The sequence below is a fragment of the Leptodactylus fuscus genome, chromosome 11 (genome assembly GCF_031893055.1).
Source record: "Leptodactylus fuscus isolate aLepFus1 chromosome 11, aLepFus1.hap2, whole genome shotgun sequence".
NCBI lineage: Eukaryota > Metazoa > Chordata > Amphibia > Anura > Leptodactylidae > Leptodactylus > Leptodactylus fuscus.
In genome coordinates this window covers 53,379,259-53,604,668 of record NC_134275.1, presented here as the reverse complement: position 1 = coordinate 53,604,668, position 225,410 = coordinate 53,379,259, and the positions used below count along the sequence as shown (strand labels likewise).

At 41.9% G+C, this 225,410-nt stretch overlaps 1 protein-coding gene across 2 annotated transcripts; it reads left to right on the top strand.

Moving 5' to 3' along the window:
- The first annotated feature begins 77,590 nt into the window (after positions 1–77,590).
- Positions 77,591–201,536, top strand: PCDH19 (protocadherin 19). Of its 2 annotated transcripts, none has more exons than XM_075258831.1 (5): positions 77,591–80,747; positions 85,358–85,685; positions 148,174–148,232; positions 155,246–155,415; positions 200,927–201,536. In XM_075258831.1, exons 1-5 carry the CDS (start codon positions 78,589–78,591, stop codon positions 201,511–201,513), a joined length of 3,303 nt encoding a protein of 1,100 aa, XP_075114932.1. In that variant the 5' UTR covers positions 77,591–78,588; the 3' UTR covers positions 201,514–201,536. The 2 variants fall into 2 exon arrangements, with proteins under 2 accessions (XP_075114932.1, XP_075114931.1); XM_075258830.1 differs by having other exon boundaries at positions 155,243–155,415.
- The last annotated feature ends 23,874 nt before the right edge of the window (positions 201,537–225,410 follow it).

The window sequence follows — 225,410 nt, the reverse complement described above, 5'->3', positions numbered from 1 at the left end:
TTAGCAAGAAATGAGGGTATTTATAACCCCAATATATTCTTTGAATTCCCAGTCAGACAATGGCACTGTATACCAGTAGTAAAAATGTGGGTGCACGTAACCCCAATATATTCTTTGAATTCCCAGTCAGACACTGGCACTATATGGCAGTAGCAAGAAATGAGGGTATTTGTATTCCCAATATACTCTTTGAATTCCCAGTCAGACAATGGCACTGTATACCAGTAGTAAAAATTGTGGGTGCACGTAACCCCAATATATTCTTTGAATTACCAGTCAGAAACTGGCACTATATGGCAGTAGCAAGAAATGAGGGTATTTATAACCTTAATATATTCTTTCAATTCCCAGTCAGACAATGGCACTGTATACCAGTAGTAAAAATTGTGGGTGCACGTAACCCCAATATATTCTTTGAATTACCAGTCAGAAACTGGCACTATATGGCAGTAGCAAGAAATGAGGGTATTTGTATTCCAATATATTCTTTGAATTCCCAGTCAGACACTGGCACTATATGGCAGTAGCAAGAAATGAGGGTATTTGTATTCCCAATATATTCTTTGAATTCCCAGTCAGACAATGGCACTGTATACCAGTAGTAAAAATTGTGGGTGCACGTAACCCCAATATATTCTTTGAATTACCAGTCAGAAACTGGCACTATATGGCAGTAGCAAGAAATGAGGGTATTTATAACCCCAATATATTCTTTGAATTCCCAGTCAGACAATGGCACTGTATACCAGTAGTAAAAATTGTGGGTGCACGTAACCCCAATATATTCTTTGAATTCCCAGTCAGACACTGGCACTATATGGCAGTAGCAAGAAATGAGGGTATTTGTATTCCCAATATACTCTTTGAATTCCCAGTCAGACAATGGCACTGTATACCAGTAGTAAAAATTGTGGGTGCACGTAACCACAATATATTCTTTGAATTACCAGTCAGAAACTGGCACTATATGGCAGTAGCAAGAAATGAGGGTATTTATAACCCCAATATATTCTTTGAATTCCCAGTCAGACAATGGCACTGTATACCAGTAGTAAAAATTGTGGGTGCACGTAACCCCAATATATTCTTTGAATTACCAGTCAGAAACTGGCACTATATGGCAGTAGCAAGAAATGAGGGTATTTGTATTCCCAATATATTCTTTGAATTCCAGTCAGACACTGGCACTATATGGCAGTAGCAAGAAATGAGGGTATTTGTATTCCCAATATATTCTTTGAATTCCCAGTCAGACAATGGCGCTGTATACAAGTAGTAAAAATTGTGGGTGCACGTAACCCCAATATATTCTTTGAATTACCAGTCAGAAACTGGCACTATATGGCAGTAGCAAGAAATGAGGGTATTTATAACCCCAATATATTCTTTGAATTCCCAGTCAGACAATGGCACTGTATACCAGTAGTAAAAATTGTGGGTGCACGTAACCCCAATATATTCTTTGAATTCCCCAGTCAGACACTGGCACTATATGGCAGTAGCATGAAATGAGGGTATTTGTATTCCCCAATATACTCTTTGAATTCCCAGTCAGACAATGGCACTGTATACCAGTAGTAAAAATTGTGGGTGCACGTAACCCCAATATATTCTTTGAATTACCAGTCAGAAACTGGCACTATATGGCAGTAGCAAGAAATGAGGGTATTTGTATTCCCAATATATTCTTTGAATTCCCAGTCAGACAATGGCACTGTATACCAGTAGTAAAATTGTGGGTGCACGTAACCCCAATATATTCTTTGAATTCCCAGTCAGACACTGGCACTATATGGCAGTAGCAAGAAATGAGGGTATTTGTATTCCCAATATATTCTTTGAATTCCCAGTCAGACAATGGCACTGTATACCAGTAGTAAAAATTGTGGGTGCACGTAACCCCAATATATTCTTTGAATTACCAGTCAGAAACTGGCACTATATGGCAGTAGCAAGAAATGAGGGTATTTATAACCCCAATATATTCTTTGAATTCCCAGTGAGACAATGGCACTGTATACCAGTAGTAAAAATTGTGGGTGCACGTAACCCCAATATATTCTTTGAATTCCCAGTCAGACACTGGCACTATATGGCAGTAGCAAGAAATGAGGGTATTTGTATTCCCAATATATTCTTTGAATTCCCAGTCAGACAATGGCACTGTATACCAGTAGTAAAAATTGTGGGTGCACGTAACCCCAATATATTCTTTGAATTCCCAGTCAGACACTGGCACTATATGGCAGTAGCAAGAAATGAGGGTATTTGTATTCCCAATATACTCTTTGAATTCCAGTCAGACAATGGCACTGTATGCCAGTAGTAAAAATTGTGGGTGCACGTAACCCCAATATATTCTTTGAATTACCAGTCAGAACTGGCACTATATGGCAGTAGCAAGAAATGAGGGTATTTATAACCCCAATATATTCTTTGAATTCCCAGTCAGACAATGGCACTGTATACAGTAGTAAAAATTGTGGGTGCACGTAACCCCAATATATTCTTTGAATTACCAGTCAGAAACTGGCACTATATGGCAGTAGCAAGAAATGAGGGTATTTGTATTCCCAATATATTCTTTGAATTCCCAGTCAGACACTGGCACTATATGGCAGTAGCAAGAAATGAGGGTATTTGTATTCCCAATATATTCTTTGAATTCCCAGTCAGACAATGGCACTGTATACCAGTAGTAAAAATTGTGGGTGCACGTAACCCCAATATATTCTTTGAATTACCAGTCAGAAACTGGCACTATATGGCAGTAGCAAGAAATGAGGGTATTTATAACCCCAATATATTCTTTGAATTCCCAGTCAGACAATGGCACTGTATACCAGTAGTAAAAATTGTGGGTGCACGTAACCCCAATATATTCTTTGAATTACCAGTCACAAACTGGCACTATATGGCAGTAGCAAGAAATGAGGGTATTTGTATTCCCAATATATTCTTTGAATTCCCAGTCAGACAATGGCACTGTATACCAGTAGTAAAAATTGTGAGTGCACGTAACCCCAATATATTCTTTGAATTACCAGTCAGAAACTGGCACTATATGGCAGTAGCAAGAAATGAGGGTATTTGTATTCCCCAATATATTCTTTGAATTCCCAGTCAGATAATGGCACTGTATACCAGTAGTAAAAATTGTGGGTGCACGTAACCCCAATATATTCTTTGAATTACCAGTCAGAAACTGGCACTATATGGCAGTAGCAAGAAATGAGGGTATTTATAACCCCAATATATTCTTTGAATTCCCAGTCAGACAATGGCACTGTATACCAGTAGTAAAAATTGTGGGTGCACGTAACCACAATATATTCTTTGAATTACCAGTCAGAAACTGGCACTATATGGCAGTAGCAAGAAATGAGGGTATTTATAACCCCAATATATTCTTTGAATTCCCAGTCAGACAATGGCACTGTATACCAGTAGTAAAAATTGTGGGTGCACGTAACCCCAATATATTCTTTGAATTCCCAGTCAGACACTGGCACTATATGGCAGTAGCAAGAAATGAGGGTATTTGTATTCCCAATATATTCTTTGAATTCCCAGTCAGACAATGGCACTGTATACCAGTAGTAAAAATTGTGGGTGCACGTAACCCCCAATATATTCTTTGAATTCCCAGTCAGACACTGGCACTATATGGCAGTAGCAAGAAATGAGGGTATTTGTATTCCCAATATATTCTTTGAATTCCCAGTCAGACAATGGCACTGTATACCAGTAGTAAAAATTGTGGGTGCACGTAACCCCAATATATTCTTTGAATTACCAGTCAGAAACTGGCACTATATGGCAGTAGCAAGAAATGAGGGTATTTGTATTCCCAATATATTCTTTGAATTCCCAGTCAGACAATGGCACTGTATACCAGTAGTAAAAATTGTGGGTGCACGTAACCCCAATATATTCTTTGAATTACCAGTCAGAAACTGGCACTATATGGCAGTAGCAAGAAATGAGGGTATTTGTATTCCCAATATATTCTTTGAATTCCCAGTCAGACAATGGCACTGTATACCAGTAGTAAAAATTGTGGGTGCACGTAACCCCAATATATTCTTTGAATTACCAGTCAGAAACTGGCACTATATGGCAGTAGCAAGAAATGAGGGTAATTGTATTCCCAATATATTCTTTGAATTCCCAGTCAGACACTGGCACTATATGGCAGTAGCAAGAAATGAGGGTATTTGTATTCCCAATATATTCTTTGAATTCCCAGTCAGACAATGGCACTGTATACCAGTAGTAAAAATTGTGGGTGCACGTAACCCCAATATATTCTTTGAATTACCAGTCAGAAACTGGCACTATATGGCAGTAGCAAGAAATGAGGGTATTTGTATTCCCAATATATTCTTTGAATTCCCAGTCAGACAATGGCACTGTATACCAGTAGTAAAAATTGTGAGTGCACGTAACCCCAATATATTCTTTGAATTACCAGTCAGAAACTGGCACTATATGGCAGTAGCAAGAAATGAGGGTATTTGTATTCCCAATATATTCTTTGAATTCCCAGTCAGACAATGGCACTGTATACCAGTAGTAAAAATTGTGGGTGCACGTAACCCCAATATATTCTTTGAATTACCAGTCAGAAACTGGCACTATATGGCAGTAGCAAGAAATAAGGGTATTTATAACCCCAATATATTCTTTGAATTCCCAGTCAGACAATGGCACTGTATACCAGTAGTAAAAATTGTGGGTGCACGTAACCCCAATATATTCTTTGAATTCCCAGTCAGACACTGGCACTATATGGCAGTAGCAAGAAATGAGGGTATTTGTATTCCCAATATATTCTTTGAATTCCCAGTCAGACAATGGCACTGTATACCAGTAGTAAAAATTGTGGGTGCACGTAACCCCAATATATTCTTTGAATTCCCAGTCAGACACTGGCACTATATGGCAGTAGCAAGAAATGAGGGTATATGTATTCCCAATATATTCTTTGAATTCCCAGTCAGACAATGGCACTGTATACCAGTAGTAAAAATTGTGGGTGCACGTAACCCCAATATATTCTTTGAATTACCAGTCAGAAACTGGCACTATATGGCAGTAGCAAGAAATGAGGGTATTTGTATTCCCAATATATTCTTTGAATTCCCAGTCAGACACTGGCACTATATGGCAGTAGCAAGAAATGAGGGTATTTGTATTCCCAATATATTCTTTGAATTCCCAGTCAGACAATGGCACTGTATACCAGTAGTAAAAATTGTGGGTGCACGTAACCACAATATATTCTTTGAATTACCAGTCAGAAACTGGCACTATATGGCAGTAGCAAGAAATGAGGGTATTTATAACCCCCAATATATTCTTTGAATTCCCAGTCAGACAATGGCACTGTATACCAGTAGTAAAAATTGTGGGTGCACGTAACCCCAATATATTCTTTGAATTCCCAGTCAGACACTGGCACTATATGGCAGTAGCAAGAAATGAGGGTATTTGTATTCCCCAATATATTCTTTGAATTCCCAGTCAGACAATGGCACTGTATACCAGTAGTAAAAATTGTGGGTGCACGTAACCCCAATATATTCTTTGAATTCCCAGTCAGACACTGGCACTATATGGCAGTAGCAAGAAATGAGGGTATTTGTATTCCCCAATATATTCTTTGAATTCCCAGTCAGACAATGGCACTGTATACCAGTAGTAAAAATTGTGGGTGCACGTAACCCCAATATATTCTTTGAATTACCAGTCAGAAACTGGCACTATATGGCAGTAGCAAGAAATGAGGGTATTTGTATTCCCAATATATTCTTTGAATTCCCAGTCAGACACTGGCACTATATGGCAGTAGCAAGAAATGAGGGTATTTGTATTCCCAATATATTCTTTGAATTCCCAGTCAGACAATGGCACTGTATACCAGTAGTAAAAATTGTGGGTGCACGTAACCCCAATATATTCTTTGAATTACCAGTCAGAAACTGGCACTATATGGCAGTAGCAAGAAATGAGGGTATTTATAACCCCAATATATTCTTTGAATTCCCAGTCAGACAATGGCACTGTATACCAGTAGTAAAAATTGTGGGTGCACGTAACCCCAATATATTCTTTGAATTCCCAGTCAGACACTGGCACTATATGGCAGTAGCAAGAAATGAGGGTATTTGTATTCCCAATATACTCTTTGAATTCCCAGTCAGACAATGGCACTGTATACCAGTAGTAAAAATTGTGGGTGCACGTAACCACAATATATTCTTTGAATTACCAGTCAGAAACTGGCACTATATGGCAGTAGCAAGAAATGAGGGTATTTATAACCCCAATATATTCTTTGAATTCCCAGTCAGACAATGGCACTGTATACCAGTAGTAAAAATTGTGGGTGCACGTAACCCCAATATATTCTTTGAATTACCAGTCAGAAACTGGCACTATATGGCAGTAGCAAGAAATGAGGGTATTTGTATTCCCAATATATTCTTTGAATTCCCAGTCAGACACTGGCACTATATGGCAGTAGCAAGAAATGAGGGTATTTGTATTCCCCAATATATTCTTTGAATTCCCAGTCAGACACTGGCACTATATGGCAGTAGCAAGAAATGAGGGTATTTGTATTCCCAATATATTCTTTGAATTCCCAGTCAGACAATGGCACTGTATACCAGTAGTAAAAATTGTGGGTGCACGTAACCCCAATATATTCTTTGAATTACCAGTCAGAAACTGGCACTATATGGCAGTAGCAAGAAATGAGGGTATTTGTATTCCCAATATATTCTTTGAATTCCCAGTCAGACACTGGCACTATATGGCAGTAGCAAGAAATGAGGGTATTTGTATTCCCAATATATTCTTTGAATTCCCAGTCAGACAATGGCAACTGTATACCAGTAGTAAAAATTGTGGGTGCACGTAACCCCAATATATTCTTTGAATTCCCAGTCAGACACTGGCACTATATGGCAGTAGCAAGAAATGAGGGTATTTGTATTCCCAATATATTCTTTGAATTCCCAGTCAGACAATGGCACTGTATACCAGTAGTAAAAATTGTGGGTGCACGTAACCCCAATATATTCTTTGAATTCCCAGTCAGACACTGGCACTATATGGCAGTAGCAAGAAATGAGGGTATTTGTATTCCCAATATATTCTTTGAATTCCCAGTCAGACAATGGCACTGTATACCAGTAGTAAAAATTGTGGGTGCACGTAACCCCAATATATTCTTTGAATTCCCAGTCAGACACTGGCACTATATGGCAGTAGCAAGAAATGAGGGTATTTGTATTCCCAATATATTCTTTGAATTCCCAGTCAGACAATGGCACTGTATACCAGTAGTAAAAATTGTGGGTGCACGTAACCCCAATATATTCTTTGAATTACCAGTCAGACACTGGCACTATATGGCAGTAGCAAGAAATGAGGGTATTTGTATTCCCAATATATTCTTTGAATTCCCAGTCAGACAATGGCACTGTATACCAGTAGTAAAAATTGTGGGTGCACGTAACCCCAATATATTCTTTGAATTCCCAGTCAGACACTGGCACTATATGGCAGTAGCAAGAAATGAGGGTATTTGTATTCCCAATATATTCTTTGAATTCCCAGTCAGACAATGGCACTGTATACCAGTAGTAAAAATTGTGGGTGCACGTAACCCCAATATATTCTTTGAATTACCAGTCAGAAACTGGCACTATATGGCAGTAGCAAGAAATGAGGGTATTTATAACCCCAATATATTCTTTGAATTCCCAGTCAGACAATGGCACTGTATACCAGTAGTAAAAATTGTGGGTGCACGTAACCCCAATATATTCTTTGAATTCCCAGTCAGGACACTGGCACTATATGGCAGTAGCAAGAAATGAGGGTATTTGTATTCCCAATATATTCTTTGAATTCCCAGTCAGACAATGGCACTGTATACCAGTAGTAAAAATTGTGGGTGCACGTAACCCCAATATATTCTTTGAATTACCAGTCAGAAACTGGCACTATATGGCAGTAGCAAGAAATGAGGGTATTTATAACCCCAATATATTCTTTGAATTCCCAGTCAGACAATGGCACTGTATACCAGTAGTAAAAATTGTGGGTGCACGTAACCCCCAATATATTCTTTGAATTCCCAGTCAGACACTGGCACTATATGGCAGTAGCAAGAAATGAGGGTATTTGTATTCCCAATATACTCTTTGAATTCCCAGTCAGACAATGGCACTGTATACCAGTAGTAAAAATTGTGGGTGCACGTAACCACAATATATTCTTTGAATTACCAGTCAGAAACTGGCACTATATGGCAGTAGCAAGAAATGAGGGTATTTATAACCCCAATATATTCTTTGAATTCCCAGTCAGACAATGGCACTGTATACCAGTAGTAAAAATTGTGGGTGCACGTAACCCCAATATATTCTTTGAATTACCAGTCAGAAACTGGCACTATATGGCAATAGCAAGAAATGAGGGTATTTGTATTCCCAATATATTCTTTGAATTCCCAGTCAGACACTGGCACTATATGGCAGTAGCAAGAAATGAGGGTATTTGTATTCCCAATATATTCTTTGAATTCCCCAGTCAGACAATGGCACTGTATACCAGTAGTAAAAATTGTGGGTGCACGTAACCCCAATATATTCTTTGAATTACCAGTCAGAAACTGGCACTATATGGCAGTAGCAAGAAATGAGGGTATTTATAACCCCAATATATTCTTTGAATTCCCAGTCAGACAATGGCACTGTATACCAGTAGTAAAAATTGTGGGTGCACGTAACCCCAATATATTCTTTAAATTCCCAGTCAGACACTGGCACTATATGGCAGTAGCAAGAAATGAGGGTATTTGTATTCCCAATATACTCTTTGAATTCCCAGTCAGACAATGGCACTGTATACCAGTAGTAAAAATTGTGGGTGCACGTAACCCCAATATATTCTTTGAATTACCAGTCAGAAACTGGCACTATATGGCAGTAGCAAGAAATGAGGGTATTTGTATTCCCAATATATTCTTTGAATTCCCAGTCAGACACTGGCACTATATGGCAGTAGCAAGAAATGAGGGTATTTGTATTCCCAATATATTCTTTGAATTCCCAGTCAGACAATGGCACTGTATACCAGTAGTAAAAATTGTGGGTGCACGTAACCCCAATATATTCTTTGAATTACCAGTCAGAAACTGGCACTATATGGCAGTAGCAAGAAATGAGGGTATTTATAACCCCAATATATTCTTTGAATTCCCAGTCAGACAATGGCACTGTATACCAGTAGTAAAAATTGTGGGTGCACGTAACCCCCAATATATTCTTTGAATTCCCAGTCAGACACTGGCACTATATGGCAGTAGCAAGAAATGAGGGTATTTGTATTCCCAATATATTCTTTGAATTCCCAGTCAGACAATGGCACTGTATACCAGTAGTAAAAATTGTGGGTGCACGTAACCCCAATATATTCTTTGAATTCCCAGTCAGACACTGGCACTATATGGCAGTAGCAAGAAATGAGGGTATTTGTATTCCCAATATATTCTTTGAATTCCCAGTCAGACACTGGCACTATATGGCAGTAGCAAGAAATGAGGGTATTTGTATTCCCAATATATTCTTTGAATTCCCAGTCAGACAATGGCACTGTATACCAGTAGTAAAAATTGTGGGTGCACGTAACCCCAATATATTCTTTGAATTACCAGTCAGAAACTGGCACTATATGGCAGTAGCAAGAAATGAGGGTATTTGTATTCCCAATATATTCTTTGAATTCCCAGTCAGACACTGGCACTATATGGCAGTAGCAAGAAATGAGGGTATTTGTATTCCCAATATATTCTTTGAATTCCCAGTCAGACAATGGCACTGTATACCAGTAGTAAAAATTGTGGGTGCACGTAACCCCAATATATTCTTTGAATTACCAGTCAGACACTGGCACTATATGGCAGTAGCAAGAAATGAGGGTATTTGTATTCCCAATATATTCTTTGAATTCCCAGTCAGACAATGGCACTGTATACCAGTAGTAAAAATTGTGGGTGCACGTAACCCTAATATATTCTTTGAATTCCCAGTCAGACACTGGCACTATATGGCAGTAGCAAGAAATGAGGGGTATTTGTATTCCCAATATATTCTTTGAATTCCCAGTCAGACAATGGCACTGTATACCAGTAGTAAAAATTGTGGGTGCACGTAACCCCAATATATTCTTTGAATTCCCAGTCAGACACTGGCACTATATGGCAGTAGCAAGAAATGAGGGTATTTGTATTCCCAATATATTCTTTGAATTCCCAGTCAGACAATGGCACTGTATACCAGTAGTAAAAATTGTGGGTGCACGTAACCCCAATATATTCTTTGAATTACCAGTCAGAAACTGGCACTATATGGCAGTAGCAAGAAATGAGGGTATTTATAACCCCAATATATTCTTTGAATTCCCAGTCAGACAATGGCACTGTATACCAGTAGTAAAAATTGTGGGTGCACGTAACCCCAATATATTCTTTGAATTCCCAGTCAGACACTGGCACTATATGGCAGTAGCAAGAAATGAGGGTATTTGTATTCCCAATATACTCTTTGAATTCCCAGTCAGACAATGGCACTGTATACCAGTAGTAAAAATTGTGGGTGCACGTAACCCCAATATATTCTTTGAATTACCAGTCAGAAACTGGCACTATATGGCAGTAGCAAGAAATGAGGGTATTTGTATTCCCAATATATTCTTTGAATTCCCAGTCAGACACTGGCACTATATGGCAGTAGCAAGAAATGAGGGTATTTGTATTCCCAATATATTCTTTGAATTCCCAGTCAGACAATGGCACTGTATACCAGTAGTAAAAATTGTGGGTGCACGTAACCCCCAATATATTCTTTGAATTCCCAGTCAGACACTGGCACTATATGGCAGTAGCAAGAAATGAGGGTATTTGTATTCCCAATATATTCTTTGAATTCCCAGTCAGACAATGGCACTGTATACCAGTAGTAAAAATTGTGGGTGCACGTAACCCCAATATATTCTTTGAATTACCAGTCAGACACTGGCACTATATGGCAGTAGCAAGAAATGAGGGTATTTGTATTCCCAATATATTCTTTGAATTCCCAGTCAGACAATGGCACTGTATACCAGTAGTAAAAATTGTGGGTGCACGTAACCCCAATATATTCTTTGAATTACCAGTCAGAAACTGGCACTATATGGCAGTAGCAAGAAATGAGGGTATTTATAACCCCAATATATTCTTTGAATTCCCAGTCAGACAATGGCACTGTATACCAGTAGTAAAAATTGTGGGTGCACGTAACCCCAATATATTCTTTGAATTACCAGTCAGAAACTGGCACTATATGGCAGTAGCAAGAAATGAGGGTATTTGTATTCCCAATATATTCTTTGAATTCCCAGTCAGACAATGGCACTGTATACCAGTAGTAAAAATTGTGGGTGCACGTAACCCCAATATATTCTTTGAATTACCAGTCAGAACTGGCACTATATGGCAGTAGCAAGAAATGAGGGTATTTGTATTCCCAATATATTCTTTGAATTCCCAGTCAGACACTGGCACTATATGGCAGTAGCAAGAAATGAGGGTATTTGTATTCCCAATATATTCTTTGAATTCCCAGTCAGACAATGGCACTGTATACCAGTAGTAAAAATTGTGGGTGCACGTAACCCCAATATATTCTTTGAATTACCAGTCAGAAACTGGCACTATATGGCAGTAGCAAGAAATGAGGGTATTTATAACCCCCAATATATTCTTTGAATTCCCAGTCAGACAATGGCACTGTATACCAGTAGTAAAAATTGTGGGTGCACGTAACCCCAATATATTCTTTGAATTCCCAGTCAGACACTGGCACTATATGGCAGTAGCAAGAAATGAGGGTATTTGTATTCCCCAATATACTCTTTGAATTCCCAGTCAGACAATGGCACTGTATACCAGTAGTAAAAATTGTGGGTGCACGTAACCCCAATATATTCTTTGAATTACCAGTCAGAAACTGGCACTATATGGCAGTAGCAAGAAATGAGGGTATTTATAACCCCAATATATTCTTTGAATTCCCAGTCAGACAATGGCACTGTATACCAGTAGTAAAAATTGTGGGTGCACGTAACCCCAATATATTCTTTGAATTACCAGTCAGAAACTGGCACTATATGGCAGTAGCAAGAAATGAGGGTATTTGTATTCCCAATATATTCTTTGAATTCCCAGTCAGACAATGGCACTGTATACCAGTAGTAAAAATTGTGAGTGCACGTAACCCCAATATATTCTTTGAATTACCAGTCAGAAACTGGCACTATATGGCAGTAGCAAGAAATGAGGGTATTTGTATTCCCAATATATTCTTTGAATTCCCAGTCAGACAATGGCACTGTATACCAGTAGTAAAAATTGTGGGTGCACGTAACCCCCAATATATTCTTTGAATTACCAGTCAGAAACTGGCACTATATGGCAGTAGCAAGAAATGAGGGTATTTATAACCCCAATATATTCTTTGAATTCCCAGTCAGACAATGACACTGTATACCAGTAGTAAAAATTGTGGGTGCACGTAACCACAATATATTCTTTGAATTACCAGTCAGAAACTGGCACTATATGGCAGTAGCAAGAAATGAGGGTATTTATAACCCCAATATATTCTTTGAATTCCCAGTCAGACAATGGCACTGTATACCAGTAGTAAAAATTGTGGGTGCACGTAACCCCAATATATTCTTTGAATTACCAGTCAGAAACTGGCACTATATGGCAGTAGCAAGAAATGAGGGTATTTGTATTCCCAATATATTCTTTGAATTCCCAGTCAGACACTGGCACTATATGGCAGTAGCAAGAAATGAGGGTATTTGTATTCCCAATATATTCTTTGAATTCCCAGTCAGACAATGGCACTGTATACCAGTAGTAAAAATTGTGGGTGCACGTAACCCCAATATATTCTTTGAATTACCAGTCAGAAACTGGCACTATATGGCAGTAGCAAGAAATGAGGGTATTTATAACCCCAATATATTCTTTGAATTCCCAGTCAGACAATGGCACTGTATACCAGTAGTAAAAATTGTGGGTGCACGTAACCCCAATATATTCTTTGAATTCCCAGTCAGACACTGGCACTATATGGCAGTAGCAAGAAATGAGGGTATTTGTATTCCCAATATATTCTTGAATTCCCAGTCAGACAATGGCACTGTATACCAGTAGTAAAAATTGTGGGTGCACGTAACCCCAATATATTCTTTGAATTCCCAGTCAGACACTGGCACTATATGGCAGTAGCAAGAAATGAGGGTATTTGCTATTCCCCAATATATTCTTTGAATTCCCAGTCAGACAATGGCACTGTATACCAGTAGTAAAAATTGTGGGTGCACGTAACCCCAATATATTCTTTGAATTCCCAGTCAGACACTGGCACTATATGGCAGTAGCAAGAAATGAGGGTATTTATAACCCCAATATATTCTTTGAATTCCCAGTCAGACAATGGCACTGTATACCAGTAGTAAAAATTGTGGGTGCACGTAACCCCAATATATTCTTTGAATTACCAGTCAGAAACTGGCACTATATGGCAGTAGCAAGAAATGAGGGTATTTGTATTCCCAATATATTCTTTGAATTCCCAGTCAGACAATGGCACTGTATACCAGTAGTAAAAATTGTGGGTGCACGTAACCCCAATATATTCTTTGAATTACCAGTCAGAAACTGGCACTATATGGCAGTAGCAAGAAATGAGGGTATTTGTATTCCCAATATATTCTTTGAATTCCCAGTCAGACACTGGCACTATATGGCAGTAGCAAGAAATGAGGGTATTTGTATTCCCAATATATTCTTTGAATTCCCAGTCAGACAATGGCACTGTATACCAGTAGTAAAAAATTGTGGGTGCACGTAACCCCAATATATTCTTTGAATTACCAGTCAGACACTGGCACTATATGGCAGTAGCAAGAAATGAGGGTATTTGTATTCCCAATATACTCTTTGAATTCCCAGTCAGACAATGGCACTGTATACCAGTAGTAAAAATTGTGGGTGCACGTAACCCCAATATATTCTTTGAATTACCAGTCAGAAACTGGCACTATATGGCAGTAGCAAGAAATGAGGGTATTTATAACCCCAATATATTCTTTGAATTCCCAGTCAGACAATGGCACTGTATACCAGTAGTAAAAATTGTGGGTGCACGTAACCCCAATATATTCTTTGAATTACCAGTCAGACACTGGCACTATATGGCAGTAGCAAGAAATGAGGGTATTTGTATTCCCAATATATTCTTTGAATTCCCAGTCAGACAATGGCACTGTATACCAGTAGTAAAAATTGTGGGTGCACGTAACCCTAATATATTCTTTGAATTCCCAGTCAGACACTGGCACTATATGGCAGTAGCAAGAAATGAGGGTATTTGTATTCCCAATATATTCTTTGAATTCCCAGTCAGACAATGGCACTGTATACCAGTAGTAAAAATTGTGGGTGCACGTAACCCCAATATATTCTTTGAATTCCCAGTCAGACACTGGCACTATATGGCAGTAGCAAGAAATGAGGGTATTTGTACCCTCATTTCTTGCTACTGCCATATAGTGCCAGTGTCTGACTGGGAATTCAAAGAATATATTGGGGTTACGTGCACCCCACAATTTTTACTACTGGTATACAGTGCCATTGTCTGACTGGGAATTCAAAGAATATATTGGGAATACAAATACCCTCATTTCTTGCTACTGCCATATAGTGCCAGTGTCTGACTGGGAATTCAAAGAATATATTAGGGTTACGTGCACCCACAATTTTTACTACTGGTATACAGTGCCATTGTCTGACTGGGAATTCAAAGAATATATTGGGAATACAAATACCCTCATTTCTTGCTACTGCCATATAGTGCCAGTGTCTGACTGGTAATTCAAAGAATATATTGGGGTTACGTGCACCCACAATTTTTACTACTGGTATACAGTGCCATTGTCTGACTGGGAATTCAAAGAATATATTGGGGTTATAAATACCCTCATTTCTTGCTACTGCCATATAGTGCCAGTTTCTGACTGGTAATTCAAAGAATATATTGGGGTTACGTGCACCCACAATTTTTACTACTGGTATACAGTGCCATTGTCTGACTGGGAATTCAAAGAGTATATTGGGAATACAAATACCCTCATTTCTTGCTACTGCCATATAGTGCCAGTGTCTGACTGGTAATTCAAAGAATATATTGGGGTTACGTGCACCCACAATTTTTACTACTGGTATACAGTGCCATTGTCTGACTGGGAATTCAAAGAATATATTGGGAATACAAATACCCTCATTTCTTGCTACTGCCATATAGTGCCAGTGTCTGACTGGGAATTCAAAGAATATATTGGGAATACAAATACCCTCATTTCTTGCTACTGCCATATAGTGCCAGTTTCTGACTGGTAATTCAAAGAATATATTGGGGTTACGTGCACCCACAATTTTTACTACTGGTATACAGTGCCATTGTCTGACTGGGAATTCAAAGAATATATTGGGAATACAAATACCCTCATTTCTTGCTACTGCCATATAGTGCCAGTTTCTGACTGGTAATTCAAAGAATATATTGGGGTTACGTGCACCCACAATTTTTACTACTGGTATACAGTGCCATTGTCTGACTGGGAATTCAAAGAATATATTGGGGTTATAAATACCCTCATTTCTTGCTACTGCCCATATAGTGCCAGTGTCTGACTGGGAATTCAAAGAATATATTGGGGTTACGTGCACCCACAATTTTTACTACTGGTATACAGTGCCATTGTCTGACTGGGAATTCAAAGAATATATTGGGAATACAAATACCCTCATTTCTTGCTACTGCCATATAGTGCCAGTGTCTGACTGGGAATTCAAAGAATATATTGGGGTTACGTGCACCCACAATTTTTACTACTGGTATACAGTGCCATTGTCTGACTGGGAATTCAAAGAATATATTGGGAATACAAATACCCTCATTTCTTGCTACTGCCATATAGTGCCAGTGTCTGACTGGGAATTCAAAGAATATATTGGGGTTACGTGCACCCACAATTTTTACTACTGGTATACAGTGCCATTGTCTGACTGGGAATTCAAAGAATATATTGGGTTATAAATACCCTCATTTCTTGCTACTGCCATATAGTGCCAGTTTCTGACTGGTAATTCAAAGAATATATTGGGGTTACGTGCACCCACAATTTTTACTACTGGTATACAGTGCCATTGTCTGACTGGGAATTCAAAGAATATATTGGAATACAAATACCCTCATTTCTTGCTACTGCCATATAGTGCCAGTGTCTGACTGGGAATTCAAAGAATATATTGGGAATACAAATACCCTCATTTCTTGCTACTGCCATATAGTGCCAGTTTCTGACTGGTAATTCAAAGAATATATTGGGGTTACGTGCACCCACAATTTTTACTACTGGTATACAGTGCCATTGTCTGACTGGGAATTCAAAGAATATATTGGGGTTATAAATACCCTCATTTCTTGCTACTGCCATATAGTGCCAGTTTCTGACTGGTAATTCAAAGAATATATTGTGGTTACGTGCACCCCACAATTTTTACTACTGGTATACAGTGTCATTGTCTGACTGGAATTCAAAGAATATATTGGGGTTATAAATACCCTCATTTCTTGCTACTGCCATATAGTGCCAGTTTCTGACTGGTAATTCAAAGAATATATTGGGGTTACGTGCACCCACAATTTTTACTACTGGTATACAGTGCCATTGTCTGACTGGGAATTCAAAGAATATATTGGGAATACAAATACCCTCATTTCTTGCTACTGCCATATAGTGCCAGTTTCTGACTGGTAATTCAAAGAATATATTGGGGTTACGTGCACTCACAATTTTTACTACTGGTATACAGTGCCATTGTCTGACTGGGAATTCAAAGAATATATTGGGAATACAAATACCCTCATTTCTTGCTACTGCCATATAGTGCCAGTTTCTGACTGGTAATTCAAAGAATATATTGGGGTTACGTGCACCCACAATTTTTACTACTGGTATACAGTGCCATTGTCTGACTGGGAATTCAAAGAATATATTGGGGTTATAAATACCCTCATTTCTTGCTACTGCCATATAGTGCCAGTTTCTGACTGGTAATTCAAAGAATATATTGGGGTTACGTGCACCCACAATTTTTACTACTGGTATACAGTGCCATTGTCTGACTGGGAATTCAAAGAGTATATTGGGAATACAAATACCCTCATTTCTTGCTACTGCCATATAGTGCCAGTGTCTGACTGGGAATTCAAAGAATATATGGGGTTACGTGCACCCACAATTTTTACTACTGGTATACAGTGCCATTGTCTGACTGGGAATTCAAAGAATATATTGGGGTTATAAATACCCTCATTTCTTGCTACTGCCATATAGTGCCAGTTTCTGACTGGTAATTCAAAGAATATATTGGGGTTACGTGCACCCACAATTTTTACTACTGGTATACAGTGCCATTGTCTGACTGGGAATTCAAAGAATATATTGGGAATACAAATACCCTCATTTCTTGCTACTGCCATATAGTGCCAGTGTCTGACTGGGAATTCAAAGAATATATTGGGAATACAAATACCCTCATTTCTTGCTACTGCCATATAGTGCCAGTTTCTGACTGGTAATTCAAAGAATATATTGGGGTTACGTGCACCCACAATTTTTACTACTGGTATACAGTGCCATTGTCTGACTGGGAATTCAAAGAATATATTGGGAATACAAATACCCTCATTTCTTGCTACTGCCATATAGTGCCAGTTTCTGACTGGTAATTCAAAGAATATATTGGGGTTACGTGCACCCACAATTTTTACTACTGGTATACAGTGCCATTGTCTGACTGGGAATTCAAAGAATATATTGGGGTTATAAATACCCTCATTTCTTGCTACTGCCATATAGTGCCAGTTTCTGACTGGTAATTCAAAGAATATATTGGGGTTACGTGCACCCACAATTTTTACTACTGGTATACAGTGCCATTGTCTGACTGGGAATTCAAAGAATATATTGGGAATACAAATACCCTCATTTCTTGCTACTGCCATATAGTGCCAGTGTCTGACTGGTAATTCAAAGAATATATTGGGGTTACGTGCACCCACAATTTTTACTACTGGTATACAGTGCCATTGTCTGACTGGGAATTCAAAGAATATATTGGGAATACAAATACCCTCATTTCTTGCTACTGCCATATAGTGCCAGTGTCTGACTGGGAATTCAAAGAATATATTGGGGTTACGTGCACCCACAATTTTTACTACTGGTATACAGTGCCATTGTCTGACTGGGAATTCAAAGAATATATTGGGAATACAAATACCCTCATTTCTTGCTACTGCCATATAAGTGCCAGTGTCTGACTGGGAATTCAAAGAATATATTGGGAATACAAATACCCTCATTTCTTGCTACTGCCATATAGTGCCAGTTTCTGACTGGTAATTCAAAGAATATATTGGGGTTACGTGCACCCACAATTTTTACTACTGGTATACAGTGCCATTGTCTGACTGGGAATTCAAGAGTATATTGGGAATACAAATACCCTCATTTCTTGCTACTGCCATATAGTGCCAGTGTCTGACTGGGAATTCAAAGAATATATTGGGGTTACGTGCACCCACAATTTTTACTACTGGTATACAGTGCCATTGTCTGACTGGGAATTCAAAGAATATATTGGGGTTATAAATACCCTCATTTCTTGCTACTGCCATATAGTGCCAGTTTCTGACTGGTAATTCAAAGAATATATTGGGGTTACGTGCACCCACAATTTTTACTACTGGTATACAGTGCCATTGTCTGACTGGAATTCAAAGAATATATTGGGAATACAAATACCCTCATTTCTTGCTACTGCCATATAGTGCCAGTGTCTGACTGGGAATTCAAAGAATATATTGGGGTTACGTGCACCCACAATTTTTACTACTGGTATACAGTGCCATTGTCTGACTGGGAATTCAAAGAATATATTGGGAATACAAATACCCTCATTTCTTGCTACTGCCATATAGTGCCAGTGTCTGACTGGGAATTCAAAGAATATATTAGGGTTACGTGCACCCACAATTTTTACTACTGGTATACAGTGCCATTGTCTGACTGGGAATTCAAAGAATATATTGGGAATACAAATACCCTCATTTCTTGCTACTGCCATATAGTGCCAGTGTCTGACTGGTAATTCAAAGAATATATTGGGGTTACGTGCACCCACAATTTTTACTACTGGTATACAGTGCCATTGTCTGACTGGGAATTCAAAGAATATATTGGGAATACAAATACCCTCATTTCTTGCTACTGCCATATAGTGCCAGTGTCTGACTGGGAATTCAAAGAATATATTGGGAATACAAATACCCTCATTCTTGCTACTGCCATATAGTGCCAGTTTCTGACTGGTAATTCAAAGAATATATTGGGGTTACGTGCACCCACAATTTTTACTACTGGTATACAGTGCCATTGTCTGACTGGGAATTCAAAGAATATATTGGGAATACAAATACCCTCATTTCTTGCTACTGCCATATAGTGCCAGTGTCTGACTGGGAATTCAAAGAATATATTGGGAATACAAATACCCTCATTTCTTGCTACTGCCATATAGTGCCAGTGTCTGACTGGGAATTCAAGAATATATTGGGGTTACGTGCACCCACAATTTTTACTACTGGTATACAGTGCCATTGTCTGACTGGGAATTCAAAGAATATATTGGGAATACAAATACCCTCATTTCTTGCTACTGCCATATAGTGCCAGTGTCTGACTGGGAATTCAAAGAATATATTGGGGTTACGTGCACCCACAATTTTTACTACTGGTATACAGTGCCATTGTCTGACTGGGAATTCAAAGAATATATTGGGGTTATAAATACCCTCATTTCTTGCTACTGCCATATAGTGCCAGTTTCTGACTGGTAATTCAAAGAATATATTGGGGTTACGTGCACCCACAATTTTTACTACTGGTATACAGTGCCATTGTCTGACTGGGAATTCAAAGAATATATTGGGAATACAAATACCCTCATTTCTTGCTACTGCCATATAGTGCCAGTGTCTGACTGGGAATTCAAAGAATATATTGGGAATACAAATACCCTCATTTCTTGCTACTGCCATATAGTGCCAGTTTCTGACTGGTAATTCAAAGAATATATTGGGGTTACGTGCACCCACAATTTTTACTACTGGTATACAGTGCCATTGTCTGACTGGGAATTCAAAGAGTATATTGGGAATACAAATACCCTCATTTCTTGCTACTGCCATATAGTGCCAGTGTCTGACTGGGAATTTAAAGAATATATTGGGGTTACGTGCACCCACAATTTTTACTACTGGTATACAGTGCCATTGTCTGACTGGGAATTCAAAGAATATATTGGGGTTATAAATACCCCTCATTTCTTGCTACTGACCATATAGTGCCAGTTTCTGACTGGTAATTCAAAGAATATATTGGGGTTACGTGCACCCACAATTTTTACTACTGGTATACAGTGCCATTGTCTGACTGGAATTCAAAGAATATATTGGGAATACAAATACCCTCATTTCTTGCTACTGCCATATAGTGCCAGTGTCTGACTGGGAATTCAAAGAATATATTGGGAATACAAATACCCTCATTTCTTGCTATTGCCATATAGTGCCAGTTTCTGACTGGTAATTCAAAGAATATATTGGGGTTACGTGCACCCACAATTTTTACTACTGGTATACAGTGCCATTGTCTGACTGGGAATTCAAAGAATATATTGGGGTTATAAATACCCTCATTTCTTGCTACTGCCATATAGTGCCAGTTTCTGACTGGTAATTCAAAGAATATATTGTGGTTACGTGCACCCACAATTTTTACTACTGGTATACAGTGCCATTGTCTGACTGGAATTCAAAGAGTATATTGGGAATACAAATACCCTCATTTCTTGCTACTGCCATATAGTGCCAGTGTCTGACTGGGAATTCAAAGAATATATTGGGGTTACGTGCACCCACAATTTTTACTACTGGTATACAGTGCCATTGTCTGACTGGGAATTCAAAGAATATATTGGGGTTATAAATACCCTCATTTCTTGCTACTGCCATATAGTGCCAGTTTCTGACTGGTAATTCAAAGAATATATTGGGGTTACGTGCACCCACAATTTTTACTACTGGTATACAGTGCCATTGTCTGACTGGGAATTCAAAGAATATATTGGGAATACAAATACCCTCATTTCTTGCTACTGCCATATAGTGCCAGTGTCTGACTGGGAATTCAAAGAATATATTGGGGTTACGTGCACCCACAATTTTTACTACTGGTATACAGTGCCATTGTCTGACTGGGAATTCAAAGAATATATTGGGGTTATAAATACCCTCATTTCTTGCTACTGCCATATAGTGCCAGTTTCTGACTGGTAATTCAAAGAATATATTGGGGTTACGTGCACCCACAATTTTTACTACTGGTATACAGTGCCATTGTCTGACTGGGAATTCAAAGAATATATTGGGAATACAAATACCCTCATTTCTTGCTACTGCCATATAGTGCCAGTGTCTGACTGGGAATTCAAAGAATATATTGGGGTTACGTGCACCCACAATTTTTACTACTGGTATACAGTGCCATTGTCTGACTGGGAATTCAAAGAATATATTGGGAATACAAATACCCTCATTTCTTGCTACTGCCATATAGTGCCAGTGTCTGACTGGTAATTCAAAGAATATATTGGGGTTACGTGCACCCACAATTTTTACTACTGGTATACAGTGCCATTGTCTGACTGGGAATTCAAAGAATATATTGGGAATACAAATACCCTCATTTCTTGCTACTGCCATATAGTGCCAGTGTCTGACTGGGAATTCAAAGAATATATTGGGGTTACGTGCACCCACAATTTTTACTACTGGTATACAGTGCCATTGTCTGACTGGGAATTCAAAGAATATATTGGGAATACAAATACCCTCATTTCTTGCTACTGCCATATAGTGCCAGTGTCTGACTGGGAATTCAAAGAATATATTGGGGTTACGTGCACCCACAATTTTTACTACTGGTATACAGTGCCATTGTCTGACTGGGAATTCAAAGAATATATTGGGAATACAAATACCCTCATTTCTTGCTACTGCCATATAGTGCCAGTGTCTGACTGGGAATTCAAAGAATATATTGGGGTTACGTGCACCCACAATTTTTACTACTGGTATACAGTGCCATTGTCTGACTGGGAATTCAAAGAATATATTGGGAATACAAATACCCTCATTTCTTGCTACTGCCATATAGTGCCAGTGTCTGACTGGGAATTCAAAGAATATATTGGGAATACAAATACCCTCATTTCTTGCTACTGCCATATAGTGCCAGTTTCTGACTGGTAATTCAAAGAATATATTGGGGTTACGTGCACCCACAATTTTTACTACTGGTATACAGTGCCATTGTCTGACTGGGAATTCAAAGAATATATTGGGAATACAAATACCCTCATTTCTTGCTACTGCCATATAGTGCCAGTGTCTGACTGGGAATTCAAAGAATATATTGGGAATACAAATACCCTCATTTCTTGCTACTGCCATATAGTGCCAGTGTCTGACTGGGAATTCAAAGAATATATTGGGAATACAAATACCCTCATTTCTTGCTACTGCCATATAGTGCCAGTTTCTGACTGGTAATTCAAAGAATATATTGGGGTTACGTGCACCCACAATTTTTACTACTGGTATACAGTGCCATTGTCTGACTGGGAATTCAAAGAATATATTGGGGTTATAAATACCCTCATTTCTTGCTACTGCCATATAGTGCCAGTTTCTGACTGGTAATTCAAAGAATATATTGTGGTTACGTGCACCCACAATTTTTACTACTGGTATACAGTGCCATTGTCTGACTGGGAATTCAAAGAGTATATTGGGAATACAAATACCCTCATTTCTTGCTACTGCCATATAGTGCCAGTGTCTGACTGGGAATTCAAAGAATATATTGGGGTTACGTGCACCCACAATTTTTACTACTGGTATACAGTGCCATTGTCTGACTGGGAATTCAAAGAATATATTGGGGTTATAAATACCCTCATTTCTTGCTACTGCCATATAGTGCCAGTTTCTGACTGGTAATTCAAAGAATATATTGGGGTTACGTGCACCCACAATTTTTACTACTGGTATACAGTGCCATTGTCTGACTGGGAATTCAAAGAATATATTGGGAATACAAATACCCTCATTTCTTGCTACTGCCATATAGTGCCAGTGTCTGACTGGGAATTCAAAGAATATATTGGGAATACAAATACCCTCATTTCTTGCTACTGCCATATAGTGCCAGTTTCTGACTGGTAATTCAAAGAATATATTGGGGTTACGTGCACCCACAATTTTTACTACTGGTATACAGTGCCATTGTCTGACTGGGAATTCAAAGAATATATTGGGAATACAAATACCCTCATTTCTTGCTACTGCCATATAGTGCCAGTGTCTGACTGGGAATTCAAAGAATATATTGGGGTTACGTGCACCCACAATTTTTACTACTGGTATACAGTGCCATTGTCTGACTGGGAATTCAAAGAATATATTGGGAATACAAATACCCTCATTTCTTGCTACTGCCATATAGTGCCAGTGTCTGACTGGGAATTCAAAGAATATATTGGGGTTACGTGCACCCACAATTTTTACTACTGGTATACAGTGCCATTGTCTGACTGGGAATTCAAAGAATATATTGGGGTTATAAATACCCTCATTTCTTGCTACTGCCATATAGTGCCAGTTTCTGACTGGTAATTCAAAGAATATATTGTGGTTACGTGCACCCACAATTTTTACTACTGGTATACAGTGCCATTGTCTGACTGGGAATTCAAAGAATATATTGGGAATACAAATACCCTCATTTCTTGCTACTGCCATATAGTGCCAGTGTCTGACTGGGAATTCAAAGAATATATTGGGAATACAAATACCCTCATTTCTTGCTACTGCCATATAGTGCCAGTTTCTGACTGGTAATTCAAAGAATATATTGGGGTTACGTGCACCCACAATTTTTACTACTGGTATACAGTGCCATTGTCTGACTGGGAATTCAAAGAATATATTGGGAATACATATACCCTCATTTCTTGCTACTGCCATATAGTGCCAGTGTCTGACTGGGAATTCAAAGAATATATTGGGGTTACGTGCACCCACAATTTTTACTACTGGTATACAGTGCCATTGTCTGACTGGGAATTCAAAGAATATATTGGGAATACAAATACCCTCATTTCTTGCTACTGCCATATAGTGCCAGTGTCTGACTGGGAATTCAAAGAATATATTGGGGTTACGTGCACCCACAATTTTTACTACTGGTATACAGTGCCATTGTCTGACTGGGAATTCAAAGAATATATTGGGGTTATAAATACCCTTATTTCTTGCTACTGCCATATAGTGCCAGTTTCTGACTGGTAATTCAAAGAATATATTGGGGTTACGTGCACCCACAATTTTTACTACTGGTATACAGTGCCATTGTCTGACTGGGAATTCAAAGAATATATTGGGAATACAAATACCCTCATTTCTTGCTACTGCCATATAGTGCCAGTTTCTGACTGGTAATTCAAAGAATATATTGGGGTTACGTGCACTCACAATTTTTACTACTGGTATACAGTGCCATTGTCTGACTGGGAATTCAAAGAATATATTGGGAATACAAATACCCTCATTTCTTGCTACTGCCATATAGTGCCAGTTTCTGACTGGTAATTCAAAGAATATATTGGGGTTACGTGCACCCACAATTTTTACTACTGGTATACAGTGCCATTGTCTGACTGGGAATTCAAAGAATATATTGGGAATACAAATACCCTCATTTCTTGCTACTGCCATATAGTGCCAGTGTCTGACTGGGAATTCAAAGAATATATTGGGAATACAAATACCCTCATTTCTTGCTACTGCCATATAGTGCCAGTTTCTGACTGGTAATTCAAAGAATATATTGGGGTTACGTGCACCCACAATTTTTACTACTGGTATACAGTGCCATTGTCTGACTGGGAATTCAAAGAATATATTGGGAATACAAATACCCTCATTTCTTGCTACTGCCATATAGTGCCAGTTTCTGACTGGTAATTCAAAGAATATATTGGGGTTACGTGCACCCACAATTTTTACTACTGGTATACAGTGCCATTGTCTGACTGGGAATTCAAAGAATATATTGGGAATACAAATACCCTCATTTCTTGCTACTGCCATATAGTGCCAGTTTCTGACTGGTAATTCAAAGAATATATTGGGGTTACGTGCACCCACAATTTTTACTACTGGTATACAGTGCCATTGTCTGACTGGGAATTCAAAGAATATATTGGGAATACAAATACCCTCATTTCTTGCTACTGCCATATAGTGCCAGTGTCTGACTGGGAATTCAAAGAATATATTGGGGTTACGTGCACCCACAATTTTTACTACTGGTATACAGTGCCATTGTCTGACTGGGAATTCAAAGAATATATTGGGAATACAAATACCCTCATTTCTTGCTACTGCCATATAGTGCCAGTGTCTGACTGGGAATTCAAAGAATATATTGGGGTTACGTGCACCCACAATTTTTACTACTGGTATACAGTGCCATTGTCTGACTGGGAATTCAAAGAATATATTGGGGTTATAAATACCCTCATTTCTTGCTACTGCCATATAGTGCCAGTTTCTGACTGGTAATTCAAAGAATATATTGTGGTTACGTGCACCCACAATTTTTACTACTGGTATACAGTGCCATTGTCTGACTGGGAATTCAAAGAATATATTGGGGTTATAAATACCCTCATTTCTTGCTACTGCCATATAGTGCCAGTTTCTGACTGGTAATTCAAAGAATATATTGGGGTTACGTGCACCCACAATTTTTACTACTGGTATACAGTGCCATTATCTGACTGGGAATTCAAAGAATATATTGGGAATACAAATACCCTCATTTCTTGCTACTGCCATATAGTGCCAGTTTCTGACTGGTAATTCAAAGAATATATTGGGGTTACGTGCACTCACAATTTTTACTACTGGTATACAGTGCCATTGTCTGACTGGGAATTCAAAGAATATATTGGGAATACAAATACCCTCATTTCTTGCTACTGCCATATAGTGCCAGTTTGTGACTGGTAATTCAAAGAATATATTGGGGTTACGTGCACCCACAATTTTTACTACTGGTATACAGTGCCATTGTCTGACTGGGAATTCAAAGAATATATTGGGGTTATAAATACCCTCATTTCTTGCTACTGCCATATAGTGCCAGTTTCTGACTGGTAATTCAAAGAATATATTGGGGTTACGTGCACCCACAATTTTTACTACTGGTATACAGTGCCATTGTCTGACTGGGAATTCAAAGAATATATTGGGAATACAAATACCCTCATTTCTTGCTACTGCCATATAGTGCCAGTGTCTGACTGGGAATTCAAAGAATATATTGGGAATACAAATACCCTCATTTCTTGCTACTGCCATATAGTGCCAGTTTCTGACTGGTAATTCAAAGAATATATTGGGGTTACGTGCACCCACAATTTTTACTACTGGTATACAGTGCCATTGTCTGACTGGGAATTCAAAGAATATATTGGGGTTATAAATACCCTCATTTCTTGCTACTGCCATATAGTGCCAGTTTCTGACTGGTAATTCAAAGAATATATTGGGGTTACGTGCACCCACAATTTTTACTACTGGCATACAGTGCCATTGTCTGACTGGGAATTCAAAGAGTATATTGGGAATACAAATACCCTCATTTCTTGCTACTGCCATATAGTGCCAGTGTCTGACTGGGAATTCAAAGAATATATTGGGGTTACGTGCACCCACAATTTTTACTACTGGTATACAGTGCCATTGTCTGACTGGGAATTCAAAGAATATATTGGGAATACAAATACCCTCATTTCTTGCTACTGCCATATAGTGCCAGTGTCTGACTGGGAATTCAAAGAATATATTGGGGTTACGTGCACCCACAATTTTTACTACTGGTATACAGTGCCATTGTCTCACTGGGAATTCAAAGAATATATTGGGGTTATAAATACCCTCATTTCTTGCTACTGCCATATAGTGCCAGTTTCTGACTGGTAATTCAAAGAATATATTGGGGTTACGTGCACCCACAATTTTTACTACTGGTATACAGTGCCATTGTCTGACTGGGAATTCAAAGAATATATTGGGAATACAAATACCCTCATTTCTTGCTACTGCCATATAGTGCCAGTGTCTGACTGGGAATTCAAAGAATATATTGGGGTTACGTGCACCCACAATTTTTACTACTGGTATACAGTGCCATTGTCTGACTGGGAATTCAAAGAATATATTGGGAATACAAATACCCTCATTTCTTGCTACTGCCATATAGTGCCAGTTTCTGACTGGTAATTCAAAGAATATATTGGGGTTACGTGCACCCACAATTTTTACTACTGGTATACAGTGCCATTGTCTGACTGGGAATTCAAAGAGTATATTGGGAATACAAATACCCTCATTTCATGCTACTGCCATATAGTGCCAGTGTCTGACTGGGAATTCAAAGAATATATTGGGGTTACGTGCACCCACAATTTTTACTACTGGTATACAGTGCCATTGTCTGACTGGGAATTCAAAGAATATATTGGGGTTATAAATACCCTCATTTCTTGCTACTGCCATATAGTGCCAGTTTCTGACTGGTAATTCAAAGAATATATTGGGGTTACGTGCACCCACAATTTTTACTACTTGTATACAGCGCCATTGTCTGACTGGGAATTCAAAGAATATATTGGGAATACAAATACCCTCATTTCTTGCTACTGCCATATAGTGCCAGTGTCTGACTGGGAATTCAAAGAATATATTGGGAATACAAATACCCTCATTTCTTGCTACTGCCATATAGTGCCAGTTTCTGACTGGTAATTCAAAGAATATATTGGGGTTACGTGCACCCACAATTTTTACTACTGGTATACAGTGCCATTGTCTGACTGGGAATTCAAAGAATATATTGGGGTTATAAATACCCTCATTTCTTGCTACTGCCATATAGTGCCAGTTTCTGACTGGTAATTCAAAGAATATATTGTGGTTACGTGCACCCACAATTTTTACTACTGGTATACAGTGCCATTGTCTGACTGGGAATTCAAAGAGTATATTGGGAATACAAATACCCTCATTTCTTGCTACTGCCATATAGTGCCAGTGTCTGACTGGGAATTCAAAGAATATATTGGGGTTACGTGCACCCACAATTTTTACTACTGGTATACAGTGCCATTGTCTGACTGGGAATTCAAAGAATATATTGGGGTTATAAATACCCTCATTTCTTGCTACTGCCATATAGTGCCAGTTTCTGACTGGTAATTCAAAGAATATATTGGGGTTACGTGCACCCACAATTTTTACTACTGGTATACAGTGCCATTGTCTGACTGGGAATTCAAAGAATATATTGGGAATACAAATACCCTCATTTCTTGCTACTGCCATATAGTGCCAGTGTCTGACTGGGAATTCAAAGAATATATTGGGAATACAAATACCCTCATTTCTTGCTACTGCCATATAGTGCCAGTTTCTGACTGGTAATTCAAAGAATATATTGGGGTTACGTGCACCCACAATTTTTACTACTGGTATACAGTGCCATTGTCTGACTGGGAATTGAAAGAATATATTAAGGTTATAAATACCCTCATTTCTTGCTACTGCCATATAGTGCCAGTTTCTGACTGGTAATTCAAAGAATATATTGGGGTTACGTGCACCCACAATTTTTACTACTGGTATACAGTGCCATTGTCTGACTGGGAATTCAAAGAGTATATTGGGAATACAAATACCCTCATTTCTTGCTACTGCCATATAGTGCCAGTGTCTGACTGGGAATTCAAAGAATATATTGGGGTTACGTGCACCCACAATTTTTACTACTGGTATACAGTGCCATTGTCTGACTGGGAATTCAAAGAATATATTGGGGTTATAAATACCCTCATTTCTTGCTACTGCCATATAGTGCCAGTTTCTGACTGGTAATTCAAAGAATATATTGTGGTTACGTGCACCCACAATTTTTACTACTGGTATACAGTGCCATTGTCTGACTGGGAATTCAAAGAATATATTGGGAATACAAATACCCTCATTTCTTGCTACTGCCATATAGTGCCAGTGTCTGACTGGGAATTCAAAGAATATATTGGGGTTACGTGCACCCACAATTTTTACTACTGGTATACAGTGCCATTGTCTGACTGGGAATTCAAAGAATATATTGGGAATACAAATACCCTCATTTCTTGCTACTGCCATATAGTGCCAGTGTCTGACTGGGAATTCAAAGAATATATTGGGGTTACGTGCACCCACAATTTTTACTACTGGTATACAGTGCCATTGTCTGACTGGGAATTCAAAGAATATATTGGGGTTATAAATACCCTCATTTCTTGCTACTGCCATATAGTGCCAGTTTCTGACTGGTAATTCAAAGAATATATTGGGGTTACGTGCACCCACAATTTTTACTACTGGTATACAGTGCCATTGTCTGACTGGGAATTCAAAGAATATATTGGGAATACAAATACCCTCATTTCTTGCTACTGCCATATAGTGCCAGTTTCTGACTGGTAATTCAAAGAATATATTGGGGTTACGTGCACCCACAATTTTTACTACTGGTATACAGTGCCATTGTCTGACTGGGAATTCAAAGAATATATTGGGGTTATAAATACCCTCATTTCTTGCTACTGCCATATAGTGCCAGTTTCTGACTGGGAATTCAAAGAATATATTGGGGTTACGTGCACCCACAATTTTTACTACTGGTATACAGTGCCAGTTTCTGACTGGTAATTCAAAGAATATATTGGGGTTACGTGCACCCACAATTTTTACTACTGGTATACAGTGCCATTGTCTGACTGGGAATTCAAAGAATATATTGGGGTTATAAATACCCTCATTTCTTGCTACTGCCATATAGTGCCAGTTTCTGACTGGTAATTCAAAGAATATATTGGGGTTACGTGCACCCACAATTTTTACTACTGGTATACAGTGCCATTGTCTGACTGGGAATTCAAAGAATATATTGGGAATACAAATACCCTCATTTCTTGCTACTGCCATATAGTGCCAGTTTCTGACTGGTAATTCAAAGAATATATTGGGGTTACGTGCACTTACAATTTTTACTACTGGTATACAGTGCCATTGTCTGACTGGGAATTCAAAGAATATATTGGGAATACAAATACCCTCATTTCTTGCTACTGCCATATAGTGCCAGTTTCTGACTGGTAATTCAAAGAATATATTGGGGTTACGTGCACCCACAATTTTTACTACTGGTATACAGTGCCATTGTCTGACTGGGAATTCAAAGAATATATTGGGGTTATAAATACCCTCATTTCTTGCTACTGCCATATAGTGCCAGTTTCTGACTGGTAATTCAAAGAATATATTGGGGTTACGTGCACCCACAATTTTTACTACTGGTATACAGTGCCATTGTCTGACTGGGAATTCAAAGAGTATATTGGGAATACAAATACCCTCATTTCTTGCTACTGCCATATAGTGACAGTGTCTGACTGGGAATTCAAAGAATATATTGGGGTTACGTGCACCCACAATTTTTACTAATGGTATACAGTGCCATTGTCTGACTGGGAATTCAAAGAATATATTGGGGTTATAAATACCCTCATTTCTTGCTACTGCCATATAGTGCCAGTTTCTGACTGGTAATTCAAAGAATATATTGGGGTTACGTGCACCCACAATTTTTACTACTGGTATACAGTGCCATTGTCTGACTGGGAATTCAAAGAATATATTGGGAATACAAATACCCTCATTTCTTGCTACTGCCATATAGTGCCAGTGTCTGACTGGTAATTCAAAGAATATATTGGGGTTACGTGCACCCACAATTTTTACTACTGGTATACAGTGCCATTGTCTGACTGGGAATTCAAAGAATATATTGGGAATACAAATACCCTCATTTCTTGCTACTGCCATATAGTGCCAGTGTCTGACTGGGAATTCAAAGAATATATTGGGGTTACGTGCACCCACAATTTTTACTACTGGTATACAGTGCCATTGTCTGACTGGGAATTCAAAGAATATATTGGGAATACAAATACCCTCATTTCTTGCTACTGCCATATAGTGCCAGTGTCTGACTGGGAATTCAAAGAATATATTGGGGTTACGTACACCCACAATTTTTACTACTGGTATACAGTGCCATTGTCTGACTGGGAATTCAAAGAATATATTGGGGTTATAAATACCCTCATTTCTTGCTACTGCCATATAGTGCCAGTTTCTGACTGGTAATTCAAAGAATATATTGGGGTTACGTGCACCCACAATTTTTACTACTGGTATACAGTGCCATTGTCTGACTGGGAATTCAAAGAATATATTGGGAATACAAATACCCTCATTTCTTGCTACTGCCATATAGTGCCAGTGTCTGACTGGGAATTCAAAGAATATATTGGGAATACAAATACCCTCATTTCTTGCTACTGCCATATAGTGCCAGTTTCTGACTGGTAATTCAAAGAATATATTGGGGTTACGTGCACCCACAATTTTTACTACTGGTATACAGTGCCATTGTCTGACTGGGAATTCAAAGAATATATTGGGGTTATAAATACCCTCATTTCTTGCTACTGCCATATAGTGCCAGTTTCTGACTGGGAATTCAAAGAATATATTGGGGTTACGTGCACCCACAATTTTTACTACTGGTATACAGTGCCAGTTTCTGACTGGTAATTCAAAGAATATATTGGGGTTACGTGCACCCACAATTTTTACTACTGGTATACAGTGCCATTGTCTGACTGGGAATTCAAAGAATATATTGGGGTTATAAATACCCTCATTTCTTGCTACTGCCATATAGTGCCAGTTTCTGACTGGTAATTCAAAGAATATATTGGGGTTACGTGCACCCACAATTTTTACTACTGGTATACAGTGCCATTGTCTGACTGGGAATTTAAAGAATATATTGGGGTTATAAATACCTTCATTTCTTGCTACTGCCATATAGTGCCAGTTTCTGACTGGTAATTCAAAGAATATATTGTGGTTACGTGCACCCACAATTTTTACTACTGGTATACAGTGCCATTGTCTGACTGGGAATTCAAAGAGTATATTGGGAATACAAATACCCTCATTTCTTGCTACTGCCATATAGTGCCAGTGTCTGACTGGGAATTCAAAGAATATATTGGGGTTACGTGCACCCACAATTTTTACTACTGGTATACAGTGCCATTGTCTGACTGGGAATTCAAAGAATATATTGGGGTTATAAATACCCTCATTTCTTGCTACTGCCATATAGTGCCAGTTTCTGACTGGTAATTCAAAGAATATATTGGGGTTACGTGCACCCACAATTTTTACTACTGGTATACAGTGCCATTGTCTGACTGGGAATTCAAAGAATATATTGGGAATACAAATACCCTCATTTCTTGCTACTGCCATATAGTGCCAGTGTCTGACTGGGAATTCAAAGAATATATTGGGAATACAAATACCCTCATTTCTTGCTACTGCCATATAGTGCCAGTTTCTGACTGGTAATTCAAAGAATATATTGGGGTTACGTGCACCCACAATTTTTACTACTGGTATACAGTGCCATTGTCTGACTGGGAATTCAAAGAGTATATTGGGAATACAAATACCCTCATTTCTTGCTACTGCCATATAGTGCCAGTGTCTGACTGGGAATTCAAAGAATATATTGGGGTTATGTGCACCCACAATTTTTACTACTGGTATACAGTGCCATTGTCTGACTGGGAATTCAAAGAATATATTGGGGTTATAAATACCCTCATTTCTTGCTACTGCCATATAGTGCCAGTTTCTGACTGGTAATTCAAAGAATATATTGTGGTTACGTGCACCCACAATTTTTACTACTGGTATACAGTGCCATTGTCTGACTGGGAATTCAAAGAGTATATTGGGAATACAAATACCCTCATTTCTTGCTACTGCCATATAGTGCCAGTGTCTGACTGGGAATTCAAAGAATATATTGGGGTTACGTGCACCCACAATTTTTACTACTGGTATACAGTGCCATTGTCTGACTGGGAATTCAAAGAATATATTGGGGTTATAAATACCCTCATTTCTTGCTACTGCCATATAGTGCCAGTTTCTGACTGGTAATTCAAAGAATATATTGTGGTTACGTGCACCCACAATTTTTACTACTGGTATACAGTGCCATTGTCTGACTGGGAATTCAAAGAATATATTGGGAATACAAATACCCTCATTTCTTGCTACTGCCATATAGTGCCAGTGTCTGACTGGGAATTCAAAGAATATATTGGGGTTACGTGCACCCACAATTTTTACTACTGGTATACAGTGCCATTGTCTGACTGGGAATTCAAAGAATATATTGGGAATACAAATACCCTCATTTCTTGCTACTGCCATATAGTGCCAGTGTCTGACTGGTAATTCAAAGAATATATTGGGGTTACGTGCACCCACAATTTTTACTACTGGTATACAGTGCCATTGTCTGACTGGGAATTCAAAGAATATATTGGGAATACAAATACCCTCATTTCTTGCTACTGCCATATAGTGCCAGTGTCTGACTGGGAATTCAAAGAATATATTGGGGTTACGTGCACCCACAATTTTTACTACTGGTATACAGTGCCATTGTCTGACTGGGAATTCAAAGAATATATTGGGAATACAAATACCCTCATTTCTTGCTACTGCCATATAGTGCCAGTGTCTGACTGGGAATTCAAAGAATATATTGGGGTTACGTGCACCCACAATTTTTACTACTGGTATACAGTGCCATTGTCTGACTGGGAATTCAAAGAATATATTGGGGTTATAAATACCCTCATTTCTTGCTACTGCCATATAGTGCCAGTTTCTGACTGGTAATTCAAAGAATATATTGGGGTTACGTGCACCCACAATTTTTACTACTGGTATACAGTGCCATTGTCTGACTGGGAATTCAAAGAATATATTGGGAATACAAATACCCTCATTTCTTGCTACTGCCATATAGTGCCAGTTTCTGACTGGTAATTCAAAGAATATATTGGGGTTACGTGCACCCACAATTTTTACTACTGGTATACAGTGCCATTGTCTGACTGGGAATTCAAAGAATATATTGGGGTTATAAATACCCTCATTTCTTGCTACTGCCATATAGTGCCAGTTTCTGACTGGGAATTCAAAGAATATATTGGGGTTACGTGCACCCACAATTTTTACTACTGGTATACAGTGCCAGTTTCTGACTGGTAATTCAAAGAATATATTGGGGTTACGTGCACCCACAATTTTTACTACTGGTATACAGTGCCATTGTCTGACTGGGAATTCAAAGAATATATTGGGGTTATAAATACCCTCATTTCTTGCTACTGCCATATAGTGCCAGTTTCTGACTGGTAATTCAAAGAATATATTGGGGTTACGTGCACCCACAATTTTTACTACTGGTATACAGTGCCATTGTCTGACTGGGAATTCAAAGAATATATTGGGAATACAAATACCCTCATTTCTTGCTACTGCCATATAGTGCCAGTTTCTGACTGGTAATTCAAAGAATATATTGGGGTTACGTGCACTTACAATTTTTACTACTGGTATACAGTGCCATTGTCTGACTGGGAATTCAAAGAATATATTGGGAATACAAATACCCTCATTTCTTGCTACTGCCATATAGTGCCAGTTTCTGACTGGTAATTCAAAGAATATATTGGGGTTACGTGCACCCACAATTTTTACTACTGGTATACAGTGCCATTGTCTGACTGGGAATTCAAAGAATATATTGGGGTTATAAATACCCTCATTTCTTGCTACTGCCATATAGTGCCAGTTTCTGACTGGTAATTCAAAGAATATATTGGGGTTACGTGCACCCACAATTTTTACTACTGGTATACAGTGCCATTGTCTGACTGGGAATTCAAAGAGTATATTGGGAATACAAATACCCTCATTTCTTGCTACTGCCATATAGTGCCAGTGTCTGACTGGGAATTCAAAGAATATATTGGGGTTACGTGCACCCACAATTTTTACTACTGGTATACAGTGCCATTGTCTGACTGGGAATTCAAAGAATATATTGGGGTTATAAATACCCTCATTTCTTGCTACTGCCATATAGTGCCAGTTTCTGACTGGTAATTCAAAGAATATATTGGGGTTACGTGCACCCACAATTTTTACTACTGGTATACAGTGCCATTGTCTGACTGGGAATTCAAAGAATATATTGGGAATACAAATACCCTCATTTCTTGCTACTGCCATATAGTGCCAGTGTCTGACTGGTAATTCAAAGAATATATTGGGGTTACGTGCACCCACAATTTTTACTACTGGTATACAGTGCCATTGTCTGACTGGGAATTCAAAGAATATATTGGGAATACAAATACCCTCATTTCTTGCTACTGCCATATAGTGCCAGTGTCTGACTGGGAATTCAAAGAATATATTGGGGTTACGTGCACCCACAATTTTTACTACTGGTATACAGTGCCATTGTCTGACTGGGAATTCAAAGAATATATTGGGAATACAAATACCCTCATTTCTTGCTACTGCCATATAGTGCCAGTGTCTGACTGGGAATTCAAAGAATATATTGGGGTTACGTGCACCCACAATTTTTACTACTGGTATACAGTGCCATTGTCTGACTGGGAATTCAAAGAATATATTGGGGTTATAAATACCCTCATTTCTTGCTACTGCCATATAGTGCCAGTTTCTGACTGGTAATTCAAAGAATATATTGGGGTTACGTGCACCCACAATTTTTACTACTGGTATACAGTGCCATTGTCTGACTGGGAATTCAAAGAATATATTGGGAATACAAATACCCTCATTTCTTGCTACTGCCATATAGTGCCAGTGTCTGACTGGGAATTCAAAGAATATATTGGGAATACAAATACCCTCATTTCTTGCTACTGCCATATAGTGCCAGTTTCTGACTGGTAATTCAAAGAATATATTGGGGTTACGTGCACCCACAATTTTTACTACTGGTATACAGTGCCATTGTCTGACTGGGAATTCAAAGAATATATTGGGGTTATAAATACCCTCATTTCTTGCTACTGCCATATAGTGCCAGTTTCTGACTGGGAATTCAAAGAATATATTGGGGTTACGTGCACCCACAATTTTTACTACTGGTATACAGTGCCAGTTTCTGACTGGTAATTCAAAGAATATATTGGGGTTACGTGCACCCACAATTTTTACTACTGGTATACAGTGCCATTGTCTGACTGGGAATTCAAAGAATATATTGGGGTTATAAATACCCTCATTTCTTGCTACTGCCATATAGTGCCAGTTTCTGACTGGTAATTCAAAGAATATATTGGGGTTACGTGCACCCACAATTTTTACTACTGGTATACAGTGCCATTGTCTGACTGGGAATTCAAAGAATATATTGGGAATACAAATACCCTCATTTCTTGCTACTGCCATATAGTGCCAGTTTCTGACTGGTAATTCAAAGAATATATTGGGGTTACGTGCACTTACAATTTTTACTACTGGTATACAGTGCCATTGTCTGACTGGGAATTCAAAGAATATATTGGGAATACAAATACCCTCATTTCTTGCTACTGCCATATAGTGCCAGTTTCTGACTGGTAATTCAAAGAATATATTGGGGTTACGTGCACCCACAATTTTTACTACTGGTATACAGTGCCATTGTCTGACTGGGAATTCAAAGAATATATTGGGGTTATAAATACCCTCATTTCTTGCTACTGCCATATAGTGCCAGTTTCTGACTGGTAATTCAAAGAATATATTGGGGTTACGTGCACCCACAATTTTTACTACTGGTATACAGTGCCATTGTCTGACTGGGAATTCAAAGAGTATATTGGGAATACAAATACCCTCATTTCTTGCTACTGCCATATAGTGCCAGTGTCTGACTGGGAATTCAAAGAATATATTGGGGTTACGTGCACCCACAATTTTTACTACTGGTATACAGTGCCATTGTCTGACTGGGAATTCAAAGAATATATTGGGGTTATAAATACCCTCATTTCTTGCTACTGCCATATAGTGCCAGTTTCTGACTGGTAATTCAAAGAATATATTGGGGTTACGTGCACCCACAATTTTTACTACTGGTATACAGTGCCATTGTCTGACTGGGAATTCAAAGAATATATTGGGAATACAAATACCCTCATTTCTTGCTACTGCCATATAGTGCCAGTGTCTGACTGGGAATTCAAAGAATATATTGGGGTTACGTGCACCCACAATTTTTACTACTGGTATACAGTGCCAATTTCTAACTAGGAATTCAAAATGCGCAAGGCTCCCGGAAAGGGACGTGGACGAGGCCGTGGGCGAGGTCGGGGGAATGGTTCTGGGGAGCAAGGTAGCAGTGAAGCCACAGGGCGTCCCGTGCCTACTCCTGTGGGGCAGCAAGCATTGCGCCACTCCACAGTGCCAGGGTTGCTTGCCACATTAACTAAACTGCAGGGTACAAACCTTAGTAGGCCCGAGAACCAGGAACAGGTCTTGCAATGGCTGTCAGAGAACACTTACAGCACATTGTCCAGCAGCCAGTCAGACTCTGCCTCCTCTCCTCCTATTACCCAACAGTCTTGTCTTCCTTCCTCCCAAAATTCCGAAGCTTTACAGAACAATAACCCAAACTGTCCCTGCTCCCCAGAGCTGTTCTCCGCTCCTTTCATTGTCCCTCAACCTGCCTCTCCACGTCACGATTCCACGAACCTAACAGAGGAGCATCTGTGTCCAGATGCTCAAACACTAGAGTCTCCTCCATCTCCGTTCGATTTGGTGGTGGATGACCAGCAACCCACCCTCATCGACGATGATGTGACGCAGTTGCCGTCAGGGCATCCAGTTGACCGGCGCATTGTGCGGGAGGAGGAGATGAGACAGGAGTTGGAAGAGGAAGTGGTGGATGATGAGGACACTGACCCGACCTGGACAGGGGGGATGTCAAGCGGGGAAAGTAGTGTGGATGTTGAGGCAGGTGCAGCACCAAAAAGGGTAGCTAGAGGCAGAGGCAGAGGTCAGCAGCTTAGGCGAAGCCAGGCCACACCCGGAATCTCCCAAGATGTTCCAGTTCGTACCCAGCCCCGAAAAACTCCCACCTCGAGGGCACGTTTCTCGAAGGTGTGGAGTTTTTTCAAGGAATGCACCGAGGACAGATATAGTGTTGTCTGCACAATTTGCCTCTCGAAATTGATTAGGGGCTCTGAGAAGAGCAACCTGTCCACCACTTCAATGCGCCGTCATTTGGAATCCAAGCACTGGAATCAGTGGCAGGCAGCAACGGCAGGACAAAGGCCGCCTGCCGTTCACGCCACTGCCACTGCCTCTGCCACTGCCTCTGCCTCTGCCACTGCCACTGCTGACTGTGCTGGCGATGCACTCCAGAGGACGAGCCAGGACACCACTTCATCTGCCTCCGCCACTTTGTTGACTTCTACCTCATCCTCCCCTGGTCCTGTCTTATCTCCTTCTCCTGCACCATCAAAGGCACCATCAGGCGTTTCTTTACAACAACCCACCATCTCTCAGACATTGGAGCGGCGGCAGAAATACACTGCTAACCACCCACACGCGCAAGCCTTGAACGCCAACATCGCTAAACTGCTGGCCCAGGAGATGTTGGCGTTCCGGCTTGTTGAAACTCCCGCCTTCCTGGACCTGATGGCAACTGCGGCACCTCGCTATGCCGTCCCTAGCCGTCACTACTTCTCCCGGTGTGCCGTCCCCGCCTTGCACCAGCACGTGTCACTCAACATCAGGCGGGCCCTTAGTTCCGCGCTTTGCACAAAGGTCCACTTGACCACCAACGCGTGGACAAGTGCATGCGGACAGGGACGCTACATTTCACTGACGGCACACTGGGTGAATGTAGTTGAGGCTGGGACTGCTTCCCAAACTGGCCCGGTGTACCTCGTCTCCCCACCTAACATTCCTGGCAGGGACACGAGAAGAACACCCCCCTCCTCCTCCTCCTCTACCGCCTCCTCCTCCGCCACCGCCTCCTCCTCCGCCACCGCCTCCTCCTCCGCTGTTAGATTGACCCCAGCTACGAGTTGGAAACGTTGCAGCACTGGCGTTGGTAGACGTCAGCAGGCTGTGCTGAAGCTGATCAGCTTGGGGGACAGACAGCACACTGCCTCCGAGGTGAGGGATGCCCTCCTCGATGAGACGGCAATATGGTTTGAGCCGCTGCACCTGGGCCCAGGCATGGTCGTTTGTGATAACGGCCGGAACCTGGTAGCAGCTCTGGAGCTTGCCGGACTCCAACATGTTCCATGCCTGGCCCACGTCTTCAACCTAGTGGTGCAACGTTTCCTAAAGAGCTACCCCAATGTTCCAGAGCTACTGGTGAAAGTGCGGCGCATGTGCGCCCACTTTCGCAAGTCGACAGTAGCCGCTGCTAGCTTAAAATCTCTCCAGCAACGCCTGCATGTGCCACAACACCGGCTTTTGTGCGACGTCCCCACACGCTGGAACTCAACGTTTCAGATGTTGAATAGAGTGGTTGAGCAGCAGAGACCTTTGATGGAATACCAGCTACAAAACCCTAGGGTGCCACAAAGTCAGCTGCCTCAGTTTCACATCCATGAGTGGCCATGGATGAGAGACCTTTGTGACATCCTACGGGTCTTTGAGGAGTCCACAAGGAGGGTGAGCTCTGAGGATGCGATGGTGAGCCTTACAATCCCGCTCTTGTGTGTTCTGAGAGAATCCCTGATTGACATCAGGGATAACTCAGATCACACAGAGGAGTTAGGGATAGCATCCGATCCATCACAGCTGGAGAGTAGGTCCACACATCTGTCCGCTTCACTGCGTTTAATGGAGGAGGAGGAGGAGGAGGAGGAGGAAGAAGAGTTGTCCGATGATGTGATGGTGATACAGGAGGCTTCCGGGCAACTTCGAATCGTCCCATTGTTGCAGCGCGGATGGGTAGACATGGAGGATGAGGAGGAAATGGAGATTGAACTTTCCGGTGGGGCCAGAGGAGTCATGCCAACTAACACTGTGGCAGACATGGCTGAGTTCATGTTGGGGTGCTTTACAACCGACAAGCGTATTGTCAAAATCATGGAGGACAACCAGTACTGGATCTTTGCTATCCTTGACCCCCGGTATAAAAACAACATCTCGTCTTTTATTCCGGTAGAGGGGAGGGCCAATCGCATCAATGCTTGCCACAGGCAATTGGTGCAGAATATGATGGAGATGTTTCCAGCATGTGACGTTGGCGGCAGGGAGGGCAGTTCCTCCAGTAGGCAACCAAGTTCTCACCGGTCCACACAAACGAGGGGCACACTGTCTAAGGTCTGGGACACCTTGATGGCACCCCCTCGCCAAAGTGCCGCCACGGAGGGTCCTAGTGTCACCAGGCGTGAGAAGTATAGGCGCATGTTGCGGGAATACCTTTCCGACCACAGCCCTGTCCTCTCCGACCCCTCTGCGTCCTACACGTATTGGGTGTCGAAGTTGGACCTGTGGCTTGAACTTGCCCTATATGCCTTGGAGGTGCTGTCCTGTCCTGCCGCCAGCGTCCTATCTGAGAGGGTGTTCAGTGCAGCCGGTGGCATCATCACTGACAAGCGCACCCGTCTGTCAGCTGAGAGTGCCGACCGGCTCACTTTGATAAAAATGAACCACCACTGGATAGAGCCTTCATTTTTGTGCCCACCTGTGTAAAGCACCCCAACATGAAACTCCATGTCTGTACTCAACCTCTCCAATTCCTCCGCATCCTCATACTCATCCACCATAAGCGTTGCACAATTCTGCTAATACTAGGCTCCCTCCAACATGATTTCCCCCAACTCTGCTGGTTAGAGGCTCCCTCCACCCTGATTTCCACCAACTCTGCTGGTTAGAGGCTCCCTCCACCCTGCTTTCCCACAACTCTGCTGGTTAGAGGCTCCCTCCACCATGAATTTGCCCAAACTGGGCTGTTTAGAGGCTCCCTCCACCATGAATTGGTCCAAACTGGGTTTTTTAGAGGCTCCCTCCACCATGAATTGGTCCAAACTGGGCTGTTTAGAGGCTCCCTCCACCATGAATTTGCCCAAACTGGGCTGTTTAGCGGCTCCCTCCACCATTAATTGGTCCAAACTGGGCTGGTTAGAGGCTCCCTCCACCATGAATTTGCCCAAACTGGGCTGTTTAGAGGCTCCCTCCACCATGAATTTGCCCAAACTGGGCTGGTTAGAGGCTCCCTCCACCATGAATTGGTCCAAACTTGGCTGTTTAGAGGCTCCCTCCACCATTAATTGGTCCAAACTGGGCTGGTTAGAGGCTCCCTCCACCATGAATTGGTCCAAACTGGGTTTTTTAGAGGCTCCCTCCACCATGAATTGGTCCAAACTGGGGTTTTTAGAGGCTCCCTCCACCATGAATTGGTCCAAACTGGGCTGTTTAGCGGCTCCCTCCACCATTAATTGGTCCAAACTGGGCTGGTTAGAGGCTCCCTCCACCATGAATTTGCCCAAACTGGGCTGTTTAGAGGCTCCCTCCACCATGAATTTGCCCAAACTGGGCTGGTTAGAGGCTCCCTCCACCATGAATTGGTCCAAACTGGGGTTTTTAGAGGCTCCCTCCACCATGAATTGGTCCAAACTTGGCTGTTTAGAGGCTCCCTCCACCATTAATTGGTCCAAACTGGGCTGGTTAGAGGCTCCCTCCACCATGAATTGGTCCAAACTGGGTTTTTTAGAGGCTCCCTCCACCATGAATTTGCCCAAACTGGGCTGGTTAGAGGCTCCCTCCACCATGAATTGGTCCAAACTGGGGTTTTTAGAGGCTCCCTCCACCATGAATTGGTCCAAACTTGGCTGTTTAGAGGCTCCCTCCACCATGAATTGGTCCAAACTGGGGTGGTTAGAGGCTCCCTCCACCATTAATTGGTCCAAACTGGGCTGGTTAGAGGCTCCCTCCACCATTAATTGGTCCAAACTGGGCTGGTTAGAGGCTCCCTCCACCATGAATTGGTCCAAACTGGGGTTTTTAGAGGCTCCCTCCACCATGAATTGGTCCAAACTTGGCTGTTTAGAGGCTCCCTCCACCATTAATTGGTCCAAACTGGGCTGGTTAGAGGCTCCCTCCACCATGAATTGGTCCAAACTGGGTTTTTTAGAGGCTCCCTCCACCATGAATTGGTCCAAACTGGGGTTTTTAGAGGCTCCCTCCACCATGAATTGGTCCAAACTGGGCTGTTTAGCGGCTCCCTCCACCATTAATTGGTCCAAACTGGGCTGGTTAGAGGCTCCCTCCACCATGAATTTGCCCAAACTGGGCTGTTTAGAGGCTCCCTCCACCATGAATTTGCCCAAACTGGGCTGGTTAGAGGCTCCCTCCACCATGAATTGGTCCAAACTGGGGTTTTTAGAGGCTCCCTCCACCATGAATTGGTCCAAACTTGGCTGTTTAGAGGCTCCCTCCACCATTAATTGGTCCAAACTGGGCTGGTTAGAGGCTCCCTCCACCATGAATTGGTCCAAACTGGGTTTTTTAGAGGCTCCCTCCACCATGAATTTGCCCAAACTGGGCTGTTTAGAGGCTCCCTCCACCATGAATTGGTCCAAACTGGGCTGGTTAGAGGCTCCCTCCACCATGAATTTCCCAAAACTTGGCTGTTTAGAGGCTCCCTCCACCATTAATTGGTCCAAACTGGGCTGGTTAGAGGCTCCCTCCACCATGAATTTGCCCAAACTGGGCTGTTTAGAGGCTCCCTCCACCATGAATTTGCCCAAACTGGGCTGTTTAGAGGCTCCCTCCACCATGAATTGGTCCAAACTGGGTTTTTTAGAGGCTCCCTCCACCATGAATTGGTCCAAACTGGGCTGTTTAGAGGCTCCCTCCACCATGAATTTGCCCAAACTGGGCTGTTTAGCGGCTCCCTCCACCATTAATTGGTCCAAACTGGGCTGGTTAGAGGCTCCCTCCACCATGAATTTGCCCAAACTGGGCTGTTTAGAGGCTCCCTCCACCATGAATTTGCCCAAACTGGGCTGGTTAGAGGCTCCCTCCACCATGAATTGGTCCAAACTGGGGTTTTTAGAGGCTCCCTCCACCATGAATTGGTCCAAACTTGGCTGTTTAGAGGCTCCCTCCACCATGAATTGGTCCAAACTGGGGTGGTTAGAGGCTCCCTCCACCATTAATTGGTCCAAACTGGGCTGGTTAGAGGCTCCCTCCACCATTAATTGGTCCAAACTGGGCTGGTTAGAGGCTCCCTCCACCATTAATTGGTCCAAACTGGGCTGGTTAGAGGCTCCCTCCACCATTAATTGGTCCAAACTGGGCTGGTTAGAGGCTCCCTCCACCATGAATTTGCCCAAACTGGGCTGGTTAGAGGCTCCCTCCACCATGAATTGGTCCAAACTGGGGTTTTTAGAGGCTCCCTCCACCATGAATTTGCCCAAACTGGGGTGTTTAGAGGCTCCCTCCACCATGAATTTGCCCAAACTCTGCTGGTTAGAGGCTCAATCCACCCTGATTTTCAAAACAAATGTTGGTGCCAACCTCAACTTACTACAAGGGCCAAATTCACTGCTGGTGACAAGCTCTCCTCACTGCAAGTGCCAAATACACATGTTTCAAGGTGTTTTCCTACTGTCAGAGAGGTGGTATTGAGTGTGTAAAGTGTGTAGTTGTTAGGCTGTGATGTTGGGGTAATAGAGGGTCTTTGGTGTGTTAGATGCCCCCAGACATGCTTCCCCTGCTGTCCCAGTGTCATTCCAGAGGTGTTGGCATCATTTCCTGGGGTGTCATAGTGGACTTGGTGACCCTCCAGACACGGATTTGGGTTTCCCCCTTAACGAGTATCTGTTCCCCATAGACTATAATGGGGTTCGAAACCCGTTCGAACACACGAACATTGAGCGGCTGTTCGAATCGAATTTCGAACCTCGAACATTTTAGTGTTCGCTCATCTCTAGTGCTAGTGACATCTGGAGAGAAAACAATAGGATAAGGAAGAAACTCAGCTCTGCTACATCTGTATACTACAATGGAATGATAAAGCTACAACAATAAGACATAAATGACAAGGCTGAGGAGCGGGGGTCAGTATCAGGGTAACATGATGGAGGAGCCGCCGCCATGCTCTGTGGTTAGATGACACATCTTGTGTAGGTGTGCAGCTCCAGCACGTCTGCGGAAATGTACAGAAAGATAATACTAATCCTTCCCCAGTAATAACAACCTTTAATACGACACAATATCAACCGCTGACACAAATATCACATAACAAGTCGGAGAGCGGATGATGCTGGGACCAGAGGAGATGTAAACCTCAAAGCCTAGGACAGAAGCCACTGAGTGACCTCAACTCTCAAGAGCTGTAATCTAACTGCAGATAGGAGGACTGATAGAGATCAGATGGTGGAGGGGCTGGGGGGACTCTGCTAGACCCACAGGCTACAGATAGACACATTGCTGGCCTGGGAGGAGCAGAGTACTCCAGCAATGGATTAAACTAGGGAGAGAAATTAAGAGAATTTGGAAGTTTTGTGAAGATACTTGTATGTTAATGCAACATTTTTTCTTTCCTCCCCCTCCCCCCTGACTACCTAATACCGCCAGCAATGTAGTCAGCATAATTTTGCACTCTAAAATGACCCCTTTAACCCTTTCCTAATCTCCTTGTTATGCCATTACTTATTCTCTTTATATTAGGTTTTCCATAGGACATTAAGGACATAAAGAATTATTTGGAAGTAGAAATGGTCAGAATTGACAGCAGTTGCCTGCACACCACTGGTCCTAGTACGTGTCAGAACATTAAAGAAGATGCGACTGCTCACCTGTTATTATTACTATCATTATTACATTTCTCAACAAATAAGAATTTGGTGGCACCAGAACTTGTGGTATTGTGCTGTTCCTCTGTTATCCCTCCTGGCAATCGATGAATAAATCAACATGTGGCTGTCACCACTTCCTGGTGCCCTTGTAGAATCTGCTTGTACAATGTAAGAGAGTCTAATAGCAATGACAACCATGATCATCAAAAGAAGAGATCATCACCGGCCCTACGTTGCCCAATTATGGGTCTGACTTGGCAGAGATATTGGTCAATGTGTGGTCAGCTTTAGTTTATTCTGTTATTAAATCTGGGATTTCTGCCATCAGGTGACTATCTTAGTCGCTAACCTGATCCATTTTGGATCCCACAGACGGATTAGCATGAGTTAAAGATTCAGTGACCCCAAGACTTTCACCACTATGTCCCCCATGCCATGTGTAATACTGTTCTCCATACACAGTATAATTCCCTTGTAGTCCCCCTACCCAGTATAATGCCCTTGTAGGGCCCCTACCCAGTATAATGCCCTTGTATTGCCCCTACCCAGTATAATGCCCTTGTAGCCCCCCTACCCAGTATAATGCCCTTGTATTGCCCCTACCCAGTATAATGCCCTTGTAGCCCCCCTACCCAGTATAATGCCCTTGTATTGCCCCTACCCAGTATAATGCCCTTGTAGCCCCCCTACCCAGTATAATGCCCTTGTAGTGCCCCTACCCAGTATAATACCCTTGTAGTCCCCCCTACCCAGTATAATTCCCTTGTAGTCCCCCTACCCAGTAGAATGCCCTTGTAGCCCCCCTACCCAGTATAATGCCCTTGTAGTCCCCCTACCCAGTATAGTGCCCTTGTAGGGCCCCTACCCAGTATAATACCCTTGTGTTGCCCCTACCCAGTATAATGCCCTTGTATTGCCCCTACCCAGTATAATGCCCTTGTAGTGCCCATACCCAGTATAATACCCTTGTAGTCCCCCCTACCCAGTATAATTCCCTTGTAGTCCCCCTACCCAGTAGAATGCCCTTGTAGCCCCCCTACCCAGTAGAATGCCCTTGTAGTGCCCCTACCCAGTATAATTCCCTCTTAGTGCCCCCACTTACACTCTCTTAAACTGCATCCACACACTTAGACCCCCCCACACACACACACACACACACACAGAGTATAATGCCCCCATAGTGGTCTCAGACAGTACAATGCCCCCTTATTGATCTCCACACTAGCCTGTTACATTGCCTGTAAGGTCTGAGTGCCGCCATCTTTGCACGACTTCAGGAGCGGATGGTCACTATGTGGTCAGTTGAGGCCCCCAATCTCTGGTACCCCATGAAATTGCTTAATTTGGCTGATGCCATATAACACTGCCCTGGGGTCTTGTCTGATATCAGTATTGAGGTGGTGTCACCCCTACACCCCTGTTAAAGTGGAAGTTGGGGGTGATAGTTGTCCTCCGCCTACTTGTGTCTAGGTGTTTGCCTCTGCCATTGTTCTGGGCTTCTCTCTGAATATATTTCCCAATCCATTCCATTCTTTCTCTACTAGATGAGTGAATACTATTCGATCGAATATCATGCAGCAAACACAGTAAAAATTTGTATCCCCTCCCACCTTCCCTGGCGTGTTTTTTGCACCAATAACTGTGCAGAGGAGGTAGGACAGGAACTACGGCAACGGAGGCAGTGAAAAACATTTTTAAAAAAACATTGGCTGCCGAAAACATGTGACCTCCCATTCATAAGAACGGCCGCCGCCATATTCGCCATTTTTGCGGTCGGAGATAGGGAGAGAAACATATCTGCTGAGGGCTAGATAGGCATTAGCTTCAGATAGGCAGGGAAAAACCGAAGAACAACAACTGCTCTTCTTAGAGGTATACACTGCAGGGACAGGAGTCCAGCTTTCCACGGATGGTGGGAAACAGGGATACAGAACAGTTACTTGTTGCTATATACGTGAACACCAGCTTTTATTAGGGGTCCCCCCCCCCCCACAAAATAGCAGAAATCCACAGCAGTTACTGAGCGCCTATTCGAAACGAATATCGAATATTTTACTGTTCGCTCATCTCTATTCTCTACCTATAAAGAAAAAACACATTACAATCTTATTGAATTTTTTGACGCTCGTGATAATCCTTTCCCATTCGCCGGTTCCTTACGTATAAAAATGAATGGGGTTCCTCTGACCTTGTCGTCTTCCTGATGGGATGCTTCATTATAAGCAGCATAAACATCCCTCACAGCTGTGGTGCGGGACGTGGGGCCCCAGAAAAACTCATTTACAACCTAGCCAATAAATATTTGTAATGCAGGTCCACAAAAAAAAAAAACGTAGCGGCAGCCTGCGGAGAATCTCGTTTTCTCCAGGATTAAGATACCTCGTAAAAGTTTACAGTACTGAGATGTGAGTCACGCGGAGGCTACATCAGTTTACTCGGCGTTAACCGCATTCACGCTATAAGTATCCGCGCTCTAATTTATAATAGTAATTTCAATGAAAATGACTTTATGCCTGGAACACAAGTATCTCATGGAGGAAGCAGCGATTGCTACACTTGTAATGTTACATGGAAGCAGCGAGGGAGCGAGGCACAATTATCCTGGGTACTCATCATTCACTTCCTTAAAGGGATCACCTGGTTTTTGCAAGTTCTCTGTCTAAATGCCCCTTGAAGGAATGTCGAGCCTTGCCTAGCATTGATCTTGGCAATGGACAGCATCGCAATCGCCTCTTGAACGCATGGTCAGCAATGGCGTAATTGGATTTCTATATGGTGCAACCAGGTGGAGTAGGCAGTGTGGTTGGGAGTAGTAGTTGCCACCACTCATTTCGTGTCTGTATAACGCTCTGGTCAAAGTGTATCTCAAGTAGTCGCATTGCAAAAAAATGGAGCAGCGTGCATTGTCTGACCGACCACCCCAATCAGGGATTCAAAACTCCCCAGGGACTCCCACAAATCAGCATTTCACTCCTAGTAGTTGGACATTCCCTTTAAACAACAATCTCCTACAGAATGGAGGTATAACCAGTGGCGTAACTACCCCCATAGCAGCAGAGGAAGCTCCAGCCGGTAACGGGCCCTATTTACTTACCGATCCTAGCAGGGCCGGGATCGGTAAGTGACACCGTGGGCCCCACAGACACTATCATTATACTCGGGGTTTTTTTCAGACTCCCAAATATAATGATCGGAGGCTCGGGAGAGGTAAGAAACATAAAAAACACTGTTACTTACCTCTCCACGATCTGGGCAGGCTTCAGGCCTAGTCGTCTGACGTCTCATGACCCCGACCTGCGTCCCGGGTCATGTGACGTCTGACGTCATTGAAGATGGACTACAGCAGAGGCCGACTGCAAGCAGACCCGGGAGATAGGTGAGTAACAGTGGGTTTTTTTATGTTTTTCTCTCCCTGGATCTCTGATTATTATACTCTGGGGTCTGAAAAGACTCCAGAGTATAATAATTGTTTATGGGTGTCCACAGTGGGGCATAATACTGTGTGCAGGAGCCACTATGGTGGATAATACTGTGTGCAGGGGCCACTATGGGGGGTAATACTGTGTGCAGGGGCCACTATGGGGGATAATACTGTGTGCAGGGGCCACTATGGGGGATAATACTGTGTGCAGGGGCCACTATGGGACATAATACTGTGTGCAGGGGCCACTATGGGGGATAATACTGTGTACAGGGGCCACTATGAGGCATAATACTGTATGCAGGGGCCACTATGGGGCATAATACTGTGTACAGGGGCCACTATGGGGCATAATACTGTGTACAGGGGCCACTATGAGGCATAATACTGTATGTAGGGGCCACTATGGGGCATAATACTGTGTACAGGGGCCACTATGAGGCATAATACTGTGTGCAGGGGCCACTATGGGGGATAATACTGTGTACAGGGGCCACTATGAGGCATAATACTGTATGCAGGGGCCACTATGGGGCATAATACTGTGTACAGGGGCCACTATGAGGCATAATACTGTATGTAGGGGCCACTATGGGGCATAATACTGTGTACAGGGGCCACTATGAGGCATAATACTGTGTACAAGGGCCACTATGAGGCATAATACTGTGTACAGGGGCCACTATGAGGCATAATACTGTGTGCAGGGGCCACTATGGGGCATAATACTGTGTGCAGGGGCCACTATGGGGGATAATACTGTGTGCAGGGGCCACTATAGGGATAATACTGTGTGCAGGGCCACTATGGGGGATAATACTTAATACTATGTGCAGGGTCCACTATGGGAAATAATACTGTGTGCAGGGTGTGTGCTGTGTGCTGTGCACAGGGGAAACTATGGGTGCATAATAGAGCGCGCAGGTATTCCGTAGGAGGGGGTCGGTCGAGGTCTTCGGCGTTGGTGTCGGTTGGGGGGGGGGGATTGGGGCGTGTCAAAAGTTCGCCATGGGGCCCCGCTATTCCTAGTTACACCACTGGGTATAAGCATAGAAAACGTAGAAAACCTATGTCCCTGGAACTCTCCCTGAGGCTAAAGCATAGCGGGTCACAGCGAAAAAACACTGCGGGGAAAAATGTGGTGGTAACGTATTGCGGTTTTTCCTGCAGTGCTTTTTACACAAAGTCCACAGCGGCTTTCTCTGCTTCCATTATATCTATCGGGAAATCGCTCGGTATCATTGACATGCTGAAAATTCCAAAACCATGACCGTTTTGAACATCGCAGTGTGTGGATGGGATTCGGCACTTTGCAGATACTGTAAAACTTTGTGTTTTATTTTCATTTACGCCACGTGGGGGTCTGGCATTGGAGGATTATGTACACTCACCAGCCATTTTATTAGGTACACCTGTCCAACTGCTCGTTAACACTTAATTTCTAATCAGCCAATCACATGGCGGCAGCTCAGTGCATTTAGGCATGTAGACATGGTCAAGACAATCTCCTGCAGTTCAAACCGAGCATCAGTATGGGGAAGAAAGGTGATTTGAGTGCCTTTGAACGTGGCATGGTTGTTGGTGCCAGAAGGGCTGGTCTGAGTATTTCAGAAACTGCTGATCTACTGGGATTTTCACGCACAACCATCTCTAGGGTTTACAGAGAATGGTCCGAAAAAGAAAAAACATCCAGTGAGCGGCAGTTCTGTGGGCGGAAATGCGTTGTTGATGCCAGAGGTCAGAGGAGAATGGCCAGACTGGTTCGAGCTGATAGAAAGGCAACAGTGACTCAAATAGCCACCTGTTACAACCAAGGTAGCCAGAAGAGCATCTCTGAACGCACAGTACGTCGAACTTTGAGGCAAATGGGCTACAGCAGCAGAAGACCACACCGGGTGCCACTCCTTTCAGCTAAGAACAGGAAACTGAGGCTACAATTTGCACAAGCTCATCGAAATTGGACAATTGAAGACTGGAAAAACGTTGCCTGGTCTGATGAGTTTCGATTTCTGCTGCGACATTCGGATGGTAGGGTCAGAATTTGGCGACAACAACATGAAAGCATGGATCCATCCTGCCTTGTATCAACGGTTCAGACTGGTGGTGGTGGTGTCATGGTGTGGGGAATATTTTCTTGGCACTCTTTGGGCCCCTTGGTACCAATTGAGCATCGTTGCAACGCCAAAGCCTACCTGAGTATTGTTGCTGACCATGTCCATCCCTTTATGACCACAATGTACCCAACATCTGATGGCTACTTTCAGCAGGATAATGCGTCATGTCATAAAGCTGGAATCATCTCAGACTGGTTTCTTGAACATGACAATGAGTTCACTGTACTCCAATGGCCTCCACAGTCACCAGATCTCAATCCAATAGAGCATCTTTGGGATGTGGTGGAACGGGAGATTCGCATCATGGATGTGCAACCGACAAATCTGCGGCAACTGTGTGATGCCATCATGTCAATATGGACCAAAATCTCTGAGGAATGCTTCCAGCACCTTGTTGAATCTATGCCACGAAGAATTGAGGCAGTTCTGAAGGCAAAAGGGGGTCCAACCCGTTACTAGCATGGTGTACCTAATAAAGTGGCCGGTGAGTGTAGATAATCTGTTTTCCCATAGTCCAAACAGCAGCACAACAGATGGGGTATTCCTGCCCCTGCGTGCAATCAGGACAGGTGGAACTTTTACTCAATCAAAGAACCTCCCCTATAAGAGGTCACCAGACCTCCCCCTCCTCGTGTTAGTTCTAAAGTAGAGATTTCCAAACCCTTCAGAAAATTAACAAGCCAAACATACAGGGAGGGAGCTTTGTGCTGCTGTTTGGACTATGGGAAAACAGATTATCTACATAATCCTCCATTCCCCATACGTCCAACACAGCAGCACAACAGATGGGGAGGTAGCAAGAAACCCCCCCTAGGGTGGGACTTCCTGACAAACTGATGTCAATACCGAGCGACCGAAGGCAGCCGTCTCCGCGCTAAAATCGTCCAACCTATCATGTCTCACAAAGTTAAGTGAGAACTCCAGGTTGCTGCCGCACAAATCTGGTCCAGGGAGATGGAATATCTCTCCCCACATGTCGTGGCAACTGCACAACTAGAATGTGCCCTTAAAACTCAGGCGGAAGTAGGCCCTGAGTACTGAATGCTTGAGAGATGGCCTCCTTGATCCATCTCGCCAATGTTGCCTTCAAGGCTCTACACCCCTTGCATTTTCTGAAAAGACTTACCAGAAAGGTTTTCTGGGTCGACGGGACTTTTTGGAATAAATCCCGGGAGATATCTTAATTGTACCCTGTCTGGAAGAATAGTAAATACGGCTCAGAGGCTGCTAAAGCCTGCAGTTCTCCAGTACGCTTAGCTGATGTGACGGCTAAGAGGAATTCCACTTTGCAGAAGAGGAACTTTAGTCCTATGTCTTGTAGTGGTTCAAAGGGGGGCCCACAGAGCCCCTGCAGTACCGTAGCTAAATCCCATTGGGGGATTAGGACTTGGATTGCGGGTCGGAGCCACCGGCCCCTCTTAAGGATTAATTTACCAACGAATCTTGAGACAATCTTATCCCTAATACGGCTGAAAGGGCAGCTACATGCACTTTTAATGTCACCGGGGTGAGGGCTTTCTCCAGCCCGCTTTACCAAAACTCCAATACCGTCTCCATAACTGGTATTGCACGTTGATTCTCTGTGCACCATTGCTGGTAAATTCTGCCAATCCTCATGTAGCTTCTATTCATAGAATCTGCCCTTGAGCAGGCCAGTGTTGTCCGCATGGCCTGTGACAATCCCCCATGACCGTATAGGGTGCGGTCAACCTCCAGGCTGTCAGGTTGAACCTCTTCAGGTCCTGGCATAGCTACTTGTTTCGGGTTACCGGGTTGTGAAGAAGTGGAAGCCTCCAGTAATTCCCTCGACTCATCTGTATGAGGTGGGTAAATCATGCCCTTTTTGGCCAGAACGGTATGATGGCAATCACCCATACCTGGTCTTGACTGATCTTGGCCAATACCTTCGACATAATAGAGTGCCCATAGCAAAAAGTATCAGTGCTTTTAGTTTTCAGAAAACACAGAGGAAAGCTAGGACTCAGCTTACCTTACTGGGCAGTGAATGAGCTGTGCACAGCTGAACCATCAGACACCCTGCAAAGCAGGTAAGACAAAACCTAAATCTTTCTCTCAGAAGGAAAGAAAGGGAAAGAAGAAGGAGCTAACAGCCACCTTCTTCCGATCCCGGAGGAGGCCACAGGCCTCCTCCCACCTGTCCCTGTCCGCAATACAGAAAAAAAACACGAGGAGGGGGAGGTCTGGTGACCTCTTATAGGGGAGGTTCTTTGATTGAGTAAAAGTTCCACCTGTCCTGATTGCACACAGGGGCAGGAATACCCCATCTGTTGTGCTGCTGTGTTGGACGTATGGGGAATGAGGTCTGCTTTTTCCTCATCCACAAAAACACATATACCTGCAATTGCTCAAGTTGCGGGGCGCAGGTTGTTAAAGGTTGTTAGGTCTGGTCTGACATTCACAGGTCCAAGTCATAGCTATGAGGGCCATACAAAAATTCCCTGCTAGAGATGAGCGAACAGTGTTCTATCGAACACATGTTCGATCGGATATCAGGGTGTTCGCCATGTTCGAATCGAATCGAACACCACGTGGTAAAGTGCGCCAAAATTCGATTCCCCTCCCACCTTCCCTGGCGCCTTTTTTGCACCAATAACAGCGCAGGGGAGGTGGGACAGGAACTACGACACTGGGGGCATTGAAAAAAATTGGAAAAAGTCATTGGCTGCCGAAATCAGGTGACCTCCATTTTAGACGAATAGTGGATTTCAAATCCGGGTCATATGAGAATGTGAACTTTGTGACTATGAGACAGGGATAGCTGTACAGGCAGGGATAGCTAGGGATAACCTTTATTTAGGGGGGAATGTTATTAAAAATAACTTTTTGGGGCTCTATCGGGTGTGTAATTGTGATTTTTGTGAGATAAACTTTTTCCCATAGGGATGCATTGGCCAGCGCTGATTGGCCGAATTCTGTACTCTGGCCAATCAGCGCTGGCCAATGCATTCTATTAGCTTGATGAAGCAGAGTGTGCACAAGGGTTCAAGCGCACCCTCGGCTCTGATGTAGCAGAGCCGAGGCTGCACAAGGGTTCAAGCGCACCCTCGGCTCTGATGTAGGAGAGCCGAGGGTGCACTTGAACCCTTGTGCACCCTCAGCTCTGCTACATCAGAGCCGAGGGTGCGCTTGAACCCTTGTGCACACTCTGCTTCATCAAGCTAATAGAATGCATTGGCCAGCGCTGATTGGCCAATGTATTCTATTAGCCTGATGAAGTAGAGCTGAATGTGTGTGCTAAGCACACACATTCAGCTCTACTTCATCGGGCTAATAGAATGCATTGGCCAGCGCTGATTGGCCAGAGTACGGAACTCGACCAATCAGCGCTGGCTCTGCTGGAGGAGGCGGAGTCTAAGATCGCTCCACACCAGTCTCCATTCAGGTCCGACCTTAGACTCCGCCTCCTCCGGCAGAGCCAGCGCTGATTGGCCGAAGGCTGGCCAATGCATTCCTATGCGAATGCAGAGACTTAGCAGTGCTGAGTCAGTTTTGCTCAACTACACATCTGATGCACACTCGGCACTGCTACATCAGATGTAGCAATCTGATGTAGCAGAGCCGAGGGTGCACTAGAACCCCTGTGCAAACTCAGTTCACACTAATAGAATGCATTGGCCAGCGCTGATTGGCCAATGCATTCTATTAGCCCGATGAAGTAGAGCTGAATGTGTGTGCTAAGCACACACATTCAGCACTGCTTCATCAAGCCAATACAATGCATTAGCCAGTGCTGATTGGCCAGAGTACGGAATTCGGCCAATCAGCGCTGGCTCTGCTGGAGGAGGCGGAGTCTAAGGTCGGACCTGAATGGAGACTGGTGTGGAGCGATCTTAGACTCCGCCTCCTCCAGCAGAGCCAGCGCTGATTGGTCGAGTTCCGTACTCTGGCCAATCAGCGCTGGCCAATGCATTCTATTAGCCCGATGAAGTAGAGCTGAATGTGTGTGCTTAGCACACACATTCAGCTCTACTTCATCAGGCTAATAGAATACATTGGCCAATCAGCGCTGGCCAATGCATTCTATTAGCTTGATGAAGCAGAGTGTGCACAAGGGTTCAAGCGCACCCTCGGCTCTGATGTAGCAGAGCCGAGGCTGCACAAGGGTTCAAGTGCACCCTCGGCTCTCCTACATCAGAGCCGAGGGTGCGCTTGAACCCTTGTGCAGCCTCGGCTCTGCTACATCAGAGCCGAGGGTGCGCTTGAACCCTTGTGCACACTCTGCTTCATCAAGCTAATAGAATGCATTGGCCAGCACTGATTGGCCAGAGTACGGAATTCGGCCAATCAGCGCTGGCCAATGCATTCTATTAGCCCGATGAAGTAGAGCTGAATGTGTGTGCTAAGCACACACATTCAGCACTGCTTCATCACGCCAATACAATGCATTAGCCAGTGCTGATTGGCCAGAGTACGGAATTCGGCCAATCAGCGCTGGCTCTGCTGGAGGAGGCGGAGTCTAAGATCGCTCCACACCAGTCTCCATTCAGGTCCGACCTTAGACTCCGCCTCCTCCAGCAGAGCCAGCGCTGATTGGCCGAATTCCGTACTCTGGCCAATCAGCACTGGCTAATGCATTGTATTGGCTTGATGAAGCAGTGCTGAATGTGTGTGCTTAGCACACACATTCAGCTCTACTTCATCGGGCTAATAGAATGCATTGGCCAATCAGCGCTGGCCAATGCATTCTATTAGCGTGAACTGAGTTTGCACAGGGGTTCTAGTGCACCCTCGGCTCTGCTACATCAGATTGCTACATCTGATGTAGCAGTGCCGAGTGTGCATCAGATGTGTAGTTGAGCAAAACTGACTCAGCACTGCTAAGTCTGCATTCGCATAGGAATGCATTGGCCAGCCTTCGGCCAATCAGCGCTGGCTCTGCCGGAGGAGGCGGAGTCTAAGGTCGGACCTGAATGGAGACTGGTGTGGAGCGACCTTAGACTCCGCCTCCTCCAGCAGAGCCAGCGCTGATTGGCCGAATTCCGTACTCTGGCCAATCAGCACTGGCTAATGCATTGTATTGGCTTGATGAAGCAGTGCTGAATGTGTGTGCTTAGCACACACATTCAGCTCTACTTCATCGGGCTAATAGAATGCATTGGCCAGCGCTGATTGGCCGAATTCCGTACTCTGGCCAATCAGCACTGGCTAATGCATTGTATTGGCTTGATGAAGCAGTGTTGAATGTGTGTGCTTAGCACACACATTCAGCTCTACTTCATCGGGCTAATAGAATGCATTGGCCAATCAGCGCTGGCCAATGCATTCTATTAGCGTGAACTGAGTTTGCACAGGGGTTCTAGTGCACCCTCGGCTCTGCTACATCAGATTGCTACATCTGATGTAGCAGTGCCGAGTGTGCATCAGATGTGTAGTTGAGCAAAACTGACTCAGCACTGCTAAGTCTGCATTCGCATAGGAATGCATTGGCCAGCCTTCGGCCAATCAGCGCTGGCTCTGCCGGAGGAGGCGGAGTCTAAGGTCGGACCTGAATGGAGACTGGTGTGGAGCTATCTTAGACTCCGCCTCCTCCAGCAGAGCCAGCGCTGATTGGTCGAGTTCCGTACTCTGGCCAATCAGCACTGGCCAATGCATTTCTATGGGGAAAAGTTAGCTTGCGAAAATCGCAAACTGACAGGGATTTCCATGAAATAAAGTGACTTTTATGCCCCCAGACATGCTTCCCCTGCTGTCCCAGTGTCATTCCAGGGTGTTGGTATCATTTCCTGGGGTGTCATAGTGGACTTGGTGACCCTCCAGACACGAATTTGGGTTTCCCCCTTAACGAGTTTATGTTCCCCATAGACTATAATGGGGTTCGAAACCCATTCGAACACTCGAACAGTGAGCGGCTGTTCGAATCGAATTTCGAACCTCGAACATTTTAGTGTTCGCTCATCTCTATTCCCTGCACATACCTCAACTCCTTAGAAAGTGAGGAATGACTTTGCACCTCCACCAGCCCAGACGGATCCACCTATCTCCAGCCACATTGGTAACAGATAAGAGCTTTACAACTTGTTAAAGAGTAAATACTCAATAAGGTCCCTAGCAGTGGTCCCTGAGATATGCAACAAGTAGAATAAGAGCTGGCCAAACGACCATTTGCACCCTGGTAGTACTCACCTCTGGCAGGGATCCATCCCAGGTCCTGCTGACACTGAGTACACCCAGGTGGCTACTGCAGACAATCATTGCCGTCAGCAATCTCATGCACTATGTGTCAGCATCGCTACTATGGGCAGTGATTGACTACAGGGGTTACGTGGATGTGGGACATGTCACTGCTGCAGGAAAATCAAGACCTACAGAGACCACCGCAGCTACACCCTGGAGAATACAGGCACTGCAAATATGTAGATTCTGCTATGTTATTGTCTGCTCATTGCATATGGGGCACCATCAGAGCCTGGAGCTGCAGGAGACTAGAATGGGGCTCTTTGGGTAGACAAATGCAATCCAACATTGCAATATCCATCCTATTAATATTATAAATTTGAAATGTTTGTGAGTTTGTGGGTTTGTGACTTTGGATGTTCGGATGTTTGGCGGTCAGTCACGCAAAACCCGCTCCACCGATTTGGCTGAAATTTTCCACAAACATAGTTAATACACACGCTATTTACGGTGCGCGTTTACGGTCGCGTGTACGCGGCGTTAACGCCGCCTAAACCCGATCGGAAAATTTCACCCGCGACTCGATTTACAATCACTTCTACAATCACCACAGACGAAGTCGCGGGTAGCAGCTAGTAATGAATATAGCTATCTATCTAGACCAGTATGCATGTGTATTGGAGAGTCAGGAGGAATAGCCATCAGATGTCAGGGCATCAGCTGACAGCTATGTAAAGTGTATGGCCACCTTAAGAGGTAATTTGCAAATTAACCCAAAAAGTGATGCCCCCTACTACAAGACAAAATGATGACCCTTGGAGCGACATCTGCCCCTGTAGTGGACTAACCCAATCCTGCTTACACAGGGCCCCTGCCGTCTGCCTTTGTTTACCCCACATAAACACATTCCTACATGTCAAGTCAGTTGTTAAAGTTGTTTCTGTCGGATTACTTCCATCCTGTGGAGGCGGCTTGATAGTCTGAGGAATTTAGCTGCAATATTTTCCTCTTTGGCGTCGAATCCATGGAGGTACTAGTACGATTATGTAATGCAATCTGTTCTCTTTATGCAAAGAGGGGGGGGGGGGGGGAGCGTCCCTTAAATATGCCATTTCCCTTTGTCATGTGTAGTCGGTGACTAGATTGGAGCAGATATATAATCTATGAGTCCGGGCTCTCAGCGCTTTGTGTTTGGCTCTTCACGGAGCTATGGGGGAACCTTGTAAATGACATGGAGAGAGACGAGACAGGATGGAGAGCACTTAGTGAGATAACCTCGTGACAGGCCCGCAGGGCAAATCTACAGATGCCAACACTGGCACCTAAGGAGGCTGCGAGCGATCCAGATGTTACAGCTGCACACTTCTCTACTTTGGCATCTGTGTCCTGTGACATTTCTAAAATAGAACATCCGGGCTCGGATCTGACAATAGATCTTCACTCCATATATCAAGAGGCACGTGGCTAGAGGAGCCAAGATATGGACCATGCAAGAGCAAGATCTCAGTTGTCTCCCCTGTTACAGAAGGGAATTGATGATAGACCGAGAGTCTGCAAATCTCTGGACACTGCCCATCAATGCCAAAGGAAAGTAGGGGGTGCAGAGGCTAAAAACTAGCCATGGTGCTGACGGCAACCACAAGCCACAGCATACTGTATGATAGATGAGGATTGTCTACACGGGATACACTTGTAGTCTCATCTACCAGAAATATTTGCTCTGTATGAATGCAACAAACATATTGAACACTAAATATTTGGGCACATGGTGTAACAGAAAGTTGCAGAACTTTTCATCAGTGGTGTAACTACCGCCATAGCAGCAGAGGCAGCTGCCACAGGGCCCGGGACATTAGGGGCCCGGTGACAGCCGCTACCACTGCTATCATTATACTCGGGGGGTCTTTTCGGACCCCCGAGTATAATGATTGGAGGAACGGGAGAGATAAGAAACATAAAAAAAACACTGTTACTTACCTCTCCACGATCCGGGCAGGCTTTGGCCTAGTCGTCTGGCGTCTCATGACCCTGGCCTGTGTCCTGGGTCATGTGATATCTGACGTAATTGAAGATCGACTACTTCAGAGGCCGACAGCGTAGGAGATGGGCGATAGGTGAGTAACAGAGGATTTCTATGTTTTTCTCCCCCTGGGTCTCCGATTATTATAGTCTGAGGTCTGAAAAGACCCCAGAGTATAATAATTGTTTATGGGTGTCCACAGTGGGACATAATATTGTGTGCAGGCATCACTATGGGGCATAATACTGTGTGCGGGGGCCACTATAGGGCATACTACTGTGTGCAAGGGACACTGAGGGACATAATACTGTGTGCAGGGGCCACTAACGAACATAATACTGTGTGCAGGGGCCACTATGGGGCATAATAGTGTGTGCAAGGGCCACTATGGGATATAATTCTGTGTGCAGGGGCCACTATGGGGCATAATAGTGTGTGCAAGGGCCACTATGGGATATAATACTGTGTGCAGGGGCCACTATGGGGACATAATACTGTGTACTGGGGCCACTATGGGGCATAATAGTGTGTGCAGGGGCCAGTATGGGGGAAAATACTGTGTGCAGGGGCCACTATGGTGCATAATACTGTGTGCAGGGGCCACTATGAGGGATAATACTGTGTGCAGGGGTCACTATGGGGCATACTACTGTGTGCAGGGGACACTGAGGGACATAATACTGTGTGCAGGGGCCACTAACGAACATAATACTGTGTGCAGGGGCCCACTAACGAACATAATACTGTGTGCAGGGGCCACTATGGGGCATAATAGTGTGTGCAAGGGCCACTATGGGATATAATACTGTGTGCAGGGGCCACTATGGGGACATAATACTGTGTACTGGGGCCACTATGGGGCATAATAGTGTGTGCAGGGGCCACTATGGGGTATAATACTGTGTGCAGGGGCCACTATGGGGACATAATACTGTGTACTGGGGCCACTATGGGGCATAATACTGTGTGCAGGGGCCACTATGGGGGAAATACTGTGTGCAGGGGCCACTATGGGGCATAATACTGTGTGCAGGGGCCACTATGGGGGATAATACTGTGTGCAGGGGTCACTATGGGGCATACTACTGTGTGCAGGGGACACTGAGGGACATAATACTGTGTGCAGGGGCCACTAACGGACATAATACTGTGTACTGGGGCCACTATGGGGCATAATAGTGTGTGCAGGGGCCACTATGGGGTATAATACTGTGTGCAGGGGCCACTAACGGACATAATACTGTGTACTGGGGCCACTATGGGGCATAATAGTGTGTGCAGGGGCCACTATGGGGTATAATACTGTGTGCAGGGGCCACTATGGGGACATAATACTGTGTACTGGGGCCACTATGGGGCATAATAGTGTGTGCAGGGGCCACTATGGGGTATAATACTGTGTGCAGGGGCCACTATGGGGACATAATACTGTGTGCAGGGGCCACTATGGGGCATAATACTGTGTGCAGGGGCCACTAACAGACATAATACTGTGTACTGGGGCCACTATGGGGGAAAATACTGTGTGCAGGGGCCACTATGGGGCATAATACTGTGTGCAGGGGCCACTATGGGGGATAATACTGTGTGCAGGGGCCACTAACGGACATAATACTGTGTACTGGGGCCACTATGGAGCATAATAGTGTGTGCAGGGGCCACTATGGGGACATAATACTGTGTGCAGGGGCCACTATGGGGCATAATACTGTGTGCAGGGGCCACTAACGGACATAATACTGTGTGCAGGGGCCACTATGGGGCATAATAGTGTGTGCAGGGGCCACTATGGGGTATAATACTGTGTGCAGGGGCCACTATGGGACATAATACTGTGTACAGGGGCCACTAACGGACATAATACTGTGTACTGGGGCCACTATGGGGCATAATAGTGTGTGCAGGGGCCACTATGGGGGAAAATACTGTGTACAGGGGCCACTATGGGGACATAATACTGTGTGCAGGGGCCACTATGGGGCATAATACTGTGTGCAGGGGCCACTATGGGGTACAATACTGTGTGCAGGGGCCACTATGGGGGATAATACTGTGTGGAGTGGCGACTATGGGAGATAATACTATGTGGAGGGGCCACTGAGGGGGATAATACTGTGTGGAGGGGCCACTATGGAAGATAATACTATGTGCAGGGGCCACTAAGGGACATAATACTGTGTGCAGGGGCCACTATGGGGTATAATAGAGCACGCATGAATGTGTAGGAGGGGGTCGGTCGAGGTCTTCGGCGTCGGTGTCGGTCGGGGGGGGGGGGGGGGACTTCAAAAGTTCACCACGGGGCCCCTCCATTCCTACTTACGCCACTGCTTTTCATTATACCCTAGTTAAAAAAAACATACCTCCAGGTGAATATAAGAAACTTTATAATATGATCTTTATTAATAAAATCTGTCTCTTTCTCCATTTATAGATTGAGTTACTTGTAAATAGAAGCCTATGGAGAGGGGAGAGGAAGGGGCTGGAAAAGAAATACAAATAACTAATGTCACAATGCCACTTCTCCTCAAGGTAACTATCAGGTGTGATATATGATGGGTTTGGGTGACCATAGGGCATCATTGTTTTCTAGCATATATCTTACAATACAACGGTCAATATTGGGTCACAGCTTCTCTGTGTGATCTCAACCATGTTATCTTTTCCTCCACCAATCCTCGCTCCTCTCCCACAGGTTCCTGTAGCTCCACATGATAGATATTTAAGCTATTTTGTAGGCAATATTTACATTGATGAGGATGTGTCTGCAGCCTGGGAAGTACTTGGAGATTTGCCATTCTTTGCATTTAACTTTTCTTGAAGTGTTTTGGTTAAACACAATTTTTAATAGCGAGTAAACAGCTTCTCCTATATCACCGTGCTGCATGGCTGCCAATCCAATGATTACAAGTGAGACCTCACTGGTACTGATGAATACTACAGCCATGCAAGTCTGGATGGAAATGAAGGGGAGACATTGCATTGAACCCCTGAGAAGGGTAATTGCAAGTTCCAGGCTAATGTCTCACCATTGTCCAGACACGTATATGTGCATAGCCTGTGCATGGATCACAACCATTCTGGATCTGACTTGGCACCTCTTAGGTGGGGTATTTAAGAAGTCCTTTTGGATGGTCCTTCAGGGGGCGCATATTACCCATGCTCATGGTTGCCATTACACCAGTCAGGACGGTGGTCGGGGGACTCCTGTTTTGGACTTAGATGTGTGTGCCAGAGGTTGCAGTTTTGTGGCTGGCAAAAATTGACAAACGTCATGGCACAGAAAGGGTCGGGATCTGAGTTATCTCCAATTCTTACTCTTAGTGTTGGAGGACATCTGCCAGTCATTCCTTTAGTAGGTTATCACCTCTTTGTAAGTCTATGGAGAATTGACCAGAGAAGTGAGTATATAAAGAGAGATAGCATAAAGAACACAGGTTTAATTTGATGCAGGAGCTAAATAGGAACTCTCTATCTCAACCAAAGTGCTTTGTACTTAACTATAAGTCAGTACTTCTCTCTATATGTCCTGCACGGTTTTAGGGCCATGAGAGAGATAGTCCTCTACTGACTGTATGCTATATATAGTTATAGCTATATTCCCCCCTCTCCAGCTCAGAGAACTGCAAACTACAGAGAAAACCTGCCGAGGGGAAAGCAGCTAAATGATGTAATATACAAGTCACATAATGCCTAGAATTTAGGATATCCCCCATGTATATACACCATACTATTAATCTATGCAAAGCTTGTTTAAAGGTGAGGTACAGTTTAAACTTTATTGATACGTAACAGGAAGTCACATAAGACCCTCCCCCGATACCACCACAAGGAAAAAGTATCCAGATTGAAAACAGTGTTTCCAAATCAATGATGTGTGATCAATGTACAACTGATGGATATAATATACTATATAATACTGTATACAGCAACTAGAACTAACATTAGCGACACTGCTCGTGGACTTTATTTACTCATCTCTTCATGTTCGCTGTGACCTCGGCCACCATTAGCCATGATAATACTAGTAATGATGGCGATTCTAGATGTTTAGAATGTTTCTGCTCCTTTCTTCTTATGGTAGATGTAATCCTGGCATGTTATGGGTGTTCCTTGGCATTAGGCACGTTCCTGTCTCTCATCTCCATGCCTTTCTTCGGTCTCCATGTATCTGTATCTGTATCTGGTTGTGTGAGATATCAGACAGAGAAGATCTGAAAGGGCTCATTGCTCGCCGATCACTGACGTCGGCTCCTGCTGGGATGAAAGGGCGTCAGAGCTTCTTACATGGCTAGTTGAGACTAAACTGGAATAAGACATGTCAGTAATAAAGAAACACACATTACTTTTTGTTTGGACTACAATTCCAGGAATTCACATTGAGGTCCTTCATGGTGGAGAAGCAAGGACTGGAGTAGGACAAGGCCACCCTTTAGATCCCTCAGTCATCTCAGACCTCAGACCAGATACCTCCATGTACTTACTGTTCCATGGTCAGATCCTCTACAGCTTCAGCCACTGCCACATCAGGTCCAGACAGCATTCAGTAACTAGAAGTTGTGAGTGCCAACTTGATACTGGATGGTGTCTCAATCCAATATGGTGGCATCTAGAACTGAAGAGGATCCAACCTGGGAGTAAGGAGTGGTAGGGCCATGGAGGAGTTAATGTTGTAACTGAGACCATTGTAGCGTCACCTAATGGTATTGGTAATGGGCCCTACCATTACTCCAAGACAGACATGGTGAAGGACCAGGACTACTGCAACCATTTTAGTCAGGCCACTGTCAAATATACAATGGTTGTTATTGGAGGCATCAAACTGTGTGGGGGCCACAAGGAGGACAGTACAAGGTGTGTGGGTCACAATGACAGTGCGCTATAGTGTGTGGCCATTATACTGTATAGGGGCTATGGTATACAGTGTGGAGATCAAATGAGGACACTATATTATGATGGCGCTTCAAGGGGACATTATAATATCTAGGGGCAATAGGGGGAACCTTATACTGTTTTGAGGTCACAAGGGGGATATTATACTTTGTGGGAGCCACAAGGGGGTCATTATATGGTGTTTTCCAAGCTAATGGGGAGTTGTTACACTGTGTTGGAACTAGAAGTGGGCATGATACTGTGGTGAACCACAAGGGGGGGCATTATTCTGTATGGGAGCTGGGTTGCAATACAAAGGGACTGGGTGGCATTGTTGCGATCAGCTGCTGTATGAGCAGAAGTTCTGCTGAAGTCAATACAAGGAAAGAATTATTGTCAGTCTCAAAAAAGTAAAGCACCAGCGAGACAAAGGAGAATATCCAGGACCTGCAGTGCATGGACTGAGGCGAGGGAGCCCCGAGAAGGAGCCACCTACAGCTGTACAGTCAGAGTCTGGAGATCTGGAGGATCAGCACATTCTTCTGCAGGTTAACAATTCGACAGGAAAATAATAATAATAGACGCACGATTGTATATAGAGAGCTGGATAAACACATATGTTTTGTGTCCCCGCTGAGGTCCAGCTGGGACCCTCATTCCCACCCAATGTGCTGTGCAGGAGCTGACAGCGTCCCATGATGTCCCACAGATACGTTGCAAGGGTAAGCACCTAAATAGAGTAAGGTGAGACGTTCTGCAGCTGACTATTGGACTCCAGGTCCTAATTCTACATCATTTCCAACACCTCTGCTTGCTCTCGTTGAATGAGTCCAGTCCAGACTCCAGGAAAAACGGACCAGTCTCCTCCAAGGAAATGCAGGGGGGCATTTCCTTATGCAGCAGCCATCTTACCCGTAGGGCAGATTAACCAAAGTGCACTTACACATGGCCCTGATACAGGGCACAAAACAGGCAAACCCGGGAAGTTAGAACTGACACTTAGACCCCTTCATAGAGTGGAATCTGAGGCTGAATATTTTGGCACGGATACCACCCTCAAATTCCTTTGCAGATTGTGTCCAGAACCAATGGGTGTCAGACCTCACAGCAAGACCCCAAACAATAAGCTTCCTGCTCGATCTTACTGTGGAATCACCATTGAGGACAACTCATCTGAGAAAACCGCGACGGAGCAGCGAGGAGCCTGGAGACGGAAAATGAATGGCAGATGTCCGCCACAAATTCCTCTCCATATTCCACGGTGTGAACATATCCTCATTGTGCAAAAACAGCAGAATATTTTTACTTCTCCCCAGAAAAATAAGAAATCTGGAAACAAATGGTTTCGTTTCCACGACTTCTACAAGCGCAAAACGTTTGTGAAAATATTGACGTCCTCCATCTGTTTCTGCACTGACCCGTTAAAAATTCCTACAAGGGGGAAGAAGGAGAATAAGACGTCTTTGGAGCGATCCGCCGTTCTGTTTATCCTTTATTTTACATTTCAGATTGCAATAACAGATATTTAATCACACGCCGGCGCTACCCCTCCCCCGAAATGAACGAGCATCAGCAGTTTTAGAAGAGCTTATGAGCTTATCTGCAGATATTACTGGAACGCTGAAGCCGAGCTGCAAGACAATTATTCATTACAAGACGAGACAATATCATCGCAGAACGCAAAGACGCTCCATTGAAGATACAACGTATCAGTGGCTTCCTGGGTTTGATAGGAGCATACGCAGAAATCATAGGACCCCATGGCATAACCTAGAGCCCATCGCCCATGGAAAGATTCGTACAAATGGGTTGTTCAGGACACTAAAAAGAAGGAGCAGCACCACACCTGTCCATAGGTTGTATCTGGTATTGCAGCTCAGCTCCATTAAAGTGTATAAACCTTAGTTGCAATATAATAACCTGTGGACAGGTATGGAAAGAACAGCCATGTTTATTACACCTTTGCATTTTATCAGGGTCTTAGCTGCAGATTTTACACATATTCTTGCCTCCCTTTACACAAAGAGTTAATTAAAATTCTGTATGTGTAGATACCGCTGAGGGAGTTCTTATGGGTGCACCAGGCACAGCTAGTGGGACCTCATTGCATATCAATGTAAACATTAAGGGATTTTACAGCCACCGCTAGAGGGAGCGCACTGTGTATTGATTATACAGCCACACAGCTACCATTGGGGCATGCTCACTGCATACAGATTTATACAGCCACCAGTAGGGGGAGCTGACTTTACATGAATTATATACAGCAAACACTAGAGGGAGCTCACAATATATATGGGTTTATACAGCTACCACTAGGGGGAGCTCACTGCATATGGATTATATAGCAACCACTTAAGGTAGTTTACTGCATATGGATTATACAGCCATACAGCTACCATTGGGATATGCTCACTGCATACAGATTTATACAGCTACCAGTAGGAGGAGATCACTTTACATGAATTATATACAGCAATCACTAAGGGGAGCTCACAATATATATGGTTTATACAGCTACCAATAGGGGGAGCTCACTGCATATGGATTATATAGCAATCACTTGGGGTAGTTTACTGCATATGGATTATACAGCTACCATTTGGATATGCTCACTGCATACAGGTCTATGCAGCCAACAGTGGGGGGAGTTCACTTTACATTAATTATATACAGCCACCACTAGGAGGAACTCACAATATATATGGGTTTATACAGTTACCACTAGGGGGCGTTTACTGCATATGGATTATACAGCCATAGAGCTACCATTGGTATATCCTCACTGCATACAAATTTATACAACCACCAGCAGGGGGTGCTCACTTTACATATATATTTATGGGTTTATAGAGCTACCACTAGGGGGAGCTCACTGCATATGGATTGATACAGTCACTATTACAGAGAGTTCACTGTATTTGGATACAGGGTAGTACAATTCAATAAGGTCTTGGTATAGTCGATGGCTACAGTTACAGAAGCCCTGGTGTGAGCACTGGTGTGAATATGGTTTAGCCCTTCATTTTATGCAAAACCTTTGTACCATGACATTGCAAAAAAATGTGAGCAATTCCTAATTCATCTCTAATGTATCTGTGTATATATATATAGAGAGAGGGAATCTGTTGATGCAGCAGAGCCTGAAGTGCTAAATGACAGTAACCCCCAACAAATCTGTGTAATCCACATAGAAAACAGTGTGAACAACCAAATGACTAACTCAGCTCTGCTACATCTGAGCATGCAACTTAGGAATTGAGGCGCGACCAGTGGCTATATATAGTGATGCATCAATCCTTGGAATAGAAAGAACTAATTATGTCACGTAGAGCTTCCCACAGATATGGATGAGCCGTCCTGTCGCTGACAAGATGGAGTCACGTTACCCCAAGAGCGATTATACCGCCTCTTACGATGGGTGAAATGTTCAAGTCACAACCACAGCTCAGGGTTTGCTCCAATTACCTGTCCAATTCTGAGATCTGGGCACCTCCGAGCAGGTGGTATTCAATTGCACAACATACCCCAATGGCAGGCAATCCGGGATCCATTTGCTCTTCTCTCATTGGATGGTTGATTAGATCTATTGAGGTCACTCTTACCTTGTGCCTGTACCTCAGGGCAGCAGGAGTTTAAGGTCTTGTTAACATCAGCATTCGTGTTCTGTCCGGGGTAGTCCGCATGAGGATCTCCCCCCCCCCCCCCCCCGAACGGAATACCGAATGCAACTGCAAATGATGTGCAGTGAAAGCACACGGACCCCATAGACTATAACGGGGTCCCTGTGCTTGCCTCGAGATCTCCGCAGTTCACAATTTACTTTCCTGTCCGCATAATTTGTGCGAGAAGCGCGCGGCAAGCACATGGACCCCATTATAGTCTATGGGGTCCATGTGCTTTCACTGCACACCACTTGCAGTTCGGTATCTGCCTGAAGTTAGGACATGTCGCTTTTTTTTTTCAACAGGCTGGAAAAAAAACACTAGATGAAAAAAAAAAAACTGCTAGCGACTCTGATTGAAATGAATAGGAGGCATTTTTTTCAGGTGGATTTTGAGGTGGATTCTGCGTCAAACTCCTCCTGCAAAAAACTCTGTGTGTACAGACCCTTACATCTAACGATGCTCTATAAACTAAGAGGGTTAAATCCTCATTTTATTTTTATCCTCAGTTGTGATAGGCCGATACATTGTTGCAAAACCTCAGCGAATAGAGATTCCAGTTGTTACTGAGCTAACTGGAACACTGCAACAAAACCGACATGTTGGAAGAGCCGCCATAGATAAGGATGGATTGTCAGTAGAGATGAGCGAGTAGTATTCGATCGAGTAGGTATGCAATAGACTACTACGGTATTCGAAATATTCGTACTCGATCGAATACTACTCCTATTCGCAGTAAATATTCAATTCAGAACCAGTGTTGATTGGCCGAATGCTATACAGTGTACAGCATTCGGCCAATCAACGCTAGTTCTGCAGGAGGCTTGTCTGTGACGAGGTGGAGTCTAAGATCAGACCACAGCAGAATTCATTGTAGTCCGATCTTAGACTCTGCCTCCTCACAGACGAGCCTCCGGCAGAACTAGCGTTGATTGGCCGAATGCTGTACACTGTATAGCATTCAGCCAATCAACACTGGTCAATGCATTCCTATTAGAAAAAGTCAGCTCCCATATAACCGCAAGCTGCCAGCTCTCCCGACTAACAAAGAAGAACCTGCTGTAGAACCAGTGTTGTTTGGCCGAATGCTATACAGTACTATACATTCGGCCAATCAATGCTGGTTGTGCAGGACAAGTAAGGGCCCGTTCACATTAGCGCTTGCCTCCCGTCTGGAAGGAGTACACAGGAGGACCCCCCGAACGGAATATCAGCGCAACTGCAAGCGTTGTGCAGTTCAACACATGGATCCCATAGCATATAATGGGCTCAGTGTGCATGTCGCGCACTGCCCGCATGAATCAGTCATGCGGGTAGTGTGCTGCAAACACACGGACCCGTTATAGTCTATGGGGTCCGTGCGCTTTAACTGCACAGCGCTCCTCCTAAACACTCTCCTCCTGCTACTCCTGGACTTGGTGACTCTCCTTTAGTGGAATAGTGGTTTCCCCTGAAACGAGCATTTTTTCCCATAGACTATAATGGGATTCGATATTCGATCGAGTAGTTGAATACTGAGGCTCTACTCGAAATGAATATCAAATCTCGAATATTTCACTGTTCGCTCATCTCTAATTGTCAGTCTCAGGACAGTTGTTTCACTGACAGTAAGCAAACATATTATTGATAAATGACTGATACATTGTTGCAAACCCTCAGAACAGAAGTGACTTGGGCTTGTACTGTTCTTAGTGGAACTCTACAGCACGACCACCATGGTGTGTGAACCACAGAAGATAAGAACAGGTCGTCAGCGTCTAGGAACATTTTCATTCACTGACATCAAGCAGAGATATTGACCCAAACTGTCTGATACAATGTTGCGAGAGAGATCTGAGCTGTGTCTGTTTTTCCTGGAACATTGCACTAAACCACCATGTTGCGATGTGTTGTCGGCCTCAGAATTTTTCTTCGTCGCTGACAGCAAGCAGATATCTTGGTGATGATATCTTGGTGATGCATCTCTTCCTTTGTTTTGGAACTACAACTCCCAGTGTGACACGCCGTAGCAGTAACTTCTCTACCGATCCACAGCTACAGGACGCAGATTTCTATTGTATCTGATCGGTTGCTCTGGGTTACAGCGTACTTTTATTCCCACGGCGCCTTTAAAAACACACAGGTTGAGTATTGTCAGTTACCACTTTTGGCCACTAGATGTCTCTCTTGTGCCTTCAAAGATTTTTTCATTTGCATTGATTTTTTCTTTCTGGCACCTAAGTATATATAGGATAAAAGAGACAGGGGAGATTCTGCATTCTGTCAGCTGCAGCTCCGGCTCATGAATGTGTTATAGTGGAGAATAACACGGCCCGAGCAGAATCAACCAGGCGTCAATCTCCACTTTACCTCTGCAAATATCACCCTGATCCAACGCCCCGACAACCCAGAAGAACCCGGCAGCCTTAACGCAGCAATCTGCTCCTCCCACACACATTTACTATTTGATGAATGGAGCTGATACACGGTGTAATGTATTTTAATAGATTTCACAAGAAAATAACAGCTTTGCCGACCATATTGCGAGCGGCGTACTTCCAAGCACGTATTAATATTCAGATATGTAGAACACTGCAGGCTTTGTATATCCCATAGTGGTAAACTGCATATCCCCCGGTGCTGAACTCCATATCCCATCCCAATACTAACTGGAGCAGAAAAGATCTCCTAAAAATGGCCGCTGCTGTACCGCTAGATGTAGCGATTTAAAGGGATATTACGTCTTGTCGTGAAACATCATTGTGGCGCCTTTATGCATGGTATAGAAGATTTATTTGTGCAGTACAGAGTATTATATCCTTCTGAAGTGGGAAAAGTTGATGCTAGAATAGAGTGGATAAAAGTTGGTTCTCCCTGGTGTGGCGTGTATCCAGTAGATGGCGCTGCCTCGGCTCTGAGCGTGTTAATGGTGTTGTCCGGTGACCCTGACAGCCAGTCACTGCAGTGTGTTCCAAGTAGAAACCCACCAGGGTGTGGGACCTAATGCTAAGTCACAAGAGGTGGTGTGGACACTGGCGCCAAGGTAGCGCCACCTACTGGATCCAAGCCACACCAGGGAATACCTACCTATCCTCTAAAAATGGCTTACGGTAGCCCCCCATCCAATCAGTATGTTAAATCTATAGAAAAAATCCCTAAAATCTTGGAAAATCTGCAAGTAATGGCCACAGTATATTTAAAGGGAGTGTCACTAGAACCCATTATATTAACCCAGCCCCGCAGATAGATAGCTTAGGGTCACCTGATTCATATGGAGTTGTCCCCTTTTGAATCGGTGCTTCCGTTGCCGAGATATTGTCATTTATATCATTATGCAAATGAGCTGTTTAGAACAATGGCGGCTCCCTTGTGACGTTGCATGCGGACAAAACCAACGATATCTCGGTAACAGAGCCAGCGATTCACAAGGGGAAAACGCCATTTCTTTCAGGTGCCCCTACCCTATCTATCTGCGGGGCAGGAGTCACGCGCTGGCTTCTGGTGACACTCCCTTTAAGAAGCCCTGGCACAGTTTTATTCATTATACAATCCTTGTTACATCATTTGGACTTATTTTTCACAGACTCGCATGACAAGAAAATGCAACACTGTAGCTTTTAGTGCTAAGTTGCACGAGTCTGGTGTTATCCGGGCATTGCTGTTTATTTGCACGTTGCGAAGGTGCCAGCTTGTTAGCAGATCCCTGGTCGTAGCTTATTACTGACACTTTGTGGTACCTTAAAGGGACCGTCCCATATTATATAAATATTGCATAGAAGGTTCTGTGACTTTTTTTTAGATTTTTTTAAATTTTTTCCAAGTTTAACTTTGTGTCATTGTAGCAAGGATAAGCTTTATTGCCTTAGGAATTGATGGTCTTGGGTAAAGCAGCAGCAACCATGTTATCTTCATGCTTATTACAACATGGCTATTCCAGCTGTGACCGCCAGAGGGCGCCTCTGTAACACAAGGACATCTGGAGGCAGTATGGAGTCTGTATAGGGATGTCACAGGAGCACATATGGTATGTTATATAGTGGTAGGTCACCTTGATTGTCAGTGACAATGATGACTTTATCTTGTGTCATACCCAATGTGGTGTGATACCTAGTGTGCTCTGGCTGGCTGAGAGGATGATTGACAGATTTCTCACAATGCTCCTCCCACATGTCCTTTCTAGTTTAAGTTTAGACTGGGTTGGTATCCAGCTGACATGACGGAGGACCATCATGGGAGAGATAACTACTCTCTGCCTATCAGCATTGCTGATGGACAGACTTCTCCTCCCTCATGTCCATTTCAGCTGGATGCTAGCCCATCCTTTAATAACAGTAACACTTGATGTGACAACCAGCGGGATCTTTAATCAAAGTTGTCAATTGTTCACCATGCTTGATGGTGTCTAACTTACAGGTCTCTTTGCAAAATGCTCCACCCTCATGTTCTTTTCAGTTTTATGCCAGACTGTGCTGATTGACAGACTGCTCCTCCCTACTGTCCTTTTCAGTTGGATGCTAGAACAGTCTGACATATCAGTAATTCTTGATGTGACAATGTGGGGTCACTAATCGAGGTTGTCAATTGTTTACCATGCTTTGACTGGCAGAGAGAAGATAACTTATAGGCCTTTTCTCAAAATGTTCCTCCCTCATGTCCTTTTCAGTTTTATGTCAGGCTGTGCTGATTGACAGACTGCTCCTCCCTACTGTCCTTTTCAGTTGGATGCTAGAACAGTCTCACATATCAGTAATTCTTGATGTGACAATGTGACAATTTTCAGTTTTATGTCAGACTGTGCTGGAATCTAACTGAAAAGCACATGGAGGGTCATCATCAGAGGAGCCAATCTGCATTGCTTACCATACTGGTTGAGAGAAGCTGATTGACAGACTGCTCCTCCCTACTGTCCTTTTCAGTTGGATGCCACAGTCCAGTCTCACCTATCAGTACTTCTTGATGTGACAACCAGTGGGGCTGCTAATCGATGTTGTCACCTTTTATCTTTTCCCAGGGTCCCACATTGCTACGTAGCGGGTTGCCTCTTCCCATAGCTATATGGTGTATGCAGAAAGGGGGCAGAATCCAAAATTGCAGCTCCAGATGGAGGTTGGAAAACCAGTGTGAAATCAGGTGACAATGAACTCCCTATGGGAAGGCGACACTTCCATGCATTTGCTTGGGGGTGACGCCACCTCTCCCCATTGCACCGGTTTCGTAAGAGTCTTATGTAAGGGGTGTAAAGAGCGTGGGGTGGTGCCGGATAAGAGGCGCTCAATATTTAATGATCACGTAGATTCTTTTATTTGCTCGGCTTTCCTGTCTGCTCCTCTAATAATTAGTTCCTTGTGATTTGCAGAACAGTTGGGCTGATTAGTCACAGGCGCTGTCACATCATGTGCAGGTTCAATGTGCTGCCACAAAGCCCAGTACAAAGCAGGAATCCACTTGTAAGCAGAGACAGGCGGAACAGACTCTGCTCTCAGGCTGGACTGCCAGACTGGTCATTAGGACGCGGAGGTAGAGAGCACAATGGCTGCCGCCTGCCTCTACTGATACATAATGACACCGTATCAGCTGCCTGCAGGATCAGGACTAAGTTCAGGATCCTGCACACAACATGTATGTGCCCTGTAGCAGCCAGCACATTGCTACCTGCACTGCTTAATGGGAATGTGCTTGTCTGAAGGATACTGAGAGGGACATAGTGACATAATGGGACCACTGAGGATAAGGACAGGACCCCCAAATAAAGATGCCATCAGGATCCATGCAAAATATATATTGGGGATGAATGACATGGCAGAACCAGTGATGAGTCTACCCTAGGACAGGGCTGGGGACCCCACAGGGATCTACTCCTAGAGATGGTGCCAGAATTATATCATTGAGCCTTCAGTAGGGAGTGGGATGTATTCTGAGTAGTTATGGGATCTATCATTTCAGGGTCCCCTCCTGATCAGTTTGGTATCTCTGACATGAGCGATATCCGGACGTTGAGCTGCAGAGGGAACCCATCACAACAATGGAGCCCTCCAAGTTGAAAATGAAGCAACGTACCCTCCATTAATATTACGATGCAGCTGACAGTCTTAGGGGAAGTGATGTCACTATAACTAAACCGGATGGTGCTTTCATTTTGTGATGTCCTTTAAATGCAGTGATGTCATTGTACCTAGCTCCATACATGGTCTTACATTGTGATGTCACTATTTCCATGTCACCTAAGGGCTTAACGCTGTGATGTCATTATTTGGATCCAGTGATGAAGCTTATATGGTGACGCACAGATGTCACTATGCTTAGACATCTAAAGGTATTGCATTGTGATGTCATTATTTCCATACAGTGAAGTGACTATACTCCGCCATCTTGCATTGTGATGTCATTATTTGGAAGCTGAGATGTCACTATACCTAGGTCATTTTAGGGTCTGACTTTCAGATGTCACTATAGCCAGCTCAGCTTGTCTTACATTGTGATGTCGTTATTTAGGTGCAATGATGTCACTATACCCAGCTCAGCTGATGGTCATACACTGTGATGTCATTATTTAGGTGCAGTGATGTCACTGTACACAGCTCAGCTGATGGTCTTACATTGTGATGTCATTATGTAGGTGCAGTGATGTCACTATTCCTAGGTCCTCTATAGGTCTTACGCTGTGATGTCATTATTTAGATGTAGTGATGTCACTATTCCTAGGACATCTATAGGTCTTACACTGTGATGTCATTATATAGGTGCAGTGATGTCACTATTCCTAGGTCCTCTATAGGTCTTACGCAGTCATGTTCTTATTTAGACGTAGTGATGTCATTACTTCCACAGCCCTGTCACCCATCTGTTGACTTATTATTATTATTATTATTATTATTATTATTATTATTATTATTATTATTATTATTTTTACATTTCTGGCCCAGTTTTGTGTAATTATAGGAGGTGGCGGTGACATGGCGGAAGCTTTGCTGATTTCCTGAGCTTTAATAGACAGCTGCAGATAGACTTTCTATTAGGTTTCCCCCGGGAGCCGGGCTGCTGCTCTGCTCATTCTCTCTTGTTGTCTTCATACTTCTTTTTTTCTCTTCTATATTTGCCGCTGTAAAGTTAATAATTTTACCTGAGTAATTCTTCCATTTCTAGTTACCTGGGGGATTGTTAATAGCTGAGCATCCCATTCAGACTCTTCTCTCAGCTCAATCAAATCTTCAAGGCGCCAGCTCCTTGGTATTGATCACTGGGTTCCTGACAGACTTTGCCACAAGGATGCAGCATCTTGTACTTCAGCAATCGCCAGGCTCTAGCTAATAGCCTCTGTGCATGTCTCTAGCACAAGACAAGGGAGTTCTCATGCCTCCTTCCCACTAAGTCTCACATTATGCCCCTGACCACAGATATTTCAGAGCCCCCCTCCCCACACTCTGCTGCAGGCCTGATCCCCTCCTCACAGGCTATGGCCATTGCTTCCTCCTCTGAGAGCCCTGCATAGTCAGGGGGGATGATAGCATTTCACTGCCCTCCTAGCTCATGTCAATACATATTTGTATCCAGCCCGTGTATACATATATCCATATTCCCTTTCCAAGTGTCCGCTTTCCATAATATGATCGCCCTATGGTGCTTTCTCCTGACATTCACTGTAAATAGCTTAACCCTTTCTGTGCTAGCCAGCAGTGGAACAGAGGAGCGGTTAACCCTTTAGGACTGACTGCGGGTAATATACTGTATAGGCAATAGTAGGAAACATAAGATCTGTCTATTTATTTATCTATAGATATTTCTATGAATATATCTCACATCTATGTAGCTATCTAATTTTTTAGCTCTTGTCAATATCGTGTGTTTCATATCTATCTACCTTATCTCATATATCGATTTCTTACCTATCTTCTATCTATCTATCTATCTATCTATCTATCTATCTATCTATCTATCTATTATCATCTATCTATCTATTATTATTATCTATCTATCTATCTATCTATCTATCTCCTATCTATCTATATCTATCTATCTATCTATCAATCAATCATCTATCTATCTCCTATCTATCTATCTATCTATCTATCTATCTATCTATCTATCTATCTATCTCCTATCTCTCTCTCTCTCTCTCTCTCTCTATCTATCTCCTATCTATCTATCTATCTATCTATCTATCTATCTATCTATCTATCTCCTATCTATCTATCTATCTATCTATCTCCTATCTATCTATCTATCTATCTATCTATCTGTCTGTCTATCTATTTATCTATCTTTTCCCATATCGCCACATTTGTCTGTTTCCACACAGTGATACATTGCCATGCAGTAATGTTACATTTGCACTCTATATAATCCCAGTTCTGTCTCTCACCCCTTTATAATACACCTATAGTGACATCCTGTACTATAGGACTGTACCCCCCACCATGGCTGTCCTTCCTCTGGCCCCTGACACTCCCACCTTGTCCCATGTAACATTAAATGAACATCTCACCATTAACCATCCCCAATTGATTTCCCATAGCAGTGATCCACCTTTAAATAATGTGACAAGATCTACTCTAATCTGGATATTTAAGCGGCTGGGATCAATGGATCTGATTAAAAACGCATTAAATAAATCAAAGCCACAATGGAGCTGCTGTTTGTCTCCGGCACTTGCAGGACTCCTTGTATGTAAATAATGGTGGTCATGGGGGTATACAGCTCCATCCAGCACCATGTATACAGGATCTGCAGTAAGAGGGATGAGCACAGTTATTACCCAGAGATGGAGGAGAGAGGATGCAGCTTTATTATGGCTGAAGACATGTCAGCCTAGGAAATGCTTGTAGTCTGAATATCAGAGAGGAGCTTTAAGTGCTGGTAATTTCACGTAGTCCTGTAGCCTGGAAGGGGTTAATGCATGGTAATGGCAGGGTTTAATGGGCTTCTCAGTACACAGGGTTCCCAGGAAAACAGAGTAAGTGGAGATTCTCACTGTGTAACATTAGCTATCACAGGTACCAGTGGTATATGACAAGGTGCCTGCACATATACAGCAACTGCACCGACTTCTTCAGTGATGGATAGCTGCATGCTTGGGAAATAAAGAGTTTTATCACTTGCCTGTGACCTGCATTAACAGAGAGAGCTCTCCTGTCATATCATCAGCTGCAGCTCCTTCCTTGCTTTGCACTGTACCATTCACCCAGACCACAGTACTGACATTATTGTGCATTATTGTGTATATGCAGAATGCCAGGAGCAGGAGGCAATCTCTAGTTAGGGACCTTCCTTGCCTTGCACTGTACCATTCATCCACACCATAGTACTGGGTATATGCAGCATGCCAGGAGCAGGGGGCAATCTCTAGTCAGGAACCTTCATTGCCTTGCACTTTACTATTCACTCACACCACAGTACTGGGAATAGGCAGCCTATGCCAGGAGCAGGAGGCAATCTCAAATCAGGAGCCTTCCTTGCCTTGCACTGTACATGTCACCCACACCACAGTACTAGAAATATACATTTTAAGTAAGGAGCAGGGAGGGAGGGGGGCAACCTAAGGGCGGCCCCTGACTCCTACAGGAACCTTTCTTGCCTTGCACTGTACCAGTCACCCAAACCACAGTAGTGTCATAGGAAACCTATGCCAGGATCAGGGGGCAATCTCTAGGCTGCAACCTTCCTTCTAGAGCTCAAGGACACTGAGCAAGGTGTAGAGAACATTTTCTATTGAGATCTAGCGAATCATTAAGACAAAGGCAAGGAAGCAGGACACAGCTTGGTGGTGAGGAGGAGGCTGCAGTAATGCCAGCAGGAAAGCACAGCTTATGAATGTATCTAAGGAGCAAAAGACAGATCAAAGGCCAGAGGCAGGAGCAGAGATCCAGCAGCTGAAGACAGTGAATTGCAGAGAGAATCCCAGTAGCAGCAGCAGCAGCAGAGTCCATCAGCACCAGCACCTTGGACAGCTCCTCCCTGCAGCTCCTCTGCTGCTGACTGCTGAAGTTTTACTCCCCTGCTCGAAATTTGAAGCTCCCCAGCTCCAATGAGAGAACCTCACACCCCCTCCTCCCCCCAGCAGGCTGTGATAGGCTGCAGACTGGAGTATCTCAGAGCTGCTCTTCCCCCTCCCTCCTCTCTTCTCTGTCTCTCTCTCCCTCTTTACAGACTGCACTGGCAGTAGTTAGCAGCAGCAAAGCAAGAGAGACAAGCTAGGTGCCTATATCTAGTGAACTACACAAGAAGAGATCCAGAGAAAGAGGCACAGGGAAAGATGAAGGACTATAAGAACTCTGGCAGCCTGCAGAGGATATACTGAGGCTAGGATCCCACTTGGATTGTAAACTACTTGATTTTCTATTTTCTACAATTGCAAGAAGAAATTCTAGGAGAGAAGAGACGTCTGGTTGGGCTCCTGCAGGACTCAGCGCTGTCTTGGACATTATCTGGAGATTATTGAAAGTCTTCTTGCTGCTGCATTCATAGTGGATTTATTTGCTGCAAAAAAAATTAGGGGAGGGGGGCTCTTTGCAGCCCACCTGCTCCGCTCTCCTATCATTCACACTTTCAGGCAAAGGTGGGACTTGGAATTTTCTTGGCAGATACACAATTGCAGATAGAAATTGCCGGCGGTGGGCTGTGAGGACTGCGTAAATGAATGGACGGTGCTGAGACTTCTATAGTCATTATCGCAGCCCTTGTCTGTGTGGCTATGGATCAGATGGGGCTGAGGGAGGTTTGAGTCTTGGACTTGCCTCGTGCACTGACTTCCTGACATGGTACCAGAGCCCTTCACATCCTTGCACAGATGAAATGACTGCAAGTCATGAGGACGAGGTTGAAGTGCCCATCCAGTGCGCCCTGATGCCTGCTTCTCCCTGAGACATTGTGCATGCAGAGCAGGTGGCAGGGTCCTCAGGCTGCTCTTCACACTTCATGTTGCTTTTTCATCCTTGCATTGGTCTTCAAAGCAGCTGAGACTGCAGCACAGAAAGGGAGAAGAAGCCAAGTTCTGGAGGACCAGAGGTGGACCCACTTCCCCCCATCCAAACCGGTACCCTGATTGTATATATGTGTGTTTTGCACCTTTGCTGTGTCGCCTGCACCTTTGCTTTGCCTGCGTGAGGTTGATCAGCCCCTGACTGCACACTTTAGGGGGGACTATGTGGCTGTGCTTGTGCAAGGAGATGGATGTAGTTCACATTTTGCTTTTGCTGGCTGTGTCTTGGACACGAACCCGAGCCCTGATCAACTTGAAATACACGGTGGAGGAGGAGCAGAGAGCTGGCACTCAGATTGCCAACATAGCTAAGGACGCCAAGGATGCAGGATTTGTCCTGGACCCCAGGCAGCCTGCCTTCAGAGTGGTGTCCAACTCAGCCCCCCACCTGGTGGACATCAATGCCTCTGGAGTGCTGTTCACAAAGCAGAAGATTGACAGGGACCTTCTCTGCAGGCAGATGCCCAAATGTGTCATATCACTGGAGGTCATGTCCAACTCCATGGAAATATGTGTCATTAAGATAGAAATCAAAGATCTGAATGATAATGCCCCCAGCTTCCCCACTGATCAGATCGACTTGGAGATCTCAGAGACTGCCAGCCCTGGAACCAGAATCCCTCTGGAGAGCGCCTACGACCCTGATTCCGGTAACTTTGGGGTGCAATCCTATGAAATCACCCCTAATGACCTGTTTGGCTTAGAGATTAAGACCAGAGGGGATGGGTCCAGGTTTGCAGAATTGGTGGTGGAGAAAAATCTGGACAGGGAGACTCAGTCTCATTACAAATACATCATCACAGCTCTGGATGGGGGAGACCCCTCCAATTTTGGTACGGTGGAGCTGAATATTAAAGTAATTGATTCCAACGATAATAACCCTGTGTTTGAGGAGGCTGCCTATACGGTCAATGTCCCTGAGAACGCTCCCCTCAACTCCATAGTCATTGATCTGAATGCTACAGACCCTGATGAAGGCACCAATGGGGAGATTGTGTATTCCTTCAATAGCTATGTGTCTGACAAAACCAGGGAGCTCTTCAAAATAGACCCCAAGACCGGGGTGATCACAGTCAGCGGGGCCATAGACTATGAGGAAGGGCATGTGTATGAGATTGATGTGCAAGCCAAGGACCTAGGACCCAACTCCATCCCTGCTCACTGCAAAGTGACTGTGAATGTATTGGATGTAAATGATAATGTGCCTGTCATCAACTTGCTCTCGGTGAACAGTGAGGTGGTGGAAGTCAGCGAAAACGCCCCCCCTGGCTATGTCATAGCTCTGGTTAGAGTCTCAGACAGGGACTCCGGCATCAATGGAAGGGTCTTGTGCAAACTCTTGGGCAATGTGCCCTTCAGGCTGCAGGAATATGAGAGCTTCTCCACCATTCTGGTAGATGGCAGGTTAGACAGGGAGCAGAGGGACCAGTACAATCTAACCATCCAGGCCAAGGATGGTGGGAACCCCTCTCTGCAGTCCACCAAGTCCTTCACAGTCAGGATCACAGATGAGAATGACAATCACCCCCACTTCTCCAAAACCTTCTACCAAGTTATTGTCTCTGAAAACAACACCCCAGGGGCCTACTTACTGTCTGTGTCGGCTAGAGACCCTGATTTAGGATTAAATGGCAGTGTGTCCTATCAGCTGGTACCTTCCCAGGTGCGTGACATGCCAGTCTTCACCTATGTGTCCATCAACCCCACCACTGGAGACATTTATGCGCTCAGGTCCTTCAATCATGAGCAGACAAAGGCTTTTGAATTTAAAATTTCAGCAAAGGATGGGGGAACCCCGCCGCTCCAGAGTAATGTCACTGTCAGAGTCATAGTGGTGGATGTGAACGACAACACCCCGGTCATCACTGCGCCCCCACTAGTCAATGGCACCTCTGAGGTCTACATCCCTAGGAATGCGGGCATGGGCTACCTAGTGACTGTGGTCAAGGCTGATGACTATGATGAGGGCGAGAATGGTAGGTTGTCCTATGAGATTACAGAGGGGGACAGGGGCTTTTTTGAGATTGACCAGATCAATGGGGAGATCAGGACCACCAGGACATTTGGTGAGAACTCAAAGACCACCTATGAATTGATTGTAGCCGCTCAGGACCATGGGAAACCTTCACTCTCTGCTTCTGCCTTGATTTTAATTTACCTGTCCCCAGCCCTGGATGCCCAGGAGTCCATAGGATCTGTCAATTTATCCCTGATTTTCATCATCGCCCTGGGATCTATTGCTGCCATTCTCTTTGTCACTATGATCTTTGTGGCTGTCAAATGCAAGAGGGACAACAAGGAGATAAGGACCTACAACTGCAGGTAAGGACCAATTTCCAATGCACACCTATGACCTCATGCCATGCAGTGCATAAAGTGCACAAAGTTAGTAATATACCATGTGACCATCTCTATCCAACCCTGTTAGCCAGAAATACAACAAGGCTTTTGCACCCCTCTGTGTTACGAATCTCTCCCAGTATTGCATTTGCCATTGACTACTATACTGCATCAGGTTATTCTATGGACATAAATGTATATGTATTGCAATGAAAAAGTTGAGGAGTGATATAGAACTTTACACTAACAGGATGGGGGGGGGACACAAGATTTTGCATAGTTAAAAAAAATTGAAATTTTTCCTGGTTTTAAGAAATGCAAAAAAATGAGTAACTCTTGCAGGTGTCCGCAGAGCAAATAGCCAGTCGCTACTCCTCTATGGCACAGTGCTGGCAGTTAATGAAGCAGGGTGTAGGAAACACGCTGCACTTCCCACTTTTCACCATTAGGGGGCACTGTAAGCACAAGGAATGCACAAATCCGCTGGAGTCATGTAGGTTGGATGTGAATCACAGTTGGAATTTGAAAGAATACAGAATTAAATGAAAACATAATGATTTTTACATTTCAATGCGTGCCTTCGGAGGTGATCACATTCAATTCAATCCCTTTTCTTAGCACTGTCCCCCTTCTCAGCCCCCCTCCCCCCTTTAATAATAGCAAATAAATAAAAAAAAAATAGTAAAAGAAATAACAAAACACCAAAAAAAAAAATAACAAGCGGTTCGAGGCAGATTCATTATTGATTCACTTCTTATCAGCTTATGTCAGATTTATAAGCGCTTATTTCTATCACGCAAATTGCAAAGGCGGCAGCTGAGCCAGGAAGAAGCAGAGACAGCTCTGCAGGGTGAGGTGGGAGCCCACTTTATGGGGACTTGTGGGGGCCGCTGCATGCTATCGTGGAGTGGGCCCGGCTTACGAAGTCCTCAGACAAGATTTCTTCCCTGTACCCTATTGTCAGCATAACAAAAAAGTTTGGTAGACAAATGCTAACCCCACATGAATATCAATCAGCTATCCTGTGGGGCAGCTGCAGCGCCTAATATTCTGCTTAATCTTGTTACTTGGAGGATGGATATGCTTTCCTCTGATATTCATTATCACATATAGTGAGGGGCCGCTGTCCTAGGCTGGGGAAATATAGGGGTCTCGTGGATTCCAGGTCATTTATGTATGTGTGTAATGGAGGGAAATATCGGAATAGATAGATAGATAGATAGATAGATAGATAGATAGATAGATAGATATGAGATAGATAGATAGATAGATAGATATGAGATAGATAGATAGATAGATAGTTATTGGATGGATGGATGGATGGATGGATAAATATGAGATAGATAGATAGATAGTTATTGGATGCATGGATAGATATGAGATAGATAGATAGATAGATAGATAGATAGATAGATAGATAGATAGAAGATAGATAGATAGATATGAGATAGATAGATAGATAGATAGATAGATAGATAGGAGTTAGATAGATAGATAGATAGATAGTTATTGGATGCATGGATAGATATGAGATAGATAGATAGATAGATAGATAGATAGATAGATAGATAGTTATTGGATGCATGGATAGATATGAGATAGATAGATAGATAGATAGATAGATAGATAGATAGATAGATAGAAGATAGATAGATATGAGATAGATAGATAGATAGATAGATAGATAGATAGATAGGAGTTAGATAGATAGATAGATAGATAGATAGATAGATAGATAGAAGATAGATAGATAGATAGATAGATAGATAGGAGTTAGATAGATAGATAGATAGATAGATAGATAGATAGATAGATAGATAGATAGATAGATAAGGACAAAGGTTAGATAGATAGAATACAGACAAAGAAAGACAAATGTAAAGAAAGAAAGATAATGCTGCAGAACTACATAGTCCATTGCCCCCTGGTATCTGGAAGGCTTGCTGTATTTGTAGTTCTACAACACATGAGAGATCACTGCCCTACGTTGCTCTACATCGCTTATTTACTATTCAATGTAACAAGTTCTATCAATAGACACAATTGTATCCATTCTCTATGTAGTAAAATGTATCCACTTGGCTGAATTCCGCTGCCAAACAAGCAAATGAGAGGGTTAAAATTGCGTTGGTTCCATAGATTATTAGATATATAGAGATGAGATAGATACAAAGAAAGATAGAATAGGTGATAGATAGACAAATAGCTAGATAGATGACTTGACAATAGAATTGACAAGCATTAACTTGGGATACACTGAAGCAGAATACAGGAGGACACTATCCAGACATCTCTATGTCGTCTCAGCAGCTGAGACGGGGAAAACACAGATGTAATGAGTCAGGGAACAAAATATGTTACACCCCAGTTGTGCAAACATCTGCCCCTGTCCAAATACGGGAGGCTGACTGCAGAGCCATGGCTGATCTATGGCTGATAATGCAGAGCGCGGATCTGTCAGGACTGAGGATTGCTCGCTGCCTCAGCCACTGCTATGTGCTAAGGTTTCTTCATGCACTGCTTACAAGGAGGCAAGGCGATCCTACAGTGCCCATTGTGGATAATGCAATTTTTAGACTATAGGACCCCCCCTCCCCTCCACCTTCCTTCCTCTGAAAACCAACAATTTTATGAAATTCTGTCAAAATGAAAAAATGATGGGCAGGAGAAAATTAAAATTCCTCCCTTGGAAAATCTTCATCTGTATTTTTCCTTTGCAGCTTAGGATCCGGATGACTTTTTGTGGCGGCGGTGCCGGCCCCGCTATTTAATTCTGTGGTTTTATTTCCGTCGTGATGAAAATGTCACCAGGACTGAAGTATAAATCCATGTCATATTTTTTAGTTTTATGTGACATTTCCAATTGCGGAGCGCGGTCCCCGTCCATTATTATCACTTAGGTTGTTGGGTTTCTTATAGGATAGAGAGTGACCCTGGAATTAACCCCTCATTGCCTGCGTGACCCTCCCAGTGCAGTGATCACTGCCCTAAGATAGAAGCGAATCTACATTATAAGATAGCGTCTGATACCCCACCAGCCAGGTACATGCTTAGGTATAGACTGCTAGAACAAGTCGATTCATTGTCAGTAGTAAATTATCTCATGTGTGCAGAAAAAAATAGGGACAATAGAGAGTAAAAATCCCATTGATTGTGTCCAGTACCTATAGATGAGGCTAAAATCCTATAATAGATAAAGGGAACCTGCCCCTGGGGTGTGACACTAGGCATTGACCATCAACAGGCAATGCACCACATATGGATGACCAGTCTTAAGGTCTGGAGGTTTCTTGTCTTTCTTGGTTTCTTCAATTTTTGCACTTATTAGTCCTATTTTCTACTTGAATTTCCATCTCTCGGCCATTGGGGGTTGTTTAGCTATCACATAGCTTCTCACGCTTCGTTGCTCAGAAGAAAAGAGAAGCCTTAGGTGAGATATGACTGCTCAGTGACTAGTCATTTGACATAAAGATCCCCCAGTATATTCTACTGGATAGTCCCAAATCTACAGCCCTCTGCAGTATGTTCTCCCAGGCAGGACAGGTGCACATCCTACACATCATACACATCATGCACAACCCATCCCATGGAGCAGATGTAGCAGAGCTGAGTTCTGGGGAGCTCGTGGTGTGATGTTTGCCATCGATCTGCTGGTATACCCTATTACCCTATATATAATAGATGTACCTGAGATATCATATCATAACATACAAGTAAATGCAATGTATCAGCTTGCAAAGGGGGTTAACGATAACTATATACTATGTATATGCAAATTAATCTAATGGACGAACATGGTCGCCCCCCTTCAGCTCTGCTGCATCTGTATTCAACAGCCAACTCTGCTGGTCAGGTGACTCGTGGATTGCTGGCTGACAAATGTAACATTTACCACCATCATCTTCTTCATTTTTTTGGTCAATTGATACAAGGTGTGACTTGGTAAATGCAGAAATAAGCTAGAAACGTTGCATTCTTAGAGTTGTAGTTCTACATCAAAGAATGGCGTCTACTCCTGGGGTTTCTCGTCTATGGCTGTATAGGCATGTGCTATAGCTTTCCAGGCTAGAAATCTTCTCATTAGATCCTATATTCTAAATCTATAAACTACAGACTAATTAAGAAGCCGTAAAAATGTGTCAGGGACGTCAGAAATCAAAAAGAATCTTCAATGGGAAGATAAAAAATGACACAATTAACATATTCCAGTATATAATGTCATAGCCTCTGACTGAACCGTGTGCAATTTCAAGGGATTTTCGGAAGGCAGCTTTGTAGATGGGTTTCTCTGCTCGACCGGCTGAAGACCAATTAACCCCTAGAACTTCCAATTAATATGCTGGAAATGGCGGGTTCACGACTCCTTACATGAGCATAATTAGAGGATGAAGTAACAGACACTTGTAAATCATCACAGTGTATCCACCTCTGCTGGGGAACATGTAGCGGGAAACCAGCAGGACCTTGCAGGGATCGGTAGAATTTTTTGGAAATTTCCTTTTGCATTTGTTTGTTTTTTGGGTTGCCTTGTATTACGCAAAGCCATGATAAAACCATGCATGTGTTTGCACCTTATTAATGTTGTCTTGCAGAATAGCCGAATACTCCTACGGACACCAGAAGAAGTCCAACAAGAAGAAGAAAATCAGCAAGAATGACATCCGACTGGTGCCTCGTGATGTGGAGGAGACAGATAAAATGAACGTGGTGAGCTGTTCCTCCCTTACTTCATCACTAAACTACTTTGACTACCACCAGCAGACCCTTCCGCTTGGCTGCAGGCGTTCAGACAGCACCTTCCTCAATGTGGAGAACCAAAACACAAGGAATACAGGGTCTAACCATGTCTACCACCACACCTTCACCAACCAGAGTCCTCCTCAGCCCGACCTCATCATCAACGGGATGCCTCTTCCTGAGGTGAGTACATTGAGCAACCACCTTCTCTTCCGCTAGCCTCATGAGGTCTATAGTCTAACCAGCATGGCAGATGAGATGCATTATGGGTCACACGTAGTCTTAGTCAACCAAGTATCCTATCTTTATGTATTTGCTTTTATTCATAATCCTTTCAGCTCAGTGACTTGACATAATCTTCTTATGGTTGACTCTTTGGATGTAGCACGTGAAGGACACTTGTGAACCATCTAAGGTAGATATCCATGGGTCTCCTTAAGTGATGACGTAAGTTTCTGAAAATCAATATGATCTCTGTCATTGCCTGTATCTCATGGAAGAAACCCAAGGAATTGTTAAAAGGTAGATAAGAACTGGTAGTAGCCTGAGTTTTTCATGCACCCTTCATTATCCTTGGCTACACAAGTACTAGGTCAACCAAGTATCTTATCTTTATGTATTTGCTCTTTTATTATGATCCTTTTAGCTCAGTGACTTGGCGCAATCTTCTTATGGTTGACCTTTTGGATGTAGCACATGAAGGACACTTCTGAACCATCTAAAGTAGATATCCATTGGTCCAATGAATCTTAATTGATGACATAACTTCCTAAAAGTCAAGATAATCTCTATCAATGCTTATAAGTCATGGAAGAAACCCAAGAAAAAGTTAAAAAAAATTGGTAGTAGGCTGAGTTTTTCCTATACCTTCCATGATCCTTGGCTACATGAGTCTTTGGAGACATGGCCATTGTTAGCAACAATCGAAACCAGAGAACAAATTGCCAGAATAGTCAGTGCTTTATATGGAGTGGAAGGAACAACCATCATTGTAAGTTCTCTGTTCTAGATTGTTGTTGAAAGCTCGAATGTATTAACACAATCCTACAACTTTATATTTACCCATAGTGGGAGGTTTTAGTCAATGGGACATCTTCATGAAGGAGCTGAGGAAGTCTCCACAGTGAGACGTGTTGCAATGTCAAAAAATTGTGACTTTTTGTAAAAATCTAAGGCGTAGCCTCTTATTGTTCTTGCTCCTCAGACTTTGAGTTGGCTCCTTCAGTGGTCAAGCAACTGAAGTTGTATGGTTTAAGTTACTATTGGGTTTTTAAATTTAGTTTCCAATACTACAATAACCGGCATAGACTAGTGCAGTAGATAAGGTGAGATATGAGCCTCCAATGGTCTTGTACTTGTCAGATGGAGTCCCTGTGGTTCCTCCATAATATGCCATCTAATGGGACATGCCATGTACAGCATGAGAACCTATTAAGGCACTTCAAGGTGTGGACTCATATATGGTTATGGCTTCATACAACTTCTATGAAACTATAAATCTAAAATTTGCAACACAGCAAAACTTTTTTGAGGCCAGAAATTCAAGAGAATGTTCTTGTGAGATTTCTGCAGGTCTTTACTATAATGGTGAGGTTCTAGTTCTGCATTGAACATGAACAGTCTGACGTTGAGCAGGAAAGTTCAGTTGTGCTTCAGAGATGGAGGTTTCGTTGCTCACTACTTCATCATTATGTTCCTCTGCTGTCCCGTAAAGCCTGGGTGACACAGACTGGAGCTTCCCCTATTGTCTCTGCTCAGTCAGCGGCAGGTGTGACTATGGGATTAAGGATCGCACTTTCCGAGCTCGGGCCAATTAGTTTCTGTAGTCAGCTGGCTTATAAGATGTGTGAATTTATCTCCTATCAGCCCTACCAAGCTTCTTTCACACTTATAATATGACTAAAGAGTCAGTGACAAGTGACAATAGTTTCTGCATCTCCACCAATACCTTTACCAGGGGTGCTCAGACTTATAATATAGCATGGACTTACAGTATAATATACCGGGCGCTCACACTTATAATATAGTGTGGATGCATAGACTTACAGTATAATATACCAGGGGCGCTCAGACTTATAATATAGCATGGGCTTACAGTATAATATACCGGGCGCTCAGACTTATATTATAGCATGGACACATAGACTTACAGTATAATATATCAGGGGCGCTCAGACTTATGATATGCCTGGGGGCTTAGGCTTATAACATACCATGGATACTCAGACTTACAGTATAATATACCAGGGACAGGGGCGTTCAAATTTACAGTATATAATATGCTGGGGGCTCAGACCTATAATATACCAGGGTATACCAGTATACCTCAGACTTACAGTATAATATAATGGGCCACTCACTCTTACAGTATAATATACCATCCTTATGATATACCACTATACTTAGACTTACAATATTTTGGGGTACTCAAGCCACACACACTATTGTTCTTCTTGATACAAGGTACATGGTTACTCTGAGTTCCCCTTGTCGGTAGCCTTATGACTATTCACTGCTAATGACCTTCTTAGCCACTTGGTCCGTCATCATAACACTTTAGCCAGTGTGGAGGAGCCGCCATAGCAGATACATATATATATATAATATATATATATATATATATATATATATATATATATATATATATATATGCTCCAGGCCATGTGGGAATCCATTGTTCACGATCTGATTACAAGGGTCATAAACAATGAAACAACAGGGGTCATTACCAGGGGTCATCAACAATTCAGCTGTTGTGAAACTACAACTCCCAGCATGCATACTTGCTCTCTTATTCTTGGATCTCCCATAGAAGTGAATGGAGCATGCTGGGAGTTGTAGTTTCACAGCAGCTGAAGTGCTGAAGGTCGCTGACCCCTGACATACTGCAGACATTTTTACTGTAACCCTTTCCTATGGGACATAATAATCACTATTACACTAGATGGCATTGTCCATGTCTCAGGATCTACAATGCAAAGTCAGGCAAGTTAGTCCCATTAATAACAGTATTTACAGAATATCCTAGAAACGCATTAATGCGGTGGCGGTGATGTCATTATTATAGATGGTGGTGGCAGTGATACAGTGTGCACAGTGTGTACCATTCATCTTATGTTACAGAAGCCTCTCCGATATTGATACATTTACCTTTATATCCGGACATCTTTCTATTTTTATATCGGGCCGACGCGTTTTGTGGCGTATTGTTTCTATAATTGTTAAATTGGCCACATCGGGACTCATTCTGGAGTTTAGATCTCATTATTAGCTTGTTACAAAATTAAAACAACAAGAACAGCCAATTTGGCAGAAGAGATGAGTCGATGCGATGCCGAGAAATGAATTATCTGTGGGCTTTTTACATTTCAATCAAAGATATTAGAGAAGGAGGATGGCGGCGCTCCGCTCGCGCTAACGTCACCTTCAAGATAAGAGAAGTTGGTGCAGGAGTTAGTATTGGTGTTAGTGCCAAGGTCAGAGGTCATTCTTCTTATTAATGGAGTGGTATGAGTGATACATTGTAACCAATAGGAGATTTGCTTTAATAGGCCCCTAATACTGAGTCTATTACATCGTTTGTAACCAATAAAATGACCTATTATTTTTAAAGATTTTTTTTATATAATTCAATTTTTCTTTATGTCACAAACTATAGAGTTAAAATTGCAGAATATTATATATATATATATATATATATATATATATATATATATATATATATATATAATATTCTTCAATTTTAACTCTGGCTACCAAGAGTAATAATAGGCTCACACTTGACAATTTTGTGGAGTTTTCCATTGCAGCAGTCACCTCATTACGTGAAAGACATCATTACAATAGAAGATAACACCTCTATAGATAACACCGCTGACCCATCATTACATCCTTTACTGCCAATAGACGACGTCACGTCTTATCTCCTCCTCCTCTCTGCACTGAGCATGTCTAGAAAACACTCACATAGATCTCAATGAGTCGGCTCCGGGCTATTGCTCACTAGGACCATGACTATGCTGTAAAGCATATCACTAAATGCCAGACAATATGGCCACCCCATAATCAAGTATAGAAAATAGAATAAAGAAAAAAAAATCAGATAAAGGTAATATATTTCACTCATCTCGTTTCAATACACAAGTTAAAATATTGGTGACACATTCCCTTTAACTAGGAATGAGCAAACCCAGTTTCATTGTACGCAGGTATGAAGGTAGGACGTTTGTTTTAGAAGAAAGTATCCATGTCTTTGTAATCCTGGAAGCATGAAAGTGAAAGGTCTTTTTCCCCTCAGGAACAGCGCCACTCCTGTTTTAAGGCTGCAACTGGAATTGCAACTCCATTCAATTACGTTAAGTTTTGGAGGCCATACCACTGACTTTACACTAGCCGATACATAGTTTTTTCTAGGCTTTGGATACTTTAAAGACTGTCCTGGTAACAATACCAACAAACCAAGACATTTCAATCAATGGATACAAGTTATCACACCCAGTGTGAACGATGCCCGATCCTCTCTAGCTTCCCCTAACAATGCGTCATATCTAAGAGGCATATTTATTTGTATGCTTCATTTTCATGCCGGGCCCAGTCCGCTCCTTCAGGCTGAAATACCTTATCCTGGTTATTTGTAAAGGCTGGAGACTGATAAATACAAATGGACGTGAATTGGGGGGTGAGTGGGGGCGCCGGCGCTCGCTATGAGGGCCAGATCTGTCTCTACCATTGCAGTTCGGAGCTCATTATTTTTGCTTTCAGCAGAAATCAGAGGCGGCTGCGCATAATGTAATCGCATATGCTTATTGCTGGAGTGTGCAGAGACCCCGCACAATGCTGGAAGGGAACTCTCCAAAATGACCACCTGTCTGTCAGAGAACGCCGCGCTGGTTCTGATTTGGAGCCGCTCTTTAATAAGAGAAGCTTTTACTTTAGCAGTTGTGATTCTTGAAAAAGAGATCCCTGGAGAGAAGTCGCTCTCCTGAAGAGATCTTCTGCGGAAGGCAAGGGATTTCACTTTAAAACTCAGAGATTTACAAACATGGTTTGAGAAGAGACAGAGAGAGAAAGGGAGAGAGAGAAAGAGAGGAAGAAGAAAGAGAAGGAGAAGAGAGAGAGAAGGAAAAGAGAGAGAGAGGAGAAGAGACAGAGAAGGAGGAGAAGAGAGAGAGAAGGTGGAGAAGAGAGAGAAAGAGGGAGAGAGAGACAGGGAGGAGAAGAAAGAGAGGAAGAAGGGAGAGAGAAGGAGGAGAAGAGAGAAAAGGAGAGAGAGAGAAAGGGAGAGAGGGGAGAAGAGAGACAGGGAGGAGAAGAAAGAGAGGAAGAAGAGAGAGAGAGAAGGAGGAGAAGAGTTTGTTCCCTGGGCGAATAGTTTTTGGTTGTTTGACAATACAATGGCCGAGATTAACATTTGTCCAAACCTATCTGTTATCTACGAGACACCAGGATTACTTAGTAATAGCTGAGGAACATAATAAATTGTTAGACTACAAAACTCTTTGAGCTACTGTGTATATACTTGCTAGAGGTTTCTGTCACCACTTGGTGCAGTGGTTGGTATAGAATAGGGTTGTCCTGATTCTCCCCTAATGGATAGTGTTGGGAACAAAAAGGATGGGCCATGTTACATAGTCTTTTCTTCCCGCTGGAGAGAAGCCATCTCTAGAGGATCTTCCTGGATTATTCCTCTCCCCCTATTTTGAACATATGCATACTCAGCCAAGTTGAGTCTGCGGGTGTATGATGGGATTTGAAGGAATATCTGTTTAGGATTAAAGTCTACCTGATAGCTTTGGACCTGACTTCTCTAATCCCCAGTGCACGGGGGGGGGGGGCGAATGTCAAATGTAGTCTCATATAACATCCAGTCTAATGAACTGGTGTCCATATAAAACATGAGTGAGTGGGTAGCTCTTCAATCATGAGCCCTCCTTAAAGGGGTTGTGCAGGACTTTGAAAACATGGCTGCCTTCTCAGGAAATGACATCTTGTCCATTGGTCACATGGCCATGTGGCATCTCCAACCCATAAAAGGAGTAGGACTGTGCTGTAGCATGGCCATGGGGCTAACAGATAGGATGTTGCTTCCTGAGAAGAAGAAGAGCCATGTTTTTAAAGTCCTGCACAATCCCTTTAAAGGATGGATCCTTCAAATAGGTCATCAGTGTGATTTTTTTTTTAGGGTCTGACACCCAGGACTCCCACTATTCAGCTGCTTGACTCACAAGACTCTGTCCCTTGCCCATGATGTCATGTTGTTGATCAGTCACATGGTATAGCAGCAGCTCAGTCCCATCAAAGTGAATGGGACTATATAAAGGGTGTCGCGTTTGGTATTGGGTATAGAGGCCACAGTGCTCTCCTGCACGCTTATCTGTGCGGACCCTGGTTGTCAGGGTGTCAGACTCCCACCAATCACATATCGATGACCCATCCCGATGATAAGACTTGAAAAACCCCTTTAATGTCAACACGCCCTCAGCACAAATACTAAAAGTTTTTACCGCTAAAAGGCAAGCGGGTCCCATTGGCCTCAATGCCGTGTAAAACCCACCATAAGCAGACAGATGGAGTTGAAAGCCCCGAACTACAATGCGATCCTCTGCTGAGTATTTGCTTCCATTTGACAGTGTTTTATTTTGGCGTGTCTGCTCTCATCTTGCTCTGCTTTGTATCTGTTCCAAGGAAGAGAATCTAACATCTGCAAAAGACGGATCTTTGTCTTTCCCTCCTCTTGGCCCCGTCTTGACACGTGCTCAGAATCCCCTATCGAAGGCGTAAAGGAACTTCCAAAGGGAACCTTGTTGTTCACATCACAGGGCCGGGAACATCCTACACAAACCTTATTGCTTGAAATTGATTTTGTCTTCCGGGGCTTTTTTGTGATTTACTTAAACAAGATAATGCAGGAGAGAATGGTGAATTTGGAGGCCTCCTATCCGCGATGTTTATTCATCTCCTTCCAGCATCTGGCTGTTTATCCTGCGCACAGTCTCTTTAGATTGAAGGAGATCTGAGCAAAACAAAAGCCGGCGAGATGCAGTTAAGGAGTTTTGACATGCACGGAGTATTTTCACTTAGTGTGTGAAGTCTTCATATTGCATCAGTGGAAAGTCATTACATGGGGACGTTGCTGAGCAACGCTTCCGAATTATGATTTCGCTGAGATAAATTCTAACGTTTTTTAAGGCGACGGGTTCTCGTGTCAGTTGTAAATAAAGTTATATCAGTTACAATGTTGTAAGTGGATGTGCCGGTGACACGAGTGGGTAGGCGATGACTACACTGGTAAATATATCCCAACGTGGTGATATATGGGGAATTAGTGGGAGGCCAAATTCTGTGACTTCTCCGACATTCAGGAATGTAGACAGGATTTGTTCAGAGGGGGTTTCACACTGTCCCCTATGTGTCTCTGCATAGTATAATGCCCCCTCAGTGGCCCCCACTAACTATAATGCACAGCCATCATACAATATCGTATTCCTAGCTCTCACACAGTATAATGCCCCCAGCCTACTCCCATTGTGAAGCATGGAGAGAGAGTGGTGAGTATACTTCTCAATACTCACCTTTCAAAGGACCTCCAGCTCCTTCTCTGCTGCACACTATATTATAGCAATATCAGAGCCTGGCACAGAGGAGGAGACAATCCTAATAGCAGTGAGTACTGGGAACCATACTCACCACTTACTCACAGTATAAAGCATTGGGATAGAGCAGTGATTATACTTCTCAATACTCACCTCTATTAGGACCCCCAGTTCCTTCTCTGCTTCTGGTGCTCATGCACATTATATTAGAGCAATATTAGAGCCCAGCACAGAGAAGAAACAGACAATCCTAATAGCAGTGAGAATAGGGAGCCATACTCACCACTTACTCACAGTATAAAGCATTGGGATAGAGCAGTGAGTATAATTCTCAATACTCACCTGTTTCAGGTCCCCCAGTTCCTTCTCTGCTTCTGGCACTGGTTCACACTACATTAGAGCAATATTAGAGCCCAGCACAGAGAAGAAACAGACAATCCTAATAGCAGTGAGTATAGGGAGCCATACTCACCACTTACTCACAGTATAAAGCATTGGGATACAGCAGTGAGTATACTTCTTAATACTCACCTCTCTTAGGACCGCCAGCTCCTTCTGGTGCACATTACATTAGAGCAATATCAGAGCTCAGCACAGAGGAGCAGACAATCCTAATAGCAGTGAGTACTGGGAACCATACTCACCATTTACTCACAGTATGAAAGATGGGGAGAAAGAGGTGAATATTCTTCTAAATACTGACCTCTCCTAGGACCCTCATCTTCTTCTCTGCTTCTGGCTCTGGTGCACACTACATTATGGCAATATCATAGCCTGGCACAGACAAGGAGAAGACAGTCCCTATAGCAGTAAGTACTGGGAACCATACTCACCACTTACAGTATAAAGAATGGGGAGAGACTGGTGAGTATACTTCTCAATACTCACCTCTCTTAGGACCCCCAGCTCCTTTTCTGCTCCTAGCGCTGGTGCACACTACACTATGGCAATATAAGAGCCCATCACAAAGAAGGAGCAGACAGTTCTGATAGCAGTGACTACTAGGAATCATACTCACCACTCGACCAATGAGCAATTCTATCAGAAGTGCTCATTGATTTCCAGGTCCTGACACCATTATGCTGATCATCATTATCATTGTTCAGGAGAATGGTGGCCAACCATGGTCAGTAGAAGGTGTTTTTAATTATGTAACGACCCCCTTGTGTACCCCCTGCCCCCATTTGTTGCTTGAATGGAGAATTATAGCATCACTGGGTCAACCCTATGTACTATTGTCCCATACAACAACCTCTCTCCATTAGACAGTACCCACAGTGACTAGAGAGTTGTAGGAATTCGCCTTCTTCAAGTCCAGGACTCATTTTTTGTCCCAGACTATCTGCTCCAACCAAGAACCGCCCACCTGATAGTAGGGAATCTAATGAGCTAAAACTGGAAGCATCGATTACTCAGAAAAGGTGGGGCTAGAGAAAAAATTCCAAGTTCCAAATTCGCCAAAGAGATTTTGCATCCAAGTTAAGCCTCCAGATCCACATACCCAGTACAACCCCCCCTTTGCTCTCTGGTATCATCTTTACCAATAGTTTTATGCTAGATGTAGCAGAGTTGACAATGCTCAGCTTCCTCCCTACCTTGACATTTTAGTGGTTCCGAAATCCTTCATCACCCACATCTGCTTTCTGCATTTACTTACAACCCCTGACAAATAAGATCTCATGCAAATACCAGGTCCAGAGTTGTCTTAATCCCCATCCTGAATGTTTTGCATGTACTCTCGCACTCCGCAGCGCAGGACGGATCCTGTTCACACTGCCAGGGTTATTTGAATACAGGGGAGACTCGTCCATGATCCAGCGGATTATTATCTGTTCAGGCTCACGGGGTCCCGTCTGGTTTCATTTAGAAGTATTTGTCATTTTCCCAGTAAATAGTGGGAACTAGCACAGGGGAACACTAAGAGCTTTCTATTTCTATGGCCAAAAATACATTAGACCATTGATTTTATACAGGTGAGGGCGATGAGGGACTACAAGTCCCAGGATACAAATCCAGGCAACAGAGCACAGCGCCCATTCATAATTTATAAGGCTGGCTAGATCCTGTAGACATGAAGACCCAATGCAAACAAGGTCCCTATAGTTCTATACTGTGGAATCGTAGGAACCCCATGTTCTACCATAAGACATCTCCAGCGCTCCTGTAGTGTGGAGGACATGGACATGTGACCGCTGCATACAATGTAAATGTACTCTCCATTTTGTTACATTTTGTGTCTTTTAGGTGTTTGAGGCCCCATGGGACATATGCCACCCTATATTACCAATCTCTCTGATATTCCACGGTATAAGTGAAGTTTCCATCCACATGTGCCATAAGGCGGTCGCTGCACATTCTGCTTGTGGCTGACCAGTAGCTCCTGCACCTGCTAATGAAACAGTTGGGGGGGAACAACGATTCATCAGGCGGCCATTGTAAGGGACAAAACAGTCAGCTGAGTCAATAATCCAAGCAGGGAATGAAAAGGGCCACAACAAGGAACAATTGGCATGTAAATTGAGGCAGTACAGTATGGCACTTGTCTGTTTTATCACCACTTACATGCCACCTTGTCCCAGTGCAATTACCAGGCAACAAATACAAATGGGAGGAACCCAACTTCCCATAGACCCAAGAAGTTATTTTAATGGAAATCTGCTGGTTAAACACAGGAAAGGGGATGAAAAAAATGCCTGAGGGGTACGAAGGAGGGAAATGGCTGATCCTTAATGATCCCACCTGCAATGTGCAGCATAAGAGGCAGATCTGCTCCAGCCATCCCTTATGTGTGCTCCGACTGTAATAGTAATACAAAGATAAAAATGGATGGATAATAAAGTGAAGTAACAGAAAGCGATAGAAGAAGAAAGATAGAAAGAAGATAGATAGATGATAGATAGATAGATAGATAGATAGATAGATAGATAGATGATAGATAGATAGATAGATAGATAGATAGATAGATAGATAGGAGATAGATAGATGATAGATAGATAGATAGATAGATAGATAGATGATAGATAGATAGATAGATAGATAGATAGATAGATAGATAGATAGATAGATAATAAAGTGAAATAACAGAGAGCGATAGAAGAAGAAAGATAAAAAAAAATCAATAGATAGATAAAAGAGATAGGAAGAAAAAAGAAGAAAGACAGGAGATATATAGATAATAAAGTAATATAACAGAGAGAGGAGAAGGAATATAAAATATATGATAGATAGATAGATAGATAGGAGATAGATAGATAGATAGATAGATAGGAGATAGATAGATAGATAGATAGATAGATAGATAGATAGGAGATAGATAGATAGATAGATAGATAGATAGATAGATAGATAGATAGGAGATAGACAGATAGATAGATAGATAGATAGATAGATAGATAGATAGATAGGAGATAGATAGATAGATAGATAGATAGATAGATAGATAGATGATAGATAGAAGATAGATAGATAGATAGATAGATAGATAGATAGGAGATAGATAGATAGATAGATAGATAGATAGATAGATAGATAGATAGTTAGATAGATAGATAGATAGATAGATAGATAGATAGGAGACAGATAGATAGATAGATAGATAGATAGATAGATAGGAGATAGATAGATAGGAGATAGATAGATAGATAGATAGATAGATAGATAGATAGATAGATAGATAGATTATATCTGGGTAGGTAGAACATAATTTTCTTTACTGATTACATACATTGAATAAACTTATTTTTATCTGATTATTTTTATTTCTTATATTTCGGCCTCTGGACCTCAGAGACTCCTCCGCGGTGGTTTTGTTCATTTCACCCTCTGACTTTGTGATGTGTTTGCTGAACCCTTTTGGTTTTCCTTGTCTGGCATTTGAAGCTGTAACCTAGAACAGATTCATGAATCATTGCGCGGCCTCTCCCTCTCGCTGTTCCCTATTTCTGGGCTCTGTTCTCGGTGATTCACGAGGTGATTTGTTTCCTTCTGATAAACTGATTAATCTTCCAAATGGACGCTTTGATAATGTGTTACATCGTGTCGTATTAACCGGCAAACAAAGCCCCAATGAAATTGAACTTCACCAAATCAAGATTCACCCGTTGACCTTTTAGGTCGATTCAAGCCGACATTATGATAATAAGGATGTTTTTTAATGTTATTTTTGTTTCTGAAGGTCAACATGTTGTAATTATAATAATTCTTCCATCTGGGATTGCTCCGAGCTTCATGGATGGGTTTAGAAATTTGAATTTCCGTGCTTTTTCCAGCAGAAATACATATTTTATATCCTACTTCGTATTTTTTTTTTTTTTTTTTGGCTTCATCAGAACACTTGATGGAACCGATTCAGAATGTACCACGTCGTGGCTGATTATTGCGCACATTGAACAAATATTCTAGAAATGCCGGTAAATATGTTACATTGACTTGGATTCCAGAATGTAAAATTAACACTTTGAAAGGAGCTTTGTGTTGAAGTTCAGCAAAAAATTCTCTAATCAGGGCAGAAAAATTCAAGACACCCAGATAAAGAGAGGGGAATGTATGTTCTGAATACCAAACGACCGTCAATCAGAGCATCATTGTTTCTGCAAGAAAGTCGTGTTTTGGTTGTGTCGAAAGACGGGAATTAATTTCTGATTTTAAAACATTAACTTGTATGAAAATCAAGTCACCTTTTATAAACCTGACAAATTCTTCCTCGGCTCGTAAGCTAGTCTGGATCTTTTCAGGGTAATTGAGATCTTGATTGCTTTGCTAATGGGTTAATCTTGTGGTTTTTGTAAAAGTGTCAAAGAATCAGTCAAAAAGTTCTTGACGGATGGTTTAGCACTCTGGTGTCTTGCACGTCTATACTTAGAGGATGGGCTGGCTCTCCGTTCCCTAATGTTGGTTTCAAGTACTGTATCCCTTTATTGTATCACTCAAAAAGTTCATGGCTGATATTTTGTAATCTCTGGTGTCTTGCATGGCCATACCTAAGTGAAGGGTTGGCTAACATAGGGTACACATCTTCTGATGTTGGTTCAGGCCACCACGTTCATTCATCATACCATTCAAAAAGTTCTTGGGCTATATAAAATGTTATTGGTGATCATTTAGTTTTCTGATGTGTTGTATGGCTGTTCTATGATAAAAGTATACATACTGTAGCCTACCCATTCCCTAATGTTGGCTCTCGCATTCCTTCATGGAACCTTTCAAAAAATTCTTCAACTGTACAAAAAGTTCTGGACTGATATTTCATTTCTCGGCTCTTTTGTTTAGTTGAAGGATTACCCACTCCCTAGTGTCATTACCCATTTCCTAATGTAAGATATCAATTCATTGGACTGTACCATTCAAAAAGTTACTACACTATACAAAAACTTCTTGACTGATATTTTAGATTTCTGCTGTCTTGCATGGCCATACGTAGTTCAAGGGTTGCCCATTCCCCAATGTAACATATTGATTCATTGTACTGTACCTTTCAAAAAGTTATCACACTATACAAAAAGTTCTCAATTGATATTTTAGATTACTGGTGTCTTGTGAGGCCCTATTTAGATGAAGTGACAGTAGACAGTGGTTACCGATTTCCTGTTGTTGGTTCAAGACACAATATTCCTTCATTGAACCCTTCAAAAAGTTGATTGACTATACAAAAAGTTCTCGACTCATATCTTATTTCTCTGCTGTCTTGCATGGCCATGCTTAGTTGAAGGGTTGCCCATTCCCCAATGTAACATATTGATTCATTATACGGGACCATTCAAAAAGTTTTTACACTATACAAAAAGTTCTCGACTGATATTTTAGATTTCTGTGTCTTGTGAGGCCATATTTAGATGAAGTGACAGTAGACAAAGGTTACCGATTATGTTGTTGGCTCAAGACAACATATTCCTTCATTGAGATATTCAAAAAGTTCTTTGACTATACAAAAAGTTATTGATGGATAATTTTGCATCGTCAGGCTAAGATGAAGACCTGACCCCAGTATGTTACTTATTGTCTGATGACGGTTCCAGGCATTGAAACCTGAAAAGAGTTCTTGAACTATACAGAAAGTTCTTTATTGATATTTTAGTTCTATTACTGTCTTTCATTTCTATATTTAACATAGTTCAAGTAGCCATAACCACCCCATTCCTAAATCTTAGCTCAAGCCACCAAAAGGTCAAGATGTGTCGGAGAGATGTTATCTCCAAACTACTCTTTACCCTCAATGACCTTTGGGGCAGTTTCACTCCCCAATATGGTACCCAGCACAGATTCGCACTTCTCAAGGCCACCATATCTGGAGGAACCTCACTGGTCTCCATAGAAGATATGGACACCCTCAATATCACTATTGACCAATATGACCCACATGGAATTGGCTTCGTCGCTCATATCAGATATCTAGAAAATTGAAACATAAGATTGTAACTTTTGTCTAAAGAATGATGTAGAATATACTTCATCTTAAAGTTGCAGCCTGTGTTACGTTACCATCCATTATTCATGGAAGAGGTCAAAGGCATGACCATGGACCTGGTCCCTAATGGCCTCCATCATCCACTAGCCTATGATAACTGTGCTTGGCTTTCGTAGGTGAAGTTCTTCCATTGAATACATTTGATAAAAATTGTATGTAAGATTCATCAGGGAAAACAGATGAAAGGCAGGTTTGGTTTCAGGGTCAATGAACTTTTTGCAGCCCTCTATTAATCGATGCTCTTTTTTTTTCTATATTCAGTATTGAGTCTTTTTGAATGGTGCCGTGTTCAGACTCCGCACAACGGAGAGCAATTTATGATCTATTTTTGTCTGTTACACATAGCGAGGACATTGTGCCGATTGTCTGCTGTTTGTTGTATCAGTGGGAGGTTCTGTGTATATTATTCTCCATTTGCTACATTGTTTCCAATCATCAATGTGTCAAGAAGCATTTTTAGAACATCTTATCATGCATAGGAAATCGCACAATATCACAGCCAGTAGCTGATATGATGAAAATCAGGGGACAGGCAAATATAGCAGTCACCGAGCAGCTGCTTCTGTCTAGAGCCACACATGTGAAAAACAGGTCACCCCAGGTGTTAAGTGTCAAGCATTGCGTACTAAAGCTATTACAATCCCATATATATCTATATCTCTATCTATCTATCTATCTATCTATCTATCTATCTATCTATCTATCTATCTATCTATCTATCTGCATTACCTTTCCAGTATCTATGTCATTGTCTTATTTCTTACCATGATCAGATTATCTGAGGCTATTACAATATTCCCCGTCATCTACATGGGCACTGATGTGTTATTATAGACATTACAGAAAGGGAATGTGCTTTAAATATAGTGAAATCGTAATTCACATCTAATCCTCTTTGACTATGCAAATAATCCAACCAAATTATCACTGACCTAAAAATGCAGAGAGAAGCAACATGTAAATAATAAGAATAGTAGTAATGTATTCATGTAACTGGAATATCTAATATGTCACAATGCAGTGGGTCTGGGGTTTGTGTTCGAGTCTCCTTCTTCCCAGCGTCATGTGGACAAATATTTCAACAGTTTTTTTAGGATATTGCACATTAAGCCTGCCTGATCTTCATATTCTGCACATTCCATCTCATACAATCTCCAGATAAGATGGATCCCCTACAGGTTGTGTGATAAATAGTAGCGAATAAAGCCATAACAAGGAGTGATATCAATTTTCTAAACAGCTTGTAACACTCCTGATCCTTGATGGATATTTAAGATTCAATATAGAAATATCTGAGCTGCTCAAGGAATTCAGACTGTGATGTTGAATCCTGGGCTGAATATGTTAGTATTGTATGCAAAACACCTCTGTACAAAAAATATAACAAGAACTAATATAATACTGCTCCTATGTACAAGAATATAACTACTATAATACTGCTCCTATGTACAAGGATATAACTACTATAATACTGCTCCTATGTACAAGAATATAACTACTATAATACTACCTCCTATGTACAAGAATATAACTACTATAATACTGCCCCCTATGTACAAGAATATAACTACTATAATACTGCTCCTATGTACAAGAATATAACTACTATAATACTGCTCCTATGTACAAGAATATAACTACTATAATACTGCTCCTATGTACAAGAATATAACTACTATAATACTGCTCCTATGTACAAGAATATAACTACTATAATACTGCTCCTATGTACAAGAATATAACTACTATAATACTACTCCTATGTACAAGAATATAACTACTATAATACTACCTCCTATGTACAAGAATATAACTACTATAATACTGCCCCTATGTACAAGAATATAACTATTATAATACTGCTCCTATATACAAGAATATAACTACTATAATACTACTCCTATGTACAAGAATATAACTACTATAATACTACTCCTATGTACAAGAATATAACTACTATAATACTATCTCCTATGTACAAGAATATAACTACTATAATACTGCCCCTATGTACAAGAATATAACTATTATAATACTGCTCCTATATACAAGAATATAACTACTATAATACTACTCCTATGTACAAGAATATAACTACTATAATACTGCCCCTATGTACAAGAATTTAACTACTATAATACCACCTCCTCTGTACAAGAATATAACTACTATAATACTACTCCTATGTACAAGAATATAACTACTATAATACTGCTCCTATGTACAAGAATATAACTACTATAATACTACCTCCTATGTACAAGAATATAACTACTATAATACTGCTCCTATGTACAAGAATATAACTACTATAATACTGCTCCTATGTACAAGAATATAACTACTATAATACTACCTCCTATGTACAAGAATATAACTACTATAATACTGCTCCTATGTACAAGAATATAACTACTATAGTACTGCTCCTATGTACAAGAATATAACTATAAATAGATAAGAAAAATAAGCATATAGCTCACCACCTCCAGTTAGCTTGATAAGTCCTTATAATTCCTGGGTGCACGATCCTGGCCTCTGACTAAGGCACTTAGTAGTTGAAGCATATAGAAAAGGATAGTAGGATCCGCTCGACCAGGTAAGTTAAAAAATAACTTTTAATCCGACATGGTTAAAAAACACACAAAAGAAAATAGATGTGAAATGACAAAAAAGAAGAAAAATGGTGATTAAAACCACATTCTGATAGCTCTAGCTGACGCGTTTCAAGACGCAAGGTCTCTTACTCATAGCTTTGCTTCTCTTGTGTGTTTTTCTTTTGTGTGTTTTTTTAACCATGTCGGATTAAAAGTTATTTTTTAACTTACCTGGTCGAGCGGATCCTACTATCCTTTTCTATATGCTTCAAGAATATAACTACTATAATACTGCTCCTATGTACAAGAATATAACTACTATAATACTGCTCCTATGTACAAGAATATAACTACTATAATACTACTCCTATGTACAAGAATATAACTACTATAATACTGCTCCTATGTACAAGAATATAACTACTATAATACTGCCTCCTATGTACAAGAATATAACTACTATAATACTGCTCCTATGTACAAGAATATAACTACTATAATACTACTCCTCTGTACAAGAATATAACTACTATAATACTGCTCCTATGTACAAGAATATAACTACTATAATACTGCTCCAAGTTGACAATATAAGAAATATAAAGGCTAGACTGGGGATTTTTTGCATAAAGAAATACTGAGGTTGTGGTAATGCCACACTTTTGCTGTGCCTTGTGGTGCCCCCTGGAGTCTGAGCCTTGTCGTCTTGCAATCATTTATACTGATAGGTCGCTGATCACATTAATGAACAGGATTAAGGAGCTTCTCTTCTAATCATATTATTTCTAGATACCTGCTCGGGCCTGTGAGGTTTTCTAATATGAAAATGGTTTTGTTGCCCTTTAAAGGTAAAATCCAATCTGCTTTTCTGTGGACTGAACAATACATTTCATTACGGCTTCTGCAGATATAGAACTGAGTCCTTAAAAAAAAAAAAGCGTAGGATTGAGCTTGTCGGATTATGCCATCTTTTGTAGTGGCAGGTGTATGCCAGAGGGCAGGTTTAGAAATCCTTGTGTTCTAGAATTGCATTAACCCAGCCCTAAGTCAGGTATGTACAATGCTATTAAGCTAACACACCTTCTGGCATTCTCTCCATGTAGTCAGACATCTGCAGGCTCCGCGTAGTCACTGACTGTCCGATCTATTAGTGTGATGAAGGTTCACAAAAAACAGCAACATTCATCTCTCCCTGTGTATTGACCTATGAGGGAGCGTGGTGGGTAATGGGCTCTGAAATGGCCGCGCAGATTAAAAAATGGCTCAAGCAAGATTGATTAAAAAATCGCTCATAGGAATGAAAACATTTCTATTGCGCTGCGCCTTGTTCCGAAGAGTGAAAGTGACAATATTCTGCGTAATAATACAGTATGTATGTGTCTGTATTCAGAATTATAAATATACTGTATTATACAGGACCAGAAATGTTACTTTGTAAATGCATTCAATTATTGCATGAATCATAATCAAGAGCTGCATTCATAATTTTGCAGTAGCTGACGTCTACCAGCATTTATATATTTTATTGAGTGTACTACAGTACTGTAATTCTGCTTATATGCAATGTAGGAACAGAAGAGTCATCTGATTTTTCAACTGATTTGTCAATAGAGTGCATGAGATGAAAGCTGTGCTAAATGTTTCCAATAGCAATCAGCAGAATAGTGAGCACAGCTCTGGAGTATAATACAGGATGTAACTCAGGATCAGTACAGGATAAGTAATGTAATGTATGTACACAGTGACTGCACCAGCAGAATAGTGAGCGCAGCTCTGGAGTATAATACAGGATGTAACTCAGGATCAGTACAGGATAAGTAATGTAATGTATGTACACAGTGACTGCACCAGCAGAATAGTGAGTGCAGCTCTGGAGTATAATACAGGATGTAACTCAGGATCAGTACAGGATAAGTAATGTAATGTATGCACACAGTGACTGCACCAGCAGAATAGTGAGTGCAGCTCTGGAGTATAATACAGGATAAGTAATGTAATGTATGTACACAGTGACTGCACCAGCAGAATAGTGAGTGCAGGTCTGGAGAAGTGTTACAACATGAAGCACAATGATGGGGGTGCACCATTCTTATATTGTTTAATATAATGGTTCTCACCCTAGGTACGCATACACCTGGGGGTAAGTTCCCCTCTTCCATGTGGTATGTGCTGCAGTGCGATCCCTGTTGGGCCATGCTATTTAGTGTGAGGACCATTATACTGCATCTTAGGGCACTGAGGGGGGGATTCTGCAGATTATGTGGGTACTGAAGGGGCCATTTCATAACTTTTAACAAAACCTTATTGACATTTATAAGTGATGGCTACTTTGGGGGTCCTCGGTTGGGACATTTTCTGACTAGGGGGGACTTCGCTTGGAAATGTTGAGAATCGCTAGCCCAATAGACGCCTCTGCCAGAACAGCCTTCCTTACAGATAGCTCACTGCTACCAACTGGTCGCCTCCCTAAAACTGGACGTGAGAAGTCACTTTAGCAGATGTCTTTGTTGTGGAATTAAAGGGACGTCGCACTAAAAGATAATGAAACGCTTATCCCACGAGAACTGATCCTGGAGACTTTGGAGAAGAAAGAGTCCCTTCTTAATGGAAGCGTGTGATGAAGACATGTTTGGTGTGTGAATTAGCGCAGTGATGTTTCTCATGGGGCCTATGATCCCGCTGACGTCTTTAATTATTAATATTGTTCCTTTGACTATTTCTGTGTTTTTAAGGCCGGTTTTGTAGAGTTAAAACCACATCAAAGTTCCCGAGAGCACAAGTCACTCTTTCAATGAGTCATTTGATGATATTGCTGCCTGTGTGTAGGAGACAATGGCGAGTCTGACACTTATAGGGCCCTATGTGCTTTACATGGGATTTACTTTCCTCAATGACAACTTCATATTTAGCTCCTTTGATTCTTTGACAATAAAGTGATTGTTTACAAATTGCTGCGGCGCTGAGATTGCGGATTATGGTAGCGGAGAAAGTTATGGCTGGTGGTATGACAGCTAGAAATGTTATGGGTGCAGCCTGGAGGAGGACAGGAGGATTATGTGTTTAATTTAAAGGGATCATCTCACCCTTTTAGGGCATGATGATGTACAACTAGAGATGAGCAAACACTGTTCGGATCAGCCGATCTGAACAGCACGCTCCCATAGAAATGAATGGAAGCACCTGTGACGCCGGCCGCCGGCAAAGTTCGCTCATCTCTATGTACAACATGTATATACAATACACAGTATAGTTATACAATACATTTTATATACAATGGTCATTATACGCAGGATATCTGTAGTGTAACAGAACACTGTACAGTAAGTAAAGAATGCCCAGTATTGGTATATGATACATTGTATAGGTACTGTATGTAATTTACTAAAACCTGTGAGTCCTGCTCCACCCACCACTCATATAGAAAGCCTGTGAGTAGGGTTGAGCCGATCTTGAGATTTCAAGATCGATTTTAAAATCCGATTTCCGATCATTTTCCAGCTGATCTTGATCGTGAAATTTGCTCGCTCGCCGATCGGAATCCGATCTTTTTCTGATCCCGATCTTCGACCCTAGTCAATGCTTTTCTATGGGAAAAGTCACTTTTAGTGTTGAGCCGATCTTGAGATAAACTCCAATCTCGATCCCGCTGGAAAAGATTGGGTCGGATTCCGATCGTGAAATTTACTCGATCACCAATCGGAATCCGATATTTTCTGATCCCGATCTCTCAACCCTACCTGTGAGTCCTGTTTCCTCCACTACCCATAGATAAAGCCTGTATGTCCTGCTCCCCCCCCCACTCATAGAGAAAGCCTGTGATTTGTTCTTCCCAAGCCACATAGTGAATGACAGCTTTTTACAAATTGGGAATACTTAGATTGTTACTTAGATTTTTTTTTTCACCTGGGGCAAATATTCAGTTCTACTGTATCTACATATCCTGGTTATTGCCCTAACGTACCTAAGTATCCTGGCTAGATATGGTAGAACAGTTTATTTTTGCTCCCCTGACTCCTAGCCGATGCCCCTCCACCACCAGTCCTTGGTGATCTTATGTCATGTACGATACATAATGATAATCTGAAGCCATTTATTCATTACAACGCATTTATATAAAACTAATTGAACTGAAGAATTTATTAACCATTTAATGCTCAGCCGCCAGGTGCAGTCCCTTTTTTCATTAAGGTTCATTGCATAATGCAGTAAATGTAATGAGAGCGCTCCTCGGGTTCATTGTATTTGATTCTTATTTTGTATCCAAACATATTACATTACCGGAGAGCCCAGAGACTATTCGTTATCAGCCCATTCACAGCAAAATTAATCTCTTAACACTGGAGCCCCGTACATTTTCCCGGTCCGCGGCGCGAGCTGCAAGATGTTAAGTTCCCCTTTTATACCTGCACAGTATTGAGTTTCCTTTCAGGAAGAAATTTAATAGTCATGTAATCACATCGCAACGTATTGGGTTACTTGTTACATTTGTCCTGTGAGAACTCATTGCATTTTCTTTTTACATCCAAACCTGGGCGAGTGAATGGGGCTTTATGTAGACTTAAATTACATACATTTGTTGGGATGGTTATAGCATGCCCCAGTGCTGTACCTTACTAAAAGCACCGATTCCTTGAAAGTAGAAAGTAAAATCTATATTTAATGAGACAAGAGGGTAATACAGCAGACTCGGGAATCTTATTGTCCTCAGAGCTTGCAATTTTATTGCTTTGCCAATAGGTCCCATTTCATTGACTTTCTTTCTTTGTTACAATTGGTGACTAATTGTAGGTCAAGGCTGTCCATATCTGTTATATAGCTGTCACGTGACAGATATTCCATGCTCATCTAATGGGTATGCCCATCTAACACGGCTTGTGGACATCTCTGGTGGTGGTTGCTTGAGATTGACATCTGCCCCCTGATATCTTCAGTTGGAGGAAGATTGGGACTTAAGCTATCCTTTTTGGCTTTTCCGTACACATGCACTCTCACTTTAGCTGGGCATGCATGTGTTTTCCATATACATAAATTCACTTTTGGTCAAAACTGACATTGTTGACCATTTGGTGTTTATGAAGCTGTCCCAACTTAAATTTGACAACTACTATTGCAGTTGGATTCCAATATGCTCAATCATTTTGTTCTCAGGAGACATAAGTGCCCATTAGAGATACTTTGCAGTAACCTACAAACCTCTCCCCTTTAAGAACAGAGCTGAGTGTGCACATGCACAAGGGTATCTGAAGAAATAGCTGTTAGCCCAATGAACATTCACCCAATGTGTATGACCAAACTAAACCACTGCCAGATACCTCCAGGGTTGGCTTATCTCCTCTGAGTGCCAAAGGATCAGATATGTTGAAATCCAATGGCCCGATCCTTCTATTTACCAACATATGTTGGAAAAGTTGCGTTACCACCATAACCATGAGCTGGTGAACCATTTGTGATTTGGTCAACGTGCATGGCCTGAGGACAATGACTACTGGAATCATTCTATAGTCTCCATTATATTGTCTAGCTTAGTCTGTCCACATGTAGCCTCCACCAATGCATTTGGGACTTGCATCTTGAAAACTCAAGACATTTCCTTGCATCAACCACCAGCATGACTAAATCTTAATTTGGTAGCATTGGAGACTGTAACCAAAATTGCCATCTCACTAGTCCTATCATATGAAGCCTTAGCTGTAGATTTTTTTCCTCTAAGAGAATACATTTTTCATTGACGTTCAAAGCATTGTCCTTGCATGGTCAAGACTCAAGACATTGAGCCACTGAATGATCAATGCCACGACCGAACCAAAATTTGCCACCATTATGGACTGTCTCACTTTAGTGTCAGATCATGAAGTCTTGTCTGTAGATTTTTTTCTTCTTCTTGGAGAATACATTTTTGATTGACGTCTGAAACTTTTTTTCTAATTCGACTGAAGTCATAAGAGATAATCCGAGTCATATCTTTGCCTTTTTTTCTCTTTCTTTACCTTGGCTTGATTTTCTTCATTTTGCCGGAGCCATTTCATAAATACTTGACAGGACCTCTTCTTTATATGCGGATCCTTCTCCCGCCCCTAACCCCGGCTCTTTGAAAATTTCTGAACAGCTGTCACGCTTCTTGGTTTTAATTGGACCATTGTGAAACTCATTTCATGGGAATCATCTCCCTCTCCTCTCCCTCTTCACGTTGGGATCACAGAGTAGTCTACACAAATCTTCCATCTTGTCCTTTCTCCAGCAGATACAAAGTATCTCCTTGGTCATTCGGAATGAATCATCGCTAAGGACAGAAAGAAAAAAAAAACTGGTCCTATCAGTCATAAAGTGTTTAGTGTGACCTTCCGAGCAGTAACACTAATTATTATAACACAAGTCAGGAACGTGAGAGCGATAATTAACAGAGATTTATCTGAATGGACACTTCGAGGAATGCAGCGGCAAGTCAGCCATCCATGTTGTCATGACAGCATCACAAATCTGTTTTATCGAGTGGGTTAATTAGGATAATTAAGAACTTCTGTTGTCCTGTTGTGTGTTTTTCTGCAGTCAGGTTCTATATCCGTACTACAATCTCACAGCCTGCCATACCGCGGTATAAGAGGAATTATTAGCGCTATTTTTATCCTATTATATGTATAGATCCAATACAAATGTAGCAAAGTTTCATTTGATAATGTGTTAAAACTTTCGCTTGACTTTTTGATTATCATGCTGCAACTTCAAGTTAAGGTTTGCTACATCTGGACAAGCTAAAATATGAAGTCTATGGGATTAGCACAATGTCTGTCCGATCTAAAGCTCATTTGAGGGCTTTTTTGGAACTTCTTACGTCTAAGGTCACTTTTTTGGTTATTTTTGAAAGTTTATTAGTTCCTATTGACAATTTGATCCACAAGTGCAATGGATAGGTCAGATTTTGCATTGTAATACATGGTGGATAAATGGAAGCTAGCCCCTCACAATCTCGATGTGTGGTGTTCCGGAGTTGACACAGACCAACACTCCAAGGGAGAGACCTAAAATAGTCTTGAAGGGTTATTATCATCAGGATTAGAGATGAGCGAACACTGTTCGGATCAGCTGTTCCGAACAGCACGCTCCCATAGAAATGAGTGGAAGCACCTGGCACGGCGACCGGCCGCTGGAAAAGTGTACGTGCCAGGTGCTTCCATTCATTTCTATGGGAGCGTGCTGTTCGGAACGGCTGATCCGAACAGTGTTCGCTCATCTCTAATCAGGATCTAACCTTCTGGCACCCCCAGGACGAGAACACAGGGCTGAGTAATAGTAGCAGCTTCTTCACACTGTTTCCCTGTACTATCTCTTCTCTGGTGATATAATCAGCTTCCTGTTCTCAGTGACATTTATAGGGTTAAATGTAAGGACCTGGTAACTCATCTTGTAGGTTACAGATTGGCGGTTGCAATGGAAGATGGTGAAGGAAAGTCCAGAAATGGATGAGGGGACCTTGTTATCCTTTAGTTATTATTTATAGGTCTCTCACAATTACTATGAAAAAAATTTAAAAAAATTACAAGCGCTATCGACATTGAAGACATTGAAGTTCACACCTTTAATACATTGTTTGCGCCTTAGTAAAGAGCATTCCCGCTTATAATTGGTGGATGTCAGGCCACAGTATAGTGAAGATCTGATAATTAGATAATTAGACTATCAGAAGATTGGGAACTCATGCACAAGTAGATACTAAAATGTTGTGTTTAGAGATAGGTTCTCCATGACCTGACATTGATCCAGTAGGCGGTGCAGCCTTGGCTCCAGCCATGTTAGGTATTTACTAATCATGACTTTGACTGAGCTGCAACAAAAATGTCAAGTTGTGCAACGGTCTAGGAGGCAGAACTAGAGAAAACAGCTATCACTTCTGGAGCTGAGGCAGTGCTACCTACTGGATCCACAACAGGCCAAGGAGAGCCTACTAGTAACAACTTCATCCTAGTATCAACCCATTTCCTATCCTTCCTTCCTCCAATCATCAAGTGAGTGCCAAGAAATCTCCATGCAAATCCTATGGTTGGCTGGTCTTGTTGGAATTGGTGGGTTGAGATGACATTCGCCTAACGTGCATGGTCATCTTTTCAAGTGAAAGCTGAATGGTAGGGGGTCATGTAATCTCCATTGGCTTTGCTCACATGGGGCAGTAAATTTATAGCAAGCTTCTTTCCACCCTCTTCAGGGGATGCATTTTAATGGGTACAATTGGGGTACATGGATACATCTTTCTCTCAATACCCTATGTTTCTTGCATGGCTCTTTGGACTCCTCAGCCACCTATGAAGCCTCCGCTACATGGAATAGTATCCATCGTTTTGTAGGGTATATTAGTAACCATTAGAGATTAGTACATTTGCTTTGATCGACTTGTTTCGATGATTTGACTTCTACAACATGATAATTTGCAGGGATTGTTTGCAGACAGACAATCCGCTCCTGGCGTGTTATCCAGAGCGCTCTCAATGACAGCCAGGCAGACTCGCCTTATGAATTGAGTTGTTTAGGGTAATTAGCAATTGTTTTTGGTACTTTTGTCAAATGGACCTACTTAGGCATGCTTGGGCAAGGCTTCAAAAAGACAATCGGTAGAAGAAGAAACGCTCTGCCAGCCAGGGACACAATCGCTTCTGCCAAGAATTCTCCTTTGCCAGTCAAATAATTTATCTGTCCTGTGAATCCTGCTATTCTGCTAATGTAATTATAAAATTACCTTCCTTACCAATGCTCCATTCTCCTATTTCCAAAGATTTATGGCTAGACGACAAGTAATGGACATTTTCTTTCTGTTCCCGCTTCATTCGGTGCTGCGCTGTGCCAGAACATTTCTATCTCTTTCCATGCAGATAGTCTATGGTGGAATACAAGTGATACTGTCGCCCTTTGTGGCAGTTTTATGGTTCAATTCAACCCAAGTCAGGGTCTTGGAACTGCTTGGTCTTCCAGACCATTTATTTTAGTGGTACAGTGGTGGACGGTGGTGCTTAAGTCATCAATGTGCAATGACTAGTCAAGGAATAAGAGCATGGTCAATGCATTGGAACGTGTGGATGGTTGTTGGCCGGATAGCTTTTTTTAAAAATATTGGGGTTACAATGGACTACCCTATGATGGATGACCTCTGTAGGTTGGATTAGAAATGTTTACAACATATATTCTCCCACCATGGGCAGACCACCATTGGACCATGAATGGGTTGTCTTTCGAATGTGGTCAACTTAGCGCGAATTGTTGGGATCCATCACCGGACTGTCAGAGCATGTTGGGAGTCTTGGTTTGAGTATCATCAGATGGCGGCCATTGTATTAGGCATTTGTTTTTCCAATTTTTTTTTATACCCTTGTGCCTCATACTGTGTGATATATAGGTATCAGTGTTTCCTTTTCCCCATTTTCTTTTCACTTTGATTTATGGTGTCAGTTGTTTCTCAAGAAGTCGATATTTTTTTTTTCGCCACAAAGTAGCATTTAAGGCTCCGCGACGTCACCGCACAAATTGTTTTACATTCCTGAATGAGTCAGAGCCAGATGTCTGTTCCCTCCAATGATTGATCTACTGTAGGTTAAAAATACATTGTTTACCCCAACACAAAGAATTCATTAATACAACCAATGCTGATAGAACCCTTCCTGCACGCCACCGCCGCCGCCGCGCAGTATTTTTCACCATTATGGTTCCCCTTGAATTTATCTTTTTTTTTCAAAAGCATTTTGCTGCTGATTTGAAGCGTCGGCCGGGGTTATGCTTCATACATTCTCTGTGAAGATTTCAAGGCTTTGATCCTCAAATTGTCCCACTTACTGAATCCAAAAGTAGACGACTATTCGCAGTTTCAATTTCTCTTCTCGTATATAGAATATCCGCAGCCCGGACCATAATACAGAAGTCCTATCAACTACAAGGAATTGCATCACAAGATGGAGGAGTTTTTTAAGATGGTGAAAAAATAAAATAAAATAACGGATCTCACTACAGAAAAAGAAATTAAAAAGTAAAAAAAATAATAATAAAAAAATACTAGATCAAAGTCAATCCATTAAAATGTAGAAATAGTTTAAAAACAATAAAAAAGATTAAAAAATTAAATAACGAAAAATAAAGCAAAAAAAATAATCAAACAAAACAATAGATAAATAACAGATAAAAATAAACGAAAAATATTAGAGTTAAAAAAAAAAAAATGCTAAAAATTAACGAACATGAAGCGTATGTGATACCAGAAGGTCAAGGCAAAATTTGTAAAGGTGTTCGCATAGCCCCAGGGTGTAAGTCAAACAGTTGTAAAGGTATCAGCACCGTAGTGTAACCTTCCACCTAATGACCTAAGCTATAGACGTAGTATCATGAGCGGCAGCGGAATGTAGATCAGATGTATCAGGTGCTGTCGGGTTCCCACCTATAGGACTGACATAGTAATACGGTGTCTGTGCCTTTCACCTTCAGCCATATTGACCTGTAACATAATAAAGTTGTTTGCCCTGTATTAAGATCCTCTTGTTTGGGTGAGTTACAGCCTAAAGGATCTGACTTCAAACAAATTACTATGGTCAACCGTTATTGTCCTCATTGACTTCATCTACCAGACAGGAACATGAGATGTTAGGAAAATGTATAATATCTATAATAAACAGCCGATGTGATACTTTGTTTTAAGATAAGATAAGATAATCCTTTAATAGTCCCACATTGGGGAAATTTCAGAAATTTCAGTTTTAGTGCATTTGTATCTTAGAACATGATTGTCCATAGAATTAGGTTCAGAATTAATGATCTACCAATATGGGAGGTCCGGGCTCCATTTTCCTGATACAAATCCCTTGCATAGATACATGATAACATTCTGTTGCCTGCAGTCACCAGTTGCACACAGTATTAGTTTTGGGCCAACCACACATGATTTTTTTTTCAGAATATTTGCAGAAAATATTTTGGACCAAATGTTTTTTGTCTGAACTGGAAATGATTCTTATACTCCGGGTCCCTTCTTGGGGTGTAAGTATAATGTCATTTACTCATCTTCCATGGGATCTTCTAGAATCACGGTAGGGAACCTTTGGCTCTCCAGCTGCTGTGAAACTACAACTCCCATCATGCTCCATTCACTTCCATGGGGGTTCCGTGTACAGCGGCGCAAATATGCATGCTGGGAGTTGTAGTTTTGTAACAGCTGGAGAGCGGTACGTTCCCTACCCCTGTTCTAGAACATCCTCTGGGACTCCATGTTTCTTCCTGGGCTGGATCTTCTTCGACCTCTAGGTCATATATGGGATTTGCATCATCCTCATCATGCTTAGACGTTGCAGTGTTCATTCTGACACTGTAGCATTGAAGCTCCTTGATGCTGACACCGCCCCATGTGACCACAGAGACCCAATCACAGGTCTTACAAGTTATCTGGGGGTCAAAAAAGATGGTGGAAACCCTGGGAAGAAGACTGGAGCACTGGAGAACTCCACATTAGAGTCTAGGAAAGGGAAGTCATTTTTTGTCCTAAAATGGGGGTTGACCAGCTGCTGTTTAGTTGGATCATGCGAAGTGAACTTGTTCACCAACACTAAACAGTATGCAGTAAACTTCTGAGTTTTTCAAAGTCTTGGCCCAGTGCTGACCACCATTTTTCTGGATTCATGAGAGATGAGCCTTAAAAGTTTTGGGTTCAGCAGAACCCAATTTTTTTGGTAAATTTGTAATGTACTTGACTCATTATAAACCAGTGCTCCAATACTACACAATACACAGTGAGCTGAAGTGCTCCCTCTAGTGGTGGCTGCGGGCAGACAATTTATGCCAAGTAGCTATATTTCTGCAAGGGATTGAAGTTCTGTAGCAAGAAAATGGACAAGTGAACAATGACTTGATGAATATTCTACACCTAAGAATGTCTGTATGATTGATGCCGAAACTTTCTCCTCGCGCCAGATTTATCCACCATTGAGCATCAGTCAGGAAGGAGTTACCATAAAGTTTGATGGAGTTTCATGAACTGAATGGAATTTTAATGAAGAAGTATCTCAAGCTAGACTTCAGCAATACCAGGGCTAATGGCTTGCGACTCCTACCCGAGCTCTTCACAAAAAAGACAAGCAGGCTCTAAAACATTCTTAGAGTTTATTTTTAGCCCCTGCTAACTAGCAATTCATATTCGGCAATGCTACATTAACCGAGACGCTGAGAAGTCTCTTCTTTTGGGGAGATCAGATAGTATCAATTTGAAGATGGATACATTGTAGTGACTTCGTCGTCCGACTTCCGCCTTCTATTTTGTGTTACTTTTTTCTATCAATATTTTTCAATTTGTATCTATTTATTTATGTTTTCATATATCAATGTATCGGATGGATAATAATAGGCAGAGATTACATTGAAATATTCTGCAGAGGAATCAGACATTTCCTTTCTTCTATTTTCTTTCCTGCGGGCTGTGAATCTGCGCCGGTAGCAGCTCGGATGTTGGAAGTTATTTGTAAAGTGTAAGGGCAATGTTCTTTGGCTGCACGGAATAATTAGTTATTTAGAGCTAGCAGGCAGCGGGCACACCTGTGACATTCTTCTACATGAGCTACATGGAGAGAAGGCCTATTGGGAGCCAGGAGTCTGGAGATAGTTGAGCAGAACAGTACAGTACTGTGCGACTAATACATAGAGGAGGAAAGGGAAAAAAAAATCCCTTTGAAATTAATATGTTTCTTATGCAGCTGCTTCTTTATATCCAGAAGAATAGGTACCTGCTGGAAGTGCCAGGGACGCCCTGTACCACGACTATTTTGGAAAGTTGCACTGCTCTAGCCTATTCCAAGATTATTCTTGCTTAAGGGGTTAATCACATGTGGCAGTTTTTTGTTTTTTTTTCTTGCAGGATTTTTTGCAATTGCTTCATGAATCTAAATGGGGCTTGCAGAAATCCAAATGGAAAAAAAAACTTATTGAGATAAATTCGAAATTCGGCAGCCGGGTTATTTTGTAACGCAGGTTGCAGCATGTGGATAAGATTTGGTTCATATGTATTGTATGCATGTTTGTGTGAACTGCTTGTATGTGTGTATGTTCTATATATATCTACTGTGGGTACATAAGTACGGTTTATGTTTCTGTATAACCTTTTTTTATTTATGAAACAAATGTAATGTATATAATTAGGGTTGAGTGATCAGGATCGGAAAAGATCGGATCCCAATCGGCAATTGAGTAAATTTCATGATCACGATTGGGTTCCGATCCCGCCGAAAAAAGACCGAGATCGGAATTCCGATCCCGATCGCTCAACTTACCTGCACAGATCCGCTGCCGCTCCCACTCCCCGTTGTTCTTGCTCTTCTTCTCTCTAATTCATATGCCTGCAGAATGCCGTGCGCGCCCCCACCTCCCAGGCTAGTGTTACAGATGCTGTGAGAAGGTGGGGCTTGTTGTGGCTTAGGAGAGTGTGGGTTTGTACTGGGAGGAGAGGCGTAAGTGATGCACTCATGTCTCCACCCTGTACCCGCCTACACTCTCCTAAACCACAAGCCCCGCCTTCTCCCAGCATCTGTAAGACTAGCCTGGGAGGCTACTTTTCGTCACAATAGCGCACATACGTTTTTCCCAGGACCCTTTGGATGTTCGGATGTTTGGCGGTCAATCACGCAAAAACCATTCCACCGATTTGGCTGAAATTTTCCACAAACATAGTCCCTACACTCGATTGCGCAATAGGCTACTTTTCGTCACAATAGCGCACATACGTTTTTCCCAGGACCCTTTGGATGTTCGGATGTTTGGCGGTCAATCACGCAAAAACCATTCCACCGATTTGGCTGAAATTTTCCACAAACATAGTCCCTACACTCGATTGCGCAATAGGCTACTTTTCGTCACAATAGCGCACATACGTTTTTCCCAGGACCCTTTGGATGTTCGGATCTTTGGCGGTCAATCACGCAAAAACCGCTCCACCGATTTGGCTGAAATTTTCCACAAACATAGTCCCTACACTCAATTGCGCAATAGGCTACTTTTCGTCACAATAGCGCACATACGTTTTTCCCAGGACCCCCACAAAACCCAAACTCACATCACTATCTCTGCAATCTCACACACTTTGGACCATAGCAAGCCACAAAATTCATATTACCCCCTACAGCAGAGGTCAGCAACCCCTGGCACACATGCCAAGAGTGGCACTCCTGCCATATTTCACTGGCATGCCAGCAGCACAGGACCTGCAAGAGTTAAATGAAGTCTCTGCTAGAGCTGAGGCATAAGGACACTCCCCTTTGCGAGATGTGCAGGAAACCCAGGGGGTGGAGCTTAGTCGCTCAAGTCTCTGCCTGCTATAGTGATAGCTCCTGCCGAAGCTGCTAGCAAACTGAAAGTAAGAAACACACAGCTCCCTTCCTTTACTTCCTATTCTCATTAATGTCAGGCATTTGGGGTTATTAGTTTAGTGTTAGTAACTCCATGTGCCTCACATTAATAGGAATAAACCCCATCATGTCCCTCATATTAACCCCTGTGTGCCCCATATAAAGGTTACTAATATGTGAGACATATGGAGGGACTAATAAAAGACCTCAGTAATGAAGATACTTAATTATTACCTCCAAGTCTCTCACATATCAGTAACTAGAGATGAGCGAGTACTGTTGGGATCAGCCAATCTGAACAGCACGCTCCATAGAAATGAATGGATGCACCTGGTACTTCCGCTTGGACGTAGCCAGCGCGCTTAACCCCCCCGCGTGCCGGCTACGTCCATTCATTTCTATGCGAGCGTGCTGTTCGGATCGGCTGATCCCAACAGTACTCGCTCATCTCTATCAGTAACTCTTACACTGGGGTTAATGTGAGGGACATGATGGGGTTAATTGCTATTAATAAGAGGCGCATGGAGTTACTAAACTGTCATGCACAGGGCCAGACTTTATGTTGCTTGCTCAAGAGTATCCTGTGCCCAAAACTTACATGTACTGGCGGAAAATAACAAATCATACAATGTCGTATATCGAAGTATATTAACCTGAAATACCTCTGTCCCAAAGTCACTATGTACAGTTTATACCAGCACCGTATAGCGGCTGAAATACAAATTACATTCAACACAAAAGTCTCATGTGCTCTCAGAATTACAGCAAAACCAAGATACACAGTTACATTTTATATCCCATACCTTATACACAGGACGAACACCTTACCCGCGCCTGTATATACCCACTCCTACAATCACCGCAGACGAAGTCGCGGGTACCAGCTAGTAGTAATAATAATAATAATAATAATAATAAATGATAACTTTACTATGTAAAAAATCTGTATACCACAGTACTGTGTGTATCTTTATCAATCTATCTATCTATCTATCTATCTATCTATCTATCTATCTCCTATCTATCTATCTATCTATCTATCTATCTATCTATCTATCATCTATCTATCTATCTATCTATCTATCTATCTATCTATCTCCTATCTGTTTATCTATCTATCATCTATCTATCTATCTATCTATCTATCTATCTATCTATCTCCTATCTATCTATCTATCTATCTATCTATCTATCTCCTATCTATCTATCTATCTATCTCCTATCTATCTATCTATCTATCTATCTATCTATCTATCTCCTATCTATCTATCTATCTATCTATCTATCTATCTATCTATCTATCTATTATCTATCTGTCTTTTTTTTAAATATATATATAATTTTTACTAATTTTTTGTATTTAATTTTTTTGAATGTACATATCATTTTTTCCTAAAGTCATTGACATCAGACTACCGGTTACTGGTCAAGGTCAGGCTAAAGTTTTCGTTTTTTTCTCGCTCGGTTGTTCTAAACTGTCCCCATTTGTCAACCAACACCAAGGAAATCCAGCGGCGTCTCATTTTAATTCCTCTTGGCAGCTTCTCTATCAAGGAGGAATCTACAATCTTTTGAAATCAGCTTTGTTTTTTCTCTGCAGCGCCGCTAATCTCCTTTTGTAAGAAAAATAAATACATTATATATGTCACCTTTGCCAATATTGATTCTGGTGCTGTGATAAGACATTGGCAGACCTATAATTCAACAGCATGACCGCGTTCTCATTACAAGCGCAGGTTGGCTTCAATAGAAGCACAATACAATTTTGAACATATATACACTGCTGCACCCGGAAGCTTTTATGACCAATTCAGAAGGGAAATCAATGGCAGGACTGCAGTGGCATATAACATTTTCTGTGAAATCCCTTTTCAAGAAGCTTGTATTTAACAGTCCTTCTGAATTATGGCGTGCCAGATCCTGTTGATTTCTTGGCCAAGCCTCGTGTCTTTCTCAGTTCAGCAACATCATTTAATTAAAGGTTTTGTGTATTTGTTGCCATTTTCTGGTCAAAATGGAATCTTACTGAGTGTAGACGTAGTTGTTCCATTGTCAGACCAAATGTCCAATACTTGGTTACTGGATTTTAATATTGTGGTTGGAGGAAGCAGGACTCACAGGCTTTCTCTATGAGTGGTGGAGGAAGCAGAACTCACAGGCTTTCTATATGAGTGGTGGGGGAGCAGGACTCACAGGCTTTCTCTATGAGTGGTGGGGGAAGCAGAACTCACAGGCTTTCTATATGAGTGGTGGGGAGCAGGACTCACAGGCTTTCCCTATGAGTGGTGGTGGAAGCAGGACTCACAGGCTTTCTCTATGAGTGGTGGGGGAAGCTGGACTCACAGGCTTTATATATGAGTGGTGGAGGAAGCAGGACTCACAGGCTTTCTCTATGAGTAGTGGGTGAAGCAGGACTCACAGGCTTTCCCTATGAGTGGAGGCAGAATCAGGACTCACAGGCTTTCTCTATGAGTAGTGGAGGAAGCAGGACTCACAGGCTTTCTCTATGAGTGGTGGTGGAAGCAGGACTCACAGGCTTTATCTATGAGTGGTGGGGAAGCAGGACTCACAGGCTTTCTCTATGAGTGGTGGTGGAAGCAGGACTCACAGGCTTTCTCTATGAGTAGTGGGTGAAGCAGGACTCACAGGCTTTCTCTATGAGTGATGGAGGAAGCAGGACTCACAGGCTTTCTCTATGAGTGGTGGAGGAAGCAGAACTCACAGGCTTTCTATATGAGTGGTGGGGGAGCAGGACTCACAGGCTTTCTCTATGAGTGGTGGGGGAAGCAGAACTCACAGGCTTTCTATATGAGTGGTGGGGAGCAGGACTCACAGGCTTTCTCTATGAGTGGTGGGGGAAGCTGGACTCACAGGCTTTATATATGAGTGGTGGAGGAAGCAGGACTCACAGGCTTTCTCTATGAGTAGTGGGTGAAGCAGGACTCACAGGCTTTCCCTATGAGTGGAGGCAGAATCAGGACTCACAGGCTTTCTCTATGAGTAGTGGAGGAAGCAGGACTCACAGGCTTTCTCTATGAGTGGTGGTGGAAGCAGGACTCACAGGCTTTATCTATGAGTGGTGGGGAAGCAGGACTCACAGGCTTTCTCTATGAGTGGTGGTGGAAGCAGGACTCACAGGCTTTCTCTATGAGTAGTGGGTGAAGCAGGACTCACAGGCTTTCTCTATGAGTGGTGGGTGAAGCAGGACTCACAGGCTTTCTCTATGAGTGGTGGGGGAAGCAGGACTCACAGGCTTTCTCTATGAGTGGTGGTGGAAGCAGGACTCACAGGCTTTCTCTATGAGTAGTGGGTGAAGCAGGACTCACAGGCTTTCTCTATGAGTGGTGGGTGAAGCAGGACTCACAGGCTTTCTCTATGAGTGGTGGAGGAAGCAAGACTCACAGGCTTTATCTATGAGTGGTAGGGGAAGCAGGACTCACAGGCTTTCTCTATGAGTGGAGGAAGCAGGACTCACAGGCTTTCTCTATGAGTGGAGGAAGCAGGACTCACAGGCTTTCTCTATGAGTGGAGGAAGCAGGACTCACAGGCTTTCTCTATGAGTGATGGAGGAAGCAGGACTCACAGGCTTTATCTATGAGTGGTGAAGGAAGCAGGACTCACAGGCTTTCTCTATGAGTGATGGAGGAAGCAGGACTCACAGGCTTTCTCTATGAGTGGTGGGGGAAGCAGGACTCACAGGTTTTCTCTATGAGTGGTGGAGGAAGCAAGACTCACAGGCTTTCTCTATGAGTGATGGAGGAAGCAGGACTCACAGGCTTTATCTATGAGTGGTGGAGGAAGCAGGACTCACAGGCTTTATCTATGAGTGATGGAGGAAGCAGGACACACAGGCTTTCTCTATGAGTGGTGGGAGCAGCAGGACTCACAGGCTTTCTCTATGAGTGGTGGTGGAAGCAGGACTCACAGGCTTTCTCTATGAGTGGGCACGTAGCAGGACTCACAGGCTTTCTCTCCGAGTGGTGGCGGAAGCAGGACTCACAGGCTTTCCCTATGAGTGGTGGGGGAAGCAGGATTTCTATATGGACATCAACATTATGAATAAACCATAGAGAATTATATATTTTTGTGCATCTTTAACCTCTCCACTATTATATTCTTTCCTTATATAAAGACCTGACAGATCCACTTTAAATACGTACCAGGGTCAGTGCCCTCCTGTCTTACAGCCTCTTCCCTAGACTCACTGCACAATATTGGCTTGCAGTCATTGACCTGATGTTCTAGCCCTTTACACTTCTAAGTTTTGGTCAGGGCTACTGGGAAATTTCTATTAATCTGGCACTAGGCTTATTTTTATTCTATGATGGATTTTTTTTACTCTATGTTTACGATCCAAAGACTGGTCCAAAAACTGTCATGCACATTCATCTAAAGTTCTATAATATGCCTTGATACAATGTAACATATTACGATCCAACAATATAATATCGTATACAATAATATCCACATCTTCTAAGAGCATCAGAGCCCAGGCATTGCCTTGCAGATTTTATTCCAATCCCCCTCCTCTCCCCCCTGACCATCTCCCTGGATACTTATGTGTTCCTTGGCAGTGCAGGAGTTAATCTCATTTGTATCAGAATCTCGCATTGAGGACGGCAGATGAATATTTTCTAATTTTGTTTTATGCTTTTTAATCTAATCTGCGTTGATATACAGAATTATATTTCTTTTTATGCCTCCACTTTCCATATATCAAATGAGGGAAAATTATTAATTTGAGAGGAAAGTCACAATTTAAAGGAGATTAGTCCGACTTTTAATCTTGTCTATGTTTCTGTTCATTATAGAGAGACGAGCTTTAAGCCGCGCCGCCGTCGTATTTGCAGGGAGCCTTTTACTCTATTAGAAAATGGAGTCCGACTTAGCCCCATGGTTGCGGATGTTTTACTTGTATTATTTTTTTTTTCCTATGTAATTATTACAAGGCGGTTTATGTTTGGCGGCGGAGCTGCGTTCACCGAGCCTCATTAAATGTGAAATTAGTACTTGAAAAAGGTCAGCCATAAATATTCTGTGCACCATCTCCCCGCCATAGATGCAGAGGACACTGGCTGCAGATGTGCATTCCCCCACTAGACCCCATGCGCTGTTCTGCCGTCAGATGCCTCTTTGTTAAACAAGAACGAAAAAAAAAAGCTAAGGGAAGTCATCCAACCCATCAGACACCGCAACTTCTTCCATTTTATTAGGTCTAATTATGAAAAAAAAAAAGCAACATCGAGCCATCGCGACTCCTCCAACAGGCTGTTCCCTGAAACGTCTGCTCCCTTTTTCCATATGATATACAACGTAATAGAATTTTATGTACTGTCTGACCCACTTAGAAGATGCACGCTGAGTCTTGTGCATCAGTAAATTTGATGAAGTCTCTTAAATCGGTGACTCTTTCTGTCTTTATTCTCCCTTCTCGGCTAAGACGTAGTCAATAGGAGCCTTAAAAAGAAAAGACCTGCACATGGAGCCGCGCTGTACAAATGACATTACAAACCCACTTGGGGCTTAAATGAAGTTTACTTAATCTCAGTCACATATGTTAGGCTAGCTGGCCTACTTTACAGCACTGGAAAGCTGGGGAGAAAAAAAAGGAAGTCAACTTTGATATGGATAATTTAGTGCTCGAGTCGGCCTACAGGCTGCGGGAGTAATCTCACGAGGGCCACTGAGCTGTCTGGAGCCCCCTGGCTTGCTTTGAGCAAGGAAGGGGCTAAGAAAGTGCCTCAGTACTTGGATACTTTCCGAAACATCATTGTCTCTTCATATAGATACATTGTAACCATTACATATTGTAAGATCTTCCTAGGCTTTCAGTGAGGTTTTATTGTAACATATATAACAAGTCAGAGGTCATCAGTGTTGGCAGCTGAGCGTGTAGCCATTGGGGGCTTGTATTATATTCTGGGGTCTTGTATCATGTGACCCCCCAGTAATACAGTGGTATAGGTTGTTTATTATTACAAGTTAGTAAGGTTGAGCCGATCTTGAGATTTCAGGATCGATTTTAAAATCTGAAAGTAGATAAGATTTCATAAAATCTCTTTATTGGGGACTTGTTGTGGATTTTCACCACTTTCAGTACAGGAGGACAGTCTGCAGCATAATCCCGGGAAACTTGCCATCACTAGAGTTGAGCCGATCTTGAGATTTCAGGATCGATTTTAAAATTCGATTTCCGATCATTTTCCAGCCGATCCCGATTGTGAAATTTGCTCGATCGCCGATCGGAATCCGATCTTTCCAGATCCCGATTGCTCAACCCTAGTAAATGCTTCTCTATGGCAAAAGTCACTTTTAGGATTGAGTCGATCTTGAGATTTTAAATCCGATTTCCGATCATTTTCCAGCCGATCCCGATCATGAAATTTGCTCGATCGCCGATCGGGATCCGATCTTATCCGAAACCCAATCGCTCAACCCTACTAGTAAGATACTGGACTCAGATATGGTGATTGCACAGGGGATCCAGGTACTTGACGCCATGTTTTGGTTGTCCAGTATTGTATATACTATGTGGGGGAAATAAATGGGGAGATGTTTTAGAGATCCATATGATGCATGCACATGTACGTCCCCAATGGGCATGTCCTGTTTGACAAGTTTGTAAAACATGTCATCATTGAGGAGGATAAGGACCTGTTCACGTCATGCTATCGAAATTGGCTGGCAGTATATGCCTTGACATGATGCAGAATTTTTCAGGGGGGACGGGGCTGTCTAGTGGCCCAACTCTGCCCCCATACAATATAATGCTCCATCTCATCCCCCACACTGTATCATTTCCCTATCTACCGCACAGTATAATACGCCCAGACTCCACATAGTGTATTGCCCTCAGTTCCCACACAGTTTAATGCCTCTAGCTTCCATACAATACATGCCTTAGGGAGTGAGTGGTGAGTATGATTCTCAATACTGACTGCTCGTAGGACTCCCCGCACCCTCTCTGCCCATCTAGGAGCTGCGAGTAATAAGAAGCATATTCACCACTCGCTCCCCAGTCCCCATCAGTAACTAATGAGTGCCCATTGTTACCAGGCGGGATCAGTAACCAATACGCCTGATCATCATTCAAGAGAGCCAAGGCCAGCTCTACATCTCAAACAGAAGCCATACACAAATATGTTGCCCATATACAATTAGATTATTATTTTTTTTTCTATTTTCTCTATACCATTGTCTAATACATTGCTAAATACAAATACAAAGAAAAGCAATTTTGGCCTCCATTGGGTCAATGATGTGAACACTCCTTTACCCTATAGAGATGTACAGGGATGATGTGGTTGTCGTCATTTTTGGTCACTATACCACTGCTCACGGTAACACAGATAACCCCAGATGATTTTATTGTCTTATGACACACTTGGCTCGGCCACATCTGTCTTTAAGTAACAATTCACCATCACAAAGCTCTTGTACCTCCAACTGAGTTTTTGAAACCATTGGACAAGGAGAATTGCCACCATGGTAGCAAACTAAGAAGGTCTGTTGCCTCCAAACTGATTGAAGGAGCCCGTAAATCCTCTGAAACTATGCAAAACTTTGTCCTTGTAAGTTTCTTTGAAGGACGTGAACCTCCTCTGTATTATTCTATGGCCTCTCATTTTCATTTTTTGAAAGCCTTCTAATCGGAGGAGTTCATCAGAGAAGATGTTGTTCCATGGCTGAATAGCTCCTCACTATACGGAGTCTATAAAAGAAGTCCATTTCTTTAATGTAGCTTTCAACAAAGGCAAGTAATTGAATGTCACACCCTTCCAGGCCGCTCATTGCCAGTGACACAGGTCAGCCATTTTGAATGATAAAAGGTTAAGTGGGGCTGATGTATGCCTTGTCCCCGACTGAACCCTAGTCAATGCAAGGCCAACCCTGCAAGGGAAAGCGAGAATGAGAGAGTCTGCCCCAATTTCTGCAGCTCTATAAACATCTCGACTCATTATTTCTACCAATATCACAGTCTGGAAATTCTGTTTCACAACGTCCTTTGTTACAAGCCATAGACTAATTGCCTCTTAGATTAGTTACATTTTTGCACGGAAACTCCAACAATTGTTTCAGGCTCAGTCACAAAATTCCATTATTTGTAGCCGAGCAGAAGAGTGAATCAATTATTTGTTATTGTAGAATATTCTGAGCGCAGAGCTCGCATTATGCCTTGTCTGGGAGGATTATTACAAATGCTGTCTTCTCTCTGACATCCTGTTCTCTGCTAATATGCTTAGGTTGTTGTTCAACTAAATTGCAAACCAGCAAAGGTAAAGATGGCAAAGAGGGTCGAACACAATAAGGTCATAGCGAAATCCGGGTGAAGGCTGGAAGGTGTTTTGAGAAAGTGGGAGGATATAGGATGTATCATCTCCAACGTCATATGACTTGGTTTAAGGACATACCAGACTTTCCAACCTTGACTTACTGGAAGGAACATGGGAAGAATATGCAAATCTGACTCCATGATGTAATTAGGAGTCAATTTACATTGCTATCATTTGATAATTGACGGTAGTGTCGATGGAATTGCCGGGGTAGATTCTCCACTGAAGTTAGTAAGGTGCTGCCAATCTAAAGATGTCCATGAGCATTATATTGACTGAACCTGCTTATCCCAACCCATCATCTAACATGGTGGCTTCTTGACGTTCCCAATGTCATATGTTGGAAGGTTAAGAATTGGGCAATTGGAATACAGCTGCCCAATCCAGTTGTTCTCATGGAACCTCTTCTTTCTTCCCTCTTCCAACTCCGTACACATGTGCTCTTCAGCCAAGAATCCATGCGCGTTGAGGAGTCGACTGATATAGATGCAAAAAACAAGTCTAAAATGCTTTCTAAAATGTATGACCGGCTTAAGCCTACTCTAAGATACTAGGGCTGAGGAGGATATTGGGTCAAAGCCATCAACAAATCTTGGTTGGAACATAGCTTGGGAAAAAAAGGATACAATGTGTCTTTAAGGTTTCTTTGACGTAATAATAGTGGCAAGGGACCCATAGAATTTATAGGTTACTCCTTAATGGTGGAGGACCACCATATCCATCCATGTATATCATTGGCAGGGTGTTATGACAACCATCCAAAATTGCATTGGAAAGCCACTTCTTGGAGAGTGGTCTTCTCAAAGGAGACGGCCGATATAGTGGAATTGAAAATCTGATCTGGATAGGGGAGTGTTCTCAAGGAAGAGGTGGTCTTTTGGAGAGAGGTTTGGCAAAGGTGCTAGAGATTCATGGTTTTGTCATTATTGGGGTAAACTGGGACCAAGATAGGTGCAAAAAATTCCAATAATTCTAGAAAACGTAATGTACCGACACATGTCTGAGACAAAGACAAAACAATAACAATAATATATATATATATATATATATATATATATATATATATATATATATATACCGTATATACATAATTTATCAAGTATACCAGGAACAGTGTCAGTATACATACAAAATACCAAGTAAAAAGTACATTGTCTATATAATACAATGTTACATCCAGCTTGAATAGACACATTTTGGCAGCAACGTTTTGGGGAATAGCAAAACATTATTTTCTTAAATGTGTCATATGATATGTTAAAATTTAATACAGGCTTCCGGAAAGCTCTGGGCAACAGAACGGTCCGCGAATCCTCTCTGTATAATTGTAAGCGTTTAGAGATATTTTGTTTCTTTCTGAATGAAGTCAAATCCCAATTTAGGAAGACCATGCCAATAACCTTTGGTGGACAGAAATTGACCAGCTGCACAAATAGTTTGGATTCTTGGCCCCGCGAGCATGAAGGGCCAATTTTCAGCTCGGTTAAGCTAAGTCGAGCCTTCAGTAGGGGGCGTGTAGCAAATTATCATACGTTCTCCACAGGAAACAAGCGTAGATGGAGGCTCAGTGTCTCCAGTTGTTGGCCCAAGCCGTAAACTGAAAGGCTTGGCCAGGTGCGAATGTTTGTACTTTACATCTGAGCCTACTCTTATTGTTGTCTTCATGAACGCCCATGAAGTTGGTGATTTGTATTCGTGACAGGTCAGAGAGAGCTGGTGTATCACAAAGGAATCTTTGTATTCCAAGGAGAGTCAAGTAAGATTGATGAGGTCCCTGTGATGGTAGAAAGCAGTCTACTACTAACACTAGAGAAGCGACCCGAGACTTTATCCTGGCATTTATTGCAAGCATCGCCCCCATCGTAATCAGAGAAGAAGAAGAAGACCTAAGGCGTCTTATCTAATGGGTCACCTCGGCCAATCAATATGACTCAGGTTCCTTTCAGCTTCTCCGAGTAATGAATATCTGGTAACAAGAAACAAAGACACATAAAAAACACATAGAAACCCTATAAATCTGTAGAACACTACAAAGACATTTTTGAGGTTCTGATAAATGTTACTGTTTTTTTAGAATGGTTTATACCTGGTACTTCTGATGTTCTTTCAGATGCCATCACCACAATGTCTCTGATAATAAGACATCTGGGGACCTCGTGCGTTCACGTCACACAATACACAATATAGCTTTTGGGATGGATTTGCTCCATCAGAAGTTCTTCTTAATGACTACTGGTGATCACAATGGGATGACGTCATGACACAATGGCCACCCATTCATTCTAGAAAGATTTCGGCTAATAGGAAAATATCACTTTGAGATTACACAGAGGATGGAGCCTCAGAAATGGGAGTGCCGGTGATCTCATGTGTTATGGCTTAGATGTTGACTGAATGGTCTTTTGGTTTACATTCTTGCAATCCTCATACCTATTAATGTTCATGCATGATGGGCATACCAGAAAAATTTTACCCCCACCCCCATTCCATATATCCATTTGCCCTCTTTTCTGTTGACCCTCCATACATAACCATGATCTCCCCCATACCCGTTTCAATTCTTCATTCTGATCCCCCTCCATACATATCCATGATCTTTCGGCTGACAGCTATTCCTTGTAACATCCCCCTATACCCATCCATGTTATGTATTTTTTCAGCTTACAGTTGTTCCTTCCAACATCTATGCATTCTCATTCAATGGACAACAATTCCTTTTTACTCCCTATACACATGCACCCTTGGCTCATCTGGACACTTCTGAATTTGGAAAGGGGATAAGCTTCTTCCAGACTCTTCTAGCCTCAACCTATCACCCTTGAAATCCAAAATGGCCATCAAAATAGAGTTGGGACAGCGCTCCCTCTGTCAACTCTTCCTGTCAACCAATTGATTTTGACATTTACGAATAATGTATCAATTAGCGTCCACCAAGAAAAAATGGACTGTCATTTTGCAAAAAATGTGTAATATGTTTACAGATTTAGTAAAGTTTAACTTGACAAATATTTGGCAACGTCAAGATAAACTTTGCTCCATCTATACAATAACGTCATCCTAGAGGCTACAAACGTGTGGAGCGTCCCATGACGTTGTACGTGCTGCAGATACAAGAATCCCCATTGATACTTCAGCCTTTTATTCTTCATTCAAGGAATGTTCCGAATGTCAATTGTTGCTGAATCTTACGGCTTCGCTGCAGTAAAATGTCTTTGTTCTCAGCTGCTGCAGAACCTATAGAAATCCGGGCCGGTGGGATGGATGGTGGAGCCGTTAAAAGCCTCCTGTTATTTCTAAAGTGAGCTGCAGCCTTGCGGGGAGTTACCGCAGATAATCTCTCCATAGTGCGCTCACAATAGTCGTGTAAGATGGGGAGAGCGACGCTGTCAGGCTGTGCTGGATACAGAAAGGACCAATAATCAGAATTATTTGCTGCCGGCTCCTTCTGTCTGACGCTGACAATAGACCCATCTGCAATTTTAATTTCCAGCAGACGCGGTTTACTTTTTCCAAGGGCAGTGGCATTCTCTAGGTATAGGACGCGGCTGTAAACACCACCCACCACGCTTTTCCATTATGCCTTCCATTAAAGAGCATTTTACTTAAAAAAATCCAAGTACCTGACTCTTCAAATTGTCAAAACGCTTTTCAGATGAAGCTAAATAGATCTGTAGCAGGAAAACCGAATGGATATGGCCTAAGAACAGTTACAGGGTTTGTCACTCAGCTTTCCTAGAGTCCTGAATGGCTAGCTTCTACATTTAGAGACCTAATAATTCACAGAGGTGAGGGTTTGTTATAATTGTATCCAGTCTAGACAATCCTCTGTGAGATAGAAACATCAGCAGGATCTATACATCTTCTGTTCTGATAGGTTGTTACATTTCACCTGCACTGATACATTGTATGGCTCTAGAGTCCAGGCTGTTTAGCTCACTGATGGAGGTGTATCTATAGGGGGTGCGATTGGGTAATGGATCCTGAGGGGTCCCTAAAGGTTACAGGGGGGAGCTATAGGGGGTGCTTCTGTGAAATGGACTCTAAGGGATTCTACAAAGGTCCCAATGGTGTATGTATAGGGGGGTGCTATTGGGCGATGGATCCTGAGGGGTCCACAAAGGTCCTAAGGGTGTATATATAGGGGGTGCTACTGGGAAATGGGTCCTGAAGGATTCCCTAAAGGTTACAGGTATTTATCTATAGAGGGTGCTATTGGGTAATGGATCCTGAGGGGTCCATAAAGGTCCCAATGGTATAGCTATAGGAATCTTCTGTGAAATGGGTCCTAAAAGGTCCACAAAGGTCTTAGGGGTGTAGCTATAGGGGGTGCTTCTGTGAAATGGACCCTAAGGGGTCTACAAAGGTTCCAAGGGTGTATCTATAGGGAGTGCTACTGGGCAATGGATCCTGAGGGGTCCACAAAGGCCCCAGGGGTGTAGCCATAGGTGGTGCTTCTGGGAAATGGGTCCTAAGGGGTCCCTAAAGGATACAGGGATGTAGCTATAGGTGTGCTACTAGGTAATGGATTCTGAGAGGTCCCTAAAGCACCTGGGGGTGCTACTTCAACATGGATCCTTAGGGGTCTACAAAGATCCTTGTCACATAAAATACATCACAATTCTAAATGACACAAGGCATTGGCCTCATTACAGATTCTGCAGTGGGGCCTTGCAGCTTCATGTTCCACTTGATACAATTGTAACAAGACTTCAGTCATGAGAAGGATTAGTTTAGGAAGCCTTTTCTTGAGATTTCCATCCACAGGTTAGGGAATAAGCTGCCCCTACTGAATGAAGAGGCGGCCATGCTGCTGTCCCATGTACTTCGACTTACTGAATCCAAAGTTTTTGGAAATCTTGGGTCCCAGCAGGACCAGTTTTGGATATACATGGGTCCTCAGGCAACTGAGCCATAGTGGATCCAACCAAACTTCATCACCACGGGGCCCCGGTATGGCGGGCCCTTGCTTCTAGCTAGACTTTGCAGCCTTGGACCTTTTTACAGATCCTAGTTCAGACCTGGTATCAGGGATGTTTTATTACATTAGATCCTCAGCACTTACTCGAACCCAAAAAACCTCTTGTCTCCGATGTATTAATAGATATAATTGTTACTGCACACTGACAATGATGCAGAGATTCCATATTTCATAATTGATGTTTTTTTTTTGTTACAATTTTTTTAATTTCTTTTTTTAACTTGGTATTGTCATTATCTTCTGCGCTGTCTCGCGTTCTATTCCTTCTCTGACACAATGGCAATCATCACTTTCGGATTTCTTTTGTTCCATTATTCTTCAGCTCTTCTTCTTTTTCTTCAGCAATTAGATTTCCTACTTGACGGACGGCAGCGATTTGGACAGTCGATGATAGGTCCGAGATGAAGATGAATCCTAAGCGGCATCGGGAACTAAGGAGACAAACTTGTTAAATCTGAGCATTTGTTTTCTTAGACTCAGATTTAAAGGGATCCTATCATTGGATACCCTTTTTTTCTCAATAACATATAGGGATAGCCTTAAGAAAGGCTATTCTTCTCCTACCTTTAGATGTCTTCTCCGCGCCGCCGTTCGGTAGAAATCCCGGTTTACTTCGGTATGCAAATGAGTTCTTTCAGTACTGAGGGCGGTCCTTAATGCTCAAACAGCACTGGGGATGTCCCTAATGCTGAGAGAGAACTCTCTAGCAACGCCTCCATCTTCTTCTGGAATGGCCTCCTCTTGCGTCTTCTTCTGTCCTGGGTTTTCAATTTTCTAGGCCGACTGCGCATGCCCAGGCCACAAGAAAATGGCCACTTACACTGTAAGCTGGTGTTAGCAGCCATTTTCTTGTGGCCACTTACACAGTAAGTCGGTGAAGGCGGCCATTTTCTTGTGTTCTGGGCATGCGCAGTCGGCTCTGACCTAGGCCTAGAAAATTGAAACCCAGGATGGAAGAAGACACAGGGAAAGGGCGTTCCAGAAGAAGATAGGAGCGTCGCGGGAGAGTTCTCTCGCAGCATTGGGGACGCCCCCAGTGCTGTGAGAGAACTAATTTGCATACCGAAGAAAACCCGGATTTCTACTGAATGGTTCCGCGGAGAAGACAAAAATAGCCTTTCTTAAGGCTATTCCTACGTGTTATCGAGAAAAAAGGGTATCCAATGATAGGATCCCTTTAAAGGAGCTTTACAAAATTAGAATACCCTTGCACTATTTTTTCTAAAAACAGCGCCACCTTTGTCCATGCAGTAGTGCAGTAGTGCAGCTCGATCATATCTTACGTTTTAGTTCCATGCACAACTCTTGCATTCAATCACATACACATGCATTTTGTAGCACGCAGTGTTTATTAGACATGCACCCCCTAAGAACAAATGAGGTACCCAATACCTCATGCCTCAAAGATGTGGATTTCTATTCCCAATATGTTCCACCCACCAGGTCAAGGCCTCACTGAGCCCATTATAATTGGAGAACCTCCTCCTTTATGGGAACATTTCACCTTTTCCACGTGTTTTATCGCGGCCGTCTATCTCGTGCCTTGTAATTAGTAAGTGGCTCTAAACGGCAGACTGTAGTGAAGGATGTAACACCTGAGAACCGGCGCTCATTACACAGCGAGGCGTCCTGATGTTTTCTTAATACGCCGAATCAAATGTCATCAGCTTGAGAGTCCCTTTTATTTCAGTGCACAGTATTTACATGAAAGAGATATCCGCTAACGAAAGAACGGCACAGGAGACGCGACGCAGAGGGGGCGGCGGCAGCAGCTTTTCGAGACGTGTGATAATAAACTAACAACTAACAGGAGATGATGCGAAGTAAGGTTCTCTTAAAAGGAAAGTCTAGGATTTTATTTATTTATTTATTTATTTAATTCATTTATTAAGTGATGTAAAGGAGATGACTGCTGCTGCTGCAAAAAAAAAAACCTCTGCTGAATTTTGCTAATTGTAGTCTATTATTAGGCTTAGTAGCCAGAGTAAAAAATTGCAGGATTCAGTTTTTTTTTGTTTTTTTTTTAATTCATCTTAAAACATAAGATGAACATAAACACCTACTAGATCTACTCCGTTCTATCATCTATTTTTGTTGCGAGTTTGTAGCATTTCTTTTTCCTGATTTGTGATGAACCCTTGCACTGTATATAATAGTGAACCCCCCAGGGTGCGACACCAGCGATAAACGCAGGCCTGTGAAATAAAATGATAACACGAGCTCCTTTAAGCGTTGCGGCCTGCTGCAGTCACACAATGTCTTTTCCATTTTAATGAAATCACACATGACGCCTGTGGCATTTTTTTATGTATTTTTTTTCTCTTCTTTTTTTTTTTATATTGTTTGATGATGCATTGCTGCTTGAAAACCGTGACAAATACGTGCTGCGAATTCCAGAGAATCGGCGAAAGTAAACTCCAATGTATGTAATATTTAAAGGGGCCATGTATAATGTAGATAACCCGAGACGTAGGTTTATTGCAGGATGCAAAGGGTTAACACAGCCATAAAATGTCTCTGCAGCATAAACTACCACAACCTGTCATAGTAATACAACTCCCAGCATGTCCGGATAGCTGGAGTTGGAGACACAGATTAGAGACTGTTTTCGTCCAGGGGTTTAGCTATAGTCTCTACAACACCCTGGTACCCCAAAGGTCCCACTGCCCCATAAATGGCACACACAGTAGTATTAATGGGCCCTAATACAGATTTTGCACCACCCTTGCTTTCTTCTTTCTCTATATATCAATGATACTTTATATCATATATTATTCTCTAGTCACAATCAAAGCTAGGTCTGATCAATGTATAATGCACAGCCTGGGGAGCAAACTCTACCACCCCTGGTCCATATAGGGGATCCTATTGGAGAATCAGCTGATTCCTCTGTGTGATGTTTGCCCTCTTGAAGTCATGTGATACCATATCTCAGATCTTATTGGATGAGACCTGCTGACTCTTTGATGATGTCATCACATGGGCGGTTCCCTGACTTATTAATACTCAATGTCCTTTGCTAACCAAAAGACAAAGCAACGTAAAACTTTAAGTGGGTATAAAGCTATCAATAGCGTATATTACTGCAAATACAATGTAACATTGTTTCCACCCTATACAGTAACGTGGGAATCTCACAATCTTTGTGAAGGTCAGTACTGCAGAAAATGACCACTTACGCTGTGGTTTACCACAAGCTGCAATTACTTCCCAATCTGGGGAGATAGCCGCCATTTTGGAGAGTATACAATAACCCTTGGAGATTTGTATAGTCTTTAATGCAAAGGGGGCGGAAGAGGAACATTCTAAAAAAAAAAATATTCGCTGTAAGTCAATGGAAATGGCAAATCTATAGCAGAAATAATGCAAACAGCAAAAGATATAGTGCCACCTAGAGGCTGTAATATCCTATTCATAGCATCAGTTTCCTCTTTCTATAGGTTTCTTGTATCTTCTTTCTTCTCTAGCGGCCTGTACGGTATATTTTGCTCTCGCTACAGCTATATATCATATATCATTACTGCAGGAGTGATATTTCTCTTTTATCTCTTCGTTACGCTGTTGGTCACCAATTTCAGCCATGGACAGAAAGGCAACTTGGGAGCACTCGGCAGGTATACATCACCCCGCGGGGAGGTGGACTGACACCGCAGGCTAATTTCACACTGGACTGGCTGAGACGATCGCTCTTATACCCTTCTATACCTTTACCTTCTGGAACCATATAGTGAAAATAGCTACATGAAGATGATGGTTAGGGGCTCGTGACTTACATGGGATTGGAGGAGAATCGGAAAAGCATTCGAGAAAAATTGCTATATTTATACAGAGATGTAGCAGAGCTGGCTTTGTTATTGAACTCTTTAATGCTGCATGTCACATAACACAAGACACAAAGTATCCACCACCTTGAAATAAAATTCACTGATAGTCACAGCACCACTTAGTGGCCAAATAGTCATGACAAAAGCAGAATTATTGTATCATCCAATGCTTTTAGCATGACTTTTCCGTATCTGGTATCATGAATTGTAATAGTGCCACCTAGTGGTGATATATTCATGATAAAAGCAGAATTATTGCAAAATCCAATTCTTTTACCATAGTAAAAGCACCACCTAATGTATAATTATTTTCCTTATCTGGTATTATGCAACATAACAGTGCCACCTAGTGGTTATATTTTCATGATAAATGAGGAACTATTGCAAGATATAATACTTCTATCATATCCTGTATCCTACATAGTAACAGCTCCACCTAGTATCCAGATATTCATAAAATAAGCAGAATTATTGTAAGATCCTGTACTCTTAACACAACTTTTCTTTTTTTTTTTTTTTTTTTGTATCATACATAGCAACAGCTCCACCTAATGTCCAAATATTCATGAAATAAGCAGAATTATTGTAAGATTCTGGGCACTTGGCATGACTTTTCTTTTTCTATATCATACATAGCAACAACACCCCCTAGTGTCCAAGTATTCATGAAATGAGCAGAATTATTGTAAGATCCAATGCTTTTTCTACATCATACATAGTAACAGCGCCACCTAGTGGTGATATATTCATGATATAAACAGAATTATTAGGAGATCCAATGCTTTTTCTACATCATACATAGTAACAGCGCCACCTAGTGGTTAAATATTCATGATATAAACAGAATTATTTGCTTTTTGCATGGCTTTTATTTGTATCTACTATCACACATAGTAAAAGCATCACTTAATGGCGATTTATTCAAGACAAAGGGTAGAATTATTGGTCCTTTAGCCTTCTTCTGTCTCACTTCTTCATTGCACACATTCTGTTATGTTGCACAGTTCCCAGATAATCTTGTCCTTATATAAGATGCAGCAATTACCCCGGGCTTATGATAATTCTAGGCAGGGCGTCATTACAACGGCATCCATCTATAGGGCTGCCTGAATAGTCCAGACCTCAATGTATTAATAGATGACGACTTCATTAACATTCTTAGTAATGAATCCTATATCCTACAATTTATGCAATTATGCTAATGGATTCTTCTAAGGGGTCTACAGGGCTTTTGTTTTTCCTCGCCTGGACCTGCTTGTTGAGACGCCGTTTGCTTTCAGAACATCAGCTCTGAATAGTCGGCTCTGCTGGAGGAAAATTCCCCTGTCATTAAGTTTCAGACAATTGTATCAAGAGATCTGGAGATGCAGGTCCTGGTCGGTGTCAGCGCTGCGGTGACCTTCAGCCTGTCATTGTGTTGGGTGCAGTTTATTTCTTCCAGAATTCTCTGGCTCAGTCTGACAATACAGATACTTCATCAGCAGTCATATACGTGTCAATTAAGCTCTGTTCACATTCCGTTCCAGTCCTACAATTTGTGTCAGGAAAATCTATCGTGTATCCAAATGTGTCTGTAGGGTTCTGTTATTTTGCAGAACTTTCTGCACTGCAATATGTTTCAATGCAAAGGTATTCTGCAACAATGTATACTCAGTCTACAGTATATGTTTGTTTGTTTTTTTAAGGTAGTAGCCTTCGGCCGATGTATGCCATTGCCAAAATATGGAGAGGAGGCCACGGAGCTATTCCATCCGAAAGCACATGAATAGAGAGGAACACTTGGCTGTTATGGGGCTTGACTTTACTTGCAATAGGAAAAAGGGGGCTCCGTGCAAACTAAAGTTCAGTCCCATTGACCCCTTTTTTCGTTACTAACATGACGTTGATGAAGATCCCTTTTACTTGCACCATTGTCGAGTAGAGGAGACTTCCATAACTGAATCTTGGAAGCCTTCCATATAAATATCCTTCTGGATCCAGTCATGTAGCAATATAAGGTTTCAGATGTTGCAGTTACTACTCAGTGTTTGGGCATGGGAGGCGCCATTGGCGGCAGCAGGTGGGTAACACAAAGGGTCAATTATGTATTATCACTCGACAATGATGTCATCACACAGACATTATACAAATCCTCCCTTATTATGGGGGATGTAAATGATGTCATCTGGTGACATCACTCCTCATTACTAGGTAATCCATGGCTTATCTATTCACTAATACAGAATTGTTACATTAAGACAAGCCGGGAAACATCAAGGTCTCTTGTATCTGGGTGTGTTATATCTGGAAACTTTTCATTACTTCATTACCTTTAACTCCGACACTGACAGAATCTTCACTTACAGATTTGTTCCCATAAACCCTTAAGGCTTAGTCATGACTGACATTTCCAATTGGCCCCAATGGTGGAAAAATCACCTCTTACGGGGGCAGATGTGATTATTTCCGTCTCCTGAGGGAAGACGTCCTTTAACTAACTCTTTGGATGTGGATCAACCTGAGCTTTCTCTGGTCTCAAAGACTCAGTCATGCGGTAATAGAAATTGTGTGCACCGGTTATGTAGTCCATCCTCTGCAAGGGATCATATACAGTAAATATATAGGGACTGTTTGGTTCTAGGAATACAAAAGAAAACCTTGTGCCCATAGATGTAGCCAACAGATGATAAGGTTGAGTGGGTGACTGTATATATAAGACTGTTGGCAGGAGAATTAACGCATATATAAATGAAGATGGTTATATTGAATATTCCAAGGCCATGTAATTCTGTGCCAGCTTAGTCCCCCATATGGTCATGTACAGTACACTCTACTGAGGTCATACACCAAGCCTATGCATTTCAGTTCCAGCTCAGTCCATCCATTAGGTCAGGTACATAAAACCCTGCTGAAGTCATACACCAAGCCTATGTATTTCAGTGCTAGCTTATTCCCCCCATCTGGTCATGTACAGTACACCCTACTGAAGTCATACACCAAGCCTATGCATTTCAGTGCCAGCTCAGTCCATCCATTAGGTCATGTACAGTAGACCCTACTGAAGTCATACACCAAGGCCATGTATTTCAGTTCCAGCTTAGTCCCCATATGGTCATGTACAGTACACCCTACTGAAGTCATACACCAAGGCCATGCATTTCAGTTCCAGCTCAGTCCATCCATTAGGTCATGTACAGTAGACCCTGCTGACGTCATACACCAAGGCTATGAATTTTAGTGCCAAATTAGTCCCTTCTTTAGGTCATCTACAAAAAAAACTGCTGATGTCATACACCATACACCATGTGTTTCGGAGCCAGTTTCGAGCCTCCATCAAGCCAAGTACAAAAAGCCCTACTAACATCAAACACCAAGGCTCTGCCTTTCAGACTTGTCTCTTAACTCTTCCATCAAGTCAGGTGACATCATACCTGAAGGCTACACCTTCTTTCACACTGTCTGAGCATTGTACGTAGTACATTTTGTTCCTGGTCCAATGAAGGGAGTGAATGCTTGGCCATGTTGTATCCAACCCGAGTCTTTCTTACCTTACACCCCTGTTATCAATGCATTGTGATATTCCAAGTTACTAGAGTTGCATACGTTTCTAATACAATAGCGGCGGTGGCGATGACGCCTTGCAAGACATTTCGAGTGTTCCCTGGAGGCGACAAAGGGCGTCTTTGTAGTGAGAGCCATTTTGTATGATGCACCCATTCAAACATTACACCGAGGAGTCTTCTCTCTTTGCAGAGACGAAATCCTGCGCTACATTGTTGGCACTAATTACCGGGAGGAAAGTAATAACCGCGCGGCGCAGGGTTAGCCCTACTCCCTGGGCTTTAACAGGATAACATGCTCCTCACTAGGAAGCCGCTGTTTGGTAAATTAGATATTGTATTTCAGGAAAGGTCACTCTTAAGCGGCGTTTGCTCTGCTTTATTATCTCGGCTCGGCAGCCTCCTCCCCAGCAATGGTCACACTTTGATTTTTCGATTAATCAGCCCCGGATGTGGCGGCTCTATAGAGTCTCCATCCACCCTCCAGTGTCTGATTATCTCAGCCCCAGACTTGTTGATGCATTTGCTGAATTTATGGACGGATAATTTTTTTTATTTATTTATTTTTTTATGATTTTTAAGTGGAAGCAGCTGCAATTTTTTTTTTCTCGGCTTTTATTTATCTTTTCAAACGAGGTATTAATTTGATAAATGAATTATATCCAGTGATGATGAACGGGGAGAGGGAGACGCTTGTGTAAATGAAGTATGGCTTTGCGGATGGAAATTGCATGTTTTCTCTGGCAGGTTGCCCGCATTTTGAAATATTTTGTAGTATTTTTTTTTCTCTCTTTTTTTCTGATTTTCAGCAGGAATCGGAGATGCTGTAAATAAAACGACTCCGGGAAATAAATAACTTGTTTTATGCAAAGTGGAAAGAATGGTTTTGGTCGCATCTATGTTGTTTTTTTTTTCTGCTGTACGGGAAGTAGAGAATATGATAAGGAGTTATTATCTTGGAAAATTATCTCAGAAATCGTAGTAACTTATAATGCCGTGCAAAAGTTTTATGCGTGGAAGAAATGCTGTAAAGTAAGAAGGCTTTCAGAAATAGAAGGGTTAATAGTTTGATTTTTTTTTTCCAATGAACAAAATAAAGGGTCATCCCATCAATATTTAGTGTGACCATTGCTCTTTGGAGGAGGAGTCTTGGAAGGGATGATCCGGCCCCCACGGAGCCTTGATCTCAACATCATCCAGTCTGTCTGGGATGAGATAAAGAGACAGACAGATTGGAGCAAGAGGATCCACAGAGGATCCGTGCTTAGTACTCCAAGATGGCGACGGGAACAGCCTTCCTGCCCAGTTCTACCAAAAACCATCTGCTGGACTGATGGAAAGCAAAGGACAAAGGTCACCGCAAATATTGAAAAAAAAAAAAAAAAAAAAAAAGGGACAATCTACTTTCATGTCCGCACGTTCCGTGCGGAGATCTCGTGACATGCACACAGACCCCATTATAGTCTATGGGATCTGTGTGCTTCCTCTGCACACTAGGGTTGAGCTGATCTTGAGATTTCAGGATCGATTTTAAAATCCGATCATTTTCTAGCCAATTCCGATCATGAAATTTGCTCGATCTGATCTTTTCCGATCCCGATCGCTCAACCCTAGTCAATGCTTCTCTATGGGAAAAGTCACTTTTAGGGTTGAGCCGATCTTGAGATAACCTCCAACCTCGATCCCGCTGGAAAAGATCGGGATCGGAATTCCGAACGTGATCGTGAAATTTACTCGATTCCTGATCGGAATCCGATCTTTTCCAATCCCGATCGCTCAACCCGACTGCACACCGCTTGCAAATGCCTTCGGTAGCCCCCATGCAGACTCCCCGAACGCATTACCAAACACAGTTGTGAACAAGGCCTTAGTGCGCTTCCAGTTGTAGCAAAGTTTAACTTGACACTTGCAGAAAACTTAACTCTTTCAAATTTTCCCTCAGCAGCGAGTTATCAGATTCCAGTAAAACTTTGCTCCATCCGTAGATAATTGGAGGAAATGTCATTCAAATAATATTTGGGAAAGAATGAATAACTCCAAAGAGTCGCTACAGACGGGATATTTGTATCAGACACATTTACAATTACCAAAACCCGGGAGGTAATTATTCATCGGCGGAATGACAAAATGTCACTTTCCCTCATTAGATCGCTGGGAAATTCTGCAGAAATAAAACTATTTTTGGTCAAATCTGCAGGTATCAGACAAATGAAGATGAATGTAGGAAATCGCAGAATATTAGAGTCATCTAGAATGGTAAAATAGATAATTTTTCACCCAAGTTGCGTCAGTAGTGCGAGTGTATATTTGGCACATGGCTCATCCATCATGTGCATTGTTGTATCTGGATGTATGCGATTACGCCAGTCCCATAATCTAATAGATCAGGGTCTCATCTTTAATTTTTTTTTTTTTGGTTTCCAGGAATATTCAATATTTCTGTCTTATGATAAGTCCTCGCAATCCGGAAATGTTAATTGTATGCTAATGGCGGTTACCTCTGACCCCGGCGCGCCATTGACACGCACACTATTAACATCATTTGGGAATTTGAAGCAATTAGTTTGGAAACAGATTGTGGTCACATTGACCGTCCTTTGCGGTCTCTGGTGATCCGTTTGCGATAGGTATTCCTTCTCAGACTGTAATGACAACCGGGGTCAGAAATCTTAGTTACAAAAAAACCCCTCCATTTCCCTTCATTTTAATTTATATGTTAATGATGTTTTGCCCAGATTTTTTTTGTTTTTGAAATTGACTATTTTTGGAGTGCAAATTTAGTGACGCCTCATTTTACCCAAATCGGAATATGACTAAGGACCGGTAATAATCTCTCAGAATACGTTTTTATAGTTACAATAACTTTATTTTTTATTGCTGGTTATTAGAAGAATTTATTACGATTATTTTTGGCAGATTTTTATGACCTGCAATACTGCTTTTCACCACTATTGTCAGTAAATATTTTCCATAGATGCCAGTGCAACAGCGCCCCCACTTCTTCTGTTTACTGGTCTTTGAAAGGCAGTAATTTAGGCATAAAATGTCACCAAGACATGGCAGGTATCTTGTTGTCATCAGCAATAGTCAACGAACAAAATTACCTTTAATACAACATAGATTATTTCTGAAATTTCCCCAATGTGGGACTATTAAAGGATTATTTTATCTTATCTTATCTTATTATGCCACCCCTTTAAATTTGTATTACCATCTATCTATTACTTACTGTATTGTGTCAGGTCTATGCAGCAACTTTATTTACGTCCATTAGATTCACAATACAGAATATGGAAAATGTGAGGAGCATTGAGTGTAAACCACAACTGGGTTTTTGTTTCTATGTGTCCTGTGTATTATTATCCAGCGGGACTTTAAAACCGCTTTATATGTTGTCAGTGCAATGCCTGAGGCGGTGAGATCATCTGCGTATTATACATCCTTTATAGAAGGCTCTTATGGGTGACGCCCATCTCACAGCTGTGCGACATACGTGAAGGTCTAAGTCAATGGCTTCCATGTGTGCAGACCTATACGATGAGCTGGTAAATGTAGCAGAGCTGGAAGCTTTGAAGTGTAAATTTGCAGTGCGTCAGCAGGTTCTTCCATGGCCGCCTGCGGTCTCGCACCAATAACTCCCATTATTGTATAGGAGAATGGCAGTGTGCACTGAATGGGGTGTCGTTTGTTTACAGTGACAATTGTAAAAACAGAACAGAGCAAACAATGTGTCACAATCACAAAATGTATCGCAGTGTAACACAAAATACATTCCGTTGTATGCACAAAAGGCACATTTAGTGTTTACGGTTTCGGTTTTTTTAGGCTTTATTCACATCTGCGTTCGACTATAATGGGATCCATGTGGTTTCCACTTGAAACATGCAGAGAGAAAAGTCCTGCAGGCCGGGGCCCATGTTATGTGAATGTCACAATTTTGCCTGCAGTGGAAACGCCGTGGGAAAAATCACGGTGTTTTACAGTCGGGACAAAGCGGATGGGATTCTAGTGATTCCCTTGCCCACTTTGCAGTAAAAACCGCAGTGCGGACATGTCACGATTTTCAAAACCGGCGCGGTTTTGGAAATCACAGCATGTCCATTATACCTATGGAAACACCATATAGGTATAATTGTAACGGAAAGTCTAAAGGGCTGTGGGAAGAACCACGATGTGTTGCTGCCACGTTTTTTCCCGCAGTGCTTCTTTGCTGCAGGACGCTCCGCGGGGCCACAGCCCCAAGCAGCACTTTTCGCTCCCATGTTTTGTGGGGATTGTGTGGAAAGCACATGGACCCCATTATAATCTATGGGATCCGTGGGTTTCCTGAAGGTAACTGCTTTTTAATGCGTATAGGTTTCCATTCGAGCGGACTACCCAAATGGAAACCCGAACACAGATGTGAACCGGGCCTTAGTATTACAGAATTTTATTTTGTGACATAGTCGTGTGATATTGTGGGCAGAGCGGGCTGGTGATCATTCAGACATGCCCTGTGCCCTGGCGTACATACTACCAGTCTTATAAATCTGCCCCAATTCATGTTCTTAAAATACATGCTATGTTACAAAGTAAAAGTCAACAACAAAATAATATTCTGTGTCACAAAATACTCTAGTAAGCCATTAGGAAGCTCTCTCATTGGTTGCTTCATGTTCACGTGAGCCCTAGTTCTGCCGTTTGTTACAATATTAACATAACGAACAATAACAATTAGAATTTTGTGTTTACAAGATTTCTATTTGTTTACAAAACCTAAATTCTATGTAACAAAATCGATTCCGTGCGGCAAAATCAATTCTTGTGATGTAAAAATCGTATTTTGTGGGACAAAGTTACATTATGTACACAAATAAATTCGGCACACATAGAATAAACAGCGACATGAAATGATTTTTGTGCATTCTGTGATTTTGTGACCACAAAATGGATTCTGTGATCACGAGCACCAACTCAAAGGAAAAAAATCATTTTTTGAACACATTTTGTGTCCCGAATCACACCGTGGACAAAGGCCTCCCCTACGGCACCGTCCTCCTAGATCCCATGTGCTCTGCTATACTTTGTAGCTTGCATCCAGTATTGAGGCTGACAGAAGTTTTGATGGTTGCTCAACCACGTTGGTTCCCGTCCACTTAGAGGGTTAATACATAATTGATAGCGTTCATGTGCTGTTAAGATCACTCTAAAAGCATTAGACATTGATTTTCCTTCCCATATATTTAGAGCCTTATGGAGGATTCACCTGCCCAATAAAGGGGATTGAGATTTCTGAAAGGATTCACCGTGGGGGCCGCCATATTGAAATCATCAGGGCTCAGTGGTCTAGGAGGCGGGGTTATAGTCAATACCTGGGCGGAGTTATAGTCAATACCTGCTCTGGGTGTTGCAATGTCAATAGTTTATAGACCTGTAGTGATGATGGGAGTATTCTATCTGGCCAAGAGGAAGGGGGCAGTCAAAAAGAGAAGGTTTTTGGTCCTACCATGAATTGTTCTATGAGGCTCCGTTCTCACAGAGTAAGGTGCCGCACATTTACACACGTATACACGTGTCAGAGCGCGGCGCTTCGAAACAGATCCCATTGATTTCAATGGGTGTCGGCTTACGCGTGCTACACATTGAAATCAGTGGGAGGCTTTGTAACCCATTGATTGCAATGTGTTGCGCGTGTATTGAAATCAATGGGATCTGTTTTGAAGCGCTGCGCTCTGACACGTGTATATGTGTCTAAATGTGCGGCGCGTTACTCCGTGAGAACGGAGCCTAACATATTCAAGAACCTTGGTCTCTTAAGACCAAGTCACGTCTGCGTTCGGACCATTCCGTTCACCTTGAAATATATGAAGAGAAAAGTCCTACAAGCAGCACTTTTCTCTCCGCATGTTCCGAAACCACACGGACCCCATTATAGTCTATTGGGTCTGAAGGTTTCCCAGGTAACCACTTGTTTATGCAGATAGGTTTCCATTCAGGGGGGTCTCCATACACAGGGGTCCCCGAACACAGATGTGACCCAGGACAACCGCTGGTTCTTCTCACGGTGGCATTTCCCCTTAAGGCGGAAGATTCATAGAGCAAAGTTTTTAGCAACAAAAAAAAAAGATATTTGATCATTTCGTAGCTAAAAACTGATACATTGTTAATTCCTATTTTGCACAAGTTTATAATCTGTCAGTTCAGATTATCCATTCACAGATGTGATAATGAACGGAGAAGATCTGACAAAGAACCTGGCGATAGAGTCAATTCTCACGAGGCAGATTTATTGCAGACTGTCCCATTCACCTCAATGAGTCTTGTTGATATGTCTCCAAATGAAGCTTATTCCGATGAGTAGAAGTGATTTTCAGTCCATAAAACGTCTACAACAGATTTGTTGCACCTTTACCAAGAGAACCTGAAAAAATTATAATCGCTTGTGATTTGTTATAGACACTGGGTGACAACTTTTACTGACAGTGCCTAATATTAGTTACCATTGCAGTGCCAAACATTCAGTCCCGATCCCTTTCCACTGTGTATTTGCCTATGTGTCAGTCTTTACTGTAGCTCTGGAATTCTATTCATAACTAAGAAACATTAATATTTTAACTTACTTACTATATGAGGAATGGAATATCCCTTTAAGCACCCGTATCTCTTTAAGAGCTAGAGTCATCAGCCAAGTGCACGGGTTTAGAGTGACAGGCGTCAGTGCAGCTTGCTGGGGTGAGGGGGTTTCATGCTAGTTGTTTGAGATCTGCTGGCAGAATGACGCTTTTAGTCTTTGCACAGGCCACTGACAAGGTTAATGCAGGCCATGGCCGTTATATCCCGGGCTCTGCGGCTTACCTGCGAGCCAAGTGTCAGCGCAGTGTGAACACGTCTGTCAGGTGCCGCGGCAGCGAGCTGGGTCTGCTAACAGGAGAAGCCTCTGTAAACCGAAGGAAATATTATCAAGAGATGCCAAAATAACATAGAACATCAAATAAAAGCAAGAAATAGAAAATAAACTCAAATAAAAACATTCAAATAAAATAGAAAATGTTTCCATGGTTTTTATTCTGCGCTTTTTTTTTGTAATTGTTGTTTATTAGAGATGAGCGAACACTAAAATGTTCGAGGTTCGAAATTCGATTCGAACAGCCGCTCACTGTTCGAGTGTTCGAATGGGTTTCGAACCCCATTATAGTCTATGGGGAACATAAACTCGTTAAGGGGGAAACCCAAATTCGTGTCTGGAGGGTCACCAAGTCCACTATGACACCCCAGGAAATGATACCAACACCCTGGAATGACACTGGGACAGCAGGGGAAGCATGTCTGGGGGCATAAAAGTCACTTTATTTCATGGAAATCCCTGTCAGTTTGCGATTTTCGCAAGCTAACTTTTCCCCATAGAAATGCATTGGCCAGTGCTGATTGGCCAGAGTACGGAACTCGACCAATCAGCGCTGGCTCTGCTGGAGGAGGCGGAGTCTAAGATAGCTCCACACCAGTCTCCATTCAGGTCCGACCTTAGACTCCGCCTCCTCCGGCAGAGCCAGCGCTGATTGGCCGAAGGCTGGCCAATGCATTCCTATGCGAATGCAGACTTAGCAGTGCTGAGTCAGTTTTGCTCAACTACACATCTGATGCACACTCGGCACTGCTACATCAGATGTAGCAATCTGATGTAGCAGAGCCGAGGGTGCACTAGAACCCCTGTGCAAACTCAGTTCACGCTAATAGAATGCATTGGCCAGCGCTGATTGGCCAATGCATTCTATTAGCCCGATGAAGTAGAGCTGAATGTGTGTGCTAAGCACACACATTCAGCACTGCTTCATCAAGCCAATACAATGCATTAGCCAGTGCTGATTGGCCAGAGTACGGAATTCGGCCAATCAGCGCTGGCCAATGCATTCTATTAGCCCGATGAAGTAGAGCTGAATGTGTGTGCTAAGCACACACATTCAGCACTGCTTCATCAAGCCAATACAATGCATTAGCCAGTGCTGATTGGCCAGAGTACGGAATTCGGCCAATCAGCGCTGGCCAATGCATTCTATTAGCCCGATGAAGTAGAGCTGAATGTGTGTGCTAAGCACACACATTCAGCACTGCTTCATCAAGCCAATACAATGCATTAGCCAGTGCTGATTGGCCAGAGTACGGAATTCGGCCAATCAGCGCTGGCTCTGCCGGAGGAGGCGGAGTCTAAGGTCGGACCTGAATGGAGACTGGTGTGGAGCGATCTTAGACTCCGCCTCCTCCAGCAGAGCCAGCGCTGATTGGTCGAGTTCCGTACTCTGGCCAATCAGCGCTGGCCAATGCATTCTATTAGCCCGATGAAGTAGAGCTGAATGTGTGTGCTTAGCACACACATTCAGCTCTACTTCATCAGGCTAATAGAATACATTGGCCAATCAGCGCTGGCCAATGCATTCTATTAGCTTGATGAAGCAGAGTGTGCACAAGGGTTCAAGCGCACCCTCGGCTCTGATGTAGCAGAGCTGAGGGTGCACAAGGGTTCAAGTGCACCCTCGGCTCTCCTACATCAGAGCCGAGGGTGCGCTTGAACCCTTGTGCAGCCTCGGCTCTGCTACATCAGAGCCGAGGGTGCGCTTGAACCCTTGTGCACACTCTGCTTCATCAAGCTAATAGAATGCATTGGCCAGCACTGATTGGCCAGAGTACGGAATTCGGCCAATCAGCGCTGGCCAATGCATCCCTATGGGAAAAAGTTTATCTCACAAAAATCACAATTACACACCCGATAGAGCCCCAAAAAGTTATTTTTAATAACATTCCCCCCTAAATAAAGGTTATCCCTAGCTATCCCTGCCTGTACAGCTATCCCTGTCTCATAGTCACAAAGTTCACATTCTCATATGACCCGGATTTGAAATCCACTATTCGTCTAAAATGGAGGTCACCTGATTTCGGCAGCCAATGACTTTTTCCAATTTTTTTCAATGCCCCCAGTGTCGTAGTTCCTGTCCCACCTCCCCTGCGCTGTTATTGGTGCAAAAAAGGCGCCAGGGAAGGTGGGAGGGGAATCGAATTTTGGCGCACTTTACCACGTGGTGTTCGATTCGATTCGAACATGGCGAACACCCTGATATCCGATCGAACATGTGTTCGATAGAACACTGTTCGCTCATCTCTATTGTTTATGTGCCTGAAATGTTTGGATTTCTTTGCTATTTTTGTATTACTCCTATTACTTTACCTTTCCTTCTTCTGTATTTTGCATTTATTTAAAGTTACAGTGTATCGAATACTCCAGTCACACCCAGAGCTGCATTCCAAACATGCAGGGTAACATACTAGAAGACTGTACAGAGCATGGGGCTAAAACAAGGGAGAAACAGTCCCAAGGCAAGGAGGCAGCAGAATTGTGAATGCAGCTCTGGAGGTGATTGGAGTTATAAACATGACATAAGTCAGATCAGTAGAAGATAAGGAAAGCAAAATACTGATATAGAAAATGTTTATGTAGAGGGAATAAAGCAGATGTGAGATCAGGCCTGGAGACCTGTCATGGAGTGCGGTCAATGCTCCGGCCGAGGAGACCGCTCTGATTTCTGTATCATGTCATATTATATGTCACTATCTGAATACTTCTCCTCCCCTGCGCTCTCTTTGTCCCTTATTCCTCCACTTTAATCTTTTCATCTTTTCATTCAATCTTGATTTTCCCCGTCGTCTCTTTTCCTTCCTCTCCTCCTTTTCCTTCTCTTTTCCTCTATCACCAGCTTCCTCTCTTCCACTTTTCCTATATTTCTTATTTTCCTTCCTCCTTGGCTAGATTTTCTCTCTCCCTTCTTCTCTTTCTATACCTTTCATTCTTTCTCTATCACCCTTGTCCTTTTGTCTCTATATCCTCTCTCCTCCCTTAATGTTCTCTTTGTCTCTCTCATTCCTTTTATTTCTTTCTCTTTTTTTTTGTCATCATCAGACTTTGGACAGTCCCATGTAGTTGGATTCTAACCTGCACTCATGCTCTTCCCTCTCTCTATCTCCCTCCCTCTCTTTCTCTCTCTCATTTCATCTAATTCCCTCTCTTTTCTTGACCTTTGACATCTTCAGCCTCTGGATTGTCTCATGTAGTCAATCACTAACCTCTTCTCTACTCTTCTCTCTCTCTCTTCTGCTCTCTTTCCCTCTCTTTCATCCTCTCTATTTCTTTCTCCCTCTCTCTTACACTCTCTTATCCCCTCTACTTCTCTCTCTTTTCTCAGTCCTGTCATTTCCAGCCTCCGGACGGTCTCATGTAGTCAGTCTCTAACCTATTTTCTACTCTACTCTTCTCTCTCTCTTATGCGCTCTTTCCCTCTCTTTCATCGTCTCTATTTCTTTCTCTTTTCTGAGTCCTGTCATTTCCAGCCTTGGGACGATCTCATATAGTCGGTCTCTAAACTCTTCTCCGCTCTTCTCCCACTCTCTCTCTCTCTCTCTCTCTCTCTCTCTCTCTCTCTCTCTCTCTCTCTCTTTTACTCTCTCTCTCTCTCTCTTTCCTTCTCTCTCATCCCCTCTCATTCTCTCTCTTTTCTCAGTCCTGTCATTTTTAGTCTCCGGACGGTCTCATGTAGTCAGTCTCTAACCTCTTCTCTGCTCTTCTCTCTCTCTTACTCTCTCTCTCTTTCCTTCTCTCTCATCCCCTCTCATTCTCTTTCTTTTCTCAGTCCTGTCATTTCCAGCCTCCGAACAGTCTCGTGTAGTCAATCTCTAACCTCTTCTCTACTCTACTCTTCTCTCTCTCTCTCTTATGCTCTCTTTCACTCTCTTTCATCCTCTCTATTTCTTTCTCCCTCTCTCTTACGCTCTCTCATCCCCTCTATTTCGCTCTCTTTCCCTCTCTTTCTTTCTCCCTCTCTCTTACCCTCTCTCTCATCCCCTCTATTTCTCCCTCTTTCCCTCTCTCTCATCCCCTCTCATTCTCTCTCTTTTCTCAGTCCTGTCATTTCCAGCCTCCGGACGGTCTCGTGTAGTCAGTCTCTAACCTCTTCTCTGCTCTTCTCTTTCAGACTGAGAACTATTCATTCGATACAAACTATGTGAACAGCCGAGCACATCTGATTAAAAGGTACGGATCTCCTTTCATTGCCTGTGAGAATCGATTCCTCTCCGCCGCCGCCGCTGCCGCCTCCGCCGCTCTCAATGACTTTCCTCAATGCTAACATTTTCTTGTTGCTCCATTAGGTGTTTTTTATGAGCTCACAAACATATAATGAAGGTCAGATACTAAAGTGTCTGTGCTACAAATTGGCGCTGAGAAGGTTAATGCTCCCTACAAAATAGACTTCAGTAAAGGAGGGGCCCCAATATTACCCCATAGACTCCGGACTTGGAACATTTCTCAGTTATTATTAGCTGTGGATCTAGTTCTAGCACATCCTGCAAAAATGTGAATATGGCCTAAGAATGAATGAATGCCTAAATACACAGCTACTTTCTGCTAGAAATAGCGCCACCCCTTATCCATGGGATTGTGATTGGTATTGCAACTCAGCTCCATTGCAGTCACAATAACTGCAATACCACAAACAACCTGCAGGATTGAATGGCACTGTTTTAGAAAGAAATCCGTTGGGTTTTTGCAATACTGAACAGCCCCTTTAAGAATTATCATAGGAGTCACTGCTGCGGATTGGCTGAGAAGTATAATGGACTATGACACTGCTTCTTTGGAGTCATTGACGTAACCACATGATCATTTTTTGCCAATCAGTGACAGTGAGTACTATTATGTTATATTCTGAAGATTGTTAGTCTCAAAATTTGTATCAAACTCCCCTCCCCCAACTACCACGGGACATTATAGTATTGGCCTTCATGTATGAGACAGAGACACCTTCTGGCCCTGTGAGGTTCCAGGGCCTAAGATCCCTCTGTACTGTAGATATATATGTTGTGGGGAAAGCAGCTCAGTAACAGCAGTGGTGCAGACGCAACCAGACATAGGGACACAAAATATACAGGTTTATTTAGAAAAAACAGGAAAATAAATAAACCCTGACTTCAGGCACAAAATGAGCAAAATAAAAAATACAGCCTTAACTTCAGGCAAAATAAAAAGAAACAAAATCCTGCTCGTCTGAGCAACTAACTAAACAGTAATAATAACCTAACTATACGTGTGGCTTACTATCAGCCTCATGAACGAACCAACAAGCATGATACAGTCTCACTGGACTCAGAATAGCAGGACAGACCCAGACGCCTCCTCTCACTCCCTGGATCTGCCCTGAAGTGCAGGCTCTGCAGCCTTTTATGGGCTAGTAATGACCCACACCTGGGGCTGAGGCCTACTCCAGACCTGTACGAGACCACACATAGGTCAGAAACCTGGGGCTGATACAGAGACCTTCCAGAATCTTACCTGTCACCTACTCACAATGTACACATGATATGTAACCCTTTATTTTCAGCACACTATTTGGGGGCCATGTAGAAGGTGTACTAGTAGAAGATTCTCAGCCGGTCAGTGACAGCGGAAAAGTAATACCCAGAGACATAACCTGAAGCTTCTTTGTACCATCCCACGACAGGTCATTAGATTGCTGGTCTTCTTATCTGAGGTTCTAAGATCCCTTTGTACTATAGATACATATGTATAACATGGAAGCCCTTGGTGGTTCCTCCTCTCACTACAAGAAACCAGGGCAAGTGTTCTTTTCAGCACCCCAATTTGCTTTCTTTTCAACCCCCCGATTTTCCAATTTGGGCGCCATCTAGTGGGTATAATAGTGCCCACTAGTAACATTATGTCTGTTCGGGTTTCCGTTTGGGAAGTCCGCTTGGGAACCCCCCCTGAATTGAAACCTATGCTCATTAAAATGTGACCCCATAGACTATCATGGGGGCCATGTGGTTTGCACTCGGTTTCCACAAGCAGCATGCAGAGAGAAAAGAACTGCTTGCAGGAAACCACACGAACCCCATGATAGTCTATGGAGTTTGCAGGTTTCCTTTAGATAACCTCTTTTTAATGCATATAGATTTACGTTCGGGGGGGTCTCCAAGCAGAAACCCGAACACAGAAGTGAATCGGGCCTTAGATCTGGTGTCAGGTTCCCTTTCATTCTCGGCTGACGGTTTGTTACTTTGTAACCATCCATCACTGAGAACACGATACATTGTTTCTTCCTAACCCCTGACCTATGAGTAGAGCGCGTCACCTGGCTACAACTTTCATTAGCCTGTTATTGTTGAACTACAACTCTCAGAATGCTCGGGTGAAATATAACAATGAAGATATTGAAAGTGAAGAGGCAGGGGAGACAGTGCAGGGGTGATGCCGTATTTCCTGCATTTTGGATGAATGATCATTCTGTTGCTGTTGTCTTCTGGTTTGGTGCCTGTGAATAGCAGGAGGACATGGTTTAATGGTCACAGACAAGTCAGTCACATAGTGTAGGTGTATTCGGAGCAGGGGATGTACGCACATAGACAAACACACCTGCTCTGCACAGACACACAGCTGCCTGCACTGCTTCCTCCATTGTGAAGGCTCTATTAATCACAAGCTAAGCAAACATGGCCAAGGCTGGTGTCTTCTGATAGTCAGGACGTGGTCCCCACCTTCCTGGGTTCCCAGGACTATTCATCAAGACACAAGTCAGGAATGTCAGAGCAAACAGGTCTGTGTGGCTGCAAGTGCAGGGCCTGAGTGCAGGAAGCGGCACATTGTCAGGAGGATTTACTCTACAATAAAAGATTTCCTTTCAAAGCAAAAACCTAAATGATCTTCAAAGAGTTTCTAATTCCAGGTCTGGGAACAATCTGCTGGAGGTTTTAGGGCTTTTTGCACGCAAACCTGTAAAGTAAGTGGGGAGAGGTTTGTGTTTTAATTCTTTTATGTGGTTACAAATACTGCACAGATGTAGCAGAGCTCAGTGTGTCATCACAGTACGGTATATTGTCTGTGGTCTTACATAGGATTCCAGGAAGAACTGATACATAATAGGAAGCCATCGTGCACACGGATTGTAATGTGGAACGTCTGCTCCATCTGGACTCTTCTAGAAAGTCACAAATATAAATATATCATCCAAGGAAACCATTTAAGGTTCAGGTCCCACGTTGTAGAAACACAGCTTTTCTGTTGTTGTAGATTTTGTTGCGCTTTTTTTTTTGAGCCAAAGCCAAGAATGGCGACAACGGGAATGGGAAATAGATAGGAAGTTCTCATAATTCTACCTTCTGCTCAATCCACTCCTGGCTTTGGTGCGAAAAACCACAGCAAAATTTGCAATTAAAAAAGCTGTGTGTGGCCTCAGCCTAAACAAGTTCTATCTATCGCTATCCATTTATAATCTATCTATCTATCTATCTATCTATCTATCTATCTATCTATCTCCTATCTATCTATCTATCTATCTATCTATCTATCTATCTTTCTATCTATCTATCTATCTCAAATCTATCTATCTCAAATCTATCTATCTATCTATCTATCTATCTATCTATCTATCTATCTATCTATCTATCTATCTATCTCTCATATCTATCTATCTATCTATCTATCTATCTATCTATCTATCTATCTATCTATCTATCTATCTATCTATCTCTCATATCTATCTATCTATCTATCTATCTATCTATCTATCCCATATCTATCTATCTATCTATCTATCTCCTATCTATCTATCTATCTATCTATCTATCTATCTATCATCTATCTATCTATCTATCTATCTATCTATCTATCTATCTATCTATCTATCTATCTATCCATCCATCCATCCATCCATCCATCCATCCATCCATCCATCCATCCATCCATCCATCCATCCATCTATCTATCTATCTATCTATCTATCTATCTATCTATCTATCCATCTATCTATCCATCTATCATTTCTATGTATTTCTATATAATTTATCTATCTATAATCGATGTGTTACACATTTTCCTTCTTGGGAAGTTCCTCTGGTCATTGCTGTAGAATATCTTCGCTTCCTCCCATTATTATAATCTCTGCGGATTGTTCTTTTTACGTTTATACTTTTACTTTCTACTTTGGAAACCGACCAAACTTTTTTGCAGTTTTCTTTCTTAATATCTTCCTTTCTAATAAATGAAGTATTTGCACACGAGGGTGTAACCGTTCTCGGCAGCCCATTCTTCGGCGCTCGGTACAGCGGTGAATGGTAGGTGGTCTATCTGGTTTCTATGGATACAGAGAGAAAGAAGAAAAGTCTCAGCTAAGCCGCACACCCTCACGGCTCGGCAGGATTCCTAAGTGCAGGACTTTAGAGTGTGATTGCCAGAGACTTGTCCCAGCTCTAGGATATATGTGCCACTGCCATGATGTATCTAAGCCTCTCATGTTAGATACTGTCTGCTGATCTTCTGTATCTAAGTCTATTGTGTGTGATACTATCTTATAAGTGAGTGTATCTAAGCCTGCTGTGCCTATACTGTGGTACCAAGCTGGCGTATCCAAACCTGTTATATATGATACTGCCTAAGCCTATTGTCTTTTTAATGTAATGTGTGATGTATCTGAGCTTGTCTATCGAGCTGGTGTATCTAAGCATCTCATGATCGATATTGTCCAACAGGAGTATCTGAACCTTTTATCTGTAATGCTAATAAGCTGCCCAAGTTGTGTATCTAAGCCTTCTATTATATGGTGTATCTGATGTATCCAAACTTGTCATGTGTAATACTCTGAAGCTAAAGCGCTGTATCTAAGCCTGTCACTTTTCAAGTTATTGCACTTTGGAGTGTGACCTCAAGATTGTCGTGCTACTGATCTGATGTATCTAAGTCTCTGTGTATCTAATCCTACTATGTGCGAGAGTCCCTGGTAAGCTGTGTCTTAGTCTGTTGTATGAGACATACCTGTGTCCTCCTGCCAGTCTCTCCTCTGATTTATAACCCCCATCTTCCTATCCTTGCTATGTTGAGTTGTCAGTGCTTGTCCTGATTCGGAGGACTTGTTTTTGCAGAGATATAAGCCCCCGTCCATATTATTCTGCCAGAACAAGATCAAATGAAAATCAACCTGCAAATCCTGAGAAGCTGCGGTGATTTACTGCTCCGACGCCGAGTCTTCTCCATAATGCAGGAATCAGCCGCCGCACCCAAATATATTGTCAGATGGCACCGACACAAAACTGCCGCCCAAAAATTGTCTGTGCCCAGGAAGTAATGAAGGGTGCAGCCTGGACCCCAAATAATGACACTGTATACAGCAGCAGTATATACCCAGGGGACTGCACCACCTCTTTAAAAATCCATCTGTGCCCAGGAATTATAAGAAGGATGCAGCCTGGACCCCAAATAATGACACTGCATACAGCAGCAATATATACCCAGGGGACTGTACCACCCCTTAAAAAGATCTATTTGTGCCCAGGAAATATAAGAAGGGTACAGCCTGGACCCCATATATTTACACTGTATACAGAAGCGGTATATACCCAGGGGTCAGCACTGCCCATTAAAAAATCCACCTGTTCCCAGGAAGTAATGAAGGGTGCAGCCTGGACCCCATATAATACCACTGTATACAGCAACAGTATATATCCAGGGGTCTGCACTGCCCCTTAAAAATTCCATCTGTGCCTAGGAAATAAATGAAGGGTGCAGCCTGGATCCCATACTTCTACACTGTATTCATCAGGGGTATACAGTATATACTGGGATCTGCACTGGCTCCCCAAAATCCATCTGTGACCAGAAAATAAATGAAGGGTGCAGCCTGCAGACACTATATAGAGCAGGGGTATAAAGCCAGGGATCTGCACCTCTCCTTAAACAATCCAACTGTGCCTAGGAGATAAATGAAGGGTGCAGCCTGGATCCCATACATCTACACTGTATTCATCAGGGGTATACAGTATATACTGGGGTCTAGACTGGCTCCCAAAAATCCATCTGTGGCCAGAAAAGAAATGAAGGGTGCAGTCTGGACCCCATATATTGACACTATATAGAGCAGGGGTATAAAGCCAGAGGTCTGCACCTCCCCTAAAACAATCCATCTGTGCCCAGGAAATAAATGAAGGGTGCAGCCTGGACCCCATACATCTACACTGTATCCATCAGGAGTGAATATCCAGGGATCAGCACTACCTCCCAAAAAGTAGTTGTGTCTAGGAAATACATGAATGGTGCAATCTGGACCCCATATATCTATGCTGCATACAGCAGGACTATATATAAAGGGGTCTGTGTTGAAATCCAAAATCACCAGCAAAAGTGAAGTTTTGAGTTGCTTGAATAGCAACACATTGTTAAAATTTCTTCTTAAGAGATTTTGGAGAAGTTTACCTGTTGGGTTCTTGCACAATGTGGTTGGACTGTTCAGGGGCCTCTGTGGCTATGTGTGTTATAAGGATGCTGCGGCACCGATTGCCAATGGTATATGGACACTATATGGCACTTGTATGTGACACTACTGTATGGACACCGTACACTGCACTTGTATGTTACACTATAGTCATATCACTATTTAATGGCACCTTAGATGGCACTTGTATGTTACACCATGGTTATCACTACTGTATGGACACCATATGGCACTTGTATGTTACACCATGGTTATCACTATGGTATGGACACCATATGGCACTTGTATGTTACACTATAGTCATACAACTATTATATGGCTACTATGGTTGTCTTTATTATATGGACACCATATAGCACAGATAAAGCTTGGGATCATGATCCCACCAATATTAACACCCCCCCCCCCCGCCCCCATCACTTATTATGGCAGAAATAAATAGTTACTATTTAATAGTCTAGAAAAGTTTCGGTGGAATCTGCCATGGCCGCCATAGTTGTTGTCACCCAAATTTCCAAATTTAAGAAAATCTAAAGAAGACATTTTAAATTTTGGCAACCGATTTGGGGAGGAATAATCTTAAAGTAAATAAACACAATCTGCTTTCGGAGGCTTCAGAAGAGCCCCAGAGCCTTTGGCCGAGTCCTCTGACATGTCACATACAAGATGATGTCACCTCTGTGCGGGCTGTGACCTGAGGGATGAACTATTACTTGCTACAGTCTGGAATAATTCTGTGTGATAGGAGTTGACATGACACTAAATTATTGTTGTTTCTTCATCCCAGCAGTTCAACCTTCAAGGACTTAGAGGGGAATAGCCTCAAGGACAGTGGGCACGAGGAGAGTGACCAGACTGACAGCGAACATGACGTCCAGCGGGGCTTGTACTGTGACACTGCTGTCAACGACGTCCTCAACACCAGTGCCAATTCAGTGGGGACTCAACAGACTGAGCAAGGTACTGTGCATAACATGGCAGGGACTCTGAGAGGATTCCTGCTACTGTCGAATGTCTCTAAAATATACACACACTCCAGTCTGCAAGGACGTAGCCTAGATTTAAAGGGCAACTCCAGTCACATCAGATATTAATATGCAAGAGGAGAAAAATCTGTTCTAGGTTATATGGTAAAGACTAACTGCCCAATTTATTACTGCCATAATGTACAAGAATATATCCACTAAAATAGTATTCCCTTTCTACAAGAATATAACTGTTATAATACTGCTCCTATGTACAAGAATATAACTACTATAATACTGCCCCTATGTACAAGAATATAACTACTATAATACTGTTCCTATGTACAAGAATATAACTACTATAATACTGTTCGTATGTACAAGAATATAATTACTATAATACTGCTCCTATATACAAGAATATAACTACTATAATACTGCTCCTATGTACAAGAATATAACTACCATAATACTGCTCCTATGTACAAGAATATAACTACTATAATACTGCCCCTATGTACAAGAATATAATTACTATAATACTACTCCTATGTACAAGAATATAACTACTATAATACTGCTCCTATGTACAAGAATATAACTACTATAATACTGCTCCTATGTACAAGAATATAACTACTATAATACTGCTCCTATGTACAAGAATATAACTACTATAATACTGCTCCTATATACAAGAATATAACTACTATAATACTGCCTCCTATGTACAAGAATATAACTACTATAATACTGCCCCTATGTACAAGAATATAACTACTATAATACTGACCCCTATGTACAAGAATATAACTACTATAATACTACTCCTATATACAAGAATATAACTACTATAATACTGCTTCTATGTACAAGAATATAACTACTATAATACTGCCCCCTATGTACAAGAATATAACTACTATAATACTGCTCCTATGTACAAGAATATAACTACTATAATACTACTCCTATGTACAAGAATATAACTACTATAATACTACTCCTATGTACAATAATATAACTACTATAATACTGCTCCTATGTACAAGAATATAACTACTATAATACTACTCCTATGTACAATAATATAACTACTATAATACTGCTCCTATGTACAAGAATATAACTACTATAATACTGCTGCTATGTACAAGAATATAACTACTATAATATCGCTCCTATGTACAAGAATATAACTACTATAATACCGCTCCTATGTACAAGAATATAACTACTATAATACTGCTCCTATATTGCACCCATGTGCAAAAATATACCGCTGCTGCCTACTATATATAAATCCGTACAGTTATTAGTATATTCTCATGTGACTGCTCTTGCTCTTTAGTCTCGGTGACGTGTTTTATACGTTAGATTGTAGATTTGCTTCTTTTCCCGTTCTTTCTTATATCCTGTCATATGGCGGTTGTTGGTAACGTTTTGTCGCCGCATTGATCCTGCTTTACCTCGTCCTCTGTGGTATCATAGTCTTCGTCGCCTCCTCTCGCTGTGATGTGTAGTGGATACCGGAGATCTACTAATTATACTCGGTATAAACAGACACTCAGGAGGTTTCAGCAATAACAAGTCACATCCCGGCGTTTCCCTCCATTTTTTTGCTCATTGTATATGATTAGAATTTATTGTTGACATTTCCGCTGGATAAGCAGTCTCTCTCTCTGTCTCTCCCTCTCCTTATTGAATCGGTAACACTTTGCCTAGAGGATGGCAGGAGAGACGCAATAAATTAAATCCATTTATTAGGAGCCTATGTGGCCCTGACGCTTGTTATACAACATTTTAATGGTTCTTTGCAAAATATTACAGCTGGAAGCTGAGCAAGTATGTAGCAAGCAAAAAGGGGGCAATTATATGTAAAGGAACATGGGATGTACAATGTATCAAGGCGGAGAGACACCATTAGAGATGATTTCCAGGCCCGGGGTTGTCTTATCATCTGAATCCTTTTAATATTCGTTGTCTAGGTTCTAATGGATGTTGGATCTCCTGGCTGCCATTAGTATGGTCAGTAAACCCCATAGATAGGACCCATGAGAAATAGGGACCAAGCCTAGTCCAACCCTATCAACATGTAAGCTATTTAACTCTATATAGTGTCCCCTTCTACATAGTCCATGGAATATACAGGCAATAGAGATAGAAATGACCAGGAATTCATGATACCCTTTGGTCCTGGGGGGTTTGCAAATGTATTGGCAAAGTCAAAACTTGAAGTTGGTTGGCCCCCAATGCAAAATCTGTAGTGGTCCTCTTATTTATCATGTTCTATTTATAATACTAGTGTACATTTATGTGGTAAAGGAACTTTAGGGGTTATGTTGTCCTTTGATCCTGGTGGGCTAGCAGTACATATTGGCAAAGGTGTAAAGTGAAGCTAGTTGGCCTCTAATGCCAAATCTTCAGTGGTCCTCTTATTTATCATGTTACATTTATAATATTATTATGTGACAGAGGAACTTTTGGGGGTTATCTTGATTTTTGATCCTGGTGGGCTAGCGTTAAGCAATGCAAAGCTTAACTTGAAGCTATTGGGCCTCTAATGAAAAATCTGTAATGGCCTTCACTTATGTACCTAGATAATACTAGTGTATTACTGCAAAGGAACTTTTGAGCCCCCCCCTCTAGACACCAGGGCCAAAGTGAGATTGTTATCTCTGTACGTCCTATTGTTATACCTATAGACATTGGAACATCTCATTCAGTAATGGTGGGAGGTGGTAGAATGTCCCAGCAATCCAGAGGTTCCCTATTTTTTTGTTTTGAAGGTCTGTTTGGGGGTCTCTGCCCTGCATATATACAGTATAATATATACACTACCATATAACTGGATTTGCATGCTATTTGTGGCCTGTGAGTAGCAGGGTGACAACTCCCATGTGGATTGTAATGGCGGCCTTAAGTCATGGTCATCGATTAAACATGTGAATGAGATCAACGTAACTCAAAAATTCACGAATAGAAAGGGTTCACTGTAAACTCTAATGGGAATGAATTATATAAAACCTTTCACTGTCTGCAGTTACAATGTATCTGATGTCCAGCCTCTGGACAGATGGACACTGGTAACCATACACTGTAGTAGGGATTGATCTGTTTATATGTTGGGCATCTGAACATCTTCTACGTGGTCATTTACCATAAGGAGCAGATATTTCCTTGTAGATCACACAGAGTAAAGTTTCCTAGTATCGAACACAAGTGCAGATGAAGCCATCAAGACCCTGGAAGGTCCACAGGGAACATCACTCATCTGTGACCTAAACTCCCAAGACTCCTGTAAGACAGAAGGTTTCTGGGAAAAAGTTTAGGTCTTTGACACCGAGGCTGTGTTTTCTTGATGAGCAGACATCTGGCCATAAGACACCCAAGATGTCATGTGAGAGCAGTCACTATATCCAGTTGCCGCAACATTGGGCTATGGTCACTCGGGCCCACCAGTTAAAATTATTTCGGCGCCCCACCCTGCCACGACACCTAGACAATAGTACTCTTTAGGTTTGGGTGTCTTCTGGGTCACATTTTTGTGTTAGAACTTGGGCCCCCTGGAGGAACCTCTAGTATTTTGGTGGACCATTCCAACACCGAGAAGGGTTTAGCCGATCTTGAGATTTCAAGATCAATTTTAAAATCCGATCATTTTCCAGTCAATCGCGATCGTGAAATTTGCTCGATCGCCGATCGGGATCCGATCTTTCCTGATCCCGATCGCTTAACCCTAGTCAATGCTTCTCTATGGGAAAAGTCACTTTTAGGGTTGAGCCGATCTTGAGATTTCAAAATCCAATGTCCGATCATTTTCCAGCTTTCCAATCCCGATCGCAAAATATGCTCGATCGCCGATCAGGATCTGATCTTTCCCGATCCCGATCACTCAACCCTAACACCAAGAGGTTGTATAGCACAAGTTACCATGTTCACATGTTCTGGAGCTTGTATACTGTTTTGTTGCTGGTTAGATTGACTTCAATGTTATTTTTTAAGAAATCCTGCTGATGGATTGCAGGGAAAAAGTTTGCTTTTGGGCTATTTTTCCAATGACACATTACAGATTATGGTTCGATTTTGGTTGATTTTGGTGATCTATGAATATTGATTTCGGTCTTTATGGAGGTGAAGCTGTATATCCGTCCTTTTGCAGCTATGTAAGCGTCACTATGGTTGCAGTATTATTACAGGGATATAATTGCCCTTGTCCCTGGGATTTGTCTGGTGACTTTATGGAAAGTTCTGCACAATTGTGCAATGTATTAAACCGCTGGCTTGTTTGGCAGATAAAAATGTGCAGGTGCAAAATCAATGGGAAACTACACAGAGCTGTAAGCAAGGTAATACACTGCCTATTGATCGGGCCAGGCCGGCCGCACACCTATTACTTGCTGCCTTTTTCTGGATTTTTAGAAGACTTTGTATTTTGGACTTTCTGAGTCTTATCGAGGTCAAGATAAAATCACTTGTGGCCGATGATCGATGGGAGCCCATATGGCCAACATCATTCACATAAGTCCTATCGATCCTTTACCATCATTCAGCAAAATTATAGTTACGGAAGCATGATTGTGCGGTAGGCGATAGGAGGTAGACAGGTGGACATGGGCAGTATGTGTCCATAATAATAAGGGTGTTTAATACACAGCAGCACAGAGTATTTTAGGAGAGGAGCGTGCTGATCCTTGCGCGTGTATGTGTTGGGCGGAACAGTCATGGGCATTGTTTGTGTCTTTAGCAGTGCAGAGTATTTCAGAAGAGTGATGTGCTGCTGATCTTTTGTTTGGGTAGGGGGAATGATGGTATAATATTAGTGAGGAAGGGGCGGTATGCCACAGGAGCGGTGTTATTGTCTCCATCAGTACAGAGTATTTCAGGAGAGAGGAATGCTGATCCAATGGGCGGGCAGTGATCAGGGGCATAGCTATAGGGGGTGCAGAGGTAGCTCCAAAGGTCTCTCCCCCCATAAAATATACCAGTATTCTCAATGGCACAGTACGTAGGTGCTGTATTATAGTTTATTTTTGCATTTGTGCCCTGGGGGCTTCAAGTTACGTCTCTGATAATGTCCAGCCATGTTAGTGAGTTAAGGTCAGCATGTGGCAGGAGCAGTGTTATTGTCTCCAGCAGCAAAGAGTATTTCAAGGGAGGGGACCACTGATCTTTTAGGGGCTGCAACCTATCCAGTCATGTGATGATGAGGATGGAGTGGACAGGGCTGCATGTAATAGCGGCAATGTCAGTGACTATTCCACAGCAGCACAGAGTATTTCAAGGGAGGGGTCCGCTGATCTTGTAGGGGCTGCAACCAGGGGTGAACCTTCCCCTTTCGCCGCCCGAGCTAACTGCAGAAAGCCGCCCCCCCCCCCCGCCGGGAGGAGGGGGCGGATCGGGGGCGTGGCCGGCGGATCGGGGGCGTGGCCTGGTGGATCGGGGCGTGGCAGAGGGGAGGGGCGTGGCTTATCCCCGTTCGCCGGCAGAGAGTAGGCCCCGAGACTGCCTACTCTCTGCCTGAGCGTGAGGGGAGGCTGCCGGACAGTGCCGCACCTCCCATGAGGCGACCTGAAGCGAGCGCTTCAGGCGGCGCTATGCCAGGGCCTCAGGGAGGGCGGCATTTTTGCTAACCTAAGCCAGTCCAGGACAAGCTGTCCTGGACTGGCTTATCACCGAGCGGTGGTTTGGGGAGGCCACTGAAGCAGCGCTGCTCCGGCAGCAGGGGTGAACCTGCCCCTTTCGCTGCCCGAAGCGAACGACAGAAAGCCGCCCCCTTCCCGGGGAGGAGGGGGTGTGGCGGAGCGGAGGGGGCAGGGCTTAGCGAAAGGGCGGGGCTTAGCGCTGTTCGCAGGCAGAGAGCAGGCACGGAGAATACCTGCTCTCTTTCTGAGCGTGAGGGGAGGCTGCCGGAGCAGCGCTGCTCCAGTGGCCTCCCCAATCCATCGCTCCGTGCTAAGCCAGTCCAGGACAGCTTGTTCTGGACTGGCATAGGTAAGAAAAAATGCCGCCCTCCCTGGTGCCCTGCCATAGCGCCGCCTGAAGCGCTCGCTTCAGGTCGCCTCATGGGAGGTGCGGCGCTGCCTACAAGATCAGCGGACCCCTCCCTTGAAATAATCTGTGCTGCTGTGGAATAGTCACTGACATTGCCACTATTATATGCAGCCCTGTCCACTCCATCATCATGACATGACTGGATAGGTTGCAGTTGTAGGGGCTGCAGCCTATCCAGTCATGTCATGATGATGGAGTGGACAGGGCTGCATATAATAGATGCAATGTCAGTGGCTATTCCACAGCAGCACAGAGTATTTCAAGGGAGGGGTCTGCTGATCTTGTAGGGGCAGCGACCTATCCAGTCATGTGATGATGATGGAGTGGACAGGGCTGCATATAATAGTGGCAATGTCAGTGGCTATTCCCCAGCAGCACAGAGTATTTCAGGATATAAGTAAGCTGACCCTGCAGCCGGTGGTGTAGTCGATAGCAGTATTATGGTTTCTTTCCTGGCATTAGGCGCATTAGTTAAATAAACCTTCTTAAAGGAGCTTCAAAAAGAAGCGGAGGGAGGACCTGGCGATTTATCAAAGGAAATATATTAAAGAGTCGGAAGCCGGGGATGTATTATGTATGCGATTTTTAATGGCGGTGCTCAGATTTCTAACTCCACGTTGGCTTTCATCAGCCCCAGCGAATGCGGAGACAAGGCCTTCCAATGCGGCGTGACAGAAGCTAGCGGTTCACTCATGTCCGGCCTTTCATTTGTGTTTCAGCATGAATGTTGTTTTTTCATGTCTAACCGATGCAAACATCCTATGCAAACATCTTGTCTTTTTCAATTAAGAAGTATGAATTCAGCTTGGTGCCGGAGCTCATTGAAGCCTCGGGGTGCTTGGATCTGTCTTGAGATAAGCTGTAGCTGAATCTCAGCTGGAAGCCTCAATGCTCCAAGACTTAAGGATGTGAAAAACAAAATTCTGTGATTATGTGCTCGGGTCCGGGGCTGTTTAATGCAATTCACGGTAAACATCATTAAATCCTTTTGTTTTGATTTTCGTAAATGAGTCAAATGGAAAGAAAGGTTTTACCAGCCAGTTCTTATCTTTTCATATGCACTCCGCATACTTAATGTTCCAAGGAGGAAAAAATTTGCTTCATCAATTCTGCAGATTGGATACAAGAGAACAGATGGAAGAGAAGGGTTTCTGCAGGCACCTTCCATTGCTTGCCTTTGGTAGAGATGAATAAACCAGTTTAGAACAAACTGGATTCAATACAGATTTTCCAAAAAGTTATGGGGTTCACTTCCCATATATCCATATTGTTATTCTCTGGGGTAATAAGCGAAACGGCCAGGGCAGGTGCAGAAACATAAAAAAACACTTTGTATACTCTCCTGCCCTTGTCTATATACTCTCCTTGCCTTTTCCCTTTCTGGGCTCACCTGCAGTGTCCTCTTGAGATGTATTCCAATGTCTTCTGGCCTTCAGAGTAATGTCAGGGGATGGCTGACCTTAGTGGTCTCTTGGGCATGTGAAGTCACCCAGGAGACTGGAAGACCACCAAAGAGGAACCCAAAGGATCACAACACAAGAGCACTGGAGAAGCGAGGGAAGGTGAGTATAATGTTTATTAGGTTCTGCACCTCCCCTGGATCTCCACTTATTGCACTCTGGAGTCTGAAGAGTATAATAATAGCACTTTCGATTTGGGCGAAACAAAACAGATGAACAAATTTTGCAAGGTATGTCTATACTTAGGAAAAAAAAAAGAGATCCAGCAGTCCAGGGGTGTCCCAATCGTAAAATGCTAACATAACTTTTATTGATCCCGTACGTAAAAAGAAAATAGTAACATGCAAGTCGCCATCAATCCAAGGAATTACACGTTTCAGATCAAGTAGTTCCTTACTCATAGCTTGTCATGTCCATGCTTAGCCTTGGTGAATATTTCTGCCTATTCTAATCCTAAGCAATTACCTAATATGTTTAATCATCGAGGAAAGTCCGACACCTTGCAATCGCTCTACAGTATTGGTATGGCGGCATAACATTGGAACGTGCAATCTTCTCTGATCGATCACCCAATATCTAACCCCTCCATCCCCTAAATGATTCCTTGACCAATTTAGGTTCCCAGATTTGGACCTCCTGCCTGTTTTAAAGAATATTTATCCCTTTACAACCATTTGTTATTGCTTCAGTGCATTCAAATTCACATTACAAATCCTTTATCGTTTTGTGTTCACAGCTCCCATGCACACTAATGTGTGTCCATGGTTACCAAATACAGGCAAACACAATGTAGGCTGATCCTGCAGTCATTTCCCTTGTTCCAGTGCAGATTAAACATTCAATGGGCATTAAAAACCTTCTACCGTTTCATGTTTGCAGCTCCCATGCAGACTCATGTGTGTCCATGTACCAGACTACAAACAAACTCTGCGTAGTCTGATCCTGCGGTCCTATTCTCTTAAACCTGTTGCTACGAACCCACAGAAGGTTGTCAGAAGTAAGGCACCGATGGCAGCCACTATAACTTCAGAGTGAGACTACGCAGGGTAACCATAGAGGCATACGGAGCTGCATACATAAAACGGCGGGAGATTTTTAATCAACTTTAATCAGACCTTTTGCAGAGTTGCTTACTTTTTTAAAATTTTCGATGAATTGTAGCAATAAAAAGTGGTTACAAAAGTTGACTTGCCCTTAAAGTTTTATTATTATAGTATAGATTTAATAGCAACTATTAATATTAGTAATTATTTTTTTTAAAAAAATCATGATATAATAAACCAAAAGAAATATGATTTTTTTTTTCTGGGTCATGAAGTAAAATAGCTCACTGGAGGAAGTTCTCGTGTAACCCGTGGAGGCAGAAGTTGTCGTCATCTTGTCGCTGCAGAACGTGCCACTAATGGCGGATCTGAGCAGATGTTCTCGGAGTAATTGAAAATTCCATTTTATTAGAACAGCATTTGCTGTCAAAAAGTTTTATCTGTACTTCAACAAAGAGGTTGATTAAGTCCCCCGGGAGGTGAATTAGCATGTTTGAGGTCAGACCGACTGCTTTGCAATTCATGGAGCCATATCTCCCTAGGTTTTTGCTGCGATGCGTAGCCGCGCTCCTGCTTTATTTTTCTTGGATGCAGAAATTATGTTTCCTTCTGGGTCAGTGACTAAAGGCTTGGGGTCCTGAGGATCACTACTAGCCAACCCAATATAAGGCGGATCATTGCAGCCGGGACTCCACGTCACATCCACCTGCTCCGACAACAACCTACTGACTGAATCCCTGGCTGCCTATGGTGGTCAATGACAGCATGAGTATAATGAGTAATGTCTCAGTGCAAACTTGTGCAGCCACTTGTGCAGGTGTCTAGTGTGGTCCCTTCTTTTCACTACCCCTGCTTCCTCATGGTGTCCATTTATAGCTGCTGGTCCCCAAATCTTAGGAAATGTTCACATAGCATATGGGTCCATTGACATGGAGGAAGTTGGCACTGATTTTGGCGTGGACCCCTGTGTCACAATCAGCGCTGAAAAAGAAGTTTTCCGCACGGAACCCATTGAAATCAATGGGAAAAAAAGTCTACAATTGATTTCAATGTGGAAAACGGAACTTCAACGGAATTGAAGTCAAAAGGAGACTTCTTTTTCAGCGCTGATTCTGACGCGGGGTCTGTGCCAGAATCAATGCCAACCTCCTCCATGTGAATGGACCCTAAAATGAACAGAACAGAAATTGTGGTGGACTTCAGGGTCAATATCCTCTCCAATTTCCACCAAGGCTTTCGCTGGGTTATTAGGGGTCAGATGAATGGATCCGGTCAGTAGAGTATCTTGCCACGTGGGTTCCACAACATGATCGAACATAACGCTTATTTTTTAAGCGCCCTGTTTCAGTCCTTGTATTTAACGGGAGGCAGGTTCATGGTGGAATTTGGTGCTGGTTTATACGGCACCGCCCCAGTCAGGCGATGTTTATTAACCCCTTCCCGGTCCTAGAGCACCAGGGATGTTACCATTAACCATTTAACTACGTTAGAATACCTGGAATCTCATGACTTTCTATCTAGGTCACTGTATGATACGTAGAGCCCTTGGTTGTCCATCTTGTGGATTAAGATTATAATTCAGAATCCATCAAACATTTCCAATTGTCAAAATATACCATTGATATCTATTCCCGTAACAGTACCACCGAGGGCTTAGGTATCATTGGTAGCATTTTTGCATTTGCATTCTTTTTCTTGCACTGTAGGTCTGCATTGTTGCACTGTGTATACAATGTATCAAGTCAATTCTCCAGATTTTCTATTTTTTGCCTAATCTTTATTTTTTTTACGGGGACTCTCATCATTTTTAGTACAATGCGTAGATATGGCGTACGTTCCCAGTGCTGTATCCTCTGATGTATGTGTCGTCTTGCATGGACTACCACATGAAGCTATTTATATGCAGCGCGGGTGCTACACTGAAGTCAGCCCCCATTGACTGCTCGGAGCTCTAGGGCTCTGTCAGCGGAGAGACCGCACAACCTTCCAGATAACGCGGGCGCTCATTCTGCTCTCCATTATAATATTTACCAGCTTTATCTACTATCTCTGCAGCAGCAACCTGAGGGGCTGCTCGGGATAAGCCTGTTCGCTGCGGAGTCTAGGACCTGGCACTGATGGCGGTGATAGACTTTAGCGTGCCAGATCTCTTCGCCTTCTGCATTGAGGATATAGCAATCAATACTGAAGGAATGGAGGAAAGTCCGCTGATAATGATGGCTTCCTATTTTCCATAACAACAGCGTTGCTGACATTAAAAGCGTCCATGAGCGTCATTATTTATGGAGATCCACCTGAACGTCTCAGACTTGGCTGCAAATTTGCATAATTTTCTGGTAAACTATGAAGGCGATGCTAATAATACTTCAGAAAGAGATTTTTTTTTTCGCTCAAGCCGTTTTCCTCACGACGTGTTTAATTTACTTGAGTATGGAGGAAATTCACTTGCAGTATTGATTCTTAATGGTCCATCACCTTAATGCGCAATAATGTCTGTTTGGCGATTATTTACCAATGGAGAGACGTCATTTGTATTACGCGACTGACAAGAGAGCCATTCTTCAGGGTCATGTATCTTATCCAAGTGTTGATGGAGTCTCCCTAGGGTTCATATTATTCGAAGCAAGTCATTGCCCTGAGCGATTGTCTTAGAAGAAAATGGCTGGTAGAACGTTCCAGTATGTGATTGTATAGACAAAATGGACACTTTCTCTAGAACATCTATGGACAAAATAGATAGATGATGCCCACAGTGGACATCCAAGTCCCAATCCATGAGTTGCGTAGATGAAGCTGGCCATTTTGATGGAACATTCGGAACCATAATTGTCGTAGACCATTCTCAGTAGGACAATATGAAAAGCGTAATCGGGGTCATGGTTAGAGGTTTCTTCATTCGAGGGATAAGGTATACCTTGGGTTGTTGGAGGACACAATCTGGCTCTCAGCATATCAATGACCTGAGAGGCAGATTGTGCCCATAATTTCTAGAGATAAAATGGACGTTCTTGGGTCATTTTTGAATAATAGTGTGAAAGAAAATAAAAAAACTCCTGCCCTAGTCTTAAGGCTTCCTGTCCATGTCCTAGTCTATGAAGAGTGTAGGCAACATGACTACTTGTGGTGCAAAACTCTAGACAATTGGGGCCTCTGTGTTATAGACATGTCAGAATTGGGGGTAGATTTTTTTTTTTTTTTTTTTTCAAAAACTGAAGATGCAACCCAATGCAACCCAAAAACTTATAGGAATTCTACCATTAAAATCACATTTTTTCTCGTACACACGTAAGAATAGCCTTAAGAAAGGCTATTCTTCTCCTACCTTTAGATGTCTTCTCCACGCCGCCGTTCAGTAGAAATCCCGTTTTTTGTCTGTATGCAAATAAGTTCTCTCACAGCACTGGGGGCGGGCCCCAATGCTGCGACAGAAATCTCCATCTTCTTCAGGAACGGGCTCTACATGCGTCTTCTTCCGGAGCTGGGTTCAAACTTCTAGCTTACCCAGTAAATAAGTGGCCATTTTCTTGTGACCTGTGGGTATGTGCAGTCTGTTCTCCCTGTGAGGCCTAGAAGTTCGAAATCAGCTCCGGAAGAAGACGCGCAGAGAGGCCATTCCTGAAGAAGATGGAGATTTCTCTCGCAGCATTGGGGATGCCCCCAATGCTCTTCGAGCGCTAGGGCCCACCCCCAGTGCTGTGAGAGAACTTATTTGCATACAGATGAAAACCGGGATTTCTACCAAATGGCGGCGCGGAGAAGACATCTAAAGGTAGGAGAAGAATCCTATGTGTGAACGAGAAAAAAAAGTGAATTTAATGGTAGAATCCCTTTAAGTCCTAAGGGGCGGAGAAATGGTGTTGACATTTTACATCCAATATTTGCACAAAATGTCCTATGGTGGACCCACCATACTATAGGATTAGTTTATAGGGCTGATGGCACTCACAGGACCTAATGAAGTTCCAGTCCAGGAGTGGGATGGACAATATGAAATCGGTGATGTGATAGACGGTGTTGAGTCTTTATGTAGAAGATCACAAATGCTCCTGCTAAGGACTAATTTCCCAACCAGAATTAACATAATATAGAAATCCAACAGATATCTATGGGAAACCATCGCTAATAGAGATGAGCGAACAGTGTTCTATCGAACACATGTTTGATCGGATATCAGGGTGTTCGCCATGTTCGAATCGAATCGAACACCGCGTGGTAAAGTGCGCCAAAATTCGATTCCCCTCCCACCTTCCCTGACGCCTTTTTTGCACCAATAACAGCGCAGGGGAGGTGGGACAGGAACTACGACACTGGGGGCATTGAAAAAAATTGGAAAAAGTCATTGGCTGCCGAAATCAGGTGACCTCCATTTTAGACGAATAGTGGATTTCAAATCCGGGTCATATGAGAATGTGAACTTTGTGACTATGAGACAGGGATAGCTGTACAGGCAGGGATAGCTAGGGATAACCTTTATTTAGGGGGGAATGTTATTAAAAATAACTTTTTGGGGCTCTATCGGGTGTGTAATTGTGATTTTTGTGAGATAAACTTTTTCCCATAGGGATGCATTGGCCAGAGCTGATTGGCCGAATTCCGTACTCTGGCCAATCAGTGCTGGCCAATGCATTCTATTAGCTTGATGAAGCAGAGTGTGCACAAGGGTTCAAGCGCACCCTCGGCTCTGATGTAGCAGAGCTGAGGCTGCACAAGGGTTCAAGCGCACCCTCGGCTCTGATGTAGGAGAGCCGAGGGTGCACTTGAACCCTTGTGCACCCTCGGCTCTGCTACATCAGAGCCGAGGGTGCGCTTGAACCCTTGTGCACACTCTGCTTCATCAAGCTAATAGAATGCATTGGCCAGCGCTGATTGGCCAATGCATTCTATTAGCCCGATGAAGTAGAGCTGAATGTGTGTGCTAAGCACACACATTCAGCACTGCTTCATCACGCCAATACAATGCATTAGCCAGTGCTGATTGGCCAGAGTACGGAATTCGGCCAATCAGCGCTGGCTCTGCTGGAGGAGGCGGAGTCTAAGATCGCTCCACACCAGTCTCCATTCAGGTCCGACCTTAGACTCCGCCTCCTCCAGCAGAGCCAGCGCTGATTGGCCGAATTCCGTACTCTGGCCAATCAGCACTGGCTAATGCATTGTATTGGCGTGATGAAGCAGTGCTGAATGTGTGTGCTTAGCACACACATTCAGCTCTACTTCATCGGGCTAATAGAATGCATTGGCCAATCAGCGCTGGCCAATGCATTCTATTAGCGTGAACTGAGTTTGCACAGGGGTTCTAGTGCACCCTCGGCTCTGCTACATCAGATTGCTACATCTGATGTAGCAGTGCCGAGTGTGCATCAGATGTGTAGTTGAGCAAAACTGACTCAGCACTGCTAAGTCTCTGCATTCGCATAGGAATGCATTGGCCAGCCTTCGGCCAATCAGCGCTGGCTCTGCCGGAGGAGGCGGAGTCTAAGGTCGGACCTGAATGGAGACTGGTGTGGAGCGATCTTAGACTCCGCCTCCTCCAGCAGAGCCAGCGCTGATTGGTCGAGTTCCGTACTCTGGCCAATCAGCACTGGCCAATGCATTTCTATGGGGAAAAGTTAGCTTGCGAAAATCGCAAACTGACAGGGATTTCCATGAAATAAAGTGACTTTTATGCCCCCAGACATGCTTCCCCTGCTGTCCCAGTGTCATTCCAGGGTGTTGGTATCATTTCCTGGGGTGTCATAGTGGACTTGGTGACCCTCCAGACACGAATTTGGGTTTCCCCCTTAACGAGTTTATGTTCCCCATAGACTATAATGGGGTTCGAAACCCATTCGAACACTCGAACAGTGAGCGGCTGTTCGAATCGAATTTCGAACCTCGAACATTTTAGTGTTCGCTCATCTCTAATCGCTAATTTTGGAAAAAAAAAATTTGAAACTAAAAATAAAAATTTGGAAACATAAAAAATTTAGATAAAAGTAACAGAATAATAATATATGAATTTTCCTTCTTTGAGTCATATGAGGCCCTAGCACAGAACATATCATTCCCGCGCTGACAGTCGCAGCTGAACATTCACTGACAAAACATCCATGTTGCGAAGTATAAAAGTTGCACCGGTACAAGGCACGTCAATAATTCATATGCTGCCTCCATACACACGCCGCAGATAGACTCCATCCCCGCTTTATGTGTGTAATTGGTAAACAGTTCTGCTGCTATGAGGAGCGTGTTTACACTGTACAAGTCAAGAAGTGTTAATCTGAGCATCTGCATTCCCTTTTATTTTTTATTTTACATGTTTTATTCTCCAGACTACGCCTCCCAGTTTTAGAAAAGTCACAGTGACACCGGGAGCTGATAGCATAGAATTATTTTTGCTTGCTGATCTGAATAGATTGACATGGATGGTAGATCATAGATATCTACTGCATCTGCTGCCTGTGGAGGAGGATTTCACAAATGTTGAGATATTCTATATCTGTAAATTTCCCCAAAATTTAAGATTGATATGAAAATTCTTTCGGTTGTTTTAACTCCATACTTGGCAGTATAGTAGTAAATATTGAGTAGTATTATAGTAATTATATTCTTGTACATAGGAGTAGTATTATAGGCGTTATATTCTTGTACATAGGAGCAGTATTATAGTAGTTAGATTCTTGTACATAGGAGCAGTATTATAGTAGTTATATTCTTGTACATAGGAGTAGTATTATAGTAGTTATATTCTTGTACATAGGAGCAGTATTATAGTAGTTATATTCTTGTACGTAGGAGGTAGTATTATAGTAGTTATATTCTTGCACATAGGGGGCAGTATTATAGTAGTTATATTCTTGTACATAGGGGGCAGTATTATAGTAGTTATATTCTTTTACATAGGAGTAGTATTATAGTAGATATATTCTTGTACATAGGGGCAGTATTATAGTAGTTATATTCTTGTACATAGGAGCAGTATTATAGTAGTTATATTCTTGTACATAGGGGCAGTATTATAGTAGTTATATTCTTGTACATAGGAGCAGTATTATAGTAGTTATATTCTTGTACATAGGAGCAGTATTATAGTAGATATATTCTTGTACATAGGAGGTAGTATTATAATACTTATATTCTTGTATATAGGAGCAGTATTATAGTAGTTATATTCTTGTACATAGGAGCAGTATTATAGTAGTTATATTCTTGTACATAGGAGCAGTATTATAGTAGTTATATTCTTTGTACATAGGTGCAGTATTATAGTAGTTATATTCTTGTACATAGGAGCAGTATTATAGTAGTTATATTCTTGTACATAGGAGTAGTATTACAGTAGTTGTATTCTTGTACATAGGAGCAGTATTATAGCAGTTATATTCTTGTACATAGGAGCAGTATTATAGTAGTTATATTCTTGTACATAGAAGTAGTATTACAGTAGTTATATTCTTGTACATAGGAGCAGTATTATAGTAGTTATATTCTTGTACATAGGAGCAGTATTATAGTAGTTATATTCTTGTACATAGGAGCAGTATTATAGTAGTTATATTCTTTGTACATAGGTGCAGTATTATAGTAATTATATTCTTTGTACATAGGTGCAGTATTATAGTAGTTATATTCTTGTACATAGGAGCAGTATTATAGTAATTATATTCTTTGTACATAGGTGCAGTATTACAGTAGTTATATTCTTGTACATAGGAGCAGTATTATAGTAGTTATATTCTTGTACATAGGAGCAGTATTATAGTAGTTATAACCCTTTACTGTGCTCCTGTAGAGTAAAAACTTATCTCATGGGGATGTTTGGTGGTCTTTGAGGCCCTGGTTAACAGTTACTAGATTGCCTTAATTTACTATTTCTGTGAAATCTTCATATTAGACTAGTAACTTTAATATTTGTCAGACTGCAGAATATTGGCCATTTTTGCAATCCTAGAATAAAATAAAGTTATTAAATTCTTCCTACTTCCTACAGCCCAGTATAATAGTGAAGCCAGCCAGTATTGAGTGCAGGGGTATAGCCGTACACATTCAGAATCCGGGCTCCGTCTCCATCCTGGTGGGTGTTATCCGTCCTTGGGAAAGTAGAAATTATGTATTTGTCAGTTGTTAATGGCAGTTCTAGTTGCTATAGAGATGAAATATATGGACAGCCACACAGATTTACTGTTGAGTTGAAAGTGTTATAACCAATAAAGCAGGAATTGCCATGAACGGCTTCAGATATATGACGTCCTACAGTGAGGTCTAGAAGATGGTGCCGGCTCTCCGTGCTGTGGACAGCCACTGCTTTCGTGAAGGGAACATGACACGCTTTCTGAATGCTGTGCTGTTCTCTGGAAGCCTTGATGTCTTCTTCATGACAGTCCCATTGTTACACAATTCAATGCTGTTTTATTATATTATGTCCGACATACAGATACTAAGATTGTAAATGTACGGCTGTGTCTTCTCAACACATAAAAATAAATGCTGGCACCCAGAATTGGCTTAAGATGAATGAGAAGGGGTTGTTGATGGGGTTGGTGTTTGTGGGTAGTGGGTCCATTCAGACCTAAAATCTGCCTACATGTTGCCTTGTAGAGTTTGGAATGGTGTGCGTTCTCCGTAGAATACTATTGTGTATTTGCTCACTCATTTGCTGTCATTTCATTGCTATTGTTAGTGTTTTTGCAGTTGTTGTGCAGCTGTTGTTGCAATTGTTGCAATTGTGGTGTTGCGGTTATCAGCCTCGTTGCAATTGCTGTTGCAGCAGTTGCTGTCGTTGCAGTTGTTGTCATTGTTGCAATTGCTGTTAGCATTGTTGCAAATATTGTTGCATCTGTTGCTGCAGTTCTTGTTGCCTTTGTTGCAGTTGTTTTGTCTTCTTTCAATTGTTATACTGAACATACAAGACTCCTAACCTCATATTGTTGTGCAAATGATCCTACAAGTCCCGGGTCTTGCGGCCTCATTAGGACTGCACTGTAATTAGAATGCAAAGATTTCCAAAGTCAGCAAGACCCAATGTACACAGGAAGACCAGGGGCCAATGAAATATCCAAAATACCAATTATTCCATCAGATATGTGAAGCCACTTCCATAGAGAATGGGAAAAGTCATTCATCTCTCAGTTACCAGGTGATAGGAAAAATCCCCAAACCTCTGCTTACACAGCAGCGCGCATCTCCTCATCTCAGAACTAATCAATCTAGGTTGCTAATGAGTCTGAAGGCCTAGTCCTGGCACCAGGAAGCGCACATTGCAGGCTGCCCTTTTCTATTAACCTTTTCTGCTTCCTTCTCTGGACTAAATTTGGAATTCTAAAGCAAGATTTAATGTTGGAGACTAAACTGTTGCATTGCGACTCCGACAAGTCAATTGTAATGCAGTAGAAAAATACGCCCTCCGGAGTTTAGGGGAAAGTCTGAAGTAGAAAAAGAATAATCAAATTATAATAATAAAAATATTATTATTTTTAATTATTATTATTATTATTATTATTATTATTATTTGAAATGTCTTAAATTTGGTAATCCAGAAAGTTTGATAACCCAGTACAAAACTGCAAAATAATGGGGAATAACAGGATTTAAATCAGAAGACAGGCCCCTTGCCTTACCGTGTCATGGGTCAGCATGCTATCCGGGCTTTTCCCAGATAGTCCAGTGACTGGGGTTGAGCCGATCTTGAGATTTCAGGATCATTAAAATCCGATTTTCTATCATTTTCCAGCCGTTCCTGATCGTGAAATTTGCTCGATCGCCAATCAGCATCCAATCTTTCCCAATCCCGATTGCTCAACCCTACCAGTGACTCATTCATTTCTATTGGCCCACGAACATGAATTAAAAAATCCAGGGTTTGGTCCGATAGACCGGGCTGCAAAACTCAGGACAGGTGCTATTCCTGTTCAATTTTGCGTCTGTGCTTCTGCCTCTCCTATTCATTGAATGAATGGGTCCGTGGAAGCAAATCCGGTGGACGGGCGGTTATGTTGTTCAGTGGTCATGTGCCACCCGCCAAAATCCAATGCCAAAATTGTCAACATAGTTTTCTCCATTATGGGCTTGTTTTTGCACCCAGGAAAAGATATCCTGGTGTTTGTTTCTAGCTCCTTTCTATGACCCTTGGACCAATCGCCCCATGTTCAGGTCCCGTGGAGTCCTGGACAGGTGTGAGCTATTGGTACTATTAGAGGTATGAGGCCCCTGTCGCTTGCAATTCATTTTTACATACTTTTCTATGACCACTCAGTAATACTTAACAATCCAGGACCTTAGATCTAATGGATGCAAGCTTAAAGGAATTTATTATTATTATTATTATTATTATTATTATTATTATTATTTCTTTACTTTATATCTCTGTTGAATTTATCTTAGCAAACAGTTAATTACATTTCTTGGATGGATTTTATGTTGCTCCAAGTTGGACGCTTCATCCCCGAGGTATTGCCTTTAAATTACACTGGCTTTAAAGAGACACGGAGGGTAATTACAACACCCGGTGGGGGGCGGGATTTGTTGCAACTTGTTCAACATCCATCATGGTATAGCTGTTAGGATGTAAAAGTGAATGACTGCATTTAGTCAAAGACCCGGACGACATCCTGACATAGCACAAAAAAGCATTACCATAAAGTCCTAGTGGATATGGGCTGGCTATGGATTTCCTCATTAGAGTAATGGTCTGCAAAACTGTTTCCTCAATGATCTGGAACTTTTGTCCTCTCATATTTACAATTTATACAAAGGTCAAAGAAAAGAAAGTGTAAATGAAGATGCGGTGAGAGGCCGATAAGTGATTAGTTGAGGGGGATATGTGTAGATCATGGAGCAGAACAGTATCAATGAGACATTAGATGATATAGAGGAGAAGGTGGTGTAGGTCCGGCCAGTATATAGGTAAGGTCTATGAGGATGCACTGATGGAAAACGGTGCAAATAAAGTGCAATGATAAAGTCATGCAGATTGGACTCCAGGGTCAGTATAACTTGTAGGAGGAATCATAACCACAAATGAATGTGGCGAAACGTAACAGAGGATAAAAACAGCAATGCAAATAAAAGTAGGGAAAAATAACAGTATAAAAATGGCAACGACGGTCACATCATCAAACCACAAGCTTAACATAGCACAAAACAGATACAATTACACTGTAATAAGAGGGAGCGGAAACCCAAACCTGTAACATCTCAAAAAGATATATATATATATATATGATAGAAATTGCAAGAACTTTATAACAATATTGTACTTGCCAGAGTATATTTGGCAAAGCTCACCGGGTATTTTACTTACACCCCTTCCAGTGACTGCATATTACAACAATGTTACAGGTGGCGATGAGCGACCAGCTCGTAAAAAGTTCAGAATTTTCTAAATAATTTCAGGTTAAAATTTTTGTGGTTTGCTACCCATGAGTCTAATAATTGCAGGACCAAGGAAGGTGCTGCCAAAATAAAAAAAAACCCTGACACTTACCTATCCTTACCACTCTTGGGCATCCAGTCTTCACCTGTGGAGTCTTCCAGCCTATTATTCGATGTCACACACCCTTGGGTCACTGCTACCCAGTTACAGACCTTAGCTTAGCCCCTGACGTCTGTACACCCCACATGACTGCTAATGCCCAATCCCCAACCTTGGTGGCGATCCTGGGGTGTGTGTCAATGGAAGAGACCACAAGAAGCTGCAAGAACCCATGGGTGAAGTCTCTGATGTAGAGAAATTAGACCAGACACCCAAGGGAGTTAAGGTGAGTTTCAGTATTTTTTGTCTTCTCCATATCTCCCTGTCTTCCACTTCTTCTACTCTGGGGTATGAGGTCCTTCACCATGACAGCTGCTATTATTGCTTATCCTTTACGATCTGATATTCATGACGGAGCTGAGATAACAGAGGAACTAGCTGATATAGGGTAAGTATTGCCCTGCATATTGACCTGTTGCTCTTCTCTGTAGATATCAATCCTTGCTGGATGAACGTAGATCTATATCTGGTCCAGACCTCAGGATTGCAATGACTTTTATTATGGGCAGCCGCACAAGTCAGGGGTATAGCACATGGGGTGGGTCATTGTATAACTTTTTTTTTAGGAAACTCCAGCCAAGTACTTGCAGTCTGAATCGTAGGCAAAGCTTCTTTCAGCAGTCACTAAAGGGTTAATGATCCATCCAGAAATTGCTTCTCCAAAGCGAGCCATATATCTGTAGCAGTTAATTTCTTGGTGCCCATCCAGCCGTATTAATATTCTTTTTCTCCCAGATCATATTGTGCTAAATACCCATGATTCATTTCATCTTCCATAGGACACATTGTACTTCAAAGCCGTGTATTAGATCACTTTTGCACCAAAAATACCCTTTGAAATACTTTCAGATACTGCTGTCGCCACACACACTGCCAGCGGCGCTAGATTCATGTTTGTTGTCAAGACTGTCTTCTTGGTTGTACTTTGCCATGACAGGGAGAATAAGACCCCGAGGCAAGGAACCAATTGCACAAGTGAGATTTACAAAGACCTTTATTGTACTGCTTAATGAAATCTATAGTCTCTCCAATTTCCAGGACAAGCTATCATTTTTCTTAATTGTAGCAGTAAGTCACTTTCCCTGTGAACAAGAACAAGACATAATAACAAAAAGTAAAAAAAAAAAAAAAAAATTCTAATTTTGTCAACCGGTCTGAGAAAGGATGATAATGAGCAAAAATTCTTACTAAAATTAGACAGCGGCCTTGTCATTGTGTCTTGTGTAATATTAGTCTTCCCTCCTGTCTTGGTATTTCTTATGTAAAAAGTCTAGAGGTGACCTTACAACTATTTGTTCAATGTGGGACCAATTTTGTTGAAACTGACCGTCCATCTAACTTGTATGGTGGCTTTCCCAGACTTCAAATATTGGGGACGGAAATGTAGAATTTCAGACTTCCATTCCTATATTCTTAAGCCCAATAAGTTGCCTCTAGGGGTATCTGGCAGTGACTTATTTCTTCTGAGGACAGATACACTGTGGACCAAGGCGGGTGTGCATGTGTAAGCAGGTTGGGAGGAACAGTTGTTGGCTGAGTGAGTATAGTCTATAGTCTTGCAGTTGTGCTGATAAAAAGTAAGCTCCCTCGTAACAGCAAGCTGCCAGCTCTCCTGACTAGCAAGGACGAGCCTGCTGCAGAACCAGCGTTGATTTGCAGCAGGCTTGTGCTTGCTAGTCAGGAGAGCTGGCAGCTTGCTGTTACGAGGGAGCTGACTTTTTTTCATAGGAAGGAATTGACCAGCAGTCTCCATTGTGGTCCGATTTTAGACTCCACCTACTCACCGACGAGCCTCCGGCAGAACCAGCGTTGATTGGCCGAATACCTTCTCGATCGAATACTATTCGCTCATCTCTAGTATTGATGCCTTCAGCTTGTGGACCGTTTGATACTGACCAATTGCCTAAACAACAAGTTGTCTCTGGTGGTTGGTTCCACCACTGGAATGCATTGTAGCAATTGGATGGATGGGAAGCCTATTGGTTACTGGTGTTGCAAAGATCGATACTGTCAATTATCCCAGCTAGACAGTCACTCTCGGGGTTGTGGTTGGATCTACCAATGGAAGTCATTATATTAACTGAATGATCCTGGAATATTCAATAATGCCAAATAGTCCAACCATGGGCTTAGAAAACCATGGACCATCATGGGCCCCATTATATGCATTGGGTGGATAGGAGGTTCATTAGCTTTAGGTGCTATCAAACATGTCCCTTGGTTGTAGATAACTGATAAAGTGGCAAGCTGTAAATTGCCTCAACTCACATTGACACTCAACTGATCTTCTAGCATCCGGGGGCAGCATGGTAGCCCACTAGTTAGCAATGTTGTCCTGCAGCACTGGGGTCATACTCATGGATATGGAGTTTGTGTTGATATGGTTTTCTTTGGGTACTCCGGTATCTCACAAGATAAATAAGGTCCTCCTTATAAATTTTGCATTGGGCCTCCGAAGCTTCAAGCAACACTTCTGGTGTTACGACTTTATTTTTGACAATTAAAAAAATGAAGTTAATTAAGAAAAGAGAAATGTAAATCCCATCGATATTTTATGTGTCCTTTACCCTTTGTGGGAGGAGTCCTGGAAGTGATGATATTGCCCCCATAGATATAGCCCTGATCTCATCATCATCCAGTCTGTCTGGGATGACATTAGGGACAGAAGGATTGGAGCAAGTCTATATCCACAGGAGATCTGTGCTTAGCTCTCCAAGATGGCGGGGGGAACCATTTTCCTGTCGAGTTCTGCCAAGAGCTGTTTGCCAATAAGAAGTGATGGAAGGCAAAGGGCAGAGGTCACACCAAATATCAATGGGATTTACATTTCTGTTTTTTCATTCACTTAATTTTGTTATTTAACAAAAATAAACTATTAACCCTTCTATTTCTGAAAGTATTTTAGTTTTGTAGACAATTTTACCCTAGTAAACCTTGTATGGCAGTCACCAATTCCTTCTTTCCTCAACTCTTCTTGGCTCATTGACTCCTTGGTGACTTCCCATACTCTCCCTTGATTTGTACCGTATAGCGTCTTTCTTTAACCCATTCATTGCGCTTTCTTCTTCTACGTATTCTGTTGGCCATAACAGAATGGGTGTCCTAGTATTTCAGAATCTCTGTAGAACGGCAACAACCCGAGAATATTTCTAAGTCTATATGTTGAGTTTACGATGAGCCGTGACTAGTGGAACTGGTGGGTGGATTTCAAGGCTGAATCCTCTGAAAGCAATTAACAATTGTAGAATTAACGTGTTTGTGCCTTCTTGTTTAAGGACATATGGATGGAAAGGGCAGGGAACTGTTTCACTCTCGAAGCTGAAAATATACGATTCAACAAATTTGTTTTCTGTTAAGAAAATCAATGATGAAAATTCCTACTCTATTGTATTGCGATGGAATCTTAAACAGTTAACCTGTTGCCTTTTGCTTCAGTAAGAAGCTGCGCGAAGTCCTTCATATTTTGTAGTGGCGCTGTGCAGTGTGTGTCCTGATAAGGAAGCATTATCCATTTCTCTACTTATCTCATTGTCTATTTATAGCCAGAGCCGGTGACAGAATTAACAGATTCAGGGACGTAGTGAGATTTTCACAGTGCTCGGGCTTTGCTGCTGAAAATACCGCAGATCCTACTGTAGGGATGTGGACGGCTCCAGCGAGCGCATGATATTTTTCATATTGTAAAAAGCCATACTTAATACATGAACTGATGTAATGTCACATTGGGTGAGACCGGTCTATTCTTCATAGCATATAGTGAGGATTAGCGGCTTTTCATGTGTAGGCATGAGGCCGGGTGTGTACAGGATGGCAGGATTTGTGTTCACATCAGAGGAAGAGCCAAAGGTTTATTAATCAGGATTATTCCATGTATTACACAAATGAGATGAAATTATATTCTGACGACAGCTCTGATTCCCCTTAGACAGAGGTGATAAGTGAGAAAACATGAGTGCTCCAACAAGTCCATGCAATAAATTATCATTAAAGGGCTATTCGCAGCTTAGACATGTCCAATAGATGGGCCAACAGCGGGTCAACTGTGATTTGTGGATTAATTTACAGCAAGTGCTCTGTTCCCTGCAGTGCCCCCACTGGACAAAGGAGGTATGGCACGTCCTCGAGAGTGAGACATTATTAATAATAATAATAATAATAATAATGCTACAGCTATTCTTTACTCAGCATTTATAACTTATGCCAAAAACACCTGAATAATAGGGATCTTTTGCTGGGAATAGAAGATGGGTGAACTTCTTCATTTCACAAATAGGCACAAGGTTTGCCCTCCAGATTGCACAGTCCAAACTGAAAGCGCTTTTATTATACTCTTGGACTGTTCAGACCTTAGAGTATAATACCGTAAGTAGAAACCCAAGCGAGGCATGGTATAATAATAAACACTGATCATCCCCTTCCTCACCTCTCCGGGGCTCCCTCATGGCATCCGGCACACCATTGGTTCTCTTCGGCCATCTTATAGCCTCCTAGGTGATGTTACTGGCTATGGAGAACCCTGAGACCTATGATCGGGCTTCACCAGTCACATGGGGTTTGCCACCATCATGACGCCTTGATACAGCTTTATGACATTGGTGTGGCCCATGTTTCTGCCAAGAGTCAATCACATAACACCTAGGTGATGTTACTGGCTGTGGAGAATGCTGAGACCTATGATGGGGCTTCACCAGTCGCATGGGGTTTGCCACCATCATGACGCCTTGATGCAGCTTTATGACATTGGTGTGACCCATGTTTCTGTCAAGGGTCAATCACAGAACAATCATCAGTGGTCGGATGCCATGAGGAGTCCCCAAAGTATAATAGTGAATGCCAAAAATAATCGGTTTTGCCAGATTTTTGGTAAAATCCCCCCAAAAAACCTTCCTCGTTACAAACTGATTTGCTTTTCACTACTGGTGATTGCATATGACATATCTCCATGTCTAGTCCTCTTAGATTGCCGGTCTATTCCTTACCGTACCAGACACTCCTCTGTTCAATTTCCATTTATCTGTTGTCTAATGGCAATCTCCAGCGACCTAAATACTTTTGTACCGGCCCAGACGTTGTTATTTTAGAGCTGATCCTTCTGCAGAGCTCCCGTTCCCCTTCCTTTGGTTTGTGACCTCTTGATTTCTTTTGTTCAATTACAACTTTCTACTGGTAATTGGCATCAATCAATTCCCGGCTTTCTGAAGACTTCTCTCTCTCTCTCCCTCTCTCTGCCTAATAGAATCTCAGTTAAGTCTCAGCTATTGAGGCCACATCTGATTAATGTTCCTCTGCCGCGTACACCCCCAAGGTATGATTCATCCGTCTTGTCCTCCGCAATGCCATTCCAATCTTATCTATCAGTTTGTACAGTAATACGATGACCACTATTCTCATGCTTTCCGGCTGTGTACTCACAAATGCCCTACATTGGAAGTGGAAACAATATGAGTTAAAAATATATCATGGACGTCGTACCCTCCAGTGATGTCCTAGTATTGGGCACTTAAAGAAAACCTCCAGTCTTGGCTGATGACTCCCCTGTAGGTGATCTTTAATAAATGGGCTAGAAAACTGTAAAATAGAAGTGTGTAAATGTTAAGTTTTTACTTTAGTTAGCTCCCAAGAGGCCTCATTCCTCCTAGTCGTTGTATATACCTTTCCTACACTGGGTGAGGAGTTGTTGTCTTGTGACCAGTCAATAACATTCAAGGGTGGAGTTTGACAACTGGCATGGGTGAAATCCTATGGGAGAATAGATGTCCAAAAATAGAATCTGAATGTTGTTACTATGTTATATTTATTTTTGCCTATTTTTGTATATAATTTTTTTTGCAGGCGGAATACAGGAAAATATATTTTGTTATTGTTTTTGTTTATTTTTTCCCATTTTTTTTCTGCCATTGGCAACCAATTATTTATTCTTTCACTTTTTGTTTTTGGTCATGTGGATACATAATGTTTATTTCTAATATATAAAAACACAAAATAATAGCTTTTAATCGTTTTAAATATTTTGAAATATTTTTTAAATTTTTTATAATTATTTTAGAATATTTTTTAAATATTTATAATAATTTACATGTGTATTTTAAGCTTATAATCTATTAAAATATAACTATTGGGCTGCTGTTAGGGCAACATTTAGTGAGGTCCTTTCTACGTCCTTAGGGTCTTCAATGGTCTTACTTGGAAAATTGATATCCCAGTTCAAGTGGTAAAGCAAAGTTCCAAAACTGCTGTGATCACTCCCAACTCCACCAATGGAAAGGTTGAATGGCCGGTATTGGTGGTTTATCCACCCCTGAAAATTTGAGCTCTTGCTCCTCGGCACCACTTGTTGGCACTAGATAAATGAAGAAAGTCATGAATAAGTTCTATTCATTTTATTGATGATGAGGTTGACGTCTTCACAAAGTAATTTACCTCTCTGGTAGAGAATAAAGAGATATCCTGTAAATAATACATCGGCTTGGAAGTTGGGAGCAGTGGCAGCTGGATGTATCTTTATAATGGTACTTGAAAGTTAATAATGTTTTGCAGCAAGAGACGGAATACCGGAGAGCAGCCCGGCAATATCCCGCACCTCATCCTACTGACAGCTGTCATAAAACAGCAAAGGAACCTGTTATTACCGTCATTAATTCAAAGGTTACAGAATACGAGTTCGCATAGGAAAGTTATTTAGCCAGAATTTCAACTCAAGGACGACCTGTAACTTTAGAGCTTCTTGAGAATAACAAGATCAGCAGTTTGATAGGACTTTCCCCTGATCCCACCTGGTTATTGGAACATTCTGACCCAGAATTTTGTGACTATGAAACCCAATGTGTATAGCAGTGATCTCATGTGTAACTACCATTCCTTACCTGTCCCGACATGCTGGGAGTTACAGTTACTGAGCTCCGTAGGGTTGTAGCTCTGCAGGGTCCTAGTGTCTACATCCATCTGCTTGTAGCTGTGTGAACATTCACTTTTCGCGCTTTGTGGCTTCTGAGAAAAGCCATTTTCCATTATTTTTGTGCCTAGACGTCTGCGGCCGATGCATGTCCATCAATATTTAAATGATAGAGAGACAAAGGTTTCTACTGACGTTCCATCAGAACTTGTATCTTTTTTGTTACATTCTCTTTTCTTCCTACCTGCAGTGAAACCAAATCGTACAATGTCTTTTATTGTGGAACCTTGGAAAAATAATTCACAGGTTCCTAATACATAAAGCATGGAAACTGGAAATACAAATACACATTAAATTATGTATCAAAGTATAAAGTATCAGGTAATGTGGAAGAAAATATCCAGAATGTAGCAGTTACTTATTTGTAACATATTTCTCTAGACCATGAAAAGATGCGTGTATCCTCCTGACTTCTTCTAGATCTCTGTTTCTCAAACTGGTTTGGGTGGTATCCCAGGGTTCTTGAAGGTTCAGTGTGATAATGAAACCCAACATGGAAAAATCCAACGATTTCCTGGATCCACTGGATAAAATTATTCTGGGGGCCCATTTTCTAGGAAATAGATCAAAGTGCCCTTCACATATGAGTGTCTTCTGCTGGATCATTGTTGTGTAAGAGTCTGAGACTCAAAGGTGACCCTTTAGTGTTGTCGTAGACCAGCTTGACCCTGTTGATGCATCTCCAAACCTTCTTCTTTGTGGAAGCATGGTGGCATCAACAAGAGGTTGTAGGAATGGAAGGAAACCAATGAGGGGACATGGAGAGATGTTGTCATGCAAAGATATTAAACATTCAGGGTCATTATTGAAAGGCCCCTCGAACTCTTCTAGAGTGTGGTCCTATCTGATGTTATTCGTACAACCAAGTCATGGATCCTTGGCCTACAACTGTTTGGCTGAATTTTTAGGAGACAGAACTGTTGCAAAAGTTACCTTCCATTCTGGCCAGAACACAAAAGAGTACAAGGAAAGCAGATAAGATTTCATAAAATCTCTATATTGGGGACTTGTTATGGATTTTCACCACTTTCAGTACAGCAGGACAGTCTGCAGCATAATCCTTAGAACTTGCCATCACTAGGGTTGAGCCGATCTTGAGATTTCAGGATCGATTTTAAAATTCGATTTCCGATCATTTTCCAGCCAATCCCAATCGTGAAATTTGCTCGATCGCCGATTGGGATCCGATCTCGATCGCTCAACCCTAGTCAATGCTTCTCTATGGGAAAAGTCACTTTTAGGGTTGAGGCGATCTTGAGATTTCAGGATCGATTTTAAAATTTGATTTACAATCATTTTCCAGCCGATCCCAATCGTGAAATTTGCTCGATCGCCGATTGGGATCCGATCTCGATCGCTCAACCCTAGTCAATGCTTCTCTATGGGAAAAGTCACTTTTAGGGTTGAGCCAATATTGAGATTTCAAAATCCGATTTCTGATAATTTTTCAGCCAATCCCGATCGTGAAATTTGCTCGATCGCCGATCGGAATCCAATCTTTCCCGATCCCGATCGCTCAACCCTAGTCATTCTATTTTTCATTTCTTATCCTACGATTTATAACCTTCCAGAAAACATAAGCCATTCAGACGTTACACTATATAAACCTCTGTTGTACAATTGTTAAACATTCTTATCAGGCTCCACATAGACTGTATAGATGGTACGAAATTTCTGGATCTTGACAAAAATAAGAGGCTGAGAAATTGTGAAGCCTTCAGGGTGCAGGGTTGTACATTGTACGGAGGTAAAAGCATTGGAGGTTCCAAGACGAGCGCTCGGAAAATTGCTTAAGTATCTAAATAGCCCTGAGAAAATCTATCCAGCCAGCAGAACGTTGGTTGTAAATGTATTAATGTCAGTGCATATATATAGCGCCGGACTGTATGTAATTTGGTTTTCATATTTCTGTCTGCTCTTCAGCATCTAAATGTGTCCTCAGAGCTACCAGTGTCACTTGCAATCTGTCTCAACAAAATGCCTCATTTGCACCATCGTTCCCAGATCATCTCTAGACTTCCCCTGCTCTTCCCTCGCTAACCTTCAAGCTCTCGCCTGTCGTTCCTCACTTGCGTCATTCTTCCATTTGCCTAAATGTGTTTGTAGAATATCCATAATAACAATATTGTCGCCTCATGTAATGGTAAAGAGTTCACCGCTTTCATTGTGTAGACATAAAGATTACACGCAATACGTACAAATATTTTCAAAGCCAAAAAAAAATGGGATAAACGATTGTGATTTTTGCTAAATGGCTGGCCGTACGTTGCGCTTTCATTGATGTAAACGCGTGGCGGTTCGGCACAGCTGGACTGGTTTTCGATGATATCTATTACCGACATTACCGGTCGTGAGAGCGGTGGGTAAATAAAGCAATTAGGTTTTTATAAAGAAAGCGAGAGATTTTTTCGAAGGTGTTTAGACGTCTGCCCTCCACTTGGCACATCCTTTGCTCGCTCGGCTCCTTTACAGCTGATTTTCCTAAATGGCTATTAAATGTTGTTCTATTATGTTTCTCGAGTTGCTTGTAAGAAGCCTTCCTGATATCTAGACATGTTTAGCTTTGCAGAATGCACAAGGGAATGAGGTTTCTTGGGACACAAGGAGCTCAGTTCTCAGTACTCGGTCGTCTATAAAATATCTAATACATATTCACTTCCTCTTATCTGCGAGAATTGGGGCAGGTGTTGATGTGAAGCTAAATTCTCTTCTCCTAGTGTACAAGGCTGGTGATAGGATTTGGAGCTTGGTTTTTATACCTAGTACTTATATCCAGTATCCTTGGCATGGTCAATGACTATTCCCCATCTCCGGGAATGATGTTACCTTATCCTGTTCTTACAACTTACGCTGGGTTCACACCTGCGTTTGGGGTCTCCGTTCTATGGTTTCCGTCTTCTGCATGCCAGAAGACGGAAACCATAGACCGGGTCCGGCCGTGAGCGGCGGTGAGCGTTTTAGGCTCTCCGCCGCAAAACCAGATTTTTTTATCTGGACACAGAGTACTGCATGTCCGACTCTGTGTCCGGATTATAAAACCCGGTTTTGCGGCGGAGAGCGCAAAACGCTCACCGCCGCTCACAGCCGGACATCTCTCTCACCCATTCAAATGAATGGGTGAGAGAGACTCCTGCAGGTTTCCGTATCCTGCCTGTGTTTTAGGCAGGAAACGGAAACCTAAGTACGGAGTTCACAACGCAGATGTGAACGAGCCGTTATATAGAACAGTAACTTGTACACCCCGCCCATCCATAATCTCCTTGTATAGTGCTGGCTTGTAGAATACAACTTAGTTCAGTTTTCACCATTATAATAGCCAACTTCTGATTATCTTTGGGATGACGCTAGAGGATGCTTAATCCTCTTCCCAAAATCTAGTATTACATATAACACTACCCATTATTTTCAGGGAGGGGGCTCCAAAACTTAACACTTTGTGTCCTTATGAAGTTTTCGTTGTCTACCATATGAAAGGTCTCCACTAGAGATGAGCGTGTATTGTTCGGATCAGCCGATCCGAACAGCACGCACGCATTGAAATGAATGGATGCACCTGGTACTTCCGCTTTGACGCCGGCCGGCCGCTTAACCCCCTGCGTGCCGGCTACGTCCATTCATTTCAATGCGTGCGTGCTGTTCGGATCGGCTGATCCGAACAGTACTCGCTCATCTCTAGTCTCCACCATGGACTCATAGAATGCAATGTAAATAATAATAATAATAATAATAATAATAATAATAATAATCACGATAGATAGATGATAGATGATAGATAGATAGATAGATAGATAGATAGATAGGAGATAGATAGATAGATAGATAGATAGATAGGAGATAGATAGATAGATAGATAGATAGTAGATAGATAGATAGATAGATAGATAGATAGATAGATAGATAGATAGATAGATAGGAGATAGATACCCTTAATCGCCAGGGATGACGTCAAGTATTTCAGTCTAGGGCTACTAGGGTACTAGGATATCAATATATATATATATATATATATATATATATATATATATATAATTTTGTTTTCTAATTTTATATCGCTAAACTGAATTAAATTGATGGGGATCAGTGAGTTCTGCCCGGGACAAGGTCAAAAGCAGTGTGAGCTAGAAGCAAACTTCATTAATGCTGTAAATCTCGTGTTTGCAATGTATTTGCCCTCTGATCTGAGCAAGTCATGTTTCTGATAATTAAATACTCTAAAACACTGGATTTCTGCAAATAGTTTACATTTATATGGATTATACAGCGAACACTCCAGACTCTTCCCATGTGAAGCGGAGAGCCTCCACAGCTGATTGTGTTTTTAAGCCTTTATTGTTTTAATACAATCTCTCCAGCTTTTAGATTTTTTTCTGTTCAATCTGTTGTATTATTCTTTGACTGTTTCAATGCCGTCGAGCTTTCAAAAGAAATTTATTTTCTTATTTTTTATTTTTTATTTTTGCTTTTTTATTTGCAATGACAATATCTATATATATAGGCGCATATGCTAGTTTTTGGCTCAAATTCTACCATAATTCTGGGGCATTTTCAAAAGTAGATCTGCCCCAATGTATTCTCCTGATAGAACGCCACTGAACAGCTGTAATGTAGATGTTGCAACCTCTTCACTGCTTACTAAGCCAAGTGCTGAACATTGCATTGTGGTTGTGCTTGGTATTGTGGTGGCTGTGTTTGGGATGGAGGTCCACCCTGAGGACTTCAAACAACAGGTCAGTGCAGGTACCTGGTTGGACTATACCAATCTGATATCAGTGACCTATCCTAAAGATAGGATAACAATGCCTAAGATACAGAGGACTCCTTTAAAGTTTTAAGAGTCACTATAGTCATGGTTTCTGACAATTCCCAGACCATAGTAAGTTGCTGCATTCATGGTCCTCTCCCGTTGGCAATCGATCAAGACAACAGATGTCACTACTAAGATAATTAGAAAAAATCTTTAAAATGTTGCAATTTTTTATTTAGATTTGCAAAAACGTCTAACTTTACTTTTCTACAAGTGTAAAAACGGTTATATTTGTGGAAAGACTGCTTTACGGATCAATCATATAGAATGACAAGGGACTAATGTGTTCCTATAGAATCAGGGAAACCGACGCCACAACATCAAAATAAGCCATAATAAGCCTCGCGGCTACAAATGACTTATCAGAATTCCTTCAGACACTTCCAGGAGCTCCTCGTGGGAAATGCATTTGTCAGTAGGTAAATTTAAGGAGGTGTCGCCTTTGTCATAATTCTTCCATGATTTTGAAAAATGAACAGATGGCGATCCATTTGTCTTCTATGTCAGGCACCATTTTGTGCACTTAAGCTATCGGGATCAGTAAGCTGCTGGGACGGTGCCACCGAATTGAAAGCAAGTTCTTGTGACTGGAATAGACAGCACTCGTGTATAGACTTTGGCCAGAAAGGAACTCATTAGTCAAACCGGCTATAAATGACATTAGAGATTACTGCCCACCAGGATAAAGTGCCCGTCCTAATGTTCTGGCCGCTGTCCCGACTGTGTTTACAAGGAAGGGTTTAGCGATGGGATGAGGATATTCCGTGTAGCCGAGAGTCGCACTTGTCACGCTCCTTGGTCTATTCTTCTGTCAATTAGGAACATTACAGAAATGAGAATGGGAAAGAATTGTGTCATCGTCGGCAACTTTTTTTTTTTTATTTATTTTTTTAACTTTTTTTTTTACATAAAAAAATGATTGGGGTTGCAGTTGCTCCCAGGGGCCAGTGCCTGGGGGGGCCCTTTTCTACAATATAAGACACATATAGGGCCCAGTTCTTTCACTCTAGGGCATGGCCTGGGGGGCATAACGGGTATTCCAAAAATCGAGAAAGAGGTAGAAACCATATACACTATATTATCTCCATCCGATCCCTAGTGGGGTTGAGCCAATCTTGAGATTTCAGGATCGTTTTTAAAATCCGATTTTTGATCATTTTCCAGCCGATCCCGATTGCGATCGTGAAATTTCCAATTTCGTGATCTTTTCCGATCCAAATCGTTCAACCTCTTAGCTTTTCCCTCAATGATTGGCCTGTAGCCAAGCATTGTGGGAACTAATGTGAGACCTCGATCCCGCCTAAAAAGATCGGGATCAGAATTCTGATCACAATCATGAAATTTGCTCGATCGCCGATCGGAATCCGATCTTTTCCGATCCCGATTGCTCAACCCTACTCCCTAGACATTGTATGGAGCAGCCATGTACTCACTCAATGGCTACATCATTTCTTCGGCTCCCTGCACACGACCATGTGCTTAGTCAATGTGTCAGTCCTGTTTTTCATGGCTAGTGAAATGACCCATTTGTCTCTATGGCTCCTTGTATTATTTTGGACCCAGGTTTATGATGGTGAGACTGTCCCTTTTACAGCCCGGGCTCACTAGGTGAAGTCCATGTGTTGTCCCACCATGGACCAGGCACACGTGGTCATGAAGTGGGAAGTGGTAGGGGTTTCTGGCCCCTCATTATACTGATCAAGGGAATCCTAGCCCAATTAACAGATAGTTACCCCTATCTCTGTCCTAAAAAACTGAAATATATTTTCTAATATTTTAATAATTTTATATATTCACTAATGGAGGATGTAACTTCCCTCAGAATCAGGACAAAACCAAAGGTTAAAGCGTCAGCCGATCAGAAATTATCATATGCACAAAAAAATGAAGCAACTTGCAAAAATATTAGAATACTATTGACCGAATGAAAATGTCAATTTTTGGCGACGTCCGGCTGAATAAATCAAATGGTCTCTGGCCGTCCAGTACTTACACTGGCACCATCTTCTAGAAATGATTACTGTGATAGCCAATGCCAAAAAACCACTACTGCAGATATTATCCATAAAACCGAGACACCAGTGTCCGGCCGCCGACTGACCAGGCAAGAAATAGCAAAACTGCAGCCTGAACCATTAAATATTTATCAGGAATGTTTCAGAAGAAAAATTCTATAGGATGTATCTGTATAGTGATATAGTTATGTATGTATGGTACAAAGTCTGTCTGTCTCATATCTATCTATCTATCTATCTATCTATCTATCTATCTATCTATCTATCTATCTATCTATCTATCTCCTATCTATCTATCTATCTATCTATCTATCTATCTATCTCCTATCTATCTCCTATCTATCTATCTATCTATCTATCTATCTATCTATCTATCTATCTTCTATCTATCTATCTATCTATCTATCTACCTATCTATCTATTTATCTATCTATCTTCTATCTATCTATCTATCTATCTATCTATCTATCTATCTATCTTATATCTACCTATCTATTTATCTATCTATACACACACAATTTTTATTAAATATTTTTAGGATACGATATATGTAAATATTACACAAACACACAGACATAATAAAATAATAATAATAAATGTATTAGTAATAATAATTAGAGATGAGCAAACAGTGAAATATTTGAGATTCGAGATTCGTTTCGAGTAGAGCCTCAATATTCGACTACTTGATCGAATATCGAATCCCATTATAGTCTATGGGAAAAAATGCTCATTTCAGGGGAAACCACTGTTCGACTAAAGGAGAGTCACCAAGTCCACGAGTAGCAGGAGGAGTGTGTTTAGGAGGAGCGCTGTGCAGTTAAAGCGCACGGACCCCATTATAGTCTATAGACTCTGCCTCCTCACAGACGAGCCTCCGGCAGGACCAACGTTGATTGGCCGAATGCTGTACACTGGCCAATCAACACTGGTCAATTCAACCCTATGAGAAAAAAGTCAGCTCCCTCATAACCGCAAGCTGCCAGCTCTCCTGACTAGCAAGGACGAGTCTGCTACAGGACCAGCGTTGATTTGCCGAATGCTATATACTGTATAGCATTCGGCCAATCAATGCTGGCTCTGAATGGAATATTTACTGCGACTAGCTAGTAGTGTTCGATCGAGTACGAATATTTCGAATACCGTAGTATTTGATCGAATACCTACTCGCTCATCTCTACTAATAATATTAATAGAAATGGTAACAATCTAATAATTAGAAGGGCAATGACATCATTTATTTCACAGTGAACATCAGAAATAATGACACAGTTCACACAGATGAGTCTTTCTGTGACATGCAGAGCCGGATATTCAAAGTAAATGTTTGATACTTGTCGTCAGCTGCTTATTATTCATAAATTCCATTACAAATGTTAGGCCTGCACCCTGGTGACATATTTGCATTTTATTTCTTGGTATGGTGCCTTCTTTTCTTCTTTTTTTTTCCTGACTCCTGATTTACAAAGAGAGATTGCCCGTCTCGCCGCCACATCCACCCTATTTTGTCGCTTAATGTTTTGGGAAAGATTTCAAGCTCAGAACAAAGATATTTCTGCAAAATTCCTCCAGGGCAATCAATTTACTTTTAATTTGTCTGGAATGAGACTCTTCTGGGTCATAATGAGGAAAGGAAATAAAACTTTGTAACATTTCAAATTTTCTGTGATATTTTTTTCCGAGCTCTTTATTGCCGAATGATCCTAGAAATGAATTGGTAATGAGTCTGCCCATTTTTTTTATTTTTTTTATTTAATAAAATGTTGCAGGTGTCGGAATCGGAGAATAGTCTGACTTCCTTTATTGTTGAAGAGGATCCGATGTTGTTTTTTTAATTTTATTTAGTTATTTTTTTGGGGAGGGGTTAATTCATCAATCAATTAAAAATTAATTCTTAAAAAAATGATCAGTTACTCTGTAGGAGCAGTCATAAAGCGTTTCCGTCCCTGGAGGACCCAGCATGCATTATTTCAATGAACACGTTGTAATTCTCCATTTGTCCTGTAGAGGAGCTGTAGAGGACTATGGCATTTCCTGTTTTGGGGAATATAATATATTCACAATGTAAAGGGGAGCAGATTTCATCAGTGACAATGACCTTTAAGACATCCTTTGACCCTTTGAGATGTCACGACCCTTATTGGCATTTCTTAAAGGAGAGGTAATGCTGTATTGTACTTTAAGTAAAATTCATGTTCAATTGCTTAACCTAGATATTTCCACTTTATGGTCATAGCCATACTCGGGTTATCCAAACCTCCGATTTTTGGCTTATGATTTTCCATATTGGGGATCTTCTGACTCTAGCATGATGTCATATGTCAATAGTAGGAAGGATCGGGCATGTTGGCTTTCTACAGGTGGGATAGGCTTTTGCCAACTTAAAGGGCTTGCCCATAAATGACACTTGTCACTTACTCACTGGTATAGGTGCTAAATGTCTGCTCACTTTGGACTCCTTCGAGTAAGAAAGCTTGACCCTCCCTTGAATGGAGCAATGGTTATTTTGTGTTGCGGTGCTTATAGGTCTGATGTGGTCTTGGACCTTCAAACATTGCTGAAATTCCCAAATCCCTTTATATTTTATATCAATACCACTACACTAAATGTTAAAATGAAAGGGACTATTTAGACTGTTATATTGAATGTACTATGTACCAAGCACAGCACCGTTCATAGTATAGTGGCTGTGCTTGGTATTGCAGTTCATCTCCATCAATTCCAATGTAACTGAGTCACGTTGCAACATAGTCGTGTGACCAAAGGACGATGTGGAGTTCATTATTATACTCCAAGAAAACCCCTTTAAGTGTTTTATATCAATTGAATCCTTCATGCCCCAATAGTCCTTGAGCTTTTGTATTTGGATGATGGGTTACAGGTCCCATTTGGCCATGGGCCTTCAGGCACTGAAGAAATTCCCAAACCCCTGGATTTTTTCATATCTGTTCTGGACCATTCATTAAAAATGGAGCGTTTTATACAAGTTGAACCCTTCACGCCGCCATAGTCCTCCGGGTTTTGTATAATAAAGCAAAGCTCTCGGAGAGTCAGAGAGTCACAATGACATTTCACTTTAAGCCATAATATAATCCATTGCACACGATTTCCTGGGGCCATAACACTAAAAATAGCCCATGATTAAATGGTAAAAAAAAAAAAAAAATCAATGGGTTCCAATAAATATATATTTTTGTACAAAGATCATATTTAGTTAATGGTTATTGTAGCGTCTGCAATAAATCATGTCCACAGTGGAGATCAACCATGACCATTGTTCTAAATAGCAGCGGATGTTATGGAGGGGGGGGGGGGTATCCGAGTTGTTTGACTGACCTTAAAAAAAATGGTAAAAAAATGTGTCAAGGTAGAAAAAATATGCAAGTTCCGTCTAGAACGCGGGTATTGATCTTCATTTGACCTAAACAAAGTTTGTCCTTGTGAACAAAGACTCTATACGGATGACATTTTAGCCTATTCATAGGGAATTACACCCTTGTTGGGTGTAATTTTCGGAGTGCTTGTTGCCTTGCCGGTCTCCATAGAGGGGGGTGATTAAATATGAGCTAAGCTAACCTCAATTATGTGACTAGTAACCTATTTGGCGGAAAGAGAGGCCAACGCGTTTCAAGAATTCTAATGCCATTTCCACATTAGACTGGAGAAACACAATGCCCAGGAAACCTTACCCGCGCTCCTTTATAGTCCTCAATGCAGACCAAAATAAATTCCGCCTTCCAGCCCAGTTTTAGACACAGAACAGTTTACAAAGATCTCTGAAGACCTTGCTGGAATGCAAGATGTTTTAGAAAGAGGAGAGAAGCAAAGAGAAAAAAAAATAATAGATAATTGTAAGAGTAGATTTGTGGGATGATGTCTGGAAGACGCATGAAATCAACAGTGACAATCTCGAGAGCTTCTCTTCCTCTCCCTCTGAATGATACCTATAAAGCATAAATATGCAATCATCAGGCTGCCATTAAATGGAAACTAATATCCATGCAGTGAAGTGAAGTGAGCTTGCTGCATTATTTCTTATTTTCTGCAGAAATTCATCCACCCAAGCTCCAGGGAACAGTATCTGCAAAGGCGTTCCAATAGTCCAAGTCATTTCCAGGAACGAAAGGAGCCTTGTGTGGGATATGATAATGCCTTAACTTGTCCTGACCCCAATTTTGTATTTTTTTTTTGTATTCAAAAGTGTTATGTAAAACATGTGTTCATGAAACTTTACATTAGATGATATGAGATGGATGGATGGATAGATAGATAGATAGATAGATAGATAGATAGATAGATAGATAGATAGATAGATAGATAGATGGATGGATGGATGGATCAAAAGGAGACTGCTAGGAAAATTGAATGATAGAAAGTTAGAACTACAGATATGAGAAAGAAAGAAAGAAAGAAAGAAAGAAAGAAAGAAAGAAAGAAAGAAAGAAAGAAAGAAAGAAAGAAAGAAAGAAAGAAAGAAAGAAAGAAAGAAATGTGAGATAGATAGATAGATAGATAGATAGATAGATAGATAGATAGAGGATAAATATGTAAATCTGAGATAGATAGATATCCAACTTGAGAAAAGCTCCTCTGTGGGCCGAAACATGGCATTTTTTTGGCTCCTATCAAAATAGGATTCCATCCATTCAAGATGCAGGCGAGTCTTAGATAGATAAATAGATAGATAGATAGATAGATAGATAGATAGATAGATATGAGATAGATAGATAGATAGATAGATAGGAGATAGATAGATAGATAGATAGATAGATAGATAGATAGATAAGAGATAGATAGATAGATAGATAGATAGATAGATTTGAGAGAGAGATATTGATAAAAAGAAAGATAGATATAGATAGAAAGAAATCTCTATAGATATTACAATAGACACATGTAGCCATCAGTTTACTCTTAGCGTGGATTCATTGTGACGTAATTCTCATAGCAGAAATATCTGCTGCAGAAATTTACATTGTGTATTCCTTTGGGTTGAAGAAAAACACAACACTTAATGCAGTGTTTTCTGTATGTAATGGATTTTTGATGTGAACTTTCCATGGTCCACTATAATGCTATGTGAAATTCTGCACCGAAATTTGCAACAATGATTTGCTCCATTTGCTGTTTTGTGGTGCGTTTTTATGACATGTGGGCTCAGGACTTTTCATGCCCCATGTAATGGCCACATCAGGTGATCGGTCAGGTTGTTGCCATGGGGCTCTATCTATCTATCTATCTATCTATCTATCTATCTCCTATCTATCTATCTATCTATCTATCTATCTATCTATCTATCTCCTATCTATCTATCTATCTATCTATCTATCTATCTGTATAGGAAAGTATTGATGGTCAGAACCCGGGCAGCGTGGGCAGACAGCTGGGTGGACGCAGCAGATTCTCCACCATCCAGTCCATGGGGTCTGTAGACCTCTGCAGGATCAGAGCCCTCGTCTACAGATACAGACATTGTATACTCGTGTCTCCCGGATCTGTCACCGCTCCGGCTCCTTTATCATAGCAAGTGATCAGACATTTAAGACGTAGATTTAGAACTGATGAGTATCTGAGCTCTCACTCCAAAGTGCTGTGTTTTTTATATACATCACCAATTCCCTGCAAGCTTAAGCCGCTCATTTTTTTTCTTCTTTTTTTTGGTGCAGTGAACGGTGTGCTGTGAATTTTTATTAGTTTGCCTCGTGTGTGGTAGAGAAAAAAATAGATTCTGTAGACTCGGATTAAACATACAAAAATAAAGCTGGCAGTGCTTCAAAAAGATCTCTTTCGGGAGGGAGGGGAGGCAAAGAGATTGTGTTGAATTGAAAATTGAAATCAATTGCTTTGTTCTAGCAGGAGTTGTCCAGTTTGGTTTGGAATATTAGGGGTTAATAGGGTGTGGGGGTGATGGGGGGTCGCCTGTTCGCAGTCCTAATCTTTTGGCCAAAGTGGAGAGCAATTGTCAAGAATGTCTCTTGCTCAGGAAGACCTGACCTGTCCTTCATTCAACCCATCGACACAAATGGACACTGTGTAATTTTTCATATTTCCTGTGGTGGCGCTGTAGAGAAATTATAGTAGGTGTCCCCATAGATCTCATCAAATTGTTGAGGTTCTAGATATCTTATTATCTAAGGTCCCGTCTAAAGGTTGAGATGACCCAAAATGCTTCCATTACATTCATGTACCTGATCAACTCTTGTTTTTGTAGGAAATGAACAGTTTTTGAAGGTTTCCACTGGTTAGCATGTGCACAGGGACAGGTGACTGCCATATTTGCTACAGGAGAGTAGCGGGACTGAGACGAATCTTGTTCCTCAAGAGGTCATTTGATACGCGTTGTTTGGTTTTTGTTGACTTCATGACCCACGATTATTGACCTCGTGGACACAGTTGTGGACCTGATACTTAACATATGTGGCCATGGTATTGTGTAACTGCACCCATCATATATCAATATCAGTTCCTTGGGCCCGCCAGATAAAATGATTCTGGGGCTGACCCCCTAAAAAGCTCCTAGGAAATTGACCATTCTGCGTTGGAGTCAGTGGAGCGGCAAGTTGCAAAGAGTTGGAGTTGGTGGAGGTGATGAAAGGTCTTCTTTGATAGTTGCGTCCATTGTATATGCATCAGTGATGTCACTTGTCCTTAAAGGATTGATGACATCATTTCCCCTCATGTGATTAGAACCAGTCCCTGACCTGGGTTGGCTCCTCCCCTGAGCTCACAGGTTTACTATAGGCAGGCAGTAATGAATTACCTTGAGATCAGAGGAAGCGGGAAGGGGGTGGAGCCATCCTGGGGTCAGGGGATGGTTCAGATCAAGTGACCAGGTCAGAACCCCCAGGATCATGGCCAATCTTAACTCCTCGGACAACCCCTTTAATTAATTTGCCTAATGTTTTCCCCAGTGCTCTATTACTACTATAGAGAAGAAATAATAATGGCTGAAACCTTCCCTTATAAATTCTTAACAGGATTTAGACTTTGAACTGAAGAAGAAACATAGAATTGTAATAGCGATTTCAAGGAAATTGCTGGAGAAGTTGCGGGGAGGGTTTTATTTTTTTCCACTTCTCTCTCCCTTTTATTTTGGTCATACTAATTATGTCTGTCTTGTTTTCTTTCTATAATCCCCTTTCAGACCTAACACAAAGCTGATTCTGAAATCTTTTCTAAAGCAGTTTTTCTTGTATAATCAGCAAGCTGTGCAAACACGCCGCGGCCGCCGAGAAAACGGGGAAATCATACAGAAGGGAAAAAATAGAGAGAAACAAAAAGAACACACCTGTACACACACGTAAATACACAACTGTACACACATGCACACGTAAATACACAACTGTACACACATGTAAATACACAACTGTACACACACACACATGCACACGTAAATACACAACTGTACACACATGTAAATACACAACTGTACACACACACACATGCACACGTAAATACACAACTGTACACACACGTAAATACACAACTGTACACACACACACACGTACACGTAAATACACAACTGTACACACATGTAAATACACAACTGTACACACACACACATGTACACGTAAATACACAACTGTACACACACGTAAATACACAACTGCACATGCACACGTAAATACACAACTGCACACGCACATGTACACATAAATACACAACTGCATATGCACATGTACACATAAATACACAACTGCACATGCACATGTACACATAAATACACACAAACACACACACAAGTACACACACTTGTAAACACACCTGTACACATACACAAGCAAATGCACATCTAAATACACACAAAAACATACACACAAAATACACAAACACTCCTTTACACACAAGCACATGTACACATAAACATACATACACACAAAATCAAGTACTCACACTTTTATAAACACACGTGTACACACACATGCACAAATAAATATACACAAACATACACACAGGTACACACATTTATAGACACAAATTATACACTTGCACATAAACACAAGTACATATAACTACACCCACACATACATATACACAAATATATAAACACCAAGACACGCTTAAACATATGAACACACATAAATACACCTATAGACACACACACACGCATATCCATAAACACATATGCACAGATATTCCTGTGTATGCATACTGTACATATTCACAGGCATAAACACACACACACACACATATACACATACAAACATATATACAAATGCATACATAAAACACACACACACACACATATACACATAAACACATTCACACATTGGTCATATAAGGCTCAAGCACGCAGATATATTGTGAGTTGTAGAAAAGGTATTATGTTTCCCATATAAGTCTATGGGGCCCTACTGTATATGCCTGGTGGAGTCTAGCAGATAACCTGCCATGTTTCATTAGATTCCTCTAGCGTTTCCACAGCTGCATCCTAGTCTAGGACACACCATATGGCGCCATACTGAAGTCTGATATACAGGCAGTGCACATAGGACTCTGCATCAGTCCATGTAGCCGTATTTCTATCCCCAGGACTGGGTATGTGAAGGATTATTAGGAGAGCCATTTTCCCAGGACACAATATGAGTAAGTCAATGTCCATATCTAGTCCTGGGAAGACGCCTTCAGTCAGGTCTGTCCCAGATGACACTTTCTTCCAGCTGCTCCTTAGTTAACAATGTGCTGGACCAATGTTCTCCTATCTCCTTTAAGTGCTGCTACGTGGCGCGGGAGTATTTATAGTCTTACTGTACAGCAGCAAGGAGCCATACGTCATATTCAAGAGGCTTAATAAGATTGAAACAGCTGTCTGTTTTTTTGAAGTCATGGCTCAACTTCCTTGTCTGAATCAATGCTGGAAGTGCTATGTATAAATCTGTCTTGTTAGCAGACATAAAGCAAAAGTGTGATGCGGCCGACACCAAACCTGGGGCTTTATACTCAATTATTCTATGGGCACGGTAGAAAGTCACTGTCCAGAAATGTATAGGCGATAGATAGATAGATAGATAGATAGATAGATAGATAGATAGGAGATAGATAGATAGAAGATAAATAGATAGGAGATAGATAGATAGATAGATAGATAGATAGATAGATAGATAGATAGATAGATAGGAGATAGATAGATAGATAGATAGATAGATGATAAATAGATAGGATATAGATAGATAGATAGATAGATAGATAGATAGATAGATAGATAGATAGATGTATAGGAGATAGATAGATAGATAGATAGGAGATAGATAGATAGATAGATAGATAGGAGATAGATAGATAGATAGATAGATAGATAGATAGATAGATAGATAGATAGATAGATAGAATAACTAATCTATATAACAATAAGGTGAACAATAACTAAACAAGTAGTCTAATGGTCCCTGAGTTTTTCGGCTCTCCCCTATTACAATGCATTACTAAGCCCCTTCTTCCCCTTTGTTAGCCCTGATGTGTGTGTGGTCTTTGTTGTCTCCACGCTCAGTCCTTCTCTACATGTCGCCTTTATCACTTCTATGAATACATAGAGATGTTAATGGCGGAGCGCATGCCTGGGACTGACCAGGTTTATACAATGCACCTTGGGCTATAGAGCAGTAGAGCTAATGCCGGCCATCGTCACCTCTGTGCAAGCCTCACATTATTTCAGCCAGGCCTTGCTTATTAATACTTCCTTCTTTTTACCAAAATTTACAATGTATGGAATGTGTGGATTTTCTTACACTATTTACTGACAATTGGTCTTTTGAATGCTCCCTATAGGTAGATATACTGTAAGTCCATATCCAGCGCATTACAGTAATGTGACTCAGGATCAGCCAAACCAATGGCTCCCGCTGTCTGTGTTCTTGTTTCTGGACAGTACAGAGCAGGGTTGCTGACTTCAACAAGATGCCTTTAAAGTAGACCTCATGGGGTGCGGGTTCTCCTTGCGGAGATCCAGTAGTTGTAGGCAGTTAGACAGTCCGTGCTTCTTGGGTCAAAGGACTAGAAATTCTTTGGCTGTAGACTATAGAAAGTCTAAATATACATTGTCTAAGGAGGTTAAGAATTTGTTGTATATAGAACCTAGAAATAAGTTAGAAAATAAGTAATATAGTTGCCCTTATAGTTTGGACGTCTGCAGCATTTGCAAATCTTGTTTGCAAGAGTTAATCTACTGCCCATCCGTTCCATCTTAGGTTGAAGACCAATTGAGAGGGCACAGCTTTGTGATAGGGAAGAATGGGGCGACTTCTGCTCCAGCCAGTTGTCTTACAGCTAGTCACAAGACAGTGAGGACAAGAAAGGGGAAACATTGAGCTCTTGGGGTAGACACGGATACATTTCTCAGTTTTAATTGTTTAAAGGCTTCATGATATCTTTGTCCTATGAATGGGGAAGGTCCAGCCAGTTGTCTTACAGCCAGTCTCAGTAGAAAGGGCAACATGGCTGAGCTCTTGAGACTCCCAGATTACTGTGTATATTTCTCAGTTATCTGAGACAACATAGGAGAAGCATAGAAGCAGTGGCATAACTAAAGTCTGGTGGACCCCAATGCAATCTTCAGTTCAGGGCCCTTTACTTCATCCCTACGGCGAAATATTGATTGTTACAGTTGCTAAGGAGTTTAATCCACCTTAGTGTGGTTAGGATAATCTAAGGGTCTCCTTGGTTTATGGGCCAGATGGAAGCTGCAAACTCAATACTGATGCCAGTGCTTATGGGCCCCCTTAGGCTCCTGGGCCCCGATGTGAATACACCCTCTGCACCCCCTGCTAAGAAGCTAAAGGGAGGAAAGTTTGGGATTTTTTGTTTATGCTTAGTATTCCATTAAAGGGATTATGCCACAAACAATATCCTATGGATCGATAATAAATTGCTGCTTATGGGAGCTGACTGCTGAGACTGATTCCAATTTTTTTTGTAATTCGCCCATTGTGCATTCTGTAAAAATATAGCACTCAGCTATCTCCAGTGTTCCCATTGAAGTGAATGGGAGCATGGGCACATCTGTTTTCACCATGGCTATCTTCAGTGGTCCCATTGAAGTGAATGGGAGCATGGGCGCATCTGTTGTCACCATGGGGTACATCATCATCCCCTATTCTCAGGATTGGTGGTGGTCACAGCAGTCAGCCCCCCACTGGTTATCAATTTCCCTTTTATGGATACATATTGTTGTTGGCAAAGCCCCTTTAAGCTCTGCCAATGTCATCTAAGTATTCAGCTGGAATACACGTTCTGTCTCTGAGCCATAAAAGAAAGGCATTGTCAAGTTATTTGTTCTACTGTTGCACATATTCATAAAACACACTGGCTTTATAACCCAAATCATATCCCTGAGCTTATAACTTAATAAGCACTTGGTTGATTGGTGGCCATGCTCATTGCTTCTGTCAACGGTGCCAGAGATGGAGAGCCCGGAATCGGAGCCAACGTCTTCTGACTGCACATCAGATATATGCATTTCCTCCGCAGAACTGTTGTAGTTTGCACATATTAATAAGACACATTTAAGCAAATATAATAAGGATACAAATTATAGTGCGTAATTATGGTTGTAAATATGAGGCGCACAATGCAGCTTTTTGTCTAATGATAATTACAGCTTATTACACGACGTGCCAAATCAAATACTGATTTCACATTTCTTCGTTTTAATCCATTTTTCCTTCTCTTTTGTTCAGATCAGAATGAAGGCTTCCACTGCAGAGAAGAATGTCGAATTCTTGGTCACTCCGATAGATGTTGGATGCCCCGTGTCCCCATCCCGAGTCGAGCCAAGTCCCCAGAGCATGGAAGAAATGTAATTGCTTTGTCTATAGAGGCAACCAATGTGGACACTGAAGCGTTCGAGGACTGCAACACTAAAAGAACTTTTGCAACTTTTGGCAAAGACGGAAATGAGCATACTACTGACGACAGGGCTACCTTGAAAGGGAAAAGGACAGTGGACCTGCCTATCTGCAGCCCCAAGGTAAACGGTGCCATCCGCGAAGCAGGAAACGGCTGCGAGGCTGTCAGCCCCATCACGTCTCCTCTGCATTTAAAGAGTCCTCTGCCAGCCAAACCGACAGCCACCTACAACATCATGCATTGCACTGGAAACCGTGACATGGATCAGTTTGTAAGCAATGGTCCTTCTCGACCTTCAGAAGCAGAGCCCAGGGGGGCAGACAGTGAAAACGTATTGCATGAGATCAATCCATTATTGCAAGAATGTCGAGAAAAAGACTCCATGGGCGTAAAGAGACTAAAAGACATTGTTCTCTAAACGCCAAGCCTATTGTATGGAAACAACAAAAGAATGACTCGAAGAAGAAAGAAAAAAAAACAAAAAAAAGAAAAAAAATTCCAGTTCGTTTTTAATGGCTTACCAATGGTTCACAAACTGCTGTATTTAAAGCTTCCCTAAATGTATTGTTTATAAATAAAGGCTATTGTTATGTGACAATCCCAAACTCTTCAATATGTGGCAGGGGTGTTCCATCCAAGCAAGCAGCCTGAATCGCAAATTTTTTATTTTTTGTTATTTTTTTTTTCTGTTTTCTCCTAACTTCTCGCTCTCAACATGAAACCCGTTACGACCATCCATGTACAAAGTATTATGTATGTATTAAGTATTTTGAATTTATATATTTTTATAAACATATATATCGAAATTATAATATAAATTAGCTTATTTGTACAGAATGGGAAAAAAAAAAAAAGGAGAAAAAAAAATTCAACTTTCAGATACTGATTTCCAAAAAAAAAAAAAGTGTCTTCGCTAATAATTTTGTAGCCTAGTTCGAGTCTGGCCGAGCCTTGTGCTTACGAGGTGGATTGAACCCACGGTAGGTTGCTGTGTTGCCCCGGACACCCCTGCATTAAAAGCCCTTTTGCTGTTACATGCTATCTGTACTATTACTGTATTTGATATTTAAAAATTTTTTTTGTCCAAGTGATGGCAAAAGGCATTCGAGTAAAAACGGAAGAAAATTAAAAAAAATGTAATTTGTAATCTTTATTTATTTATTATATTCCATTCACGAAACTATGGGGATTCCTTTGGGTTTTCTTTCTTTTTTTTTTTTTTTTCTACATTTTACGCTAAACATTTTTTTTCCTTTTTTTTGCAGATAATTTTGAAAGCCAATTTTTTTTTTTTCTTTTTAAAAAAACCTTTTTTATATTAATTCAAGGTTATGGCATAGTTGGGTTATTTAAATGCTATTTATCAAAAATAAAAAAAAATAAAAATAATAATATGTGAGGTTATGTGAATATACAGTTTTATATTCATGGAGAATTTTTCAATGATTTTTTTTTTTTCTTAAAGGGATTCTATCATTAAAAGTCCTTTTTTTTCTAGTTGACACGTCGGAATAGCCTTAAGAAAGGCTATTCGTCTCCTACCTTTAGAAGTCGTCTCCGGCCGTTCCGTTAAAATCCCAATTTTGATTGATATGCAAATGAGTTCTCTTGCAGCACTGGGGGCAGGCCCCAGCGCTCAAACAGCACTGGGGGAAGGCCCCAGCGCTCAAACAGCACTGGGGGCGTCCCCAATGCTGCGAGAGAACTCTCCAGCGACACCTACACCTTCTTCAGCAACCAGCTCTTCACTCGTCTTTTTCCGGCTGGGGTCACACTTCGACGACTGCGCAGTCGGCTCTGCCATCAAGATGCAGGCAGAATCAATTGCACAGTCCGGTGGCCATTTTTGGAGGCCGCCGATGCATGCATGCACAGTACGCTCCTGTAGTTCTATGGAGTACAGAGTGTACTGTGCATGCGTGCAAGCGGCCTCCAAAAAATGGCCGCCAGACTGTGTACTCGGCTCTGCCTGTGCCCCGATGGCAGAGACGACTGTGAAGCATCAAAGTGACCCCAGCCGGAAGAAGACGAGTGAAGAGGCGATTGCTGAAGAAGATGGAGGTGTTGCTGGAGAGAGTTCTCTCGCAGCATTGGGGACGCCTCCATTGCTGTTTGAGCACTGGGGCCCGCCCCCAGTGCTGCGATAGAACTCATTTGCATATCGATCAAAACCGGGATTTTAACGGAATGGCGGGCCGGAGACGACTTCTAAAAGAGACGAATAGCCTTTCTTAAGGCTACATGTCAACTAGAAAAAAATGAATTTTAATGGTAGAATCCCTTTAAGTCATTATTCATTTTTGGTGTCCAGTTCAAGGTCTTAACTCCAATTCAGAAGGATTTTTTTTTATTATTATTTTTCTTTATTTTTCACACATTTCTTGGTACATTCAGTTTATTTTTTTCACTTTCTATTTTGTATGTGTCATCTCTTCCTATTCTTTTCCACGTGCTCACAGGATGAAAATATTTCTGAAATGTTCTGATATAAGAGCTTGTTTTTGACAATTGTATAATATAGAAAGGGTTTACATGATATTCTGTTTGTAAAATAGTCTTACGAGATGTTACGACAAAAAAAAACAAAAAAAAAAACAACATTATAATTCACTGACAGGAAGTGAAAAATTAATATGAAAAAATTAAAAAAAAGTTTTTAATTTCAAAATGGCGTCATGGCCATGATTTCACCTATAGTTTTTACATGGTGGACCCTTGATAGAAAATAACAGTTCATTATTTTTTTTCAGGGTTTTGGGGATTCTTGCTTTTTTTTTTATTTGAGCCTGAACATTGAGAACATGTTCCTTGGCATGGACTACCTTAGCCATGAGTCTCACTTTGGCGAAGCAGGGCCAATGCCAACAAGCTACTTACTTCATAATGGGGGGATTTTTTTTTTTTACCCAAAACCATGTGGAGATCCAAAACCTAGGCAGAGTATAAAGCAAAGACTTGATATCTCTCTTCTATTTTCTATCTGGTTGACTCAAAAACTATGTGTAATAAGTCATAGAATGTATTTTACTTCCGTAATAAGTAATAATTATCTTCAAGATAAAATATGAATTAGTATTGATGGACTTATTCTTTTCATATTGGATAAAGAATTCTCCAGTTTAAGAGCCAGTCGTGTTTGTTTAGGGGCTTCAGAAATGGGAATCGCTTCTGGGACCTACAGCCCAATGGGGTCCAAAGGTCTCTCAATGTCATAAGAAGACACCACTTCTATAAATAGCCAATGGCAAGTGGGGCCGGGAGAAGCTTCAAGATGCACCTTGGTTAGATATTGCCCCCCCCCCCATTGGTTTTGCCTTCTTCTGGATTTAACTGCGCAATAAACTTTAAGGAACTCCAATTGTCAAAAGTTTAATTTTGGAGCATAAAAACAGTGACTTGACCTGGTGGATCATGTCTAAGTCACCCAAAATCAAGCACGTCAACCTTGACTCACAAAATTATCACCCCCTGACCTTCTTCTGGATCAACATGTAATAAATATAATATGGTGACCTTGATGTTTTTTAACATAATATGTGATTACACTTGGTGGACAACAAAAATGCACGTCCCTATCCAGATTTACTGATATTTATATCCAATTCATTGTTTCCTTTGCAAACATTGATACATTTATACTGTGGTAGAATGACTGCTATTGTTGGATGCAAAAAATTGGATTTGGTGGAGGTGATGAAAGGCCCTTTGCCTAGCTAGAGTATTAGACTCCGACTATAATCCGATGCAGGAAAAAGATCACTAATCCCTGCCCCCTTAGCTAAGTCCTGCCCCCTTAGCTAAGCCACACACCCTTAGACAAGCCCCACCCCCTCAGTCAGTATCCAGTTAAAGATGGAGCAGAAGGAGAAGAGATAAATATCTTTGCTCTCTGTGGGATTTCTACAAGATTGTTTCAGGGTACATGCAGAAATTTTTACAAAAAGGAGCCCATTCATATCTTACTATATCTAGATTTTTCTCTTAGCAGTTCTGTTCTTGGCTCAGAGCTCCTTTAAGAAGTGGAGCGCTGGACTCTGCGTTAGTATATGTGAAAACCTATTCCAATCCTTCCCTTTGCATACTTTTCAGAAAGAATTGTAACTAGCAAGGGGGAATGGTCCGAGACCGCCCTGGGTAGATAGGATGCCGAGTGTAAGATGGAACATGTTTTCACATTCCCAAAGGCATAGTCTATACGGGACAAAGCATGTCTATAGGCAGAAGGGCAGGAGAAGACTTGAGAGTCAGGAGACAGTATCCTCCACAGGTCCTGCCAACCCAACTCCTGGACCAACCTGGCCATGTGTGGGACGAGAGGAGGGTGGAGGATCCGGACCAGTATGGAGCCGGTCCAGAGCAGCATTCATTACTTTATTGAAGTCTCCCAGACAAAGCAATACCGCACCAGGAAATTTAGATACAAACTGGGCCACCGTTTGACTTTTCAGAAAGTATTGTAACATACAAATAACTTAAAGCTTCTCAATTCTTCATGTGAAGGACTTTAAATTGGAAAATCTATCACCGATCAGACTATTGAAGGGGCCGTAGGGGTTGGAATGGACCCTCCATTGTTTACTAGGCACAGAGCTATACATATGCTAGAACCTAGGTCTCATATTGCAGATCAATCCTAGTCTAAGCTGCCTCTAGAAAAGAATGGAGGACGTCATTCTCTCTGTATCACTCCAGCCCCCTCATTCAGATGATGACTGGAGGGCCAAAATTTGGACTTCTCCCTGACTACCATTTTGATGCTCAAGACCTCACCTAATTTCTGCACAACCCCTTTGACTGCTTCTTACTTTTAAGGCCTGGTTCACATCTGCATTCGGACCATTCAGTTCACCTATCCATATGAAATATGCGGAGAGAAATGTCCTACAAGCAGCTCTTTTCTCTCTGCATTTTTCATGTGGAAACCACATGGACCCCATTATAGTCTATAGGATCTGCAGATTTCCTTGGGTATTCGCTTTTTTACGTGGATATGTTTCCGTTCGCGGGGTCCCTAAGCGGACTTCCTGAACAGAAACCCGAACGCAGATGTGAACCGGGCCTAAAAGTCTATGGAGATAGTATGTGTGGAAAACCATTTTTGGAGAATGAAAAAGTTTAGTTATTTTTTAATATTTGCCCATTATCAGTCACTTGTCTGACATAACACAGATATCGCTTTAGGTTTCTTTTTGTACATGTATAATATACAATTTAATATGGTACCCAGTCATTATTGACCAATGCATTTTCTCCCTCTACCTACTTATATTGTTACTAGAGATGAGCGAGTAGTGAAATATTCGAGATTTGATACTCGTTTCGAGTAGAGCCTCAATATTTGACTACTCGACTATCGAATATCGAATCCCATTATAGTCTATGGGAAAAAATACTAGTTTCAGGGGAAACCACTATTCCACTAAAGGAGAGTCACCAAGTCCACGAATAGCAGGAGGAGAGTGTTTAGGAGGATCGCTGTGCAGTTAAAGCGCACGGACCCCATTATAGCCTATGGGGTCCGTGCGCTTTAACTGCACAGCGCTGATAGTCTGTTTTGGGGGGGTCCTCCTTCCGGAAGGGAAGCAAACGCTAATGTGAACTGGCCCTTACTCGTCCTGCAGAACCAGCATTGATTGGCTGAATGCTATACACTGTATACTGTTCGGCAAATCAACACTGGTTCTGCAGCAGGCTCGTCTTTGCTAGTCAGGAGAGCTGGCAGCTTGCGGTTATGCAGGAGCTGACTTTTTCTCATAGGAATACATTGACCAGCGTTGATTGGCTGAATTCTATACAGTGTACAGCATCCGGCCAATCATCGCTGGTTCTGCTGGAGGCTCGTCTGTATGCATTCCTATGAGAAAAAGTCAGCTCCGCAAAAACGCAAGCTGCTAGCTCTCCCAACTAGCAAGGATGAGCCTGCTGCAGAACCAGTGTTGATTTGCTGAATGCTGGTTCTGAATCAAATCTCTACTGCAAATAGCGATAGTATTCGAACAAGTACGAGTATTTTGAGTACCGTAGTATTCTATGAAATACTGTACTATTCTATTGAATACCTACTCGATCGAATACTACTCGCTCATCTCTAATTGTTACACAATGCTGAAAAAAGACACAGGGACACCAAATTGGACATGGAAAGATAAAGGACACACTATAGGGGCTACGATTGCAAAAACAAGCAGACGTCACTGGACAGTATTGTGCACGGGTTCTATTCTAGTGAACCTGTGAATGGGAACCACTTGAAGAGCTCTCTTGGTGACATATGACGTATACCTTAGGCGTTCCCACTACCAGTCCCTGGAGGTACGTGCCTTGGGTGCCAGTACTGTAGTGCCAGTACCAGTCATGCACAAACATCTGTCCTGGGCAGGGGGGAGACCTGCATGTGATGCAGCATGTAATATAGACATCAGTGGGTATGGGGACCATTATAGTATGTGTGGGGGCACCATTGCATATTACATTTCACGTGTGGGTTATTATGTTATACATGAGAGCATTGTGGGGCCAATAAGATTTCAGTATTATAGATATCATATGGAAAGTGGGGGCCCCATTACAAATTTTTGCTTTGGGGTCCAGGAGCTTCAAACTATGTCTCTGGTGTTATCTAAACATTTTCAATATATTTCAATGCCTTATGTTGTTCTCTGTCACGAGATATCATACATCATAGCATATTATGAAGGTAATGTTACATTTTGTTACATTTGTACATGGGAAGTATTGTTTGGCCCCTAGACTTGCCATTACTGTCTATAGTACAGATCGGCTGAGTATGGAATTGTGTCCATTCACATTGCTCATGCACAGCACACTCACAACATTTACAATGTTCCATTGTTTTTAAAACGGTCCACCAGGATCAAAGTTGCATTTATGTGTATGTATAACTGCACATTTTTCCAGTTTCAGAGTCTCCATTACATTTATAGTATCGGCATGATTTGCCCCATAAATTAGCGGTGCCCATCAAGGCATCCTACTTGTTGCCCAACGCTGTTTGAGTGTAAAGTCCAGCTCTCCACATTGTCTCCCTTATGCTCCAATGTTCCACCCCGAGCCCCTGTAACATACCTGCTCCAGCGCAGTGAAATTTTGTGCATGCATAGCGGTTGTCAGGCATAGCGGTGAAGCATCTCAGTCAGGTGGCTTCAGTACTGAGATGACAACGCGCAGGATTTCATCAGGCCAGAGCGTGTACGCCATAGGAGCTAGGGGAAGAACACAGCAGCATAAGGGAGGCAATGGGGTATTAGGAGCTTGACTACATATGCTAGCTCTCCACCCACTTGACATTAAAACTCTCATTTGCATACTGAATAAAATAATTTAATTCAGACTCACCACTGTCATTACATTATTTGATCTCTGCTCCACCAGGATCAAAGTTGCATACATGTGTATCTATAACCACAACTTCTTGCCATATCAGAGCAATATAAATTCACGATAAATTCCTTAGCCTTCATGACATTCCTCTAAGCAAACATCCTTAAGACTTTTTCTAAACCTGGAAAACCCACCACCATTACTTCATTGTTTTAACCCTGACCCACCAGGATCAAAGTTGCACGTATGTGTATGTATAACAGGAAGTTGATCCATTATCGGAGCAATGTAAATTCAGGTTAAGTGAATAAGATGTTCTGCCATTCTACAACCTCCATTACATTCCCTTGAATAACATTTAGATCCTTGCTGCATCTACAAGAGATAATTTTGTCAATTCCGAGTGGCACTAGGGAGTACACCAAATAAGCAAGTAAATGACTTCAACTGTGGCGTGCACTTGTTTACAGGGCCAGCAAAAATAAATATGGATTTATGGCAAGCAAATCTGATTGTTTGGATTAAATCAAATTACTCATCCGCTTCGAGACGAGCTTTCCTGTTCTATTCTCCAAGGATCCTCCTAGTATCTCATTTCAATGCGTTATTTGCTAGACCTGGACCGCCATTACGACTTTCTCACCCCCGAAAGCATAAAGTGTTTTTACTCTTTTAAGTTTTTTTCTCCTTAATGTATTATTATTTATTTGGTCAATGCAGCATAGCAACATAGTATATAACAGAAACCTCGACACAGTGTCTGATCCATCACATGTCAGATACAGTGTCCATCCGGACCCGTCATGATGGGGTTCATTTAGATGGGACGAGTACCGACGCATGGCAGATCAGCTCATGAGCACAGTAGGGTAACGCCGTATAAATAGTTGGACTGATGATAAATAATTCCTCTAGGCTTAAAATCACAAATGGTTGGGTTTAAAATTTGTTTGTGCATTGTCTTCCTATACCCAAAAATTATTTGTTGTTGCGATCAATAAATATAACACACAAAAACAAACAAAAAAATAACAATAATAAATCATACAAAATAAATATAATAAAACAATCTAAAAAATAAAAACACCTCTAAAATAATAAAAAAATAATAATTAAAATATACAAAATCAGATAAATATAAGCAAGTTTTTTTAAGCCTTAACCATTCTATATATTTTATTTTGTCCTTAGGTTTCAATGTATGTTGCTACACTGTAACGTCTCTGCCAGTTCGGGTCACTGTGCCACCTTCCGCTTGCATGCTGCGATGCAGGAAGCGTGTGCAGTTTAATTCCTTGGTTACAGTTTTTGGTTGCACTGTGGGAACGTGGCTCTATTTCTGTAATTGAATTTCCACCACACCTATCTGCTGCACCATGGTTGCCTTTGTTCATGAAATGGTTAATTCTAGTCTTGCCTTGTGATTGACAGTCGGCCTTCCTATCAAATCCAGGGTGTGTTCTTCCTCCCTATTTATTCTTGGCTCACACTCACATTGGGGCTTGCTATTGCCTTGTGCGTGCTGGCTTTTCTCTTGCTGTTTATTCTTGTATTCTGATTCTTTCTCTATAGACTACTCTTTTGGATATCAATTTCGACACTGCATTGCTCGACTGTTGCTGACCTCCCTTGTTGTTGTTTGTCTTGTCCATGTTTTGTGTGTCACGTATTTAGGAAGGTTTTGTCGTCCAGTTGTTGCCTATTACCTAGGATAGAAACAGCAAGCAGGAAGGGACAGTGGGGGGTTTCAGACCAGGGCTCACTGTCTCTTGTGCCCCCTCCTCCAGGCTTCATCTACAGCACTGGGGAACTGGCACTTCCCTTACATACACCTATCATTTTAAGATTCAATTTCCATTGCTATAAGAAATCCATTCTTCACATGAAAAACAAAACAGTTTGTGAAATATTAAATACAAATGTATTATGTTAGAATTGGTTTCTCTAGGATAGGATACAAGGAGCGACATAGCCGTCATTCTCATCTCCCTACACTACAACCAGGGTTCAGTACTGACAAGGACACAAACGCATTGACTTCATGTTCTGTTCCATTTTCATGGACTCTCTTTATGTTTCGTATGAATTGTCGACATAGTAGAGAGTAGACTTAAAAAAAATCAAGGACTGAGAACAGATTCTCAATAAAGGAAGAATATCAATAAAACATTTTGGACAAATAATAATAATGGTAACACTGACAATGAGGACAATGAATCTGCTTCCAGAGGTACTGAAGGACAAACTATAGTTATTGCCATTTATAAATATAATAGTAGTCAAATATAGAAAATATACTGCTTCATCGGACGGTTCAAAAGAAATTATACTCTATTGAGATAGGAGCAGTATTATAGTAGTTATATTCTTGTACGTTCAGGCTACGACTAAGAAGACTATATGTCTTCGAAACGCGTCAGCGAGTCTATGTAAGGAATGGATACACCTAGGAGACGATATGGCTTGTGAACATGTGTGTTTTTTAATACTGGAATAAACGCTACGTTTTACAAGGACTACGGTTGAAAGCTGGAATTTTTTATGTCTTTGAATTTCCTATAATATGACCCACAGCCGGTGGGATGGAATTCCGTGCTTCCTTCGTCCTGAGAGCCACGGGACTATATACATCTCCAAAGGAAGAGAGCAGAAAAAGATTCACAAAAGTAAGTGGGCTGCATTTTTTCTTCTTGTTTTACGTCGTAGTATTATAGTAGTTATATTCTTGTACATAGGAGTAGTATTATAGTAGTTATATTCTTGTACATAGGAGCAGTATTATACCGTAGTAGTTATATTCTTGTACATAGGAGTAGTATTATAGTAGTTATATTCTTGTACATAGGAGCAGTATTATAGTAGTTATATTCCTGTACATAGCAGCAGTATTATAGTAGTTATATTCTTGTACATAGGAGCAGTATTATAGTAGTTATATTCTTGCACATAGTAGTAGTATTATAGTAGTTATATTCTTGTACATAGGAGCAGTATTATAGTAGTTATATTCTTGTACACAGGAGGCAGTATTATAGTAGTTATATTCTTGTACATAGGGGAAGTATTATAGTAGATATATTCTTGTACATAGGAGTAGTATTATAATAGTTATATTCATGTACATAGGAGCAGTATTATAGTAGTTATATTCTTGTACATAGGAGGTAGTATTATAATAGTTATATTCTTGTACATAGGAGGTAGTATTATAGTAGTTATATTCTTGTACATAGGAGGTAGTATTATAGTAGTTATATTCTTGTACGTAGGAGTAGTATTATAGTAGTTATAGTCTTGTACATAGGAGGTAGTATTATAGTAGTTATATTCTTGTACGTAGGAGTAGTATTATAGTAGTTATATTCTTGTACATAGGAGGTAGTATTATAGTAGTTATATTCTTGTACATAGGAGTAGTATTATAGTAGTTATATTCTTGTACATAGGAGCAGTATTATAGTAGTTATATTCTTGTACATAGGAGGTAGTATTATAGTAGTTATATTCTTGTACATAGGAGTAGTATTATAGTAGTTATATTCTTGTACATAGGAGTAGTATTATAGTAGTTATATTCTTGTACATAGGAGCAGTATTATAGTAGTTATATTCTTGCACATAGGAGTAGTATTATAGTAGTTATATTCTTGTACATAGGAGCAGTATTATAGTAGTTATATTCCTGTACATAGCAGCAGTATTATAGTAGTTATATTCTTGTACATAGGAGCAGTATTATAGTAGTTATATTCCTGTACATAGCAGCAGTATTATAGTAGTTATATTCTTGTACATAGGAGTAGTATTATAGTAGTTATATTCTTGTACATAGGGACAGTATTATAGTAGTTATATTCTTGTACATAGGCGCAGTATTATAGTAGTTATATTCTTGTACATAGGAGCAGTATTATAGTAGTTATATTCTCGTACATAGGAGCAGTATTATAGTAGTTATATTCTTGTACATAGGCACAGTATTATAGTAGTTATATTCTTGTACATAGGAGCAGTATTATAGTAGTTATATTCTTGTACATAGGCGCAGTATTATAGTAGTTATATTCTTGTACATAGGGGGCAGTATTATAGTAGTTATATTCTTGTACATAGGGGCAGTATTATAGTAGTTATATTCTTATACATAGGAGCAGTATTATAGTAGTTATATTCTTGTACATAGGAGCAGTATTATGGTAGTTATATTCTAGTACATAGGAGTATTATTATAGTAGTTATATTCTTGTACATAGGAGCAGTATTATAGTAGTTATATTCTTGTACATAGGAGCAGTATTATAGTAGTTATATTCTTGTACATAGGAGCAGTATTATAGTAGTTATATTCTTGTACATAGGGGGCAGTATTATAGTAGTTATATTCTTGTACGTAGGAGCAGTATTATAGTAGTTATATTCTTGTACATAGGAGCAGTATTATAGTAGTTATATTCTTGTACATAGGAGTAGTATTATAGTAGTTATATTCTTATACATAGGAATAGTATTATAGTAGTTATATTCTTGTACATAGGGGGCAGTATTATAGTAGTTATATTCTTGTACATAGGGGCAGTATTATAGTAGTTATATTCTTATACATAGGAGCAGTATTATAGTAGTTATTTTCTTGTACATAGGGGCAGTATTATAGTAATTATATTCTTGTACATAGGAGCAGTATTATAGTAGTTATATTAGCAGTATAGTAGCATATGTAGTATTCTTGTATTTTAGTATATCTTACATATAGAACAATAATAGGTATTTTATCACAGAAATAGGCGCGTTTAGCAGACTTTTCAGTGTGTGCCATTAAATCCAGTCCTTTATTGCTACGAATGTGGATTCAATTAATAGATTCACAAAAGATTGTAAATGACTTATTTTTCTCCGTACAGACTTCTGTAATCTCAATTATTGCCCCCTTCCATCTGCGTCACTGCTTTCTGACAAAACATCTTTCATGGCTCGTGTTTGTCAACCATATGAGCAATTTATAAAGTTGCATAACTTAAAAATAAAAGACTAATTTACACCTTAATCTGATATCAGGATGACAGCAATTCATTTGATTATAAATACAATTATGATATGGAAATTTTCTGCAGCTGATATGATAATGTGCCAAGCAGAGATGTTAGGATTTCACAGAACCTCGAAATAAACATATTAACATTAAAATATGTTCTATAGTTCCGGATTAAAAATAACTAATAACATGACAGGCTGTGAATCAATCCTCCTGATCCTCCCTATTCCATCGTTATTTGATATATATATATATATATATATATATATATATATATATATATATATAATGATAGATCATTCAAATTCGTGGGTTGGATGCATTGAATACATCCATAAGCTTTGTTACTCATCCTTGGTTTACTACTTAGCCATAGCCATATTGGTGGACCTATCTTCGGTAGACATCTGCTATCTTACCCTCTGGCATACAGTAATTCAAGGCAAGTATTGCCTTCTGCTAAGATACCCTGCAAACACTTGAGCAACCAATGATGCTGGAGCCATACTGATACTAGAGATACATTCAGGGATAAATACCTAATATATTCATGTGATATCACCCAAATGTGCTACTGAAATATCTGTGTGTCTGTGGCCATCATACAATATAATGCATCAATCACAGGACAGATCAATTTACAGTGAACCTTACTGGAGTAAAGTAAGTTGGCTAAAATGTCACAACAAAGGGTCAATCTTCTGTATTTTAAGGGGATTCTACCATTAAAATCGATTTTTTTTTGTCGATCACATGTAGGAATAGCCTTTAGAAAGGCTATTCTTCTCCTACCTTTAAATGTGTTCTCCAGGCCACCGTTCGGTATATAATTCTGTTTTCGTCAGTATGCAAATGAGTTCTCTCGTAGCACTGGGGGCGGTCCTCAGCGTTCAAACAGCACTGGGGGCGTCCCTAATGCTGCGAGAGAAATCTCCAGCGCCGCCTCCATCTTCTTCAGGAATGGCCTCTTCACGTGTCTTCTTCTGGCACTGGGGGTCAATCTTCTAGGCCTCGGGCAGAGCCGACTACGCATGCCCGTGGCCACAAGAAATATAGCGGCTTACACAGTAAGTCGCCATTTTTTTTGTGGCCTGTGGGCAAAAGGCCTAGAAGTTTGACCCCCAGCACGGAAGAAGATGCGTGAAGAGGCCATTCCTGAAGAAGATGGAGGCGGCACTGGAGAGTTCTCTCGCAGCATTGGGGACGCCCCCAGTGCTGTTTGAACACTGAGGACCGCCCCCAGTGCTGCGAGAGAACTCATTTGCATAATGATGAAAAACGACTGCGTATGCCCATGGCCACAAGAAATATGGCAACTTACACAGTAAATAAGTCGCCATTTTATTGTGGCCTGTGGACATAAGGCCTAGAAGTTTGACCCCCAGCACCGGAAGAAGATGCGTGAAAAGGCCATTCCTGAAGAAGATGGAGGCAGCACTGGAGAGTTCTCTTGCAGCATTGGGGACGCCCTCAGTGCTGTTTGAATGCTGAGGACCGCCCCCAGTGCTGCGAGATAACTCATTTGCATAATGATGAAAACCGGGATTGCTACCAAACTGTGGCACGGAGAAGACATCTAAAGGTAGGAGAAGTAATAGCCTTTCTTAAGGCTATTCCTATGTGTGATCGACAAAATATTTGATTTTAAAGGTAGAATCCCCTTGAGAAAACTTTTTTGTTTTACTTTGAAGTGCCACATCCTTCATTTTTTCATATATTCAAGATCCTTGTGGCAGGTACCTAGTATCCAAACAAGATCCCCTCAAACCTTCAATTGATGACCTATCCTAAGAACAAGTCATCAATTGATAAACCTGGAAAAGCCCTTTAAGGATTCCAATTTCCCATTAAACTAATTCAATACATTATCATGACTTGCTAAAACTCTTGACAGGTTGCAATTCACATCACCACCACTGGGTGGCCACACCCAGAGACATGAATGTAATAAACGTCTCATGACAGAGTATCACAAAATCATGTTTTTTTATATAAAATTTTTGTCATCTCTGTTTCTAAGGATAGAACTGTATATGATGACCTCAGAAGCATGGTCTGAAGTTATACCCAGGCCCCGAGAGGTCTCTAAATCCCATGGAGACTAATACTATAAATTACACATGATAATGGTAGTTCAGAGTTTGACTCAGAAGTTATACATATGTATGACCCTATAGATACATGACCTTGGTGCTAGCCATGTCTATTGCTCTATCCCTCTTTTGTAAAATTTTTGCTTTTTTAATAAGATTATTATAAACCAATGGCTATATTTAGTGAATCCCATAGTCCAAAGGGAAAACACATTCTGCCCTTTGCAGTTTATGTTGTAATGGAACTGGAATGACCAATGTGAGTGAGCTGGGAAGGTCTTATCCCGGAGACCATGAATACAGGAGCCATTGTCCCGCTTCCTATTTCAAAGTCTTGCTGTTCTTCCAGTCTGAGCGTGAGGCTGGAGGGGGCTTATAGATCAGGCATTGTTCCCCGATGAATCGCTCTCCAATAGAAAGTAAAAGTTCCCATTGTGAAGAAGATTGTTTCTGATTAATATGTTGGAATTACTTGAAGAAAGGAGAAAGGGGAGGGGGGGGAAGCTAATTGCAAATGGAAACGCGTTTGTCTGCCATTTGGAGAATTGATGATGGGAATTCTGCCGCACATCAGCTTGAAGACGGAGAGATAAAAATCTTTTCACACAGCTACAAAGCTGAGGCGCACGGAGAGATCCACCTCATACAATTAAAACGCCTTATTAAATTGATCGTTCTCTGGCACGAGACGATTCTCCGAGAGAAATGCAACGTTATTGTGTCAGTGGGGGATGTTCCAAACTACGGCTTACAATGAACAAAAAGTGATTGTGAATGTCAGATTTACTCTGCAGTCTGCACAGGGTTAAAGAAGGGATTTTTCTGGGTTACGACTATAGAGACATTTAGAAAAATCTTTGCAGTATTTTCATTATTACTATATGACCTTTTGACATGGGTCAGTGGGGAGACATTGCTTTTGCAGGCCACCTTCCCTTCTATAAAGTCTCCCAAACCGTGCACGCTCTACTAGGAATTCTGGGAAAGGAATATGCAAATAAGTGTTTCATGCGGGAAAAGGTTAAACTTGCACTAGCACCACCATTTGTACGGTGGCTCCTTAAAAATAAATGTCTGGTTCCATGACCTTTTGACATACATGGGTCAGAAGGAAGACATTGCTTTTGTAGGCCACCTTCCCCTCTATAAAGTCTCCTAGACTGTGAATGCTGTACTAGGAATTTTCAAAAAGGAATATGAAAATAAGTGGTTCATGCTGGAAAAGGTTAAACTTGCTCTAGCACCACCATTTGTAAGGTAGCTCACTATATATCAATGCCTGGTTCATGGGTCAGAAGAGAGAAATCATTTTTGCAGAACATCTTCCCTTGTATAAAGTCTCCTAGACCGTGCATGCTCCACGAGGAATTCTTGGAAAGGAATATGCAAATAAGTGGTTCATGCTAGAAAAGGTTAAACTTGCTCTAGCACCACCATTTGTAAGGTAGCTCCGCTCCCTATATATCAGTGCCTAGTTTCATGACCTTTTGACATGGGCCAGAAGGGAGAAATCACTTTTGCAGATCATCTTCCCCTCTATGAAGTCTCCCAGACTGTGAATGCTCTTCTAGGAATTGTGGGAAAGGAATATGCAAATAAGTGGTTCATGCTGGAAAAGGTTAAATTTGTTCTGGCACCACCATTAGTAAGTTAGCTCCCTATATATCAATGCCTGATTCCGTGACCTTTTGACATGGCTTGGAATGGAGACATCGCTTTTTCAGATCACCTTTTGCAGGCCATCTTACCTTGTATAAAGTCTACCAAGACCGGCATGTTCTACTAGGAATTCTGGAAAAGGAATATGCAAATAAGTGGTTCATGGTGGAAAAGGTTAAGGTTGCTCTAGCACCACCATTAGTAAGTTAGCTCCCTATAGATCAATGCCCGGTCCAGTGAACTTTTAACATGGCTTGGAATGGAGACATCGCTTTTTCAGATCACCTTCCCTTGTATAAAATCTCCCAGACTTGTAGAAGTTGTTGGCACTGGCCAACAGTAGGCCCACGGTGTGGTACATAAGTGCTCAGCTAGTAAAGGTCCACATGCATGTACAGGTCTGACAAAAGTCTGAGCACCAATACTAAAGATGTTGTCTTCTAAAGACGATTTTTCATGTGTATATATATATATACAGCTAGAAAGTGAACAGTGCGCTGAATTCATTGGGACAGTGGGTGATGACATCTGTAAAGTTCTATGGAACATTCCGGAGCTGTATAAGTGCTATAAATAAACGTCTTCCAATATTATTACATTCTTTTTTCCTATTTACAAGTAAAGTGATCATGTAGATTTAATCCATCCTCATATCCATTAAAATCCCAAAATAGAAAAATTAGAAGTTCTGTAATAAATAATAGAAAAGACAATGAAATCAATGGAAATGTCAATACAGGCAAGTCCCTTGCTGACTAATAGTCTGTATAATAGTGACCTCCATCCCTGATGGACTACAGGATTCTATCACTTTGTTCTCAATTACTGATGAGCTAATGGTCCCCATAGTCCTGTATGTCACCCGCCGGGGCCAATGACCTCTGTCATACTGTTCTCAATCCATAATAGATTAAAAGCCACTTCATTTCTGATCTCATGCTTGGTCAGCAAATGAGGCTCCTAATCTTGACATTAACCTGTGGTAGGTAGAGTTGAGTGATTGGGATTGGTAAAGATCGGATCCCGATCGGTGAGGCCTGGTAGTAAAGAGGACCTGAGAGAGATAACTTAGATGATAGATAGATAGATAGATAGATAGATAGATAGATAGATAGATAGATAAGAATGTTTGTTCTCAGCAGACAGCTTTCGTCTGCTGAGCATTTTGGTAAATGCTCAGTACTGGGATGGATTTTTAGGAATGGCAGGTAGGATTGGTAGTGGGACCTGTCATTCCACCCCCCCCCCCCTCCCTCCAGTCCACACTTTGGGGATGTTCCAGCAGCGACTCAGCTGCAGAGAGTCTGCTCATCAAGGAGGCTTAAGAAGTCAGCTCCAGCAGCAACACTTTGGCAGAGCTTGGTTGGAGAGCCACAGAGAGGTCATATTTTTGGGGCTGTGTCCTGAATGATTCTACTAGCTTTTTTGAATTTCTGTGATTCTAGGTGAGGTAACCTATTCTATGTTTAGTTAGAGCCTAGCCGGGCAGGTATTTATTTTTGTATTGTTTCCTTTTGTTGCTGCACTACCTTTTTGAGTGAAAATAAACTCTACCTTTGTTTTGGACTAATTGAAACTGGACTTGTGTGTCTATGTCACCCCACCTAGCAACCCCAGACCCTGACAATAGATAGATGATAGATAGATAGATAGATAGATAGATAGATAGATAGATAGATAGATATTGGATAGATAGATAGATAGATAGATAGATAGATAGATAGATAGATAGATAGGTATGGGATAGACAGATGCTATAGTCACATTTACGCTGTGTAAGCTTTTTGTACACATTTCATGGAAGGTCATTGTAAGAGATAATTGAAAGCCTCGTACTCTGGAGGAATCTGAATTGCATTTCTGCATCTTCCTTACCGTACATTATGCAGTTTGGGGCATTCTGTTGGCACGACGTGAATAAAATACATGCATAAATTCACTTATTATCCAAAACTGGGACGTTATATCTTTCTCAGACAGTAAATAATATCAGGGATAATTGTATAAACTCTTCAGTTTGCATCAATGACACTTGGGCTTGGTACAATAAGGAATTATTCAGGAGGGAGTCCGCCCTAAATGAGGCTTAATATGTTCCCAACAAAGCTTGTGCAGAACTTATGTCTGGTGGCGGGCAGTAATGTGCCTCTGAATGATGCAGCCTGAGAGCAGCTGGGCACGCCAAGCCTGGTAATTGCTTTCAGAAATAGATGGTATTCTCCGGGCACTGGGGACAATGAGCTTTCCTAAGAATTAAGGTTGGAAAATTTCAACTTTTTAACTCCCAAATTTTTAATATAGTAAAGATAACTGTTCTGAAAGTGAAGGAGCAATGGGAACTGAGGAAATTCAGCACTCTGGCTGTGATATCCAAACTACTCCTTGGTTAAGTAAGGCTATGTTCACACTACCATTATCATACTATCATATCTGCACAGATGGATACCCGAGCATTGGAGGCTAGCTGTATAGCTAGAGGTATAACCAGTAGGATGTCTGGCTGTATGGCTAGAGATATAACCAGTAGGATGCTCAGTTATGTAGGTAAAGGTATACAAAGTATGAAGTTCTGTGGTATAGCAAGAGGTATAACAAGTATGATGCTAGACTGTATAGTAAAGGGTATAACCAGTGGGGTGCTCGGCTGTATAGCTAGAGGTATAACCAGTAGAATGCTAGCCTTTATAGCTAGAGGTATAAACAGTGTGAAGCTCTGCTGGATAGTTAGCGGTATAATGAGTAGGATGATAGTTTGTATAGTTAGAGGTATAACCAATGTGTAGCTACCAATGTGTAGCTAAAGGTATAACTAATAAGATGTCTGGTTGTATAGCTAGAGGTATAACCAGTAGGATGTTCAGCTTTATAACTAGAGGTATAACCAGTAGACTACTTGGTTGTATAGCTAGAGGTTGAACCAGTAGGAGGAAAGAAATTGTGCCTTAGGCTAGTTTGAAGTAGAGTGTGCTCTGGACCCTACTCACCTGCTTTACACTGTAGACCTGTTCAGGTCCAAGAGGTTTGTCTGTTTAGTGTAGGTTGCCATCTAAATGAAGTTGCCTTGTCGTGGCAGGTACAGGGCTTCCATACTATTTGATCAAATTTGTATAACTAAGTACCTCTATATTATATTATATAGCATGTTAGGTGTTTTTACACTAGTATTGCCCTGTAGGGTTTTCACATGCCCTTGTGCTGTGTGCGGAGGGCCCTGCAATTTTTGGTATTTTTACATATTACTTTGCAGTGAGCACCTGTTCATACTGGGATGTGCAGTCTTAACCATTTTTGTTGTGTATTAGATAGATAGAGAGAGAGAGATAGAAGATAGATAGATAGATAGATAGATAGATAGATAGATAGATAGATAGATAGATAGATAGGAAATAGATAGATAGATAGATAGATAGATAGATAGGAGATAGATAGATAGATAGATAGATAGATAGATAGATAGATAGATAATCTTATCTATTTACTTTCCTGGAAGAATCTCTGTATCTCTCCTGGCACAGACTCCCAGCTTTCTATTTGCTATTGCCAATACATTTCCAAAATCTTACAATAAGCCAAGCAAACAGCAGACATGACCCTGATCTGTACCATGATGGGTCACATAGTTTGCCCCTGGCATGCATGTTCTTTCTATATATGTATAAATACTCTCTACCCCCTGTAGACACATTCTAGACCTTGAGACAATATAAGTCAAAGCCAAAGCATTGGTCACCACCACGTAATTACAGGTAAGATAAGACCCTTGGAGATCCTCAGGGCAAATACCAGTTACATAACCCCCGGGAGGTTCATGAGCATCTATTCTCTCCGTAGCTGCAGGGTAGTCATGGGGGTTTTATTTTTCACTCCTGGAATGAAGATGAACAGGTTCGAGACCTTGTGACAAAAGTCAACAAAATAATGGACTGACGAGAACTCCGAGCAATCCAACAATTGTAACCGAAATATAATAAGATTAGGTTACAGAAAGCAGGTATTAAAGTCACTGGTGCCAGATCTGTACATGGGAACCAGGAAACCTTCAGGGTCATATGTCATTGTTTAGGCAATATAAAACATGACACCCGAAAAAGGCACCAATAATAATCCAGCTAGGAATGTCCCACCAAATATATAGAGAGCTCCAAGCACTGTAGACATTTGTCTATATTACATGTGTTATTTGGAATATTGGATGAAATTATATTGTTGCATCTTATTATTTCCTATGAATATGTCTTATAATATAGTATATATTTTCTTTATATTGTATTCCGATTGAATCTCCCTCTATTTCTTTCTTCTATAGTCCTTTCTATAAGCTCTTCTGAGCCTTATATATTGTACAATTTTAATATGCGCTCGCATACTGTCCCCCGCAGCACTCGCCTCTCCATTATCCTATGACATTTATTGTCCATTTAGGTAAAATACTTCTTACAGAAGGCCAATTATACGGAACATATGGCGGGATCATGTGTACAGAGAATTCTCCAGGAGCTGCAGGGAATGACTTATAGGTTCTTTGTTACCTCCTTGTAGGTTTGTTATGCTGAGCTCATTTACAAAGTAAGGATCTCCCTCTAATATTGATGCATACGTCAGATAAGTAGGGTCACAGTGAAAACCCCTGTGTTAAACCCCTTTAATGTCAACCTGTCACTAGGTCTGAAGTTCCCAATAACATCCAGAGATAAGCGCAGTCACCAGTGGCGGATCCAGGGTTTGCGGGGCCCGGGGCAATTGACTTTGGCGGGGCCCTACTTACCGGGGGGGTCTCGCACTTCTAACCTGTACTTCCCAACTGTTGAAGACTAGAAAGAGAGAATAAAACATATGGCGCGCTGCAAATTAGGCCCCGCCCACTTTTATGTTGACTCCACCCATTCTCATTCATTTTTCATGTGATGTAACGTCATCACATCGCGGCTACAAATGCCGGAGCTCAGCGTTAAAGCAGGAGTTGACAGCTCCTGCTTTAAACGCCTATGTATTCAGCTCATGCCAACCGGAATCATTTTGTTAGGTCCGGGCCATGCCACGGTTGCCCGGCCCTGGATCCGCCCCTGGCAGTCACTCTGTGCATTGTGGTGTTTTGCTTATCCAAATCCGTTCAGCCATTCCAAAGGTATACGCTCTTTTATTGTTGATATAAATAAGGGTTTAATAGCCAAGTGGGTGGTAACATTGTATGACATATAGCACACAGAGACCCCACCCCTATAGAAATCACAGTGTTGCCACCCACTTTCCTAGTAGACCCTAATTTACATGAACAATAAAAGGGCTTATATCTTTTCAATGACTGAACAGATTTGGATATACAAAACCCCGCAGTGCTCAGGGCAACAGCGCCGATCAGATGATGAATGGCTTTGGGGTTCTCAGACCTGATGACACATGCTCTTTAAAGTAAATGTTCATCCTAACACCCTATTGTCTTCAAGTCCAATACTTTGCTGCAGTCAGTAGTGACCGGGACATATAAGGTGTTGAACAAGGGGTTGGGTTCTCTCTCTCTCTCTAGGTCTATCAGCACTGCACCATTCAATTACTGGGAACTGATGCAGGAACATGGATTGTCTATCCCAGAAGATGACTGTGGGATAGGGAGGTCATACACAATGGCGGACAGAACCGTCTATCTAGTAGAGATGGGTGAACCTATGAAGACTTGTTTCATCTTGGCTTTGGACATATTTTTCTGGTTGATTTCGGTCCAAAGTTGTTTGGATAAAACAAAAAGTGACATTATTATAATAGATGGAGGAGCCAGCGGTGTGTGAACAAATAACAAAGAGGACATAGGAAACTCAGCGTGCCTTCGGTGATTGGAACTAGGGGTGACCCTAGAAACATGATGTGATCCAGGAGTCTAAGAGAGAGCACTGGACACTACAAGGTGGTGAGGGAAGGATAAATGTTTGTTAGTTTTACACCTTTCCTGAACCTCCACCTATTAATACTTCCAGTTGACGGATGGCAATCCCTTGAAGTATATTGATCAGACAAACCTTTGGACAAGTTGGGTTCCTTCTGAACCAGTTTGCTCATCTCTACTATTACTTTTTTTTTTTTACAATGCCCAGTGTCGCGATGCCTTATTATATCTCTACTACCTAGTCTGACTTAGTCTACCTTGACCTATGGAATGAAATATGGACCTGATAGGGCTGAATCTTGGTTCTACTCTTACCTTGGTGACCTCTGTCGTCCTCCATTCTTTGACACATCGCTCGAGCCTTTATGTTTATGTATATATCCCGACGCTCCTTTACAAAGGTCTCTGATATACAGAAAGCAATTATCTCTTGGTTGTAAAGAAAAGTGGATGTTGACTGGAGTGTTAATTTCAAAGTCAATACCAGTCCTAACCACAAATGTTGGCAATTGCTCTAATTACAAAGAGAATTGGACGTGTACGATGACAGCCGGGCGCGCGGCCGCCCTGTTAGCCGAGTTGCAGTTTGCCATATCATTTAGCACATATTACTGTGTATAAATATATCATATTTAATAATTAGCGTTGTTTCTCTCCTCTGACTTTGTCATCCATCATACTGAAATTACATACATTGTATCGAAATCAACACAATAGTCGAATGCCCATAGAATGCCGACCACAATGCTAATGCTCTCTTTACTGATGGGGCTGAACAATTGTATTGGGGGACAGTCCCCACTGGGATTATTGGCCCCTGGAGTGGTATTTCCGGGCCCCACACAAGGATTGTGCAGACACAGCGATTGAACTAGAAGAGTAGTTGTATTCAAGATGAGGAAATAGTGTTGGGTGAACCTTGCAAGATTAATTTTGCGAATATTCGTAGGGTTTGCCCCCAATTTTCAACTCTGAACTGTAAGTGCTGTTATTATACACTGGAGTTTCTTTGGAGTACCATAAGCAGAGGCCCAGAGGAGGTGCATACAAAATAAAAACCACTGATACTCACCTCTCCTGAGCTTCCGGGGTTCTTTCTTGGAATCCAGGAGTTTTGATATGGTGTTATGATGTTCCAATATTATCGCTGAGCCCCAATCGCAGGTCTCATCAGTGACCCTGGGGTTCACGACCTCAGAGAAGATGCCAAAAGAGTGGGCACAAGAGACCCCAGGTAAAGATAGGACAACGAGAAAGAAGACTGGACACTTAGGAGAGGTGAAGTGTTTTTTATTCTGTTTACACCGCACATGGGCCTTCACCTATTAGAAGAGTTTCCAGAGTATGATAATGATTCATAGGTGTTGAACCTCCAAATATTTGGATTAGTCAAATTTTGCAAAAAATTGTAAAAAACCTGGTTTATTCATCTCCATGAAGCAGCAGGCTTGGTGGTTGCGGCCATTTTACAAGAGGCAACAGACTTGGAGGGAACAATACAAGTTATAGAAGGCAACTTGCATAGTGGACACAGAAAGTCTCTCAATGATGGCACAGGTCTCAGAGCATTTACTTTTGGCAGAGACACACAGTTTACATAAGTTGTCCAGGGCTGTGATCATGACCACCACCTACTTTCTCAGGCCAGTAACATCATGTTCATTGGTCACATGCTCATTATCCCCATCATATAAATGGCTAGCTGGCCTACCAACTATCTGCAAATGGTTACAATGGTCACCAACATCATATATAGAACATAATATATGGCAGTACATCAGTTACAGTAGAATATCTATACATAACATGGGCAACAAAGTAACAGATCCATCCATAACCAATGGCAACAGTCAGAAATGATACTTAAGATGGAGGGGGATCTCAATGCTCTTATACAGGACTGAGAATATTCTAATCTATACCCTGGAGCCTTCTATACAGTGATGAGAAATGTCTGGTTTGGAAAACCCATTTGAAAGCATAGGTCATTCGGAATCAGTAAAGTGTGTGGGGGGGGGGATGTCTCCCATGTAAGACCCTATTTTACAAATGAGATCCATCTACACATAGTGTATGTCTCTTGTACTATCTGGAGGACCTAGTGTGCATTACACAGGCAGGGAAACTAAACACTAGCTGTCTGGTTTTCATATGGCCTATTATTGGGGTCCCAGTACCTGGCCGATTGTGTGATGGGTCTGTTTCAGAATTACTCTTCTAATAAATAACATAAGCATGCTCAGCTGTTTCCATAACTCCCATAAGGTCAAAATTTTGCACAGATATTATAATAAGACCCTTAAGACTGATTT

What these genes read in the sequence shown, in the direction of transcription:
- PCDH19 (XM_075258830.1), top strand. Translation starts at nt 78,589, where the DNA reads ATGTGGCTGTGCTTGTGCAAGGAGATGGATGTAGTTCACATTTTGCTT. An exon ending in ATAAGGACCTACAACTGCAG is followed by an intron (nt 80,748 to 85,357) that starts GTAAGGACCAAT and finishes GTTGTCTTGCAG; the next exon opens with AATAGCCGAATACTCCTACG. An exon ending in ACGGGATGCCTCTTCCTGAG is followed by an intron (nt 85,686 to 148,173) that starts GTGAGTACATTG and finishes CTTCTCTTTCAG; the next exon opens with ACTGAGAACTATTCATTCGA.